At 37.9% G+C, this 288,358-nt stretch overlaps 14 protein-coding genes and 2 long non-coding RNA genes across 29 annotated transcripts in view; 6 read left to right on the top strand and 10 right to left on the bottom strand.

Moving 5' to 3' along the window:
* The window catches only part of LOC121637881 (C-type lectin domain family 18 member A-like), an 11,424-nt gene extending 10,148 nt beyond the window's left edge, over positions 1-1,276 (bottom strand). Inside the window, exons 1-2 of the mRNA XM_041982259.1 lie at positions 1,226-1,276; positions 1-41 (exon numbers count right to left, since the gene is read on the bottom strand). The exon at positions 1-41 is cut by the window's left edge and continues 51 nt beyond it. The gene's annotated coding sequence lies outside the window, so the exon portion shown is untranslated. The remainder of the gene's footprint in view (positions 42-1,225) is intronic.
* LOC121637759 (fibulin-7-like) lies at positions 1,232-14,137 on the top strand. 2 transcript variants are annotated; one of them, XM_041982139.1, is made up of 8 exons: positions 1,232-1,308; positions 9,667-9,823; positions 9,898-10,068; positions 10,677-10,802; positions 12,052-12,225; positions 12,326-12,463; positions 13,290-13,425; positions 13,568-14,137. In XM_041982139.1, exons 1-8 carry the CDS (start codon positions 1,282-1,284, stop codon positions 13,929-13,931), a joined length of 1,293 nt encoding a protein of 430 aa, XP_041838073.1. In that variant the 5' UTR covers positions 1,232-1,281; the 3' UTR covers positions 13,932-14,137. The 2 variants fall into 2 exon arrangements, with proteins under 2 accessions (XP_041838073.1, XP_041837993.1); XM_041982059.1 differs by lacking the exon at positions 1,232-1,308 and adding an exon at positions 6,931-7,222.
* Positions 14,138-18,338: 4,201 nt separating this feature from the next.
* On the top strand, positions 18,339-29,739 carry kif7 (kinesin family member 7). 2 transcript variants are annotated; one of them, XM_041988317.1, is made up of 21 exons: positions 18,339-18,420; positions 20,983-21,374; positions 21,592-21,789; positions 21,906-22,305; positions 22,407-22,754; positions 22,993-23,185; positions 23,295-23,450; positions 23,665-23,823; positions 24,424-24,545; positions 24,649-24,770; positions 24,871-25,011; positions 25,096-25,301; positions 25,427-25,624; positions 26,282-26,407; positions 26,662-26,838; positions 26,920-27,135; positions 27,315-27,521; positions 27,700-27,898; positions 28,317-28,478; positions 28,826-28,840; positions 28,913-29,739. In XM_041988317.1, the coding sequence occupies exons 2-21, from the start codon at positions 21,044-21,046 to the stop codon at positions 29,218-29,220; spliced, it is 3,984 nt and encodes a 1,327-aa protein (XP_041844251.1). In that variant the 5' UTR covers positions 18,339-18,420; positions 20,983-21,043; the 3' UTR covers positions 29,221-29,739. The 2 variants fall into 2 exon arrangements, with proteins under 2 accessions (XP_041844251.1, XP_041844243.1); XM_041988309.1 differs by having other exon boundaries at positions 28,826-29,739.
* A 3,282-nt stretch (positions 29,740-33,021) lies between these two features.
* LOC121641932 lies at positions 33,022-39,063 on the top strand. Its single transcript, XR_006010818.1, has 2 exons — positions 33,022-33,089; positions 38,552-39,063. It is a non-coding gene; the product is annotated as an uncharacterized LOC121641932 (long non-coding RNA).
* Positions 39,064-53,978: 14,915 nt separating this feature from the next.
* LOC121644536 (ammonium transporter Rh type C 2) lies at positions 53,979-58,868 on the bottom strand. The gene is made up of 11 exons (XM_041992561.1): positions 58,582-58,868; positions 58,043-58,235; positions 57,761-57,911; positions 57,513-57,660; positions 57,228-57,394; positions 56,980-57,117; positions 56,332-56,468; positions 55,982-56,106; positions 55,580-55,653; positions 55,428-55,501; positions 53,979-55,339 (listed from the first exon to the last, which is right to left on the bottom strand). The coding sequence occupies exons 1-11, from the start codon at positions 58,805-58,807 to the stop codon at positions 55,306-55,308; spliced, it is 1,467 nt and encodes a 488-aa protein (XP_041848495.1). The 5' UTR covers positions 58,808-58,868; the 3' UTR covers positions 53,979-55,305.
* An 11,063-nt stretch (positions 58,869-69,931) lies between these two features.
* fes (FES proto-oncogene, tyrosine kinase) lies at positions 69,932-90,522 on the bottom strand. Of its 4 annotated transcripts, none has more exons than XM_041990462.1 (18): positions 90,132-90,522; positions 88,932-89,105; positions 86,069-86,165; positions 85,763-85,946; positions 81,450-81,587; positions 81,233-81,352; positions 80,951-81,112; positions 78,701-78,899; positions 77,522-77,620; positions 76,597-76,806; positions 76,080-76,202; positions 75,811-75,864; positions 74,320-74,438; positions 74,147-74,241; positions 73,934-74,057; positions 70,847-71,004; positions 70,615-70,737; positions 69,932-70,463 (listed from the first exon to the last, which is right to left on the bottom strand). In XM_041990462.1, exons 1-18 carry the CDS (start codon positions 90,354-90,356, stop codon positions 70,318-70,320), a joined length of 2,550 nt encoding a protein of 849 aa, XP_041846396.1. In that variant the 5' UTR covers positions 90,357-90,522; the 3' UTR covers positions 69,932-70,317. The 4 variants fall into 4 exon arrangements, with proteins under 4 accessions (XP_041846396.1, XP_041846405.1, XP_041846413.1 ...); XM_041990471.1 differs by having other exon boundaries at positions 77,522-77,602; XM_041990479.1 differs by having other exon boundaries at positions 80,951-81,073.
* A 7,324-nt stretch (positions 90,523-97,846) lies between these two features.
* Positions 97,847-172,200, bottom strand: furina (furin (paired basic amino acid cleaving enzyme) a). 5 transcript variants are annotated; one of them, XM_041991393.1, is made up of 16 exons: positions 172,045-172,200; positions 166,867-167,190; positions 137,206-137,304; positions 130,894-130,989; positions 127,563-127,691; positions 127,307-127,383; positions 121,365-121,453; positions 116,594-116,766; positions 115,093-115,305; positions 110,537-110,637; positions 109,321-109,424; positions 108,958-109,075; positions 103,977-104,156; positions 103,770-103,894; positions 102,679-102,801; positions 97,847-101,855 (listed from the first exon to the last, which is right to left on the bottom strand). In XM_041991393.1, exons 2-16 carry the CDS (start codon positions 167,074-167,076, stop codon positions 101,254-101,256), a joined length of 2,439 nt encoding a protein of 812 aa, XP_041847327.1. In that variant the 5' UTR covers positions 167,077-167,190; positions 172,045-172,200; the 3' UTR covers positions 97,847-101,253. The 5 variants fall into 5 exon arrangements, with proteins under 5 accessions (XP_041847327.1, XP_041847335.1, XP_041847362.1 ...); XM_041991401.1 differs by lacking the exon at positions 172,045-172,200 and adding an exon at positions 171,506-171,758; XM_041991428.1 differs by lacking the exon at positions 172,045-172,200 and adding an exon at positions 169,350-169,394.
* Positions 171,102-177,528, top strand: LOC121643858. The gene is made up of 3 exons (XR_006011182.1): positions 171,102-171,213; positions 175,407-175,501; positions 177,090-177,528. It is a non-coding gene; the product is annotated as an uncharacterized LOC121643858 (long non-coding RNA).
* LOC121643829 (stereocilin-like) lies at positions 173,942-190,098 on the bottom strand. The gene is made up of 28 exons (XM_041991382.1): positions 189,777-190,098; positions 189,167-189,191; positions 188,528-189,086; positions 187,485-188,372; positions 187,338-187,400; positions 187,127-187,252; positions 186,801-186,967; positions 186,536-186,722; positions 183,674-183,789; positions 183,249-183,381; positions 182,952-183,134; positions 182,539-182,577; positions 182,287-182,463; positions 181,819-181,968; positions 180,309-180,367; positions 180,003-180,126; positions 179,797-179,879; positions 179,576-179,711; positions 178,897-179,099; positions 177,645-177,735; positions 177,369-177,540; positions 177,106-177,275; positions 176,492-176,647; positions 176,249-176,391; positions 175,731-175,879; positions 175,375-175,472; positions 174,244-174,391; positions 173,942-174,113 (listed from the first exon to the last, which is right to left on the bottom strand). The coding sequence occupies exons 1-28, from the start codon at positions 190,096-190,098 to the stop codon at positions 174,025-174,027; spliced, it is 4,956 nt and encodes a 1,651-aa protein (XP_041847316.1). The 3' UTR covers positions 173,942-174,024.
* A 6,099-nt stretch (positions 190,099-196,197) lies between these two features.
* gas8 (growth arrest-specific 8) lies at positions 196,198-202,489 on the bottom strand. Its single transcript, XM_041988792.1, has 11 exons — positions 202,395-202,489; positions 202,083-202,178; positions 201,114-201,311; positions 200,427-200,627; positions 199,171-199,225; positions 198,889-199,088; positions 198,506-198,661; positions 196,983-197,063; positions 196,667-196,876; positions 196,498-196,563; positions 196,198-196,370 (listed from the first exon to the last, which is right to left on the bottom strand). The coding sequence occupies exons 1-11, from the start codon at positions 202,395-202,397 to the stop codon at positions 196,293-196,295; spliced, it is 1,344 nt and encodes a 447-aa protein (XP_041844726.1). The 5' UTR covers positions 202,398-202,489; the 3' UTR covers positions 196,198-196,292.
* Positions 202,490-203,377: 888 nt separating this feature from the next.
* LOC121640896 (transcription factor E2F4-like) lies at positions 203,378-207,315 on the bottom strand. Of its 2 annotated transcripts, none has more exons than XM_041986750.1 (9): positions 206,998-207,315; positions 206,276-206,385; positions 206,033-206,188; positions 205,724-205,773; positions 204,734-204,798; positions 204,308-204,623; positions 203,826-203,873; positions 203,668-203,712; positions 203,378-203,578 (listed from the first exon to the last, which is right to left on the bottom strand). In XM_041986750.1, the coding sequence occupies exons 1-9, from the start codon at positions 207,166-207,168 to the stop codon at positions 203,463-203,465; spliced, it is 1,077 nt and encodes a 358-aa protein (XP_041842684.1). In that variant the 5' UTR covers positions 207,169-207,315; the 3' UTR covers positions 203,378-203,462. The 2 variants fall into 2 exon arrangements, with proteins under 2 accessions (XP_041842684.1, XP_041842685.1); XM_041986751.1 differs by having other exon boundaries at positions 205,724-205,767; positions 206,998-207,314.
* Positions 207,316-208,126: 811 nt separating this feature from the next.
* si:ch211-122f10.4 (cathepsin A-like) lies at positions 208,127-214,059 on the top strand. The gene is made up of 11 exons (XM_042007042.1): positions 208,127-208,398; positions 208,907-209,018; positions 209,099-209,236; positions 209,344-209,502; positions 209,622-209,713; positions 210,088-210,172; positions 210,263-210,415; positions 210,502-210,647; positions 211,018-211,180; positions 212,831-212,920; positions 213,008-214,059. Exons 1-11 carry the CDS (start codon positions 208,229-208,231, stop codon positions 213,089-213,091), a joined length of 1,392 nt encoding a protein of 463 aa, XP_041862976.1. The 5' UTR covers positions 208,127-208,228; the 3' UTR covers positions 213,092-214,059.
* Positions 214,060-214,417: 358 nt separating this feature from the next.
* slc38a7 (solute carrier family 38 member 7) lies at positions 214,418-224,033 on the bottom strand. Its single transcript, XM_042007154.1, has 12 exons — positions 223,968-224,033; positions 222,600-222,985; positions 221,801-221,854; positions 220,475-220,619; positions 219,795-219,939; positions 219,589-219,687; positions 219,348-219,405; positions 219,129-219,243; positions 218,729-218,876; positions 216,733-216,932; positions 216,591-216,642; positions 214,418-216,336 (listed from the first exon to the last, which is right to left on the bottom strand). The coding sequence occupies exons 2-12, from the start codon at positions 222,849-222,851 to the stop codon at positions 216,234-216,236; spliced, it is 1,371 nt and encodes a 456-aa protein (XP_041863088.1). The 5' UTR covers positions 222,852-222,985; positions 223,968-224,033; the 3' UTR covers positions 214,418-216,233.
* Positions 224,034-224,438: 405 nt separating this feature from the next.
* LOC121653633 (aspartate aminotransferase, mitochondrial-like) lies at positions 224,439-235,751 on the bottom strand. The gene is made up of 10 exons (XM_042007279.1): positions 235,594-235,751; positions 232,639-232,795; positions 231,546-231,674; positions 231,390-231,449; positions 231,134-231,295; positions 230,668-230,772; positions 230,349-230,499; positions 229,108-229,273; positions 228,841-228,991; positions 224,439-225,695 (listed from the first exon to the last, which is right to left on the bottom strand). The coding sequence occupies exons 1-10, from the start codon at positions 235,674-235,676 to the stop codon at positions 225,573-225,575; spliced, it is 1,287 nt and encodes a 428-aa protein (XP_041863213.1). The 5' UTR covers positions 235,677-235,751; the 3' UTR covers positions 224,439-225,572.
* Positions 235,752-242,863: 7,112 nt separating this feature from the next.
* Positions 242,864-258,661, bottom strand: LOC121641195 (calretinin-like). Its single transcript, XM_041987182.1, has 11 exons — positions 258,470-258,661; positions 251,545-251,621; positions 248,538-248,627; positions 248,261-248,341; positions 247,074-247,130; positions 246,428-246,505; positions 245,897-245,952; positions 245,755-245,794; positions 244,685-244,738; positions 243,539-243,610; positions 242,864-243,396 (listed from the first exon to the last, which is right to left on the bottom strand). Exons 1-11 carry the CDS (start codon positions 258,561-258,563, stop codon positions 243,280-243,282), a joined length of 816 nt encoding a protein of 271 aa, XP_041843116.1. The 5' UTR covers positions 258,564-258,661; the 3' UTR covers positions 242,864-243,279.
* A 20,747-nt stretch (positions 258,662-279,408) lies between these two features.
* On the top strand, positions 279,409-286,739 carry cmtr2 (cap methyltransferase 2). 4 transcript variants are annotated; one of them, XM_041993049.1, is made up of 4 exons: positions 279,409-279,449; positions 281,649-282,908; positions 283,479-283,565; positions 284,208-286,737. In XM_041993049.1, the coding sequence occupies exons 2-4, from the start codon at positions 281,658-281,660 to the stop codon at positions 285,261-285,263; spliced, it is 2,394 nt and encodes a 797-aa protein (XP_041848983.1). In that variant the 5' UTR covers positions 279,409-279,449; positions 281,649-281,657; the 3' UTR covers positions 285,264-286,737. The 4 variants fall into 4 exon arrangements, with proteins under 4 accessions (XP_041848983.1, XP_041848992.1, XP_041849000.1 ...); XM_041993066.1 differs by lacking the exon at positions 279,409-279,449 and adding an exon at positions 279,489-279,582 and having other exon boundaries at positions 284,208-286,739; XM_041993058.1 differs by lacking the exon at positions 283,479-283,565 and having other exon boundaries at positions 284,208-286,731.
* Positions 286,740-288,358: the final 1,619 nt, after the last annotated feature.

The following is a 288,358-nucleotide window of genomic DNA, read 5'->3' as shown; positions in this document are numbered from 1 at the left end:
GTGCTGGGCAACAATCTGACCAGACTCCTTCACTCTGAGCCCTAGAAGAAAACACAAACGTTCATTTACTATACCTCTGCTGCTGTTGTCGTGGCAACAGAATGCAAATGTGCAGGCGGCATGTTTAAGTGTCAGAAGGGGAAAATTTTAAAGTCTATAACTCAAGGTTCACTCTTTAATAGTAAGCAAATCCTGCTAAAATATAATGTTACATTATTCAAACAACTGTAGACTGCTGAGGGTACTCATAGGTAACACATTTTAATACGGTCTCCTGTCTGTTTGATACACAAGCATAAAATCACTTTTAAGCTGAATACCTCATAAAAAAGGGGGGTTACAGTAAAGCAGCCTGTTACCATTTAATCCTACTTTTGTCTTTTAACCATACTGAACCTAAGCTGTTAAAAAGATAATAAGCATTGTTTTCTCAGGATAACAGAATTCGTGATCTAATGATGATATAACAACCTAAAAACAAACAAACAAGCAAACTATATATATATATATATATATATATATATATATATATATATATATATATATATATATATATATGTGTGTGTGTGTGTGTGTGTGTGTGTGTGTGTGTGTGTATGGGAATGATTCGGTTCTGTATAAAACAGCTTGATGAAGTTAAAAAAGTTTATAAACTAAAAATGGTCATGTCATGATAATAATTTCTCCTTTATGGCAAACGTTTTTTGTTGTTGTTGTTGTTGTTGTTTTTGTTTTTTTGTTTTTTTTCCTGTCTAAGCCTCCACCTTAAAATGTCTTACAAACCATTCATGGAAGAACATATATTGTAAAAATCATATTTTTTTAAACTAGACCTTGATCTTTAATACAGTTTTCTTATTTTACTCAAGTTACCTGGGTTACACTTATTAAATAATCGTTTTAAGTGTCTCAACTCCTGACACGTGAGTTAGAAATGTTCTGTGTTTCTCAAAATACAATAAAAAAGATTCATTCTGGTAATGCCACCCCTGCGTTTGCCAGCAGGCAGGTGGTGCCTTGCCAGATAAATCGAGAATCTGCGTCTTAAACGACTGCCACCTTTTTTTAATAAGACTAAACTATCAAAGAAGCACTTCCTATTACAAAAAAATATGCTATGATGAAAAAAACATAAATTTTGCAAACTGGTAAAAGAAATCAGCCCGAGGTAAAAATGGCCCCTCGTGACTGATTTTCACTTGTGTGCAGTTTGAGGTGAGTTTACCGGTGATGGAAGGAATCTGTATGTCCGCCGACCCTGCGATAATCCGGTAGAGTGAGATGAATAAGACCAGCAAAAACCAAACGGTGAGCATATAAAAACTCCGGGGAGCTCTAACATTCCCCATCCTGAAGTTCAGAAAGGTCCTCAACAACAGGCGCCACTTGTTTAACCAACAGTTATCCTGCCCCCTGCTCCCCTCCTCCTCCTCCTCCTCTTGTCTTCATCCGCTGAGGAGTTCCCGCATTTAGAAGAAGTCAGGACCGCATTTCTTTTTCTTAAAAAGAATAATAATAAGAAGAAGAAGCCAGGACCGTGAACCTTATGCAATTTATCATACGGTAAGTTTCTAAAACATTGTTTAAACTCCAGCCAGGCACCAATAATTTCTCTTTGGCAATGCAGGTGCAATTTGTAAAGCGGACGGTTTAAGTTTCCTCCATCCGCAAGAAAGGGAAGAGAGAAATAAACTTATCAGAGAAATAATGAGGTCCTTAATTCCATAAACTGCCATGTTATAAAGAAACGAATAAATGAATAATTAAACTTTTATACGGACACAAAGGCATGTCTAAGCTCATTGTGTGAGTTTTAAATGTTGAAATAGAATAGATAAATAAATGATTGTGCCTAAGAATGTGAGAGGGACCACATCCCATGAAATTGTGACGTTAATCAACGAGACTATCAGTTACTGCTATTGTGATTATGTCATGGCAATACTCAAATGGGTCACCTGGATGCAGTCGGTGACAGGCTGAATCATAGACATTTACGATAAAGACTAGATGTCTCATCTGTGCCGTTGGCCAATGGAGCCGAACGTCCGCACTGGCGGCCATCTAGCCTCAGTCGGCTCATAACATTATTATAATAGTGCATCCACTTTATAAATAACCATAATTTATTCAATTTTATAGCAATTTGTTTGGGTTGGGTTTGTTATAAACGCCAGAGATGTAGCTATGTCAGTGCATACGAATAATATGAATAATAATAATGAATAATTATAGCCAAAGGAAAAAAAAAAAAAAAAAAAAAAAAAAAAAATATATATATATATATATATATATATATATATATATATATATATATTAGAGACGCAAATGTTACGAGACTTTTCAAAAAGGCAAGTTAATATATATTTTTAATAAAGAGCCACCATAGGATGTTTGTTATTTTTGAAGAACCACATTTTTATTTACATTTTTAAGGTTTTAAAATAAAGAAAAACATAAAACCTTTATATTAAAAAACAAGAGGATAGACAGACTTTCTGCTAAGGAATGTAGATATTTGTGGAAAATGATGTAAAAGAAAGGAAAAAAAAGTCCATGGTTTCCAATCTAATGACAAGAAAGATAGATTTAAAAAAATATTTTAGCCATGTATTTAGAGGCATTATGGAAGGTCCAGAGAGACACTTGCAGCTCCAGAGTTGCAGGTTGGAGACCCCTGATGTAGTGTTTGTAAACCAAAACTCACTTCATTTTCTTTTTATAGCTGTAGGCCTTTTTTTTAAAGGAAAGAGATATTTTGCCCGTAACAATGCGATTAATCGCGATTAATCGCATGACATGCTGCGATTAATCGTGATTAAAAATTTTAATCGTTGCCCAGCACTAATATGTATATATATATATATATATATATATATATATATATATAATTGATTTATTACATGTTTAAATTCAAATTATTTTATTATATAGGTAATATTTATATTATCATAACACATTATAATACATTATTCTCATTATTCAATTCAATGTATGTAACTTCTTGGATATAAAAGTGACATTTATTTGCAATACAAAACATGTACAAGATTCACAAATATACATCAAGAAATGCAGCTTGTTGAAACCCCACCCTGTACAGAGAACGAGACTATTGTGGAGATTCACACATGGAGGACAGAGATACAACAAAGAGAAGTGTGAGTGAAGCAGTGGAATTGAATTTAACATTGAAAAGGCCTCCGAGTTTCACTGATATATAATTTGACCCAACTAAAGATTTCACTAGACCAATACACAGGGCATAGCAGAGTGAGAGAGTACTTCAAACACAAACTAAGTCTCAGTATGTGGTGCAGCCTTAGCTTAAAAACAGGGACACAACTAATGTCAGCAGCATATGGTGGTGACTGTCTATGCTATACTGTGTGTAGCTGATGTGCTGCTCGAGCAAAAACACATCCTCCGACCCGATCCTCGTCCTTACAATGTCCGGGTCCTCCAGCAGTCTGATGGGCTGTGATTGTCTGGAACTTGCTGATGCCTGGCGAATGAGCCGCTCTCCTGCTCTGATGACTTACTGTGCCTTCTGATGGAGAACACACCTATGCTGCACATTTAAGTCGTTTTTCAAAGACAAAAGCTGCAATTTCAACATGTTCAAGTATCCAGAATTATAGCCATGTTAATAACTTTTGTAAGAAACCAAATCATTTGCAAATCTGTTAAGATTTCAGCAAAATAAGAGTATTTGTGTTTGTGCAGATCACTCCCCTTCCCTCAGATACTACAGATCCAGCGAGACAGCAATCCTGTGGCAAGATGGCCGCCAGGTGAGGACGTTCGAAGCTCCGCCATAAAGTATCTATCCTTTATTGTAGACATCTTTGGGTTGAGCTTTCTACAGGGGTTGTCAGTCACGCAGTGCATTTGCCACAGAGAGGAGGGCTGGGTAGCCGTAACTTTTGTTGACCACTAGACTTGAGTGTGCTATGATAGAGTACACCAAGCAGTGGTGCGGTACATTAAATGCTGTTTTGTTATGTTTAACCAGTTTGTCCCTGCATCCTGCCCACTGTGATATGCCTGTAAACCATAAAACAAATTTAATAAACACGAAACGCATAAAACCTTTGTGCATTACTCAGAAAGCTGATGGCGTGTCATACAACAGACCAAACCTATCCTCTGCTTCTTCAGCATAGAAGTCGCTTTAATATAGATTATAAAATCGTATCGTGTGAAAATTTGTCATGGAATCATTTTAGATATCAGGACATTAAAAAAGAAAAATCATTTAGACCTTACCAGATCTCTTTTTACAATATGAACTCAGTTTATTTAAGTTTGTGAGCATTTGTTTATGTGAACTGTTGAGGTCCTGACACAGCATTTCACTCAGCTTAAGGTCTGGACTTGATTCTTTCTTTTTTTAGCTGTTTTGTAATAGATTTATTGTTGTGCTTGGGATCTTTGTTCTGTTGCATGATGTAGTTTTAGCTTAGCTTTAGCTGTCAGACAGATGGCCTCATATTTGACTCTACAATTTTGGTCTACAGAAGCGTTCATGTTTGACTCAATAGCTACCTTAACATGGACAAATATTTCATCTATGCAGTTGAAATCAATCAGATTGAAAATTCCAACTGACATGTTTGCATGGTCTCTAGGTATAGTTGTATATTCTGACATGTTCACCTTGATTTCATTCGGCAAGAGAACTTTCTTCCACAAGTTTAGTGATTTGTTTAGCATTGCAAACCTCAGCCAAGCTGCCACGTTCTTTTCAGAGAAATGAGGCTTCCTCCTGTAAACTCTTCCAAACAAGTCATACTTTTTCAGTCTCTTTTTTATTGTACCATCATGAACCTGAACATTTAACATGCAACCTCATGCCAGTAGATTCAGAGACATAGCCCTTTTTTTTGTTTGTTTGTTTGTTTTACTCTTTTTTTGTTATCTTCTTGTTGTTTTTTGCAATTTAGTGGCATTGTATGGTCCAACTTAGGGATGAAGTTGCTAGTTCATTTCAGGGAAGTCTGACAAATGTCTTGAATGCTTTCCACTTGTTGATATATATATATATATATATATTATCTATAGGATGATGTACCCCAAATTGTTTAGATATGGCCTTAAAACCCTTCCAGGTCCTGAGACAGTCATATCTGTTGTTTGTTCATACACTGAAATATGATTCATAAGTACCATCCCTACAACAGACTACATGTTTAGGTTTACAAAAGGATCATGTGTTTTTCATCTGAGGTTGTTTTTGCCTAATTTTAAAAGCTGTTTATGAGATTTTTTTTCTTCTTATCAGAGCATGTTCTAATATGCAAAACCCTAGAAGTAAATGAGGCTATTTTTTCACATTACTACACTACCTTACTAACTGATTGTGTTTAATTAGTGACTGTCAGACTCTGAGTCTATCATCTCTCTATCATGACTTCCCACCTAAATGACTAAAAGGGCAGTTAAACACACTGACAACAAGGTTGAGCTGGAGTGTTCATCAGTGTTATTGATGGGAAGATGGTTTTAAAGGACTGATATTTGTCTTTCGCATTAGTCACTGGAAGTGAAGCTTTATTTGAGCTTTGGGTAAACTGAGGTGTCAGATATAATATTTCAGATATGGCAGTTATAAGATGGTAGAGCTTAAAGTGATACAAAGATAGGAGTGATTGAGGAGTGGAAAGGAAGAGGATGAGCTGCCGGGGTGACTGTTTAAACATGGTGACAATGTTTTTCATTCTTTCTTTCTTTTTTGTGGATCTATTCTGGAAAGCATGAATCATGATGTCCTCACTGAGTGGTGATTCACTGTCTGGAGATGGCTGCAGTGCAAAACAATAGATTCATGCCTCTCCATTGTGGGCTGTGTATTGTTTTGTTTTTTTTGTTTTTTTTTTTGCAGCAAGGATTCAGTCCTTGGGCTGTCTTCATTTTTTTTTTTTTTTTTCATTAGTAAGGGACCGTCTGGCCCCACCAGGCTCACAGTCAGTTCTAGACTCAGTCAAACTCCACCACCCACTTGGATGTTTTAGCCCCAAACAGCACTTAAATTATCAGTCTCAACAAAATCATTAAAATTTCACCTGCACATTGCTCACACTAAGGACTTTCCCCCATCAGCCCAAGACATGTTCTCTCCAAAGCATCTAAACATTGATTTAAGTAGTCAGATTTCCAAATACCAAATCAATGTTTTATTAGTTTTATTTCATCCACATTCAACAACTAAAAAGAATATTATGGGGATGGCACGAAACTCACAAAATAACTTCAGAGCCATTTACTTCTTACTTTGTTGTCATGGTGAACCAAGATGAATATAACCCTCTGCCTGATCAAAAATCTTAATTACAGCTGCCCACACAGAGGCAGCCATCTTTACAGCATACATACAGATGCAATTGAACTCTATGTATATATTGTAGCTACAAAAGTGGCCTTTTTGGTGCCAGCTGTGAAGACTGCTGAATTCAGAACTCTAACAAGTGCATGAGTTTTGGATCGTGCTGTCATAATAAAGACCAGATCCACCGTGGCCCTCTGCTTGTAACCTGAAAGTAATTTGTGCTATTTGTTTTGCATGTTGTCCTGTTTCTGTGTCTGTATCAGGTATTTCAGTTTCCCCCTAGTTTAAAGACATGGATTTTAGGTGAAATGGGGATTCTAATGGTGAATACCAGTATGACTCTCCTTAGGGAAGACTTAGGATTCTCAAGGTCTACTCTGCCTCTTTCCCACTGTCAGCTGTGATGGGCTATAACAGGATAAACAAGAAAATAAAATAAATGTATTGTGTTGTCCAACTAATTTACAGAACAGGAATGTGTGTCTACAGTATGCATGTCCTCCTGCAGAGGGCACAGCTTCCCTGTAGATTCTCACACGATCAAGCTGCTTTGAGCAGAAAGGAAGTACACTCCAGATTAAGTAAAGGGATAATAATGGAGTCACATTTTTCGTCCAAGTCTCTTTTTCTGATTGGCTCCTGAAGAGTAAACCCAGCATTCCACACTGTTTAGCTGCAGCAGCTTTTCCACTGCAGACTTGTGGGTTTTCTTTTCCTCACCTGGAGTCCCTGAACACTCTGAAGGCTGATGACTAAAAGTTCACCTTGTGACTTCTAGCGCATCTGAGGACAGCTCATCGACAGTATTGTGGTGTTAGTGGAAACATGTTTGTGTCAGCAGTGAATGCCATCATCTTGCTGTGTTTCTGTTCACTCCATCCTGCTTATGGACAGGTAAGAGCAACATATTGTTAACTAATAAGCAAATGAATTAATCAGAATCACAGCAGAGAGCCTTGACATTAGTTCATTTGAGATAGCTTTAAATGATTCAGCTTCTATAAGTCAAAGATTCTTTGCCAAAAAATATAAATGTAATAATCATCATATGTGGAGGATGCACAAGGATCTAATGCTTAAATTAGGATAAATTCTATCTGTTGAAGCGTTCAACATTTTCTACTGTGAATATCTTTACTGTACTCCACAGAGAAAAATCTGACTTTCAGTTGCCTCTACTTTGCACGCAAGCCTCAGAAACAACATCCCACAGGCTCCAGAGACTGAATCCACTCACTATATCTATGCTGTGCTCCACTGCAAAGCTGCTAAACATTTCCAGGAAGCTGCATGTGTCTGTGAATGACTCTCTTCAGGCCTCTGCATGCACGTCTGTATCTGTGCTTGTATAGTATTTGTTTGTCTTGTGCTTAGATATGGTCAACATGAGTATGTTTGTGAGGGTCTAGGAGAATGTGAGTGGAAAAGCTTAGGTCCTTTACAATGTGTATGTTTTTATTTCAGACTGTTTTAACTGAGTAGATTAAGTAAAGCTTTGCCGTCATTTTGAGCTTACTGTTGTAGCATCACTGAGTTTAAGGTGAGGCAATGTGAAATGTGTAGGACGAGCAAAAAGACTCCTTTGAAAGCTACACTATAAACACCAGCCACCAGCTACCTACAGATGACTGAAGTCTGTCCAAACCTCATTTCAGAAAAGGTGTTTTCAACAAATGTTGACTTTACTTATATAACCCCTGGATGAAAACACTAATTGGTTGTGTGAAAACATGCAAGAGAGGAGAGGGCAGGTGGGGAATGATGCTGATAAATGAATGGGAGTAATGATGAAGAGAGCATGGTCAGAAAACAAGATTGCTGTACTCCCTCAATTTTCCAGCCAATGGAAAGAGAAACTGTAATGTGGGTGATGTTTGAGCTGAAGTATTCATAACCCACTGACTGACCTCAATCTCAGTGAGTAATTACCCATAATACAAACTAAGCACAGTAACTTCTGATACTTGCCTCTTTCCTAAAATGGTAGTTACATAACTTTTCAAACTTCTACACTTCAAGTAACATCACAAGAACACACTGTGCTGCACAGTGTTTTCTGTTTACGACGGAGCTAGGGGATTTAGCCAGCTGGCTAATGAGGCGTTTTCTGCTTGCCAGTACACAAAGTGACCAAACACACTCTGATCTCTATTGCATTTAATCCCACTTGTAAACATTTAAGCCGCTGTACAGCACATATATCCATTTAGGGTATATATTTGTTTTTATACACTGGTTTGGTTGTGTTTTCTTTACAAATATGGTGCTATTTTATACTCTTTTTTTCCTTTTTTTCTTTCTTTTTTTCAGAAATTAGTGTAAAAACTCTAACGCAAACTCAGGTTTCCATGTGTATTTAGATTATGAAAATTGTTTCTCAGAGTAATGAATAGACGGACATGAAAGTGTTGTATATTTGAGATTAACTGAGACATGAAATGATATTATGGAGGGACTGTCAATTGTAAGGTTGGTGATTTGTTCTCCCACTTCTCCGATTCACACATTCGAGTGTTCATGGACAGGACCCTGAACCTCACAACATTTATCAGTCTAAGATTAAAAGTAATGTATTGACTAAAAAAAGAAAGAAAAAAACTACAGGAGTGTTATTTAAATGCTGTTTATCTATGGTGTTAAAGTTGTGAAAGTTATTTTTTTTTTTTTTTTTTTTTTTTTTTTTAATATATTATTTTTGGAATTTTTTAATATTTGGAAATGTATGAATGATCTGCTAGTTCTCTGGCTCATAAATCAGTGACATCAGTGGTTTGTGGTCCTGTGGTCTCTCACTTCAGCAGAGCTTTCTATGTAGATAAATATTTATTTTTAATTGATGTGAGTCAAAGGAACAGCTAATATCTGTTCTAATGAAATTCTAAGAAGATGGCTCAGCAATTTTCTTCTTATAATATTCCAGTTTATGACATGCATGTCTTCACTGCCTCCTTGTCCATTTTTGGACAAATTTTTCATTTTTTTTTATCTTGTTTTAAAGTTTTAAATTGATAAGTGCATCCTTATCTAACAGGCCATATTTACATCCACACAGCTGTAAGAGTGTTACAGTCCACCAGCCAGGTACTCTTTGGTGTTTTGAGATCCAGATTAAAACCTAGAGGTCCTCAAGCTCTGCAACAGTTAACCTTTTCAAATTTAGAGTAATTGTATAATATTGTGTTTTTACCATTTTATTATCGCTTATTATCAACGTTTAGGCCCCTTGGCCTTTTTCATTATCAGACTACCACTGATAAAATGTCCTCAGCACAAATTACTAAACAAAGAAAATACCCCTAAAACACTTATGAATTTGGTTAACTTCTGTTTTCCTGCAGGACTGTCCAAGTAGGCTGGAAATACAAGGATCTCTGAAGCAGGTCCAGAAGCTCCTGTCAGCCCATGAAGCCTCCTACTTACAGAGTCTACGCAACCTGAAGAAGAAAATTAATTTACTTCAGAGCAGTGCAGGGAAGCAGACAAAAGCCACAAACAGTAAGCCATAACCCAAGAAAGAGTGATGCATTCAAAAGTTAAATTATTTTTAAAACCATCTGTATTTCTATCAGGTACTTGCCCAAAACTGGATGCTCCTATCAGTGGGAGAAAACTGGGCAAATCCCACAGCGTTGGCCATGAGGTCCATTTTCTCTGTGACCGGGGTTATGAACTTGTGGGATCAGAGACCAGGGTTTGTCAGGAAAGCCTGACCTGGAGCGGCCAGCAGCCCACCTGCCGAGGTTAAAGACCTGTCCTCCACAGCCTGGCCTCACTTTGATGGTCATTTTTTCTCCGTCTCTTTTCCCTTGTCCTCATTCCACCAATGTCTCTCCGCCTATTCTCTCTGACCATCACTCATCCTGTTATCTGACCCACTGATTACTTTACATCCCTGTCAACATCCTCTTTGTAAGCTCTTTGTCTCTTCGCTCCTCTTTTTGTGCATCAGGCATGTCACTGTTTTCTTTATAGAGATAACTTAGCATGTGATCTGTGATCATATTTCTCTTTTATATGTACCTTGGTTGCTCTCCAGAAATCTTTTTGAATGTTTGACATGTGATATTCTATTCAGGCCTCTATGTCCCCTTGACAGCTTGCTGACTTTAAGATAACAGCTCAAAGGCTTTTTGATCAAGTTGTGGCAACTCTGTAATGTTGCCTGCATCTAACATTAACTCATATTCCACCATTATTTCTTCATATTTCTATCTAATACATTCATATGTCATGAAGACATGTTCTCCGTGGTTCAAGCATCAGGGCTATTAAGTTGCATATGTCATAGTATCTCTATAACGGTTCAAAGATAGCCCTGCAAAACCTCTTCTCTGTCTAATTCCCTTAGACATCAATGAGTGTGCATCGTCTCCCTGCATGAATGGTGGGACGTGTGTGGATGAGGTGAACCAGTTTTCTTGTGTCTGTGCCAAGGGTTGGGCTGGAGCTACCTGTCAGAGTCCTGTGCCAACATGTGAGTATAGTAGACATCGTAAGTGGGATTTGAGTCTTAAATTGGTATATGAATGCAGGCTTACTCTATATATACAGTATATCAACCAAGCATTTCAATTTCAAAAGAATTTTATAGGCCAGGATCCAAATCTTCCTGTCTGTGAAAGGTGATTACACTGGCCAGTGGTTTGGCTTACCAGTGCTAAATATGCAAAAAGTTTATTGAAAGTCCAGGACAGATAATGGTTGTGATGTAGTGGTCTAGATGGTAGATGGTGGATTTAATCTGTGAAGCCTAGTTTGGTTGTGTTTTAACAATTTAAATATTTAAATTTAGTATCTAATCACATTAGATTTGCTTAGTAAAGAATTTCAGCTGTAATAGTTTGAGCTTATGTTTTTGTTTTTTGTTTTTTTTTTTCTTTAAATAAACCATGGAAATGATCCCTTGCAAGTATCTGCAGTACTTTCGAACAGACTGTTGTTCTGTATCAGCTTGAAAATACACTTATATCTAAGCTTTTATTCCTGCAGCTCATTAAAAGGTTTAGTTGTTGTGGAAACAGCTTAACATCAAATCTCATTGAGTACCGTGTGAGTATGGGTAAACATCGGGAGGGAGGTTTTCTTAAACAGATGTCAAAAATGTGTTTTGTTGGGTTGAAGTCGTGTTTACTGTTGATTATCAAGTTTTAGTTTATCTTGACTTCAAGACAACTTTTGTGCCACATTTGAAGAAAATTCCTAAATCAGAAGATATTAAATTCACTAGACTAGAATGGACATATTTACCTGCCTACATAGAAAGAGCCAGACAAACAGATGGATAGACAGAATGACTGACAGATGGATAATTGGAAAATACAATGCCTCAAGCAATGGCTGTAACTGGTGCAAAGGCATTAAAACCCAACAATAGGAGAATTTATTAAACTGATCTAAAGGACATTTTATGGAATTCTAACTGCTTTTTATTTTAAATTTAGTTATTAAAAATATCTGCACAATGCATTTAGGCTCATATTGTGTTGCTATGACTGATGAGACTCTCTTTCCTGTGCAACTGCATTTGATGCTGCCAGTAGTGATGGACAGTGTCTCAAGTCATCATGAACACATCCACTACATCTGTCACATATAGTCAGCTGGATAAATAAACACTAAAGGCTTGAGGCTGACTCACAGCTTCAGCTCTAAAAGTATCCTAACAGGTTGTGAAAACATTTTCCACAGCTGACCACCATTTCTCGTCTGACTTCCCCATTCAGTCTTCATCACCATGACAAACACTTCAGCCGCCACTGCTGCTGCTACCACCTTACCAGCTGCCACCACTGGGCCTTTTGTTCGTCCATCACGTTGCAGTACAGTGCAAGGGACCACCCACTGCACCTGTGAGCCAGGATACACTATCTCTGGCAGAGACAGCTACACCTGCACTGGTATATCTAAAACTTTCCAATTAATCAAACCTTAATTACAAATTATAATGTTTATAATGCTTGATGTTTATTGTGTGTGTGTATGATTTATGCTTTCCAGATATAGATGAATGTGAGCTATTCCATAATGGACAAGCTGGCAGATTGTGTTTACATGCTTGTGTTAATACTCCTGGAGGCTACCGCTGTTCCTGTCCAACTGGGTACAATGTGACCCGAGATGGACGAAGCTGTAAAGGTGCACTCGCCAATTTTCTTTTTCTTTTTTTTCTTTTTTTATTTATCAAGTCTGTTCTCAGCACTGCTCCATGGGGGAGTTTGCTCAATGTGCCTACCAGGCAAAGGCTCAAGGGCTCAAGGAGGGCATCAAGCTGATGTTATCCTATAAATATATGTTCAAGAAATGGATCCAAATGGCTTAAAGGGACATAAATATAATGCACTTAAGACATGAGAAACAAAATATCCTAAATACTGTAGAACTGAAAAGAGGTGCAAAAGAACTATAATGAGAGATGCAAAATGCCAAAAGTGGGGTAATAAATGGTAAAGATTTATTGCAAATAAAAACACAAACACATGCAAGACTGAGCTATTTGAGATATTAAAAAAGACAATTAATTACCTTAAAACCACATAAAAGATTAAAGTTATCTGAACTGGGGAGGGGGGATAGCTACATGGTTTTTGAAAATTTTGTGTTATTTGCAGTGAGGTGTGCTTCAGACCTCATAAGGCAAGTGGAGGAATTTAACAAATTTCTAGTAGTCGCAGCATTGTTTCATTATCCATCTGTGCACTATACAAAGTATACCCCCAGATTATTCAGGAATATATTATATAACACAAAGCCATGAGTGATCAAACAAACCCCATAACCAACATTAAATAAAGTGTTAATTGTGTTAAATCCCAACAGCCAAAACTATAAATATGAAATCATTTTTAAGGTGATCTACTGTAAATATGCAGTTGGGGAATTGTAGCCTTTGAATGAACTTTTCTTCTCTTTAGTATTTTCAGTATTATTTTATTTAAACTAATGGCTCTTCCTTTTCTTCCAGATATTGATGAGTGTGCCACCAGGCAAAACGACTGCACTAAGGACCAGATGTGTGTTAACACATATGGTGGTTTCCAGTGTGTTCGTGTGGACTGCCCAAAAATTCCTAATGCTACATATGTCAAGACATCCCCAATGTGAGCATGATCAGAAAATCATTTTTGTCCAGGTTATTGCTCATTTAGGTGCACAGTACCAAATAGATATGAGAATGAACTCTTCAGTGGGTTTCATTCTCTTAACTTTAACCTTTCACAGTTTTCATTTATCATCCTACAGGCGTTGTGAACGTAATCCCTGTCCAGTTGACAACAAAGCTTGCTCTCAGGCCCCGAACTCATTCTCCTATCATTACCTGGCCGTTGTGTCCAACCTGTCAGCTCCTCGCGTTATGTTCAGAGTCTCAGCACTGCGTCCAATAGGTGACACGCTTCGCTTCTCCTTGCTTGGTGGAAAGCAAGCTCGTCGCCACTTCACTGTCCAGCGTTCAGACCGCCTGACAGGTCAGCTGATGCTGGTGAGCCCAGTGCAGGGTCCCACCACTCTGGAGGCAGAAGTGGAGATGAGTGAGCTGGAGAGACGAGTCCAGCTGGGGAGGTATATCACCAAAGTCACCATGTTTGTTTCCCAGTATGAATTCTAAAAACAGGAAAAAATGTATTTATTGTACTAAGAGGAGCAGTTTAGAAGATGAAAGATGAACAATAAAGTAACAGTTAGGTTGTACGAGATAAAGACATAGGCAGTCCATACTGAGATAGAGTATTATTTTTGTAAATGTTATCGTAACATTCAGGATAACTTTTAACATGTCAACAACATTGTAACCCTAACATCATTAAACTTCATGTAAACCTTAAAAAGTTCTGTTTTATTTTACAGATTGCAATATCTTAAAAAAAAAAAGAAGAAGAAAAAAGTCTCAATGCACTCACTCTGCCTACTGAAATACAGCATGCTACAAAAGCAGTCTGATGTACTGTAAGAAGTGATAATCTATGTGTATGTGGTGGTTGTAAAACACCTCAGTTCTTGCAGTATAGAAGAACACTGTTCAACAGACAGGTTGCTAAAAAGAGTCCCTGTGCTCATACAGTGTGTCACTACACTTTTTGCACTTGAACTTTCAGTTTGCAAAACAAACATCAACAGAAAAAAACATGTTCAAAAGAGTATTTTGTGTGTTCCAGTGAGATGAAATGTGTTCCCTCTCAGCTATCTCTGCATTTCTTGGTGTTGAACTACTCTGAGAAAAAACAGACCGCACAAAAGTGCACCTGTGGATAGTGAAGCAGAGTGTAGTTTAACTGGAACAGGATGTCTTTAGTTGCAGAGGGGGCTCTGTACCATGGCTGAGACTCACTAGGGATGTTAATCGAGAGAGTAAAGGAAGCTTCACAGGATCCTAAAACAAGACTGTGTGCAGAGTGAAGAGGAAAGTTATATAGAGATGGAGAGGCAGATAGTGATAGATGAATAGAGAGGAGAATGGATAGAGGACAATTCACATCAGCCAGTCAGGCACTATCTGAAGTGCAGGCTGAATTAAAAGCAGCTGTCTTTATTACCACCAAAGAATAGACCCCTAACTGTCCTTTAGTCTGTCTCTCCTTCTTCTATCTCAGTGTACGAGTTGCCAGGAGCAGAGCTGAATGAGAGATAGCCCCTGTGTCTGTCCCTCTGGGACCTACAAGAGGTGATGATTTGGTATTAAAAGGTTGTCCAAGCTGCTTAGCTGATACTCTTGTCCTGCTCTAGCTCCTATTCCAGAACCCAAATATCACACCTCATCATTCATTTTGTCCTTTCTGGGTTTTACCTCTGTATTGTCTGTGAGGGCCAGTCTGACACACAACCATGTACACAAAGATCTACAAACTGGAATCTGAGGACATCAGCCTGTGGGAGCACCTGGCTTCATCTCTGATGAGGCTTCAATTCATCTCACTCTTCTCTTTTTCTTCCCTCCTTGACCTTATTGTATTACATTACTTTATCAGTGTTTCCACTCCTTCAGATGCACCAATCTTTCTTTATAATTCTCTCCAGTGTGGCTGATTAAAACCCAACTAATGGAGACTGAAATGCATATCCTCATGTCAGCTGTGTTACAGGAGGTGCTGCTATTAGACACCACTGTGCTTACTTTGAAGCCATCTTGGGTTATCAGTGATACTTACTTTTACTGACATCAAAAACCCTTACCTGAAATTTAGGGGAACAAAAGAGAGAGTGTCAAAGTGTCTTTTGAGGTTCCGAAGACAGTAAAGCAGAGGAGTGGATATCGGACAGTATTATCTTAGTTTACTTTAACTAAATAATATTGAAATAGCTGGAAGGTAGATCTTCCAGCTATTGAGCCTGATTTTCTAATCCTAAAGAATTTGATTTGATGGCGCACACATTATTTTTTCTCTTTTCTTTAATCGTATTTGCATAATTCCAGAGTACAGTACTTCCACATGGACTGTCACACAGCAGTGTAACACTGCCCTCTGTTGTTAAGAGTTTAGACATGTTGTACACTTGTTAGGAGTTCCTCCTCTTTCCCCAGCAGTTTAATGCTAATTTCTAGCAGGTTTATTGGCTGCATCACTTTGAAGAGTATTTTCAGATATTGTACAACAGCACAACAAAAAATGACTGAAAATCGTTTGTTTTCTTACTCAATCTAATATAGTGTTCTTTTCATTACAGCGTAGCTCAACATGTTTGGTTCTTAAACACCAGGGGAAATCATGTCAGTCTTGTTTTAGATTCTCTTTGCTGGTGTATTGGTATCAATATTTTTCTGATTCAGTTGTCCTATATGATTCAGCTCCAGGCTGAATTGCTTCTTTCCTTTGAGCCAGCTCCTCAGACAAGACCCTGATGGCTGCTCGTCTGGCCTGCTGTATGATCTGAACATAATCAATTTTAAATTGCTTATTGCTTTTATTATCAACACATCCTTTCACTTTATTTCTGACTTCTTCTTACAGAGATTTTGTTTAATTTAATATCATTTAGGTTTTCATTTCTTCATGACTCTTGATTTTTTATTCCCTCTGCCCTGAAAAGTTTTCATTCTGATCCAGGCTTGTAAAGCACTTTATCACTTTGTTTTTTAAAGTAAAAACAAAAAGGTTAAAGTTTATAATTCCGTTAAAGAATAAAACCACACAGTACATATGACTATGTATATTTGTGACTGGCTGCTACAGCTGAAGACAGAATGACACACATTTTTACTTTTAAAATCTACATCGATCACATAATTAGCACCTGCCTTCTGTAAAAATGAGAGCTAGTCCATGAGCTGAAGTACACAGCAAACAAGGTCAACAAAGTCTCACTGTCACAATACACCCTGACAATAGTGCAAGTTATTAAGTATGAAGACCCCAGCCTGGACCACTTGTCAGGCTGTTGCAACCAGTCAGGACCTCCCTACATCACACCAGACCCTGTGTTTCTTTGTTCTTTGTTCTGGTTGAAACGTGTCTGTCTTATTTGTCTCTGTGTTGGTCCTGTGACTGGGGGCCCATCAAAGGTGTACCCCACCTCTTGCTGTATAGCAGCTGGAATAGAGTTCAGCCCTCCTGTGATTCTGAATTGGGTAAGTGGGTATAAAAAGATAAATGGATGATGGCTGGATTACTTAGGCTCTTACGTTTATTGTGCTGTTTTAATAGGATGCAATTTTCTGGCTTGGAGCTTTTTTGTTTGGTTTTTGCCTGTTTCTCATTACAAACAGGAAACTTTGTCACTGCACTACAGGCACAAATGCCACTATTACTGATTAATGCCCACAGATTCTACTGTTTCTACTGTTTTCTGGACAGATTTAAAAACTGACATAACGTATGCCAGTATTTTCTGAGCCACTCACTGACTTTTTTCTTTCATATTTAGATTTTTTTTTATTACAAATATCCAAAGTGAAACAGAAAATTGACACCTTGGTAGGATCCATCTGTATATTGTAAGCTGAAATTTTGAATCTCAGGAAGGAAACAGAGGGTTGATGGTATTCACTCTTTTCAAACTTAACATATGATTCTGGAGTAGACAGAGAAGGGCTGACCTGACGTGTGATTCATAGGATGTCATGTCTTTAGAAAAGTTGAGAATATTATACTTGTTTATCATGTCATGTTATACATCAATGACTAATGATTGGAAAACTGCAGGTAGGGGCATTGGTAAAGGCCAAATGACATGACCAAGTACTCATAATGACCCGTATGCAGTCTTCCAGTCATCCTCTCTCGTATTCTTACTAGGAGGTAGGCATTTCTTAGATCCAGCTTGGTGAAAACTGTGGCTATCTGAAGAAGTTCAAAAGCAGAAAAGGGAGTGGATAATGATACTTGATAGTTACCTATATTTCATTGAGGCCCCTGTAATCTATTCATGGTGTTGCCACAGGAGAGAATCCAGCCCAGCAGGAGCCCAGGAGGGGCGGACAACCCCAGCCTTTAGAATATGTCCATGGCCTCTCTTTCAGGAGCAGAGAGGTGGTACAAAGGTTCAGTGGTGCAATCATAAGATCTATGTGGGGGAAGAGAAGTAGCCCTGTGTTTGTTGAAAACCTCTGAGATCATGATATACAGAGGGGACCTTTGACAGTTCAGGAAAGGTTTCTAGAATATCTTCAGAGCTGCAATAGTAGTGGAGAGACATGAAGCAGAACAAGAGGTGGCCCAACTAATTATCTCAGCAACTGGCATTGGCACCCATAATGAACACAATGAGACAAAAAAGCTAATGACATGGGACATGTCAATAAGAAAGGGAAGCTTTATAGACATTTTATTATCCCGAAGTAAACGGTAAAAAAAAAACATGCTATTTAATTACAAAAAAATGTGAAAAATGAGCGCAGAAAAAGTACAAAAATGTCTTTGATTCACACGTAAATAGTAACAAACTGTTACAGTCTTGGAGTTTGGGGTTATTTATAGGTTATGTGGTGATTCCGCCCCTCTGCATTGAGTTTTCAGCACTGATGCTTCACTGCAGACCAAACCCAAAACTCAAAACGCCCAAACTCTCAAACTCCTCCCCTGGCCTGCCCCCCAGCTTCCATTCCTCCAAAAAAAATCTCCTCTGTTGTCCAGAAACCATGTTGTAACTTCTGCTATATCAAAGTAAGTTGTATTAAATGTTAAGAGTTCCCGAAAACAATCCTGTTAATGCATGCAGCGTGCGTCATCCATTTCTACTTACCCAAACACCAAGTACCGGTTATTCTAAAATTACCCAGCCTCATCTTTGTGCTTTTGATTGTTCGGACTACTGGCTAACTTTAGCTTAGCTGCAGCAAATCTAGAAAACAAGCACCATAACGAGCCTGTGAACTTTGTGAAGCAGCATAACGTTACAGCAACACGACTTAGGTTTTTTATGTCTGTGGTAACTGTGTTTATTGAGTTTACTTTATGGACCTAAGCAACACCGAGCTAACGTTACTTTGCTAACTGGCTAAACACACAGGCTACAAACACCTCCGTGGTCGGTAATAAGACTTTACACAAAATTAATTACCCATCTGGAGAAGGATGGAAGTAGCTTATGTTTTACTTTTAATCGATGCATTAAACGCTCACCTTAACAGCTGATTGCACTACTTATTAATGTTACTTGACCAGAAACTCAGCACATCCTTTTTGCGATATATATATATATATATATATATATATATATATATATATATATATATATATATATGGTGTTATATTAGACATTGTTGGAAAGCCTGTATGTCACCTTTACAACGAGATATAACTTGCAGGGACCGTGCCTCTGTGCCTACCTGTGGCACCACCCACTGGTAAACATGTGGGTACTACTCCACAAAGCATGTGCCAAAATCGCCTGCAGTATTCTCCTGTTGGTATTCACTCTTGTTTTTAGATTAAAGGGCTATCAGGTCACAGACATATGACAGGAGAATACTGCAGGGGATACTGATGCATTTTCTGGGGGCACTACGCACACGATTATCTGTTGCTCTTTCCACAGAAACTTGATTCTTTGTATTTCTTTGTAAAGGTAACTAATCAGGCTTTCCAATGTTGCATAATACAATGGCCGTTGGTATTATTAAAAGAAAGAAAGAGAAAGAATTAACCAAACACAAATTTCCTTACTTTTTGCGCTAAGTTTATATATTAAGTTTTTCAGTTTAAAGGGGAGCTGTATTTACTTTTTGCAGTGTCAGAGGATTGAGGTTTATTATGGACCATTCAGATACAGCAGCTCAATATTGTTGCAACAAAAATGCATCAGATTGCTTTATTATCATTGATTTTAAATTGTACACATTTCTAATAATGCTGCAGTTGGTACTGGAAGTATTTGGTTTCTGATGGGTGTTGATGTTTTATCTGTTTACTAAAAATATTGATATTCCAGTTGTGTATCGTCCTATATGTGTGCTTCAAGTCTATGTTCAGATTTAATTTGATTATGTTCACATCCAAATTGAATGTCAGATTTAGGAATTACATATCTTTTATATGTTTACACCCCTTTTTCAGCGGATCAGATTTACATATTAACGAATCAATCAACGCATTCAATAATATAAAAGACAAATATTTAGTTGCAAGTCTGGAACTCATGGATGTCCGCAAAGAAATGCTTTCTGCTGTTGTTCTCATCTATCGCTCATGTTTAATTTAGAGTCTTCTGCCTTTAGCTTTGTTTCCAGCAAGTGAAATGCAGGATTGGATTAACTGAAAACTACTAGGTAGCTTCAGATTTACTAAATCTGAGCAGACTGTGAATCTTCATATTTCAGAATGCAACCAGTTTCCTGTGTGTCATCATTAAAAAGCACTAATTAAAAACCCCACTGGAAGCTGCCTCCATTTTGGATGACATTGTTGCACCAGAGCATAAACTGCTCAAAGCTTTCTTTATAATTCTTCTCTTCCTATCATACTAGTACAGGTGGAAATTAGTTTAATCTGTCTAAACTTGGAAGAGTGGTGATCCAGAACTTTTCTGGCTTTTGGCAAAGTGTAGTTAGACTATTTTTTTACTCCTAAGGCTTTTAATTAGCTCACATCTTGCCGTGAACTCTGTATTTTCTCTATGCAAGTCTTTTCATTTTGGTAGAATTGGATAACGATCTTCCTTCTGGAGAGTCTCTTCTGTAGGACAGTTTCTGTGTTTTTCTCTTGTCCATGGAAAAGACCATGGGCCACAGTTGTCTCCCTCGGAAGATCCAGACTTGAATGTATTTTGATTAATGGATAAAATAACAAAAATTGCATTATTGAAGTGTTTCTATACATAACTGTACAACACCCTTGATAGATCTCTTCGGTATATACTCTGAAACTATGTTAGTTTATTTTTTTTTTCTCAAACTACGCCATTTTTAAATAAAACATTTTTGAGTTGATTTGATTTTTCAGGTGTCTCAGTGGTTGATCTAGATTATCCTCTGATTCTTCATGATACAACCAGTCCCCCATTACAGTAACTAACACTGTATTTTGATAATGCTGGCTTACAAAGTGATCGATGTAGTAGAGGAAGAATCTTTTCCTGCCTACGCTGAAAACTCTGTGCTTAAGCTACTAGAGTGGTCGTTCCAACATTAAGCCATCAGTCACTTTGTCCTAAACTTGAAGCCTCAGCCAGCTGACTTGAGATGTAGAAACAAATCTTTATTGACAGATGATTTCTCTTTCTCTTAGTGGCACAAAGATGATCAGCACGTAACAGTGGAACACAGAAGAGCAAGACCAGTGCAGAAAAATGTCTCCCAAAGTGCCTGGTGGCCATGGCCGAGGGGACTATTCTGCAGTCCAAGTGGCTGTTCGTGTCCGTCCTCTGCTGCCAAAGGAGCTTCTACACTGCCACGAGAGTTGTATCACCGTAGACCCTGAACTCCATCGGGTTACTTTAGGCCATGACCGACACTTTGCTTGTGACTTCCTGTTTGAAGAAAATTGCTGTCAGGAGGAGGTTTATTCTGTGTCTGTCCAGCCGCTTATTGAGGCCTTCTTCCAAGGTTTCAATGCCACAGTCTTTGCCTACGGGCAGACAGGCTCAGGCAAGACCTACACCATTGGAGAAGCTAATATTAGTAAGTTACATAGTTTTGATCTTGTTGTTCACCAAAAGAATATTTGAGTCCAGTAACATGTACACGCCGTCAACATAAAATATTTGTGCTTTCTTTTGATGCATCTCAATGAACGTATTTTTCTCTGAGACAAATCAGAAAGAAAGTAAAGATCATTGGAAGTCTCCGCTCACAAAACCAGTTTCATGCAATAATACATTTTTAACTGTATCTATAGGTTCCTTCAGAGATGAGGAGCAGGGTGTCATTCCCAGGGCTGTTGCAGATGTCTTCAAGCTGCTAGATGAAAACGACCTCACAGACTTCTCTGTCCGAGTCTCCTATTTGGAGGTCTACAAAGAGGAGTTCAAGGACTTATTGGAAGTGGAGACTGCCAGCAAGGACATCCATATCCGAGAGGATAAAGGCAACATTGGTATGGAATAAGCTGCCAGTTTTTTTCGGAATGTAATGGAGCATTGTTTTTATTGTTTTTTTCAAGGGTTTGTGTATGTGTCTGAATTTTATTTTCCTGTCTGTGTGATTTCATAGTTCTGTGTGGGGTAAAGGAGTGTGAAGTGGAGGGTCTCGATGAGGTTTTGAGCTTACTAGAATCGGGAAACACTGCCAGACACACTGGAGCAACCCAGATGAATCCAAACTCCAGCCGGTCGCACACCATTTTTACTTTGTACATGGATCAACGTCGTGGAAGCTCTCGCCTTTATGGGACGGCTGCAAACTCTGGACCACAAATGTTGTCTTCCAAGTTCCACTTTGTTGACCTGGCAGGGTCAGAACGCATCTTAAGGACAGGTAACACTGGAGAGAGACTGAAGGAGAGCATTCAGATTAACAGCGGCCTCCTGGCTCTGGGAAATGTAATCGGGGCACTGGGGGATCCAAAGAGGAAAGGCTCTCATATACCATACAGAGATTCTAAAATCACAAGGTTAGTTTTGTTAAGGAAGCTGATATGTAAAGCCAAATTCTAACAAAATATTGTTGTATTTTTTACTTTGATTTAATTCTTAATATCCTTGTTCTGAATAGGATACTGAAAGACTCTTTGGGAGGAAATTCAAAAACACTGATGATCGCCTGCATCAGCCCATCCTCTTCAGACTTTGATGAGAGTCTGAATACGCTAAACTACGCGATGAGAGCTAGAAATATTCAAAACCGAGCTACAGTCAACTTCAAGCATGAGCCAGATCGCGTGGAAGGGCTGGAGCAGCAAATTAAAGCCCTTCGTCGAGCCCTTGAAAACCGTCAGCGTTCAGAGACCCGCATCATTTCTCATGCTGATCCAAACAGAAGACCTCGACTTGGAGAAGGAGAGATCAGCAGGCTACAAGCGCAGAGCGCTCACTATAGGACTTGCACAGACACCGCCTACAGGTTAATGCACATTAATGGAAGAAGTTAAATTTAAACAATTGTTTTTGTTATTTTTGTTTGGAGGCACTCTGTGGTGCAGAAGTGTAAAACTTTTTTATTTGAAAATTTAAAACATCAGTTCTGGTATTTTTCCAACCAATGTGTGTCACATCTAAGTTAATTCTTCTTTATAATATGTTTTAAGCTGACAAGATTTTGTGTTTCCTCTTTAAATGTCTGTTCTGTTAATATGTGACAGATTGCTGCGGGAGCTCCAGAGTGAAGGGAGTCTGACAGCTGAACAGAGTCTGCGAGTGAAGGAGTGGCTGTCCTCAGTTGAGGAGGAACGGAGTGGGCTCACCACTGCCTCTGGACCAGATAGCGGTATCGAGAACAGCTCCACTGAGGACAGCATTGCATTAAGGAGAGGCAGGCCTTCTATCAGGAATCAGGTATACCTCTTTCACCTTTCAAATGAATATAAAGGTTGCTTCAGGCAGACTTTACCAGTTTAGAGATGCAGAACTGGTTTGTTTATTTTGACTCTTACTTGCCATCCAGGACACAGAGGCTGTGGAGGAACGATGGAACCATGAGCATGAATGTGAGAAAGAAGATAGTATTGTTCATCTTCAGTCACAGATCCAGCGGCTGGAGAAGGAGAACACAGACTTTTTAGCAGCTTTGGAGGATGCTATGGAGCAATACAAGCAGCAGGTTAGATACAGTTTAATTACGACATTGCTGTTCCATTACAACAGTGTTTCACAGTTTAGCTTCAGCATGCCGCACTGATTGATTTTCCATTTGTAGAATTCAACGTATTAACTGGTAACTTGACCCCCATGCTAGCTTTGTCATTCTGCTTCACTGATTTTTCAGCTGGTTGCCTCCGAGGACATGTTACTGATTTTGTTTCCTTCTGTCTTAGAGTGATAAGCTTCAGGAGCAACAGGACCTGATAGCCGAGCTACAGTGTCAGCTGTCTACTCTTGGACTGATGGGCCTAGGCCTTAACTTAAGATTGCGACCACACACGGCCCCTATGGGCTCCATGCAGCATAGTCCGAATGGAAATCCATACCGACAGGTAATCATACAGCACAGCCAATATAAAGAAAAAACACAGCTGATTTTGATTTAGCTGTGTCCACCTGTCACCTTCTGCTGTCTCACAGTCGACCTGCCACACATGTTCTGTTCCCTTTGTGTCCCATTCTGACCACCAGCGAATATATATTTGCAATCTTAACACTGGACTACAAGCTAAAGCAGGGAGAAAACACCAAATTCTATGTCAAACCTATGCAACCTTCATGCCAGGGACCACTGGGGATGAGACATGAGTCTAGGAGCCCTGCAATCCAGAAGCTAGATGTCAGTGTCCTTTGGCCACATGAGAACAAGCATCATTCAGCATCTGCCCAACATGCCAGATTAGACACAGCAGAAAATATTTAAGTCAACATTGCTCACTTGAATTAGTTGAGAACTGGACTTCCAGGCATTACGAATGCCGGGAGTGGTGTCCTGCCCCAGGAGATGACCACTTCAAAAAATATACCTGTCAGATTTAGATAGGGTACTGATCTTTCAAGGCACAGTCTTGAAATATTTTGATCACACCTCAGGTCAGATGTGTCAAGGTTGTTATCTTTCTTTACCTGTGAGTTTATTCGCTTGTTTACAGGTCAGTCCAGTAGGTCACACTGGTCACGGTCCTGATCAAAATGGAAAAAATTATGAGGAGCAAGAGATGCGTTACAACGAAAAAGAAGGAAGTCATTCCAGTTTCAGCCAGGAAAGATGCAAGTATGTTGTGCTTGTACAAAGCATAGATTTTACTTGATTTTAACAGTGCTCATTTAATGTGGGAAATGTATTGGAAACACTGTAATAACCATCGTACTGTCAGGCAGGTGAACTTAACATGGACCAAACGGGACATGATGTCAGGAGGACCAGGTGCTGGTGGCAGAGGTCCAGTATCTCAGCTGTCTGAGCCGGACCGGCACCCGACTTTAACCAGAAAAGGATGTAAGTCTAACAGCTGTCTCAGTAACAAGTTGTTCCGAGTTGATTTGATGGAAGGGTGATGGATTTGGACTGTTAACATAAAGCTCGTATCTCTGCATAGCCAACTGCAGCACTGTGGAAAGTCTGAGAAGTTTTGAAGGCGTTTCAGAGTGGGGACTTCTTCAGGCACAGCAGAAGATCAGAGAACTGTCTGTAACCATCCGCATGAAAGAAGAACTCATCAAGGAGCTGGTCAAAACAGGTAGCGGTTTCAATAAGTCACCTTAGCTGCTTTGCATCCAAACTCCTGTTTTTGTTTGGGATCATTTGTTTGTCTTGTATTAAGGTAAGGATGCTCAAGCCCTGAATAAACAATACAGTCATAAGATCACAGCTCTGGAGAGTGAAGCTGTGCAGGCTCGGCAGGAGCTGCAGGAGGCCCAACGCCAGCTGCAGGATCTGGAGCGACAAGAGAGAGAAATAAGTGCAACAGACAAGACCAGAGCTCAGGAATGTCGCAGGAAGATAGCTGCTGCTCAGAGCAAAGTTCAGGTTTGACCTCTCAATTTATACTTTAAGCCATGCAAGTGTCACAAGGTCACATAAAATTATGTCAAACAAGAAACCTTTCAGACCTCTGAACCTCTGAATAGCGCCGATTTATGCTCAAATATTAGGTATTAAGTCAGCGTCAGAGGGATACTGCTCGTCTGGCCAACCTTCCTGTCCTGAGTGAGCGTCGTGTGTTGGAGCTGGAGAGAAGTGTCCAGTCTATGAGACAACAGCAGGAGCAGCTGCAAAGGCGACTGCGGGAGGAGAGTCAGCAGAAACGACGGCTGGAGACTGAAATGCAACGAAGGACTCACAGAGTTAAGGTAGCACTGAGCTGCATAAGAATTTTTACAAGGATTTTAAGCCGAGATTGTCATTTATTCAACAATATCACTGTTTCATGGAGCAAATAGGAATTAATATCCCATGTAATGCTGCATTTTAAGTGGAAAATAGGCAAAAGATAAAGTCAAGTGGCCACATTGTCAGGATTATTATTTCACTTTTTCCCTGTCTACTAGAATGGCTTCAATGTTAAAAAAAGGCATTATTTTTCTGTACATCTTGCAACAAAACACCTCTTGTAAACAGCTGCATGAATTGCTGTTTTAGTGCTTGTTTATTTAGTTATTTAAAGGTCCAGTTTCTCTGATTGGTGTTGGGAGTATGAGGGTGCTTTCTCGTTCCTTTCTTTTTTAGGTGTGTCCACCTAGCTAGTAGACAGAAATTATGCAATTGTGCTTGCTGTTGTCACTAAGTAAAGGAAGAAAAAACTGGTGTGCAAACATTTCAGGCAGCTGAAGCCATGTAATCTTTGAAAGAGAACAACTTCCTTTGGTCTGTTTTTTGAGGTTTGTAATACTGCAGACCTTTTACATGATACAAATACCTGTAGAACACGCTGGAGGAAGGAAATGAGTTGCTATATTCTGTTAAACGTCATTTTCTTTACCTCATAAATCTCTTTGCCACTGCTGCAGGAACTTGAGATAAAGAATGAGCAGCAGCAGAAGATCCTGAAGATAAAGACTGAGGAGATCGCAGCCTTTCAGAGACAGAGACGCAGCGGCAGTAATGGTTCTGTCATCTCATTGGAAGAGCAACAGGTGCAGCAAGAACTGGTCTATAAAAACATATGTAATAAATGATTATTTTTCTCCAGTGGTTTCAATTAAAACATTATTTAATTTAATTTAATTAAGTCTTAATAAATTCTTTTCATCATTTATCTTGAGGATTGGTGAATAAGATTTGTTCTAGTTGTGACTGCCTGCAGTTTCTGTACTTACAGGTAGTTTGACAATTAAGTTTATTATTACATTATGCATTGTTTCATTTTGGTTTTTGACTGTGAGAGTAGAAGATTGAGGAACAAAAGCGCTGGCTGGATGAGGAAATGGAGCGTGTGTTAGAACAGAGGAGAGGACTGGAAGATCTGGAAGGAGAGCTGACTAAACGCGAGGAAATCCTGGCCAAGAAAGAAGCCTTGTTGCAAGAACGCAGCGGACTGGAGACCAAAAGACTCCGCTCCAGTCAGGTATTAACAAACACAAGTAATGCAGTCAGTGATGCAGGAAAGTGACAAATGCTTAAGTTTTGGTTTGCATCTTTCCTCCAGGCCCTAAGTAAAGACCTAGTGACACTTACTGGGCGCATTGAGTCACTTGAGCGAGAGCTGAGTGAGAGGAATGGTCTCCTTCGTAGCAGCAGTGCTCAAGACTCCCAACAGATTCGCCAGGAGATCTCCAACCTGCGTCAGGAAAAAGACTCACTTCTTAAGCAACGCGTTGAGCTGGATGACAAACTGCGGCAGGGTAACCTGCTCTCACCTGAGGTCAGATGTAGTTGCTTCATTTTTCTAACACCTCAGTAAAATTTAATTGTCTGCACGCTTTTAGATTAATACAGGAAAACATAGTGAGTAATCACATAGCAACAGCGGAAACTATCAAAACAGTGGGAAGAAGGGCTGGATTTCAGTTAACATCCTCATCCTCACTGTGTTGTTAACAGGAGGAGCGAACCCTTTTCCAACTGGATGAGGCAATTGAGGCTCTAGATGCAGCTATCGAGTACAAAAATGAGGCAATCACTCAGAGACAGAGACAGCTGAGAGCTTCTGCCACAATGCTCTCTCAGTGGGAAATGAATCTCATGGCTAAGCTCAGTTATCTGTCCGCCTCTGAGACCAGAGCTCTGCTGTGCAAGTACTTTGACAAGGTTTGTGTAAAACGCTTCATCTCATTTTAGTGAATCTTTTTTTTTTTTTAACAAGTTATACTGTTTACATTTAAACTGCATTAAAGCAAATTGTCATTGACGTGAGGTCATGCCAAGTCAGATTACTCCTGAAGACACCATTATGTGCTTTAAACGTTTATGTGGATATGTTCTGTAGGTGGTGTCTCTGCGCGAGGAGGAGCGTAAGCTGCAGCTTGCCTTATCTGAGCTGGAAATGCAGCTGGATGAGCAGCAAAGGCTGGTGCAGTGGTTGGAAAATGCCCTCGATCGCACGCAGCTTGACACAGATCGCAGGCTAACGCAGCAGCAGAAGGAGCATGAGAGAAGCATGCAGCTCTTGTTGCAGCAGTGTCGAGGTGACCATCCAACCCCATGAATGTGTTATTACCTCACCACAGGTTGTCTGAATCGCCAATATATTACATCCCCAATTCCGAAAAAGACATCAGTGTTTTTTGTTGGAGTAGTAAAATCTGCTAAATTAGATATTTTATATGTTATGTTGTGAAGAAAATATTGGTTTATGAGATTTTTAAATAATTGCACCCTGTTTTTATTAACATTTTACATAGTAGTTCAACCTTTTTGGATTTGGGTTTGTAGAAATTTCTCATGCAGCAACCTACATTTTAGATTTACAGGTAGTATATGAGTTTTATTAAAGCACCACTAATACCAAGTATACTTTTTGTTTTTTATGTATTTTATCACTTAGTGTCTGAGTAATATTGATGGTAACTGTATACCTTTGTGCATGTTGCCACACCATACCAGAACAAATGGATGAAGGTCTGGCAGGAAGGCAGCGGCAGTATGAGGGATGGATCCATAACCTCAAAAAGGAGCTGAACCACTATAAGGCCGCTAATCTGGAACTAAGCAACAAAATGAGGGAGCTCTGTGGGTCTGTCAGTCAGCCAAAAGAGCATCCTAAAGGTATCGTCCATTCAACATCTATATTTCTATGATAATTAAGAGTAGGAAACAGATATCTAAATCTACAAAACTGGTTTCTTAACTAAATTCTTGTCAATGCCATTCACTTCGCTGTCAGCAGAGTAAATGTACTTGGTAACCACTAAATATGACCATTCTAAACTATTTCTGTCACCCATGGAGAGTACACTTTTAGCTTTCTTTGATCTCAGATCTTTTGTTTGGACATTTGCTGATATTAAATTGCTGAGTGTTTTAGTTTTAATATATAAATATTTCCAGCTATTATTCTCTATCAAATGTAACATCACCACATCTAACCGTACTGCTGACGTGCTGTGTTTTAGCCTTTGCATCTGATGTTAAGCCCATAAACATCGGCAGCATGGAAAAGCTTGGCCACTGCCGTGAGGAAAGCCCTGGAGGCAGAGGGACAGGGCAGCTTGAAAAGTCCACCCGGTCCAGGGAGGAAATGCGGGAGCTGGTGAACACCCCTCTTCCGTCCACATGGAGGCGGTCTTCTCTCCCCACAGAGGAGCCTGCTTTCATGGAGGAACTGTTGCTTCAAGCAGCAGGGGACACTCCTGCTAACCGTGTAGTCCAGGCTGGTCTGGGGCCTTGTAGCGGACTGACATCCCTACCGGTGGTTAAATCTCGACGAGAGTCTCGTCGCTCCAGCCTGAACATCGGACCACTGACCTCCAACAATGCATTAATTGATGTACGGAAGAATCCTGTCTAAATCTCAAAGACTTCTCATGGACATTTATTTTCTGATGGCTCAATTATTACTTTTTTCATTTGTCTTTTGGTCTTGGATTTCAGTTTTTGTACCTGTTAATAAGATTTTGATGAAAGCCCACTGACTTTTCTACAAAGCACTTTCTCAAAGGTAAACTATGTTGTCATGCAGATGGGTACATATGTAGTCCAACCCTGGATTATTCACATTGTTACAAAGTACAGATGTCTTACTCTGTTGACTATATAAACTTTTTTTTCTTATACACAATATTTTTTATTTGAATTTTTTGCCTTTGCTCATGTGGTCAGTCTATTAATTTTTTTTTTTTTTTTTTTTGCAAGTTGGGGCCAGTCTTTATTGTGCAGATTTTATATATATGTAGCTCCAGTTTTGTTTTTGTTTTTGTTTTTTTCTAAAAATTGACAGAAAAGAAAGTAATTTGTGCCGTTTGCTCTGTATTACTATTTAAAAAACAAACATCCACAAACAACCAAGTATTAAATGTAATCATTTGATCATTTGAAGTTCAGTGTGTTTGCATTTAAAATTGCATGACCAGTTTTGTTGTTACCGGTATATAGAGCTTCAAATTATTAGAATTCTTCAGTTTTATTGTCATCCAGGCTTGTCTCCCCTTGCACTTGTCTTCAGTTTATCTACAGATAAAAACGTTGCCTAAACAGGAATATTTACTGACCACTAGAGGGCAGTGTAATATCAGCCCTGAACATGATTCCCTCTGTCTGAACTTTGTAGATCCTTCACTTTTTCTGTCCACACAGAGTGCATGGTGATGATCACAAACCATTTTAAGATATTGATGTGCTATTGCTGACTTTTCATGTCAAAAAGTACAACTAATGAATTAGTTCATTTTAGCACAATTTCAAATTGGATGTTGAAATAATAAATCCAGAGCTTTCAGTCATTGTAGGCCGAAAATAGAAAAGATGATGTTAGTAGTGGTGTTCAGGGCTGCATGCAAATAAAATTTTACAGAGAAGATAGACATTTTTTGAGGATCTGAGTGTATCTACAAAAAAAAAAAAAAACAAACTTAAATTTGTTGGTAATTAGCTCTCTGGTGTCCTTGACCTGAAGACACATCACTCTTGCACACCCTGCAGTTCAGTCTAAAAAGTGACAGAGCTTTTAGGCTACCGTCCCACGATAATGGAACAAGTCTGTGTGATTTTAAAATAAAAGAAACACATTTATATTCTGTGGCGGTTTTGGCTAACATATTTAAATCAGCGACAAGTTAGTAATTTTGCATTTCCGTGTTATTTGTGAATGCTCCTTTTAATTTTTTACCACTTTATTTTTAATGGTTATATACTGTATGTCTATCAGTTTTTTTTTTTGTCAGATATTACTCTGTTTCAGTATGCTTAAAATTCACTTATTTAATGGAATGAAACAGTATTTAGAACCAATTACCAAAAGAACCAATTAGCACTGATATGACTAAGATGAATTTAGCACTTGTGCTCAATTTGTTGTCCACAACATTTGTTAAGTCAGGTGATTTAATGCTAAGATTTATTTATTTTTTTTTCTAACAGATTCATCATCATTATTACTACATGCCACCCTAAAAAAGGAAAAATATTCTACTCCTGGACCCACTTACTTTTTTAAATAAGTGTGTTTTCAACACCTAAGCTGCAATCTATAAAGTTGTACTAAGGAGATTTTTAAACTCTAAAAAATATCACAAACAGCAAGAAGTGAGCTGATAGAGACCAGGCTTTAATATGCACCATAATACCGTTTAATATGCACATGACCAAACAGAAGAGGAGGAAACTGCAAACAACAGTTTCCTCCCATAGTGTAATTGTTTTTACTACCGCTGGGTGTCGCTATAAGTCAGGCACTTTCCACATCTTTATCGTGGTTTTAATAATTAAGTAGCATTATAATCCTTCATATTTAACTGCAAGACTAAATTAAATTAAACTGGGGATAGAGCTGATGTACGCGCATTTTCATTTGAATTAGTTGACGCATTTCTTTTATTATTTTTATTTAGTTTTAATTTTTCACAACATGGACATCGTTTTTATTGGTATGTCCCACACCACTGCGCCTCCAAAACAGCCACATCCACGCTTTGCCATTGGCCGACAGCAACTTACCGTTTGTATGACGTAAGCACAGGGGGGAGGAAGCGTTCATGAAGAAAAAAAGAAAGGCAGCGAGGAGGTGAGAGGAGATCATTGAAGTGTCTGTCAGGGGACACATCGCAGCCTCAGAACCAGGGACTGAAGCGCGCCCTTGGATACGGCGGATGACAGGCTCTTGTGTGAGACAGAGCATCCCGCATCTCTGATCGTGTGACGGAACTAGAGCGTGGACCCAGGAGCCTCATCATCACGGATACAAAACACAGTTCACCACGGATCTCTCATCCACAGACCGCCTCACAGCCTCGGCGCAGATGGCGTGGGATTTATAGATCTGATCCACGCGCTTGCTCACCTGTTTGCCAAAGCAGGGCTTCATAGAAACTCACGCACATCTGGAGCCTGAATGATGCCGAGCATGTGGATGTTTTAATCTCCAGAGACGCAGGATGCATCTCCAATGATAAAAAGTGAGGGTTTTGGATTGAATGCTCTTGACTAGTTTCCACTCATTAAACCTACAGGCGTGTTTGAACAATCTAATTCTCAGTCTGCAGAGATTATGGTGGAACAGTAGGCTATTTAGGATTCTTTTAGCTAAATGATTTATCAGATTTAATGTCCCACAACAGGTTCACTGTCAAATCCACAGCCAATAAGGATTCACGGATCTATAAGCCTGAGAGTTCCACAAAGATCATCTAGTGTTGGCTATGTGGCAAAAACAAAGATATTTGTGGTAAAGGCCCATAAATTCTTTAACCAAGAGACCCTCTCACACTCTTCACCACCTTTATAACTTTATACCAACAGTGTTAGGCTAATTAATGTGCCCCAATTAAAGTGACAGTTTATTTATAAAAATGTTTTCTCCCATGCAAAGAAAGTGACGCAGGCCTTTTCAGTGCATCCACTCCCCAATTAAAATATCTTACGTCAGACGCACTGATAAAAAGAAGCGTGGGGTCATCATGATGTTATTTTCAATTTACATTTATGAACTAAACATGACCCAACTTATGAAAAGGTGATATAGTGGCCTTTACGTTTCCCAAGTAGGGCAGTGTTATTTAGGTCTAAAGCAATGTCAGTATCGTTAGCAAATGATGATTTTAATAATAAGGTAAAGAAACCAAAAATAAAAAAGAAAGGAATAAACAAATGTAAAACATGTAGGCTGGTTGTTTAAAAAACAAAGACTTAATAGGCTTTCGTCAACATTTGATAAAACGTCTTGTGAGCCTGATTAAAAACCTAAAGCAGGGAGAGTTTTTCTTTATTTCATAGGTTTATTTAAAACATTTTAGAGACAGTGTAAACCAAGCATTGTCACATGTAAGAGGTATGTTGTTGTATTCTCATAGCTGAACTGCAAAGGAAGAAGTTCTGCTACTGAAACAATATTTTGTTGATCATCAAAGGCATTCTTGGATTAAATCCCTGAATTTACAACAGACAAAATGCCAACTGAAGGTCTTGTAGTATTAGTAAAGCTGAAGTTTCACATGCATTTACATTATTGTAATTTTCTTTCTTTCCAGGAAGCCTCAGTCCTACTTTTTGCTGGTCTGACAAAATCCGGAGCCTGTTCCTGTCTTTGGTTATCTAGCTGTATGAGTGTTAAACATCTATCATAAAGCTAGATAACCGAAAGTAGGAATGACCTCCAAAATCTTCTGCTTTCAACAAGCAGGCCATGGAACCACATAAATAAATAAATAAACCACACACCCACTGGTAAGTCATGGGAAACTCTTTTTTTTTAACGTTTGCTTTTTTATGAGACAAATTTACAATTTGAATCACAGCAGTTACCAAATTTTATCTTAGACCCCCCCCCCCCCACTATTTGCTGCTGTTCATATTAATGATTGTGAATTTAAAGATGGCAGAAAATAATGAAAAACAAAGAGGTTAGTATCTCAGGCTTTGTGTGGGCTATAGTAATTGTTTTCTAATTTTATAAACACAGTCCAAGAAATATTCAGATAATTTGTCACTGTCTTAAACCAGTTTGAGACACCCATGAATCAGGCACATGATCATGAATAAATTTGAAATGCTGTGTATGAAAGCCCCCCCCCCCCCCCCCCCCCCCCCCGCGTTTCTTATACACAGACCTCCTCTAACTTGTATAACTTATGTAACATGTTTGTTGAGTTGTCTCTTTTCTATAATCCACACTCAATTTAAAATATTTACTTGGAGCTGTTGGAATAAAAAAGGTTCTTTATTTACAAAATTCTTACGTTTTTCTAAAATGTGTGCTGATTTGAACTACTAAACAGCCTTGGTAACTTCTTATATATTCTATACTTTATGGGAAAAAAGAAGAAAAAATGGTTCTTTGTGGCTTAGAATGTCTCATTTTGACATTATTCTAATGTTTTACTTGTGATCATTAACCATAAAACAAGCCTACTTTTACTTAAAAGTGAAAACGTTTCTCTCTACTTGTGGAAAGGTGTGTTTTACTTTTTAAGGCAAGGCAAGGCAAATTTATGTGTAGAGCACATTTCATGTACAGGACAATTTAAAGTGCTTTATATAAAACATTAAAAGCATTACAGCAAGAAAAAAAAACATTAAAAGAAATAAGATAAATAAAAACAGAAAGTAAAAGCAAAGATAACACAGATAAAATGCAAAAATAAAGTTCCACTGTGGGGGGAAAAAAAGTATTAAATCATGATCAAGTTTAAAAATTCAAGCTTAAAAGAAAAAGATGCAGATTTGGACTTCTACATAAAAAAAACTATTGAAATGCAGCAGAGAACAGGTGGATCACTTTTAAAGTAAATAAAAACATTGATGTCTCACTGAGAGATCTCCACCCAGAAATGTTAAAAATATTTGTGGCGCACTTTAAATTTTGAAACTTTGGTCTCCTTCACTCCAAGAAGAAAAACATGTTTTTTAAGCCATGATTTTAAGCTTCACGGTGTCTCCCTGTTGTCTTTCAAAAGTTTTGATTTTAAACCGATTTGCTCTGTCATTTGCTCTCATTTAGACCGATTAGCCATCTTTAAGCATTTCTGTCTCTATAGTCTCACCTTCTTACTCTCTGTAAACAAAGCTGCTGTGGCCTTTTGAAGGTCACTCACTGTGTAACTGCTACCGTAACTCAACAAAGAGGGAATAATTCATTATTCAGGTATGGCATTTGATTATATTAAAGGTGCTAGATCCCCTCCCTGACATCTCTGTGACACCCCCCATGCCATATTTATGTGAAGAATCCCTTAGAATAAAACCTTTGTAAGTCCCTTAATTTTAGAAACAAGCTCAAATTTCAGAACTGAATAGTAACCCGTTAGTATCACATTCAAGTGAATGTAGTTTTAATTAGTATGTAGCAAAAATGGCATGAAAAGCATATCCTGTATTTATAGTATCTGTGTTATTTTCTAACCTGTATACAGAGCAATTACCAGTTAGACTATTACTTCCTAACCCTAACTCCAGATACATAACATTTATTCAATTAGATAATTTTTTACAAAGATATAATAATTAGATAATTATTGTGAAACAGTGTAGCCTAATAATTCCTCCTGTGAAGTGTTAGACATTTTGAGAGAGAGAGAGAGAGAGAGAGAGAGCGATAAAACAGGCCTTTTTTAAAAACCTTTTGCTCTGGTAAAATCTTGTGCTCCATCAACTGGTGCAAACTGATGGTTTCGTTGTTTCGTTGTTTATATTTTTAAGTGTAGCAAGAGAACAATTTACCTTGGACAAACTGAACAATTATATGCAAATAAAAAAAAATAATTGACAGAATCTTTATAGAAGTGAAACAACGAGCAATACATTGGTGGAAATGACCTATAAAATCACACGCACACACAATGCAAACCGAGACATTTAAGGCTCAGATGCAAAACTACAGTTTATTTAATAATCTGTATTTGTCCTTTACAAATAATCCCCCAAAAGATCATATCCCGCTGTGTAAATTTGAAATAGAAAACAACCTCCTTTTCTTGTTTTCAAATGTAAAATATGTTTTAAATACGATGGCGCTTAATTTCCTTTCATTAAGTGGTTTCATACAAAAAGGTGAATGTTCAACACACAGGCTGAAACAGGGCCTCATTAGCGGGCCTAATTGCGTCAGGTCAAGTGACCCGCAGTACAGCAGACAAGTAGTGTGTATGCAGTCAAATAAACTTTGTATTTTGGAATCAGACTTTGAAACTGTAGCCTGCAGATATGCAAATTTTATCCGCAGTTCTGTAACGAAAAGAATGGCCGCAGCACAGCGCCTGCTGGTCCGCCATGTATGCGGAACAGATTCCGCATAGTGAGAGGGATGAGGCGGGGATGGGAAAAAACCGAGTGCTTGACAACGATGTAAAATAAAGGAAACAATCACACAACTCCAGCCGATAATGAATAGGAGGCAGACAAGCTCCACATATTAACATAATTGCATAGAAACTGGGAGCAGAGTGGGTAGGCCTGTTTAAAGAGGCAGCATCACCAGCGTGTCTCCAGCCACACAGTGGACCTTTTTAGTGTATATATATATATATATATATATATATATATATATATATATATATATATATATATATATGTGTGTGTGTGTGTTTATATAATTAGCCAAATCTTAATTCAAACTATCTTTTTGGTGGCTTCATGAAGGTACAAAACTAAGAAGAAAACAGCCCCCATGCATTTGAGGATTGTAAGACATTTTTTATTGTTATTATTTTAGGAATCCTAAAGTGATGTACTCAACTGTGTATTTTTCTTACTCCATGATTTGTTTTCAGACATAAATGTTGATTAAAGGTTTTTTCTTTCCATCACAGAAGAATTTTAACACTTCTATTTCTCTTTTGAACAAATATCCCAATTTAATTTGAATTGAGAATTTTTTAGATGTACAGTCTTAGTGTCTAAAATATTGAATAGATGTTTAGATAGATGTTTTCATTAAGTCCATCCTTTCTGTTTTACATCTCTCTATTATATGATTAATTGAATATTCATAGAGGGAAAGCTGTTGAGTTGATGTAAGAATCTTAAGATTCTATTACTTCTGTTTCATTTTTATTATGTGCTTCCTGCATTTTATGCAGCAACAGTTTTGTAAAATACTGGTTTTAGCAATCATTGGCTTTAAAATAAAAAACAGGGAACTGTTCCTTTATTAGAAAGCCAGCGTAATTAGACATGCAGCTTGGGGGAGGGATCAGTGTGAAGCTGGGTGATTACAGGAGCTCATCCACTAAAATACTGTGTAGCACAGATCACATGTACAATTCACCCATGCTAGCTTCTTAGTGAAATATTACTCTCAGATTCAAATATCAGTGTGTGTGTGTGTGTGTGGATGTGAATTGTGAATAAAGTGTAGGGTATATTATCAGTCGTGACCACATATTTGGACAAACTAATTAAAATATGTCGTAATCCACCACCACCACACACACACGTATCCACATTTACAACCACAAGGATACAGCAGCTGCAATCCTGTCTTAATCTGGGGATAAACATGATTATCCTGCTATTGCTTGTTCTTGGCTTTGTAACAGCGACAGGAGACCTTTCACAGCTCTCTTTTTCCCATGGTCAAGTGGGTCCAGGCTGCTAAGAGCCCTGATGTGGACCCATCGCCATCCATCAGCTTTAGATCAGGGTAAACAAGGACGTCACTAAGGCAGCAAGAGATGTTAAAAATATTAGTCACTCAGTTATTAAGCCGCAGGTACATTTTTAGTTTATGTGTATATAAAAACGCATACCGTTTTGAATTTCTTTTTTACTGTTTTTTAAATCAATTTTCTTGTCATTCTAGTCTCAAAAGAAAATTTATTGTAAAAATGTTAATTTGTCTTTTCTTTTTAACTTTGGTCATTTCTTAAATCATCGAGGAACATGAAAGTCTTATAATTAATGTTGCCTAATCATAAAACATTTGGTCATTCACAATTTGTAAATAATGTGCAGTGTCCACAAAACTGAACATCATCTCATTCTTCTTCATTATAGAATGAAATTTCCCAGGAATTGATTTCCATTTAAACCCGCCAGTCGTTCAGTGTGCCAGTCAAGTTCAAGTTCATAGGGGTAGAAACGTCTCGACACTGCATTCGCTGCTGTCGTTCCTCCCCCAAACTCCCACCCCCTTCCCTATACTCTTCAATGATTACATGCCGTTACTAAGACAGAGGGGCTAGGTGTTGTTATGGCAGCAGGCTGGATGGCCAGGCTATGTGCTAGTGAAAAAGACAGTCTGTCAGAGAGACCAAGAGAGACTCAGGATACCCCCCAACAGCTGGGCACAGACTCCTCCCTCTCTTGCAGCCGCCCCCTACTCAGGCCTTTCAAACATCTCCCGGACCCTGGGAACAACCAACAATTTCACATTCATCATTCTCACACACACTCTTCTCAGCCTGCTCCCAAATATACCCAACATCCTTAAATCAACCCACCAAAATATGGCGCCACAGTCACATCCTCCCATTCACACTTATACAAAGACGCACCACACTCCTCCTCTAGTGCTACACCACCTGTACTCTGAGACAAACATTTAATATTTAAAACAACTGAAAGATAAAGATCTGGGATATTTATGTGCATCTACAAACTCCATTACAAAATGTGTGTGTGTTGTGTGTGTATGTGTCAGGAGGGGGGAAAGAGGGGGATTTTGTTGAGGTCTCATTCAACTTTGAGCATGAAAGGCTGATCATTTGCATAAACTGCATGCCCTCTGAGGGTTTTGGGGGTGGCAGTAACACAAAGATATGGGAGAACATATTAAAAAAAAAAAAGAAAAAAAAAAGAAAGTGCAATCCTGCATTGTGAAGCAGTGAGAAGAAAGAGGAGGTTTGAATAAGAGCGACGGTGAAAATTGGCAGAGAAAGGGTCTTAGACTGTCTCTCAATGGGATTAAATTGTCCTGGGACTGTTTTCTATATAATTTGGTGAATCTGGCAGCAGGATGGCTGCAGGGCTGAACTCAGCCCAATCATACACTCTGCTCCCACCTGAACTTCATTTGACAAAATTCCATATAAACTAACGTAACCAGTTCAAGAGCAGTTTTAAAACCAAAAGTTTAACTTGACAATTTAACTGACTATATTTACACAGAAGCAATATTTTATGTTTATGACCAATTGTAAACGATTCTGATTTCTTGTTTATTTTTTATGTCTCTCTTTTTTTTCATCCAGAAAAAAAAACAAAAACAAAAAAACATAAGCTGCTTGTGCCACCGTTGTGTTGACTGTGGATCATCATCAGAACGTCTGCCAGCATGATGATGGTCTAAATGTGACATCCTGTCTGAAGATGCTCAAAGATGTAGCACATGGCTGCAGGCAGACTCAAGTCCAGATTAAATAATTACTTTCACCATAGTCTTTTAACGTTGTTATGCAAATGAGCTGAAATATCATTCAGATGTGCTGCTGATTTAAATATGTATATATATATATATATATATCAACTAAGCCTTTTAACAAAATGACAAAACATTAGTGACATAACGACAAAGCAGTTTGTCATTTTCTAAAACATTTAATCTGTGTTTGAATGGTTTTTGCAGAAATGATGAAAATAAACATTTCTTGTATTGTTTCTTAAAAACAGAATGTTGAAAAGTAATTATATTTTTCAATAATATAAACCATCTCAGGTTCTTTTATTTTATTTTTCTTTCCACCAATAAAATGAAGCAGAAATATGATGTCTTTGTCATTATTTACTGTGTTGAAGTACATCATAAGGGCTGCTTCCTGTCAGCACCTTGGACAGAGGCAGTCCACTAGAAACAAGTACTCCATGTTTGGAGTGAAACAGCACAAGCAACTGATGGTGTTTTACACATCACCATCACATACTTACATCTTTTTATATATACAAAGCCTAATTTGATAGTATATAGACGATAATTATACTAACTCACAATTAATAAAGTCAATATGTAGTTTACCTTGTTTCCTATATTTACAAAACATAAATGCTTTAAATATATTTATCATTTAGAACAGCTGAAAAAATATAACTCAGACATGCCAAATGTCACCACAACAAGCCACACCAGGCTCCTAATACCATTCAGTTTGTAGCCAGACTGAATCTAACTGGTCTGAATCGAATCAAACTTGTGCTCACATGCAGACATTTTTAGCCACTTCCACCATGAAATCTAACTAGAAGTTAAATCGCCGTCACAGCTGTTGCTCTCAGCAGACTTGTTATGTATGTTGCTGCTTCAAGTCCAGAGAGAGATAATAAAAGTAATAATAATTATTATTTTTGTTCCACTGCTAGACAGAGAGTCTTGACCTTTCACTCTCCAGGGACACAGCTTGACCCGACACAAGCCGACAGACACGTGTGTTTCTCCAAGGACATGACTGCTCCAACAGTCCACAAAGAAAGAAAGAAAGAAAGAAAGAAAGAAAGAAAGAAAGAAAGAAAGAAAGAAAGAAAGAAAGAAAGAAAGAAAGAAAGAAAGAAACATACAATCAGCTATTCAGTCAGTCTACTTTGTAAAACGTGCAGCTACTTATTAGCTGACCAGAGGATGAGGTGTATCCTTGTTTACTGTGTAATGAAGGTCACAAAAACTCAATAAAGCTAAATAAAAAAGAAACTGTCCCCAACAGTAAGAAGAACAAAGCCAACATATCATGACATTGCACAATTTCATTGTTTTGAACTTAAATCTAATATTTTCTTTGTGGCAAGACTGATTATAAATGTTTGCTGTCGCTCCTTTTAGAAACATGTGCATGTCACTCAGTGAGCAGGAAGTGAGATGTTTAGTGTGAACTCAGACGACTGGGCTGCTGCAGACAAGGCTTGTGTCTGTGGATGGCTGTGGCTGATTGTCTAGTCATTTATATCTTCCAACTCAGTGAGCTTTAGGTCTTGTTCTCTGCGTTTGCATAAGAATAGAATCAGGTCCTGTGAACTTCCCCAACCTATTGACCCAGCTCCCCAAACATGAATGGCATTGCTTTGAGGCTCCCCAGCCTCTCAAACAGGCTTTAGCCATGCCTTAAGTCCCAATCATGGTAATTTAATATATCTTAAGCCTCTGGCTGTTTTGCTGGAGTCCCTCTACAGTTTGTTTTAAGCAGTCTGTGCTTCTCACCTCGTCAGCACGCCTCAGCGCTATATTCATGGGGTTGCTGGTATTACAAGTTCAATCACTAAATCAGCCCTAGTTTTGTATAATTGGGGAAAGTTTTTTTCCTATTGTTATGAGGGAAATCTCATGAAGGAAAAATGCTGACAACATGTAGGGAAACATCTGTTTACTCATGAATAATCAGTGAGCATGTTACATTTCATTGTAGCTTAAATCAGAATGAAAGAACTTTTTGAAGTAGATACCAGTTTAAAAATGTTTTCATTTTAAACACATAAAAATTGAATGTCTTGCATTTTTATTGTGTAAATTAAGACGTTGATGTTTTATCATGTCAAGTTGATATTTTAATGTGTTATCACAAGGATTTGCATATTTTTATATTTACTTTGTGCCTCTTGTAAACCTTTATGCTATCTTGTCAGAAGGGATGATCACACTTTTAGCTGAGACTGTGCTGGCAGAATATGAGAAAAGACCATTTAAAAGGTGATAAAACACATAAAAATGAAATAAATAAACCAAGACTCAGGAAGTCTGATGAAAAAACTTCAAGGTGCTGCAGGTGACACCTGTGCTGCTCAGGGTGAGTTAATACAGTGGGGATCCAGAATTCCCCAAATCCACAGGAGTTTAATTTCCAGAGATAGTGGAAAGTGTGACATGCATGTTTTTTATTTATTTATTTATTTTTTTATGTTTCATGTATAGCAAATATTTTCTGTTTTTCATGTTTCAGCACAATTGGCAGAGTGACGCATAAACCAAATATTTCCCACACAAGAAAACACAAACATGTCTGCCAATATTAATAGTATTAAATTAATTAGCTTTTTTTTTTATCTGAAACAGACAATTAGTGTCATTGTGTTCAAACAATATACATTAACAACCAGTGTCTCTTAAAGCTAATGTCCTGTTATGAAATGTAGAAACATTAGAACAAAATTAAACATCAAAAGGTTTGAGTGAAACTGAGACACATAGAGGAAAAATATGGAAATCCAGCTCAAACACAAGTCAGCCCTGTATCTATTTGAGTAAAATATCCTCCACAGTTTTGGCCAAACATTTGTAACAGTTGCAATAAAAAATAATAAGTTGAAACAATTTTCTTTTTAAAATTGTGTTATTATATTATAGCTGGAAACACATCATAGCTCCATACTCTGAGATTCTAATGGTTTGTCTGGACTCAGACCAGCAGAAATTATTTTACTATGTTAAAACTAAATTATATCTTTGTGAAACGGGCAAAGGTGGGAAAACATTTCAGCTCTTCTTTAATAAATGATTAAAATTAAACGTTTGATTGTTCCAAAAGCATATTTTTGCGTTCACACATGTTGTTTTACTGAATGTACATGTCACAGACAGAGCTGTTGATAGAGATGTTTATTTTTCAAATGTATTTATAAATTGAAATTAATTCAAATTTAAAATTTAATTTAATCAGTGTATAGAGTAGGTATTAAATTAATCCACAGGAAGGACATTACTGTGCTGTATGGTGTCTTGGTATGTGCTAATCAATTCCCATTTGAGGTCCATGTGAACGTCCCATGTGACCACTTAGTGGTCAGAGTCAATTCACTCAGTAGAATTAATAGAGTTATGTTGCTGTTATATATATATATATATATATATATATATATATATATATATATATATACACATACATATATAAACTACAGTTTAAAAACCACCAACTTGATCTCTTATCGCTTATATGTAGATATAAAAAAAGAAAATATTGAAGAGTCACTTTGACGTGTAACTGTCTAGTCATGAACTGCTGTTGGAACAAGCAAGCAGAAGAGTAAATGAGCTTAAGAGCATCATGAAGGAAAACAAAGAACACCCATCACATTCTCTAAAGGTACATCAGCAAGCTTCTCTCATAGTTCATTATAACATGTAGCCTTTATAAGTTAAATGAAATAAAAGAAAACATGTTGTGGCAAAAGGAACATGTGTTTCATTATCTACAGGTCATTGTTGTTGTGGCACCATCTGCTGGAAATACAAGATATGTTTCATGTCTTTAATTTCTTTTCATCTGCATGTTCATGTCTTCCCACAGACATGACATAGGAGCACTGATACACACTGGTTATGTCCATGAGTTAGCGTTAAAAAAAACATTTCACCAACTGCAGTAAAATCCGTGTGCATGTATTTTATTAAAATCTTCATGTTTTTTGTTTTACTTAGCAATTAGTCACATCTAAGTACATTAAACCCAGTTTGCAGGTCAGTTTTCTGTTTCTATAAAGCTGGGCTTCTTTGATTATGGTCTTTCCATCTATACATACAAAAGGAATAAACACTGTTATCCATATGTTTTTCTTTTAAAGATTATTCTCCCACACTAGATTAAAATATTGCAATTCTACTTCCCATAAGGGATGATACATGTGAAAAAAAAAACAACAACAAAAAAAACATTTTATTTGCTTTGTGTGATAATGAAATCCCCTGTGACAATTGCTGAATAATATTAATAAATCTGTTAACAGAAATCTGCAGCTTAGATTTGCCATTTTCCCCTTAGTTTTTGTATATTATGCAACAACCATCTGTTTGTTTTTTTTAAGCAAGATTTTTGTTAGTAGGTTTTGAAGACGATACATCAATGTCACAAACCTTTGTCTTTGTCATGTCTTCATGTTTCTATTCATCTTGTCACAGCCGTGTCAAATACAAGCTCATGACTGAAAATTTTTTAAAATGCACACTAAGGATTAAACACATACCACCACTCAGAGTGAAACACTTTCATGTGTCTGTCTCACATCTTCAATGCAGAGCATTGTTCCTGTCCCAGGCGTTTGCTGATGAGCAGTTGGATGTTTTCCTAATGGCAGAGATGGGACTGGTCCTGAAACAAGGACCTCATCAAAGTTTTGGACACAAATGCCTTCCAGCTCTGCGGATACATAAACCTTTGAGAGGAGAGATTTGAATGGGACAACAAAGCATGCATTTGTTTCTCTTGTCTTCACATCCAAATCACAGACTCTAATTAACACAGCTTCTTTTCAGATAGTGAAGATCAAATAGTAGCGATTATCTGTGCAAACTCTGTTGAGGTGGAATCCTGTCCATTTACGGCTGACCATTCGACAATAATCTTGTTCTCTGTTCTGGATGGTTGAACAGCAATAGCCTTGTGAGGCCCACTCTGCCAAATAAATAAATAAAAACATAAAACAAACAATTTGTAATGAATGTTCATACAGTGTGGTGCCAAGAAATATGGTACAAACAGCCTAGGTGGGCCAAGAGTTTAGACTGTCCTAAAGATTTTTTACATTGAAGAATAGTTTAGAGGAAATTTGTCACAATTTCCTCCATTTTAATACCAAATAACTGTAAAACCAATGCTATCCCATTTATTTCCTCTGCTAATTTGGAATAATTACAAAATGCTAACAGGGTTAGGATGGATGCATTATCGCCTCACAAGATATCAAACTCAAATTACCACTGTGCCAAGTAGGTCTCAGTGGTATTTTATACCCACTAACATAAGCTGATCAAGACTTATTCTGTCAACACTGAAATCTGATCAGCCTGATTTATCCTATCAAAGTTCAATAAAAGAGATGAGCATGTTCAAATAATTTGTATGTGTGAATAGAAATAGAAAGAACTTAACCTGGAGGTCCTGTAGCTGCTCATATCTGCAAGCAATAATGCATAATTTCCTGAGAAATTTCTGTACTTTCATCACAAGACTTAAGCTTATAGCTGTTGTTACTCATTTCAAAGTTGCACACAAAATAAATTCAACGTGATCCAAATGTCCAAAATTCAAGATATACATTCACAATGTTGCTTGTTTTTGACGAGATCTCGCTCATACACAAATACAAACAACATTAATGAAAACTAGCTCACGGTCCGTAACGCTGGGAGGGAAAAGGTTTGAATTTCATCAGGAGAGCACACATCCACAAGGCCACAGTGTGTCTCTGCAGCCAGGCAAGCCAGTGTGTGCACATCAGGTTTTGTGAGGCTCTGACGAGATGTGACAGCCCAGCTTTCACTCAAAGATCCCAGAATTTGGTCCATTTTTCTGCCTTTTCCATTTACAATGCTTCAGTGGAGATTTCTTTATTTCAGAACGGACAATGGTCTCTTTATTTCTCATTCCCTACATCTCCCTCGTTCACACACACATACACACACACACACCCACACAAAGCCTCGCTGGCAGAAGCACGCACACTTGCTTGCTGTCATGCTCATTTTGATGGTAATTAATGACATCACCGCTGCATGCAGGAGCATGGTGGTGTGTGTGTGTGTGTATGCATGTGTGTATGAGTGTGTGTTTTGGGCTGTGTGTGGAGGGGGTTGCGTTTGTTTGTTGAGCAAACCGTGGGAACAGGGAGCTCTCCAGGGTGGCGAGTCAGGGCCTCCAACAATACATATTCTGTTGCTTTTCACCCAAACACCCTCCCTTCCCAAGAGAATCATTGCTCTCCCCAACCCTCCTTTCCGCCTCTTTCCCTCCTTTTTTCCATGACTTTCCCTCCGACGTTTGCATGTGTCGCAGTGTGCGCTGTGAAATTACTGCCCCCTCTCTGTCGCAGTGTCTCATCAGCATTACAGTTTGGTTTTTGTTGTCTATTTTATTGGTGAATTTGTGAAAACTCTTCACACATTTCATCTGAATAAATTTGTATTGTCATTTTTTAATAATTTTTGCTCTACAAAATCCAGAGACGTCAGTTTATTCATTCATTTAGAGGTGGGATTTACAGTTTAATACATTCTGATAAATTTAACATCTAAAACATGAGCATGCTTTTACTCCTAAGCAGAAAAACAGCCATCTACCTCTTGTTCTTTCTTCAACATATTTTAAAATCCTGTGACAGGCTTGGAAAAGGAACAAGTTGGATAGGATCCACTATGTTTTGTAATTGTATGAGAAGAAGCAACTTTCCACTGCTCTCTTCCAGTCACAGAGGGCCTTATAGCCAATCCCAGGATGGTGTAATTTTTCCTTCCATCTCTTCAACTGCTGAGTAGCTCCTGTATAGGTGCACAAAATGTCAGATATAAATACCACTGCAATTCAACTAAAGTATCATTACGGCTTTGGACAGTAATATTTATATATATATATATATGTATATGGTAACAAATTTTCTTTACTTAAGCATACTTATAGCATAATCTGGCTATACTGGTACAGGTAAATGGCCAGGTTGAGCTATATCTGTAAGCTCAACTGAATATCATGGACATTCAAACTACTCAAAATGCTTAAATGTGTTTATACAATTACAATTTCTTCATGGATATCTGTTACTGTCTACAGCAGCAATGATACTTTCAGAATATTAGGGGTATTGCAATGGTGTGAGTGTGTGTTAGGGCGATTCAAAAGCTGCAGATCAAGAAAACTGAAGCAGTATGAAGTAGCGTCATTCTGTAAAAAAAGAGTGTAGAGTGTGAATGCTCAGTTGAATACATGCAGTAACCCTAAAGACCGATATAAGAACTGTCCATGAACAGTAAAAGGTTTTTTGGCCATGCAAGATGGGAGTTTATATAAAACATACCATGAGTTCAGTCTGGGATTCTGATAAAAAAAAATGTGATCATTTTAATCTACATAGGTTCCTTTCATCGAGACAGAATTAGTAAAAACTTAATTTAGTGATTTTTAAAGAAATACCCAACATAATCTTGACCCCACAATCTGTAGTGTAACTAACTAGTTTAACAAAATAATGAAATTAAGACTCTTAAACCAGATTTAAAGATAATGCAGAAAATTATTTAAATTAGAAGCAAGCATATCTATAATAATAATATTTTCTCACTCCAACAAACATACACACTGAGATGTGAATGTACGGTTTAAACACATTTGTATCAGATCAAAACAACAAAACAAAAAATTCTGTTTCTATGAGCAGTTTTCTATAAGTAGCTCATTTCTCTCCCTCTCTGTATCTGTACCATTGAATCCTTATGTTCCAAGAATTTGATTTCTACTCTCTTTATAAATACAGTGAGATTGCTGACAAGTTGAGGAGACGCTTGGTCTTTTGATTTCACTTTTACTAACTTTGCTCTAAAAAAGTCCTTATGTGTAATTTACTGACATTTCGTAACACATCTAGATGGAGATTTCTAGATGAGAGAGATAAACTTATATATATATATATATATATATATATATATATATATATATATATATATATGTTGTAGCTGAAGTCTTTGTCTGTCAAAATTTATACCAATATGATAAACACAGGATTTAATGTTTTATCAGTACAACAATAATCAAATATTATTTCTTGAGCATTACTCAGGCTTTGAGGGCCAGGTGCAGCTAATTAACTCAACCATTCAGCTTAGACCCCTCACATGTTTTAACCAGCTCTGATTTCTACTTCTTTCAATCCAAGCAGGGAACCAGTGGCCTTTGTGCCCAAATCAAAGCACTCCCTTGGCTATGAATGGTGATTTCTCTGGTTCCCCTCCTCACTAGTACCAACTAAGAGGTCCTGCCCCCTGAGACTTTCCTCTTTGACCCCAACAAATGGACTTTTGTGAAGTCGATAAAAACGTAGTGATTGGTCTTTAGTGATGCCTGGTGTTGAGGCAGATGAGAAATCACAATGACAGAAAGGATCCAACTGAGAGATTGGTGGAGCACTGCAACCAGCAGGGTGTCTTGTGAAGTGATATCAGCTTTACAGGCGCAGGACAGAGATGGTGAGATGGTCCATTACAAGGTTATCTTTCAACAAACTATCACAGCTCACCATGGCTGCACCACAGTCCGCCCTGCGCTGTTTTTTTTTTCTTTTTAATCTGAAAGAACTTTATAAAATAACAAAAATTTCACAGAAGCTTTTTACTGGTGTGCTAATGAGTTTTACTTAGACCACAAGTTCTTCTTATATCTTGCTTAGTGGTATGAACAAATAATTTTTTGAGGACAGTGAGAAAATGCAGGTTTCTCCATTCACCTATAAGCCCAGATGGACTCCTCAGTCCATGTCAATCAGCTCAAAAAGGTGATATAATTGCCAGGGCAATATGGGACAAGGCTGCTGCCTTTGGAGTCTCCTCCTTTTGCCCGTTGCACCTATTCTCTTCAGTTCTACACTCACTGATTGTACTCCCCTCCCTCATTGTCCCACTATCCTCCTCGAACAACAAACCAATTTGTCCCCCGGCTTGGCTCCCTCAACCCCCCCACTGCGTTATTTAGCCCCTCTTCTGCACTTCAATGGCAGGTACTGATTAGAGAACTTCCACGACCTCTTTGGTAGTCCTTAAAAGTCCCTCCTCCTCTTCCCAGCAACCTTTAATCTGATTACAGGCTTTCTGCAGCTTTTCAGAGGAGGCCAGCCCCAGGAGGACAATAGCAGGCCAAGTGGTTTCACAAACACTCTCCCCAGGGTCATATGATTCACAAGAGGAGGTGCGTTTACTCTCCATTGGCATCAAGTCCCTCAAACTCCTCCAGCACAGTAATTTAAGAGATCACATCTCTGTTTGAGTGCCTCTACTCTCCTTCTGGATCCTGTAATCAAGAAAGATTTGAACAATTTCTTAACACGCTTTTTTGAGTCAAGATCCATTGTGCAATTACATGACCAAAAGAATCAAATCACATTCATTAAGACTAAAACCTTCAATAATGCGCAGAGACTAATTTGGTCAACTTATTATGAATCCACCCAAAAACTCAGTTTTTCTTTGGTAGTGTTTTGCAAGAAGGTCAAGTGATTTATAATCCGAATCAGACTTTGCTTTGTTGATCCATATTCAAGTCATGTTCAACATTATCAAAACAAATGAGTATATATATATATATATATATATATATATACTCTTTGATTCTCTGGCCATTTAAAAGTAAACTTAAATGGTAGTATCTACTGGATCCCAATGTTATTATTTTAAAATGCTTTTAATCATTCTAAATTTAATAGGAATGGCTATTATAACTGAATTGGATTTTAATCTTTATTTGTTGTATTCTTGATAATTAAAAGTATAAATGACCAAAAAGCTAAAACATGTAACACACAGCTCTTGTGTGCTCTGTTTTCTGGCAAAGCTGCTACACTTCATACAGTAAAAGATATGGTATAATTTTGATGCAGATCTAAAGGTCTAAAGGCTTTTTGATGAGGCCTTGAGTTTTGATACGGGCCTAACTTGTGGCGAATCCACCCCTGCCCTGTTAGGAGTAAGATAATTGAAATGTTAGATGCTTGGCTGGACGCTCTAATGCTTGAATCAAGTCAGCATTGTCTTTTGGGCCTTGGATCATGCTTACATAGGCTTCATAAACCAGAATTTACTGCTGTACTAACATGTTTTATTTCAGCAGTCAGGATCAACCTTTAACACTGGAAAAGCTCTGTTAGACCAGAGAAAAGATAATGGACCCAGTTCATGACAAAAAAAAAAAAAAAAAAAATGTATATGAGTTAAACCTCTATAACTGTTAAGTCTTGTTTGCATTTTAGAATAAGTTTTTTTATTATTACAAAATAAGTAGATGTGAAAGTGTAAAAAACTTTAATTACCTGAATTTTTAATGTTGCTTTCTATTATTTTATATGTGTAATATTTAAAGATAGCCAAATAACTTTTTTTCTTCTTTAAGCATGCCGTGGAGCCAGAACCAACTCTAGGGGCGGGCCCCGGTGGGCAAGGCCCGGCCATTCACGAGTCAGGCCCTCCCATCCAGTCTTTCCATTTTAATTTATATACTTTTCAATATCATTTTAATTATTTTTTATTATTTAACAGTTATTTTTTATAGGGGTACAAAATTATGAAAAGTAGAATCAGTTCCCATATGTGCTTTTTTTGCATTGAGAAAACTTATCTCTTGAGATATTGGCAAGTTGTGTGTGTGTTTATATATAATGTGAATGTAATCACCAAATACTGCGATAACTTTAATAAAATAATACATTCTTTAAGTTATCATGCTATTTGGTGCGAAGTCATTAACTAATGAAGTAGCAGCAGACATAAGAAAGCTATCCAATGATAAGTGAGGAAAGGAACATGTGTCAGGTGTCACACAGCAAGAATCAGCCACTACCATGATTCCAGCGATGTGACGGCGCCTAGCAAGATAGTAACCATAGCAACCACAGGTGCATGATTGTTCCATCACAGTTCCTCTTTGGCTGGGATGTGGAAGTTTGTTGAGTGACTAAAGCATGATGGAAACATCTGCGTTGTGCTGAGCATTTATGTTGTTTTGTGTAAAATGTGATCGGTGGATCTGAACATCTGTCACGTAATGTTGCTGTTAAGGTTTTTTTGATTACCTGATCTCTACCTCTGACAGTCTATCATTTCTTTCTTTTTTCTTTTTTTTTAAGAGGAAAAAAAGTTTTTAAATTTTTTCATTGTATTCCATACCTAATCTGCTTTGACATGGGTCAAATATTGAATTATTAAACTGTTATTTGTCTTCCTATAGAGTTAAAATTCATTTGATAAATGGGGCCTGGTACTCTGCCCTGGACTACATGGAGCACATCTTGCCCTCTGTAAGTCCGATTTGTCATTTGTTATTTAATAACTAATGGTTTCTTGCAAATATAAATGGTTTTGCAAGTGATGTGCTGTAACCACAGTATGTGCCATTTTATCTGTGTTTTTGTTAAATGTATGTGTTGCTGTAAAAATGATAAACAAAAATTTGAATTTGGATAACAGATAAAAAAAAGAATGGGCATTGACTGCATATAATATCTGTCGTTACATTAACAGTGCAGGTGATGTAGATAATGTTTTAGTGAACCAGTAACAAAGACTTTAAGGTCATACCAGAGGTGCTTTAACCCCACAGTTAACTTATTACCTCCTAACTCAATAACACATCTACCAGCAGAGGACTTAACAAAGCTAACATGAAGAACACGTCCAGCCAGTGCATTTAGAGTTCATTAATGTCACAGTGACTGGTCAGGAGATGATCCCATTGACTGACCTGTTCAGGCCTCATTATCATCAAAATAAAGGAAGCAAGAAGGTCAGAGGCCTCAGGGCAGCAAGTGTGCCCACAATGATCTCAAGGAGCTGGCTTAACAATCTCAGCCTCTCCAGACTCACAACGTATGTCGGGGCAGAATGAAGCTTCAGGCTGTTGTTGTAGAGAGTAAAGTAATTAGAGTTGTGTCTTTAATTCACAAAAACACTCAAAATCATTTTAAACAAATTCATTTTAAGCAAAACAACATATGTGGGTAGTGGAAATGCATCAAACAGCCAACACAGCCAATCAAGCAAAATCAGCCTGAGCATAAAGCAACTAGAGTCCAAAATTATTCAAACTCATGTCAAATCAGGATTTTATTGGATTTCTATGTGATCAATAAGTTTTTATCTTAAAACAAAGAAAACAACTTAAAGATAATAGTTAGACATTGTGTTAAAGATGTTAGTAACAGATATTTGTCATTTTATTAACAAACATGAGATTTTACAGAAAGAATATAAATTTTTATTTATTTATTTCCAAGTTTAATTTAAAAAGGGACCAATGCACAATACATAGCTTCAGTAAATTCTAAAAAGTAAATTGCATGCATACAGGTTTCTAGTCAAGACTAATTTGCAACCCCTGTCCCTGGTTAGGCTTTTGTGGAAGAAATTTTACTTATTATGCTCTATATACAATATTATAATCTACTATAATAAACTATAATTACTTCTTTTACAATATTCTTTTATAAATTGTGTTTACACTGATTGTTACTATATTACACTTTTTATATTGTACATTTTTACTCATCATGGTTTAATTCACTTTTAATGTTTATTCTCTTCATATACATGCTCTGTTAAAAGTTCACTACGAGGGTAAGATGAGCTTTATCTGGTCCTGCCCCAGACCCTCAGTCAGACTGGTTCTGGTGGAGACACAACTATGTGAGGTTTTTTGACGCCAGCTCTTGGAGTTGTGTGTCCACCCAAGGTCTTCAGGAAGGAGGATTCCTTCTACAAAAATGTACAACTATTGTTTTTCCTCTTGCCTCCCCAGAGTCTCTCACGACTTCACACGAGCCTGGACGACTACTCTCAATTACTTGCAAGTAATTCTGTATTCAATAATTTTCCTGTAACAAACCTTATACACTTTTACTTGTTCCAAACTCTTGGTACTTTTTCTACAACACTTTCTAAACAGATAAAACAGTATTGTGTTAAAAATACTCAAACTATTAAAAAAGGCATTCAACAAAATCTGTGTTTACAATAAAGTATATCAAACACAGGAAACAGCTGATGTGTCTTGATCAGGAGATGTGGAAAAATTGGCTTTCAGGCAAAAACGTCTCTGGACGCTGACTTGAATAATAAAAAGAAGTTTATTACAAAAGTTCAGACATTAAAACAGATTTCTGCAGCAAAATCTGGAGATCCCAAAGCCGGAACGAAGACCTAAAGACCTGATGTGTCGTTCTGTCTTATATAGGGTTTAAACAAAGAAAATTCCTCAGTCCTGTGTCCTCCAATCATAGAGTTTGCCTATAGGATGCTCATTTGCATGGAATGCATGCTCTTGTGTCAATCCAGTCTGTGGGACAGAGAACCTTATATGGTAAAGACTTAAGTGTGTACCATACAAATGCTATGCTTAGATACCTCACAGCACAAGGATAAAGACAGTTAATAAATAAATTAAGGTGTGTGAATGTGTTTGTGTACGCATGTGTGTGTGCTTACATGTGTAGAATAATTGCATTTATTGTTTACAGACAGTTTCAGCCATTCCTTTGTATGCCTGTCCAAACCTTGAGCTCTGTCAATTTCTAGAGTTTCCGTGGTAATGCATTCCATAATTTTATACCTATCACTGAAAAAGATGATGGCTCAAATGTTGTTTCTACAAGTCAGTTTCGACTTACTTACTTTCTTAATTCTGATCTGAGCTTGTTTACACACTTAAAAACCAATTTTATGAACAAGAAATTAACAAAACTGTTAAAACTCAGTAAATTATGTTTCCTCAGGATGAGGCAATGATGCCATCTTACTGTTGTTTGATCCAGTATTTTAAATACTTGTTTATAAAGGGACCTTAATGGTGTGATTGTAGTTTTTATTTATTTATTTATTTATTTTTTGTCCTGACCCCAGATAGTCACACATCGTGTGTATAATCTGCAGTGAGAGATATGTATGGTCTTATTAAATGGAAACAATTTAGGTGCATTTTGACAGTTTTACAAAGCCTTGTAACATGTCCATCAAATTTAAGTTGGAAATCTAAAATCACACCTAAAGATTTAAACTCGCTGACCTCTTCTATCTCTTTTTCTTCAAACCTAATTTTCATTAACTTTCCATCTGATTGAAAAAGATGTTGAGACTGTCTTTTTATAATCTGACACAGCAGACTTTTTTTATATGATACCTGTGGTGCTATCTCAGGGGTTTTGGCAGACATAAATAGCTGTATCATTAACATACAACATATAAACTAAAAAGTAAAGGGCCTAAAATTGAGCTATGTGGAACCCCCATTCTACTAGTCTAAAAAGATGGAAAGGCTCTGTCTAAAACCATTCACATTTATTAATACAGTAACTTATAATCAGCAATTAATTGCGAAAACTTTATTTAGATATTTGCAGCTAATCTTTTGTCATTATTAGCAAGCTTGTGTATCATCAGGTTTTTGAGCAACTCCTCTTTTGCAAAAGTATAAACCGTACATCCTCCTTTCCATCTCTCTAGTCTTTAGCTCCCTGCATTTACCCTGGATGGTATTCAGGTCTAGATTCTGCCTGAGTCACTCCATAAGCCATTCTGTTGTTCTTTTTCACCAGTCCATTGTTTCTGTGCATGATTGTTTGCTTGAGGGTTTTCTGCAGGTGACTTGATGTTCACTTCCAAAATGATGTCCTCTTTCTGATGGTGCTGTGTACATGTTGAGAAATCCTGCTTGACTACAAATATGGTGTTTGTCACCTTTATCATAAAATTCCCCCAGGCCAAGTTAAACCCATGCAAATACACACATTTACTTTGAGCAAATTTGTTGAACCTGCATGCACTCACATTTTTCTCCTCATGGCTCCAACTTATGGTGTAAAGGGGAAGTTTAATCAAGAAAAGAGTGACCATGTTTCCTCAACTTGGCGATGATACAGTAACTGTCCTTTGTTCTTCTTTTGTGGGTGAAAACATGCTGCACAGCTTTTGCATTAATGTCATCTTGCAGTACAGCTTCAGAACAGTCAAACTTATTTCACAATTCAAAGAGGAAAAAATCATGTCAATCGGTTAAGATTTCATTTTGTATGAGTGGGTTTATTGTATCTTAGTAGACAATGATCAGTACTAACTCACTATACATATTGGACAGAGTTACTTTTAACATGTCACACATGAGAGCATATTTACAGTATTTATGGATGCAAAAAATAAATCTCTTTGCTCATGTATTTGGGTTGTTATTAATGGACAGAGGCAAAATCTCATATGACTATAATTTATTCCAGTTTTTCAGCATATTTTTGAACAAGACTGCTTGTGTAAAAAAAAAATTAAAGCAATGGTTGGATGTAAAGAGGGAAAAAAAAGCCAGGTTAAAGCAACATTTTCATTTGTAACAATGATACAATGCAACTTGCTAATTAGCAATGCAGTCACACTGTGATTGCATCATCATCATCATGTACTGTGCACTGCTGTTTTAAAAAAGAGCATCCACCCTCAAAACTGTAGCAGAACAACTTGTCTGAAATATTGCATCAGCTACTACAACCTGCCAGATGAGCATAATCATTTTCTTGCTTAATGTGCCAAGTGAGCTTTTTGTTTTTCATTTAAAATGACATTTCAGCCATAAATGTTTTTAACTGAGCAGTTGCACAAAGATTATAAATGTTTCCTTTTATATATTTGACATTGATAAAATATTAATTAAAGATTAATATATATATTTATATATTCCTCAACGTTTTTATTAGTGAGGCCAGTAATCAATGCATTTTTGTAAAAAGAAAGATTGACTGATGAGGTAATGCACTTTCTTGAGCTCCTTGGAGGTAACGTTCAACAAGAAGCTGTATCATGGTTACTCAGAGCTTCAGTTTTTAGAGTCAGATAGTTTCCAAACATATAGTGTGTGATAAAGGTGAAATTATATGTACAAACAGCAAGACTTACAAAATCTAATTTAACAAAAAAGAAAAAAAAAAAAAAAAAAAGGAAAGAAGAATAAAAGAAAAAAAAATCTAAACATAATTTAACAACACGAATACTTCTGATTCATAAACACATTCTTTTATGCCTGCACTACACTATGCAATGCTTTTAACAGACTCTTCTTTCATCAAAGGATATTATATTTAAAGGCTTGTTATAGGCCTTAAAAATGTGGTATTTACTTTTACTCATGAAATCACAATACATTTCAGAAAAAAACGTTTTCAGAGTATCATAATCAGCTTATAGTACATAAACACAGCATCTCTGACCTCACATCATACAGACTGGAAACAGAACATTACTTTTCCAAACCAAATTTATAACATCACTTACACAATGAGAAAACAAATCTGATTTAGCAATTAAAATAGCATTCAGATTGAATTATTTCCCATATATTAGATTTTTTTTTTTAATCTGTGGCATCTGATAATTCGACAAGCCTGACAAATGTATCAGGTGTAAGTGGTGCCAAACAGGAGTGTCAGAGAATCTTTGTTCATTCTTATGGTATCTTAATAAATGAATGTTGCTTCTCAGCAGCATCAAGTTCAACCCAACAAAATGGGTTTGGGCTCCCAGTGCTTGGCTCTAAATTTGCTCCATAGTGAAGTTGGACTCTGACCTGTTGAAATGTGAAGATGAAAGTCACAGTTAACAAAATATTCTTCACAGGAAGGAGCCAATAATACAAAATTTCTTAATGAGCTTACATCTCGTGATGCTTGTGGGTCATGTGGTTGTTGTACTCCAAGACAGGAGGGATGGTCTCCTCATCTTCAGGAAGCTGCAGCCATAATGTTGTTTTAGAGCGGGCAAATCAAAGAGCAAGTACGCCATCTAGTGGCAGAAAACACTGTCTTACCTCCCAGTAGGCCTCATCATCAAAGCAGTTGTCATCAGCAGGATCACCCCAGATGGGCAACTTCAGGATAAAACCTTTAGAAATATATAAGGCGCTTCATTAAAGCATTAAGCCTTTTAAATTTGTTATTTTTGGCCGTGGTAAAATATTTTAATTGTTTTATTTATTTAGTTTTTAAAGGAAAACTGAGAAAAATGAACATCTTTGTAACTGTAGTGCAGAGAAACACAGACACTGTGACTGATTATTACTATATCCATTTTTTGGTGGGGAAACATTTCAAACTTCTTTCATTTCCTAACATCTTTGAAAAACTATTACAAACCACAAAACCCTAATGACAATATAGATTACAGATTTCTTGAAACTTATGATAGTACAGTGGAAAACTTTCAAACTCACCAACAATGGCTCCTCCGATGAGTCCAAATGCCATCGCCACACATGTGCCAGCAGCCTGAAAGCCTCCCTGCGTTCCCATACTCCTGTTTTGGTACTTGCCTTCCAAGTTAAATGTCTTTATTAACCTAAGCAAACACACACAATATATATATATATATATGTGTGTATATATGTGTTTCTGAAGGATTTTGCATAGTCACTTCAATCGAAGCAGAAACTGTGAATGTGTTCATGACTGGGTGTGTGCTTTCATGCAATAGCGTGTTTACATTCACTGTGATAAATCAGCAAACATGTCTGGTCAGGTTTTTGAATTTCAGGTTTTAAATGTGTTTGTGTCTATCCCTCACCCCTCTTTACTGTAGACAGACTCAGAAGCTGTTGCTGCGACGATGGCACCTATGAAGCCACCAAGCATGCCCGGCACTGCGTGAAGGTTGTGGATACCGCATGTATCTTGAAGCTTGAAAGACCGCTCTAAAACGGGCTGAAAACAGTGAACAGTGATATACTGGTTAGATGTAGATTTTCGCTGTGGTTATAATGTGTTCCACGTATGTATCTACTTGTTTTCTACTATTCAACTTAAGTTAAGGCAGTGGCTCCCAAACTAGGCGGCAGGCCCGAGAGTTATGCCGTAGAGGGCGTAGCTAGGCTTGATGTTATTTTTGGCAATGAAAAAGGGGCCCTGCAGAAAAAGTGTGGGAACGACTGAGTTAAGGTAATTTGTTAAATATTAATGAAAATATCCTTTCACATATTCCATTTCCACTCTTCCAAGTAATAATTGGCGTAGTTCTTAGAGTAACCTTTCTCTCTGAGGTAGGGTTTAGTCACCTTTCTGTTTTACATTAATAATGAAAGTAACTGCACCAAAAATAACTTATTGTATAATCCTGGTACTTTCCACTGGCACAAAGTATCTGTGTAATACTGTTTCCTCCTAACACACCGTCTGGAGCAACAGAAACCACAGAGGCAAAGAACTGCAGGCTTACCGTTACGACCACATAGCCAAAGGTGGAGATGATTCCCAAGCAGAAACCCACAATTAGGGAGCCATAAGGTGTGATCATAAACTCTGATGCTGTCCCCATAGCAACAGCTCCTGCCAGAGAGGCATTCTGGATATGTACCTGTCAGGTAAAACAGCATATTAGCATTGAGAACTACAAGGGTGTTACCACATTGCTTGTGGAGTTACTGAGGGATTGATTTGTGCTTTATTCAGTCTTTGCAGCCTTACCATGTCCAGTTTTCCTTTGTTCTGAAACATGCTGGAGATGGCCACTGTAGTGAGAACAGAGGAGGCGAGGGCAATGTAGGTATTGATGACTGCCCTGTGTTGAGCGTCGCCGTGGTCTGTGATGGCTGAGTTGAAACTGGGCCAGAACATCCACAGAAACAGGGTCCCTATAAGAAGAGAGGATACCAATCAAACCACTGTTAGAAAGAAGTCATAATCGTCAACAAACAAAACACTGGTGGATGAGGAAGCAAAAGTGTTAAAGTGTGAATTGTAGTCACTTACCAATCATTGCAAACACATCAGACTGGTAAGTTGATCCCTGGAGGCGTTTACTGAGGTTGAGGTTTGGTCGGTAGAGCACCCAGGAAATAGCTAAACCATAGTACCCTCCAAAGCAGTGAATGACCATGGAGCCGCCAGCATCTCTGCACTGTGGAGACATAAAATTGTATCACTGCTAACTATAACTGCTCTCACTGAGGGGATATAACTTAGCCCCCTATGGTATAGCTGTGGCTGATGGGACTCACATGAAAGAGTTCGAGGATGATGAATTCCTCCACAGCAAACAGTGTAACACCAAATAAGGTGACAACCATCAGCTGGACAGGGCTTACTTTGCCCAGGAGGGCCCCATAGGCAATCAGAGAGCCGGCACAGCAGAAGTCTGCATTGATCAGACTGTTTAAGAGAAGAAGAGTTGATTACTTACTGGAAATATTTCTTTATAAGGATCATTGTTCCTGATAACTAAAAGAACGTGGTTTCATTTTTTTATGTCACACTTGGCACCCAACTGCAAGTACACTTACTTTTCAATGCCGATATAGATTTTTCCAGTGTCGGGGTCGAGGGAGTGGAACCAGCCTTGCATGAGAAGAGCCCACTGCAGACCAAAAGAGGCAATCAGGAAGTTGAAGCCCACACCGCTAAAGCTGTAGCGTTTCAGAAATGTCATGAGGTAACCAAATCCAACAAAGATCATGACATGAACATCCTGGAAGCCTGTAGAAATTAGGAGGGGGGAGTAAGTTGTTGGAGCACAATAAGTAATATACATGAGTGTAACAATGCTTCAAATGTTCAATTTTCAGAAGTAATTTTCCTAAACGTGTTGTTTCAGCATCACACAATTGTAATGGTAATTTATGGTATTTTCATGACCCCTGACAATTCAGCAAATACAAATTTGCAACATTTTCTGGCATTGAGCATAACATAGATTAACAAAACAACCAATAAAATGCATTTGTCAATCGATCTGACATTCTTAAAGCACCAGGATCACAAAAGTAATATTTCATTCAAATCTGCTGCTGGTATTGGAAGGTGACTTTCCTGTTGTACTTACTGGGGTATCTGTAGTAGAAGTCATTCTCAATGTCACTGGTGATGTTCTCCTCTTTTTTAGTCTCAACCCAGTGTGCATCGGCTTCCGCATTATACCGTACAAAAATCCCAAACAGCACAATCATAGCAATCTGCCAAACGAAGCAGACGGCCGGCAGACTAACACGCATGTAGGTGTTCTTCTGTGGGCCAAAAAAGTTTCCTGTACCGCCGCAGCAGTTCCCCATCTTGGTGAGTTTCTCCTGATGATATTCTTATGATGATGCTGATACTCTTCAGGCTGGCTGCTGTCTGTGACTTTCAGCTCTGTGTCAGCATCTTTATATACATATTTGCAGGTGTGTGTGTGTGAGGGGGGGTGGTGGGGTGGTGACAGTTTTCACCATTCAGAGGAAAGGTGTGGACTGATCATACCTGTTGGGGGGTAAACCACTCCCTATCTGCTGTTTTTACATTCACCACCAGGTAACACCATTAAAATGAGTAGCAGGAAGTAAAGAAATTACTGCATCTACTATATGAAGGCAGAACAGGCAATCCCTAGTTTGTAAACAGATACGACTTCATCTCAGGATGTCATGAACCCAAGACATTATGTTTCACACACACTAGGAGGTTGTATTGATTCTAGGAGACACTGACACTTGTAACTGCAGACAAGATCAATGCATGGTACAGCTAAATGATTTTTAGGTGTCTTTGGATATGTTTGATTAGAAAATACTGCAATAAGTAATCGGTAGAGAAAACATTTAAGATTAAAAAATTAAAATCTGCATTTTAAGCAAGATTTTAGATTATAAACCACATTGTTGAGGTATACAGTTTTCACAATGTTCATTATAAAAAGAACAGCCGATGCAAATTTGAAATATTTAGGACTCATCAGAGTAGCACTGACCTCAAAGAAGCTGACTGTATGTTAAGAATAGTGAGAGAAAGCTGCTTATATAGTTCCATGAAAGGCAAATAAGAACAACTGGTTGATTGCAATGCAGCTCAGCCTCGAAATCCAAAATCTTCTTAGATGACTATTGTCATGATTCAGATCTAAAAATAATGAGATAGCAAAATGTACTTTTCTAGTCCTAACTATGCATTCAATGCATCAATCTAAACCTAATCATCAAAGTACAAAAGCAAAAGAAATGCTGACAAGTTGAATGGATCTCAATTTAGTGATATTTTGCATGAGTGTCTGCAGATAAGCAGCATCCACCAACCTTCCTCCTGCTTATAAAACTAAAATAACAGCGTTATGTGTGTACCTTATTGTGCCATAATATCTCCACGTATAGCACGTAAGCTAATCACAGAACATAGATTATGAGAAAATTGATTAATCAAAACAGCAAAAATTAAGAGGATGATTTCTATAATAAGACATTGATACTAAACTAACCTCAAAATCCACAACAGACTACTAAGTGGCTCAAAGTCAAGGTCTTGATAAGACATCAACAGCCCCTTTACATAAAAATTTGCAAGAATTAGTGGATGAGTGTCAAAAGAATCTCCCATAAATAAAAGGTATTTTAAAAAAACACTGGATGGAAAATTACAACTGAAACACTGTTTGATGCATTATTTTATAATTAGGAGACTCTAAAAGATTAGAAGAAAAACATATTCGTTAAATTATTGTCTTTTTTAATGAATTTTTAACTTCAGCTTGCAAATCTGTCCATCTTTTAAGTATTAAACCAATAACAGTTGCAGAAATAGACATTTTCTGTGCAAATGTACAATGAACACTAATAGTTCTGTCCGCTTGTTGTTTGACAAGCTTCGTCCTTGCTTGGAAACTTCTTGCTTGCTTCAAATTTTGATGATTATCTAACCAAAGAGATTCCAGTTTTAGGATTCATCATGTGTTGGGCATGACTGTCTGACTCTCAGCACAAAGGACATTCCAGGTGCTATCTGTTTTCCTGCTTTAACATACAGGTACTGTCCTAAACCCCATTATGTAGCATGATATGAAGAGAGGGTAAGGCAAGCTTGTTTGTATAGTACATTTAATGTACAGTAAAAGCATTACAGCTGGCTGCAGAAGAAGTATGAAGAAGTACATTAAAACAACTTTAAAAAGAACTGAAAGAAATTAAATAAAAACAAAAAGCTAAATTAAGATGAATGTCATGAAAAAAAGTTGCATTGTGAGGAATTAACAATTGCTTTGATAAAAGACAGAAGCCATTAGAAAAGCTTTTAACCTTGGTTTAAAACAGCTGAGAGTTTCAGCAGAACCCAAAACCTATTTGCCTTTTTCAGTTTTGTCTTCATTCAACTGAAGGACATTCTGGCACAGAGTTTATATATAGTGATAGACCATAGTCTGCTTGATATTAGTATGTCATCAGCAGGGCTCGAACTACGCAGGGGCTTTCGGGGTAGTCTCATATGTTTTTTCGTGCATAAATATTAACACAGTGTGAACAAAATTATGGTTACAGCCAAAGAAAACTTCCTCTAACCACTGTATTCAGCTTTTTAATTAGGAGTAGGGGCAGAAAGTTCTTTTAACAAGCACAAAAGAAGCATACCTATTAGATGGCCATTGTGTGGACGCAACAAACAGTGCTGCTGGCCACGGTGCTGAAGGAAACAGTACGACTCACCTGCATCATTTGGAAGATTTAATTCATTAAATTAAATAAATGAATAAACATATTACTGAAAAATTCATGTAATTTTTAACAAAATCTGGAACCTCATGGAAAAATTAAAGGGCGAGAAAGATGTCTAACCAGGTTTCTGTTAAAAACAAGAAATTAAGTTTGTGCTTTGTAATAAAATCATTGATTGAGAAGATTTTGTGTGGAATATCAAGCAGAATGGAGCGTTGTGATTGTAGGATGTAATAGCTATGATTCTTTAAGGTTAATAAGGTGCCAAAGTAAGATGGAAGTTGACCAAGTATTGCTTTATACAATAAAAAGTTGACTGGACTCCTTGCTGTAACAATGTCCAGCCTTCTAACTGGTACAGAGTACAATGATGTGTGAGGGATCTTGTGTCAGTAATGAGGTTAATTTACAGGGTGGATAAAAAAAGATTCAGGTCAGACTTGTTGGATTTTCAGTGTTTTCTCACTACTCAGAGTGGCAGCAAAATCTAAATAGTCTAACTAAACTCCATCAAGCTGACTGATTCAGTTCTGTTAGTTATCTCATAAAGGTCCAAGTAGGACTCAGTTACTTTCATTAAATTGATTATAAAGGTTTAAATGTAGGAAGAGACTAGGAGACATGATTGTCTTCAAGATTATTTCTACTCACGTGTCTTTTAGACGTGGTCATAGCTTTAAAGAATAACTTGTTAACCTGCTGAGTCCACTGGCCTCATACAAGAAAGAATTTAATGTTGAGATCATATAATATTTTTCTAAACTATTTGTTGTTTTCTTCACAAGTTGGATAATTATTACAAGGTGATCCATAACCCAGATGTTGGCTTTCTAAAAACTTTGTTTTTATTTTTTATCTCATTTTTTTCTGCTCTATTATAAAACATTCACAGGCAAACACTCTGACAACACTGGCAATAAAAAAAACACACACACACACACAAAGAAAAAAAACAGTACACCACAGAAAATTAGGAGAATGTTGACAAGCTGAAGTGGTACAGCTGTGGATCATTCAGCTCCTCTCAGGTGATGGAAAGCACGTACTGCAAAGCTTTGGATACAGAGAGTTCTCAGTCAGGCATCAGACTGTTAAAGAAGTAGAGGAATGCGGCTCAGTTACAATGTCTTACTTAAGGCTCCATCAAATTAAACACTCACTCAGCCCAAAACACCTTCAAGTAAAAAGAAGCCTTGTTTGTGACAGTGACATGCAAATGTTTGGGCCTGGCACAAAATACCAACAGCAAGTTAGCTGAAGATCAACTGATCTCTTAAAGGCATGATGCTAAACAGTTGTAGCAATATAAGCAGGATTAGTGTATGTTTTTGGTAAAAGCATATAATGCAAATGTTTGGACATCCAATGATATCTGAGCTCTAAAGAACAAGTACTGTAATTAGCTTGTAAGGGCTTTGGCCTGTTCACAGTTATTTTCAGCAAAGTTTAGGGGATGCCAATTTCAAAACTATAAAAATAGTCTGAGTCCTTAAACCATTTAACAGCAACTAGCCACTATGAGCTCCAGTAAGCAGCTGCCAAGCAGGAAAAAACTAATGAGAGGGCAAGTATGGGCGTGTCCCCAGTTTGTAATGTAATAAAGAAAAGTTTATTTAACATGAACAATGGCAGTCAAGCTGGTGTCTGGGACTCCATAACAGCTCACAATGTGCCAGCAAGCAATGGGGAGCCAGTGGAGTTAGATGAGTAATAAAGAAATGGCTATCAGCAGATTGCAATGCTATTTCTTGAATTACACTGTAAACTTTATTTTGCATTGTAATCCAATATGAATAAAATGTTTCAACTTAAGAAATGAGTCATTTCTGGTTGTTCAAACACCAGATGCACCATCATGTTCTAGATTATCTGAAACAAGAAAATCAAAACCCCCACTTACATTTGCAGACTCCTCTGTCTCTGAGCAACGCTAGTGTACTAATGAACTGCTGAATCTGTTTTAAATGACAGAAGACAGATTTCTGGCCCAGAAAGAAGAATACTCAGAAAAGTTTTTTGGCTGCAGACGCTTTTTACTAGCAGAGATAGACAGGAAACAGGGAAGAGCTGGATACAGGTGGGGAGCTTTAGCTATCCAGAACCTTGATCCTCAAGACATTCTTGAAAAATTAGAGGGACACTCCCACTCTGATAACCCCCAATCCTTGAACAGAAGACAAAACAACTTCTTTTCTTGGTTTTTGATGTTTCACCTTTTATCTAAAAGGCTTCTCTTTCCAGCTGGTATTAGTCCACTTACATGCTATCATAGCATTAAAGATTATTGTGACCTCTTTAACTGAGAGTCTGCACCAGCACCTTGCTCGATAGCATTTGGTAGCTCATTTCATCAATTGAGAACTGTCTAGATTGATGTCTGTTAAAAGAACATGAGATTGAGAAGGAACATCAGACAGGACTGAGTTTAAAATGCTGAGCACAGACCCTGCAGTAACTCTGTAGGCAAGCATTAGTGACTCAATTTTGTGTTAGAAGCAATGGGGAGCCAGTGGAGTTAGATGAGTAATAAAGAGATGTGTCATCTCTGATTGTTCAAACACCAGATGCACCGTCATGTTCTGGATTATCTGAAGACATTTCTCTGTGCATGCTGGCAGAGGTTCAGGAAAGATAACCATGGCCTGTACTGAATGCTGGAGGCACACCTAGTCACATACAATCTCATTCTTCCTCTATTAAAAATGCAGAAAAGTGGAGACAGATTCAAAAGTCTCAGATAAAGATAACTGACCATCAATCATGACACATTGATTTATATTTGACTATAAAACATAGTAACAAAAAGTAGTAATGCATAAAATACTCAAAATGTGTCACTGTTAACTGTGAATTTTGGAAAGCTGGTCATTATTTTACTGATTAACACAAATTTTAACTCAACTTTTTCATGCCACTGAACACTGTAAGAAACACTGCACATGCAGATCACAACTGATTTCACAGCAATTAGTACAAATAGCTCTTTCACACAAATTTAGAAATGACATAATGTTGCTCTGAAATATTTCAGGCCTCGGGTGGTTAAACATGTGACAGAGGAGCAGTGATGGGGGTTTTAGATCTAATCAGTTGAAGGCATCTTAGTTATGTTTCACTCACATGGTATGGTACACTCAACCATGGCAGCACGCGCCAGTGGAATGATCATCCTGGAGATATTAGGGCCTCCTGTCAATCTTCAGATAAGTAAGACACTGATAAATGCACCTCAGCTATTCAAACACATCATATCAAGATTTTTCCTTTTTGTTAAACCATTGTCTCAAGTGGCCTGTCAATCGGCATCAAGTACAAGAACTGAAACTGGACAGACTGAAAAAGGACAAATGATGCATGTGCATTCAAAAAGACATTCATTGTGCCTGTTCCTCTTCTCTTATCTGTAAGATTTCAATCATTTTCCAAAGCCCTAAAGTACAAACTTTTGACAACTTCTCCACATTCATTCATTCATTTTCTGTACCGCTTCGTCCAATTAAGGGTTGCAGGGAAGCTGGAGCCTATCCCAGCAATTAACAGGTGAGAGGCCGTGCACACCTGGACAGGCCGCCACTCCATCGCAGGGCAGCATCTAACATGAAAACAGTACAAGTAAAAAAACATTCAGTAACTGGCTCCAAATGAAACTACTGTTCATTACACATCTCATTATTCATCTCAGCTCTCCATTATGATGTGTTGTGTTATGTAATTTGTGACAGAAGATCAAAGCCACACCTTTAGAAATAATTGTCCATTTTAGATGACTTGTATTGGACGGGAAAGAAATGTTAGTCAAGCTATTTGACCTTAGATCTGATGCATCTGCTGCAGTCTGCAGAGTGTGACTAACCATCAAGGAATTTCTAATAACTTTTGCCTAGTACATGTAGTGACAGTGCAGACAGATGAAGCCCAGATACAAGCATGTCAGGCGGTCTGCTTGTTTTTGGTGACGGAAGACTAAAGTACACTCCTGAAGATAATGTGACTGATAACACTCTGTGGCAGTTCACTTTGTGTCTCACATGGTTCATCGTGCGACTTCAGGATAAAACAAACACACACAGACACTGATCTGAAGGTGTCACATAGCCTCACATGCCTCAGGCAGACACACAGGTGTTCTTAGCTATGACTTGAAACCTGGTGAAATAGCAGCTGATCTCATATTAGTTTATAATTTTCTGTTTGATTGTTTTGTAATATTTTTGTGCCAGTTTGATCTTTTTATATTTTAGCTCAATTTCTATTTGAAAGAATAACTAATTTGATTTTTCCTTCTTTTGTTTTTTTTTTCTTTTACTTTAGAAATTTTCACACATATTCACATACACACAAAGTTCAAATTTAATTGGAAAGGCATAGCAAAATAATAATTAGTGCTCCAAACACATAGCCACATTAGTAAACACTCAGAAACTCTGATTTATTTGTAAGAATTGTATTTGATTTTCATCTGTCTTTTTTTTCTAAGCTCAGGTTGAAACTAGGTTAGGCTAATAGATCCTGTTTCTTAATTAGTAGTACCTTCTCCTGACTGCAGCGACGTGCTTTATGGCAGGGCCTCAAACAAATATGTACAATCTTTAAGCTCCATGTTTCACTGTGTTTGAGGTTCATAACAGGTTGCAATTTTTTAAACCACCACTGTGATCTGTGTGTCAAAGTTGGCTGGCATGTACACAAGGAAACATACTGCTCTTATTTGGGAATGTATCTTCACTCTGTTTCATCTTTAAAGACTAACAATGTCTATTGGACAGTGCGTGTATTTTTAGCTTGTTTGTTGGTTGTTAATGTTGGTGCATCAAACTGTAATTCAGTGTTGATCATTGCTTTTATTTTGGCGTGTGATGCTCTTCACCCGGACACCTTTGTGAAAGAGATCATAAGTTCTAGTTGGTAATATCAGGAATAAATAAAATTGATTTAATTTTTTTTTTGTTCTAATGTATATTTACTCATTTATGTGTGTGTAAAGAGGCGTGCTGACACACATGTCTGTGTATAAACACCGACTGACAGCACTGAATCACTGACGTCCATTATAAACCATTAAAAGCTGTGGATGGGTCAGTGAACGCATCCTGCTCTTCCGAATCACTATTTCTGTATCTGGGAGATGTGTGTGCATTATTCCAATGTTACACATACAATTGCCCTTGGCCAACTTGTTGACGTTGCTACGACAATAGGGACATTTTCTAACTGCTGGCTCACTCTGAAACAGACAATAAGCGTGTGTCTGCAGACCCGCAGATTAAAAACAGTTCTGGACCTGCAATTCTAGACCGCTTGTCTTTAAAAATAAAGTTTGAGGATTTGTGTGTGTGTGTGTGTGTGTGTGTGTGTGTGTGTGTGTGTGTGTGTGTGTGTGTGTGTGTGTGTGTGTGTGTGTGTGTGTGTGTGTGTGTGAGTGTGTGTGCTTTGACTTTCGTATGAAGTGAAAATAGGTTACTGTATAGCTGTTGGATTGCATTAGGTTTCTTATGCATAGAAAGTAACAGGAAAGCATAAAAACTTATTGTTGATAAAACAACAGTCCAAACACAGCTGTCAGCCTTTCAATTCATTGATCCATAAATCCACCTGTAGTCTTGTTGGGTGAGAGCATAATTCTGTTTTTCTGATGGCATACTTTGAAGCCGATTGCTGAACTTCAAATGTGATGAATACAAATTTAGAGTTTATCTTATAATCACATGGTTTATCAGTCTACACAAAGATTAATCACCGCTGATAATCATAGGTCATATGGTCAGGTCTCTGCAAGGTGTTAGACTGCATTTCATTTAAATCATCAGACATTACTTTACTGCTAAAATTGAATGGGATCCTCGCCCAACAAGCTCAGCTGTTTGGATTACTTTTAATCAATTCATCTGTCTTAAATTAAGTTGCTCCAATTAACAGCTTTCTAATTTACAGATCACTGTTTTTTTTCTGATCTGCGTACTCATACATCATCACATTTCATGCTTGCAAGTATTTAGAAATCCCACACATTTAATTCCCAAGCTTAATTAAAGACCTAATTGAATTTACCAACTAAAAGCCCATTTTCCCTAGAATATTTGTTTGTCATTATCTGTAGAATTTGAGCACTCAGTTCAATAAGCTTGCCTTACTCTAACCTGTTCATTGACAGGACTCTCAGCAGGAAAACGTGGCTTTGCCTTCTCGGCACACCACTGATGTGCACTCTTGTTACTGTTTGTTTTTGCAAGTTAAATCACAAACATAACTACAGGTGCAAAACTATCCAAAACTTAGCATATGTCAAATATCAGAAGATGATTACACATGAATCTGAAGTAACTGAACATATTGTCACACTGTGGCAGGAAGAGGTGCAGAGATAAATCAGTTCATCATGCTCTTCATGTTCTTCATGTTTCTTCTGTTTCCTTGGAGGCCAATAAATCATAAGACACTCGTGTGACAACCAAATGCTGTAGAACATGCTCAACCGGTGAAGTGTCAGTTACAAAACGCCGTCAGGTGGATGAGTGACGAGGGATGGGAACCGCACCTTCCTCATTGCGTGAACTGTATTTATCATTTTAGAAAATATGTTGTTTCGACATGAAGTTGTCAATTGGTAGTGTAAAAGATATTTACTTTCCTGTTGAAGGCATTTTTCATGTATGTGGTTCCACTTCTTTCTCGCACATTTAGCCTATAACCTTCAGATTGGTGATCCTTCTACTGTGTAATTGCTTTATTTGTCTGCTTGTGGATCTCTGGAAGCCATCATGTTCTAAGGATGATGCAAAGCTTGTGCAACATTTCTTTCCAGCACCAGGCCTCCACATTGAGAGGTTCATGTTGCCATTTACTGTATGATTAATCTCAAACTAGACTGAAAGCATGAAATCTTGCAGCACCTTATTGTTAAGACATAAAAGGGATTATCCATGTTAATTTGTCTAATCCATATTAAGTAAAGTTAAGCTTACATAATTTCAAGATGAATTACAAAGCATCCATCAGTGCAACTGACACTGAAGCAAGTGTATCCAAGGCCAAACAACAGCAGGGCTTGCTTTGAGCCATGTAACAGTATAACCTTTTAATGACACTGCACACCCACATTGCCACCACAAGCAGACGTATCCATGTCACTCAACAATGTCACCTGCCTTGTCTCCACAAAAGAAACTAATCTGATGCCAGATTTCAATCTGGCATTAAGCCAAATGCTTATCTCCAGTTATGTTTTTATATTGATGTTTCACTTAACGAGACAGAAACCAGGAGCCAGAATTTATGTTTATGTAGATAAGGGTGGAGGAGGGGTGGGCGCTGTATATGTGCGCTGTGGGGGGTGTGATGATGTGTGTGAAAGAGAGTATGATCAGGTGTATGTCCTTGCTCTATACTTGAGTGTGTGAAGGTTTGTGTTTTATATAAATCTATTAAAAATTATTTTTTTATTTGTAAAGCACTTTGCGCTGCTTTTGTTTGAAAGATGCTTTAGAAATAAAATGTGATTTGATTTCATTTGACAAGTTTTTTATTCTTATGTCACATTAGAACAATCAAAAAAGCAAACGTATGTGATGCTACTGAATTTTAACTAATTGTCATTTTGCTGTAAAATAACAGCCATTTGATCACAAGCCACATCTCATCATCACTTTCATGATGGTGAAGCCCTTCGTTGTTTTCCTCATTTACTTTAAAACATGCTGGCAGGTATACAGTTTCTGTTTTGAAGAAATTAAATTCCTTCATTCATTTACTATACCGCTTATTCCAGTTCAGGGTTCACAGGGAAGTTGGAGCCTGTCCCAGCAAATAGCAGGCGAAAGACACAGGTTGCCAGTCTGTCAGGGCCAACACAGAGAGAAAACCACTCACCTCATTCCTAGGGAGGATTTAGTGAGCAATTAACCTAACATGCACGTCTTTAGTTATTTATCATAATGTTGACTTGAAATTATTCATCTGCTTTCCTTTTTTTTTCTTGTTTTTTTTGGCAAGACTCCCCAAACACAGCAGCCACAAGTGAACACGTTTCTGAGGAAATCTTCTTCTCCTGAAGGCAAGTCTCACACTTTCTAACAAAGTTCAGTGTCAGAATCAAAGAAAACAAAACAGAGCCAAAGGCTCTTTTTTCCACTGCTTGATGAGCCTTGAAGATATTGCCTCTGCCTGTTCCAGCTCTCCCTTTGAACGCATTTACTTTTGCTGTTGGTCATTGTGATAAACTGGCTTAAGTAGATGTCCATTAGGCATTTTTTGTCTTAGATAACTCTGCAGCCAGAAACTTTGGATACTGAGTAAAATTTAATCACAAACAGAATTTATAAATAAGGTGTGCACTATGTAATTTTCTTTCCTTTCTTTCATTTATTTTTTGTATGATAAAAAGTTCAAGTTGCCAGTTTAACCTTATTTACCCCGCTGCAGGCCTGTGTAATGAGACAAGGCTGCCTCTGTTATGTAAAGCATGTTTAAAAGTCGCAGAGCAGTGCACACTCATTGAAGAGGTTAGCTTCCTTTAATTAAGCAATGGATGCAGCATTGCATCAAAGTTGGTTGTCACACCTGAATCCTTATTTATTTTGATAAGGCAGATATTCATTCATTCCTTCAATCATCCATGACAGTCCATACCTGAAGGGTATTAAATACTAGCAGTGATATATATATATATATATATATATATATATATATATATATATATATATATATATATATATATCATGCACAGTAATCAAACTCTGTATTTAACTCACGAGTGTTTCATAAATTCAAGGCACTTCACCACAGGGTTACAGTGCTGAAATCAAAGTGAATTGTTCCCAGCCTTGTTACATCTCAATGCTTCCCTCTCAAAGGAGATGTGTTAAAAAACTAATTTAAAAGGTCGACAGAAGGAAGGAACAAAGTGCTGCCATCAGTTGGCCTACTAACATATTACACAACCAAACACAATTTTCCAGGTAATTTCCACAACAAAAACTGTCTAGAAAAATATTACCCATGGATTTATTATTTTTTATTTCATCTTGGAGTTTTATTGGTTGGTTTTTACTTGATTTTTACTTATTCTCAAAGGAAATGAAATGAAAAAACGTCCAATTAAGAGTTAAACTTCATCTGGTAATTTTTCTGTATATGGCATTGAGCTCAGCACGAAGTTTCTTGAAAGATGGTCTGTTTCTGGGGTCGTACTGCCAGCAGCTGCTCATGATCCTGGAGATTTCCACTGGGCAGCCATGAGGAGCAGACATGCGGTATCCTGCAACACATCACAGACAGTCATACATGCCGATATGGTCTAACCACAGCAAAAAGAAAAATAAATAGACATTTGTACCAGAATCATTTCTCTTCATGCGGATATAAACATTTCGATGCTTCATCTTCAGGTTCCTGACATGTTTATTTACCTTTTTCCACCTCTTCTCGTGTCTGTTGGTTGGTCATGCTTGTGTAGGGCGTCATTCCCATAGAGAAAGTTTCCCACAGTAAGATCCCAAAGCTCCAGACGTCACTCTGTGTGGTATAACGGCCTGCAGAGGGCAGCATTGGCAAAGGAACATGTGTTGTTTGTCAGTTTCTGTCTGACTACTTGCAGAGTGAAACAGGTTATGATACTACAGCAAATGGAGAAATGCCTACCATAGTTCAAAGCTTCAGGAGCCGTCCATTTGACAGGAATCTGTCTAAGGCCGCCCTCTGCAGAGTAGACACCATCATCTTGCTGACGGGACATCCCAAAGTCACTGATCTTCACCATATTGCGCTCTGCAACCAAACAGTTTCTTGCTGCAAGGTCCCTTAAATAAAAACGACAGAGAATGATGTAAGAGATGATGTGAAGAGAGGTTGAGTTGTTGTTTTTATGGACACTAAAAGATGTCTACATGGAAAAAAAAATCTGTTCTCTTGAGAACAGACAGCACCAAAAGGAGTGAAAGAACAGGCTTTCTTGTCATGTCTCTGGTGTTGAGTGCCAGTTCATTTTGACATGCAGCCTGCTCTGATCTCCCCCCACTGGGTGAACTGTACAACACTCCTGTAATGAGCCGGATATATCAACCTCCTCATCTCTTCAGATCCCCCACAGCCTTCACTGATGCCTCATTCAAAGCCTCTCATTCACAGAGCCCATTAAACAGCTCAAAGATCTTGCACATGTGTCCCTTTTCAGGCTATTTCTACAGAATTTTCAATGACAAAAAAAAGACGGGGGGCTCAATTACAGGTTTTTGCATATCAGCATTTTTTGTTTTTCTTCTAAAGTAAGCTTTGAGCAAACTCAATACTACTGTAAGTGGAAAATTTCTTCCATGTTTGATCCTTACATCCAGCTCACATGTCCGCAGTCTTTTGAGATTGCATCTATGCGCCTGCAGTTAGGTTTGTGAGCCAGCTTTTTGATTTGTTAAAAATATATGCAAAAGGATCTCATCTCATCCATTTCTGCATCTGTTCACTGGCTCCCTTTCTATTTTACAGCTGACTTAAAACATGTTTTACAAGCAGTATAGAAAGTTTTATAATGCTCTGAATGCTTTAGTGCCATATTGAGTGGACTGTCTCTCATACTGACTGCTGCCTCGGGTCATTGAGCAATGAACATTCAATCTATCAGCAGTTTGGTCAAAGAAATACAGACACAGCTTTTTAATATCAAATAAAATTGACATAACCTTTCTATTAACTTCCTAAATGTAAATGTTGTAATTCCTCTTTCTTTTCTCTTCTTCTTCTTTTTCTCTTCATTTCAACATTTACAGCTTTATTATTTTATTTTTTTCTGTTCTTTTGAATTAGTTGTACTTTAAGTTATCTGTTTGTTCAAGTACTTTAAATGTCTATTTGCATGTGTTTCAAGTGTCTTTGGACAAAGTAGGATGCCTTATCAATGTATTATACTGCAGCACTGAATTTACAGATACCATTATATAATATAAATGTACCCTTTTCACTGCAGTAAAAAAAATAAATAAATAGGTGAACTGTTTGGCAAATAGAAGAGGACTCTGATAGCCTTAATTCTGGGAAACTGTTTCTTCCTGTTTCTTTTACTGTAACATTAACATGTGGTATGAGAAAGTGCAGTCATCACTTAATTGCAGGGAACAAAGTGGTTGATGTTTTGTGTGTAAAGGCATGGAAATGAATCCACCTGCATTCAGCCTCAAGCTGCATTTGTTCAGGTGGACAATACATTGAAAAAAATGCTAAGCATTCAAAAATGACCAGTTTTCGTTTATGCTTATATTTCTTATATTTGTTTCTACTGGCATCACACAACTATGCTGTGTTTTTTGTGTTTAAATTCAATGCGACTTTAGAAAACCCAGTTTGGATAAGCATTATTTATTTTATATATTAATGTGTCTCGCTGCATATTTAATCTTGGTAACAGAACTAATATTTCTTTAACAGTTTGTCATTCAGTGATGCTTATCTAGATTATATATTATGACTGAATGTGTGACTTAATGCAGGAAGTTTTATAAGTTTTATAACTTTTATAACGGTCAGCTTCACTTTGCGTTAATATATCAGTTAATGCAAATTCATAAACATTAATTTCAGACATAGACTAATTAAATCCTAAAAGTGGATTTTACTTACAAATTATTTAGTCTCAGACCCATATACTTAATGATTAAATAGGAATATGAAGCAATTTCTACAAATCAAACGTGTAAGATGGAAATGTTTATGTGCAGTTTTGTCAAACTGCCTGAAAAATCTTGTTGACATGTCAGAGATTTTAAACAGCAGTTCTTCACAACTTTACAAGAGTTCAAGGTTAAATACACATTATCTGTGCCTCTCCATAAAAAGCCACTATTGTGTTGGTCCTCAAGCATCTTTTGACTTGTGATCATTTTATTTACTTTTTTAAAATCTTTATGAAGAGATGTAACAGTTTCAAAAGACAGCACATGGTAGCTGTGAGACAAACCAGAGTAAACATCAAAATCTAAAATTATCTGTGTAGGTCAACTGCATCCAGGTGCAGTTAAAAAAGGTCCCAGGTCCCAACTTTGTCATGTAGCAGAACAATGACTGACAGCACATCTCATTGTAATAAAAAAATAAATAAATAAAACAAATAAATTGAGAAAACAAACAGGAAATTTTGTCAATCATGTTATGTCATCCTTAGTCACATAACCTCTGAAACCTGACTGCAAGAGCTTGAGTGAAAGGTTCAAATTATAGCTGCTCTGGAAATGTCTTCTGCATGCAGAGAGTGGCATGAAAATCTCACTGCCTGGATGATCCAAGTTTGCAGAGCACAGCAAGTTTGCTGATTAAAGCCAAAGTTGACTGCTTTCAGAAGTTAAACATCAAATATCTGTACCACTGAACTTCATGTTTACTTGTGCATGTTTACTACATAGTTTCATTCAGAGTTGCTGCTGTTGCATTTCATTTCATGACAGCATTACAGATCATATAAATTTATTTGACCTAAAACTGTGCTGCAAAATCTTTTGGCTGCATTCATATTTTTTGTGAAGTACTGTAATATACCTAAATACAGATGCATTAGGAAACTTGATTAGACATTTGCAACAAAATCTACAAATGAACAAAAACTAAAAGCGGCTTACTGCAGAAAATCTTGGTGTTTGTCTCTTGCCTTTGATGCTTAAGTCTCTGACTTCAGTTTTCAATCATCACATGGTGGATTTTGAATGAGTTAATAATTAGAAAAAAGCATTGTGACCATTGACCAACCTGTGGATACACTTCTTGCTCTCCAAGTACTCCATGCCCGCTGCTACATTTTCAGTCATTTTGACCAACACCTTGGGTGTCAGACTGTGACCCTCGGTGCGCAAGAAGGAGAGAAAATCACCACCTTGAAAAGCGCCGAGAACAAAGTGGATGCATTACAGAAAATTCCTGAGTGCCATAAATCAATGATGCTGAAGGACTCAGCTGTGTTACCTTGAATTAACTCCATGATGATGTAAATGGGCTGTTTCTGTGTGCACACTCCAATCAGCTTTACAATGTTAGGATGATCATACTGCTTCAGGATCCTGCATCAGCAAATGAGGGGAGTTACAAAAGACTGAGTGTGCGTGTGTTTGCATGTCTGTTTATGTGTGCATACTAACCTGGCTTCCATCAGGAACTTACTCTTGTGCTCCGGGGCCAAGTTTTCTTTACAGGATTTTACAGCTACAGGCGTGTTATCAGAGCGTAAATTACCCCTGTACACCTCTCCAAAGTTACCCTGTAGAATGAAAACTGACATGAGGTTTTTCAACTTTTCTTACTTACTTTATTTCCTAATGAAGCAGAGTACAAGCCTGATACTTTTACAGTTTATTAATTATCATGAGAACTATACGTGGTGCTTTTTATCCCCATGCACCATGTTTCCATAAAATTTGAAATGCTGTGTAAAATGAAAATTTAACAAAGCAATGACCTGCAAATAACTAGTCATACATATCCAATTGATAAGTGAATGAAAGTTAATACAGAAACAAATTTGTTGAAAAATGTGTGCGCTCATTCTAAATTTTAATCCAGAAACACACATTTTAAAAAGTCTGTAAAACTGAGCAGACCATCTGCAAAGGGAAAGTTTTCTCACTCTCGCTTTAATAGTTCAGTTTATTTATTCTTTTTTTTTTTTATTTAGACATCCTTGACATTAAAGAGAGTGAGGTATCTAAGCATAGCATTTGTATGGTACACACTTAAGTCTTTACCATATAAGGTTCTCTGTCCCACAGACTGGATTGACACAAGAACATGCATTCCATGCAAATGAGCATCCTATAGGCAAACTCTATGATTGGAGGACACAGGACTGAGGAATTTTCTTTGTTTAAACCCTATATAAGACAGAATGACACATCAGGTCTTTAGGTCTTCGTTCCGGCTTTGGGACCTCCAGATTTTGCTGCAGAAATCTGTTTTGATGTCTGAACTTTTGTAATAAACTTCTTTTTATTATTCAAGTCAGCGTCCAGAGACGTTTTTGCCTGAAAGCCAATTTTTCCACATCTCCTGATCAAGATACATCAAGAGAGAAAGAGAAAAAACACCACATAATACCTGAAAAGTAATAGTCAGAAGCCTAAGCTAAGAGAGAACTAATGTCAAAGTTATCTGTGCCATTCACACTAATGCACTCCATCGCAATACAGGTGTTGACTTTTGAGGTGTGTTATGAGAACAAGCACAGAAATAAATAATTTGATTGATTTCTTGACCTTCTGTACTTACTGTAAGCTGTTTTCAGAAGTATTTCTGAGCATGCAGTATTTTTCAAATACTAAATCATGCCTGTTTTTAATGTTTCTGAGGTCTTGTGTCTGAGGACAAAGATTGTGATCATCACAATGTTGTCTTGCCACTATGAGATATATTCAGACTGTCCGGATCTTTAGAATCTTATTATTTACCATAGATAATCACATTATTTCACATATTCTGTTGAGAAAAGTATTCTTAAATCATTTAATTATTCCCAGAACCTTTTTTTTTCTGAAGGTCTCTCTTTCTCTCTCTCTTATTTTTTATTTTTTATTTTTTTTTTTACCTCCGCTCATTTAGCCACTATATTTCTATAAAAAAAAGTCAACAATAAATACCCGTCCAATGAGAGGTCCCAGGATAATGTCGTCATGTTCCAGGACCCATTTGTCCTATGGGGTTAAAAACAAAAGATGAACCCACACACTGGTGCTGCTTAAAACTGTGAGATCAGAAAGATGTGATATAACATGAGAAGTTAATGTAACAGGTTTTTGTTGAGCCTGTGACTTACAGGAAACCAGCATGTTAGATTAGATGGAGATAAAATTAGATTAAGTGAACCTCTTTAGACTCAGTGCATGTATACTTAATTTCACAGCATTACCTTCAGTATAGGTTTCTTTAGAACAACCTCTGACTTCTTGGTGATAGGTTGTCCTGACGACTGTAGATGATGGATCAGCAGCGTGATGCTGTGGAAGCCTTCTCCATCCAGACGGTACAAATTCTACTGACACGCATGGAAAAGCATTTACAGAGGTGAAGTGATGTGCAAATGAAAAGAAAAAAAACTTTTTGACATGTGACAAAATGCACTGCGTTATGAAGGAATGTTTGAATAGCTAGAATGGTTGTAGTCTTGTATTATTGTGTGTAGCTTGTGTTTAATTTGCAGTAAATCACCCCAGCTTGAGGACAGCCCCACTCAAATTACTTCATCTCATGCTATAAATAACTCTAATAAGAAAAGATGGCTTTCTTGCGCTTCTAATTATGAAAACTTACATAAATCTTTAAAATTCATTCAAGAAGCACTGACTAGAAAATAAATGATGTAAGAATGTGAAATGAAGATTTTGCCTTTAAAAAGGTGTTCTGTTCCGTGCAGCAGATTTACTTACATCTGTGCTCTGGATGAGGAAATGTTTGCAGGATCCATCCCATTGTACAGAGAGCACATAACCCTGTTTCTCTTGACTCTTCCTCACCAAAAAGTCTCCATCATTTCTTAGTAGCTGCTGGACTTCCAGTCTGGGAATGGCTCCGTGGTACCAGTCTTGCTGCCCCAGAGGACGGTCCATGATTTGCACAGGGGTGAGAACAGGAAGAACCTGCAGGCAGGAGGAGAGAAAAATTGGATCTTTATCAAAGGTGGCATGAGTAACAAAACAATAAAGAGAGATGGAGGGTGGATTTTGGTGTGATTCTGCTAAGATTATTTGGAAACACTTCAAAGGAGAGTCAGCAAAACTTGAAAGTCTAACCACACCACCTCACATGCCTCCAGGGTACCACAGTGATGGGAGCTACAGAGGGAGAAGTAGCTCTCCCAAAAATAGCAAATAATTTATACTTGGGGTACAGCACATTATATACAATGCGATATTTGCTCAGAATAACCTTTTAGAGCATGCACACAGTCATTTCCATGATTGAATGCTGTCAGAATGACTGCACACGGCCTTGTCCTGTTGTCAGTGTGCAGCTGGTCATGGTTCTTTCTGTCAGCAGTCATTAAATATAAATCAGCTTCCTGAGAAAAATAAGAATTTAAGCCAGGCAGAATTTTAAACTGACCAACAAGGATTAACCTCCTAATCTTCCATCATGAGCACAAGAGACCCAGGAGGAAGTTCTCTGAAACTATGATTTATTGTGTGCTGAGAGTTCTGTCTGAAAACAGCCACTGCAGAGATGAAGCAAAGGGCGAACCAGGATAGAAAAGAGGATGTGTCCTTCAGGTGAAACAAGTATTCTTTACTCTACAATACATTTCCAGTAGTTTGTATTACTGTAGACTCTCTATTTATCATGGTCTCAGCCTACCTCAGGTTTGGGTTTAAACAGGCCACTCAGGTTGTTAAGAAGCCCGTCCATGAGCTGTTTGGTTGGAGCAGGATTGTGATTCTGGAGAAAAAACACAGACTACACAATATTGGTCTGTAAAGTTGTTAATGATTAATGTGAAATGAAAATGAAAATACTTTATGAATCACAGAGTGAAATTATAATACAGTACACTGACTAAATGCAGGGGTTTCTTTTAGAAAAAATAGAGATAATAACATTTTAGTCCACATATTGTTTCAAAAGGAACAAAAAGATCTTTTTGAAATATTAGAGTCTCCACTAAACAGCAGGGTCTCTGTCCTGGTAAGGTGACTTCCAGTTTAATTTAGTGTCAAAAAGGTAGTTCACTTCTTACCAGGGTAAGAAATGACATGGTTGCCACGGTAACTTATGTTGGAAACCCAGTCTGCTTCAAACAGATAAGAGATCAAAATGTATGAAAACACTTCCTGCTGACAAATTAGATAGTGAGGGCGTCTCTTCTCTCTCTAAAATCTGGTTTTCCTGGCAAGTGTCACTGTTAGACAAATGTCAGCAGACATGCCAGCATATTTAAAATAGAGAGAAGAACAAAAGCTTGCATTTGCTGACTTGTTCTTCAAATCATTGGAAGCAAATATTACTGTTTTGTTGTAGCTACTTCCTTGTCCACACCTATTTCTGTGTATGTATGTTTAATAATAAAATAGTCGCCTCCAGATTAATAACTGTGATTGGCCATCTGGTCCCAGCATCTAAATACACTCATGAGTTTATCATTAATTTTATGAAGCAACTAAACATGACTAGTTTTGTTAGGTTTAGTGCAGTCAGGTAGCAAAAAGAAAAGCCATAAATATTGAACTTGCACCATAGCAGAGGCCTTGTAGCAGGGTTTTCTGCACATATTTACTGTGTTTTCTTCCTACAGTAGATTAGCACACAAAAAAGTAGGTCATTGTATTAAGACTGTAGACTTTCATGACAATGGCTTTGAAACATATTAAGTAAAACATTGTCTATGCTTAAGTTTTGATAATATGAAGCAATAAAGAATGTCTCTAGAATTTTAAATTTAACATGAATTGTGTTCAAAGTTTACATACAATGCAGAGCCTATTTATACACCTCACTGCTAAGAGAAAACAAAGAAAATCTGCAGCAGAGAAACCTTACATTTCCTGTACAAGATGAAAGTGAAACAGTGTCTGAGTCCAAGAGTTTTAGAGCAGTGGGAGGTTCTCTGGACCCCAGCTGGTCCAGTTTCTCCTTCAGAATGAGTCTCTGAACCTCAAGCTTGGCTTTTATGCCCTGAGACAGAGCAACCTGCTGTCTGCACTGCTCCATTGCATGTCTCTTGCTGAACTGGTAGACCCTGAAGAAAAAACAGAACATGCCAGGAAATTAACATAACATTAGCATCTTGGTCTGTTAGAAAAGTCACACAAGTCAATAAAAATGATATAAATGAGCAGAATAATACATATAAATCAGTTAAATGTTTATGTGGGTTTACAGTTATTCAAGGCTTATAACAACAACTTAGCTCACGTAGTCCTTTCCCATCATAAATTTGGTCTTGTAGAAGTACATATCTGAATTAACCTGTAAAAATCTGCCACTGGCCACCTGTACATCCCGGTGTGCATTACATATGTATGCTGCAATCTACACATGCCGATGAGAAAAGACAATGTTATGAGATCCAAACTAGAAACTCAATCTTAAGTTCAAGTTATTTTAGAAAAAGTCATGAAGGATGACTGTTTTAACATATAGACAAGCTACTATCAGGCGAAGGGCAGTTTACACCCTGGACATGACATCAGTCCATTACAGAGCCAACACAGAGACAAACATACACTCACTTGTGAGGTCAACTTAGAATACAATTAAAACCATTTTTATTACCTTTTTAGAGCCTGGGTGAAATAAAATGAACTTAGATATTTGCAATGACACCACTGACTGCAGCAGTCATTTCTTTGTCTGTGTTTTTTGATGCAAAGTGCAAATAACAGCCAGCACTGCATCTGACTTGAATGATTTGAGAATGCACCTGCAGTGCATTTAATAAAATACACTACCGTTCAAAAGTTTGGGGTCACTTCCCTATTGAATCCCATGGCAAAGTGACCCCAAACTTTTGAACAGTAGTGTATACAATTGTGGCTCTTCAGATCTAGCTCACTGTGCATGATATTGATCAGATTAATTCACACATTCAAACAGAAGGTATTAATTTTTTTTTTTCATCTATCCTCCTGCTTTTGCCTGCTAGGCACAGGCCTTGACTGGAAAACTGGTGCCAACTCCTACCATTTTACAGAAACATGCACTGGAAAACCTGGTTTGACTTACCAAGTCAATAACCAGCATAATAGTATCAGTTAGCGAGCTCTACATTGCTAAGGTTAGTTAAAACCATATCAGCAAAAAATAACCTGGATATGTTGAACCTTCTTTCTGGCACAGACCCAGAGCACAGACACCAAGAAAGGAGATATTGATCCAGAAAGTGGGAAACAGCCAAAACAGAAAGAAAGCTCAAAAGATCCATTATTTCCTCACTAAATTTCTTTTTCTGAGTTCATTTGATTAGAAATAACCCCATGGACAGATTGACAAAAGCACTACCAGCAGCTATTTGGATAATGATTACATTCTGCAGTCATTTAACAAGCAAAACATCAAACTTCTCTCATTTCCACTTCTATTTATTTCTTTTGTATAACTAATATCTTTGGACTGTTGGAAAGATTTCTATTCTGACCGCCATAATTACAGATTAATTATACTTTTTCTCCATCAAACTATAGATAGCCTTATTAATGAAACTGCTCTCTCATCAAGATCTCTGAGTACTGATGAGAAGAGGCCACAGAAACCCTGACAGCTACAAGAGGTTACCACCAGGTCAACTGTACACAGCTTTTCATGCTGGTTTATGAAATGTCTTTTGCAAAATTCAAACCAAAGTGCAGAATATCCTCTTACATCACTATCACCATATGTGCATTGCAGGCGCCTTTAATAGTCATCAACTTTTTGCACGTAAACACATTGTTCCCACTTGTCCTTCAGAAAGTTGTTAATAACTCAATCTTTCCCACAGGACCATAAACCTCTAACACCTCCAGACAGCCTCATCAACCAAGACAAATGAGGGGATTGAGCTTCATAACTCCAAACATTTCGCTGTATTATAATTAATAAGGTTCTCACTGCCCCCTGAGACCACACTGGTTATTAGTTGTTGCACAGCCAACAGCACACAGTACTCTCCTGTAGAGAAGACTGCCTGCAGAGACAAACTTCAGTAATTTATCTTTACAGCTACCAAAAGCTGTGTGTTTTTACTTTAAACTCTTCCTGCAACCTTTGAACACACCTTCACAGCACTCCTGGTGTCTGTGCCCCGCTCACCTCTGGCCCTTTTTGACCCCTTCCTTCTCTTCCTCCAGCTCTAGCTCCAGCTGCTCGACCGAAGTCTGCTGAGAGCCCAGGGAACGTGCAAGGTTCAGTAGCTCTTCCTCAATTGCAGTCAGTCTGATAGAAGAAGTTAGACAAATCGTGTAAGGAGAGGAACTAAATGAGGAATAAAAGTACATGGGAGATAGAAGTTATATAGATTAAAGAGGAAGTAGTTGAGACAAAAAGAAAGGAAATTGCAGTTTTTTCATCTGAAATTGCACTGGTTGTTCTCACTTGTGCTGGATTGTCTCGAGCGTGAGGTCATTCAGTTCAATTTCTGAGGGCTTTAGATGCTCAGTGTCCTCCAGGAGACTACAATCAAAATCTCCACAAGCTGGACTCTCTCCCACTGACCTACAATCACAAACATATGGTCAACAGTGTACTCTCTGTGGAGGGTTAGAGTTCATGATTGTGACGTTGCTGAAGGAGAAGCTTTCCCACTGTCTACCTGTTCTGGTGGACAAAGCTCTCATATTCTCTGTCAGGATCGATGGCTGTTAGAGCTGACGACAACTCCCTGTGGATTTGCACTACTTCATAATGTAGGAGGGTTGAGATGTCAAAGTACTCCTGCAGGATCTCCTTTCTGGTACAGAAATCAGGACAGACTCAGTGTGAATGGCATATGAGAGGTGGATGTAAACCTAGCCGAATTGAAATCATTTATACATCAGATGTTAAGTTGCTTTGGAAAAAAGTGTCTGCTAAATGACTGTAGGATAGAATAAAACATCACATCCCCCCTTTTTTCAGAGCATTACACAATTTCCAAACTTTTGATTGTAAGCAGCTGCGTATCAACCTTTGCTTTGAAATCTGTCTGATCTCATCAATCCATCATACAGTTTTACAATCACACATCCACTATTCTGACTCACTCCTACATTATCTTATGGAGCTCCCAAATGCAAACTGAACCATTTTAAAAAATAATTTGTCTCTTAGCTTTGTCAATGAAATTTTTTAAATCTCTTTTAAGGTCAAATGGGTTGTGCAGTATGTTTCTCAAGGTTGTATGGCCCATCTTATTATTCTTCTTCTCCTTTTTGCTCTTTTTTCTTTCTCAGTAAGGATTTTTTGTAATATATTCTGCTGTCTGACTGGTATGTTATGAATGAATTATAGTCTGTTTATTGATCTTTTATAAATCCAAAACAAATTTGCCCATGGGGATAATAAAGCTCATCATATTCCATTGCATCGGTATGCATTGCATCATAACACATTGTATTGTAATGTGCTTCTGGAGTTATCAAGTACAGTTTGTATCCCATTTGTACTGTAGCTGTAGGACATATCTCTTGAGATACACTCCCATGAAAGACAAGGGGGAAGGAGTTTAGTTGTTCAAAACGTAAACTAATATGCAAGGGAAATAACTCTAAGGTCATAGTTTTAAAAGGAAGTTATAATGTCTATTTGTCATATCTTAACTAAATTGTGTCAGACAGCATTTGAAAAAAAATGGCATACTATATTTTCTGTGAAACTACTAGGCCAATAGTCATGAAATGTGTTGAAAAAGAGAAAACATAAAGGCAAAGTAAGAATTCATTGACCTCAGAGATCTATACCTCAGCACTGTAGCACCACCAATGGGTCAGCATGTCCTTATGCTGATATTTATTAATCTTTGGATTTTCACAGCTGAGGTACAGTTGCTCTCCTTGGACCAAACAATACACTAAACATCCTTTGATGTACAGCCATTCTGGATTTGCTGCCATATTGAGTTTTCAAAAATCAAAATTTTCAAAAACATGTTTTTCTTTTGACTAAAACCTCACAAAACCTGTCATATGGATCTTTGTATTTTGAAAGCATTTGTCAATCAAAAGCTATTGAAATCAGAATCTACCAAATAGGAACTGGTCATGTCTCATCAATGCTCTGATCTGTCAGAATCAAGCTTGAACCTTTTATAATTCACAATTTGTACAGCCTCAAATCTCCTTCCCTCACTTCTTAGTGCAATGAAGTCCTGCTCCCATGCAGTCTGAGATGAGGAGGCAAGGAGAAAGGAGAATTAAGGAGTAAAGGGAACAAGCTTCACTGTGACTATCAGTGTTTTTGGTTTTTGTTTGTTTTTTGGCTTACTAATATTCTGTTTGTATTATTCTGGGTCCAAAAAGCATAAAAGCTGCAGCTACCTTGTCTTTTTTTTCTTTATTTAATCTTTTCTGTTTTCTCTTCTTTAGTTTTTATTCCAAAGAAAAGATACTGCATCTATAGATAATAATCAAAGTGTTGTTGTTTTGTCAATTGCATTTACACACATAATCACCAAAGCTGAATTCAACAACAGGAGAGGGGGTGATCAGCTGATTATAATGTAGCATGTGGAAGGCTTTATGAAGTTTTAAGGTTTTGTGATGTGTGACAGATTAGAAACAAATCTTGTTCATGCAAGCTAGCCTATATTACTGTTGTCATTTGCATATATGGGATCATTTATTGTTGCCTGGAAAAAAAAAAAAAATGATGCCACCTGGATTTAACTAAGCGAATAGGTACGAGTCTCCTCTTGGAAAATAACAGCATGGGTGATCATCTTTCAGCTGGAAACAAGTTATTTAACCCCAACTGATACAAAGAGTAGCTTCTCATTTATTTAAAAAACCATGTGGAAAGACACATCCCGTGGTCCTGGGAAAGATGTTAGTCTGTTTAAGAAGGGTCAAATCATCGGCATACATCAAGCAGAAAAAAACGAAGATGCAGAAACTACTAAAATTGGTTTAAACGCTGTCCAACACATTATTAAACTATACTATAATATCATTTAAATCAAGAAGAAGAAAAGCAACATTAGAACTCAGGACTATGTTTAATTGTGAAAGTAAGAGTATTTTCACACTCACAATGTGAAGGGAACAGAAGGGTTTGGGGCTGAACAGCTGTGTAGCCATAAGAAAATCACTAATCAGTAAAGCTAACTGGAGAAAATGTTTCAATTTACTAGAGAGTTTAAAGATTGGACTCTGGAGCAACAGAAGAAAGTCAGATGGTCTGATGAGTCCAGATTTACCCTGTTCCAGAATGATAAGCACATCAAGGTAATAAGAGAGGCAGATGAAGTGAATGACTATCATGCCTAGTGGCTACTGTACAAGCCTGTGGGGGCAGTACTATGATGTGGGGTTGCTGCAGCTGTTCAGGTCCTGGTTCAGCAACATTATGTACACAAAGAATGAGGACAGCTGATACATGAATATACTGAATGATCGGGTTATTCCATCAATGGATTTTTCTTCCCTGATGGCACAGGCCTATTCCAAGATGACAATGTTAGGATTCATCTGGCTTAAATTGTGAAAGACTGGTTCAGGGAGCATTAAATATCATTTTCACACATGGATTGGCCACCACAGAGTCCACACCTGAATCCCATTGAGAATCTTTGGGATGTGCTGGAGAAGGCTTTGAGCAGTGGTCAGACTCTCCCTATATCAATACAAGAGCTTGGTAGAAATTGCAGAAGCTTATCAAAACAATGGTGCAGTGGATGCTGCTGTAATCAAAGCTAAAGGCGGTCCAACAAAATCTTAGTGTGACCTCTTTTGTTTGGTGGAAACTTTATTTTGTTTTTGGCCAGGCAGTGTATGAATAACTGTGAGGATCTTTAACATAACACTTATGAGTGTGCCTCTGAAAATTTGAAGGGCTGCTACCTTTTCCTACACATCTATCCCAGAAAGGATCTGAAAAAAGGCTCTGGGGGTAAATGTGTTAAAATTATACAGACAAGGGGTGAAATGGGACTGGGTCGTCTGGGGACATGGGTTGGGGGATCAAGTCTACTTTTGGCAAAGTTCTCTAAACCAGCAATTCAGTGCAACACCATCTACTGCAGCTCGCAGCTGCATTAGTTCCTTTCTTTATTTTATTTTTTTTATATTTTCACTTCATACAAACCATTTGTCTTATAAGCCCTAAAGCAAAGTTACACCAACCTCAAATGCCAAGAAACCAATACTGTTGGCAAACCAACTGACTGCAAACAAGCTCAAGGATCTCACTGCTGTCTTACAAGCATATATTCCACTGTTTTATTTTATTTCTCCACTTTATAATTTGTTTTTCTGCCTTGTGCCAAAAACGATTATCTGCCCAACTTTAAAAATTAGGATTTAAAAAAAGGCTAAGCTAAGATAAAGGTCATTACCCTCAACTACATAACTAAATATCATTAACAACATAATTATGTTTGAAATACTGATAAACATTGTAACTGCTCAGGCCAATGTCAACTCTACACAAATTATTTTTAATAATTTAGGTCTGAATTCAATATTTGGCAGAAAATGTTTGAAAAATGAGCAAAGAAGAGTTGTCAAGTTCTGAGAAAATGGGCAAACATTCCTACTGTGGTATGATTAAATAATGTGCATTTCTGTGTGCAGCTCCTCTCTTTGTGAGAGTGAATACAAATCAGGAATTAACAAAGCACACTGTTATGCTCCAGTACATATCCCCACTGTATGGAAATGAGGTTTTCTTGTCATTCTTAATGTGTCTCTCATTTTCTTTCAGTAAACACATACTCACACACAATACAGTGTTTGTTTATACATCCCCATCAACACAATGCACTCCATTGCCTCATACTTTAATCATACCTGAATGCGTTCCCTAAACCTAAGCATAACCACATTTTAAGCTTCAATCCATACAAACAACTACTAAACCTTCAAGCCTCAACTTTTGGCTCTCACTGTGATAGAAAACCACACCCACATGCTGCGTTGAAGTTAATCTTACAGTATAAGCACCATCTCCTGCTGCAGAGTCTGCAGGGCGCTGAGCAAGGCAGGCTGGATCTGATTGTAGTGGTGCTGATGATAAACTTGAGCAGCTCGCACAGACAGGACATACTCATTATGGAGCTCATGGAGCTTCAGTGTAGCCTTTATGTAACGCTCTTTATTCTTGTCTCTATCTTTATCTGCACACACAAACAGGAAGATGTCAATCATCGAATAACAATCAGCTTCACATTAAAAACAGGAAGAAAAAAACAGACAGTGGCATCAATGTGAAACTGTAACTAATATAAGGAGTCCTTACCTTTACTGGTCTCCTGGTACTTCCTCTTGGCCTGATCTGTATCTTTCACTGCCTGCCTGTAGCTACTCTTCAGCTTCTCCAACTCTGTGTGAGTTGCCTGAAGGAGTTGATGCAAAGAGTTAGAGCATTCAAAAATGTGAATATGGTAATGGTAATACAATCTGATCTTTTTTTATGCTCCAACAAATGTATGTTCTGGTTTATAGATGAACATCATATTTTGGAAGTCAGAAAAAAACAAGAATATTAAAGACTTAAAAACGCAGGTAACATGTTCTCTTCTTTTAGTCAGCAGAAGGCTGATTATTAACTCTATATGCACTACAACAGAGTGAAATGGCTGCATTGTATTTATATTCTTGATATTATAAATCAGACATATAATGCAAGGCCCAGATAACCTCTGAGAGTAACTCAGAATAAAAAAAATGCTACCAAAGTTTGACTCTTGATGTTTCAGACTCTCCACCCCAGTCTCTCTATGACCAATATAACCTTTTGAATCTATAGCTTAAATGTAACCTGTTTCCTGGCTAAAGGTTAGGGTTTGTAGTTGGGGTTGGAAATTTTGTGACATCCAAGCACATTTGAAGAGCGCTCATGTGTGTTCTCCGTCATCAGCAGACACATAATAAAAAAGACTTGATGTACTCATAAAGCCATGGTTTAACAGGTAAAAGTTCTAAACGTTATCCTTGGGGAACCCCACTTTATTCTCAAGAGTTAGAGGAAATTTGTTTGGTTTTTAGAATTTATGTGTCAAACAAATAGAGGGAAACTGATTAAAATATTCCAGATAGCTGTATGTTATTCCTCACATGAGTCAAAATGAAGGCAATACTCAGAATAGATAGTAGTTATGGGGGCCAGTGCTGTAGGCATAAGGCACACATATTACTATTGCTTGTTCATGAGTTTTGGCATCGACTTCACCCCCGAAGAAGTTATATCAAAATGTGCATCTCGATTGGGAATAGTGTGCTATGACTTTTGCTTTACAAAAGTCTTAGAGTGTTGATGTAATTCGAAAAAAAAACTGCAACTTTTTGTCCCATAAGAATGAATGAGATTTGACCAAAATGAGCCAGAAACCCAGCCTACTTTGAACTGGGACATTAAGATTTTATTCTACGTTGCTCTAAGTGTCCGAAAGTCTATTTTTTCTCCCATTAACCCCCATTCAAAACAAACCTGGATTCTCAGACCACAAAGCAACTCTCATGTGTATTAAAATTGCCAAAGTTTAAATTCTGTTCAAATTAGGGTAAAATAAATTATATCCATACATTCCTCCAAGCCTCCTGGCACTCATGGTTCAAGAATTTTTGTGATAGGACTTTTCATTTGTGCTTGGTTGTTTAAGGGGTTCTTTGAACCCTCACTCATGACCTCTGTGAGCTCTGAGTGTTTCAGAGTGTTTCTTTTTCGAGTAAGTCAGCAGTCACAGAGCCGCCATCTTTTAAGTCTTACTTGAAACTCATCATGTCATGAAACCCCCACAGGGTTCAAGTATGCACAGAGACAATCGTAATAAGATTTTTTTTCCTTCTGATGTGATTGTAATGAGGGTTAAACCACACCTCTCGATAGGATTGAAAATTCTTTCCAATCGAGGCCGATCGGATAAGCTTCCATGTTTACTTGACACAATTTTGTTCTGATCGGAATTTTAATCAGATTAAAAGGGCTCCATGTAAAGATAGCTAGTGTCTGTCTGCAACCTTTCCCTCACATTCATTAGGGCCAGTTCCATCATTATACCAACCAGTTACACACCTGCTTTGTTGTGACATGGCTGCCCATACATGTATGTATATCTGAGCAAGCAGTAGCTGCATTGGCACCCTTCAAAAGTTCTTCAGAAATAGTTATTAAGGTTTTCCTTCCACAAGGATAGACTCAATAACAAAACTAAATAATTTTAGCTTCATAGTTTAACTTATTGCGTTAAAAGAACCATGCACAGACACACAGCTGCATATTTTTACACACACAGCTAGAAAAATAAGGTAGGCGTAAATGAGGGTTAACTGTGCGGACTAAGTGCAAACACTACACAGCACAGGCAGGAAGCGGACGGCAGACCTGTTATGTTTTGTTGCAGAGGAACATGAAACATGAGACGCGAGATATGAGGAAATGGTTTGACATTTGTTGTGCTGCTGGTAGCAACAAGTCAACACTCCTTGATAGAGTCTCTGACTTTGTTGTCGATGTTGCTGTTTTAATCATGACAAATGATCAATGTAGTATAAAATCACAGTGTGATGCTCACAAAACTCAGTGAGGAGTAAGATCACTTTGATATAAAAAACTGCCTGCCAGTGACTCTACTGCAATCCTATCTATGATCTATGACAATATACACATCATTTGCTCAATGTAATTCTGCATATGAGGGATGGCATCAAAATTTATTTCGCTTTCATTTTAAAACATTGCTGGCTGAAATAACAGCAAATAAAATAATAAGAAGATATATATATATCTATATATATATAGATATATATATATATATATATAACACATGTGGTTAATAGGTTTTAACAATGAAGGTTAAGGTTTACAACAGTAAGATGTTATTCAACGTTGTAAGAACTGAGAAAACAAAGTGCAAATCCACACAGACGTGTTCGCATTGTCAACCACAAGAACATTCATAAAACAAAACTGAAAAACATTTTCAAACCTCAGTTTATTTTAAGCTGTGATATTTTTTTATCTTAGTTAAAAGTCTGACCATATGGAGTGGCTTACTTGCCTTTTGATATAATTATGTGTCTAAGTTTTAGGGCTGTTTCTATGTACTTTGCTATTTATGCTGTGAGCTGTGATAATAATCAGTGTGTCATTTGCCTCACACCTTGTTGAGTTCCTGTCTCAGATGGTTCCAGTGCTCTGAGTATGTTTTGCGGAGCTGCTGTTTGTCTCTGATGAGCAGCGTCAGTTTGCTGATTGGACCATCCAGCAGATCTTCAGAGCGCCTCTTCATCACCTGACTCAGGGACTCTGTCTGCGATACCAGCACTCCCCAGGACTGACACACAAAGATAAATATCAGGCATATCACCAGAAAGAAAACACATCTATCTCCTGTTGGAGTTTGTTTCTCAGTATGAAAATATTTCATAAACACTCTGTAGAGTTAAAAAAAAAATAAAAAACCTGGATAAAAGTTGGATTAAGAGTCATAAAAGTAAGCAAGGAGTTCTGTGGATAATAACAAATACATAAAAATAAAAGAATATCAAACCGAACACTCCCTCAACTTAGTATCCACCTTTAATGAAACTTTTTTCTTTGCCTCTGCTTATACTTTCTGTGGCTGAACATCTTAAACATTCAAATCTCATACACAAAAAATATTATATCTTCATTTTGGTGACTCTTTGGTCTATCACCTACATCTGTAACAACATTTCTACATCCTTGGAAATTTGAATAATCCATGTAAATGTGCTGACCAGGTTTTCTGTAGATCTGAAAGACATTCAGATTAAAATTTTAAAGGGGCCTTGCAGCCCCAGTAATGGTATACTGCAAGTTCTTTATTCATAAAGTCTCATCTTCTTTGGACGGGAACACATTCAACATTTAAATATTGAGGCAAATGGAAAGAAGAAGTGGGTCAGTTACTTACCTTAAAGAAACTGAGGAAAAACCGGCGTTTATAGATTGCATTTGGGATACTTAAAGCTATTTTCACACATTATATTTTGTTATTTGCACATAATGACTTGTCTAGAAAATACGACCTGTTTCTGTCCTGTGTGCTGTTTTGTATAGCTGTACATGTTTATGTTGAAAGAATTAAATCCAAAACGACTTCTTCCTGACCTTCCAGAAGTTGCAGATCAGTCGTTTGCACATTATCTAATTGAAATAATGATAACAAGTCATTTTAATTCATATGCTTTTTTGAGGAAACACCATAGTTTTTCGCCACATATTAGCTGTAAACTGAGGTGAGGTGAGGTAATGAGTGGATCATACTGTTGCTGTCCTCAACAGGCTGATGATCTGCGAATCCTATCCAATAATTTAGGTGCAGAAAAGACCTCACCTTGTTCAGCTGACTGATGTAATCTACTCCTGCACTGCTTTGAGGTTTGTCCATCTTCTCCACCAAAGCAGTCATGTGGTGTAGCTGCACTGAAAATTCCCGCTCACTCTTTGCTCGCTGACCCATCCACTTCTTCATGGCCTCCATCAGATGAAGCTCTGAGTCCAGCAGCCGCATAACTGCTGCATGCGCCTGTGGAGACTGCAGGTCCTCCCCAAAACCCATCTCTGACTAATAACTTTCTCCTTCTGCTAGTGATTTGTTGTCAGTAAATCCCACGGCACGCTCTCCCAAGTACAGCAGAAGCAGAGTGGAGAGCTGCAGCAGCTGCTCTAATGGCCAAGAGTATCTATCTCTCTGTGGCCATAGAGGGGTTTCACTTCCCTCTGAGTAAAAAGTACGCAGCAGCTCATGTAAGGCGGCACTTCCTCATGTCTGTTTGAACGTAGTTACACTTTTATGAACAAAGACAGCAAGATAACTCTTACAACCAAAGCTATATGTATTAAGATGCTGCTTCTGAGGGAGACCAGTGAACTCAAAACATGTATCTTAATCGGCATATTTCCTCATGGCCATTTTTAATTTCTTCTATCCAGAACAAACGTGAGATGCTAAAAGGATTGAGTTGCTGTTTTGGGTTCTAACATGCATTCAGCTGCTGTCAAGCAGTCATATTTTCTCTACTCATTTGGTTTCATTCTTAATATTTCATTTCAGTTATAAATATGTTCCTTCAATACTTACCATTTAACCAAAGTGACTATTACTGGACCAATAATATAAAGGAGCCCTTTTGTGTTTTCAGTTCAATCCAGAAAGCATTTCCAAAAAAGAACACAAAATGGATAAGAAAAGGAAGGATCACTGGTCCAGGACAACTCAACTCAACTCAACTCAACTTTATTTATATAGCCCTTTAAAACAACCACAGCTGAAACAAAGTGCTGTACATAAATGGACAACGCAACACATAAAGTACAAAAATCAACCAGGAAATAAATAATATAAGTATAATAAAATAATTGTTCATTGTTTTAAAAACGGTTTTAAAACAATAAGCAATTTTAAAAGAACAAATATAAACAAATAAAACCAATAAGTAAAACAAACCACTGCACACTAAAACAGGAACAGTCTCATACTGGGCTGAAAGCCAAAGAATAAAAATGGGTTTTAAGATGAGTTTTAAAAATAGACAATGAAGAAGCTTGTCTAATGTGGAGAGGGAGCTCATTCCACAGTTTTGGACCAGCGACTGAAAAAGCTTGATCCCCCCTGAGCTTCCGTTTGGACCTCGGTACGTCCAGGAGCAGCAGATCAGCTGACCTGAGGCACCGAGCAGGAGCGTAGGGGTGGAGTAGCTCCGAGAGGTAAGGAGGCGCCAGACCATTTAAAGATTTAAAAACAAATAAAAGAATCTTAAAATGAACTCTGTAGTGCACTGGCAGCCAGTGAAGTGAGGCCAGGATGGGGGTTATGTGCTCCCTCTTACGTACTCCAGCTAGGAGGCGTGCAGCTGCATTTTGCACCAACTGGAGACGTGCGAGAGAGGACTGGCTAACCCCAAAATAGCCAGGACAGTCATATCAATGACATTTGATTCAGTTCCAAATATCTACACTATAAAATACTTAATGTTCAATTACAACTGTCCTATATTCCACATTTTTACATGTTGAGTGTACAAATATGGAGGATAAACACCAAGTTTTTATCCCACTCCATTTTTTATTTCTATCATCATTCTGTTTCTTACTAAAAAAAAGAACCTCAACATGCCCAGAAAAGTGAAAAAATACTAAGAGATATAATTTCTCTCCCATGTCTGCAACTAACTCATTCACACAATTTCATCTTAACCTTTAAAAGCGACAGGAATCTAATCTAAGTGGTCGGTTAATTTTCACAACTTTTAAAAACATATTACAGCCTTTAAGTGACTATGAGACATTTTTGAAGGTTCGGTTCTGATGATCTTTTAAAAATCTTAAAATAAGGCTCGGATAGTGTCTTTGTTTACCACCATGTCTTTAATCTATTAAGAAAGACTACACAGTACTGTATAAAAGCAAACCATTGAGGAGTAGAGCAGCATCAGAACTGGCAAGGTGAGATGAACTTTTAATTAGATTTTACACACTTACATCATGAGATTTTTTTTTTATTTTATTAAAACCTAGTTTTAACAAAGTGCAATACTCTTAAATCCTGGTCCCAGCGGTCAAAGAAAGTTAATGAGAGGACAGTGAGGATGTGGAGGGAAAGCTATGGTCCCACAACTCGAATGATCCCTCTCGAAGGACAAGAAAAAGGCTGCACAGGGTTGATTTAAGAGAGGTGCAGGAGTTTTTACCTGTCTCAAACACAGAACATCATGGATTATATTGTAAGTACTAGGCTTAACAGATTCACTGAGACTGACCCACAGGAGAGAAAATACTTAACAGCCGGGCATCAATGGAAAGACAGCAACTGTGTGAAAGTGAAGCATGGGATGAGTTTTAGATTAGAATTTGAAGTTTTTTTCAGAGTCAGAACGTTCCTTGCTATTAACTCTGGAGCAATGAATCGATTATAAAGTTAAAAGAGACTACATGGGTATGAAGGTGCATCCCTGTAGCTTTAATCATCAATACAAAGTCCTTATGACAAGGATTTAAGTATGAAACTCTACTTGTCCCAGCGTTATTCCCAAGTAAAAACATGGATAAGGCGACTTGTGTCAAATGTGAACGTTAACCTTTACACCGTCCCTCATTTAGGAGCCTGTGGAGTTTTTTCCTGGTTGAATTTAGTGTTATCATACAATACCATACCGGTTTATTTATAAAGCAATTAAAAATGAGGATGAGCAAAGAGCTGCACAAAAGAACCAAATCCTAAAAGACACACCAGCCAAAGGTAAAAGACAGACAGAAGCTACTGAGGAATGGAGCCCTGAAACGCATTTGTCAAGATGTTCAATAATCAATCACCTCTTAGGTCATTGCTAAGCAAAGAAAGTGTTCATCACATGCCAGTTAAGTTTTGCTGCTCCCATGTTTTCACTTATTGCCAACCTGCTGCCTTCTGCTACCTGTTTGGCTCATGCATGCACAAAAAAACACATTTATTCCAATCAGAGAGAAACTGTCGTGTTAGGTGTATACGTGGTAACATTTTCCTGCTGATCAGATAATTAAAATGTTTAAAGTCCTGATACTGATATGATTAAAAATTTTAAACTAATAACCAGTCTGATTTGGTTGAGTTGTTTATACGAGACAATGAAGTGTTAATCTGACCAAACGTGTTACATGTAAACCCAGTTCCGGAAAATGTGCCCACCAGCTTTTGACTAAAACACAAGCTTTCATTGGTTTACCAATGCCCTCACTGGTTGAGATAAGATTCACACTCCTGCACACTGAACCCATGTAAAATGTTTTTAGACATTTCCCTGTTCTTTATCTTTGTGTCATGGCCAGTAGTACTGACTGTAAACTGCTTTTTCACTGGTTGACCACAACAGAATTGCTGATCTTGCCTTTTTTTTTATCACTGTGTGAATCCAGTCTGGAGGAATTAATTTCTTTTATGACCTGTGTGGTGTTAGGTGCAGCATATCTGCTGTAAACGTATTGTAGTAATTACACAGATGCTACATCATCAAATGCTTTAAACAAGCTGCAGAGGAAAAGAGACAGAAAATGCTCACACTCAAAAAAAAACACAAAGGAAACAACAACATTTACATTGGGGTGGAGTTTCCAGAAAAGAGTTGTAGGTCATGTAATTGCAACACAGACAAAAGCTGACAGTACAGTCACGTCTTTATGTTTGATGTCCAAATTTCGCTTCAGGTAAATTAAATGTTTTAACTCATAAAGTTATTCCAAAGATAGAAAGTTGACACCTCTAAATGTTCAGATGGTGACTTCAAATTTTGGTTGAAGATTAGATTTTGTATTAGAAACAAAAAATGAAAACAAATGTAAATCACATTCCCTATTTAAAAAAAAAATGATTCAGTGGATGGGCTGAATGTATAATTTTATTATCTTATTACAGTGTTATATATTATTGTGTAAATCTGCTTATTCCAGAGGGAGAGCTTGGCTTCTAGTGTCCAATCCCAACACAGAGGCTATGCACACAGCAAATATATTTAGTCATGTGGAGTTATTTGTTAGGACATACAACAATGGCTGTGTCAGGGTTTGCATGTTGTCTTTGTTCAAGTTGGACATTAGATGGACTGTAGATGAACCAGTTTAGCCAACAACAATTCTATTGTAAGGTTCAGGATGTGATTTAGCATCATTTTAATAATAAAGAGATATTTTTTGAGAAAATCATAGAAGCGCATGCTGCTGTAAAACCTGTACAGATCACTTAACACTGAAGGTGCCTCAGATGTGCAAGTTACTCATGTTATGTGCACTAATTCAGCACACCCCGACTATCACCCCATACACAGATGCTGGCTTATAACAATCTACAATAAACAAAACAGAAATAAATCCATCAATCAATCCATCCTCTATGCTTCAAGCTACACTGCTACAGAGATGATGTTCAGCTCTGCATTGAACTTCTACAGCCTATGCCTGCCTTTGTTATCTCAGGACCTGACTGTGTCCTCAAATTTGATCTAACAGCAACCAAAGATAGCTGATTCTAACATGACCGTGCTTAATGATTCAAACCACACATCAAATCATCCATCAACATGCAGACCTTTTGAATGAATGAATGAATGAATGAAAAATACTTTATTAATCCCAAAGGGAAATTCAATATTGTAGTAGTAGTAATTTTTTTTTTTTTTTTTTTTTTTTTTAGTAAAGTAAAACAATCACATTAATTAATTAAGGGCTTTGTTCTTCAGCCTGATAGCTGCTGGAAGGAAGGATCTTCTGTATCTCTCTGTCTTGCATCGGACTTGAACAAGCCTCCCACTGAACACACTCTGTTGTTTCTTCACGGCGTTGTGTAGAGGGTGTGAAGGATCTTCCATTATCTTCGTCAGCTTGTACAGAATTCTTTTTTTGATGATCAACTCCAGCGGCTCCAGAGTTACTCCAAGCACAGAACCAGCTTTCTTAATCAGTTTGTTAATTCTTTTCAAGTCTCTGGTTCTGATGCCGCTGCCCCAGCAGATTGCTGCAAAGCTGATTGCACTTTCAACAACAGACCTGTAGAACATTTGCAACATTTTGGTGCAGACGTTAAAAGATCTCAGCTTCCTTAAGAAGTAGAGTCTGCTCTGACCTTTCTTGTAAATGTACTCAGTGTTGCTTTTCCACTCAAGTCTGTTGTCCAGCTGAACTCCAAGGTACTTGTATTCCTCCACCACCTCCACCTCCTCTCCCATGATGGAAACACTTCTATGTGTGTTCTTGTTCCTCCTGAAGTCAACAATCATCTCCTTTGTTTTCTTGGTATTCAAGATGAGATGATTGTCACCGCACCATTTCACAAACTGACCGACCAGTTCTCTGTACTCTGCTTCTTGTCCATCACTGATACACCCAACAACTGCTGAGTCATCAGAGTATTTCTGCAGATGACAGAACTCAGAGTTGTACTGGAAGTCTGAGGTGTACAGCGTGAATAGAAATGGTGAAAGTACAGTCCCTTGTGGTGTTCCAGTGCAGCTGACCACCATTTCAGACACACAACCTTTCAGTCTCACAAACTGTGGTCTGTTTGTGAGGTAGTCGTAAATCCAGGTGGTTGTGGAGGGATCCACCTGGAATTTCTGCAGCTTCTCACACAGCAGAGCAGGCTGAATCGTATTAAAAGCACTTGAGAAATCAAAGAACATGACCCTCAAAGTGCTGCCTGACTGGTCCAGATGAGAGTGGGCTCTCTGAAGCAGGTATATGATTGCATCTTCAACCCCAAGCCCATTACGGTATGCAAACTGTAATGGGTCCTGAAAGGTGTTCACCTGCTTGCTGAGGTGAGCCAGTAAGAGTCTCTCCAGGACTTTTTCCCTTTACTCTTAGCTTGTACTTGCCTATCCTGTCACTGAAATACTACTTCACACCTGGAACACTTAAAAGAAGTCACGTTGGCGTCACAAGAAAGTCATTGTGTCTCTAAGCTTGCTGCCAGAGTTCCTGGTAACTTATCACCTCTATCCCCATCCACCTACACTGGCTCACCAAAGGGGGGGGGGGAAATCCTAAATTTATCACCAAAATTTTCTCTCCCTTTGCCTCTCTGCCTTCTAGCACTTCCACTTACTTTCCATAAATCTTTGCTGGGTAGCTCTTGTTTCCTTCTGCATCCAATCTTCAACATTTGACATGGTGGAACCCGAAAGGACAATTTGTCAAAACTCAGCCCTCACCTTTTAAATCATTCAATCTCAACCTCTAACTGTGTTGCTGCTTCCTTTATGATGTGTGGGTTTTGTTTTTTGTACTGTCTTTAATCTTATTATTGAGCTGTTGGGCTCCTCAGGCAAACAGAATGGCTCTTATATAAGTTATTATAAATTAAATTTTGTTTTAAAATCTCTTCTGGTAACACAACTATTATATTTTTTCCACTCCTTTCCATTAATCATGTCATAATTTTTCAGATTTTTCTTTGACTTAACTGTAGGAAGAAGCCAAAGGCTGGGAACTGCTGAACAGTGTGTGCAAACATCTACAGTATAACTAGTTAAAGCAAGCTTTGTAAATCTGCTTCCAAATGTGTATAAAAGCTTAACTAAATAAAAAATTTACAAAGCCACAAAAGCTTTACAATATATTGCTGCAAGAGGCCCTGCAGATGGCAAATGTCATCTAATATTTAACAAGCTGCATTTACTAAAAATGCATTCAAATGAATAAAAACACATTTAAATTTGCATAGATCTTTATTTTTTAGTAGAATCTATAATTGACATCAATTAAATAAAAAGGAGTAAACAAGAGCAAAAAAAAAAAAAAAAAAATTTAAATTACAAGAAAATTACACTGCACCATTCATATAGTACAAAAATAGGCCTTATTTTAGAGTTATGTCCCATGTAAGATAATCATTCTTGTACATTAATCATAGGTCACGAGTCTGTAAGGTTCTGTGTGCAGCCACAGGTCAGGAACCTCAGGAAGAGGTGGGAGGAGGTCAACAGAGTCGACTGAGGCTGCTCCACTGACCGCCCCTCCATCACAAAGTGTTTCATTTCTACTTAAACAAGCATGTGCTCACACAGATGCACGCAGATCTGATTCAGCCCTTAAGGTAATGTCGATGGGATACATTCTACCTCCTCCCTCCACAGCTGCTGAACACACAGGGTGTCCCCACAGATCTTCAAAAAGGCAGAGATGACAGAACGGCTTCAACACTTTGAACACAACCTGAAGGGGTGGTGGGGGGTGGGGGGTGGCGATGGACTCTGACAACCTGAAAGCAACACACTCTAATACTAAACAGAATTAAAATGATTGTCTTTGGTTATTCCAAAGATATTGCTCCTACCGACTACATCTGACTTCATGGTGATCACTTCAGACTACATCCTTGAGCAGGACAGAAGCAACATCGAGCTCCGTGCCAAAGGACTCAGCAATGTAAGGACTTCTCAGTCGTGAGTCCTCCATTTATAATCAGAGACACTTTACAATGAGTAGATTTTTTTCAGCATTAAAGGCTTCACGCTTTACGTTTTATGTGGCCTAATAATTACTAGCCGATTCCGCACAAAATTAGACACTTGCTTTTTCTTATTTGTTTTGTTTTTAGTGTGTAGTTCTATCACATTGTTGCAGTGAAAGGAAAGAGCTAGCTCCTAATGAATTTCAGCAAACATTAAGAATTTGAGAGGAAAAAAAGTTAAACCCTTAAAATGCAGAGTTTTGAGTTCATCTGTTTAAGATTTCAAGCTGTAGTGAATACATCAAGCTGGGATGAAGAAACCACTTTGGCTGTGGACTCATTTTACTGCAGTTTAGAGGAAATTATTCTTTCTGGAAGCAACAGAAATCATGTTGTAAGGAAAAATGCAGAGTACATTATATTGGTTGGATTTAGTCTTTCAATATATTTCTTAAAAAAATAAAAAGACCAACTCTAAGCATTCAGTTTAATTGGAAGCAATTTTGTTGCTGAATTAGCCCATTATCTGTTGTTTACACACTGCACCAAGCTGGGAAGTCAATAAGATTTTGTGGCTGGAGTCTGAGGCCGGAGGTAAATTAGCACCTTCCTTTAGATGGGCCAATCAAAACTTAAATGGCAGTAGGCAATAATGCACATCACAAAGACCCCAACGGCACACGCTCAACACAATAACTTTGTTTTTGAGAGCATTTTCCTCCAAATTTACATTCTTAGATTGGCTTCAGGTGCAGAAACTGCTGCAATAAAGCAGATGTGCTACACCTGCACCAGCCATCTGAGGCGAATTAAACCTTCTGGCTAACTGCAAGGTTCAACAGCATTCAAACCAACCTTTCACTATCCCTTTGAAAAGGGATTTTTGAAAGTAGTGGCTTAAAAAAATCCTTTATACTTTGCCATTTCTGGTCAAGCTGTTGTCTTTTTAATGCTTGTTTCTTTTATTTATTCTTTTTCTTTTGCAATTCAAATGCACATTTCTATTATCCCTGTGAAGGCTTTGTAACAAGTGGCTAAATTAGACATTAAAATTGACTAGTTTGCGTGCCTCTGCACCTTCTTGCCCTCAAGACAAGAAATCTGATTGTCAGTGACAGAAACATAAAAGTTAAAAAAACAAAAGAGAACAAAAACCAATAACAATTTTAGGTCAATTAAGCTATTCAATGGTGCCAAACAAACTACAACATTTCTTTAACCCATTTAATTTTTTGTAACAGGTTTTAAAGCCCACTTATGACTCTATGAACACTGATCCTTAAAGGCAGTAAATTTAAGGGGAGATTGTAATTTTTGGGGAAGAAGCTTTAAGTTTCTGAAATGCAATGGTTTGCTTCTATTTAAAAACAAAGCCAATGTGCAGTTAGACATTTTCATGTCTAACCTCATGTTGGCTGAACCTACATATAATTTGAGCTCTATAATAATTTAACAGCCCCTAAAACTCTACGTGAAAGCTTGCTGCATGACATGAGAGGTAGATGAAAGGATGAGCAGCTGCAGTTTTCTATGCATGCCATCACCATGACAACCTCTCTCAGCAAGCTCTTCTGTTTTTGTACTGAAAATAAAAAATAATCATCATACTTTCAACAAAGAAAAAAAAAAGATCAGTGGAATCAAAATTTCTACAATGGATTAAACAATCATATGCATATTTCAAATGATAACCAGCCCAAGAGGAAGAAGAAAAAAAAAAAAAGAAAAATCACTTTAAAACAATCAATTCTCTATAGGTATGATTAAAATCTCCCAGAATAAATACTTTGCTGCAGTATCATTTAGATTATAATTGTGAAGTATGCTAAGGAGATTATCTGAAGTAGTTATTGGATGAGGACTGGAGGGTAAGAGCAGAGACACTGATGAGCTGTGGAGCCTTAGCCTGGGATTTTTATAGAAATTTATTCTCCCTAAAACAGCACTCAAGATTTGAAGAGGAGAGCAGAGACTGTGAGATGAAGGAGAAAAAAGAAACCTTCACTTCAGATGGCACAAAAACATTCCCATTTTCACGTGCAACAAACAAAACACACACACCCCCACACACAAACAAATATTTAGTCATTAAGATACGCGGCTCGTTTGTAGTGCTCACACGCTTTGACAGAAGGAAGCCTTGATGCATTGTTACTGTGTCTGTTCTGTCAAGAAATCAATCACAGGTAACGCAACACCTGACAGCTGATTTAAGAAGCACAACAGTCACAAGCACACACACACACACACACATCAGCTGCTTCCCCTCTTGGCCCCGGGATGCGAGCACATCAGATGCAGAGATTAAACATCTCTGGAAGGGATTGTGCTTCAGGGTTGACCAAGTAGCAGGCGTGTGCGTGCCTGCATGCATGTTGTTTTTTTTTTTTTTCTTGTCATTTCTGAGGTCTTTCTGGATACCTACCCATGTACTAGTCAGGATTTTTTGAGTGTAGGAGAATTTAAAGTGTGTTCAACCAGAAAAAGTTCAGTTCATGTGAAATCTCAAATGGCTAAAGGAAGCTCTGCTAGCTGACAGACTCAGCTAGCAGAGCTTCCTTTCAGAGCTGAGAGAAATCTGTCCACAGTATTTGTATGACGGGACGTGTAACCATGCTGGTTTAAAAAAAAGCAGCTCCATGAAAGATGGATTTTACATTAAAGGAAAAACTACTGTTTCAACAAAATGAAAAAGAAGAGACAGCATTTCCCCTCATTGTATTTGTTCATGTATGACTGGTAACACGTCAAAGTGTGGACAATTCCTTATCAACCATTTTAACTTTAAACATCTGACTTGTGCATGTTTAAATGCACATTAAAATATCACTACAGTGTGTTTATCTGAGCAGATTTTTGACACTGCTGTCACTGAATGTCACTTTGGAGAACACAAGTGTTTCTTAATGGATTGCACACCTCATAACAGACTTCATCTTGTTATCACTTTTTAGTTAAAATACTAAATAATAGTATTTAACTTCTTTATAATGGGCACTCCCACTATTCACTGCTCATCAGATCCAGACACTTTAGACAGAGTCATTCATTAGGAAATGTGCATACACACACAATCAAGCATCTCTGCTTCTCATACTAAACAATCTCATCTGGCTACTGCACTGAGACTAATGGAAAGAGGGAAAGGTGAAAAAAAAAAAGCAAATCATAATAACTTGTAGACTGTAACTAAATGAGTTGAAACTGGAGGGGAAAATGTACTCTGCACAGACAGGGGGCAAGAGGAAGGAGAGAGCCACTTAAATAGAAATGCACCTAAGTGTGAACAGAGCAAAGCTCAGACCATCACCAGCTTTTAGAGACAGAAGCTTCCCATCAGGTCTCCCGGAGCAGAGTGGAAGACCAGATCCCAAAACAGGACAAAGATGAGAATCCGATAAGACAGAAAAGAAAGGGAGAAGGGATGAGGAATAAAAGCAGAAAGGACAGGAAGAGGACCACAGCCCTGAATTATCAAAGAGATTTTTTTTGGGGGGGGGTTTAAAAGCAGGAGACGAAGAGGGACGTGGTGGAGGCATTAAAGAGCACTTTGTGTTTTGATAAAGGCAGTCCTCTCATTTTGGACGTCAAACTCTTCGTTTTCTGAGTCTGTATTTACCCCTTCATCTCCCCACATTGTTGGGATGCCTCGGTATGACACCATCCTATTTCCTCCAAGGCTGAAGGTGCCTCTCAAGCCGCCACCGGCCTCCAGAGAGGGCAACTTGATCAGCGCACCTGAGCGCAGCTGCAGTAGCAGGAAGATGCTAGCAAAAGTAGCGATGATGGCGATACAGCTCAGCACAGCGATGGTAATGGGCAGCTGAGAGCTGAGCTCGGGCTGTAATCGCTGCTCACCCTGGACCCTGGTGAAGGGGGACTCGCGCATGTTATGGCTGAGGTGTAGGCAGGTGCTAGAGAAAGGGTCCAGGTAGCTGTGAGGCGGGCAGGACAAACAGAACTGAGGGCTGAGGCTGCTGCAGGTGAGGCATGGCGGAGGGCAGGGCAGGCAGGCCGGGACGGACGATGGTTGTATGAAGTTTCCAACTGTGTAGTTGAGAGGCTGGGATCCCACCGCATAGCCTGCTGGACATTCTTTCACACAGCCCTGCTGAAAGAGGTAGTAGCCAGCATTGCACTCTGTAACAGAGAGAGAAAGTGAAATAAATAGACGCTCACACCCTCTACGATATGAGTCAGAACACTAAAAAAAAAAAAAACATTAGGGAACCAGGATTCTTGCTAAGAAAGAAAACATAGATGATGAAAAGCAACTTAAATGCTGAGTGTAGCATGTTAAACCCAACAGACATTTCCATTTCAGCAGGTCCAGGTGCAGCCAAGTGCTTATCACAACAGTTAACAAACTGCGTGTTCAGCAGGTGACAGAGGTAAAAAACACAGCTTTGTTACTTCCATTGTTTAAGAGAAAACAGAGAAGAATAACATTGTGAGCTTCTAGCCAGAGCACACAGTGCACTTGTGATACAAGTGATAATTACATTTCATTAGCCCTTGTCAGCATGTAAGGACCTCTGACAGCCTGTAGGGGTCAGACTGTCACTGTCTCAGTCAACACAAAGGAGGACATCATACTGTGTTGTTGTTAAACGGTATCATTAGACCTTGCCTGAAGCTATATTTGTGTTAGGTTGAAGCTGTGGTATGAACACCCTTACATTAAAATTAGATTAATACCAAAAAGATACCTGAAGTAAAGCTTAACTGATCTCACCACAAGTTCCAGAAGTTCACAGGTGATGACAAAGATATATGCTGGCATGTATGTAATTTTGCAGATGCTGTGAAAATGTGAGCAAAGCAGACGCGGAGACACAATGCAAACAGGTGCAGCTAAGCAAGGTGTTCACACAAACGAGGCCCTGTCACTTATCACATCCTCCCTGTGACTGCCATGAATTGCTGTGAGGAGCAAACTGGGGACAAGAGATTCCAGTCTTACCGATGCATATGAGCCTCAGATCCAAGGTCTTGCAGTTGCCGTTACTCGGCTGCGACTCCTCAGAGGAGCTGGAAGAGGACGAGCCAGTGCCGTACATCACCAGGGTGAACTGGGTCAGAGTTCCTAAGCAAAGTTGATTTAAAAATTTTAATTAGAAGTAGGTTAAGTCAAAAACAGGACAGCTTTAGCACCCACAAAGCATTTGGTAAATGTATTCTCTTCTCACTGTAAACACTTGGATATTTCTGACAGAAAATGACTCCATTACATGAGCTTTAAATTTAAGCACGGCAGGATTTCACTCAGAGACTAACTTCAGTTATTAAGTGTACTTTTTACTAGGATCATACAAGTGTGGGGCAAGAACAAATCACTCCTTCCCGAGAGGGAATGTGAGACATTCATCTAGATCTGTCTTCTGGACTTGCTGAGTATCCTGTTATGGGTGGGGCTGCTATGTCTAGATAAGGCTGTTACAGGTGGATGATCCAAGGGCAAAAATAAAATAAAGGGTGTTTTCATTATAAATCAAGCCTTGTCTTGTCCCCTTTCCCCCCATTTCCTAGAAGTTACTCTCTCCCTCCACGGTCTTGAGCCATCTTTCAATCCCTTAAAAGCACCTCACGTGGATGAGGACAAAGGAGGCTTAGAAGTATTAAACAAAGGTGGATCCTTCCTCACCTCACTTTGTGCCACCCTCGCTCATACACTTCAGCATAATGAAAAGCACCTACAGTGTTTTCTTATGTGCAGGAAGCATGATTAAAAGTAAGACAGATTACTGCAAAGCTATACATAGTCAACTTCTATAGACCAAAGACAGTCTGGCTATAAGAGCCACTTTATCTCTAATCTTCTCACATTGAACTTTGACCTCTTGAGCTGAAGTGCAGACCCAACAGATTACAATGTTTAAAATAACATAAAATGAAAGCCATTAGTGTCTTGATTGTAACATAATTTGAACAAAATCCCTTAGACTTTTTTATTGGTAATTTATCTGCTACATGTGAAAAACAAAAAACAAAAGCCTTGTGCAGAACATTGTTCTAATGCAAATATACAAAGTAGTAGGAAAAAATATGCTTTACCATAGTCACTGGCACCAGCCACATTCTCAATCTCTAGCCTCCACAACCCGTTGGGGTTCTCATCCCAAGAGTGGGTGGTCATGAAAGCCCAGTCATTAAAACCCTCTGATGAGTAGTCATGAGGCCTAAAGGAAGGATGAGTTGTTTACCAACTTAGACTGTGTATGTTGAATGTGAAGTAAATTTTGTGCTGTTGGTTTTTTGTACCTGGGGTGAAGCAGGGTGGAGCGTGTGCCGGCAGGACTAATGAGGTGGATGGCCAGGTTTCCCCTTCTGTTGTAGGACAGGGAGAGACGGGCCTGGACGTGCTCCAACGCGGTCACATAACTGTCTGACCCAACGCAGGCGTCCACACTCTTGTTAATAAATAAGTGGTTGCCAATGTTCCTGAAAAGCAAGAAACTTAGTGAAGCTGGAGTCATGACTGATTCATTCTCGATGGTCAGAGTAACATTTTACTCCTGAATGCTGCGAGAACCTGAGAAGGGTGAAGAGTGTGTAAACTTGTTAAGGATTAGTCCCTCACGACCTGTAGCACTGTAGCCCTTTCAAGGGTAAAGTGCCCACTTCTTTTTATTCTAACTCAAATCCTCTTAGGAGATTAAACACATCTACCTTCAATTCTAAGGAGGACGACAAGCACAGGGTTCAATCATGCCAATGTACCCAAAATATGGACCATTCTCAGCTTTCATCACTGATTTGTGGGTGGCAAAAAGATAAAGCAGACGTACTGCTACCGGCTCGGCTGCTACAGCTAGCTTTTCACGTAAATAAACTAAACTAAACTAAAATAAAATAAAATAAAACAAAAGTACATCTGTGGTGTGCCTTGGGATGGTCCTACTGACATCCCAGGAGTTGGATTTCATTTCACAGACTGTCTGCTGACCTTTCACAACAGGCTAAGTGGGTTGTCGTCATCAAACAAGATAACTGTTCTATCCAAAGTGATGTTGCTCAGGTTTATTTTATTTCGTTCATATTTTTACTGTATTGCTAATTTTTTGTATTATTTTTGTATATTGTGGGGTTTTTGCATTATTAAAATGTTCTTGTGTGGAAAATTTTGGAGTAAAGTTGCTTTGCATGGAAATTAATTCCCACCAACAGAGTATATGTTGGAGAGCCATAAATCCCATTACTACTCAGGTAAAAGCGCAACAACCCGTTGTCCCCAGCCTATGTCCCGTCCATCTTCATGTTTGTCTAGACTCCTGAGAAAAAAAGACAAAAGAATGATCTGGAAAAGTTTTAAAGACAACAGCAAGGAAAAAAAGAGAAGATGTTAGTTTTTAAAAAATGGTTTGTTCATTTGTTTAATTCTTGTTCATGAAACAACAAATGGAGGTAAACACGTCCGTGTGTAATCGAGAGGACAGTCAAATAATAAGCTTATATGTAAATCATGTTTTATGTAAAGCAGCATTGAACAAAAAATCTCAAGTTACAGTGCAAATGCGACCGCGGTGAAACTATTTGGATATTCGACAAATTTAACCTCCGCTGCGGATCACCACGGTGACGGCGGTTTTCAGTGTTAATGAAAAGCTGGACATGTATTTTCCTCTGTGGTTTCAATAGTCTTTAATGAGGAATGTTTTCTGACACTAATTTAACGCTAACCCTAAATATATCATCGAGACATCCCTAATTTTTACATGATGTTAACGCTATTTGCATCTGCTGTTTTTTACTCAGCTTTGACACGATGAGGAAATACTTTGTTTGGGGAACTTTCAACAGGTCAGGGTCTGATACCCATCCTGCCACGAAAGCTTTATAAGCCTCTAAAGATTTGTAACGTTTGATTAACCAGGAATCTGGAAAATCATACGGGTCTTAAGCACCAACATGTGCACGTTTTTCAAAATATGGCTGTCTGACTTGACCACATAAGTTTTGAAAAGGTTCGGAAAATGTGAAGTCTGCAAGCGCCATCCTTGATGAGAACAGTTAATAGTCACACGACAGCAAGAGCAGGGTCCCAGCTAGCTTTTTGACACCCAACGTGGTGGCGTGAACGAACAGTGCGACGTCACTGAGATGGTCCAAAAACGAGATGAGGTGTCATCATTCAACTGTCAGGCATGTGCAGGAGGATTTTTTCTAGTATCATTTCACCTTTTTTTTTTTTGTGTGTTACATTAAAAGAAAACCAATTATTTACACATTTGACACATGGAGTGTCACATGGGTCAAAGTTACCTAAACGGTTTACTTGATTTTTTCAGTTTCTTAACTAGTCATACAATGACTGCAAACCTTATTATTAAAATACAAATTGAAACCCAAGTAGTGCATGAAGCACTACGTGTGCCTGTTTGGATTATAGAAATTTATGTGTTGATTGGATGGGTCATAAAATTTTAGAGCAGGACATAAAAAATTATTTAGGTTTCAACTGAGGTTAATTTAACACTCCCTGTTGATGAACATAACGCATGCGTGTGCGATTTAAGACCGCAAGGAAAACAAAACTGAGATACTATTGCAAACATGGCATCTGTTAACAAGCACTCGCACAAAGTCTGAGGCAGTGACACCCTGCAGACAGATTATCTGAAATCTGCCAATTAAAACTCATTTCTGGGCTCTATAATGGGCCTCATAATACTTACAGGTATGTAGCCCTCTAAAGGTAGGTTTTTATATGAATGTAAATTTTTATCTTTTTCTCAGTAATGGCATGCGCTTAAAAACATGCTAGTTCGTAACAAACATATGCACCGTGTCTGCTTTAAACAAACTTTAGATGCCTGCAGGTTATTTTTGTTTATTTTTTTAATTTCATTTTTTAAAATCCAAACATTTTCGTGTTATTTTTACCTTTAAAACAGAATTTCTGGCTCCCTCTGCTGGCATTACAAGTAATTACACTCACATTGATGTGAGTACGCCTGTGATTTATGCCTTGTGCCACACCACTATTGACTGTTTGCAGTTGATCACTTTCTTTTCATCGATAATCTTTCTTCCCAAGTGTTTTTTGGCTTTACCAGGAACAACATAGACCTTTCTCTGGCAGCTCCAACTGCTGGCCACTGCTGCTGGCTGGTGAAATGTAGCCAAAGATATCACATTCAAAACTTATATAGTGCAAAACACAAAAAGGTTTACCTTCCAACGATGGGTTCGGTGAGGATTACATGTATTTGACTGAAATTTAACAGGAGCTGATTTATTTGAAAGAAGCCTTTATTGCAGCTCTAAACAATTTACGACAAAAAGCACTGGTTTTAGTTCCGTTTAAAACTTTTATGGCTTGCACAGTAAAGAACAAAAACTACATTTTCATTTGTTTTATGTTTGCACCAATAATTACTTACATATTTAGAATATACTGGAAACCAGTTTATTAAATGCTCAAATGCAAATTTAAATTAATTGTATATATTTTTTATTTATTTATTTTGAGAAAACAAAACAAATAAAAATAATAATAAAATGTGAACCAACCAAAGCAAAGCATTACTATGCATTTGGGTGGCTACCTAAGAAAAATAAGATATTTCTAAATTATAAATTACCTCTTTATGAGAGCTTCTAGCTCATTCCCAACCCCATTTTTTCAATACATTTTTTTCCTATTTTTTTTTACATGCGTTGCTGGCGGTAAATTTGCATAGTCAGTTAAATCCTCTTTGAGAACAGAGTATGCAGACATGCTTACATGCCTGTCAAATTAAGTGTTCAAACAGAAGACAGGAAATCTCACTGAAAACCATTTGAAATGAAGCGTGTATGTCACCTCACTCTGTTGACTCATGCTTATATGGGATTATTCTCCTCCAAGATCAAGATTTGAAAAAAAACCATTTCCAAATATAAACACAAAGGCTGTCCCAATGACAGATTTCAGATCAAACTACTATCGCACTGAAACGCATAGTAAACCTTTTGATAGCAATCCAAACTTTATTTCCTTTTGACAAGTAAATACGCGTCTGTGGTTATATCAAATCCCTGTAATTGTGTGTCAAGCAGCCTATATCAGCGGTTTTTACCTAATTTAATATTTTGTATACAATGCAGTTTGTAGAAATATATGATTGAATTTGATCTGTTAATAGAAATATTTTCTATTAAATATATTGCCATGCTTTTGTTAAAGATGATGACAATGACAAAGACTCTGAAACCTTTTTCCTCAATTATTGCAATTGAGTCTCAATAAATAAGTCAACTAAACGCCTGAAATGAAAAGTGAATAACCTGACTCGGCTGCAGCTCCCAGACGTTTGAACCATCTGCTCTGAGCAACTCAGAGCTGCAGGAAAAGAAGAGACAAACCTCAAACCCAGCAAGAGAAGTGACAGGGAGAACAAAACGCAGCAGGGATGTCAGACTCGGTTTAGACAGTGACACCAGAAAAAAGAAGGAACTAAAAGGATGAAGACAAATATTGACTCTAGAGAAAGCACTCTAGACAAAGAAGCACTGGTAGACAAATTATTTTTTAATGCTTCATTTCAAGCTGCCAGCATCAACTCACACAGACAACCTTGTCTCGTAATCCCTGTGGGGATTACACACAGACACAATGCATTCTGCAAGCCCCGTCCTCCAACCATAACCATCCACACTGAACACCTGACCCTTACATTATCTTATACCTTGTGCTTTTTCTTGTGATAATTTGTTATTTTATCTTTTCATTTCTCTTCATCATCATTCATTCCAAAAGGAAACATCCTGATTTGTTCCCCCTCATATAGTCTTATTCTAAAAAGTACATTAAAAACCCTTATAATCATTTCCAACACAAACTGATAAAAAACTAATCAAACTCATTATCAAGTTAATTTAATACAAAAAGGTCCCACTTGACCTATATATTCTCAAATCCTCAACTCTGTAACCATGGATCAAGACCAAACCCCCCTTTTAAACTCTTTGATCTGATTAGAGTGACGATTCTGTTGCTGCACCATCGTTTTCACACACTCTTTCAGTCAGTGCAGACACATCTAAATAAGTGCAGGGTTGAAAACACTAAAAAAGACATCACTGCTACAGTGGTAGTCACCAGCAGCAAATTTTACAATGATGGTACACACACAGACACATACATACACACGCATGTAGTTTGAGCCTGATTTTGTAAAAGTTGTAAACTATTAAATTGCATATAGATACTTACAGTCAGGGTGCTAAGATAAATTCTCTGCAAGTGTAGTATACCAACCTTGGCTCACTGAGCATGGTGATCACACATTTTCTCTGTGGTCCCACATTGGTCCACGTCTTCGCCAGCGATACAATTGCACTGGCATCAAGCAGACCATATCCATAAGAATGGCTAACTGTAAAAACCAGGAGAAACGAGGGAAGACATTCACACGAATGTTAGCCTACTCTATGATTTTAGACATAAATTCCACTGTGTGTGTCACTCAACTTCTCTGACTAGTTCCAGCACTGTGCATTTGTAATGATAGTGTGACAGTGAGCTTTATGACATCTATTATATATTAATGTGCATAACACCATTATATATTAATGTGCCCTCTACAGAGGGCAGAAGAAAACTTGGAAGGACTTGCTGTACCTTTACGTCCAACTCCATTAGTTCTCCAGTCATTGGCAAGTAGGTGAGCAGGGTGGGAAGTTCGTACAACCAGATGTTGCATGTCCCTCCAGGTCAGGTTTTTACTGGAATGTGTGTATACGCAAGCACACACAGAAACACAGGCAGCCACACATGCACACACAGAGCAATAAACATGGTAAGGCTGTGGCTTAAGAAAACCAAGTGGAGGCACTAAAACTGATCAAAGGGACAGCCCTGACAAAATATCCAACAATCTTTCCCCTCAGGTGGACAGCTGATTAAAAACAATCAAGTGCCAGTCACATTCTTTTCTGAATTACATTAAATCTTTTTTTCAACATATGTTTGAAGTCTATCCCTGCCTTTTGGCCAAATGTTTTGTAGAGAGAAAGCCTGACAGATTTGCTGTTATTATTCTTCCTGCAGCAATCATGCTAACATTGACCAGGCCTAAAAAGGGGTTAAAATGCGGTCACAGTTGGATTTACCTCCCTGATGTGATTAACTACATGCAGGTTTTAAATTTATAATAACTCTGTTGTGGATTTTAGACAGAAAAAAAGGCAACATTTTACTTGGTAACTTTGCTGAAACCTTTTCTCACCAAATTCATTCCTAATTACGGTCTTTTTCTGTCACCTAACTGTTGCTCAGACTAATTACTGGTTTTCAGGACTGCCCTTACATTTGTGCTTGTTCCTCCATTAGTGCTGCGTGACTAAATAAGAATGATTAGTGTTACTTGCAAATTGTTTCGGTTTGTGAAAGCACAGCTGAAATATGTGGTGAGGGGTTAAAATGTTACATAAAGGGGAAAAAAAATCAAGCAGAATTAATTTGCAAACATGCATCACCAGCAGTTGCAGCTTGATCTAATACAAGGGCCTTAAAAGGTCATCTTAATTATTCACACTTTTTTATCCACATGATAGAAACAGATAACAGATGTACATTATTTCAAGACATTTTCATTTCTGAAGATTTTAATGTACATACAAGTCCTGAAAGTGATCAAACTTTCTCCAGAATATTTATTTCACCACCTAATGAGCTAAACTTGTAGAAGTTATAATTCAGGCATTTTTCTTTTCTATCAGTTAATCTGATTTTAATAAACAAATATAAAAGGGGAAAAGGCAGGGATAAGAATGAGGCTGTACTGCTGCGGAGTAATGTAAGGCCAAACTTACAGGAAATGGTGAAAAGCACTTACTTTGCTTCAAGGGCGAGAGCGATGATCCCAGCAGCCAGCGGGGCAGAGGCAGAGGTGCCGGTGTGGGAGTCTGTGCATTTTGATTTGAGGTCTGTAGTCACCTAAAGAAGATGAACACCAAGAGCTTAACTTTGACAACCACCTCCAGTATTATCATTTGTCTATAATTATTCTTTTAAGAATAGATTCACAGATGTTATTAAGGGAACAAAAGTGTAAATAACTTTTTTTTTTTTTTTTAGAAGAGCATTCCCAAACCTAATAAATACTCTAATACGATTTCTTACTGCTTAAGGCAGAAAACAGCCAGTGGACAGAAGCAGAAGCTTAAGGCTAAAAAAGCTAGAAAATCAAACTAGGAAAGTCATATGCTATCCCTCTTTAGAAAGGCCAGTCTTTAGATCAAACTGACTGGTTTTACTGGGAAGCTTCCAAATGTGAATTGCTCACATCACGCAACACCAGATGAAGCAGAACCACAGCATTTGTCCCAAATAAAACTAAATTCTTAAAGCGTAACAGTAGAGGAACATAAAAGCACTAAGATCAGAAATCTTTTAACGGCTGTGATGCCTTGAGGAGTTTCATGAGCATGAGCTTGCTATAAAAAAAAAGTGATATCATAACATAAGATTGATGGAGGAAAAAAAAACCTTAACAGACATTAATATACCTGCTCCTGTACAACCCCAGAGGACCCACCCTCTCTGCTCCTTCAGCTCTTCATTCCCAGGGTCATGAGTGGCAGCACAATTAAACGAGTACATCACAAAAGCATTAAGGGACACCCCGTGTGTCATGGAGATGTCATAAGCTGTCTGTCTAGCTGGTCTGGCTAATAAATAGACTGCATGCAAGAGAGAGAAAGCAAGCGTGCATGTGTGCTGATGTCAGCATGTGCATGAGAGAGATTTAGTGCTAGTGACAAGAATGTTAAGCAGCAACAGACCACTGCATGGAGTTTCAGCCATTCCCTAAATAATCACTTTAATCATCCAAAAGTTGCATTAAAAGGAAAGGAGAATTGAAGAAACTATACAGTGTGAATAAGACTGAATTAACTTAAAATACTGAAGAAGTTTGCTTCAATTTAGATCAATTAACCAGCTAATATCTTTACCCATTTCAAGTGGGAAACGTACAGGAGGTAACTGCTAGTTGTACTGCTTCAAATGTTTCCTTATAATATAGAGGAGCAGTGACTGAGCCTTGTCATTGAGTTGCCAAGACTTTTGTGAATGTTTGGATTATGGTCATCATTTTTTCCCCTCGCAAATTGTAGTGACAAAACTGACACTACAAGAATTGTCATGCCAGCAGTCATTTCAGTGTAATATGCGCCTTCTGATTTTTGTAAAATTGTGCATGATGCACAAGTGACAAGTTTGGTATACAAGAAAAGCTGCAGGGAAGTGTGAGATTGTTCATGTCTGCAAACATCTGTACAATCTGTCAAAACTCAGAAAAGTATAATTGTTGGATATGTTACAAATTGGTGAAGAGAGGGGCGGAGCTGTCAACTGATCACCACCTGGTTGTGAGTTGGCTCAGATGGTGGGGGAGGATGCCGGTCAGGCCTGGCAGACCCAAGCGTGTTGTGAGGGTCTGCTGGGAACGTTTGGCAGAGTCCCCTGTCAGAAAGAGTTTCAACTCCCATCTCCGGCAGAGCTTCAACCATGTCCCGGGTGAGGCGGGGAACATTGAGTACGAATGGGCTGTGTTCCGTGCCTCTATTGTCGAGGCGGCCAGCCGCAGCAGTGGCCGTAAGGTCATCGGTGCCTGTTGTGGCGACAACCCCCGAACTCATTGGTGGACACCGGCAGTAAGGGATGCCGTCAAGATGAAGGAGTCCTATCGGGCCTTTTTGGCCTGTGGGACTCCAGAGGCAGCTGATGGGTATCGGCGGGCGCAGCTTTGGCGGTCGCGAAGGCAAAAAATCCGGCATGGGAAGAGTTTGGAGAGGCTATGGAGAATGACTTCCGGACGGCTTTGAGGAGATTCTGGTCCACCATCCGGCGGCTCAGGAGGGGAAAGCAGTGCTCCGTCAACACTGTGTACAGTGGGGATGGGGGGCTGCTGACCTCGACTCGGGAAGTTGTGAGGCGGTGGAGGGAATACTTCGAAGACCTTCTCAATTCCACCAACATGTCTTCTGATGAGGAAGCAGAGTCTGGGGTAGCTGGTGCTGGCTCTCCTATCTCTGGGGCTGAGGTCGCTGAGGTGGTTAAAAAGCTTCTCTGTGGCAAGGATCCGGGGGTGGATGAGGTCCGCCCAGAGTTCCTTAAGGCTCTGGATGCTGTAGGGCTGTCTTGGTTGACACGCCTCTGCAGCATCGTGTGGACATCGTGGGACAGTTCCCCTGGACTGGCAGACTGGGGTGGTGGTCCCCCTCTTCAAAAAGGGGGACCGCAGGGTGTGCTCCAACTACAGGGGGATCACACTCCTCAGTCTCCCCTTTAAGGTCTATTCAGGGATGCTTGAGAGGAGGGTCCGTCGGATAGTCGAACCTCGGATTGAGGAGGAGCAATGTGGTTTTCGTCCCGGTCGGGGAACAGTGGACCAGCTCTACACCCTCTTCAGGGTCTTTGAGGGGGCATGGGAGTTTGCCTAACCAATCTACATGTGTTTTGTGGATTTGGAGAAGGCATTTGACCGTGTTCCCCGTGGACTCCTGTGAGGGGTACTCCGGGAGTATGGAGTGCCGGGCTCGCTTGAAAGAGCTGTCCAGTCCCTGTACGACCAGTGTCAGAGCTTGGTCCGCATTGCCGGCAGTAAATCTGAATCGTTTCCAGTGCAGGTTGGACTCCGCCAAGGCTCCCCTCTGTCACCGATTCTGTTCATAACTTTTATGGACAGAATTTCTAGGCGCAGCCGAGGTGTTGAGGGGATCCGGTTCGGTGGCCTCAGGATTGGGTCTCTGCTCTTTGCGGATGATGTAGTTCTGTTGGCTTCGTCGGGCCATGATCTTCAGCTCTCACTGGAGCGATTCGCAGCCGAGTGTGAAGCGGCTGGGATGCGAATCAGCACCTCCAAGTCCGAGACCATGGTCCTCAGCCAGAAAAGGGTGGAATGCTCTCTCTGTGGACTCTGCATCGGTCTGTCGTGGTGAAGAGGGAGCTGAGCCAAAAGGCAAAGCTCTCAATTTACCGGTCGATCTACATTTCTACCCTCACCTATGGTCATGAGCCGTGGGTAGTGACCGAAAGAACGAGAATACAAGCGGCCGAAATGAGTTTTCTCCGCAGGGCGGCCAGGCCCTCCCTTAGAGATAGGGTGAGAAGCTCGGTGATCAGGGAGGGGCTCAGAGTAGAGCCGCTGCTCCTCCACATCGAGAGGAGCCAGATGAGGTGGCTCGGGCATCTGGTTAGGATGCCTCCTGGACGCCTCCCTGGTGAGGTGTTCCGGGCACGTCCCACCGAAAAGAGGCCCCGGGGAACACCTAGGACACACTGGACGGACTACATCTCTCGGCTGGCCTGTGAACGTCTCGGGATCCCTCCGGATGAGGTGGTGAATGTGGCCGGGGTGAGGAAAGTCTGGGTTTCCCTGCATAGGCAGCTGCCCCCGCGACCCGACTCCGGATAAGCAGCAGAAAATGGATGGATGGATGGATGTTACAAACACAAAGAAAAATTAAGGAAAATTCAAAATTCACTCACCCAACGACCAATACAGCAAAAACAATCCCACCTTAAATACATGTCAGAGGACGATCATTTTACCTACTGGTTTCTGCAATCTAATTCTTTCAGTCACTACCCACAACTTTTTAGTATACGACAGTTACAGTCGACTGACCAGTAAATCAACAGGGTTTAGTTCAGGCTAAGCTCTCTCTTTGTCACAGACTGGTGCAGCATCCACATCTCTACAGATGTGGTACAACTCTGCCAGTCAATCTCCGGCTCCATTCACCTATCAGCAATGAGCAAGATTTTGAGAGTGCCAATGACTTGGTTTAAAATCATGACCTCAGACTCAGCTACATGGCTATTTCACATTCATCTGTGAATTGTTTGAGTGTCTGCTGGAGGTCATGGCACACTGCAGCTGACAAAACCACTTTCTTTTTATTCAACCACTGAATAAATTCACAGTTGTAAAATGACTGAGGTTCAGCCAGTGAATGGACTCTCCTATCCAGCATCGTGGCAAAGAATTTCCAAAGAGCTGAGAGGTCCAATCTCCCTTAAATTGGAGCGTTTAACCTTTCTGCCTGGTCAAACCCACCACAATGGCCTTGATCAGATGACAGCTTACGTCCTTCAAGTTATCCAGTAAAACAAACAGATTTTTTGTATTCTGTTTCTAGAATTTTTATTTTTTTCTGACAGTTCTGCTCCTCCGGAAAGTAAGCGTTATCTTTGGATTTTGGACATTTAAAGAATCCATCCAGGGTTTGGGGATTTTTTTTCTTTTTTAATTTACCATGTTGCTATGGGGGAAAAAAAATGTAATTTGCACAAAATTGAAATGGAATTTGCACATAAATCATTTGCCATAAATGAAACCGTTCTTGTGGGGGGAACACAGGAAGGTGAACAAAGAAGACTCACTATCTGCTTTTCGTTGAGGTTCCCCGAGCTGTAAGTGGTGGCGAGGGTGGAGGAGCAAGCCTCGCTGTACCAGGGGACATTGCCATTCTGTGTAGAGCTGCTGATGGACAGGGTGTAGATGCTGTTGGTGTAGCCGTCACAGTTACAGCTGTCCTTCTCCCTTCCTCCATTCCCAGAAGCCCACACAAAGATGGATCCCAAACCACCACGACCCTGGAGAGAATACCATACATTTAGACCCGAAAAACTAAAAAAAAAAAAAAAAAAAAAAAAACAAAAACAAAAAAAAAAACAACCACACATTCTGTCATGCAATTATTCCACAAACCACCTCTACAGAGACAAGAACAAAATCTCATTCAATCTCACATAGGAATCCCAATTATAGGAGGGCAAATTCATTTCAAGGCCCCTTTCAGAAAGGACCCATTAAAACCCAGCATACATCACAGAGGCCAGGGTGGTCACTCAGTAAATTGCAAAGAGCTAAATATCGCATGACAGCAATGCAATACAAAAAGGCTCAAAATGACAACAGCTCATTGTAATAAATCATTCAACCTCTCAGCCTTTGAAGTGCAATAATTTTCATCTAAGAGCTGCTTTATTGTATTGAGTGGCACCGTCCTTCCCTGCACTGATCAATTCCAGCTATGCACCACCCACACCGCCATCTGACAGCGCTGTCAGTGTGCCAATTATCTTAGTAGTCAGTGTCAGCGTTTCCAATCAGCTTTATGGCACATGCCTTGAATCCTACCGCTGTACAACAAAAGCAAATGGAGTGTGTGGGTTTTTGTTTTTATTACCCCCATAGAAAGAGGTTGTAGAAGTTGTGGTGGGATCTGTATGATTATTAATCTGCTGACTCAGTCATTTCTTATGTTTGACGTATTCCCAAATGCATAAAAACAAATGCCAATTCCAGCAACAGAACTGTTGACATAATGTACAACAATGTGCTGTCTTTTGTGTTTAATATTCACATCATCTTTTTGTTGTACGCTGACAGAATCTAAATTAATCTCCTTACATCTCTTAGTGTTTTTGCATATGCACATATAAGCATGTGTTTGAAAACTTTTGATTAGAAATGCACATCAAGTAAAGCTCAGCTAACTTAGTAATTTAGAGAGACAACCTCGATTTTGAGAAGTAAAAAGCACTTAATTCACACTAAAAGAAGCCACATGGTGACTAACTGAAAAATCTGCAAAATAAAAGATGGGATGAAAAAGTGCCCTTCAGCTTATCTAAAATAGAAAAAAAATAATAATTTCCATCAGTGCTGCTTCTATTCATTATCCAAGATTTTCCTCCCTGGTGGTTTGTAGAGGACATTCCTTCCATTCATAATTGTCAGGTTCAAAACCTGCTTTGTTCTTCCTATTTGTGTCATCTCAAGCCTGAACAGCTAAATTACTTATTGCCAAAAGAAAGAAACACAGAGGGAATAAATAAATCTGTCTCACACAAACAATTATACAATTAAAACACTCACCTCTTTGACTCCACGTAGAAATGCTTCTTTAGCAAGTTTAGCAGGTCCATCGACGGTTTTACCATCATCCTCTGGGCCCCAACTTGCACTGTAGATATCAATATGCTGGGGATTCAGACTGAGAGACTGAGCCTCGACCATGTCGGTCACCTCACCGTCCAGCATACGCACACCTGCAGACGCATTTCCAAATACACATAAACTTATTTATTTTTATTTTTTTTTGTGTGTGTGTTTTCAAAGCAATTCAACTGCATGTTATATATTAAATGTAGATTTTTTTTTAAATACCTTACACGTACAAAAGCTAAAGTGGTAAAAAAAAAAAAGTTAAAAACTAATCATTCACACTGAAGACTGAAACAAAGGGTTGTAGGTAAAAGAGCAGATAATTTATACAAAAAACCTTTTATAACAAAGTTAAGATAAGTGATTTTTGTTTTAAGAAAAACTTAATCGTTTGGAACTACGCGACTACTCAAACAATAACCGTAAGTAAGGATGACGCAATCAGCTCAGCAAATACTTTTTCATCTTTCAGTTTTTTCAGTCTTAGAAGAGAGGACAGCAGCACTTCTGAAATCTAAACCAGGCTATCCTTTAAGACAAACACCAGCAATTTTATCTTTTATATTTTGGTTGCAAGACATGGATCAAACCATGGGAAAAAAATAAATAAAAAAAAAGCTGTGAGAAGCTTTTTATCTTTTATTTATGGGTTCCAAAGAGGGGCAGGTGGGTTTATCTGACTTCCATAACTCGCTTTGTCATCTTTTCACTACCCACTCTTGGCATGACACACCTGAACTTCACACCAAACTGTCAGCACTTGAAAAATTTAGATAGAAGTTTAGATTTATCATGATGTTTTTTAAATAACAATCTTACAGAACCTTTTCATTTTGGTTGTTAGTTCAGCATGTCATGGTGTTGCAGGTCTGATGTTCTACCACGGGAAAGTGTGGTGGCAAAACATTGCACTGTGGTATTTCGTTTGCATATCTACAAGGTTGTTCTCAGTTCTGTGCTGCTGTAATGTTCATGTGTATTTGTAAAGCTTGCTCAGTGGTGCAGGGAAGCCTGCTGGCGTTCTTTTTCTGCGCATCCGATGTGACATTATTATGAACCAACCTTGTAAATCAAATTGTGTCTATATTGATTTTATTCTGAGCTTTGGCTGGTTGGGAAAAAAAAAAGAATTAAAAATAAATTAGATCAGTTGCACTGTGGGTAAACCATTTCCTAAAGTGTGAAGTAGACCTCTGAGATTAAACATTCATCTAGAGATGAAAGAAAACATTTGTTGACTTCCTCTAGATGAATTTGTGCAGATCGCTGAGTGTAAACTGGATCAGACTTGCTCTTTTTAGAGATGCAACCAACTCAGAACAAATGTTTAGTGGCAGAATTCAACTAAAGCTCACTTTTAAGGTGAATTAAAAGTGATAGACAAGCGCTATGCCTGAGATTAAACAAACAACTGTACAACAGAGTAGGTTGCTTTTCTCGATCAATTATTGCTGCCACAAGCTCAGAACTTGGACTCAGTAGTTTTCCTTCACGGAGGTAGTATTCAGGGACAAAAATAAAAATAATAAAATAAAATAAATAAATCAAAAGACACTTTAAACACAAACTATGCATAGCAAGTCAGGTTATTCCACACTGCTTCATATAAGGTAAAGTAACCAAACACAGGCTCTTAGAAGTTCCCAAAAAGCATCGAGAAGGCACTGAGCGGTGTTTCCATGGTAACGTGTACTTCAGTAAGAGGAAGTATGATCCCTGTTTCTAAATAACAATTTTCACAAACGCCAGAAACTAAGATTTAAAGTGCATTAATTTTCAAGAAATTTAAGAAGTCTAACAAAAAGTGAAACGATTAGAGTTCAGATGACCCTCTGACAAGTAATTTTATTCATTTTAAACAAAGGTTGGAACATAAATATCATGTTTGTGGAAAATATACTTGGTATGAAGCTATTTGGCAATTATAGTTATAGTTGCTGTTCTAAGGCCTTGGAGTCAAGAAATTAGGTTAGTTTAGCACAAAGACCAGAAGCAGTAAAAAAGCACCAGCTTGGTTCCCACTAAAGGTGTCAAAATCTGTCAACCAACACTTCGAAAGCTAACCAATCAAAACTTTTTCCATGCAAGCCACACAAAACGAAACAAGGTGTAACCATAACTAGCGGTTTGCTATGAAGTCGTGTCTTCGTGTTTAGCGAGCAGACATGAAAGTAGCATCTCATCCAACTGCATTCATGAAAGCCAATAAACCTGTTTCACATTACATTAAATTACTCCTTTAAATATGAATCAGTGGTTGGTTAAAAAGGACAGCAGTGAGTTGAATGGGGCAGTTTGAAGGATAGCAGCTCTGAACAAATGAGTTTCTTTCATTTTTTTAAATGTTCATTTTTATCTAAATGACACACTGGCATGAATCAACCAGCTTAATAGCAACACTTATAATAATAAATCTGGCCTGCCACTTCAAAATGATCATTAGCGTTTCTGTCTGAACATCAAGCTGTTCAGAGATTCTTTAAGACTTAGAAAGTCTGGACTCTAGTATTTCCATGCTGTGTATGCATCTGTTTGGTGTTCAGAGACTAACTGGCAAGTTGCTTCACCATATACTAAGATGGAGAAAAAGATTCACCAAGAATAAAAGGACGTTTTCTATATTTTATAATGCAATATCAGTCAGATCCATTTATGTAACTTCATAATGACACTTGTGTCATTTAGTATACTTTTTATCTGGAAAGAGGATTAATCTTTATCACGTTAAAAAAAACAGGCAGAGGGCTCAGGAAGATAAACAGAAGGGAAAAGAGAGTGAGCTGGATAAAGAGCATCTAAACAACACATTTTGCTACATCCTGGAGTCAGAAGACCAGCACATGCTCAGTACAGGAAATAAACAGGAAATAATCACTGATGCAAACACACAAGTGCAATGGGCTGGTAGCGGAACAACAGGAATAAACGTGGTTCTCTCTAACAGAAAATAAAGTGATATAAAAACATGATGAAAAAAATCCAAACTGTTCATAATATTACTTTTTTAAAAATTTATCAGAGAGCTACTAAATCTTCTTTTAAAGAATGGGAACTGATCCTCTAAAATCTGTTCCTTCCCTGTAGGCTGCAGCAACACAACCCATCACCATACAAAAGCCTTTTTAGGACAAATTAATTTTTTACAATATTGTGACATGCTTAAGGCTTTTGTGTCTTCTCATAAATTCTCATTCTGCTGTGTGCTTCTGACAGCAGGCTAATATTTGCTGACTCAAAGGTTGGTATTTGTTCTAAACAGATGATGATGATGATAAAATTCACCTAACAGTTCTTTTATGGTGACAATCAGACCCAAACAGCCACAGTGAGAGTTTCAATTCAAATCAATGTCCAATTTAATGAGAATATTTATTCGTTGAGAGAACTACGTTCACTGAGAACGGCAGCGTAACATGGCAGTACATCAGATGCAAACAGCAAGCTATTGAGAAAGTACACAAGTTTGCATATAAAAATTCAATAATCAATCACCATAATTGATTAGCTCTTTATTTTATGGGTATTCTGGTCTAGAAAACAGTCAAATATGGTCATTAACAACTCTTTTAAATTATATATTTTAATTACAATAAAAATAAATAAACTCATCTGAGAAGCTGTTATCTGCTCTTTACTGATTAAAATGAATGAATGAATTATTGAACGAGCTGCTGATTCTTATTCTTTTGTTTTCTAGCCCATTTCAACTTTACCCACAACACACATTTAGCTTTGGGAAGGGACGGTACATCTGAAAAATTGGATCAGGTAAAAGCTAACAGAAAGCAGAAACATTTTATTGTTTTTTACTGGTGTTTCACATACTGGGAGAAAGAATCTTACTGGTTAGACTGACTGTTCAGTATGTTTTACATACAGGGCTTGTTGAAGTCAGAATTCTATCACTTCCAAACAGCAGGCACTGCATTGTGACAGGGTGGCAATAACAAGCTCCCAATGTGCATTAGGATGATTTGACTTCATCTCGTCTGTGTTGTCAAATAAATAATGATTTTGCAGCAGGTGTTTTGCCTACAACCAAAGAGATGTTTATACTTGCAGTACAGCAGCTATTGTATTTCTATCACTGACTTGTTCTGAGACGCCACCAATAGACAGATGTCTTTGCATATATTGTTATGGTAGTTTATTAGGTGCATGTGCAATTCGAAGCAATCTAACAACTGAACTCTGCTACAAGCCCAGTCCTTACAAAGCCTGTGGTGCTGAATTTTTGCTGAAGCAATGCCAAATATGTGTTGGTCCAACTTATAATTTATGTGGGTGTTGCTGGTGTTGGTTTTGTGCTGAAAGGTATTTAAAATGTTTGTCTACAGAGTTGATAAAGCAGAGAATGTGAAATGAGTTACACAAGCTATTTCTGTTGAACATTTCTGAAAACTGTGAGTGTGACAGTAAATTAACACAGATTCAATCAGAGCTAAAGCACTGTGTCGTTTTAGCAACTACAGTATACCTCAAAGCTGTTACTTCATGCAGAACCAATACACTTACAGCACACTGGCAATTCCACACGACTGTTGTAATGCTTAAAAAGATTTAGTGGCATGCTGTGCCCGAGACATACACCGAAAATAACACTAGTGCTGCAGGGCCAGTATTTCACCTGCTCTGGCAGTGAAATCCCCCCAAAGAACTAACATTTACTTCAGTGATATCAATTTATTCATATACACCGTACCTCCAATCTTTGCATTGTAAGCCACACCAACTCCACAGATCCCATTATTAGCCACTGCTGCCACTTCTCCTGCACATCGTGTTCCATGCCTGGAGAGAAGACAAAATGAGAAAGTGAAAAAGAAACCCATTTATTCTTGTGTCATTCACATACTGATATAGCTCCATGCTGTATATTCAACCACACTTGAAATACGTGTCTAAAAGAAGTTGAATGTGAAATAATTTGTTCCACTGTGCAGTTTTTGAGCTGCAGGCTGAGAGAAAATAAACCAATAGATACAGCTTGTTTGCTCTGATTGCTTTAAACAAACAAATGTATTAATGCACACAATCTATTGTGCATTATCTCCAGCAGTGCAGCATTAGTAAAGCTGGAAGCCCGAACACCTGTCATGTAGTCAAGTGTAAAAAAAGAATTAAAAGCCAGACATAACACATGAGAGAAACCTGTGAATTAGATTAGCCATTTTCATTAAGTATGAATATCTGTAGTGAAATCTAGCTTCAGGCACCAAAGTGTAGAAATCTAAAGAGAGAGAGAGAGAAAAAAAGGGCTTCACAGGAGCTGATGATCACATTCCAGTCAGGTGCCTGCCAGATGGATATGCATGCACCCTTGAAGCCCTTCAAACCATAGTGCAATCCCATTGGACAGCAGCCATGCATGGATAACAATGCTGGATGCTGGGCAACTTGTTAACTACTGAGGGAAACATGTTAGCCAAAACCAAATGATCAAAACACTAGTTTTTGCAGTCACTGATAAAATGTACTGCATTTTATGTCAGCTCTAATGTGTGCCTACTTTGTAGCCTACCAAAAGCACAGTTTCTACTCACTAGTTAAGACTGGACCCTGTTGCCTGACTTGCATTTTAAGACAGGTCAGTGATAACAGGAGGCAAAACACAAGTGAAGCTTATATTTAAAATAATTTAAGACTTTTTGTTTCATTAACGACACTGGCATGATGACAGAATGTAATTCAGTCATTTTCCAGAACTCTCAACACACCATGATAAGCCAAGAAGGCAAAGGCTAATGTAAATACCACAGTCAACACCATTGCTGCGCCTACAATGTCTTGCTGGATTTTGTTTAGAGAGCGACGAGGCCTGGCAGCAACATACAGAGAGGAGACTTGCTGCTGGATAAAAGAAGCAATGACTTACACACCAAAGCCGACATGCTCTCTCGCACTAATGTCATCCGGGTGATTTTCCGGTGAACTGTATCACAACATTCCTGGATGTTTCAGTCTGCTGACATTGGAGCATTATGTTTACATGAATCCATGTTTGTGATACAGATGATAAGGAGAAGCCCAGGTGGCTGCGATGAAATGCCAGGCATGCTAAGGCATATCCTTCCACGGTCAGCTGGTTCTTTTCCAATACTGCTTGATAAACTAATGACATTCATTCACACTGCAGACTAACTTATGAAATACATGGATGCTCTTACTGAGGTAAACCCAATTATGCAAGAACTACATGCATTATCAGGCTTTAGGGAGTAATTATCGTGGGAGGGACAAAATAAATGCAAAACGATATCTGCTCTGACTCACTGTTTCAGGCCAGTAAAAATGTGAGGAGTTCATAAAACTTTCTTAAATTTCTTTTTTGAAAGCCGCCTGCCCCTAAACACATTCAGCCTGGCTTACAGGACTCTCTGGTTTAATGAGTTTCATTATGGTATCAGCATTTTTTCCCTTTTCGTTTCCCAACATTAATTTCACACGGAACTGTTTCACATGAATTGAAAAGTTAAGATTTTACAATACACACAAAGTGTTTTAAGTAATGTGCTGAATCACCCTGAGCAACCAGAAATGCACTTTGACACTGATTTTGCTAGTCTATGGACAAGCAAGGGTGAAATATTCTTCACATAGCATTTAATGTTGGTGGTGGTGGAGATTTGCTGGCTAACAAATCAGTCCAAAAGCTCATGTGGGTGTTCAGCCTGAAGACTATGGCATACAATTCACATCACTTTCATACACAGTGATCAGCAGGCTCATGGATGAGACCCTAATTTTAGGAGAAAGACTTAAAAAGGTTCAAATATAAACCATTTTTTATCTTATCAATTAGAAAAGAACCTTTAAAACTAGAACACAACTGTGAAATCCCAACAAGCAAGGACCAGGTTTTTATTATTATTTGTTAACAAGCTATAATGAAGGATATGGTAAAAAAAAATCCCAAAACATAACACGCAATACCCATCAACAGGATGAGAAAATCATGTCTATTCAACTTATGGCGAAAAACGCCCTCTGACATTGAGCAAGACGTGACTTAAGTCATGAATGCAGACTTGCTGACTGTTCCTGATTTCCACTGTTCTGAGGTCCTGACAAAAATGACATCATGAAATCAAACCTGGATTGAACTTCTGGTTCAGTGCTGGGAAAGGATATTAAGGAGGCGACAGAACAGCACAGCAGATCCGGATGTCAAAGGAAATACAGAAACACATTGTCTGCACGAACAAAGCTGTTTGTCAAAAGAAGTGCAGCAGCATTTGAATCAGTTGATAGAAAGTACCACAGATTAATTATCACTGCTGTAAATCTGCCTGATGAATTGTAAAGACTCTCCCCAACTACACCCACTTTTAAAAATACACTAGTCAACATGCGCTGTTGACAAGTATAATTGTTGAAAATGACCATTTTTAACCAAATAAAATAACACTGAAGGAGGAGCTGTTAAGTCACCCGATTTTTTATCTCTATAATTATGAAAACTTTCTAAAATATTCATGTCTAGACGTGCACAACTGCAGTGTGAAGAATGTCCCAGCAGTCATTAAATGAGCTTTAAGGAGAAAAAAACAAACTTCAATGATGCAAGAGAAAATTATTGTGGATGCCTCCAACACAGGTATCAGCACGATTCAGAGCCTTTTACTGAAGTCACAGACCTTATTTCCTCACAGCATCATTTTTACTTTTGCACAATTATGACAAATGTCACAGCATGAAAAACAGGGTTTAGGTTTCCTGATGCAACTTATTCTTTGCAGAATGTCCATTGGTTCGTGGCAAAAGAAACTGGTGAAAAAAATTAATAAAACATTCAAAACACCTTTTGTTTCTTATAAATTGTACAATTACTCAGGTTTCTTGCATCATACATAATGGCAATTACAGGAAATTGCAGTGAGCAGAAAGCAATCTTGTTCAGACAACAGCAAGAACAAACCCCATGGCAGAGTAACTCAAGTTACAATAACTATGGTTGGCTGTGAGCTCGAGGCCAATAACGTGATCCGTATTCAGAATCAGAGATGGCAGAACCATCAACATTGTACAAAACCTAAATATTCTCTCTGAGGACACACTAAGGAGACATGTTGGTGTCATACATTTAGAGTGTGTGGAAACATAGCAAAGACAGGAAGAGGCACAGCAGCAATGTCATAAAATATGAGAATGCAAATGCCACTAAAGCATTTTTTTTTACTGATAAAGCTTTGTTTTCCGTTGCTGCCCAAGTAAACAATAATCCCCTAGGGTGTACCATCTATAAGAAATTGGTTAAACCTTAAATTTGTCTCTGATGCAACAAATGACTGCCTGAGACAAACAAAAAGAGAAACAAAAAGAAAAAACAACACTGCATTTTTCAATAATTATCAAATTATTAGTGCTCTTAATAACACTATTCTTGAAAGATAAAGTTTTCCATTAACCCCAGAGAAAGCATGATCCCTGTGGAATAGGTTTGATATTGCCATGTTATATTGTGAAACATTTGTTCAACATCATATTTGTGTTTATCTTCGAAATCCTAGTCCTCCTTCGTGTTCTGTCTTGTATGTAACATCTGGCATTCATCTTTTGCCCTTTAAATCTTGTCTAAGCTTAATTACATAACAAATGAAAAAAAAATTAATAAATACATTTCTCCCGGCTGCTGATAAGTGGCATTTGCAGTTCATTATTCTCGTGGCTTCACTGAACCTTTAAAGGTAAATCTGAACTGCTTCGCTCTGCTCGCACTTGAATCTGTTTATGGTTCTGTCAGTTAACTAATGAGCTGGCCTACAGAACAAAAGCTCTGGTGATGTTTATAGAGCACAGCAGAGAGTAAATGTCTAAAGAGAAATCTATGTACACTCTGGTAAAGTCAGACATTACCATCTAGCTGCTTGCAGTTCTGATAAATAGGTCCTTTTATTAACTGCTGTGTTGGATATTTCAGAATTCAGATGAATCGACAGTCTAGACCGTCCTTCGTACTGTTCATTTTATTACTCCTTTTTTAAAAATAAAAATTTTATATGATTATTGTAAATGATGAATAAAAATGACTGTGATAGTCATAGTTCAAATTACGTTAGCTAACCCTGGATTAATCGGGAGGAAATAAGCATGGCTAAATTGGCACACTTTTATCCACAGTTTGGTCCAGAAAATGCATATTTGGAAAGTATCCTGATAGGAGTCAGAGAAAACCCTGGAAAGAGAAACATCTAGATCTGGATCACATTTTGCTTTAGATAAACATGAGGGTGAATGGTCCTCACTGCTGCCCATATGCTGGGGAATAAAGACAGCTTTATAGAGGTGAACAGAGTTGGGCTTTCAAACACAGAACAGACGGTTACAGTCTCGCACAACCTTTCGCCATTTCATGCCCTCCCAGAGCTTGTTTACACATGTATCTGCCCCAGCCCCACTCTAAAGGGAGGATAACAGACAATCAAGCACACACACACACATGCAAATATTCCACCACTCAATTAATCCAGGTACAAGACAGACACAGAGGGCTGGGTGGCACAAGATAAGAGCTGATCAGTATAGGGGCTGCAGAGAGGTGCTTCCAAAAGGCAGGAAGCCTCCAATAAGAGGGGAATTAGCTGGGCTCTGGGCCACAATGAACCGCTAGAGGTTCTTAAGTCTGCTTTGGCATATATTTAGGAAATGTGGAGCTGCACCTGAGGGATTTTCACCCACATTTTCTAACAAGAAATTCCACCATTTCAGATTTTGTTAACTGGGGGGATTCTCTGGGGCTTGGCACACCATGGAGAAGCGAAGGTCTGCTGGGTGCACTATTTCCCTCTTAAGACTTGCACTCTCAGCTGTGTGCAGTTCTTCTATAAACAGAAAACCTATTTAGAGTATGAATACAGACATTCTACAATCATCTTTACCCACTGCCAGATGAACCATTAACATAGCTGCAGTATGTTGGGATCATTCTGTAGCTTTAAAGGTAAACCTACAGCCTCCCTAATCACAGTCCCAATCCCATGCCTGTGTTTTAGTTGGAGACACTGAGTTTGCCCAACTCTCATCTTCTCTGCCTGTCATTAGTAATCACCCTGAGCCCCAAGTTAAAAAAGCTTCTTAGGCCAGCAGCCCACAAACAGCAGATTACTGCAAATCAGAAATTAAAATGAGGAGTGAGGCAGGCAGTGAGGATAAAGGAAGACGAGCAGGGGTCTTTCTGAGCCAAGAGATTTGCCGTTTCATTAATGCTGATGAACTTAATTCAATCTCATTCTCTGCAAGACATCACAGTGGTGGTAAACAACCACTAATGCCATCTGGAGATGCCATTGCAATAAAAAGCTGTTTTCTTCACACAATACCTTAATCCTAGTTTAGATGTACTCAAACTATAGAAATTGTCTTGGTGGCACTTATGTGCTTCAGGAAGCCAAATTAAATCCAAAGCTCTGAATAAAAGAATGAAAGAAACAGCAGGCCTTTAATTTACTCGTCAGTGAATAGGAGCCAAATGCTTTTCATATTTTAGTTAACAATTATCAGACAATAAAGAGGTTTGAGAAAATTGAACAAGTACAGTTTGATTTAACACATACCTCACAGGGGCAACATTTACAGAAACAAGAGGGCTTGGTCACAGGAAGGACAAAAACAAAAGATTAAACTGGTATCTGCTTAAACCTCTACCTGTTGTCATTAAGCTGTGTGTATCGAGGCTGAGGATCCGGGTCCCCATCATTCACATCGTAGCTGGCATCCGGATCCTTAAGAAAACAGTCAAACAGTTAGTGATGGCTGTAGAAACTTTTGGTGATTTATTCATTTTACCTGGGGAAGTTTTTCAAAATATCTACAAATATCCCAAATTATTATTGTTTTTTTTCTGTTCAAAAGCCTCCCAATTAAAAAATATTGTTTTAGGTCATTGAGCAGTTATACTCACATAGTTCTGCATCAGGTCAGGATGGCCCTTCTCTATTCCATCATCTAAGATGGACACAACCACACCTCTTCCTGTGTACCCCATCTCCCATGCAGCTTTAGCATTTAAGTCACGGTGGTTGCTGTTGTACTGAAAATGAAGAAGGCAAACGCATTAGGTTGAATCTGAGAAACATTTATGTGCTGACAATATGGACTTTTAACTAAACCTGGAGGGGCTTTCCTTAAAAAAAAAAAAAAAAAAAGAAAAAACTGAGATAAAAATTGAGCTTTTAACTCAGAAGATGAAGGGGAGATAGTATAAGGTATCAGAGAGTATCGTTTTTCTCAACACTTGCCCTCATTACACTTTGTAATAACTTCCAAAAAAAAGTATCAGTGAAGTGGATAATGACACACACTAATCATTCGGCATGCTTTTATTTTTATAGGCTTTTGACATTTAACTTGACCTTTAATTAAAAGCCATGTCTGGCTTTTAAAAAGCTCAAAGCTAATAGCTCTTTATTTCAAAGTTAATCCTAAAATATAATGTATCTGATGTGTCATTCATAGCATTTCACTCTTAGGACCTCATGTGTGTAGTCTGTCAGACAGAATTAAGTTTATTTCTAAAGATTGTAATACTGCTGACACTTAAAGCATCTATGAGGAAATCAATTAAAAGTTGAAAGTTATTTGCAAAGATGATTCATAGTGAAAAAGGACCTTTATGCCTGACTTGTTTAAATTAAATTTTGCTTATGACGTTGTGTTAAATGCCAGCATCCTTTCAGCACACTGACTTCATCTCTGCTTCTTAACCCACCATTGATTTCAGCGGAGAGATTTCCATTTCATCATTAAGAAAAGTAAGATAGATATTAAATGTGTATTCTTTACAGAAGGTTGATCATTAACATATGTTCATGAATGAGAACCTGCCAACAGAACCACCCACACTCCCCATCTGACCAGTCAGCTTCACTTTTTAGAAATTTATCTGGTGAAATAAGAAGGGACAACATTTTACTGTTACCTGAAAAGCTTTGCTGTGTCTTTGCATTGAATAGCTTTAAGTACTTAGAGATTATACAACCAGTTCCACCAAGTGTAAAGAATAAAAAAAAAATAATTAAATGTATGAGAACTATGAACATTACTGGTAGTTTGACAAACTACAAATAAAAAAAAAATCGGGACTTGAAAAGACCTTGGGGAAAAATAACTAGAAATGAACTTTAATTTAAATTTAATTTCTGTCCTGTAAGACCATGCAAGTGCACAATCTATTACAACTTGCAACACTACCGGTGGCATTGGGCCTTTAATCAGTCGCCTATCAAGATGCAACTAACTAGTCCAAAACATGGGGGGTAGAGTCTGCTAAGGCAGATCTATTTTAAAGAACTGATGATGCAAGTCTGTTTTGCATCACCATGAATCTTCCTCTGCCTGAAGCAGCCTCATGGTAATGAAGGAAGAGTAGAGCAGAGCAGAAAGTTTCAGGAGTTGTTTTTGCCACCTTTAACAGGCCACTGTCTCAGTGGCACTCCTCAAGTCAAATGTCATAAAAAAAAAAACAAGACCACTTCAAAATAAATCACCCTTGTTAGGTAATGTTCCTTATCTCAGTTGCTGTGCCGTTTATACAGTAAACAGTTACTTTCTAAAAGCCCGACATTTAGAATTAAAACATACTGTGTGTATGCAAGTGTGTGATTGATGGTCAACTGGAAAATTAGTTCTGAAATTTTGATGGGTGCCAATACAGCTACTGCCCGTGCCCGAGAGAGTGGCAGCCATGTTACAAAGAGCACCTGTGGTGACAGTAAACGTGCTAATAAGAGTGGGAGGGGCTTCAAACAGACAAAGATATGTAGACACACCTATAGTACGATGTATAGAGTGTGTGCGTGTTATGAGTGCCACTCATTGCAGACAGCTGGGGCTTGTTCTACATGCAAATCCCTGGCCCTGACGTAAATTCGGAGTGGCTGGAGCAAATGCACCCCAGGTCTCCTCCCTGGTGATTGGCTCCACGCTCGGCCAATCAAACTGCAGCTTGGTGGAAAGAAGAAATAAAGGGCTGCTGCAGTGTTTAGTCGAGAGGGAGAAGTGGACAGCACAGGCTGCTTCCCCTCACCTTAGATGAGAGAAGCTGTTTAGCGCAGATGCCCTCTTCTCTTGGTTTGGCGGAAGAATGGTTGCTTTGCTTTTCTGGGTGTTTGCTGTGTTAAATGGTGGTCCTTTTGGTGCCAGGCTATTAAGTATTTACAGCAGGATTACTCCGGGCTGTTTGTGTTCCCTTAGGGGATGTAGGAATAGTCTTGTTTATTTGGACTCACCTTCGATATACACTCAGTTTTGATTTAAGCAGCGCTATACCTTAGTTTTTGTTCAGCCATTCAGTACCAGGGATGGGCATTTTAGGTGATTTTTGAAGTCGACTAATCAGGCCCTTTAAAATCGATTAGTCCTGACGTCATCGTAACGTTATCGATAATGAATTAAAGAAAATACTTTTACAATTTCCATTTGAAGATAAACCTGTTTGAGATATTATTTGTATATTGTGTGTGTTCCACAAACAGATGTTTTTTACATTGTTATATTTTTTACATTGTATGGGCTCTAGTGTCCCTTATCGTTCAGCAGTTCAGCTGCAGTTCAGCATGGAAATGAATAGTGCTGTTCACCATTCGTTTCCAGACAAAAATCGCAGTGTTTTTTTGCAAATTACATAAACCTGATGGGCTTGACATCGCTCCTTCTCCATTAATTTCCTATGGAACCTGCGCAATGAGGCGAAAATGGCTGCCCTCCTCCAACCAAGCGACAGGCAACATTCGTGCATATGAAATGTCTGGCTCGTTCACATAGACGGGCACACGGGGGCTTGCGAGGCGACACAAGAAAATAGAAAAATGTTTTTTTTTTGTCGTTGTCACATGGCACTACAACCAATCAGCGAGGGGCTTCATTGACTGACCAATGAGAGCAGGCTAGACAGCGCAGTCTGCAAACACTTTCAACATGGAGGAACACATCATTTTAGCTGTGTCTGACTTTAAAATACTTCATGCAAAGATTATAGAGATGTAAAAAAAAAAAAAAAAGGTGAATTTGTCCAAATGTAGTTTCTGGATTTGTCTTGATCAGCCTTGCAGTCAGTCATCAAATGATGATATTCACCATGTTGTTTCCTTGTTTGTAAAATAGGATGATGATCTTTTGGACAATAGAGTCAACAGGAAGATTTCTGTCAATTCGAACAAAATCTTCTGACTTTTCATACTTCATGCCTTGTCTGTCAAACATGCATTTGCTCCCCCTCGAGTGTTAATACTCACCAGGTACCACTGGTCTTTAAACTTGGGATCTGAAGGTTCTGCAAAGACATCTCTCTTTTTCCTTCGTTTCGCTACCTGTTGCTCTGCCCAAGTCACCTGTTTAAAGAGAGAACAAACACACAAGCAATTTAGTATAGCAAACAAAAACTGGAGTTAAAGATCCGCAAGAAAACAAACAAATAAAAATTAGACACAAGGAATGTTGTTCACTCAACTTAAGGAAATAAAAGATTTAAAAAATTAAATAAAAAAATTAAATAATTTTCCAATGTCCATGAGTGTCACCGTGCCAAATGAATTAATGGAGATCCTAAGTCTCAGTGGGATGACAGCAGAAAAAATGAGATTAGAGGCATAGGGGCATCGTGGACTCCCCGCTAATGAGACCCAATAATGAATTATAGAGCAGACCAAGCCTAATTAAAATTTTTGGTCAGTGTAAAATGGAATACACCAAAATTCATAGCAAGTATGGTTTATATAAACACATAGACCCACCTACAAAGAAAAACAGGTACAGTTTCAGCAAATATAACAGTAATAACAGAGGGCAAGTAATGCTTAAAGTAAGAGTCCCTGCTGAAAGTGTTGACAAAGGCAGTATGCATGCAGTGAAAATAAACCTGCATAGTACACCCTCTGCAGAACTGTGTTTGCTATACAGCAACACACCTGGGAAGACAAGTCACAAAGAAAAAAACATGTGAGAGCAGGAAGACAGAGAACTGCCTGCTGCAAGGACAGAGCACCTAAATGTGAAGGACAACTAAACCACCGTAGAGCCCTCTTTCTTTTTCTCTCTTTCTTCAGATCACTAGAGACACAAGAGTGGAAAAAAAATAATGAAGGTCACATTAGCTGCTACGTTGAAGCGCTGCCAGTTTAACATCCCAAAATAACCTGAAGAAAAAAAAAACGTCATAATGGAAAAATTGCACTTCAAAGGGCTGAAAGATTTGTGTTTGAGTTCAATTAATCTAAGTGGAGGTGATGTTTCCATCTGATACTTAGCACAAAGATCAGGCCAGCGCCATTTGTGTTTAAACTGTCACAGTCTAAGCACAAAGCAGGACAGCTTTTCATAGAACATGTGAACTCAGGGGCAAGACAACCAAGGGCCCTGTCACGTTAAGTTAAAGACAGATAAATGCGTTCAGCTTTCAACTGACACCCAATGTTCATGTGTTTTCTGTGGTTAAGAGAAAAAAAAACTAGTAAGATGTACCCAAATGATGAATGCAGAGATGAATCAAACAAAACTCATTTTCACAGAATGGTGAATGTGACAGTATACATTTAAAAAAAAAACCTTAAAGATATATCAAAACAAATGAAAAAAGGCTCTATAAACGTTTTGTCCTCACATTGTCAGTCTCTTTCGGAAACAGAAAAAAAATCCCATTTATTGCACATGAATGAAAAGAAAACCCTGTTTAATACTTCCACTGCAATAGACTTTCTTGCAAACAAGAAAATAAATCAAAAGGCACATACTGTCGCTATAAATAGTGTATTTTTTTATTTATTTATTTATTTAACTAACTATGATGAATTACAAGGACTAAGCACAGCTGAGATATTAAAAAACAAACTAAACATTGCTTCTGGTAGCATTAGATAAAATGATTTTAGATCTGAAATAAATTAATGAATTATTAATATCAGCTACTAAAACATGTTTTGTTTTTACAAATCAATGAAATCTTGTCTGTTTTAATCGAGACAGCCTTTGAAGTCTCACAAACATATACCGATGTGACAGCATGGCTACTTTAAATTAGTTTGAAAAAGGTTATGGGGATTAGAAAGAAAGGGTTGCAGACAGAGAGGCAGCTGATGGAGAGCTGCTCTTCGATGTCAAGTTTTAATATTGGCTCTCTGTTTGAGTAAAAGGGCAGCATTTATTAAAATGATAGTACACAGAAAGTAAAAGTTCACAGAATTTGCAGTTAGATAAAAACTAGGTTTTTCTTGTGCGTCATTGGGCAGGGTATGTGATTTCCCCACTCCAATTTTCTTATCTCCTTTTCAATCACATCTGAAACTTGGGTTTCACACGTACATGAGTGGGTCTGTTGTAACGTTTCCTTAGTGATTATGTGGTGGGGGAAAAAAAAAGTACAGATTCTTAAAAAAAAGGGGGAGGGCAACACAGGAGGCATGTAAAAGATAAAGTGGAAAAACAGTTTGATGCAACTTATGAGCAGTAGTTTGCGCCATTTCTTATATATATATATATATATATATATATATATATATATATATATATATATATATATATATATATATATATAAATACAAGTCCTTTGATGCTGTGACAACTCTTACATAAAACCACGACATGCAAGACAGCATGTCACATCTTCTATTCAGACCTAACTTCAAAATGTTACATAAATGTCAAGAGCTCTAGCAGGAAACTTTAGTTTTAACACAACACATAAAACTGGGAAAAGATGTACTGATTATGAATTATGTTCAAAATCTAATCCAAAACACCCTAATGGCAGTAAGAAAAAAAAAAACAAATACTGTACTTGGCCTTTTGAACAATTGGGTAGAAAGGCTTGAACACACAGCTATATGTAACAAGACTACTTAATCATAGCTCACAAACTTACTGCAAGGATGCGAATGAGCATCAGTGTAGAAGCTACAGTTTCCTTTAAGCTGCAGGCAATCAAGTGACACAAGATATTTCCCAATAATTTCTGAAGCTTTTCATCTTAATGTCACTCAGGTATTTGTTATGCCTGTCAAAATCCGGCAAAGATGTGATTTTCCACTAATTAATGTTTCACAGATGACTGCTTCGGTTCTAGTTGTAAGGAAATTATTGCACAGATTAGCAGCTTGGGAAAGTTGATGAAGCATTCACAGAATGAGGAATCAGACTTGAAGAAATATGTCCTCCTGATGGCACCGTACAATGTTTACCAACAGTGTGCCTAACTAGTCAGTGAAATGAAAGTCTCCATATACAATGCAAGTCATATCTCTCAGAGCCAAACTTCTTAAACAATTAACAGATGCTCCACTTTTGGCAGCAACAAACATTTCAACTTTATTTTTTACAGTTTTCACACGAAGAAGCTTTTGAAATTCTCAACAGTGTGTGACACAGTACAAATAATCCCAAAGTTTCTAAATAGCATTTTCACTATAAATAGGCTTTGAATACACACACGCACAAAAAAAAAAAAAAAAAGCCTATCTCCTACTTCCAGATCTATCCAAATGGAGAGCTAATGTTCAAACAGAATGCTTTGGCTCATGTTTAGGTGGAAAGTACTTTTCATCCAACAAACTGAATCCCCACCTACTCATCTTGCCCACCCACTGCTTCGTCCTTAATTATACAAACAGAGATTTCCCTCCCCGAGGCCAACTGTAAGCCTCAAATGAAGCATCTTTACATGAAGCAATACATTACCAGCTATAATACAAATCAAGTTTAAACTTAACGGATACTATTTTTTATCACAGTGATACAAATAAACAAATAAATAAACAAAAAAGACAAATTAAATTTCAAACATTCAGTGGATGGCCTGGTAAAAGGTTAAATTCATTTACCTGCCAGCTGCCATGTTGCATCTGCCTGTTCTTTCTTTTGGTTCAACTAACCAAGTAAAAACTCTGAAGTGAAATAAACTGTCCGCGGAAATAAATAACAGCAAAAACAGAGAAAAGGAGAAAACAGCAGAAGGCATGGAGGTAGCAGATAGGCCTAAAACCCTAAATCTTCAATAAATCCCATTAATGAGACTCTGCCGTCCGTCTATGAGATCTGGCAGAGATCCAGGTGGTTTTGTAAGTAATTAGACACTCTTCAAAGAGAGTTTATTTAGCTTTTTATTGAGGCTTCGTCTAAACTGGTTTAAAACTGCACATATTCTATTAATTAAAAATGGATTTATTTAAAAAATTATTTTAAGGTATAATTGCTGATTTCCTTCCAAAGAACTATGTAGCTTATGAAAATGAGTCAGTTTTTTTTCATAATCTTCCCACTTAAAAGCTTTGATCGCACAGTTAATTGCAGCATAGTTACATAAATGTATTGATGTTCATGTAGGAGAGAGCCAAGGGATTAGCAGAACTTGCAAATACTACAGAATTGGCAAACTGGCCCTGATTTACTAAATAAGAGAATAAAGCAAAATATGGCCAACTACTGCAAAGTTCACTTGACTCTTCTTGAACAGACAGGAGGACCAGAATCTGTTACGGTCCACTTTCTCTGAGGTGCAGGGGGAAAAAAGGAATTCAACAACAGGAAATGGAGCTGCAATGTTAAAGGAAATCCCAGAGAGGGAGGCGGACCGCTTCTAAAATGCTCACAAACAAACCCAGCAGAAGCTATTCTCAGTGTGCACCTGCACAAAGCAGATGCACTGTAGTGCCAGTTTTTACCTTAAGGCAGGTTTTGTTATGCTTTTTAAGTTTGGAGTATTTTGGCTTCAAAAAAATCTCTGCAGGCATACAGATTTATATAGAAATTTGTCAAAATTATTGTAAATACCCTTTAGTTTCTATCTTTAATTAAATAACTGGACTCACTTAAAAGTGTTAATATCAATTCCAGAGATCACAGATAGAAAAAGGGGTTACATGGTAGGAAATTTGGCAAAATTGTATACATTTTTCCCCGTTAGGCAAAATCTTTAGAAAAGGGGTAAAAATATAGCCTAAGTACTAAAGATGGCTAAAGTCAGATGATCATTATTACAGTCATTTCAGAAATGCTTTTCCACTGTAACCAAATGTGCTCTGGGTATGCTAGCTGTCAGAAGCACCCAGTGTACTTGCCTAAATGTTCTCCAAAAGCTGCAGCTTTGTTAGCCAATGACCCGTGGAGCAGCACGCAAAATAACAGCCAGCACATTCACTTAATATTTTAAAAGCTGAAAGTAACTGTCAGAGGCTTCAATGGCTGTCCCCAGGCTTTTAAAAGTGTCTCGTTTGTCTTTGTTTAAGTATCATTCATTAGTTATTTTCTCATGAGTGAAAATTACAATTTTTCATTTTGCTAAAGATTAGAAATTACCTGAACACAGTCCATACTTTTGTCTTTAAAAAACTAATCTAATGTTAAACCTGGAAACTGTTTTATAGGGAAGAACAGAAATTATAAACTAGTGTAGTCCAGCAGATATTTAGCTGTTTTTTTTTCTTTAAATAGGTCTTTGCAGCATGAATAATTAGTCATTTACTGCATCAAAGGAAAATCTCAGGCGGTAAAGAAAGGTTGCTCACTAATTTGTGGTTTATTCCCAGCTCCTCCTTTCACAGCAATGCTAGGGGCAAGTTACTGAACTGTAAAACATCTGTAAAATGACCAGCTATAAGACTTTCAGGAGCATTTATCATTTCAGAGTTCAGGTAAGATGAAAAGTAACATATCTGTGTATATCTCTTTCAAAACTTGCATGCAGTTTCCATTCCAGGCCAAAGTGAAGCGATAGCCTTTAATATGATGCCAATGTTCTAAAGCCACTCCACCAGGAGAAAATATTCACCAGCATCATCAACACAGAATTGTGGGAGTATTTGCTAGTCTGGATGTACCCGCCGTCAGTTCACATCCGTTCAGCAGTTTTGTTTTTTTAAGGGCCTCGTACATCTTAATGGGTTAAGTAAGCTGAAATATTTACAAAAACTACTTTCATTTGTAATTTTTTTTCCTTTTTCTTTTTGCAGTGATATAGTATCTATCTTGTTTGTACGCATTTGTTAGTATTAAGTATTAATAATAATTTCAGCAGTGAAGTTTTTAGGTTTTGTTATTGAAATTATGTAGATGAAGGCTTTTAAAAAAACATTCACAGCTATGAATTTTAATTTCACACACTTCCCTTCGTCTTTTTCTGTAAAGCGTCATTTTCACACTAACTTAAAAACACTGCTGAAAAACAGAAAATACAGAAATGCTTGTTTTTAAATTAGATTAGTCGAGGAGGAACGCATCCATCTAAGGAGCATTTGCAGAGAAGCACACACTCTGCTTCAGACACTTAGATTAAAACTACAAGAGCACCTTTATATGTTTTTAACCATCTGAAACAGTCAGTATAAAAGGAAGATGAAACATGAAGTTTAAGGTTTTGGCTTTTTGTCCCTGAGGGTGTGAGCTTTTTGTGTATTGTGTTGTTCTTGTTCTTTCATTTTAACTCTCCTGCTGTGCAGCTACTGGCCTGGCCAAATGAAACATTAACCCCCAAAATATCAAATTAGAAAATAAATAAAAATAATCATTATAAGATATTAAATATTTTAAATGACTTAAAAATGATAAAATAAACTTCTTACCTTAGGATCTTTTTGTAGACGGACTTGTGTCCCCCTGTGATCTGACAGCGATCTCTTTGCCACTGTGCGATGACGGAAGTGATAATAATCACCAAATACCTGGAAAGATAAGATATGATCAGTTATCACATAACCTCATTCAAAACTGTCTCGCTATCATCTGATGTTACCTCAACAAACTGTTGCTTTAGAGAAGTATAACATGACTCAAACTGCACTAGCTGTGCAGTATCAAAGCTATTTTAACAATCATCATTTTTTACTACTACTTTATTTTTACTTCAATAACTCTAAGTCCCATATATAATTTTCTCTAAAAACAACTTTTCATCTTTTTCTGTAGTCTGTGGTCTGTGGTCAAGTTTGGGCTGCCAGTAACCAGTCAGACCAGTAAGGTTTCATCATTTACTTGAATCAACAGATGTCTATAGTTCCTTTGGATTGCTTAGCTCATTCCAACAGTCCTACACATTTATGGCATGACCCCATGAGTGACATATTACCCATGACCTGTAACCCTCTGCGGTCAGTCAATTACAGTATAAATGAAAGGTATAAATAACCAAGCATGAGGATACAAACTACAGGGAGTAAACCTATTATTATTTGACATACTGAAATTTAACCATCCATTAATAAATTAAATTACAAACTAAATACTGCTGGTTATAGCCTTTTAAATGTGAGGGTTAGCCAACTTCTTTTCCTAATTGCCTCCTGATCTAATGGCTGTCCAAAATTTACCATTATAAGCCAACTAACTGGATTTAAAAGTCAAGCATTCACACTTCTACCAGGGTACTGCGATGCTGTTAATGTCTTCATATCTTCTTAGCTGTTGATTAATGATTTCATTAAAGAGAAACTGGGGACACTGCAGTAAGATTGGCCTTATCAGTCAGTCAAAATTAAGACTGCACACACTGTGTTAAAAAAAAAAAAAAAAAAAAAAAACTAAGCATACATATATGCATTTTTTGTCTCACTAGGATGTTTCATGTCTCAGCACAGGTTGTTGTAGCGCTAAAGGTACTGCAGTGAGCACTGCAACATTCCTTTGGTCTAAAAGAGGGACAGCTCAGTCCCCTGCAATGTTCCCTGCTCCCATTTAATCACAGTAAACAGGCCGATTCCAGTGAGGCTGACACAAAAGGACCCAGCACACAAAGCAGGTGGACAATAGGGAAGCAATAACCAAGAGGGAGGACACACTTTATAGTTATACTCAACTCAGACACCACCAAAACCACAAGCATGTGCGTGTGCACGTCTGCGCATAGGTAAAGCCATTAACGAATGAGACCAAAGTAAAATACTGGATACAAAAAGGAATAAGGCACTGGCTGAGCTGACTGTCCTTTTCTTGAAAAAGAAAGAATAAAGTAATGGTAGTGTTAAAAAAAGGGGGGGGGGGGGGGGTAAAACACCCTTAAAAGTAGGGTTGGGTTCAAAATCAATTAATCGGTTTTATTCTATTCAAGTTAAATAAATCCAGTATCGATTCATTAAACTTGGGAGATCGTCGTTTTTTTTTTTTTTTTTTTTTTTTAAATGTCCTCATTTCCGGTAACGTGACCCTACTCTTGCGTGATTTACCAAGGCTAGGCGAGATCTTAGCATATATTCATAAAACTGGTTTCTCTAGTGGTGAGAATTTTTGCAGTAAATCAGTGTGTTTTGTCCCTTTAGTCTTTTCCAGTCAGTTCAGACAGAATATGGAAGATAAGGTGTTTTTCATGTTCTCCTTAATGGTTATAAAAATATTTGTATGTTAGTATGCTAGTCAATTTGTAATCAAACACAGAGAATATTGCTGAGAGAAACATTTGTTGATGGATAAAGTTGCTTAAATCCCTTAAGCTTGTCGCGCATGCTAACCACTATATACTACTACTACTACTATTTATAGATGTTAACCTTAAGGTAATCTAAATTTTTATACATTTTGATGTTTAATGTTACGTGATTTTACTGAGACAATGAATGTATTTCCATTGAGATACTTATGTATTTTCTATATGTTTGCTTAGTTTCACAGTTTTTTTAAATAAAAGTTTCAAAACGGGTTCAGTCTCGGATCTGCCAGCTGTTGCACCAGGCTAGATTACACCACACACATGCAAGCGGCAGCAGAATATATACATAACATTACTTATAATCGCTTATGTTTAATGGCATCAATGCAGAATCGTTCACGACTGCATCACATTGCATTGTATAAATGATTAAATTCAAAAACCCAAATGGTCAGTTGTTAATGTGTTTTGAAAGACAACCTATCGCAGTCCAAAATAAACATTTATTACCCTGTCTATATATCTGATATGATATCCCAACAACAACACAGGGGCAATGGTAGCAACACAGTAGGTAAAAAATTTGTTAATTATTTGCAGGCTGACATTTTCTTTTGGTAATAGACATTATGAGTATAATGAATTACTAAAATACATATTGCTGTGTATCTCACATTGTATACACAAGAAAAGGTAGTTTCATTAACACAACAGATTCCTACATCTTGAAAATATTAAATAATCACATCTTAAAATGAATGGATCATACACATGGAACAAACTACAAAAGTCACTAGGCTGGTACAAACAGTGGGACAGCAGACTGTTCTCTGATAAAAACGTTAGCATTATTCAATGATCAGACATACAAAAACAAGGGTCAACCACTCTTAAAAACAGCTCATCCGTTACAAACATATGCAGACACACACACTTGCCTCACTTGACAAAATTAAGCCCATTCAACTGCCCCTAAATGTGTACCCTGCAGCTCAATCATCATGTGGCAATCAGCAACACCACTTAGTAGCTTAGGTTTTCGACAATCCAATCCCAAGACAACATTGTTTCTGTGGAGTTTCACAGCTTTCCACTGGAAAAAAGGTCATTTACGACAAGCCCATTTAGATGGAAAAATTATGTGGAAACAGAAAGATCAGGTCTTGGAGGTGGCCATTACTGATTAGATAAGCTGGGCGCTGATAGAGCACAACAGGCTGCTCAATGTGAAGCCTGTTACCAAAGTGAGGCATTAATCCATCAACCTCATTAAAATGCACAGTAACAGACAGTGGAAAATTACTGTCTGCTAGTTTGTTTGCGTGTTTGATCCCTCCTGGACTGCCAAATTTACCTTGTGGGAAAGCACTTATCAAAAGGTCTGATGTCTCATCTCTAGTGACTGTTGACACAATTATGATTTACAAAGAATCAAACAATGTCTGGTAACAAGCTGTGAAAGGGGTTTGGGGCCGCAAGTAGAATAGAAAGCTGTCGTCTGTGTGGGCCTGGGAAAATTAAGCCAATGGATTTTGAAAATTTCCCTTGAGCAGGTCATCAGTGCAGTTCATCCACAAACCCATCAAATATTTCCATTAAGTTTTGACTGCATTTAATTCAGAAGCCTCAATGCTTTGCCAGTGTATTAGTGAGTTGAGATAAATGGAAAAAATAAGCATTGCAGTCAAAAATGTAACAGCGTCTTAAAATAGTTCAGCAACTTGTTTACATAATGAAGCTGGTGTCTAATTACTTACTTACTGTGGTAAATGGGTAGGACAGACGGCACACATCACCACTGTGGTAGCCGAACATAACAAGCAGTTTCTTTTTAACAATAATTTAAAAAAAAAAAAAAAAAAAGAAGAAGAAAGAAAAAAAAACATGGTACAACAGCCCAAGCTGCCCCACACACCTGAAACGGGTTTGCCCAGCTGTCCTTCCTCATTACACGTTCTCTCCACATTGTTTTCCCCTTTAATTATTTGTCCTACAGCACTCAAATCTGTCTCTCCTTACTCATTAACCTTTAGTTTTATTTGGCATCTAGGTTATGTATGAACTTAATAAGAACATAAGCCAGTTGCAACAGTTTCTATTGAATTTAAGTAACCTTTTTTAACTTTGAGTGGATAAAGCACAGCTTGATTTACATTCTTTTGCTGCAGAAATGGGTATACACGTGGCCAAAGTGATGGTCAGTATGATGAAAACACATAAAACAAACAGGAACAAACTATTAGATTTATGAAACCTTATAAGGAAAATTTAAACTTTCATTTTTATCAACAGGCTACTGGCCCCATTCCTCCACTGTTTTTGTAGAGTAAATGCAGTTTATCATTCCTGGAATAGTCCTCCATTTGCCTCAGCTGTTGTGAATAAGTTAGTTTAGTTTATTTTATGGTGTTGACAAAAGCAAGCTGATTCAACACATGGTGAAATACTGGTCATTTCAGTGTGGGCAACAGGCAGAATAAACCATTAACTTAAATATCCACAGAGGCTTCAAAAGAAAGACATTTAGTACATTTAGTATGTACATTAACTTGCTGGGGTTGTACATGACCTACTGTTTGTTACTGTTCATCTGAATAATCCAAATTGAATCTTTTTCCTTTTTTTAAGACCTCGTCTTATTCTGTTGAGGCTGTCTTAAAAAATATTTGGGAAATTAGTGGCAATACACAAGACTAATTCCTGTGTAAAAATGAATCAAACCTCATTCATTTTAATGGTTTTTCTTTCACAATTTATTATTGCATGTGCACTTACAAAAGCAAATATTTAATATTTGAATAACCTTGCCCTGCTGAAAGTTAAATTACTAGAAGTTGCACCTCTTCCCTTACAAGTATTTTTCTATTATCTAGACTGATAAGAGATGTAAAAAAAAGACTTTATGGGAATTTTTTGGGTTATTATTTAAGAGTGTTATGTGTCTTTATGACTTTAAAATATAAAACTAAATAACACTATGCCTCAGATTGCAGCTGTTGCTATAACGGAGAAATGAGAAAAATTCATGCCTAGTTGAAAACATCTTACACAATAAAAATTACATGTGACAAAAGTTTGGAATAACATACAGCCAAAGTCAAAAAGAATTATTTTCAGCAAAAAACATAAGGAAACCTTCACCAGGCCACCACCACAGCGTCTGATCTCAACACCATGGAATCACTAGACGACAACACAGTTTAAACCTACAGAAGAAAATAGTAGCGCTCAAACCAAAGAGCACAACAATTTTGGTTGTTTCAAAAACAAACAGTGGCGACATAGAATATTTATTTTTATCTTGGTGTGTTTTCCTGTAAAATATTCTACCTAATAAAAAACTGGGAAAATAAAGCAGAACAGAGATGGCTAGTCTCCCATCTACACGAGTTCAGGGTAAAGAAAGTGCCAACATTATGGCATGTAGTTCAATCATGTTAGCGCTGAGACAATGGAGTGCATCTACATGCGTGTCTGTGCTTTTCTGTGTGTATGCGTTTGTGCTGTGAGGTGATGGATCCACATATATGTGAGAACAGATCTGTGAGTCAAACCTGTTAAAAGGGGGGATTCTTTTTAATTGTTAGTTAAAGGTAGCCTGTGTAATTTAAGGAAACTTGTTGACAACGCTGGCCCAGCTTTAATAATGATACACTGTCAGATGATGTAATACTGGAAAACCTCGTCTTTAATTATTCATTAACTTGTGGGGACAAACGTCAATATTGTAGTCTGGCCTAAATTCAGAGTAATGCAATCAGAGTAAACTATTACTGGTTCTTGCGGTTTATTATGCACTAATAAAACATGAGAGGTAACTAGCTAAGAAAAAAAGATAATCATTATCAGTATATTGTATTCCTGTTCTTCTTATGTCTGTGCATTAATGAACGAGGGACATGATACAGCACCTCTGCCACTGCGGCACACCTCAACTTTATGGAGAAGACGAGAGTGAAAAGAATTTACAGTGTCATGGCACAGCTGCTGCAGGGCTCTTAGCTTATAGGTCAATGCGACCTGTTCTCAGATGACTGATGCTTCGTTGTGTCTTTATGGCGCTGCAAGTGTAGTCAGGGAAAGGCAACACAATTGAGCGGCTGCAAAAAATCTAACACCAAATAGCAATACTCTAGCTATGCAGAGCTTGTACAGACAATCATAATCAATTACAGAAAAGTCAATACATGTGAGAAGCAGATGCACAGCCACTTAATTCAACTGTGTTATGTTATACAGAGAAACAATAGTGCTTGTGTGCTGATAAGCCAGGTCATGGAGACTTTCCCTTTTGTAATTTTAATTTACAATTTATTCACTCAGGGGGTTCTCACAAGTTTACTGTGTATGTTTGTCAAAAGGGAGAGTAATGACAAGGAAAGAACAGCCTGAACCCTGTGGCCTATGACTTAAAATGATAATTTCCCACTAGGCCAGAAAGACTCATTGTGTCATTATCATATGACAACTTCATCCTCAGGACGGAGCTGGATGTAAACTCAAAGGATTAGTTTGTCCTTAGAAGAGACACAACTTAAAGTTGCTGTGGTGAAAGGCTTTGAGTGATTCTTCTGACCTCATCCTAAAAAGTATGTTTCAAAAGGTTCTCCCAACGCAGCAAAATGCCTTAAGATGTGGTCGGAGGGAAACTATTCAAAATAACTAAAATTAATTGATTCATCCAGTGTCTCCATTGCGGTTTGTAATCTAAAAGTTTGACGTGTAAAAGTTAGCCACTTTCAGTAAATTTGTTTTAACACTTCAAACAGTTTAGCATATCTTTAAACTTTGTGTCATAGACTTTTAAAACAGTGGACAGTTACGACTATTTGCCTTAAAATAACTGAAACATTAAGACGTGTAGCAAGAGAATATTGATAAAGACAAAAGTGTTAACAGACTGTCTCTTCCTTTACTCAGTATAAATGACACCATCTAAACTAAATAGAGACAAACAAAATTCTTACCTATCATATGGAAACTGTTGAAAAACTACTTACTTGCCCAACTTAAATGTAGTTTTTAATGAATGATTAGAATTCACTTCATATTTCACTAAAACAAAGTAGAACAGATCAAATTGAAGAAAAATAAAAACAATTTCCTCTATTTGGAAATTTAGTTGCTAAGGGTTGTGATGAATAACAAACAGTGTGCCTTACTCTATGAATTATATTCATCCATGCAGCAGTGGAACTGTTTTTAACACAGCCTTCTGCTTTCATTAATATACAACTATGCTTGTTTTTTTAGTAATCAGCTCAATGCCTTTGCACACTGTACAGTCTAACCTATTGTCCTCTGGCTCAAGTGGTCCTCAAAAGAGAGTCGATAGTGGTTAGGTTTTCAGATGCTAATAAAAGCACATCAGTTTTCCTGATACTGGATTTTTTTTAATAAATCCAGACTGCAAAGTCTTCTCAAACACTCTGCATGTTGACATTTATTCACCTTTATTTCCATGATTTGAAAAACTTTGTTTTGCACAATAATAAAAGTCTCAAATGTTTAGAAATGTCTCTTTACAGCTCTGACACATTTTGTCCTGCACTGTTTATAGTGCAAGATGTGTTGTCGGGACTATGACCACCAACAACACATCTCACGCTTCAGAGGATCTGAACAGTAACCCTACTTATATAACTCATTTCACTGTTACAGATTTTTTTTATGTTAATCTGCTGAAATCTAAAGATGTTCTTTGTTAAAGTCAAAGGTAAAAACTGAATTGGTATCATTCTAACCTTCAAACACTCCAACACAAATGAAGGGGGAATTATCAAGAGGAATCAGTGCAGCAGAACTTCCAACATGCTGGATCTCTTATCACTCTTCTGCAATGTATCCGACAGCCGGAAGCAACAACTTTTCATGATCAGTCTGCTGGAAATCAAAGGTCATCCCATTAGAGTCATATTAACAGTTGAGAGATGATCTCTCCAAGCACGTCGTTGTCTCTCATGCAGATGCCTTGATGAGCTCATTCTCATTAGTGGACTGTGTCCATCGCTGGTTACCAAGAAAAGTGTGTGTGTGTGTGTGTGTGTGTGTGTGTGTGTGTGTTGTGGTTGTGGGATTGCTGGGGGGTTATGGGGTGTCTGGCATAGAAAGACAGCTCAGCTGAAATGAAGGAAATTGGAGAGGGACAGGGAGGAAGCAGGTTTTTAATCACAAGGGAGGCAGCTTTATCACTGGGAGAGCAGACTGTATGATTGCTTCTGACACTATGGGATACACTAAATCTAATCTGAGGTTTAAATCTGTATTAAGCCATACAGCAAAACTTACCAGTATGTAATTCAAAAGGGGGAAATGTGCCATTTAAACCTGGAGATACTGGGGAGACATTTAGCAGTTTCTGGATTCTATATTCTAACTAGGGATGCACTGATCCGATACTGGCTCGGTATTGGTACAGATACTGAAGAAAATTTTTGATTGGGTGTCGGTGACAATGAGCTCGGTCCATAGGTGCGGATCTATTTAGTGTCATTCTATGCAGTGTGCACTTTGTGTGACATTATGTGTTAATGATGCGCCACGCGCAGGCGCTCTTGTTTTCAAAGTGAAGCGAGCGAAAGGATAAGCCATCTGGAACTTTTTCACACTACCTCAACCAACACCTTAAACACATTCTACATGCAAAACCTGCGCAGTGAATGTTCAGAGAAGCTAGAGAAATCTGCAGGTCACTGAGTGGTATGTGTGTGAAATACCACTCAATTGGGACTGATTTATTTAGTTTTATTATTATTCTTTTTTTTTTTTAAACCAAGCTAGTGAAGCTATTGTTTTACTCAGCAGCTTTTGTAATTGATGTTTAATTTCAGGGCTTAAAGTGTCTCCGGATTGCAGAGAGTTTGCACCAAAAAAGAAAAAAAAAAGACTATTTAATTAATTTGCGCTAATGTGGACTATTGTCACGTTATGTTCGTCTACCAATGGTGTGACATAAACGCAGCTGTGCTCTAAAACACATAACAAACCAATCAAAAGTTGAGCAGGGCCTTGGAGAACATGTGGTTGAGAGATCCAGCTGCAGTTTAAATCTACACTAGATCACAGATTGATACGATAGAGCAGAGACGTTTATAAAACTACGATCAAACTACGGTACGTCAGTTTTATGGGTGGAATGGAGGGTAAATTAGTGAAGCCTGGTTATTCAGGACATATTTTCCAACACACGCTCCCTGCCTATCTAATAGTGGGAGTGTGCACGTGGATATGTCTTTGCACATCGAGGCGGAGGAGAATTGGGAACATGTGACCATGTAGAGTCAGCGGACATGCCATCATTTAACTAAGATAGATAACAATAATAAAACTAAGGTAAATAAGTCATTTCTATTTGCACAATTGCACTAAACTATCGTAAAGAAGATGAATTCTTTTCATTTTGAATATTCCTAATTGAACTGACTGAACCATTTCAAAGAGGTTTTGTTATTGTTTATTTGTACAAGTTTGACCAAAGTAGTCAAGCTATTTTATTTTGTTTATTTATATATTTTTTTCAGTTTTAGGACTTTATTATTATTCATTGGGTGTTATACTCCTACTTGCACTGACTGAAACAGGAGAAGTTTTGTTATATTTTTACATGTTTGACCAAGCTTGTGAAACTTATTTAAGATTGTTTACTGTTAAAAGGATCTTCTTTAGCTGTCTTCAAAGTGGAACAAGCTAGTCCTCCTGAGGTCCATACAAAAGATTGTTGAAGTTTATTTAAGATTGCTGTACCGGTGCACAGTTGTTAAATAATTAACTCAGTACATTCTTTCCAAAACTTAGGAAAGAAATTTTTAAGTCAAGTGTGGTGTAACCTTGCACAAAAGAAAGATCTCAGTCTTATCCACACAATGAGACATAATTTGTTAGGTAATTCAGCGCTGTTTTTCTATATTGGTATTGGAAGTGAAAAAAAGTGGATTGTGCATCCCTAATTCTCACTTCCCAATATATTGTCTACATATTGTCAAGGATGGCTTAAATAATCACTTTGGGGGATGTCATGAGAGATTTTTAAAGACAGTTTAGCAAGTGTATATAAAATATGTTTGGCAGCTATATGAAAACGGTTGCAGGTGCTGTGTGTATATTCTAAGCAAAAAGGCCAAACACAGCACAGTCCTAATTTCAGAGGCGGGGATAATTTCTTTTCCCACCATTTCTTCTTGCTAACTGTCTCATGATATACACACACCAACATGCACACAGCCATTGAATAAGGAGCAATAGGCGACTGCCAGTGGGACAGGAGCTAATAAGATTTGACTCTGCCGTCTAATTCTATCTACCTATTTTAATCTTAGAGCAAAGAAAGAGCACTGCTACTGGACAGACATGCCAAACAGATTCTTCCCATCCCACTAGGGGACCACTGAGGCCATTTGAGAAAGCTGCACTCTTAATTTACCACCAACTCTCCACCTAAAACATTTCCATCACTGTCCTTTCTGTCCACAGAGGACCCACTACTTCTGTCTCTGCACTCACCACACCACCACAGGTAGCGGAGACCTCAGCACTTCAATTTAATGGACTGTCATGTGGATCTCCAAAAGTGCACAGTGGCAGCACTTTGAGGGTGACTTTGAGAAAAATAGTGAAGACATCTTGCTTCCATATTGTCAGGAAGACTTTTTGTACAGGCCTTTTTAGACGCACCCCTTTTGTCTATTAATAAAGCTGCAATGTGTCAGAGCCATGGTTGAAAGGACACCCTAGTGGTTTTCTGGAAGATGTTGTATTGAAAAAAGTGGTGTCATGAAACTCTGACATGTAGAGAGGCAACTTTTTTTTTTTTTTACTGCTAACATTTATTGGCAGCATGTTTTGTATAATTACAAATCACAACTTCATTAGGATTCATTGTGCTACTCTTCTTCATATTGATGAGTGAAAATGGGCAAAATACAACCCACAAAAGAGAAAAAAAAAAAAAGAAAGAAAAGAAAATCCACAACAGACGGAAGAGGGGAAGCACTCCAAGGCTTTTTGTTATGGTTTCCATGGAGATCAGCTAGGGTTAAGTGTGGTTTAGAAAATGGGATATCTTGTAAGACAGCTAGAGAAGAAGAAGATAGTGAATAAGTACTTGCTTCTGTAGGGTAAAAAATGAAAGAGAGAGAAAACATATGGCATCAATGAAATATGCTTCTTATGTGGAAGATTTTACTCTATAAAGCAAAACAATCTTTATTGTTCCCAATATTCTTTTACAACTAAAAGGGCCTTTTCAAAACAATAAGTAGACATAACTTTTAACAGTGTGGATTGATGATGATGAAATACATGGTAAGTATATCATTCTGCTGACAGTGCAGTCATTAATTATCTGTAGAGTCATTGTCTGAGGAAACACTACAAGTTGAGGATTTTTGCTTTGATAATGGTATCACAAATATGCTAATTTAGACAAAGTCTTCCAGCTGCTCAGACGACAGATTGAATCTGATGCTATGACGTGTACCTGGTGCCTCACTGGCTACTTTAAAACACACAGACATGCACTTTCTTGTAACCCACGAGTAAGCATACACTAGAGCCAAAACCATTCTCCAAATATCTGGTATAGATTAATTTGTTTTTCATGCCATTCACCAGAATTAAAGTTTACCATAAATGAGCTGCACCACAGGTGTGAACAGTACCAGGAAACAGCAACAGACCATTTCTGAAAGCGCTTTCGATATTTATCTGTTCAAAGAAACCAGAGGACATCCTGTAAGCAAAAGGATCATTTCCCAGATACATCTCTTCAATATTAAAAGGCAAAGCATGTTACACCAAAGTCTTGTGTAACACATAATGGCTGGCAGGATAAGATAAGGAATTTGTGGAAACTCGTCCATGTTTGAAGGAAGATAAATAACCGCAGAACACTGGGTCTGTTCTTTTTCTTATCACCACGGCATAATCCAGCTAAAAATGATGACGGTTGACTTTAGCAGGAGAGAAAATATTTGGCAGTGAAAGTAGGCATCACCTTAAAAAGGCTTGGATCTGTCAGAATGCTTTATTCTGTCAATCATTTCCAGAGGAAAATAAAAATAAAAAAGTGACACAATGAACAAATATCTACCAGAACTAAGCTTCTGGTTAATGCACAGCCAGGAATCCGATATATTCTGCAACTCCAATTATGTATACATCTTTTAAAGACTGGATTGTTTTTGTCATTACTTAACCCAACAGATTTTACATCAACCACATGATTGAGGTGGGCTTTAATTCTTTCAGTGACAGATCTGAGTGGGCCGTCCTGAGTGGCAAAGCCTTTAAGGGACATTGTGTAACATTCTCTGTTGTTTACTGGCCAAAATCATTGTCTGTATTTATATATGTGTTATCAGTGGTGTATTATGACCTCCACTAATGATCTGACACACTCTCGTAAGCAAAGAATTTTAGATTTGTTTATATATATGGCAGGTAAGACAGTAGGAAAGCGCCATGACGGTCTGCCATCTAGAAGCTACAGCCGCTGACAAGGGACAAAAAGCAATGCAGGACGAGAAGATGAATGAGAGGGTTTTACTACCCCTTGGAACTTTGAAAATCTGTCAACATCCCCAGGTGGAAGGAGCTCAAGTAGTAGAAAGATTTTAAAAGGGATGTTGAAGTTGCCAGTTTTCTCCTCGACAAGTAAGTCTACGGTACTGCCTAAATTAGCCTAAAGCGAACTTTTTTCCATTTAGTTGTGTTAGACAGTGTAGCTTGTTACCATCAGGAGCATAACAGTAGATCCTGCTAACATGCACCAGCCTCGTTTACAGTTTGCAGTTTACAATATTTGTGAAATCACGAACCTCTTCACCTGAATGAACAGTCCATGAACTATCAGATGATATGCCTTCATCTGTGTTGACGACAATACAATACAATACAATACAATACGTGTTTGAGAAAGTGAGATGCTAGAATGCAATATACGTTAGTATGCAATACATGATTCTAAGGTTAAATGTAAGTAAATGTTACACAATTACCTTTAAAAAGTTTCAGATGAATTAGACAAAATGGCTTTATCCATCCTTTACATACAATCTATGCTTTAAAGAAGAGCTTTAAGATGTGGAAACAGATGAGTAAATACATTATAAGGTTTAGCATCACAGATTAAATCCAGACTGTAAAGTGTGCTGTGCATTTTATAGCTTCATAATAATGATCTATGTTTATTAGTGTGGTACTATTAATCACAGTGAGGGTGAATGAAAACGCTGTCAGCGCCAACTGATTGGAAGCCAAATTAGCTGGGCGCAGGGAGCCCAAGAAATTGGGCTATCATAGTTATTTTTCTATTAACTCTATAGTAACACTGAAGTCATGTGCAGACTGTGTCCAGGTTGAGCCACCATTGCTACAATACAGGCAATTATGCTTCATAAGTCTTGATATAAACTTGATCTATTAATTCAGGAGTGTGAATGTCAATCAGTGAAATTTTTCAAAATTTCTATTCCTTTGGCACTTTGAACAAATAAGCACTTCAAATAATTCAGCATGAAGATATGTTGAGTGGAGCCACTACACAGAATTATTCATCGTAGACAGCAACTTGCAGCAAAACAACTCTGGTCTCATCTACATTATGGAAATGAAAAGCAGTCACTGCCTTGTCAAGGAACATTAAACTCGTATGACATGACTGCCTTTATTTCAGCAACCTGTCAAATAAAGCTGCACTTGGTCTGGCATGGAAATGATATCAATCAGCACTCGTTCCAGAGAACGGAGAGTGTACAGACATTAAGAAGTGTATTGCCTTGCATATTATATACAATATTGGCACAGAAAAAATCACAACCAAGCCCAACAGCAATAGTTTTAAGCAACACCAGAGTGTGTAGAAAGCTGTGTGTGCCAGATGAATTACCAAAAGCAATTATAAGCATAGCATGCTTATTTACTTAACTTCAACATCACACTACAAGTTTCTCAAAATATACATTAAGTGTGCATCTAGGAAATTAACAGTTTTTATTATATATTTTGTGGCTCATCAATCAAACAGTCTGAGGAGATTTTTTTCTTTTTTTTTTTTTTAAATAGAAGGACTGAATTTCTCATCCATGCGAGCATTTATATTGAGCTTTTTTACTGTTTGGGAGAAGCTGAGCACCTGGCCTAACGTGGTCAATTAAAATTTATTAATGTTAATTTTCTCAGCAGTTTCAGCATAATTCCCTGCCATCAACTTCCTTGAATGGTTAGTTCTTGTACTTTTATCAGTTTTCTGTGCTCACAATATCAATGCAGTGAAAAAGGTACCGCATAAGACTATATTAAACACTAGAACAGCAGCACAACAGACCTGCTGAATGAGTTCTAATGAAGCATGACGAGCACCTCACTGTCTTTGTGGACAGACTGTCAGCCAGTTCTTGATCCCAACCTTCTTCTGGATTATCAACTCACAGCAGGCATGAATGAAAAGAGCAGAGCTGTGCATAACTCAGTAGCTACATCCAGGCATCGACCTTACAGCAACATCAATTCATACTGCAGATACTTTACTTCTCCCAGACAGAGGCATGATTGACGCAGCATCAATACAATGCAAAGACACATAACTGAAACTCAAATTGAAATTAAAAGCTGAACTCCTACCCCTGCACAATTACATTATATTCACAATATACCACTGTATACAAAAACAAAGCACTTTACTGAAATTAAATGAAACAGAAAGCATGTCCTTTAAATTATGAGGTTAAGCCAGCTTAACAGCTGTGTGTTAAGGTGGAGCTAGCATAACATGATCACAGTCAACACTGTAAGCTATGATGCAGTTGACATAAACCTCTGCGAACGTGAATCAATCTAGATCGCTCTGGCTGTAAAGATACCATAAAAATATGACATAAACCGAAAATTCTTTTAATTGACGCTGGCAGAAAATATAAACACACTGCTTAACAGCTGTTTCTTATTTTAGTAATTGTATTTACATCAGATGTAAATACAATTCATGCACCAGTTATGAGCTAAAATCATTATTGATTAAAGTAATACAAAGAAAGTGAATTTAATCCCTTAGCACTTAGCCCTTATTTAGAACTTACTTAGAAGTTATTAGCACTTATTTTATGACAAATCCAGCAGATAATACCATATTTGGAGTTTAATCTGGTTTGTATTTAAACAGAAAAATAAGCCCTTATATCTGGAGTAGTATTAACTATTCTTGTACTCAGTACAGAAAAACAAAAAAGATGAAAGGTTGCCAGCAGACCTGAGTCTGAACAAGATCAGTCACTTGGTTGGCTATCAGGAATGTGACATTGGTCTCTTTTCCTACTGCGTCTTCCACATGGGCTCAATAAAAACTCTGTATTTGTCTGCCCTGTGGTGGCATTTCAGGTTACAACACGGGGGAGCACATGCTTCTCTTTTTGAGTCCAGTCCGGTTTGAGGTTCTGAGCATTACTCTGTCCAGCTGCCTACCACATCTGCTAGATTCAGCGTTCTGGAGGGTCAAACCACACTGCTGCATGGTGGCTGGGACAATGGCAGGAAAGTTGGCCACAACCATTTCCTTGAATCCTTAACAACACTGTCAGCACGACCGTCTGTCTGGCATTTTATTTATGTGACTGAATTGCTCCACCTGGTTTTAATCCACATTTGGTTAGCTTTGGTCTGTATTCTATATTTATGTTTTTTTTAAGTTTTGGCTTGTTCTGTAAAGCAATTCTGCTTGAAAAGTGTTAAGAAAATTAAAGTTGAGCACCCTTGTGTAGAATGTAGAATATGTACATTTTAACATATTCCCTTATTAAAGTACCTGACAGAATTTGGAAAATAGTCATGCAAGCCATTAGCTCCTGGTTTCTGGTAATGTCTTTCTCAATGAGTAAATGACGAGCCAAAAAAAAAAAAAAAAAGGCATATTTCCTGTACCTTCATAAAAACAAGTTACACCAGTGTCTGTACTTACTGTAAGTTGGGACAACAAGGAAGATGGAAAATATTGCCCAACATAGATGAACAAGCCAAACTGTTGCCAAATAAGGATAATAAAAAGGTTCAGGCTGTGTTATGTGCATATGTTGGAAAGGGGGGGGGGGGTATGATACCACTAGTATTATAGGTCTGGAAAGCAGTGGGAGGCCGTGACTAAACACTGAACACACTTGTTGGGAAGAGTCCCTCGGAGCACAGCTCAGCACAGGACGCAGCTATTTCCAACACACCATAATTGCAGCTCTCTTGGTTTACTTTGTGCTCTGGAAAGATGAGGGACAGCAGCACTAAGACTCAGGGAAATCTGGGAACTGGAGTATCTCCACACAGACCAAAGGGGAAAGCGAACTGAATTAGTCTGGACCACTGCCCTGAGAATGAGCCACTGAGGCTGACCAGCTACAGCCCTCACCACAGTATCCTGTCCAAAACATTGGTAGAATTCCCTAAGCTGAAAGAGGTTTCAGAGAAACAGGTCCCACCAGATGAACACTTGACATAAAACAACCTCTTCATTGTTTACTGCATAGTTGGTTTCCAACATATTCCTGAAAACGCAGCAGGAATCTTAACTTTTCTGTATTGTAGCCTGTTTTAACAGAAGCTATCACTGACTGTGGTTCAGCAGCACATCTTGGTTTTGTACTGCAGTTACAATGCAGTGCAGCAAAATAATATTTAGCAGTGACAAATGTGCTTAAAAAAATGACAGAAATGTAGTAAAAAACAAAAGCTTTAAATAAACATAACCCTTCAGTAAACCTTGCAGTGAGGATGCTCTTGGGACTAATTTCTTAATTGTTATAATAAATTAGTCATGGCACTCTGCAGACATTTGTTACACCAATAAGGCACTTAATCAGTAAATTTGGATACAGAAACTGTGTGCATTTCCTCAGCTGTCAAGACCCAGATATGCATATAAAAGTATTATTCCCAATCCAACAACTCAGCAGCAAACTCCCACAGTTAAAAACCAAACAAAGAAATCATCCAATTTAGTCAGCATGGCTTCAGTCAGCAAAACCATCATAGACAATAAAGCAGTTTGCAGGCATGCAGGGATTCAATTTCACCAACATCTGATGAGGTGAGGGGCTGGGAAGGGATGCAACTCACTGATGCAAAGCTTGCATCAGCAATAAAATATTCATGAACACTTGAACACCCACAAAAACAACTGATGCTGTACACAGTTGTGATAAATTCTACTTCCTTTGCAACATGGATAGATGACCTAGAAAAAAAGTCCTGTCATTTAGAGCTAGTCATCCAGATTTTAAAATATCCAATTTTAAAAGGAGATTCCATAAAAAAATGGAGACCTGACGAGCCTGTCACATCAATAAATCAGAGGATATAACAAGCCAGAAGGATAAACCCGCCATTTGAAAAGGAAATCAGAACATACAAACTGTATCTTGAGCATTTATGTATGATTTCTGCCAACAAACAATAAGAAACTATGTCCATAATGTATGAAAATATCTTCATAAGTAATCTCTGCTACACAACTGAAGCACCCAACAGCTCCAACTGTTACAACTTTACAACTTGGCAGCTCCTGTTGCAGCCACAAAAAAAAAAAAAAACTCTGCAGCCGTCATAATAAAGCTCCACCCAAATGTTGCACTCTTCCTGCACTGCTGCCTCCATTAGTCTTGTTACAGGCTTTTTAAGATTGAGCTCAATGTTTTCTTTGTAAAAAGGCTTATCAGATCTGAGCCTTTACCAGTTTCAGATTCCACCACCAGCAACTGCTCCACCTTCCAGGTCAGCTCGCGTGCACATTTCTACAACATGAAGGAGGAAGGTTGGGTCGAAAGGCTTGGTTAGTAAAGAGCAGCCTGCCCTTGTCAAGTGTTCCATGACATGAGATACGAGCCAAAACCAAACAGATCACTTACCTCTAACCCATCTAACACAACATGGCTTGCTTTAGCTGCCTGTACATTTATTTAATTGTTGAACAGAGCATGAGTCAAATAAATTCATTTAGCCAACATAATGCTTTTCAGAAACAAATGTTTACACCTGGAACTGCCTACAATCAAAGTCTTATCTTATGGCTGCTGCTGGTCCAAATGAGTACTTTGTTTTTCCTGAAGTGACTTCCTTCCTTGCACTGTTTTACGCATTTTACCACCCAGACTTCTAGAGAAAAAAGGATCAAACTTATACAGTGCCTACCCTTAAAACGCCCTCGTTCTCTTTGAAGATTTCAATAATTGGGAGCTCTAACTAATTACTATTCATAACCAGTCAGCATTATTAATTGTTGATAAATTTACTAATAAAGAAGTCATATGTAAAATCCCAAAAGAACCATGAATACATAAAAGAAACAAAGAATTTTTTTGCACTTCTGTTCTAACATTTTTCAAATACTTCTTCTCTCAGAATGTGCTTGCATGTACACACATGTGCGCTTGCTCATACTTAAAAGGTAGAGAGGTGCCTGTCCACGTATTTTCATCCCCCCTCTGCACATCTGGCTCTCGTTACCACTGCTGTGACCCGTGTGTGGTTATACTCCATCCCAGCCCCCCTCACTCCGCTGTGGGAGAGCAGAATAATGACTAAGTGCTGCTGGGCCTTTGCTGCTGAAGTTCCCAGGACCCCGGCATTATGGGTGGCTTGCTTCTATGCTCTAAGCCTTGAAATAATCTCCCACTGACAATTTTGTTCTTTATCATTTCATTTATGACTTTTGTTTATTTTAGGGGAATGACTGACCGAAGCATGAAGCTGACTTGCTCAGTCATTTATGCCATCTGCAGGATACATCTCCACAAAGACTGACTCCTGTGATGTTTCTGTCCCTTTGTCAAGATACTGGTCTTCTTCACTATGTGTCGCAACCCTGTCCGTTTTGACAAGATAAGCTTTATCAAGTTGACCTGATGAAATTTCTTTTATATAATAATTTAACCTAAAAAGTACAAAAAAATGAATAAATAAATAGTACAGGGTCACAAAAAGATAACAGTGTTTAAGCTGTAATGAAAATACTGGGGATGGCTGAGACACATTTTTAACAAGCTTTTTATATATCCCACATCTCAGATACTAGACATCATTTTTACTTCTATCCTTTGCTGGTAAAATTAATAAATAAATGGAATGCCTGTAATTACAAAAACCTACATTGAAATTTTGATATCTTGTTACATTATGTACATTAGGTCAACACAATATAGATGAAAAAAAGACGGCAAAATAATTCTGACATAAAAACTCAAATGGACCTAAAAGTAAGCCAAAGGCACTTCTCTAGTTGTACAACTTGTTTTACAGCTTTAAACAGAAGTGTATAGGTGAATATCTATCGAACTCCACAAAGCAGTTACTGGTGGATGATGACCAATTTATTGGAGTTCAGAATTCAACTTGTCAGGCTTAAACTTTGGTTTAGCTGAGATATTAAAAATTCTGGCATACAAGTTCCATCTACTTTGCTATCTTCAGACTGAACTGAACAATGTGTCTGGTTTATAAATAGATTTATTTTGACTTGAGCTGTTCACAAAAAGAAAAATCTTGCTCTCAGTACATTCAGGCCAATCCAGGAACTGCCTTGGAAATAAAGAGGTTGTTGATGTGTCATAATCATGCCCTAATTTTCCTGACAATGCTAGTACAGTACTGCAGCCCCTACTAGTAAAAACCCTGTAGCGTACTGAGATGTTCACCTTGTGTACCTCTGCAGATGCAATTGAATGTCTTTAGCCAAGACCTTCTCTAAATAAAAGTTCAGTGCTTCAAGGCATAACATCATGTGCTCAGCCCATGTTGTACTGGAAAATAAATAAAAACTCCCCAAACCATTTCTTGTTATTTTCACTTGTTCCAAACATAAAGGCAAGGTAAATTGCTATGAAGTTTTCATATTTATATAATTACAGTTTTGTACTTCTATCGCTCATCCACAAAATCATGTCGATTCACTAAATCAATTCCATTATTTTGTGATGAAAATGGATTAGGAATTAAATTTTTAGGTATATTGACTCCAATGTCCATCCTGTCAACACGGTCTTCAGCAGAGCAAACAGGATAAGTCAATCTCTGTGGTTCATTAACTTTTAAAGAAAAGCAGCAGCACTGAAATAAAGTGCAATCTGAGGGTACTTAGTTAGAGAAGCTGAAGCTCTGAATAAAGGGAAGCTACCACATCGACTTCAGCTCAAGGACAAAAACCAGAAGGGACCTAAGTTTCAGGAGAGAAGCAACACTCTGATCTCTGTCACTGATCAACCACAAAACCATACATTTCTCTTTAGACAAAAAAAAAACATCCTCTTAATGGGTCTCCTTTTACCCAACAAGGACCAAAAGCCAACAGTTCTGACAGTGAAATGATTTAGCAGCATTCATTAACAAACATCAAAGCAGTGCCGTCTCCAAGGGACATGCTACACTAACTGTGTTATGCTGCACACACTGTTGGACCCATCATCTCGTTGGCTAAAGTAGGGCAGAGCCACAGTACACAGAGTGGTGCGTTAAAGATTAATGAAGATATGGCAAAAGCAAACCAGCTTACAAAACATGCTTAAGTATGATAAAATATTTAGAATAGGCAATCTGTACCACTGGTGTGTTTGACTTTAGGACCCTGGAGAGGCCCTCTGGGCATAGTAACATATCAAGAATGAATAGGAACACTGATGCTTTTATAGCAGCTGGTATCCATCCAACCTTGTGTTAAATATAAACTGCATATCATCGCCAGTGGATGAAGAGGACAAAGCCAAAAACAACTAACTCTGCCTGTTAAAGAGATGTTTAATGTCTAGTGGTGGCGAAGCTTTGTCACCTTCAAAATAATTTAATGATGTTGCCTAAGGTCAACTTTTAATTGTCAAACAGGTTGTCTTCCTAGTTTCTAACTCCTTTTGTGTCTAGATAAAACAAAAAAAAGTATTTTTTTCAAAATTTTTGCACATTTAAAGCATAAAGTTTTGCAAATATTAGCTATGACCTTCCATTTTTCCTCTGGACATGTTTATTGATTTTTTTTCTTCTTGGTGAAAAAAGGTTACATGTAGCTGCTGGAAAAATAATGCCTCAGAATTTTCTCACATTTTAAAGGATCATTTTACTCTGTATTACAAGGTACAATAAAATGTGCTAGAATCAATTTACAGAACTACGAGTTGAAGAGCAAAAAGGTGTGGGTTTTCTTTTAACAAAGCTTAATTATGATGTTAAGTGCTATTTACATGTTTGGTAATGCTGAAGCACCAAACAGATGGTTGCATGGGTTTGTACAAATCATGCAAAACAGCTTCAATCAGAACTCATCAGGCAGGTTCTTCTCCCATCATCTCTGGGCAAATCATATCCTGTCAGAAGATTCTACGACACCCTTATATACCCATAGTTAATTGCCTCAAATCTCCAGAGTCCAATTATGCAACTGTATATTCAGCTCCTAATTTATTGTGTTTTTCTTTCATTCAGAGTAGATGTACCTTGCAATGAAGTTTCAACAAAGAAATGGGTCAGAAAAGTTCTTCCCTTATCAGGCAGTGCAGCACCAGTAGTTTAGCAGAGTATGTAAACTGAGGTGTTGCAGTTTATGAAATTATATGTCCTCAAAGAGCTGATAGACATAGGCAGAAACAGTTTAGAGAATCTGTGTTGTTGCTTAATTAAAGCTGCAACGCTTAAATTAAATAAAAAGATAAAAAACAAACTCTGCTTACATTCTTACAGCTTTACAAATTCCATGTGAATCGGTACTCGTGGATTAATAACTGGTGTATAATTATATAAGTAATCATTTTAAGCCAAGCAAACATGCTTCATCCCCTTTTCCACAGAATACACATTCAGTATGTTATTAAGATAAACAGCTTCAATAATAAGGCTGTTCAGCGTTGACAAAATGGATGATACCAATCAAACTTTGAGAAATGGCTCATGTCTATGCATGGTGACTTCTATAATAATGCTACCGCAAACACTGAGGACAGTTAGCTCAAAGCTTAAAAAAGATAAATAAATAAAAACACTGATTAAAAGTACTAGCATGACAGTCTCTTGTTTCACAGAAAATCCACAATAACATAAGATATAATTCTTTCTTTATGTACAGCAGCAACACAAATTGTCAAAACATAGTTACTTCAGGGTGACTTAGGCTGCATCCACACATTTTCAGTCTTCGTTTAAGTAAAAATAAAGAATTATGTAATTACTTCTCCACCTTTAACCATATATTCTCTATCTCTCTCTGTCCTCACATACTTATGTCTTTGATACCTGCACGTAGAGGCCTCTTAGAAAAATATTTAGTTTTTTTTTTAACCACTGCAAACACAAATATGCACAGAAAGAAGGGCAGAATATGAAGCAAGACACTGTTAAGTTGTATGGAGGAGAAAAATATTCCCTCTGTAGTCTAGTGAGCTTAAGAGGGATCACACTTATAAAATAAGAGAGATTAATAAAACATATATACAGTATGTTTTCTGGTTGTTGCTTTTCGTAAGTTACAAATCATAAACTCTCAGTGGAAAAAGTACTACATGTCCACGTAAATGCAGCTGAAATGTAATGCGGTAATATTGCCGTATTTATACAGTAACATTCATCACTAAAAAAAAAAAACTATTGACAGTTCAGAGTGCAGAGGGTCCCGGCTCTTTTCTTTTTTAACACATCAGTGGACTATACTGTCCAATCCTTGTGGACCTTTATGACTGATTTGTGTAAATGTTCTTTTTTTTTTTTGCCTGAAAATTCTGTTCAATTTGGAGCTTAGTTTGAGTTGATCTTTAAGTTGTCATACTAATTGTTGCACTATCCAAGTTTCTATGTTGCTAATGCTCAACATGTTCACATTACCAAGAGAGCATATTTTCAGTTTTTTTGCATATAAATACAGTTGGAAAAAAGCAAAGATGTTAAGTATTAAATTATTTAGTAAAAGATATTGCAATATCTGACTGTGCTGGAGGGAATGAGTTTTACTTTAAACAAGCCTGTAAAATTAAAGGAAAAACCAAATAAATACAGAAGAAAGATTAGAGCTCAGCTATTTCTTTTAAGCCAACAGAGCAGTGTGTTAGATAAAAGAGAAGTTCTTCCATGGGTAGCCCTTAAGTGCTGTGTCATGACTTACTGATAGCAGTGTCATCTGATCTATTTTATCAGAACTTCAGATGGTATCTGCCCCTTCTGTTCCTGCTTTAATCTTGTGTGTAACAGAATATTAATAATGTTTGGAAAAAGGCTGTAGTCACTCTAGAAGGGGAGAAGAACTGAGCATGTTAGATAGAAAGAAAATCTGGTGCCGTAGAGTACAGTAAGGGCACAGTAAACCAAACACAATCCTCCCTTACAAGCAAAGCCCCAGGCGAAACTATCAGAAAAGGCTATGAAGGCAGTTGATCTCTAAATAGATCAGCTGGATGAATACGGGCATTTTTATCCACCAGCATCAGAAGCCACTGTTCACCCAAAGAAACGGAGCAAGCTTTGGAGGAAATGTTTCTGCATTTTTACTATGTAGAGAAAGTGGGAAAAATTCAGTGGAATTCAAAGTTTTTTTTCAACCTTTGGTTAAAAAAAATAAATAAAAAATTGATAATAATTAAATAAGTTTGTTATCCTAAAACAGCTTGCATATCTTTTAGCGTTTCCTTTAAATGAACACCTGATTCATATTCCTGGAACAGGACGGTGCAGGAAACAACAACAAAAAAAAAGTTTCCTGTTTCACGATACTTGTCACACCAATTTTACACCACCTCACAGTTATACTTATGTTTTAGCTTCCCTGTACGTAATAATGGCAAATCAATGAATAATGACACTGATCATAAATGATCCAGGTCAGAAAGTTGAGCTGTGCTGCAGATCAGAAATCTTTAACCTTGTCATCAATAATCAAACCTTCATGTCCTGCATAAAAGATAATAAAAAAAAGATGGTAAAACCTTAAGGCCAAAAACAGAAAGGAAAAATGTTTCACCACACAGTTGACCTACAAACAGCTATTGTAGTGGCTTCACTGCCAATCAAAGTGATCAAATGAAGAGTGCTTTAGTAGCTGCACCCACTGATTTATACATTTTTTAAATCATACCTTTGATCTTGTGGCAGCTGATCCTATTCATACATGGCACTACAATTATTCTCAACGTGTGTTCAATTGTGTCAGTCCTTATAATTTAATAAGATCTTTCTTATAATAGTAACCCTGCAATCCTAACTCGGTATTAATTTAAATACCTGCTTAATGGAAGTGCAATTGATCCTGACAGAGCACTACGATTGCAGGTCCTGCAGTGCAAGTCTGATGATGTGGGCAGGAAAAAGGTCTTTAAAATGCAAAATAACCATCAGCAGATGCAAGTTAAAAGGCACTTAATACCCATTTACTGCTGTGCAAGTCAGCCGTTTTTTAATTTTATTACTTGAACTAAGTTTTAATTATTCCCCTTGTTTAAAATGGCCCCCTAATCTCACAGTGCTGCCAAAGTAATCTGTTCACAAACCACTTGGACACTGCAACCTTTTTCTTTTAAAACACTATGGTTCAGTTATTTTCAAGTACATTCAAATCAATATTTCCTATAACAACAGCAACTTTAAGAATTAACTGAAGAAGAAGAGGGGGCACTAACAAAGCCACAGGAAAACAGAGGTTGGTGCAAAGAGGGACTCAATCAGGATAGTTGCTGTGCTTTACTGTGTCAGTTTCACACAACTCATTGCGAATAGTCAACTGTCAAAAAGCCAGGACAGAAAAAATCAAATAGATTTCAAGCAAATTTTGCCTCAACAGTGATAACTATGAAAGAATAGAAACAAAGAAGACAGATGGGTTGCAGCCTTTTTATGCCACGTTGAATCTGATTTACCAGTCCCATCAAATGGCTGGACAGAGTATGATAAAACCCAATATTTACAGCCACTGCTAAGAACAAATTTTAAAAATGAATACAAAAGACAGCTATGGACAAAATGAGGCCATGGGCAGCTGCTGGCACAGTTGCCTTAGAAATATTTGCTCATAAAACTGTGCCATGCACAATAATTCTGGACTGTCCCAAGCAAAAGACAAACATAAAAGAATCATAAAAAAATATAGACCCAGCTGAGAAACAGTAGTAGCTGTGAGAGGGGTTCAAAGATGGTCATTGTAAACAGTCTTGTGACCAAAGATAGCCTGAAGAAAATTCTGACTTGCAGTAATTTATGATGACCATCTCACAACGTGATTACTGCTAGGGCACACATCTGCAAGGTAGCTAACAAACGCCGCTTGAAGAATTGATCAACAAAACACTGGCTCAGCAGTGAACAAAAAAAAAAAAAAGAAATAAACTAAGTTCAGGGACAAAACAAAATGTCTGCAGTTCTAACAAAGGAAGAGATTTGTCAGCAGAAGCCTCATTTACATCATGTGTCATTCTGCAGTTATCACGTCAGGAAGGATCTGGTTTGAAAAAAAAAGGGCAGAGGGATCACAAGAAATTCACCACAGTCGAAAACTTTGTCGCTGTACAGTTTGTTTAAAACTAACACGCCGTACTCAAGCTTTTCAGATCAGTGTTTCAAAGTGTGGTTTGCACTAAACTCGTGAGATTGAGAGTTTAACAGACTCAGTTTGGACATGTGAACATGTGTTGTTTGTCCAACTCTGTTTTCCAGATAAGCTTTCCATTTTTACTATTTTCTGACATTTCAAAAGCCAAATAAGAAATTTAATCAACAGATTCATTTCTTATTTGAAATTATTTGTTGATAATTTGACTATCAACAGTGAAACAGCAGCTGTAATTTTAGGAAGCACACACATATTGAATAATGAGTGAATTTTGCAGTTTCACGCCTTAATGAGATATGTCAGATAAAATATATGTTGTTTCAACAAAAAATTTAATTTAAAAATAAAAAAAACTATTCCTCTTATTTGTTGGAATTCCAAAAAATGTTATAATCTTTCTACATTTTTAATTGTTGTACTTTAACACTGTTTTTTCCATGACAGCGTGCCCCTTGTGCCCCAATAGAGGAGCACACAAAAATCAGATGTGTTTAGGGTAGAGGTTGTATGGATGCCATAGTGTAAGCAGAGAGAGGGAAATTAAAAACAAAAGAAACAAATGTAAAATAAAAACCATCACCAGAGCTATAAAACCTGCCCAGCTGTGGTCTTTGATCCTCCCCTCCAGCTCTCCTGCCTAATTCAAACACCTGCACACACCAGCAGTCACACACGGAGCTCAGACACGCCATGCCTCGCCACACACAGCTAACAAAGCAACTCTCATTTACCATCCGCTGTGAGCAAAATGGCTAAACTGATTTTCTTGTTCCTATCGCTAAGGTAATGGCTTTATTTCAATCAATGATTGGATACGATGTGCCATCAGAGCAGGAGTTTATTTGTATTGTAGACATCACTTGTGGCGATAGCTTACATTTCAAAGTTAATGAATGCAAAATGTTCATAAATAACATGCCAAGGACCACATGCAACCTAAATGGAATAGAAGTAATTGTCATTTACTCTACTGGTTTTTAACTACGGTGATATTTGGAGTAGTTCAAACAGAAAGCCTCTTGATCCAGCATCTGAAGCATTTTTATTAGAAATAATCATCTAATTCCTTATCTGTTTGGTCTATACCAGAGGTGCCCAAGTCCGGTCCTCGAGATCTCCCATCCTGCAACTTTTAGATCAACCATTCTCCAACACATCTGAATCAAATGACTGGCTCATTACCAGGCCTCTGCAGAGCTGAATGACATGCAGATGACATCTGATTCAAGTGTGTTGGGGAAGAGCTGCATCGACCGAACTTGGGCACCCCTGGTCTATACGGAGTAGCAAATCAACAGTTATATTAAAGGCGGTGCCTCTAGATGTCCATTTTCTTTGCTACAACAGCATCATCTAGTTGTTGCATCTTAAAGCTCTTTAACTTTTAGATAAAAAGGCTACAGCAGCAAGAGGAGGAGGTTAATCCTGATTTGTTCATCCAAACTTGTGTCCTTTAATAATTTTTCATTCTGCTCAATTTCAAAACCACATGAGCTTCCTGAAGAGAAGGAATAACTTGCAAAAGCACAAAGTGCTTCTTTTTTGATAATGAACAGTAATCACTCACTTGCCTTTTTTTTTAACCCGTGTGGTGGGTCACTACAGGGTTATATTCGCCTAACCTTTTTCCAGGACCAATATGCAAGTTAGGGAACATAAAGGCCTAATAAGAGGTACAATAACACTGAGTAAAAATATGGGACATCTGTTTTCACTTCCATCCACATTTCACACTTAAGAAAGCCCAAGTCTTTTACTTAATATCTTCCATGATAACCTCATTAAGGACCGCTTCATTTGACAGGACTGTGCTCTGGCTTATATTGCAGTCTTTGATGCTTTGTCAAGAGTAGCTCATCAATCTAGTGCTGGTCAAAAATGATAGTCCACTTTCCCTCCTTAAAAATATCATTAAATGTTTTCAAGTTAGTTGCTGAGTCAGGCCAAAACCACACAGCAACTTGTCTCTAGGGTGCAGTTTTGTGAGCACATGGGCGTAATTGCTTTGTCTGCGTTCCTCATTGTCCACAGAAAATACATAGTTAAAGGATTTAACTCCCTAGGATTAGTCATTAGTCTCCATGCTATGATTCAAAGCACGGCTAACATTCTCAGTCGTGACCAGTAAGACCATATGCTGTGCAGCGTAGAGGACTGTTCCGTGGAAAGGCAGTGAGGCTGTGGATTTAAACATCTGCATGCAGAGCTGCTTGTTCTTTGTCTGGATACGTGTCCACTCTGTAAAACTACTGAACTGAGCCTGGATGGCTAAAGGCTGTTGTGCAAACTAGAACTGAAAAGTTTCTAGATCAGAGGTGCAGAAATCCACAAGTTTTACAAAAGATAGAAACTGACATCAAAGCAGTGGTTACAACACAAAAGAAAGAAACAATTACCTTTAATAGAAACTAAAAGCCAGGCCTGTTGAAATGGCCACTAACAAATAAAGGACGATGCCTAATACAGAATGGGTGGGAAGAATGGGAGGAGGGGGAACTTCTCTGTGCATGCCAGAGATTAAAAGTTAAAATTTTCATTACATTTACTCAATCAACTTAATGAGATAATAAAAGCTGGAGGGGGAAAGTGTCCTTGAGGAGAAAAGCCGAAAAAAGGTTCCATAATTTCACACACCTATCAGATATTAAGGGGACTTCCAAAGGAATTAATTGATTTCTGACTGAATTACACATGAGTGTGGAGATGGTTGAAATGTTTGTGTCCTGTTCCAGATTTCATTTTGAGGCAGCTGTAACTCAAGAGGTAGGGAGTGGTTCTCTTTTATTTAGTAGGTTGCTGGTTCAATGTCCAACTTGCTTAGTCTTCATGTTGGGCAAGATGTAAAGACCTACATTTTTCTATTATGTTCCTCCCTAGTAAGTAGCTGTGGTTCAAAGTGTCTGCTAATTAATACAATATAAAAAAAATAACACGAACATTTGAACAGTGCATAAGAGTAAATGAACACCATATGAGTAACAAACATAAGGAAACATTTCCCAAAGTCAGGGTGAAGCCTAAGCTAATTTTACAATCATTTTATTCCTCTTAAGGGAGGCGCTGATGATGTGAAAGGATAAGCTGGCTGATCAGCTCCCACTGAAGTCAAACAGGAAATCATAAAGGGGGGAAAATCATCACTGAGACACACAGGAAATTATAATCCCTAATTTACCCACTAAGCTTGGAAAACTATGGGCAATGTGAGAGCTTTCTCATGGTGAGTTATATGAAAAACATTATTTCACTTAAGTAGATTAGCTCAACTTCCAGTTTTGAAGTACGTTTCCGTCCTCTCCCAATTTCACGGAGAAGCTTACAAAATAACACGTGAAATATAAGCCTGGGACCGCGATCGGTCATAGATTTTGGTTTTCTCCATTTAAATATTACATTTAAATTACAAAGTGCATTCTCTGTAAGAGCTGCTGTAACAATTATAATTCATTTATCCACAATTCAGCGATGTGTTCTTTTGTTTTAGCATGAGCTTCCTACTGAATTTCAACTCTAAAAGTACTCAAAAGAACTCTTGCAAGATGTAAACGAGGTTAAAGACTGCCATAACCAGTTCAACAACAAGCATTCTTTTACACTTCTGTTCTCACAAGTAAAACAGCAAACAACAGGGATGGAACAAAGCTATTCTTGTGACTTGCACTGCTCCTTGCAGATCCACTGCCACAATACAATGACACACCTGTAATAGAAATCCTCTTCATCACAATAAAGTGCTGGCAAGAAAACATCAATACAAGGTGGCTACATTACACATACAATAGAATATAGAAAATAAATACTGGTTTTTACCTGATATCCTTTAACTTATTAAAAAAAAAGAAATATGATTTTCAATAATGAACACTGTTTAAAAATCTTGTTTCTTTTTGTTTGTTTGTTTTGTTTGTTATTGGTGGAAAAGAAGGAATCTATAAGCTCAATGCACTCTGATGTTCTCCTGGACAGCTAAGCTGACAGGAAGCCCAAATTATGTTAACATAATGAAAAATCTGTTGTAAATCATTTATTAAGCTTGTATATCTGCATACCAAAAATTTTGTAAAGAGAATAATGACAGTAAAGTCGAATGCTAAACAGAAAACATCACACTGAGTAATAGCTAGAAGATCGCATTGTGTTTATACAATGTTGTAGGGAACAGGTGAATCCATTATTTGCATATTCAAAGCATAGCTGGTTTCTATTTCAAACTCCCCTTGTATCACCCCCAGTATACGCTGCTGTAGTTCTCCATCATTTCACTGAATCACAAGACTACTTCAAATAGAGCACATAACATCGACAAAAAAGCAGTTCATCACTTACATGTCCGTGGTTGATGAAACCATGTTTATTGGCTATTTGATCAGCTTCCTCCTGACCTCCAGGTATATGGACAGCCCATGTGTTGGTGTATACCTGCTGACCAAATGCTGGTTCCAGCCCAGAAACCAGCAACACCAACACAACCCCAACCAAAAACTCCAGCAGCCTGAGCCCGTGGCCTACGGTGGGAGATGGAGGGCCAGACGCCATGGGTTCTCCTAGCGCAGCACAGTCACTGAGCACAGCACCTCTCCAGCAGGCCGGGGCTGCTCACAGTACATGCAAGTGCTCGGAGAGACAAAGACAGGGAGAGTCACAGCTCACCTGGAAAGAGAAAAGAAACCAGTAAAACAGTGTTTCAACTAATTAATTTACTAGTTCCAAGAAGCTTTATTGTGTAAGACTTAATCTCCAACATGTGCCAAAAGTTATGAGAAAGCACAGAGAGCATAAAATACTACTATTATACTTTATTTCAAATCGAAGTATTTTCCTCATGAGCAAATGAGAAGAGCAGATTTGAGCAGGCGTTGAGCAACCCAGCTAAGTACAAGTAGTTTATAATCCCACAGGAAGCAGCAAGCAGGGCGTCGAGGCTCAACCTAATGTTGTGGTCAGACACATAACAGCAAATTTGGGCGCTTACACTCCCATGGGAGGGTGCAGTTGATGGAGCTTGCAAAAGAAAAATGCTTAGGTATACTGAACTGGCGGTAGAGGTGGAGAAGTGTGGTTGGAAAGCTAGACCACACCCTGGATGCTAAAGGATGGAGTCAGCTTCAGTGAAGTGAAGTAGCCCCTCGAGGGTGGAGGGCAAATGCCCGAGGCAGAAACTGAATGGTTACAGCCAAGGACAGAACATGGAAAGTACTGGAGAAAACGGTTGACAACATAATTTTATTGCTTACAGATATTTTATCAGCCCGACACAATAAAAAGTCTGAAAGGCAATTATACAGATAGGACAAAGAAATTCATCATATCAAGCTTCTGTAGCCAGTGTTCACACACACAAATCTCAGTTTGTAGTTTTGCTTTTTTGTTGTGTTGAGTGAGTAAAGTGAGCTGTGATGTGTGCTGAGACATTATCCAAAGAGCTCGTTTTATTGTCATCCTGCACACAATAAAATGACCTGAATACAGTGTTTCGGTGGTGAATTTCCTCTTGTTTGTAGCTGTAAGTGATCTCCTATTTCAGGTCTACAGCAAGGCAAGTTTCTCATTTTTCAAGGAACTGTAGACTCTACTTTAACTCAATGCACCACAATCAAGATGAACAAACAAGCTTATCGAGATTTCCCTGGACAGTTTGTAGGCAAGCGAGAACAATGTGTTTAGAGGTGGCGGTTTGATTTTACAGCATACACACCAGTAATCATTTTCAGGGTTACCAGGAAAAGTCACCTTAAAAGAAATGCTCAATGTACAATTAAACTCATAGATCAGGAAGCTTTGTGAATGTGCATATCATTTTGTAAAAACACAGCACTGTACACAATGTTTTATTTAACTCCTCATTTATAATTCTGAAGGTGCAATTTAAAAAAAAACACTCGGCTTATTAATGATTCATTTATTTTCACTAAAGAATTAACAGATAAGTAAAATCCTACTGATGTTTTATGGTCACTGGTTAAAAAAAACTAATTTAATTTTTTTTTTTTTTTTTATTATAAAATGCTGTTTTGGTTTTTTTCCCTCCTGTAAAAGGTATATAGTATTGGGAATAAATATCCTAAATGGAAGCATGTAGTCCTCCCCCAATCTGGCCTGCTACGCAGAAAAAGAATTAAAGAAAAATGTGTCTCCATCACACACAAATGTTTCACATAAATCCATCTACTCCAGCCAAACTGCATTAATCACATTTTGTTCATCTGTACATATTTAATAATATTATAAAGAAGTTGCAGTCATAATTCAAGTAAATATTTAAACCTGCTGTTACCCGACTTCAACATACACATTTAAAGAACTAAAAGTATTAATCACATAGCACTTTTAACCACAATATCCTGAGAACACGTCAAACCAAAGTGGTCAGGTTAAGGTCAACCTGGTTGTGAGCTGGTATGACAAAAGCTAATCTGTGTCTGGCATTTCAACTCTCTCAGCTCATTTCAAAACTTCAGAACAGAGACAACTACATATAAAACAAGCACAATGTGTCCATTCAAACCAGGTAAAACAAATCCAATAACGTGTTTCAAGAACCACCTTTTAAATTGTTGGTGTTGCTAAGTTAAGCTCATTATACATCAGCAGAAATCAGCAAAAATAAAGAAAAACAGATGTGCACACAACATTAATGGCACTTTAACTTTTTTAAATCAAAATCAAAATCAAAATAAAACAATAAAGAAAAATATCAATATTTGTTCCAACATTTATCATGTTTAGATTTATATAAGGTCATACCACTGAGAAAATGAAGATTACAACATTGAAGGAACATAGATAAAAATCCTGGTATAACTCACAACCTGTGTCCTTTGATGCAACAAGCAAAGTGAATGTTCCCGAGGCTTTGTTTGATTTCAAGGTACACACTGACTTTAAGGGCAGATGCCTGTGACCTCATCAGGGCGTTCAACCACTCAGTTTCTTTAACGTCAGACTGAAAACCACAAACCATGGAATACAATATGCCCAACCGTTTTTCCGTTTACAAGGGACATAGGGGAAGCCAACCATTGCGCTGCACGAGGTCTTTAGTGTTTGCACAGTAAATGATACCAAATGCCACACAGTGACAATGAGGCTGTTACAAAGAAAATAAAGAAAAAAAGTGTACTCTAATTACTTTAATTAGCCAAGTATCATTAAACCCAAAGGATGATACTGGCCTCATTACTGAACTCATCAGTGCAATTTAAAAAGGAAACAGTTTACACCTCATCAGTTTGTTTATATTCAAATGACATAAACATGAACTTGAATGTATTTAACCCACATGACCTTTTACAAGCCATTTCGGGCATGTGCAATTATTATTGCCGGCTCTTATAATGTACAGGAACTCAGCTCTGTGAAGTCAAATTTCCTCTAAAGTTTAAGAAAAAAGAAAAAACTTCACCCTTCAATCTTTCACAGCAGGTCACCAGTATAAAATGTAGGTACCAGTATTCCATTATCACAGTCGAAATAACAACCTATACTTTATAAAAACCTTTTCTTTACAAGTGTGGACATAGCAACTACCTTCCATCAGCAGGTAAATATATATCATTTTGTTCAGGAGCCTTAAAACATCTTGATCATCTGCATTATGACAAGAACACATACTCTGAAATTTGTTCCCTGATCCTCTTCAAAGAACAAGTCCAAAATACACAATTGGTGTCAAATCGCCAGCAAAATGAGTGACTGCAGATCTGGAACTAAATTATTTCCAGATAGCTGGTCTCAACACACGTGCTTGTTTCTGAGTTTATGCTGAAAGAAGACTCTGGAGAAAACAAATCTTCCACCAAAAAAGCTGCAACATTTATAAGAAATTTAACAGCAACATTCATTTTTACTGGCAGACGTTGCTAATTAAGGACCCAAACAAAGCCTGTTCTGGGCTGGATTTCTTTTAAACTGTGGCCCTTTGAGCGGCTTCAGGATTTCTGTCTGCAAATGCAAATATGTTTAAAGAGAGGAACAGGGGACTACCAAAGAATGGCCACTTTAGTGATTTCAACCTAATATGAGAAAACTGAAATCAACTATGCTGATAATTTTTCACTATTACCCCGACTCTGACGATTAACAGTAGGTTTTTACAATTTCTCTTAAAAAAAACATGGCTTGCCTTAGATTTGATGCTTTAACTGTACATGAAAATGATCAAACATATATGATGTACTTTCCCATCATTTTATTGAGTATGTGTTGTATCATATAAAGACATCTTAATTGCAAAACGAGGTTAAATGGGGAATGTTTTCAGTCTGCAAATGACAACCAAAGCTCCTTTGTCTGTTCTTTTCCCACGAGAACATTTGTTTTGTTCCACTTCTGTCATCTAAGTACTTCTCCAGAGTCCCTGCTGACATTTCTACATCAAAGTATCATACAGATCGTTCCTAAGTCATTTCTACTATGGGCTCCTTCTTCTGAGTGACTTTGCTTTAGTGATTCTCCGTAATGATCAGAGATTCAATCTTACCACAACCGGGATAAAATTACAGTGTACGGAAAACACACGCACACCAGAAGCAGGTCAGTTTTCATAATATATCGATGCAGCTGCTACAATGGCGCTGGGGTCCAATGTTCTGTTACACTTTGGAGGTTTTTCAAAAATAAACTACAGCCAGACGGATAAGAATCAACATCGTTACCTCTACCCACGTTCAAAATGTGAGTGCTACTTCTACAGTTTATCCAGATCTGCTTTGCTATTCCAGACGTCAAAGTTCGCGCAAAGGCATCGATAATACTCATCAGTATAGTATTAAAACTTACAACTAAAGCGTCATATGAGCCAAACGTTGTACCGTATACCAAAAAGTCTGTTGAGAGCAAAGACAAGCTGCAGTAAAGAGCAAAACTTCTGTCGCCCTGACCTGTAACGCCCAACATCAATGTTTACAGGGTTTGAATCTATCATCTGATGGCAGCAATGTTGTGAGTTTGTGGGTGGTTGACTCACCTCACTGGTGCAGTCCGTGACAACAACACGTAGTCATAATTTGTCTCGGAGCTGATCCGATGATGACTCCTTCGCTGGACTAATATGTCTGAAACTGTACCGCGACGTGATTAACGCAAACTTGACGCCACGGTGGTATTTTGACCTGCTCCGTCTCACATGTGCCTCCCCCTTTCTTCTCCTATCCTCTAGTGCTGACAAACATTCCCTTGCCTTCCTTGCTCACAATTTATTACACATACCGATCGAGCAACGCGGATCGGGAGCGCCACAGTTTTCTCCACTTCACAGGAACAACCACAGAAACCGGACGCGGCGCAGTCGACGTCAGCTCGGCGTGTGTGTGTACGTGAGATTTCCCTTTTAGAAAAACACTCACAAACTGACAAGACCCTTATTAATAAGACATCTATAGTCTTGTCCGCTCTTGTGTAGGGGTTTGGGTAGTACAGGAGTACAAGAATCAGCAAACTCGGCCGCTCAAAGAAGTCCAAATACATGCTAAAGCAAATGGGAAACTTACCAATGGCTCAACTTACCAGCTTCCTTTACATCCTGCTCGAAACGGCTGGTTGTTGTCTCACACCGCGGCGTTAAAACCGACGACGACACGGCGAAATGACTGAAGAACTGATAACGGAGAATTGCTGGTTATAAACACTCATGATACCCCTCCGGTGTACCACTGAGTGGTCTATGTACAAGCCTCAGGAAATACGTCACTGCAGTGGACAAAGCGGAGACGTTGCCTACTCACTGAGCAGCAGCGCTGCTACACCCCCACCTAGTGGTCACAGGCGGCGAGCATCCTTCAAATGACAGCGACTGTCAGTGTTTGGCACATTTCAACCAAACAGACGGAAATTTATTATTGTGACGAACATGTCATAGATGCCCAGTAAGCGGATTGCATGCCAATAAACGTCATCCTGATTGAGGAAATTGTTGTTGCGAGCATGGAAGGATTACGAATAGGCTTAACCAGGCACAGGCCCAGGGTCAAGAGATCCCTCCAGTTCCCTGCCTCTGTTTGAAGTGCTTAAAAAAAACCTTTAGAAAAAAAACAAGCCTAGCAAACTGATACAATGACACACAAATGGCAAAAATAGAAAACAGAATGTAAAAACTATCAGCAGTGAAGCAAAATAAGATTAGAGGAAACATCTCTTGGGAAAAAAAGACAATAATTTCCTTTTTATTATGCAAAAATGCATGCATGTAAATTACTTCATAATCTAGCAAAAAAAAGCTAGTCTCTTTTTGGCCTAGAGAGAAAGACTAAACATAAATTTTCTAGAAACTTCAGTTTTCTACCAGTTCATCATTATGTCAAACATAGCAGTGCAACACCAGTCAGTCAAAACTGTTAATTGTATGGGGGAATATTACTATCTAGTTTCAGGTTTTCTGTGTGTCAGACATTTTATAATAATTTGATTAAACCTGACTTTAATTAGAACTATGCACCTTGTGGGCTGCACCTGCAGCCAACCATGAACCATAGTGCTCCTTGTTCCTGTCCATAAGGTCACCTGGGTTGCATCTCATTAATTCCCATCTCCCTTCTCATTCCCTGTCATCTCTCCATTGGAGCGATAAAACAGAAAGACACAATTCCTCCAAAAACTAAAGAAGACAAACTGCTAGAGCTGTTAGTATTAACCCAACAATATTTATTTTCTAACTTTGCAAAAATTAGTTTGTAGCAGAACCTCTTACAAATTCTAAGTACTTCACATTCTGCCTTAAATTATGATGAGCAATAGATCAAATCCATGCATGTGGTACTTGGATGTCATGAGAACCACAAAAAAGTGGTTTATCATGGAACCAAATACAATTATTTTGTTCCATGCATTATAAATTGAGGAGTTTTTGGTTAATACATACATATATATATATATATATATATATATATATATATATATATAATTAATTTGGAGACAAAAAGCGGTAATTTAAAAAGATCAAATTAGCAATTGAGCACATGAACTAAGCAAACTATGTCCTATAGTTGGAAGGCAGTTCCTTTCAGGATCACAGAGTGCTGTAGTGCACAGATTTCAGAGTCAACAAAAGTTATTAATAAATGGGTGCAAGGTTTCCACGGTCTATTAAAGATTCTTGCAGCTATTTGTGTTCTTGATGTTCCAGACTTTGGTGTCTGCTCCTGGTGTGTTAATTCTCTAATAAAATCTCATCTCAAGTTTGTTCACTTGTTTATTCCATAAATGTTGGAAAGCTTGTTCCTCTGTCAAATAAACCTTAATTATTGTACTGTTTGCTGTTATTGTTCTAACAAAAGAGTACGACATAAAGCACAGCAACACACACTGATTTACATTCTGCCAAGCTGATAACCCTTATAAAAGTGAATCATGTGCAGCAGAGTGTAACCGAGAGCAATGAGAATTAAGAGATCAACACACAGAAGAGTGGAGCAGTTCAAAATGTTTATTTGAAGTACAAATATGATACCAAGGGAGGTCAAAGGGACAATTAAATGTTGTTGCAGCATTTTAACTTAGTTGCCATAACAGGAGGCACAGAGCCAGTAAGCATAAAGGGAGGTTGCCTGTGTTTGAGGCTGCTGGGGCCGAGTTCCTCCCTGCAGAGGAAGAACAACATATCAACACGTAAACCATATCCACAACTCAGGAGAGACAAATAACATGCAAACCGACAAAATATGAAGAAGCTTATCACAAAGAGTCAGATACTTTATTCTGAAGACACACCTCTGAGCTCCAGCAGGATGTCTCCCTCATACCGAGCGAGTCCAACAGCATGTCTCTGTTCCGTGTCCAGCTCAGCCCACTGCTCCTGTGTGACAGCCCACGCCTGCTCCACACTCATCCACGACAACTGAACTGCACTGAACACCACCTGCCAGGCAGAGAATTGTTTGTTCTGCTGCCAGGAATGCAGATGTAATGTGGCACTGTGTTTTCTTTGGCTTTGTCCAGTTGTTTCAGAGGGAGATAGTTTAATTAAGATCCAGAGATGAGTAACTTACTGTAAAAAGATAAACCTTGTAGAGGATTACATGAAAAGACCCTACTTTTTTCTATTAAATATCAGAATGTAGTCACTAAGAAAGGTTGAGGGCCCAGAAACACATAGTGTGGTCAGATCTATAGTATATCATAACAACAAATACAATATGACTTAAGTCTAGACTGAACACGTTGTGTATTGAACACAGTCAAGACTGTAAAAGGCAACTTAAACTGCAGAAAGAAAATATTTCCTTTAGCTGCCTCGTCGTTAAAAACCTGAGTCAGTTTATCTAAATTTCCAGGCTGTCCTGATGGAGCAGGCGAGCCAATCATGCTCCTGTCCTGTAAAAATGTATCTATAATTTTAGTATTTTATCCTTCATTTATGTATTTAACTTAGTTTATTTCTGAAAAACAGTGGTTTCCAATGTAGTGTCTCATGTCTTGTGTCTCAACACTCTTTTTCAGCCTTTTTGTTACAGGAGAATCATCAACATGATGTGTTTGAGATGGCACACTGTAATGATTTTTATAGGCAATTTATTGTTATCTTTGGGGGGTTTTTCTCTCCAATTTCTTTGAGTGTTTTACTTGGTTCTTGAGTTAGTGGTGTAATTTTTACATGATATTGTTCAGAACAGCAGCAAAGCTGAATTTCCTCTTTTTGATAGTTTTTCTTTCTGTAAAATTATTAACATCCAAGTCTTGGAGATGTAACCAAACCTTGCATGTGTTTGTTTATTTGTTTATATATATATATATATATATATAAACCCAAAATTACCATCTATGCCTTGCAGAATGTATCCATCTACACTGAAACTGGTGTTGAGTCAGAATAAACAACTTTTAAGTGAGGATAAAACTCACTGCCATCTTTTTTGGTGTCATCTGGGCAACAGCTTCAGGGATGATTCCTTCCACCTGTCCTTGCAGCAGAGCTGACAGCACTATATCAGGCAGGCCCGCTGGAAACAGACACAAACATGGACGTCAGGTAATTAATGTTTCTCATTTCAAATCACAGGAAGAGCGTAGAAAACTTCCTTGTCTCACTCTCAGGCCTAAACCCTCTGGGATACTTTTAATTGCACCTATCCATCAAAGAGCTGTCATTTCCAACTTCCACCATTCTCACTCTTTGGAAAAGAAAGAAAAAAAAAAACATTTTTAAAAAGTTGTGTGCAAAAAGTTTTTACCCCCAGGGATATTATGCCCCACTATACCTGCCAAAATCCCAATTTCACTGAAAATCTCTGGTCCCCAAGCACTGACTGGACCAAAGGCGTCTGGTCTGGACAAACAGCTTGTCAGTGCCTCCAACTGCTGTTCCGTGCATGGCAGAGATGTCTCCCTCAAGAACAGGACAGCTACACTGCAGTTTGAGGGAAGAGATTAAGGTCTTTAGCCCCTTCTAAAGATATGAAAAATGTCGTGGTGGGGTTTATCTTGTTCTAAGTATCTAAGTTCCCTGTTAGTTGTATGTAAACATGTTTATTTTCTGCATTTAAGACTCAACTGATCCTATAATGCTGCATAAAGTTTTTTCATTACTATTTCTACTGTCACAGAGTTAGCTGCATTTATCAGCCCCTCTTTGCAGCATTTGCCAAACTCTGTCCACATTCTTCCAGGTTGGATATATTAAATAATTTAGCAATTTTGTTCTTTCAAAGATTCAGTGTTGCAACAGGGTACAAGTGTGGATGGACATAATGTACTGGGAAGAGATTATTTTACTGACCTGAGATTGTAGGGGCTCAGTCGTTTGATCTCTGAGGGGTATAGGCCGCACATCAAATGGCCAAATGTTACTATATCAACAGCTGTTAACTGCTCCACTTTCAGCCTGCGTTTCCTTATCACACTTAAAATCACTGCTCTCATCTAAAAAAGTCAAACAGAAATATGAATCACACATTTATAAACAAATAAAATTACTCAAGATCAATTTACATGAGGGTAAGATATAAAATGTTAAGTTCACCTTTTGAAAACTCCAGTCTGTCAGTGTGCCCAGATGTGCCAACACACCCACATCAGTGAGATTGATGTCCTGTAGCTCTCTCTCTCCCATCTCCGTCACCAATGAGCCCAATGTCAGCACCTGATCTGCTTTCAACTCTCTCACTGGACTGAAGAACTGGGTCAAATAAAGAACCATAGCAGAGATTATCCACAGATTATGTGGGTATCAAAACACTTCAGCCAGTTTCTTTATTGTTCCTCCTTCTTTACATCCTCAAACTTATATTTCAGAGCTATTTTTGAAAACACATTAACTGTTACATAAACTGTACTGCTGTACAACATTAGTCAATGTTCTTTTTTTCTTTTTTCTTTTTTTTATTATTATTTCTGTTTTCAGGACTACACTCTCCTGAAGTGGACAAGTTCTTGTAGGGCAAGAATTGCTGCAGTTCAAGTCAGGCTCTGAGATATTCTGAAGTGCCTAGGTTGTTTTACTCCCTGACTGACCTACATAGTGTCTGCATAATCCGCAGCAGAGAACATGCTGTATTTCTGCTTGTGGTGGGGAAACCATGTGAACAGATGCCTTGTGATTGATGTGTGGTCTTTTGTAGGTGGAGTTTTCCTAACCTGCCGGAGTTTTACCCACGCTGACCGACGCTGCTCAGAACTCAGCGATGAATCCTGACCAAAAACTTCCACACACTCTTTCAACTCCTCCAGTGGCATACGCCTGAGCTGAGTGGATGACCAAGCTGAGGGAAAGGTTCCTCTGATGTCTGCACAATTTGGAACTGGCACTGTGCAATGAATAAATAAATAAAAAGAAAAACAGGGATATTCAGTGAATTTATAAAAGTTACTTTTCATGTACAATATACACTACTTCAAACCTTTTGCTTTTCTACTCCGTGCTTTGACAATCCCTCGAATAAGACTCTGAGTCTGCTGCTTGAGGTTGTGTTGGTCCATACACTGACTAACACAGACCCCACCAACCACACTGTCCTCCCAGCGCCTTTGACTCAGCAGGACCTGCTCCACTAAGTCCTTATTCAACACCGTCTGCTCAGTGCAAGCACATAAATACTCATTATAGTCAGGATATGTCTAAGAAAAAAAATGAACTAAATGGATATGTTACATGGCTCAGTTATTCTGGTGCTTACCAGTGGGATGGAGTTAATCTGCTTTGTTGAGAGAGCAAACACCAGCCTGCCCAGATGCTCAACATCCCCAACCTGCCATTTAGACGGATCTCTGGCAAACAAGCACACATGTCCCATCATTACAACTGCTTTATGTAATCAATATCATACTACAGACTAAGCTAGAGTGAGGTCTGAACATTCTGGAGGCAAAATTTACAACTTATGCATTTAATACTGTGTGTGTGTGTGTGTGTGTGTGTGTTTTCTTTTGTTTTTTGTTGTTGTTTTTCCCTTGCAGATGCTTAGGATGGTAGTCTCCTCTTGTCTGTTTTTCAGTCAGTAATTTTGGTCCTAACTGAAGAACATAACTATTATTTGAACTGCCATGAGATGTAGCTACATTAAAGATTTTCAGAGACTAACTGCATTTTTATTGACTGGTAACAGTTTTTGAGTGAAATAATGTTTATCAACACGTGTAGGATGGTTTTCAATAAAATAATCCAGAGAATAATATCTACATCACTTTCAGGATGATAAATAGTAAATTCAATAAATTGGGTAGTCTAATTTGAAAACAAAGGATATCATTTTAGAAGATGCTGATGGGTTTAGTCTGCAAACTAATGAGCTAACAAAGCTAAAAGTAGCCTATTTTTTTTTTCTTTCTGAGCTTTATTATATTTAGAAAAAAGGCACAAAAAGACTTAAGTACAGAGAAAGTCACAAATTTGGTACCAAAGTACTGTAAGTGTAATTTTCTATGTTAATGAAATGATGCTTTACGAGAAGGCCAAGTGTTTGCTTGCTAACATGCCATTAAGTACTGTTAGCAGCCTAAAGTTAGTATTAGCAAAAGTCTTGAAAAGCCTCATTGAAAAACTCTCTACTAACATTTTGTGTTGTAAAAATTGCATAAAGTTCATGAACAGTTATTTTGAAATGTTTTCTGTTTTTTTATAGTCATGACCAGTTTTCAGTCATTAGATGATCACAGGATTTTCATCTTTAATTGTAACATGTAGCCTACAGCACATTTGAACATGTACTTGATACTGACATTCTGAACTTAATATTTTGACATATTTTTATATAAACTATATGCATATAAATTACTTTTTCATCTCCTTCTTGTGTGTGTGTGTGTGTGTGTGTGTGTGCAGGCAACAAATAACTTTTTTTTATTGATGATGATTGAATAGATCTCCTCCCAACACATAAGTTCACGGTGGCAAAACCAAAATCTGTGGCAGATGCTGTAGGTTGTTACCCCAGCAGGTCTTTCTCAGTGAGAAAACCACTAATATCTCTCAGAGCCTCTTTAGGAAGGCAGAAACTTCTGATCTCCTCCACCCGCAGAGCCAGTGCTCCTCTATCCACCAGAGTCAGACTGTCTCGGTCCAGGAAAGGCAGCAAAGGTCCCAGGTTGTCCAGAAGGGTGCCACCAATCTGCCCCTCTGCCAGAAAAGAGTCCTATAGAGCAGCACATATGGAGAGTGAGTCTGGATTACCAGGATTTCACACCAACTTCACATGTGTGAAAAGCTGTTGAGAGGATGAGACAGGTTATGTTCTAAATCTCTTTCTCCATCTGTTTCTCTCTGTATATCTGCTTACTTGAAAAGGCTCAACCAACAAGTAGTGTTTGCTCTTTGGACCCCATTATTGTGTTACAATCAAACACACAAGTAACTGTCACTTGTTCTGATTTCAGTTAACCAGAAATGGCATCTCTGAGTTTACATTTGCTCTGAATTGTCATTTAGGCTTTTTAAGATTTCAATTAACTTTAAAAAGAAAGAGGATTTGTAATTCCATTTAATAAAACTCATACATTACTGCAGCATCTAATTTGTCACATTTCTCAACTTTAAACAAATTGAAGTAAGTTAGCTCATGCACATCTACTATGAAATTCAGCACTTGTATAGACAATGTAGGTGCTTTACCAGCTCAGCTATGGCCCTCTCAGCTAAATTTGTCTGTTTATAATGAGGCAGTATCAGGAAATCAACAAAGTGGGACTTAATGTGGTCCAGAATGGCTCTGACAGATGCATTAGAGAGGTTCTCGATCATCGTCACTCTGGAAAAGAAAATAACTGTTGTCATCATTCAATAAACTGCTCGAGATTTTTAGTAAAACATATATTTGACAAGGAGATACTTACGGTAATGTTGCAGCAAACCCAGAACTCAAAGCATTGAGGTTGAGTTCAGGTTGTTTCTTCAGTTCTTCTACAATACATTTTCGCTAGTAACACATAACAGAGGATGTCTGAACTTGTTAGTATGAAAAATAAACACATTCACTTTCATGGCTCCATATGAAAGCCCGTGATAAAAAGTTTGAGGGTTTCTGAAGTTCTTTTCTCACCAGAGCAGGTCTTGTGCCTCCAGGCAATTCACTGACAAATTCAAGCAGCTCTGCAAAGCCTGTTTCATTGGTCCAAAGCTTCAAAATCCCACAACTCATTCCACCAGCAATACTACCCAGATCCCTACAAGTAAAGAGACATTATTGCAATGAGGACTGAGTGGCTGATCGGAAAATCACTGTTACTGAGGGTTTTTATTTATTTATTTATTTTACTTTAGTTTGCAAGACAAATGACCATAAATCAAAACCATAAACCATTAAACCATAAACATGAAAGTTTTGATGCAGGTATTAAATACATACCTCACTGACTTGACGGTAATGTTTGTAAATTCAAGGATCTTACTAAACAAAAATTGAGCCTGTGTAGAAAAAAATAGGATTCTGTTAATAGTGACCACAAAATGAAGAACATAACATGACAACTGCTGCAATAATAAAAATAAAAATAATAATGATAATGTAGTTATGTTTAGGGGGTGGAGAGGGTATTCCAGGGTGAGATGTGGAGTACACTCTACACAGGTTTTCAGTCGATCACAGGGACAGCACAGAGACAAACGAAACAAACAACCATTCTGTCCTAGAATCAGTTTTAAAATCACAACCAAGCAAGAATGTTTTTGGACTGTAGGAGGAAGTCAGAGTAACAAGAGAGAACCCACACATGCACAGTTAGAACATGCAAACTCCACACAGAAAAGAGTTAGCATGTTGTTTAAACCAGGACTCTTCTTGTTGTGAAGTGATGATGCTAACCACCACACCATCATCAAGCCCTTAAGGCATGACTAATGACTCTTCTTTTTTATTTATTTATTTGTTTTATTCTCAATTTTTGGGTTATCTTGCTAATTAAAGATAAAAATGAAAACACAAATATCTGGAGCTCCATTTCTCAAAATATTTTATTCATATAAGATATTAATATCAAAATTCCCCCTAAATAAATAGAATATGATGTTTTTCTTTGGGAAAGCATGAAAGCAAAGCAAACATCTTCCAGGCCCTTGAGAAATTAAAATATTGGTTAAATGTCAATTTTAGAAAGTTAGTCAATTTTAGAAAGTAGTTTAATGAAGTTGAGTACAACACTAAAGCTAAGATCACTACATTGCTATCACAATAAGTCCCCAAACTCAAATTTCTCTCTTCTAATTGCTGCATTGGATATTTGCAGCCAACTTGGGCTCGGGTAATGGAAACAAATGATTTATTGAGGAGATCAACATGAGATTAGATGCTTTGGGAATGTCTTGACTACTAAAGGGGCCTCAGAGATGTTTAGTTAGAAATTACATTATTTCCATTTACACAATAAATGTACAAAATTAGATTATTTTGTTAACTGTATCTTTGCTGAAACTTTAAGTTCTTACATATCATTTAAAGTACAGTATTCACTGCTAATCCAGCTTATATTTCAGTGCAAATAAAAAGATTGATCTTTATAGCTCTAATTAAGGTCTTGTTCAGCTGAAAACAAGTGATGAAAACAGACTCATACACTCTTGCATATACCCTTGGCTGTGATAAAATCCCTTGAAGGTAGCCATTAGTAATTTATGCTACACTCCTGCACATCATTGTACTACATCCAAACTAATTAGCTTGATGGCAGCTGATCTGAATGGAGTATTAATATCCTGAAAGGCTCATCTGAAGCATGTCCAATGAGCTGCAGATTAACGGGAGTGAAAACCGAAGCTGGTGATGTCTTCCTGTGTGATGAAGGAACTCCTAACCTATTGTTGTCATATCAAAACTGAAATGTTAAACTGCATACAAAAGGAAATTATGGAAAAATGTGCACCTGCTGTGGTGACCAGTGTACATCTTTGTATGTACGGATGCCTCTCCAAATGGTTTCACCATCCATGGCCTGTATCAGCTTCCTCAGGGGAACAAAGGAAAACAGACAGTTTACCTGGTGTGTGATGTTCCTCAAGTCTCTGAGAAGAGCCTGTCAACAAACAACCACATAAAAAAGAAGAGTTTAAAGACCCCTATAGGCTTACATTAGAGAGATTAATCTAACTGAGGCTACATGTTGTTGTTTTTTTTTTGTTTGTTTGTTAGTTTTTTGTTTTTTTTTTGTTTTTTTTTTTGTCTGTTTTAAGCCTCAGACATTATCTAATACACATTGATGTCAAATCTGCAAAAATATCTCCATCTCTGGCCTTTGTCTCTATGCATGTGACACAACATTAGAGCCACAGCTTATGACAAGAAAAAAGATAAAAATGAGAAGTGATGCACTGAAAAAACAAAATACACTCACCTCCTGTATTGCACTGTAAAGTATGGCTCTGTGGGCAGGCTTAAGATCAGTTAGCAATGCTCTCCAGCATGGACAGTGGGCAGCTTTACTGATCTCAGACCACTGGAGGTCACTGAGCACAGCAGGGGAGAGACCTGAAAGCAATGGCTTCAGACTGCACAGTTTTTCCACGGTGAGCTGGCAGAAGGAAGGAAACAGTGAGAATGCAATTGGCTGGAATACAGTACAATTATTTTAAAAATGTCTACTTACATTGGCATCCTTTGATATCTTGGATAGTATTTGAAATGCCTAAGAAAAGTAGATAATTTAGCACACTAAATCTGACATACTTTAACAGGTTTAACAAATCTTCAAACACATTCTTTTTGTATACATATTTGTGACTAATTGTAGACCTAATGTTAAAACAGAAATCTCTGAATTGTATTTTCTAATCAAGATTATTGTTTTTTTTTGGTTTTGTTTGTTTTATGAAAGGGGGAAATCTATCATCATTCCACATACCATTCTAGAGAAAAGGCTGCTGATTGCTGACAATCTAGGGGCTTTCTTTAAAATACAACTCATTTTTATTCAGCATTTAAGCAGAAAATTACCAGAAAGGAAAGAAAAAATGTGAAGAATGACAAGGAACCATAAAGAAAACCTGACTCCCAGCTGACCTGTGCTGGTGAATATTTGTGCAGTCCTGGCTGTGACAAGACTTCCAGGAGCTGCTGCGTGGGGAGAGACAGCAGGAAGGAAGCTCCTAACTGAGGCAGCAAACCGCTGAGCGCCGACAGCTCTGAAGAACCCATGCTGCTGATGTTCAGAGTTTTAGCTGCTGGTATCAACCAAGCTAACAGCTACAGTATCCATGAAACACAGTTAAACAGAGAAGTCAGGCATTTTCTGGCTCAAAAACAAACTTTTAAATCAGGGTGCAAGTGGTTTAGAAAGCTTGCTTTGCTGCCCCTCACCCTGCCACTGGCACTGATGAGCCCCTTGGATGTGCACTGAGAGAGCTGCTGCCAGAGAGCAGTGGACACAGCTGAGTCCTGGAGATAGGAACCAAAGTCTGCCGGATCCAGGTAGCATGCAAGGACTCCTAATCTGGAAAAGACTTTATTCTTCACCCCCTCTGTTCTTCTAATTCAAATTAATCTCAAATATGTGGTTTATGTAAAGACTCTAAATTTGTAAATTAATGGCAAAAAATAAGGCAATAGCAGAAATAACATATCACAACACAATGATAGCAGCATAAGGGAGGATTTTACTGTGTACTTACTACTGACAGTGATTACCAGTAATTATCAGTATTATAAGTGCTCTGCATGGACCTCCAGAGATTTTAACATAGAGAATTATAAATACATATAAATATAAAGCATCTTGGTCCCACCTCAATATACCATTACTGGTCAGATTCTTCCTCTTGCTGAAAAGGGTCCGAAGCACATGGCGGCCCCTTACACCGTCCAGACTGCTGTTGCCTAGCAACTCCACCAGTGGAGAAAGCTGAGAAGAGAAATTATTAAATTATGAAACAAACTTATGTCAACTTTACATGATATAATTTGTCAGGACAAACAAGAGTAAACTTTCTGAAATGGTTGGAGTTTTTCACAATAGTGCTCATAAGCACTTTTCTACAGCTTCTATCACATGAGCATATTTATCAATAGATTACAAAACAAATCTATCAGGCACAGATTCTAGAATTTGTCGCATGGTGGCAGCAAATGGTAGTAATCTGACAGTCCTGTTTTCATTTTTAGAAACAATCGAATTTTCAAATTAACTACAATCAAGTTTGGTTTGGAGGCTGTGTTGCTTAAGTGATTTCTCCTTGTACTGTTGATTCTTTAAACACTTATTTTAATGAGTTTCCATGGCAATGGTAAGTTGTTTACCAGCAGGACCAACTGACTAAGCTCTCCAAAATCAAGATAATCAACAAAATAACACACCAAATAATTGAAGAGGAAGCAAAGAGGCTGCAGGGCTGCAGCGAAGCAGAGAGAAAAACAGTGGAGATTCAAACCATTTCTTCCAACCGTTCTGATGGGTAATGTGATACCACTGGCTAACAAAATGGATGCGCTCATAGTGTTAACAGGTCTCAAAAAGAAACATGTGTCAGTACACTGCTGGAAGACTGTGCGTGCAGACCGTGATAAGAAAATCAGCGGAAAGCTAAGGGAGGTGTTCCTGCAGAGCTTTTTAACCACCTTTAGTGCCATCCAAGGCATATTACAGTAAATGACAAGATCTGCACAAGGGATATCAAACTGTTAGCAGTCCATTTTTGTCATATTATTTACCCAGAGAGTATACCTATGTTATTCTGATAGCGGTTCATGGATTTCATGACGAATTCCCACAACACTAAAAGATAAAGAAACTAATGCTCACAAATAGCTTTATAATTTATATATTACCAGAAAAAAAGTGTTAGTATACAGCTATACAAATATGAAATATGTTCACATATCGATTTAATTATGAAAATATGTACAAATACTTTCAAAACCCAATGCACTAGTAAAATATGTATATAAACAGATTTCCTTTATAGTTCTATCACAGCTAAAGTCCTACTTTATTTCACACACACTGGTGAGATAACATTAAAAGGCCTTTGAGCCCCTTATAGAGTCTGCTTGTGCACTTAGTCTTAACTATCACACACCATGTCACACTTTATTCATCACATATTACAACTATTGTTTTCACTATTGCCATGACACAATCACAAAGTTTTGATCCCTTTATAGATGAGTTGCTCAGAATAAAAACACACACTGGGCGGTTGGAGCTGTTCTGGGTACTCAGTGTGTTGAGTACTTTTGAGTAGTTCTATATGATGAACTAGGACATGTGTCCATATACCGTATAAGAATGACAGGTTATGACAGGTTGTCAGTCAGACTGATGATTATCTTTAAGATTACCATTTCATTTGTCAGGGAGATGTGATCCATGTCACATGCTTAGCCATATGTGATACGCCTTCTGTGACATGTAACAGAATGTTCAATTGAAATATTTCTGTTTGAAATATATATATATATATATATATATATATATATATATATATAGGAACTTATTGAAGGCAACACAAAACAACTTAAAACAAAGATTAAGAAGGGCAAGGAGCACTATAGGAAAAAGTTAGAAAGTCAACTCCAGCAGGACAACATGAGGGATGTGTGAGATCACTGGTTTCCAGTTAAAGGGGGATCAGACTGATAGAGGTCTGGAATGAGCTAATGAGCAGAACATGTTCTTCAATAGGTTCAGTTCATGAACTTATGATTAATGACTAAAAACAGATTATGAGACTGAAAAGTTGTGTGTCTGAGATGATGGTCAGCAGCACTGAGCACCACAAAGAACTGTACTCTCAACATTTCCCTTCACACTGTACACCTCAGACTTCCAATACAACCCTGAGTCCTGTCATCTGCAAAAATACTCAGATTACTGCAGTTGTGGGGTGTATCAGTGATGGACAAGCTGAATACAGAGAACTGGTCAGTCAGTTTGTAAGCTGGTGCGGAAACAATCAACTAATCTTAAATACAATCAAAACAAAAGAAATGATTGTTGACTTTAGGAGGAACAAGAGTAAACAAAACAATGTCTACATCCTGGGAAAAGAGGTGGAGGTGGTGTAGGAATACAAGTGCCTTGGAATACAGCTAGACACAGACTGGACTGGAAATGAAACAGAGGCATCTACAAGAAGGGACAGGTACACTCTACTTCTTAAGGAAGCTAAGAACATTCAACGTTTGCACCAAGTTGTTGCATATCTTCTATTAGTCTGTTGTGGAAAGTGCAATCAGCTTTGTAGCATCTGCTAGAGCAGCAGCATCAGAGCCAGAGACTTAGAGAGACTAAACAAACTGATCAAGAAAGCTGGTTCTGTGCTGGGGATAACTCTGGAGTAGCTGGAGCTGACTGTCCAGATAAGAATGCTGCACAAGCTGCTGAAAACAATGGATGATTCTTCACAACCTCTGGACAACACAGACAGACAGAAAGGTACCGGAGATCATTCCTGCCAGCAGCCATTACCCTCTGGAACAAGACACTATCTTCAAAAACCATGTAAAAATAGACTCTAAGATGCAAAAAAGAAAAAAAATTGCAGGGAAGTGTTCAGAAAAGAATAAAAATACACTTGCAGAGTTTTAGATAACAGCAAAGACAGAGACTGCAGACACATGTGAATACTTTTACATAAATGCTTTCTAACCTGCTGCAATGTCAGCTGCTGAAAATGATTAATGGGGAGATAAGGCAGAAGTGGGAGGATGGAGCTGAGGAAATATGGCGGCCAAGTAGGGACATCTCCGACAACGTTTGACTGCAGAAGTCTTTTTACAAAGGCCTTTTTTTGCAGCGACTTCATCCCAGAGCTGTGGTTACGAATGGCTGTCAACCTGAGAAGCAACACAGAAACTCTCAGTTTGAGAAGGATGTTAAATTCAACATAATCATTTGTTCTGTCCGTAACTCACACACTGTCATTGACAATCAGGGAGGCTGGGAAGCTCATTATGTCAGAGACAGACATGAAGGGGATGAACTGAGAAAGGTCTACAAACAGCTCTGGGGTCACTCGGGGGAACTTATGGATGAAAGCAGCCGTCATTGTTTCCATGGCTTGTAACTCTTGCTGAGAGGCCTGACAGAGAAAACAAAAAAGAACGAGAATGGATGTGTATTAAGTTTGGCCCTCTTTAACTATGCATGGGCCATGACATGCATTCAAATTATGTAGCTTAAACACAATACTTCATAATAGCCTTCTATAAAAGAACTGCACGTCATTTTGAGAGCAAACCTGGTTGGTTCCAACTTGAAGTTGGTCCCAACTTTGATGCATATGAGAGAGAAATCTCTTAACAGCATCTTTCTCTGCAGACATCACTAGAGTTCGAATGCTGTCTCTTGGCATCTGGAGATACTCCTGGTGAGGGAGGGTAATTCAACTTACTGTTCAGTGAGCTCATCTCTCTTCAGTAAAACATAAAAATATGTGCACAGGCCATTACCTGCAGCAGAACCCTGAGAGCAGATGAGTTGTCGTTCTGCTGGATGAGATCCCACAGGATGGGCTGAAGTCACAGCAGACAGGTTATTCAGGATGTGTATGTATGTGTTAGACAAAGTGTTTGTCTTGGTCTGCAACTGTATCTTACACTGAAGCAGCTCAGCAGGTTCTCTTTCAGAGTGGCGTTCTGCTCTCTGCGCAAGAAGACTCCCACAGTGTGAAGGACACTCATGGAGGCTTCAGGCTGTAGCGTGGCCCAGGATGTGTTGTCAAGAAGACTGGAAAGGAGGATAGCCTGACCCAAACCTTGTCTTGCCTCTCCTTCTCCTTCATCCAGGCCAGATGAGAGCCCCACCATGAAGTCTAAGACACGCAACACATATCCCATCCCCACTAAAAAGCCCTCACGCTCTCCTCCCTCCACCTCACACACACTCAGCTTGTGTAGGAGGTCTACCAGTAGTGGGGCTGGGTCAACACACAGCTGCGATGTGTCAAATTCATACGGAGCTGGAAGCATATCAAAAAACCTTTGCAGGAAACATTTCTTACTCTCTTGTTCTGCCTGCAGATCTGCACAGACATCAGCTAAACGAGGCTTCAACCTTAACAGCTGATGGTAGAGAGTGGCATTTAGACAAATGTGCTCCCTCAGTCCCAGAGTCTGTCCACAGAGTTCTAGTAGAGTTGAGTTGGTAAAATGTTGCACAGTCCACTTCTTGTACTGACAAGCTTCAATGATGGTGTCATCATGGGAAAAGTTGTGAATCTTTAAGCAGTATGCTGCTGCCCAACTGCCCTCTGGAAGGGTTTGCAGCAAGTCAGGCGACTCCTTGCCACACAGAGCTGAAATCATGACTGAGTTGTTAGGCAGAAAGCAGTGTCGAAAAACTTCAGCAGTCAGAGACCTGCTCCCCAACTGAGCCAAACAGTTCTCATTGAGTTCTGGACTCACTGTTGCCTCAACTGAAAGCTGCACACACAGCTCATCTATACTCGTCTGGTTTGAAATATGATAATCCTTTGATACTGCAGCCTGCAAGTAGCAAAACAGGAGATGGTTAACTTATATTACACAGAATTCTGTTTAAAAATGCACAAATTACTATGCCAAGCATGTCTTTAGCATGTCTTGCTTTCTATAAAACTCTCAAACACAAATGTTCTCTCCTCTAAAAAGGTATCTATTACCTGATGTGCTTTCTGTAGCCAGAAAGAGGAGTTGGCACACACAGTGTTGTTGAATTCATGGGCAAAGAACTCACTGCAGACATGGACCCAAAAGAAGTCTTCCTCAGCAGCAGAAAGGTACCAAGCTGCATCAGAGCATGTAGCATGCAGGTCGAGCCCCATGTGAGCCACTGCAGATTTAACTGAGCCATTTTCCCCTTCAAACAGTTTACAGTAAAGGAACACAGTGAAGTTAGAGACGCCAGTCAAGCCAGGGATGGATTCATTACATGCTGCCTCCAGGATCTCTGTAGAGGTGGAGAACTCAATGTCTCTTTGCTTGCTGTTGGCCTCTCCGAACTTGCTGTGAGGTATGGCAGAGAGCTCAAGAAGGTGTTTTTGTTTGGAGATTCTTTTTGAAGAGGGAGCTGTTATTGGCGATGACTGGGCTGGTGTTAGTTGTGACTGTAACTTGTCTTCCTCAGTGGATGGACAGGACAGAAATGGGAATGAGCCTGGGAGACCCTGAGAGCTGATGCCCAAAGCTTGAGTGTTCCACATCACATTATGTCTTATACCCCTAAAAATGCATGAACAGACAGCTGAAATGCAAATCTGTTTATTGTAAAAATCCAAACATACAACCTTGGAATATCTTACCATAAGATCAACTGTCTTAAGTCACCTGCAAAAAGGCAAATAAGAGTTATTAAAAATAAGGAAAATCAAAGTAAATGAATGATTGAAAGAGCAACTGCAGGCTCCTGCAGTACTAACTATGGCTGATGAAACAGAGTAGCTCAGCTAACAATGCCCAAGATATAATGTTACTGACATCAATGAGAGAATAAAGAGATTAGCTGGGCTAACAACGGAGGCTTTCACTGCACAGAATGATTATAAAGATTTTAAAGCAGTGTTGGTCACTTTCCTATTCTCTTCTGAGCCCCAACTTGGGCTAAGTTGATATGTCTCCTTATAAGAATTAAAACACTTAATATGGTTTAAAAAAAAATGCAGGCACTGCACTTTTCTCTGCTCATTCTCTGAAGTAAATCATCTAAATGTCAGAGAGCATCAACACACTGCAGTATGTAAACCATAAATGGAGGGTACTATTTCTTAATAATGTCTGTTATTGGATTGTGTATGAAAGTTTGTAAACAACTCTTAACAATGCATGGTGTCTGTTTTGTTTGTGTTTACCTTGACAAATTATGTCTCACAATTGTGTTACCAGTGTGAAGGCCCATCTTTCCCTCATACTCACCAGCTGAACACCGGCCCTGAGTGCTGGGTTGCTGCACGTTCACCAGGTTGCTGACATCATCAAGCAGCGCCATCGTAACTCGTGACACTTTCATCCTCAGGTTACCGTAGACAGAGCTTCCCACTCTGTGTAGAAGGCCCCTCCTCAGGCCATCTAAACTCTGCACTAGAGCTAAGTTTTTCTGAGCCAAATTACCTCCTCGCTCCCCTCCGACTGAACGAGACAATGCCTGCAGCAGTAAACTCTGCATGGAGTCTGCCTCATCCTCCGTGGCCATCGTATCTTCTAAAGATGCATTTGCAGACATCCAATCCTGCCTCATGGCCTCAGGAGGCAAGCTGAAGGGCTTGAAACGTCCAAATGCGCTTGACCCCTTATTGTTTCCAACTGCTTCCCCAGCAGGGTGTAAACTGACCACAGGTTTCCAGTTGCGTGTTTCCAGGAATTGCAGCAGCTGTTGGAGCCAGCTAATGCTGAAGGCACAATCACTGCGACCCTTTAAAGCACAGATGAAGCCCTGCAGGCCTGCACTGGCCTGACCGTAAGTACCACTGACCAGAGCCTGAAGCGCAGCTTCTAGCACAGCGCTCAATGTCCTCCAATTCTGAGATAAGAAAGTCAAGAAGGGCCTGTAGGACTGACGCTCTGACAGAGTGATGAGACTTTCCAGCAGTCCCAACAACCAGTTCCAGTGTGGGCTGCCCCTCAAAGACAAAAACCAGTCCTGCACTCTGACGCTGGGTCGGGGTGGAACACGGCCATTCCACTGGTTTAGAGTAGCACTCCCCTCAGACTGGAGAAAGTAATGCAGCACCTTCTCCCATAGCTGCTCCTCATCTGACTCTGCAGGCGCCTCCTCCAACTCAGCACCCATCTCCTGGAGGTACAGAGAGATGTTGTAGAGGAAGCCAGAGAGGCGATGCCTGTCTATTGGCTTGTTTAATGAAGGCAAGTTCTGGCTGGGGAAAAGTGTTTTTAGACTCCCAACAATATTCCTCATCCAAGTGTGCATGGACTTGTCCTTGTTTGTTTCTAAAGGGGATCTGTGTGCACTCAAACTACTTCCTTTACTCCATTTTGAGATGATCTCCTTTAGAATAGCATCTCTGTTGTCCACTTTATCACTTCCTAAACAGCATCATTAAAGACAGTTTGAGCCACCACTGTAACATGTAAACAGTAGTGAACTTGACAGATGATTTAGAGTCGTGTTTTGGTGAAGTACTCACCTGTCCTCTCAGGGGCTCCTTGTCCAAGTAAAACAGCACAAATTATGATGCTTGTGAATTTAAGACTGGCCATCCCTGACCCTTTGTTTACCATCTTAATTTCATGCTAGCGTGCAGTGACACACTGGTGTCACATCCTTCACTTATGTTTTTTTACCCTGTTGATTTCACACACACAAAAGTTTAAATGTATACAGAATCTTTTTTTATTTCGAGAAATGGTGTGAGGGAAGTTTCCCCACAGAGAGGATATTAAACCTTAATGATTGCTACCACATCATCTTACCACTTACGTTGCACAACTACTGAAGCAAGTACCCATAATGTAATTAATTTTTACCAACTACAAGTTTAAACAGTTAATAGTAGGTCTACATGTTGAGACTATCAAAAGAACATTCTGAAGGTGAAGCATAGGAAAGAAAGATATATTTTCAGTTTCAACTATTTTAAATATTGTGATTATTTTTAATGATCAGAAAAAAAGAAATAAAAACACACTTTTTAGAACTCACCAGTGGTTAAAATCCATTTCTGTCCTCAGGTGTTTGCCAGCATCTCCTTGAGCTCATCGGTGTCAACACACTGCGCTGACCTCCTCCTGAGTGGGACTCTATTTCACTGTCGCTCAGACTTTCTCTTCCTTTCACTCTCTATCTGCACCCCTCCCACCAGTGTCCACTAGTGCTCTGGTTTTGTAACAGTTTGGGGCACACTAAGTCATCTCTGGAGCTAATCTGTGAATTCATATTTCAGCATCATTCCACAGCAGGTTGTAGAATAATAGTGAAACTACTGACAGCATACAGACAGAAGCACAGCTGTGTGTTTTATTGTGAGTATTTAAAATCCTATAAGAGTCTTGTCTTGCTGCTTATATCTAGATGTGCATTATTGTTTGAGCTGTTCCCAGTTTTTATTTTGAAGCATCACAAGGCTACAGGAAGGTCACATCACTGAGCTAGGTGAAAATCCGGATCATATTAATCACAACCAAGATCTGTCCTATCCTGCTCTAAAACTGTCCGGTGTCTCCCACTGACTAATTCTTCATTGAGTTGGGACTCATCTTATGACACTATTTTTTTGGGGGGTGTAGTCTTACCAAAGGGGCTGGGCCAGCAGGACTGTGCAGGTTGTCACTGTTTAGATACATTTATCCCTCACTCAGGCATACTCACAATTGAGCCCTGTGCAAGGGCACAGGAGCAGACTCCCCAGAGTCAGACCACTGTCTGCTGGCTCTGAAACCCAAGAGGGCTGAATGAAAGGACCACCCCCTCCCTCCACTTGCTTTAGCTGTATGATACTGTGGCCTGCACGGGGACAATAACTTCCTCCTGTATTATTGATACCGCAGGGAACAGCAATCACTCAGTGCAGCAGGGTTCGATTCACCACGGGAATAGTCAATGAGAAACTGGATCTGCCCCATAAGTTTCTCTTCTCTCAGCTAGAAACTCTGTTACAGCAGTGGGGAAATCAGCTGGTGAAAATAGCTGTTGAGATTGGAATACATGGTTTGGGGCCAACGTTTAGCCTAATTTTTTCAGTGGAAAAAAAAAGCACAGTGACCTGAAATTCAAAAAATGGTGTGTATATTTAAGTTGCAGTCAATATATTATACATATATATATATTTTTTTTTTTTACCTAATGGTATTTTATGTTACATGAGGCTTTTAAACCATTTGAAATGACCAGATTTCTGAATCGAAATGTGCTTTCTTCATTTAAGTCACAATTACAAAACAAAAACACAATCTGCCCCAACCACTTAAATCTGAGTAAGTATATATATGCATGCCCTTGCTGAAAACTCTGTATGATCGCTTAGAGAATGCTGGAAAATTGAATGCTTGAAATTGTGAACTAGTAAAGACATCCCTTAGCAGCAATAATCATAGCTTAAAATCAGATGTCATTGCCATTTTATGTGGCATATAATAAAATGAAAAATAATAATAAATAAATACTTTAGTAATAGATTTTAAAAATTATACTCAAATATAAAAATTTATGGACATGCAAAATTATGAGAAAAACTTTTTTTATGAGAAAAATTTTCTGTTCATCAGTATTTAATTCAATATTGCAGGATTTCTTAATTGAATATATCTCTCTAAGTCATGCTGCTGAGTATCAATCAAATACTGGGAGAGAGGCTCCAGCAGAGCTGCCCACAGCTGAGATAATGCACAGAGCTCTCAACATGAACCAAGGCCATGAAACACATTTCAATCTGACATTTTTGCTAGAAAAACAAAGTGTCGTATTAGATTTCTTTTTTTCTTGACATCCATATTTATATCAAAGGTAAATCAGAGAAACACACCAGATACTGATTAGCAAGGACTGTAAGATGTGTGGTAACAATTCCAGGATGGAAATTCTGCATTTTTCCCAATGTTGGAAACCACTAGCTCCATCCTAAATTTCATGTCAACTCATGTAGGAAGGTGAATAATGGACACACATCATCCAGGTTTTGTTTTCTTTACTTATAATCCCAATATTGCTTAGTTTAGTTTATGCTTAGTTTTGATAATTATGTTTGTTAAACAACTGTTAATTCCTGAGCTATAAAATTTGAGCAGAATATATTGTTATATACACTGCCTGGCAAAAAAAAAAAAAAAAAAGAACGAAATATCACCACCAAAAAAAGAAAAGCGTCACATGTAATATTTCGTTGGACCATTTTTAGCTTTGAATATGGTGAGCATTCACTGTGGCATTGTTTCAGTAAGCTTCTACCATGTCACAAGATTTATTTCCATCCAGTGTTGCATTCTTTTTTCAGAGTCTGACCACTGTTCAAAGCCTTTTCCAGATCATCCCAAAGATTCTCAGTGGGGTTAAGGTCTGGACTCTGTGGTTGGAAATGTTGTCTCATGCTCCCTGAACCACTCTCTCACAATTTGAGCCCCATGAATCCTGGCATTGTCATCTTGAAATATGCCTGTGCCATCAGGGAAGAAAAAAAAATCATTGATGGAATAACCTGCTAATTCAGGTAGTAATCTGGCCTCATTTTAGACCTGACCAAGTGCAGCAACCCCATCATTGCACTGCTTGTACAGTAGGCACTAGGCATGACGAGTGCATCAAGTTCAAGTTCAATTAACTTTTATTGTCCCTAATGAGGATCTTAGTCCATTAATCCCCTCACACACATCAAACATGATTGTCCACTGGATTAACCATAAAAACCACTGAGGAAATAAAACCAATAAAATGAAAATAGCAAAAAGAAACAACACAGCAATGACCCCTAAACAATTTTTAAAAAGGCTCAAGATAAAACACACACAAAAAAACACCACAAAATGATCATTCAATAAAATCATAAAAATAGAATAAAATCATGTGTAGCTGTTTAAAAATCCATTTGCACCTGGAACAAAGGAGTTTTTTTTATCTGTTTTCTTTTAAGTCTTGGGGTTCTGAATCTCAGACCTGAGGGAAGCAGTTCAAAGTTATTGTGTAGACTAGAGGGTGCTTCCGGTTTCCCACAATGCCTCTGAATTTCCTCGCTACCTGCTGCTCATATACAGCAGGCAGTGAGGACTGAGGAAGGCCTATTATTTTGCTGGCTATCATCACCACCTTGCTTAACTTGAAAGAATCTAGTGCTGTCACACTTCCAAACCAGGAAATAAAGGAAATTATTAAAACTGATTTAAAAAAGACCAAAAAAAAAAAAAAAAAAAAAAACAGTCATAATTTTATGCTCCACATTAAAAACATGTAACTTCCTGAGGAAGTACAGGCGTTGGTGGCTCTTCTTTGTCACTGCTTCCACATTAGCACCAAACTTTAACTTCTTGTCTAAAACTATACTAAGATATTTATACTGTTTCACCTGCTTAGTGTCTTTGTTATTTGTTATGGTTTGTGATGAAGAGTTTTAGGACTTCCTAAAATTAACAGCCATATTTTTGGTTTAGTCAGTATTTAGGTGCAGGTGGGCGTCAATGCCCCATTTGGCAAAGTCCTCCACCACTGGCCCATGGTTGTCCTCATCATCACGCAGCAGACTCACATTGACAGTGTCAACTGCAAATTTCAGGACGTACCTGCTGACTCCTACAGTTGTGTGTACAGGATGTACGGCAGAGGTGACAGGACACATTCAAGAGGAGAGCCAGTGGAGGAGAACTACCATTACAACATTGTACCATTCATTCTTATTCTCTGAGGCTTGTCTGGAAAAAAAAAATCTAAAATCCACTGTGTCAGATTAATACCAGTTTTAAAATCATTAAGCAGTCTCTGAGATAAAATAGTTGGCTGGATGGTATTAAAAGCAGAAGGGAAACAGAATTAAGAGTCTGGCATGTGTCCCAGGGCCTTCAAGATGCTTGCATCAGGAGGTGAGGTAGAGTGATGCAAGCATTCTCCACTGCCCTCTAGGGTCTATTTTGGTCTAAAAGCGTTTAAAAGATCAGCTTTTACCAGCTTCTCATCTTCTTCAGCTGTCTCTCTTATTACCTTGATGCACCCTTTACTCTGGAACAGGGTAAATCTGGACTCATCAGACCATGTTGCCTTCTTCCATTGCTCCAGAGTCCAATCTTTATGCTCCCTAGCAAACTGAAGCCTTTTTCTCCAGTTAGCCTCACTGATTAGTGGTTTTCGTATGACTATACAGCTGTTGAGACCAAATCCCTTGAGTTCCCTTTGCATTGTGTGTATGGAAATGCTCTTACTTTCACTACTAAACATAGCCCATCAGTTCTACTCTTATTTTTCTACAATCTGATTTTAACAAACGTTTATGTAATCACAAATCCTCATTATTCAAGATGTTTTTCTGACCATATTTCTCCCTTAAATGTCCTCAAGGTTTTTAATAATGCATTGAACAGTTATTAACCTAATTTTAGTAGTTCTTGCATCTCCTTAGATGTTTTCTCTGCTTGATGCACAATGATTTTCACCCTACTTAAACCTACTAACAAATTTTAACTACCTCAGGATCTGTCTTTCCACATGGTTATTTAAGAAATGAGAAGCTACTCATTGCATCAGTTTGGGTTAAATAATTTGTTGCCAGCAGAAAGATATATATATAAAGATATATAAAGAAATATCCTGAAGCTCTTTACATATATATATATATATATATATATATATATATATATATATGAATGCTGACATCCAGAAGGGTTGGCTAGCTGAAGGGTTGGCCTTCGGCTAGCTGAGAGAAAAAAGAAAAATTTGGTATGCTGATTTAATAAACAGCAACTGTTTTTCTGCTTCATGTCATCTTGCCACACCCTCTGTTACTGAACGAGTTGTTGGACAGGAACACAGAGAGCTCCTTCCTTTGCTTCAACAGCCAGCACCATATCTCCACGGGCCTGCAGGGTAACCATTTATTTTAGTACAGTTAAAAAAAATTCTACAAAAAGGTAAATCCTCACAGATTAATGCTATCTCTCTAACAAACGCATGACATTTGTTTCAGGAGGAGAAGGAATGACTTACCTTAGCTTTTACATTTCTTTTGAATTTTAAGTTCTTGATGGCTGCATTTCTGGACTCAAGATCTACCTGTGAATGAGAAATATTTTTGCTATGACCTTATAGAAAAGACATTAAAAAAAGAAACACCTGCAAAGTTGAGAGCACATTGGGTTTTTATCTCTAGGTGTACCTCAACTTTGTTTATGATCCCTCTAAGAGCGGTGTGGTCCACATTAGGGGCTGAGAGCACAGCGTCCAGCTGACTCTGAATCTTCTCCAGACTGTCTGTCAGGGCCTGATGCTTCTTCTCCAGTGCTACACACTCCAGATTAGCTTCATGGTGCATCTTCTCAATTTTCTGATTGTACGACTTGTACAGTTTGTCCTTCTCTAGTTGAAGCTGTGGGAATGTGCAGGCACACCCATTAAAAAAACAAAAAGTCTCTAATTAGAGGTGCACATGAATGACTGTTTGAGCACTGTGCATTTTAGTCTTTAACTTGTACCTCACTGAATATCTTTTCCAAGGCTTCGTGCTCTAATCTGAGGTCTTTAAATGCTTTTAGTTTGGCTCTCTCACTAGCATCCTGTGAAAAACAGTTAAGAAATTAAAATAGTCCTGTGCACAGTATGACACAAACACTCATTAGCGATGTCCCGATTATTTCATTTCACAATTAATCGTGGCATTATAGGCCACGAATAATTAATTGTAAAGATTACTCAACAGAACCACATTATCTGCAAAAAGCAGAGATCCAATCCTGAGACCACCAAACCGGATCCCCTAAACACCTCAGCTGCACCTAGATGTTCTGTTCATACAAGTGATAAAAGTCCAAGGATCGACTACCCGACAGACCCTCCTCTCAAGGACCCCTGAATAGACCTTACCAGGGAGACTGAGGAGTGTTATCCCCCTGTAGTTGGAGCACACCCTCTGGTCCCCCTTTTTGAAGAGGGGGACCACCACCCTGTCTGCAAGTCCAAGGGAACTGTCCCCGATGTCCACGCAATGCTGCAGAGGCATGTCAACCAAAATAGCCCTATAGCATCCAGAGCCAAAAGGAACTATGGGCGGACCTCATCCACACTCGGGGCCCTGCCACCGAGGTGCTTTTTAACTACCTAAGCGACCTCAGCCCCAGAGATAGCCAGGGTCCCCCGACTGACATGTTGGTGGGATTGAGGAGGTCTTCAAGTAATCCCTCCACCAACCCACAATGTCCTGAGTCAAGGTCAGCAGCTCCCCATCCACACTGTACAGTGTTGATGGAGCACTACTTCCCCCTCCTGAGCCGTCAGATGGTGGACCAGAATTTCCTCAAAGCCATATGGAAGTCATTCTCCATGGCCTCTCCAAACTCCTCCCATGCCCGTGTTTTTACAACCACGACCACCAAAACCATGTTCTGCTTAGCCTGCCGATATCCATCAGCTACCTACAGACTCCTACAGGCCAAAAAGACCCGATAGGATTCCTTCTTCAGCTATATGGCTGCCCTCACTGCTGGCGTCCACCAATGAGTTCGAGGACTTCCTTTCCATGCCCCACCTCCAGTCCTGGCTCCAGTGATCCATGTCAGGGCAAGAGAAACCTGGATCTATTGTTTTTATTTATCATAGGTGTCTGTTGGGCTTTGTCTGGTCCCTCCAGGGACCTGTTTGCCATGGGTGATCCTGCCAGGGGCAATAAAGCACCTGACAACATAACTGCTGGGCGCTTCAGGATGCGCTCCACTGTGGTGAGGTGGTGGCTCAGGAAGGAAATAATTAATTTTGACATCCCTAATTAAAACTGAAAGACCTATGAGAAGTGTTCATGTGATTTTACACATTTGTAGTGTTATAGTGTTTATAATTAACTGATGCATAATAATTATAATAATTGCAACATCGTGATTATTTCTTTGACAATAACTGTACCAAGAAAATCTGTAATCATGACACTCATAGCAACAAATACGGATATTTCTGGTGCAATAACAACCCCCCCCCCAAAAAAAAGCTACACAAATACCAGCACAACCTTTATCACTGAGTAGGACAGCGTTTTCTTCTCAGCATAAGCAATTTCCCCCTTGATTGTTGAGACAAGTTCTGAAAGACGCTGGCAATCTTGCGAAACAGCTTGCCATTTCTTTTTCATCTCAAGCAGCTCTCCGTTTTTCTCTGCGATTTTTTCCTAGAAAGTGCAAATAAAGTTGCAACAAATATTTTAGCAGAAAACTGTCAGAGACTGAGTCACAAAATATCAGTTTATCAAATTTAAACAGTTTTCTTTAATTTGCAAGTATCAAAAATCTAAGCAAAGAAAACGTGTCAAATCAATTTATAGAAAAACGATTAGCAGCTTGAAAAATGATCTGTAAAAATCATGTTGTAGCTGAATGTGTTTGCACATATATATACCTCCTCTTTATTGATCAACTTCTCTTCTTCCTTTAGGTAAAAAACAGTTGTGTTGAGATCACTGATTATTTTGTTGTGGTCTTTCCTAAGTTCACTGATGTGGTGGTCCCACACAAACTCTCGTTCAGTGATCACACTTTTAGTCATGTTCTCCATCTGTTGTTGCATAAGCTGCATCTTTTCATTCATGGCTGTAACTTCTATTCAGATAGTGACCAAAAAAATGCTAGTTAGTTTCTAAAAACATGAGGCGTGAAATTCTAATCCAAATTATTTACTTACCGGTTAGTCGTCTCTCATGGTTGTTCCTTGTTGTAGTCATTTCTTCATCGTGTTTCTGTTGAGATAACAATCAAACTGATGTTTGTGCACAATATTCTCACTACAGTGTTGTCACATTCTTAATTTCCTACCCAAAGGAATCAATAAAGTTTTATCTAAATTTTTAACTAATCTAACTGATTCTGATGTTCATTCAGGAGCCTTTTGTGTTTATTGAGGCCTATACGCATTTATTTTTCAAAAGGGTAGTGATCAGCGATCTAGATCTCATTAACACTGCATTTACAGGCTGGTGGGGTGGCAGAACAGGACTTTAAACCAGAGATGGAAAATGTCATGAGTTCAAAGAAAGGTGTGTGAAGAGAGTCCAACTAAATGTCAACTAAGCTGCAATGTGGGTCTGCTGATCAGAAACCAGAAAAGAAGTGACATTTGCGAGCTAGTTTAGGCAGACAAATCAAGCTGTTGTGTTGCGACCCATGTGATTTGCCTCACATGTTTCATGCTACATATCAAATATACCCATCCAATCTGGATACTTCCTCCCTTGCTCCTTGGCTTATTCTTGCTGCTACTACTGCTCCTGGCACTGTACACTACCTACTTTTGTTGTGAGCCCCTTCACCACCCCAGCATCCACCTGTAGGCTTTAGGTGAAAGACAAAATATTGTTCAGTATTTACTCCAAAATTCAAGCAATTAAAAACATGTTTACACAAGGAGATCAGAGCCTAGAAGTCAACCACAATTCTTAAAGGTCTCATATTATATATTTTTTCAACAATTTCATGAGTTTCAGAGGTCCAACAACAGTGTATTGCCCCAAATTCAGCCATAGCCCTTAATTTTAGCCATTCCAAAAGTGGCTTTAGTGAGCTCTACTGAGAACGGGCTGTTTTTTGTGTTTGACCTTTAAATTATCATGAGTGGTGCCTGTCCATGCCCCTCTCTGGCAGAAGATCTGGCATTCGCTTGTGTTTTTTTTTTTTTTTTGTGACCAGGGTGACAAATTGTGTGAAATCCCCAGTAGAGGATATTTTGCTGTGGTTTCACAGCATCTATTTCAGACTGAAGAACTTCTACTGAAGTCTATGAGTCGTATTAATAGTAATATGAAATCCAGTACAACCCTATGATTCTAAACGGGGTAACGGGTCCTGACCAATTGTACATAAGTGATGCGTTTAGATGAAAAACAAATTAATTATCAGTGTTGATAAAAGTAAACATAATGAAATACAGTGAATTTTACCAACCAGTTCAAGTTCTCTGGAACAGTTTTCATTGTCGAGCTCCTGTGTGGCTTTCCTGATGGCCCGCATTTTATTACAAAGCTCTGTCTCCAATAGATCTTGCTCTTTCTGCAGCACCTCAGCGATGACTAAACCATATGCTTTCAGCTCACAGAATGTGTTCTGGTGTTCACACAGGAGGTGCTTCATCTTCTGCTTATAAACCTTGAGGGAAGAATAATCAAAGATAGCATATAGAAAAACAGTAATCTATCAGATCTGCCCATATATGACGATGGCTTCCATAAAGTTCATATACATATAGAAAAATATGTATACATAAAGTTTGTTTCTTTTTTACATTGCTGATCCTTTTGAGTTGATATGGTTTTTGAACTAGTTTTTCTTAAGGGTACTAAGTAAAACCTCTCAACAGTTTTTAAGCAGACCTTTGTAATAGTATTTGAGCTAGCAACAGCATCTTCTCTTTTAAACCAGTACAATATGGCAACTGTTGTCATCATGGTTAACAATTAAAAATATCTTCACTTTTGGTTCTGCTTCAGAATCTATAACTTTAGATCTAAAACCAGATTATTTTTAGTCATTATATGGTTTACAAATGACAGGTAGGTACCCCAAAACACAGACTAAGAGTAAATCCAACTTCTCTGAATGTGTAGCTGTAGCATATCTTTGCAATAACCTCACCTGGACTTCTACTTGGTGTAGCCCTTCATCGTCTTCTATGGATTTGTCCATGTTTTTCAGCTCAGCCTCGACCTCCTCTAGTTTTCTGACAGTGATTTTCCAAAAGGTGTGGATGTTATCCTTCTCCAGCTGGAAATAGTTTCTCTCTTCTCGCTCTCTGTCCAGCTCCTCTCGAAGGTGTGCAATATGCTCTTCCAGCTGAAATATGTAAATGCACTGTACCTCAACTCATGGGATAGAATGTATGCTTCCTTCAGACTTGTGTTCTTTGAGTTTATATAAACTTAGAACAAAAAGTAAGGAAATTTGTGTTTGGTTAATCATATCTCTTAACAGCAATTAGGGTTGTATTACATATTGTTGGCAAGCCCGAGTAGTCACTTTTACAAGAAGATGTAACTTGTAAGGATCAAGCTTCTGTGGAATGAGCAACACATCAGTACATGTGGGTAGTGTTCCCCTTGAACTAATGAGATTGTGGAGATCGTTATAGGCTGTTGGATCCATTTAATTTGAGTCAGGTGGGCTGGAGCAAGGAAATCTGGAAAACCTGCCGGATTGGTGCCCTCGAGGACCAACGTTGGCTACCCCTGTGCTAGAGTGACCAACACAACCAGGTGGGTTGACCTACAACAACTCCTGGTTAAGGAATGGGATGCCATCAAAATGTAAGCAGACTGGTGACCTGCATGAGGAGGATGGGGCTGCATGTAGATATTACACAGGCTACTAGCATCATTGACAGTGTAAAACTAATAAAGTTTAAAAATGGCAAACATGTTTGTTTGTTTGTTTCCTTTATAACTGTGGGAGACTGCAATCATCCAATCCACCAAGCAACTCAAATTTAATGTGTAGTATCCTAGTATAGTAAATTTAGTCATTAAACCTATTTCTTTATGACTATACCATTGCTGGAATTCCCCTACTGTGTACACTTTGAAACACACATTACATTTCAGCTCTGACCTGCTCTTTGGACATTTCTTCTTTGGTAAGGCCATTTATCAGAGTAGGCGTCCTGGCCTTTGCTTGATTTTTAGCTTTTCCTTGTTTTTTGGGCGGCTGGGGGGGAAAAAAGTTAACAAATTCTGTAAGGTTAACATAACTTGCTTCAGTGTTTTCCTTTAGGGTAACAGCATCCTTATGATCTGATAGCTACACATCTCAAAGCATATCAGAAGCTAATCCTTGTATATCAGGGGTACGAACCGCTAGTTAGCTTGAAATTACACTACTTTCTAAACGTACATTTTTAATTTTAAATAACAAACTGATTACCATTGTATGCGTAGATCAATCACAGCTAGATTGGTGATGTTGACCCGTTTTAAAGACAGAAAACGACAGAGAGCTATAAGCGGTCTCGCGTTTAAACAAACGTTTCTATAGCAACAACAGCAGTAGGAGGGGGCGGGTAAACGCAGCGGGTAAAGCTTCAAGTTGGAGCAGAGGTAGAAGTAAAAAAAAAAGTACTGTGTTCAAGTACTGTATTTGAACATACATCAAGTTTGTTAGTATTTCTTTTGTGTGTCATATTTTTGCATCCCCATTTACTCCATGTCTATTTTTCATTCGGTAAAAGGTTATACAGGCAACTTGGTATTAAGAGAATTATATATCCAGTTAACTTCTCGTGTTAGCAGCCACACACGTTGTCAGCTTTTAATGAGAGAATTAGACAGCTGTTATGTAAACATTGGAAAAGTTGTTATTGTCAAACACAAACTGCACAGATTTACCTTCAGTAACCTTATGTCAATGTGTCCAGCTACATTACAGTGGTTTCAAAACTACTCGTGAAATTTCATTGTGCAGATGTTCAGCGAGCAGTAGTTTAGGTCCTATCAATAGGATTTTTTTTAAATTATTATTATTTATTACTTTAATCCATACTGGCACAGACTGAAATTCTAGTTTGCAGTTACCTCCAGCAGGTCAGTTCTTTGGTGATCCTTTACTTTTACTCTAGCACCACCATCAGGTCATGATTTTAATTTGTCCATTTCTTAGGTTCGTCACCACATGCATACTGAATGAATTACTTTCAGTTATACTTTTATGTTACAATGCCTGCTGTCATACAAAACACCTTAAGGGGCTCCACAAACTATGTTATATGTATATCTACTCAAGAATTTTAATTTGTCACTTCTGACATTGTCAATGAAGCCTGATGCAATTCTGTCTGTAGTTAAAATTGATGATTATGTTATAATCCAGGTTGTAATGAATGAATGAGACAAGACACAATATCTGAAATCCATATTTTATTATTTGTTAAAACAAAATATTTGAAAACAGACATCTGGAAAACATTCACTTGTGACAAAACGCAGGGGTTTGTGGTCAAACATTGAGTGCAGGGATGTTGAACAGGTCACAGCGGCCTTTGCTCTCATTCAGATTACAGACACATTCATTCTCAGATGGGGGTGCAGATAGATGGACAAGTGGAGAAAAAACTGAAGCAGAGATAAACATGCAATTAATGCAAATATCAATATGTGATGGGCACAAACACTAATTAAGTTAGACTATGACGTGAACTTACCTTCAGAGGCCATGAACTGAGTGATCAGATTTGCACTGTTTCCTTCTACAAAAATGAAAAACAGCATGTTTAATAATGAATTAGTATACGGTCAAATAGACCAACTTTAAAGAAGGAATAATTTGTCTAAAAAACAGACACAGCAAGAAGGGCACTACCTTTGGATGGATCTATTAGGTCCTGTAGTTCCCTTGAAAAATCATGATCTGCAAGAAAATTACTTTTTGAAAAAAAATCAATGTAAAAGCTCAAAGCAGTAAAAGAAAAATACATGACGTATTGTGCAAGTATGGAAAACAGTGAAATGCATGGAAACAAAAAAAGCAGAAAACCTGTTCCCATCAGACATTAAAGAAAAACCTGAAGTTTTCTCTGCAGTTTTAAAAAAATTATTTAATACAATGTGGATTTACCAGTTTCTGAAATAAACACTGGACATTTTTTTTTAATATAGTCAAATATATTGCCAGCCATTTTTCCTTTATTGATTCTAGTTGCAGGAATATGGGTTTTCGCAGTAGCTGTTATTTTCTGTTTTTCCCTCCAGTTGAGACTTTGTATCGATTCTGGGTGGAATTAAGTTCATGTAATGTGCTGAATGTGTCTTACTTGGCATATCAACTAAAATTAAAATACTCACATGCACATTCATCAGTTCTGCTAGGTTCAGCATCTACAAATGATGTGACGTGAAGAGGCTGGATGTCCTCTGCAGACAACCATTCAGATTTAGTGCCATGTGTGCTGTTACCCGAAGCCTTACAGGACCCAGTGCTGCCATCTTTATCATCTGAAGTAGACATGGCTGACTTGGCACACTGTAAAATTTCTTCTGGTGGTGGGACAGGAAGTACAACAGGAGAGGAGCTGACAGAGCATTTGTTCAGAAGAACAACATCTATGGGTCCTCTTGTGCTTTTCAAATAGATCTGGTACTTTGCCGGGCAGTTTGGGACCTAAAAAGAGATACACAGTATGCACAAAAAATTATCCAAGTTGATTTAAAGCAGCAAGGACACAAAGGGGGGAAAAAAAAGCATGAACAATTCAATGATGCAGAACTTACAGCTTTAGGAATGGGAACATCTAGCTGTGTGCCAGGTGGTGCTCGTACTGCCAAAAGAGTGTGGTCTAAAGAAGAGTGAGACAACAAATTTTTTTTGTTTGGTTAAATAAATTTTTATTGTGAAAGCCATTTTATTTTTGTCACTATACTGATAACACAGCTACTAGTTAACCTGAAGCTGCAGCCCCCTTGGATAACCCTACAACTCATCCATTCAGCTTAAGTACATTTCTCATGTGAAACATTCTTAGGTGTCAATCAACATTTAAAGAAAGCACAGAGATGAAGACGTGAGAAATGTAGCTTATAGTTTCCTCAAAGGAATTAAAATGTACAGTATCTATGAAAAAACAGAAAGCAATGGCTTTGACTTGTAGCCTTGTGGTACAAATATTGATCTACATCACTTTTAATAGACATGCACTTGGATACATTATCAATCATAACTTGTGTCCAAGTAACACTACCAGAACTCTCTGTTCCTGACTATCCACCTTTCTGATGCTACTTTTGTTGCCTCTATGGCCAACTTTAAAGTTTCTAAACATCTGGGTTCTGCATCCCATGCGGTTTACACCAAGCTCGCCACCTGCTTCATTATTCTTCAACTAGTTAAGAGTATTTATCCTTTTCCTCTCACAAGCTTCCACAGAGAGGTTTTCTCATGTTGTTCACGGTCTCTCTCAATGGGTACAGTGGACAGACTTGTAGCTCTGCTTTCACCCAGCAAATCATGTTGAATGGGCTTAGTATAATATAACACACAGCCTAGATTAAGAATTTCATTTGATGGGGCTAATGAGACTTTTCACTTTTTACTGCTGCCACTGATTGTACAGCATCCTGGATTAGCAACCTCTTAACTTATATAAGCACCTTGTCATTGAAAGGAGTGAAGCTGCTACACAGGCAAGCCTTTCCAAAAAAAGGAGTGGCACAAAAACACACACAAAAAGAAGAAAATAAGCCAAGATAGTGAATTTATATTACCGCTGAAGCAGTTGCAGATATCTTCATGAGTCACATAGTTCAAAGTTGATGTAAATTAAGAAATATTAAAGAAAGACAAGGATTGATACACACAGTTTTAAAACATTAAATTGCCAAATTAAATCTGTTTAACTCTGATCACATGGCTACCATTATTCTCATGGACACTAAAGCAGATAATGTAAAGAAAACTTGAGATTTGTGAACTTTTTTCTGAGATTTTGGCAACAAAAGTACAACATGCAGAATAAAAGAATTATTGAGCTCCAATGTGTTCAAGTTTAAACAGACGTTTTTAAAAAAGGATATTTTCTGCAGTCTTCTGTAATGTTTGTGATGCTCTGTTCAATGCACAGTTTCTGCTGGTCCAGTGTAAATTCCATGAGCGCCAAGTCCTCCAGTTCAGACCTTAACCTTATACGTTTTTTGTCTAAATCATATGCATTTTCTCCTGGATGTGTGCCCCTTATTCATGGGAAAAAAAACATGCATTACATTGCATACACTGGTGGCAGATGTGCAAAAAGGTTAGAAAAACTCAGGAAAACTTACATCCACTTCACAGTGCACTTGGATATTTTGACAATAAGGCCAATGCCCTCCAAGACATTTGTTATGTCATAGATTCTCCTTTTCTGTCCAACAGTCAGGACTCTGACAGCCTGAAAGGACAAAACACGTTATCAGAACCCTCATCTTAGAGGACTCTATACTGTGGGTGAATTTGTGTTTTTGGAAATGCTATTGGTTTATGGTGTTAGTGTCTTAGAGAGCTAACCATATATCATTTGCAGAGGTATATAGTCAAATACAACTTTGAAAGTAGCAATGAAAACAGTGTTGTTAAGGAAGGAAATGATATACCAGATCTGATGAGTTGAACTCTTATTACTCAAGCAAGATGAATGAAAATATCATTATCATTGCACAAAACATCAGCTTTTGCTACATTAATGTAACTCATTCATTTTGGTTAAATACAACCCAAAGATGGGTAATTTCTTGTCAAATCGGTTTCTTGTCGCTTTTATTTGGTTACAGATGTGGGAAACATTTTGGATGTAGAATTGAGTCTATGGGGGAATCTGCAATCTGGATCTGGAAAGCTGGATGCATACAATATAACTGTTTTACACATGTATGTACGATATAACAGTTACAGTCAAACTGTAAGGAAGTATATAAATTGTGACTTCATACACAATTTATAATAAAATTGTGAACGGTGTTCAGATCTGTGCTTCTTCTAGTGTGGGCTGCTGCTGCTCGCTTACGTATCTGAGGTCCAGCTCTCCGCCTTCAGCTTCCTGAAGTAAGCTGACGAACCTCGTGGTGAGCAAGTTCAGGCTCCTCTGTTTCCTCAGACATTTGGGTTTTTGCCCCGGTACGCGCGTGTCTCCGTCTGGACAGGGTAGGCTGTCGTCAGATTCCATACTTCTTCTCATGGGAAAACACACCAGATGACCTGGGAATTTTGTAGCGCATTTGAATGAGCGGCTGCAAGAGCACACCGCCAAGATACTTTCCTTCAATATAAAGCCGCTCCTCGGTTTCCTGAATCAGCGAGTTGAGAGTTTATACCCATAAACGTTTAAAAAATAAAATTATAAACTGAAAAGACTGTATTTATGGAGCCCTAGTTCATCTTTATGTTCAGCTTTAGCACTTCTGTGGTAACTAGCGGAGCTTTATTGTGAAAGCCTCCTACCGGAAGTACTTACTTTTTGAGACACTTGAGTGTGATGTGCGTTTACTGTACTTCATTGATAACTAGAAAAAATAGCTTTCAAACAAATCAAAAGTTATTTCAGCGTTTCTTTGCGATTGTACTTTGCACATTCATCAAATCTAGTGTTTTTTTTTATCACTTTTTCATCCTGTTCATTTAGTGTAAACAGTTTGGAAGTAAATGTTATTATATCCGCTGTACCTGGCAGGGCACAATGAAACCATACAAATGTATTTTGTCATGACGAAAACAAGCTCAAATTCCAAGTGACTTGAGTCAGTGGTTGCAGATGTGAGTGGTTTAAATAAATAAATAAGTTGAGATTTGAGACTGTTTATTGATCTGCAGCTCTTCATAACATGTGTTAGTGCTTTCCACTGTGTTTTGGGTTTTAAAGAAAAGACAGATTGTCCAGAAGTCGCGTGGGAGAAAGGTAAATTACAGTCTTAAATTAAATAAAAGCTAGTGTGGTAGATCTTACCAAACTAGCATGGCGATAGATAGGATGATATACATTCATTCATTTATGAATAAAAAAAATGGCTTTTTGTGTAGGTTCTCGTGTTTTCAGATTTCATGAGGAAATCTAAAAATGCTACTTTCATGAGGAGACGCTTTAGTTTAATTTTTAAAAAAAATGCAGGGTTTGCTAGGCGCAGTCACGTGGCCCAGCGAAGCAGTCATATGATGAGTGGTTGACAGAGCTGTAGTGGAGGAAGTCTCATAGAGCTGTTGTTTGCTTGGAGAATTCTAGTCTGTTTAGTCAACACAGTGAGATGTACGCTTGTGCTTTTCTGTTGTGTTTGCTGACGTTGTTTCAGCTCGGCTCGCGGGCTCAGTACGCCCCGGATGAGGTGACTTTCCTTCCAGGGGCCACGTTCAAACCGAACTACCGTCAATGGTCTGGATACCTCCAGGCAGGGCCAGGGAAATTTTTCCATTACTGGTAAGAAGTAACTGGTCACGATTGGTTGTGGGTTCTGGTTGGGTTCTCAGTCTGGTGGGAGACAGAAAAATGTTACTTCACTCAAAGATGCAAAGTTTTAGTTAATATTGTTGCAGTGGATTGGATATTTGTGGTGTATATATTTTTTTTGTTTCATAGAATTAGCTAATAAACCCACCTAAAATATCTGAAGTTTGAAAGGACTGGATATAAAAATGCGAGCCATCACAAGAGCGTTCCTCAAGATCAGTTAAAGATTCACTGGTCTCACTGATTGTGGCTTTGTGACTGCGTTAATTGTGTTAATGAAACACAGTGACCAAGCTGTATCAGAGATCTTTGACCCTGGTTGGAGTACCATGCCTCATTTTAAATAAGGCTTGTTCCTGTTTGTTTGGTTGGTTGTTTTTGAGAGGGGGGAGTCATAAATTAATAATGGAAATTGTGTATTCGGTGTAAATGCAGGACAATGACTTTTAAGTAAATGACTAATCCCAGGTCTCTTCAGGTTTGTGACTTCTCAGAGGGACCCAGCCACAGACCCATTGGTGCTCTGGTTGAATGGAGGCCCAGGCTGCAGCTCTCTGGATGGGTTCTTGTCTGAGAATGGACCATTTCATGTGAGCACATTCACTCTGTGTATCCTCACCTGTGCACTGATGTAGAGAGACTTTCTGTTTCATTTGATTTTGCTTTTCAGGTAAACAATGATGGGTTCACTCTCTACGAGAACAAATTTAGCTGGAACAAGATTGCCAATGTACTTTATCTTGAGTCTCCTGCAGGAGTGGGATATTCCTACTCTGATAGCCAGTCTTATAAAACTAATGATGACCAGGTAAGTTTAGTTTTTTGTATGAAAGCGATAAGATTTGCTTAAAAAAAAAAAAAAAGCTTGGAGGCAACTTGGGACTCTATAATATACATTACGTGTTCTTGTCTTAGGTGGCTGATGATAATTACAACGCTCTACATAGTTTCTTTGCCAAGTTCCCAAACTTCACTCAGAATGAGTTCTTCATCTTCGGAGAGAGTTATGGTGGGATTTATGCACCCACACTCAGCCTGCGTGTGGTCACAGGACCAGCCAAAATCAACTTTAAGGTAAGGTGTTTTAGTGCAAAAACTTTGCTTCACTCTCATTTACACAGTATTGGAAATGCTTTTGTCCATCTTTCAAAACAACTCTGCTTTTATTTTTTGGGATGTTTACATCTATGTAGGGCTTTGCGGTGGGGAATGGCCTCAGCAGCTTTGCTCTCAACGACCAGTCTTTGATCTACTTTGGATATTACCACGGCCTCTTTGGAGAAGAGTAAGTATCTCAGTATTTTTATTGAAATGGGTAAAAAAATGTGTATGGGCATTAGCAGTGTGTTTACCTGTTGACAGTATGCACAAATAGTTTGGTGTACATTCTTTTATCTAAAAAACATGATTCCATTATGTGACAGAACATGTCTGTATCTAAACAGTGTCTACTGTAGTTTGCACATTCATAGATTGGTTTGTGGGAGCTACAGATTATTAAAATGTCTTAATTGTAAATGTTTTTACGGTGCTGGTTGTGAGCAGCTCTTGTTTTCGAGTGTTTTTAATAATGTAGCTGACAGCTGTTGCCGTTTCACTTTATTGCTCCATAAGCTGCACATTGCCGATGCAGAAATTTTTGGTCTGTTTTATGTGCAGTTTGTGGCGTGATCTGAACATAAATTGCTGTAAGGAGGAAAACTGTAACTTTTACAACTCCAGTTCTGAGACTTGTCGAACGCTGGTATGTATTCATTTATCAGTTAGCATCTGGGACTTTCTGGTTCTACTGGAATGACTCGTTAAAATTTCTCTTCCTTTTTTCCCCTTTCAGGTAAATGTGGCCTTTAACATTGTTTATGAAAGCGGACTTAATGAATACGCTCTATACTTGGATTGTGAAGGCCGCAGAACATCCAGTAAAGGATATGAGAGGGCCATGAGTCATCTGTTTACAAACTACAGGAAAGACCTGCACTCCTACAAGGTGGTCTAAACATGTTCTACTTGTCCATTTGTTTTGAATTCTTCTTATTGTGTTGGTTTGTTGAAGCAAAACTTCTTTAAATGTAGTTTTCAGGTGGCGTGACTCCCTCCATGTCTCTGGGTGAAGTCCCTCCCTGCATCAACAGCACAGCTCAGACAAACTGGCTGAACAGAGGTGATGTGAGGAAAGCTTTACACATACCTGACACACTGCCATCCTGGGACATCTGCAGGTATATCATAGTAAATAATGAGCACCATTAGATGAATATGTGGAATATTTTATACCCATCCATTTTCCTCTCGGTGGCTGTTGGCCTGAATATTGTTAAAATATTATTTAAAGGTAGTTGTGACTTTAATGTCAAAACACTTTTTTTAAACAGAACATAAAACACCAACTTAAAACTTTTCTTTATTTAAACCATCTTCAGTATCTAAATATTCCTAAAGTAGCATTTGATTCCTAAAAACTGCCTTTCAACTATCTATAAATCTGTTAAGCCGTCTGTGGCGTTTTTCTGTTTACAGTGTACCTTTATTTAAAGAGCAAGTGATGCTTGGTTGCCAACCCTGATGTTAATGATAGTATCTCTGTTGCAGTGATGATGTTGGAGAGCACTATGACGTTGTGTACTTAACAATGAAGGATGTATATCTAAAGCTGCTCTCTGTGGGCCTTCGGGCGCTCGTCTACAACGGAGACACTGACATGGCCTGCAACTTCCTGGGAGATCAGTGGTTTGTGGAGGACCTCGGCATAAAGGTAGAGTTAAATCTGGAAACATTAGCTTCAGCACCCTCCAAAGATACAAATACATAACAGCATTTTCAGTTTGTACAGCACAGCTTCGGTAAGTTATGGATCATTCAGTATTGCCAGGAAATGTGAAAACAAATTCTCAATGAAACTCTGTCAGTCAACATAAAGTTCAGTATTACAGACAGGTGACGTCTGACTCTTAGACTCTTCTACAAACTCTGACTTCAGATATGAATGATGATACATCATCCTTCTCTTTCTTCTCTGTGTAAGTTTGTGATAGTCCTACAGATTTGTGCTGACGGTCATTGTCTCATAGGAAAACGTGGCAAATCAGAGTTATAGCAGGATCCAGGTTCAGATAGCTTGGTTTGTACCCATAGGGAGATTTGTCTTGCAGTCAGTGAGATAAAACCTACAGTTTGACACTCTGGTCACAGGACAGAAGCAACATGAAACACACATTCACACAGTGACACAACATGCTGAGAAAACATAGAAGTTTAAAGTGTTCAAGGTTCCAACAGCAAAGCATAAAAAAGCATAAGATACACAAAAGGGGTGAGGTATTATCCTTTAAAATCATATTAAAAACTTAAATTAATAGACCTTCATTAAGCAAGATGGAATGAAATCCATGGCTGAGTGTGCCTTTTGATTTTTAAGACCACAAACTTTGCCTGCAGCAAACACCCCCAAACCATCTGTGATACTCCTCTTGTGTCATGGTGAGAGTTGGTAAATATTCATGTTTTAATCTTTCTAGTAAAAACATAAACAGGGTTTTAATTGTAATTTGACACAAATGTCTGTAAGACTCATTTCCAGCCATGCAAAATCCTTTGTGGATGGTTATTTTCCGACTTCATTCTCTTTGTCTTGCTTTGGAAATGTAAGACTGGCGCTGTCATGCAGACTGCTATGATCTGCAGATGGTTCATGCAGACAGTTAAACTTGAGTCAATAAGTAGACCTGCCAGCTGAGATACAGTTCGGCTTCTGTCAAGTGGACTTAACATGTACAGAAACATGTCCACAAGAAAATGTACCCTGATGTCTCTGCATGGCAGTCACAGTGAAGGGATGCAGCGTGGGTTCCTCCTGAACTGTTCCTAGTAATGTTTTTAGTTGCCTGTGCTCTGAACATTTATCCTTCCTGTCTCAAAACTATAACACTTAATTTTATTTATTTTTTATTTTTAGGAAAATATCTTTTGATTCTTCATTTATTTGGCAGTGTTTGAAAATCTTGACTGACTACTTTTTTTTCCAAGTATTGTCCTTTTTTTAAAAAAAAAGGGGGTTTTACACATTGAGAGCAGTTTTGCAGGTTAACCCTGATCTTTTTTTATGCTCCTGGATCACTTTCTGAATTAAAAAATGCAATTACTAGTAGTTTGCAAAAGATGTTTGAGAACCATGATTTGGGGAACTGAAAGATATGTTGGTAACATTGAGCCTCATATTAGTTTGAAATATTTGCATTGCAGTGAATTATCTTTCTGAATTCTTTGACATTATGTTAATAAAACTGACTTACAACAAAGTTTTGCTGTAAAGCTAAAAAATGTTCACATGCATATCATTATTTTGTGACGGTAATCTCTCCACAGCTACAATATATGCCACTTAATTGTACCAAAATGTTTCTAGGCAACCAGCAAGTACCAGCATTGGATTCACAATGATCAAATTGCTGGTTTCTATCAGCAGTTTGGAAACATCACTTTCCTGACAGTTAAGGTAGGCAGTAATGTGTCGGCGGGGTTGTCATTTAAAAAGGGGATGTGATGTCATTAACATGAAGTATTGCTTTCATCTGTGTTTCAGGGTGCAGGTCACATGGTTCCTCAGTGGGCTCCAGGTCCAGCTTTCCAAATGTTCCAGTCCTTCATAACAAATGACATCTACTGAAATGTGCTGGAGACTTTACTTTGTGTTCACTGGTTGGACTGCACATTTTTCTCAGGGAAGATCCATTTAGACAGATGATGGTCTGCTCAGGCGTTTTTGTTTCCTTCATAACCTTCTTGTAGTATTTCCAACTCTGATTTAACTTTTTGTGGGGCATTGACATATTTGGTTAATGCTCTACAGATTTAATTGGGTGAACATTGTAGGATAAAACTCTGTTTTCACACTCATAAAACATGACTGTCGAAACCTCAGCAAAGAAGCAGAGATCACCTTATTTAACTTAATATTTTTTTAAAGAGCAGTACAAGACTGCATACCTCCACTAAGATTGGTTTTAAAGAGGGGGGGGGGGGCAAAAACAAAAACTGCCACTTCATGACTTGTCTTCTGAAATTGTCATTCAGATCTATCTCCAACTTTTTAAGTAATCTGCAAACTGTACCATTCAAATAATGGAGGTGAAAAAGTACATGAGCCTCAAAATGAGACTAAAAGGGAATTGAGCCTAAATATGAACAAACCTAGTGGAAACAGGAGAAGGGACTATCTGACTGCTCAGATTTACTGCATAAATGTAATAAAGATGGTATTTGATACCAAGTTATAAATATTTGTCTTTTGTGACACAGTTTTATGTTTCTGTAGACTGACACTAACATGTTACTAGTAAAACGTTTAGCTTAGTCCACTGTCAGTCCTGCATTGTTCACCCATACTCTCAACTCACCCGAAACAAATTCAAAACCAGAGTAGAAATACTGCCTACGTGTCGATAAACTAAACTGGGCTTTAAATAGTCTTTGCAATTCCTAATTTCCACGGTACTGATCCAAAGCTGAATGTTCTGCTTTTTATTGCCTTATCAAAGCTGGTTTCTGTAAATGTTTATGTGATGATGCTGAGCCATCTGGATCAAAACATCAATTCCACTTAATTTTGTTTTTCTTATTAAATATTTTGTTGAACTTGTGAAATATTGTTTCCATATTCTGTAGCTGCAGTTCATTACTTGGAATTATCGCCTGTGCCTACATAAAACATCTCCACCGGCATGTTTTCAGGTCCTTTCTAAAGAAGAACAGCAGCAACAAGAGTCGTCTGACAGATTATATTTGTGATTAGTGTTGATCTTTCCAAACAGAAAACTGTAAAAATGTTGACAAATTATAAATGCAGCTCTCTAAAGCACCAAAACTGCAATAAATGAAAATAATAATAATAAAAAAAAAAAATGGCCACAAAAGTACCAAACTATAAAACAATTTGTAATCAAACACTCATTACAGCCCCATATTTTCTTGTTCTGACAACAGCATCTCTTCCTTCCTTAACATTACTTCAACTGCCGGATTAATACAACATTTTTGTTTTTAGCATAATAATAAAATCCCTTTAAGACTTACATCCCTTCCAATCAAAATTGATTTAAAAAGCACTTTAAAACAAGTGGACCAAAGTGCTTTACAAAAAAAGCACAGTGCATAAAATCAAAGCATTAAGAATCAAATAAATAATTAAACCGGTTAAAATATAAAAAAAAATGTCAACATCCAAGAGTGTCAAAAAGCCACAGAGAACTGGTGGGTTTTAAGAAGAGATTTTGAAACCGGCAAGGAGGAGGCCTGAAGAGGCAAGTCCTTCCACAATCTGGGACCAGCAACAACAAAGGCCCGATCTCCTCGGAGCGTCTGTTTTGTTCTCAGCATCCGTTGGGTTTACGCAATTAAAAAAAAAATAAATCACTTCCAGAAAACAGGAAAAACTTGATCGTAACGTTTTGTCTCTCATTCAAATGATTAAACATCCTAGAAAGTTGATGACGTAACATTTTGGAACAGATGAAAAATAACAGCAATAACTAAAGTCCAGATTATCCTGACATTTAAACCTTTATGATTTTAATTATTCGAAACATGAAATTTAATTGCATTCTGCGGCTTTGGTGGAGAAGCTGTGGAAAAAACTGAGTCCCAGTAAAACTAAACAACTGTGCTCTACATCTTAGTGTTAAGCAGTTGAAGTCTTGGATACCAAGGCATGAAAAAGAGACCATGATTTGGTTTTTAAGTAAAATACATATAAAAACAATATGTATTTTCTTAGTCCTTGTGAAGTCGGCAGTTTCCGACTGTCTCTACCCAATGCACAAGTAGTTTCCTGTAACAAAGCTAAATTCTGTATAGGTTACATTGGTTCTTATGAGAACTTCCAACTACTTCAGTAAGGAACCAGGACTCTGGAAAGAAGTTGGGGTTTCATATTGTGAATGTGGAGGAGCTGCTGGTCTCCTGAACTTCCAGCCTTATTGGAAGTTAATCCTTTTAATCATCAGCTTTCACGAGTTTAGATTTGTATAAATAAATTCAAAGCCAAATTATTTACCACTGTTGCTAAAATATATATAACCCATAAGCCAACAAACCCATAAAATAAATAAAGACTTCACAGATGAAAACAGGAGGTATTTTGTAGAAATTCCCATATCAGACAGAACTACATAGAGCTAGAATTACATCACTCAAAATATGCTAAACATGCTGTGTTCTAGTGTTTGAACATTTTGCTCAATACAGTTTTTTTCCACACGAGGATAAACTATCGTCAGCGTCTACAAAAGGCTGGAACTTGGATTAGATAATGGCAACCAAAATGTGTCAAGTTTCAATGATAAACATTGACATGCAAGTTAAAATTCACAAATTGGTACAATTTTATCAGTAAAATCAATTTGATTAAAAGACCTATCTATACAAAGTCCTTCAGCTCTTGTAAACAGGACAGGAATGCGTCGCTCACTCAGAGTCCAGGTGGGAGAATCCTGCCGTTTCCCTCTGGAATGATGACCGTCAACAACATAAAAACATGCTATTTAAACTTCACAGGAAATAAAAGTGAAAGTGTCACTTGGGTTCTTGTGGTCACTTCCTGATTAACCCAAATTAGGTAGATTGTAAATTTCAGCATGGATCAGATGATGTGACAAACAATCTTGTTTTTTGGGGTTTTTTTTTCTCTTCTCTGAATGAGCATCATGAGATGCTTCACATCATCCAGCAGCCCAGAACAGCAGCTCAGGAGTGAGTACTCCACCCTGTTTTCATTATGGAGGACAGCGCTGAATCAGAAAACAACGTTCCTTTTAGTTGACAACATCTCGATAGATGGAGTTTGTTGTGGTGAGGCCAAAAATGAAGCTTCCAAGTGTAACCATGGCAACACCGAAGCAAACCAATCCATGCCAGCTGTAAGAGAGATGACGAAGGTGAAAGAAAATTATGAGCAAGAAATTATTCTATTCAATGTTTTTAAAATGGCTCTTACTCATATTTTTTTCAATTTCTTTTAAGCACATGTAATGAATCATATTCTTTACATGCTGTTTGTTTAGGTGAGAAGGAAGCAATTCCTGATACGGTTGCATGTCAACATTGGTGCCGGCCAAAAACAAGAATTAAATGATTAAAGAAATAATTGACAGGGTAGAGCATCATCTCACCTTGCAGATCGAATGTCTGTCTCTGACAGTTTGGCTTGCATCAAACACAAACCTGCGAAGTTAAAAAAAAGGGACAACCATTACAGTAGGGCATCAAAATTACACACAAGTTAAAAACAGTGCACATGATGCACAGTGTTACCTGGAAACACAAAAATGAAACAGGCTGCCAATCCTCCAATCAGCGAGATCACACGGCCGATGTCTGGGATGAAGAGGGCAAGGATGAGGGTGACGACAAACCACACAAGTGTCTGCAGGATCCTCCTCCTTTGCTCTCGACGTACACACACCTCCACTTGTTCACCTTGGAAACGCAGCCAAAGTCCCTCTATCACGGCCCTGGAAAGACACATCATCACATCAGAGAGTAGTGAGCAAATGCTTCATAAACTGCATCATAAAATGAGGAGGCTGTTTAAACCACTCAGCAGATTTACACAATTCATGTGTCTCTTTCTGGAAAGAGATTCTCATATCTATTCTCAGGGTAATAGAAGAAACCTGATGTAGGTTCATGCATCAGAATATCATCTCCCTTTAGTAACAAGGAAAACTGAATTTGCTTTTGGCTTTCTGAAACAACATAATGTCAAAGTACCATATACCCTTAAAAACGTTTTGAAACTACAAACCAAGGTCTCTAAAATGACTTTGGCAACACTCAGCTGTTATACCAACACACAGTCCAGGTAGGAAGTCTAAATAATTCGTTCCACATCTCAGAAACTAGCTTGTAGATTTACACAAGTCAATCATTTCTGTTGGAGCTTTTTTAAATCATGTGAGTTCAGACATGTTGCTGTTATCTAGTAGAATACCAAAAATACCAACCTTACCCAAGAAAGGATATTTGGCTCAAAACTTTAGGAACAACCTATGAACTACCAACTCACAGGTGTGCCATGAATGAAAAGCTGGTGGAACACTACCATTACTGTCCATCCAGCCAGCTTTACATCATTAAGTCATTATCACCTTCTCCATATCAACACCTTCAAGTCTGACTGACTGATGAAAAAAAGGATTCTAGAAGAAAGTTGTTCATTCAAATGAGATGAAAATGTTATGTTTTAAAGAGAACAGGTGAAGTATTAAACTTCAAGAACACTGTAGTGTCAGGCATGGTGGTGGAGGTATCATGTTCTGGGCTTTTTGTTGCCAAAGGAACTGGCAGAACAGTGGGTAGAATAACTACTTCATTATTCAATAACCTCAACCCATAGACAGAAACTTGAGAATAGTTATTTGTTCCAATGAAGACTGGCTGAGGGGGAGGGGATTTCAGAAATACTCTGTCCTGACTTTAACAATTCTGCTCATTGGAGAGGTCAAATATCTAGTGAGAAATGTGCCAAAAGCTTCTTTATGTTAAGTAAAGGTATTTTTATCTACAATTTTAACCTTGTTTTTCTATTAAAATGTATGTTTTATGATATATATGGCCTACAACAAGAACTATTCAAATAGCATTAAAAGTCCCTGATATTAATGTGACAATCTGTGATGAAAACATGTCAACATAGAACCAACACCGTGCATAGTTTGCCCACAAAGAAGCACTGACAACTAAGGTTCCCAACTTTAGCTGTAACTTTAACTAATATAAACTGCTTGGTTAATTTGTTTCAGCTGTATGGTTGTGATATTTAAAAGATTTACAATGTCTTTGTTTTTACAGCATTAAAGAAAAATATGTCCATTATTCGCCATTGCTATTCACTTTATTTTAACATATTATGGGTTGTAGTGATATATGATGGCTCGTCCCCTGAATGCCTCCAGTCTTGGCACATTACTCCACCTTCTGGCATCTTCTGCTCAAGGTGAACCAAGGAACAGTGGTAACTGTTGAGCTGGGACATGATCAAACTAGGATATATTATGCACATACAAAAATGCACTGAAGTTCAAATGTAATGCTTTGAGGATTTTGAAGAAATTTAAGTATTTTGTTTCTTAACAATGTATTTCAGTATGAGAGGGTAGTTCAAACACCTTTGACGTGTTTGCTGGGAACATAAGCTAAGTGAAAACTGTGGTCACCGTACATTCATGACAGTCTTCTCTTAAATATCAACACTGGCTTTTACAAATCCAGTATTTAATGTGAAAGTTTTGTTTTTGCTGTATCTCACCTGCCACAGAAGTGTAAGATGGGGTACGACGTGACCACGCAGATGACAATGAAAGCCCTTGCGATGGCCACAGCAATGTCATTAGAAGGATACGACATCAACACATCTTGACTCACGTTGGAGCCAAAAGTCAGGAAGCCGCACACACCTGATCAGACACAAGTCACACAAAGCAGATGTGTACGGTTAGCTACAAACAATCTGACAGGACACACCTGCACGACAGGTGTCTTTTGATGTCACTATAATGTAAAATCTGATCCATATCGTCTAAAACACGAATTCTGTACAATGTTTGATTTCTGACTGATTTAGTGCTGTAAAGCATAAATGAATCACTGACTGGTATGTTATTGAGTGTACAGGTATGTAATAAAAGTACATAGACACACTGACATACCTGTTCCCGTGTAAACAAAAAGGCAGATTATCATGCTGAGGGTCACTACAAGCCCCCATGGTTTGATCTCTTTCCTGCTCATGCTGTTGAACACTGGCACACAGCTGACATGGCACTGCAGAGAGATCAAAGGGGAGAAGGAAGGATTAATCCATATCAAACCCAAATAACAAAGGTGTATCATTTTAAGATGTGAAATGCTATTGAATGAGAAGATACCTGGAAACCAAAGCATATGGTGGGCATTGCATTGAAAACTGCTGTCCAGGAAGCAGAACTGTAATAAAAACAATGGTTAAGCAATAGAAGCAGTGCAAGCTGGATACAGAAGAGCTGGACAACAACAGCCTTTTTTTTTTTTACTTGAGACTGTATTGCTTGTTTTTGATAGTTTATAGTCTGGACCCCAGGAAGATTAGCTGTCAAGTCAACAGTGTTGTGAAGAATTTGTGGGACTTACCTGGTGGGAATATCGCCTGGAGTCATGTCTTTGTCTGGCCAGATGTACTTTACTATGATCACAATGGTGACATACCAGGTTCCCATCACACTTAGGGCACTACAGTGGACAACACCAAATGAGATGTTCATCATGTGGTGTAAAAGTTTAAAAAAAAATCTCAGTGTAAAAGGAGATTGTAGATCAATGATGAAATAGTTTCGTACCTGGCATACTTCTGAAAACCTATTTCTTTGGGGATGGAGAGAGGAAGAATGACCAAGACTGCAGTAACTACGATGGTAAACTTTCGGTCAGTGTACCAGTAACCACTGACTGTACCGTCTGTGTCATGAGCCACTGCAGCGATCACTGCAACACAAAGCAGGAATTAGGAATGCTTTGAGAGTAGAGCAGTTAAATATGCTGTGTGGTGGAGACACACTGCAAGGAAGTAAATTTAAACTTCTGTAAACTGTATCATAAAGTTACAAATACGTAACTAATTGCAAAAGACTGAGAGGGAAAGACAAGATTGCCAGCAGGCTAGTTCAGGAATTCCACTCGGTCAGCATCTCAGAGCAAGGACACGTAACTATCACATGACAGACACATTTACTGAGCAAAAAAGCTGAGTGGAGTCATCTCTGATACTCTTTGCCCTTGTCAATGACAGAACTGCCTTTCTCTATATTGCTGCTACACTAAACATACGAACAGCTAAATGTAGGACATAAAAAAGTCAAAGTCTTGACAGATAGAAAACTAATCTAAGAGCAACGGCAACTAACTGTTGGAGGTTAATAAAAACACAGATTGCAGATTATGATCAAGTGTGACTAACTTATTCCACAGAAATAGTCAGAAACAGTGTGGCTAATGGGTCACTGCAACTAAATCCACTTACACCGATCTTGCTGATCTCCAATGACAATAAAGAAAGCAATGCAGGTGCCAAAGGTGTAGATGGCAATGGCTACTTCACATATGATTCCTGTGACTTTTCCACAAGTGGCTCGGACAACCTCCTGATATGTGCCTTCATTGCTGACCTGAAGAAACCATAATGACAATTTAAAAATATTCATTAATATCATAAACAATATTTATTTGAGTCCAGTCCACCTTCACAGGTAACTGACATAAAAACACAACACACAATGGAAATGTGGACAAAAAGCAGCGAACGCACAGATCGCCTTTGAGAATAAATAATCAATAAAATAATAAATACACTGCCCGGCCATGTCTACTTCCTGCCATCAGCAGCGTTAAGAAGCACGATGGCAGTAGGAATAAAAGACTGCATTGAATATCTGTCTGTTTTCCTATGGCGGGGCAATAAACAGAATTTGAGGTTTGGACGTGGTCACAGTGGCTCATAATCTGTCTGGCCTCCTGGACGATTATTTTTACAGAGAGAGCTGAGATCAGTCGTCTGGACTCCTACGATGTTGGAGCAGATGTTGACAACTCTCCTGAGACTGTTCTTGTCCTTCACCGACAATCAGAAAAGCCAACAAATAAAAGAATGTTAAAAGACTGTCAATAAAGGAATAATAAAAATTACATAAAAGTCTGTTGGAAACATTAAAAGAGCTAAGCTTCCTCATCAGGTGGATCCTTTGTCGTCCCCTTTAAGCAATTACCTCTGTGTTTTCATCTAACCTGAGGTTGGAGTCAGATAATGTTCCCAAGTACTTCTAAGTTTCCACAACTTCCACATTATTATGGATGATACTGGCATCTGGGTCAGGGTTTTTTTCCTAAAACCGATGACTCGATTGAGCCCCCTGGAGGAAGGACAGGAGGCCAGTATCATCCGAGAATTTGATATGGTGGCAAGTTATTTCATTTACCAGCTGAACACACTGGCCACTTTAACTGGGATCAGAGTTCACCTTATAGGGGAAAATACAAACTTTTTTTCTGGGAATGTTTCTTTATAAGAGCACACATGAAACCATCTTTAAAATATGAACTCAGCTGACTAAACCTATAATTCGCTTGGTCTTCACTTTTCGTTTTAACACGTGAACATTTGTCCAAATTTTTCAGGAACTGAAATTCTCGGCTGGTGTGCAAAGTTCTGCAGACAAATCAACCACAGAGACAGCATTGTATATGCTGCTATTAACTTTTTACCACACATGAAAGAAAATTACTGAGGAAAGACAAACGTGATTAGTAAGGAAGACTGCAGAATGTGTTGCAATAAGGAATAAATACATACCTGTGAGCAGTAGCCCAGGATTACAAGCCCACTGATGATGAAGATCAGCATGAACTAAAACAGAGAATATCAGGAGCCATCTGTTACCACTTTGAGCTTATTAAAGAGAACATTATTATTATTATCATGGTATTAGCTAATCATTTCTCTACCGAATCCAGCTTGCTCAAAATGCAGCTGCCCGAATGTTGACTGGAAAGAGACTTTTTGACCACATTCCTCCCGTCTTTGCTGAGCTCCACTGGTTCCCCTTTCGTTTTAGGGTCTAGTTTAAAATGACTAGCTTATTAAGCACCGAATGGCTTGGCTCCTTTATATTTGTCCGAGCTTCTGAACAAGCATGCTCCAGTTTGAACTCTGAGGTTCTCCTCACAGTAGCTTCTGGAGGTTCCCTAAACCAGATGTATCTCTAGAAGTGAAAGAGACTTCTCTGTGCTGAGACAAAATTGTGCAACTGGCTGCCATGACATATTAAAAGTGCTTAGTCCATCTCTGCTTTTAAGGTCTTGCTCAACATGCACTTTGGCTTTAAATCCTAGTTGAGTTGGTCATTCAAAGCAAGTACTTTTATTACTAGTATTATATTCTATTTGTGTTTTAATGTTGTGCTGTGCAGCACTTTGTGTGACTGTGGTCATTGTAAACATGCTATAGAAACAAATTTGAACTTGAATTATAAATATGCAGCTCAACGTAATAAGACTGCACCACATGTTTATAGTCTTGAAAAATAGTTTTCTGCAATGGGGGAGATTTGTTGAAGGGGGCATCTTAAATCACTGATACAGTATCTCCTCACCAACTGAAGCATCACTCCTGCAGTTATTCCTCCTGCCATGTTGAAGGCTGCAGGAAAATTAAGCAGACCTGCTCCCAGTGCTGCATTCACTACGATGAAGACCGCTCCAATGGAAGAGACACCTTGGCTCCTCCCATCCGTCTCAAGGGGCCGGACAGAATCCACACTGGGACTCTGCAAGAGCCTCGCCCTTTCTCCAGAGTCATTGCTGCTGATACCTCCCCAGTCTTCAATATCAGTATTAATCGCCATGAGAAAGTGAGCCTCCAAATGAAGGGAAGGGAATGGGAGAAGAAACTCAGCAGCTGAAGATAAAAGTCCAGTCAGGAGGCAGCTGATGTTTTTCAAGAACAATCAAGCAGTGGTGATGCCATTTAGTGATGAATCTGTAATGAAATATAGCCTGTATTTAGACATACTGGGATGGGTAAATAACACCTGAAGAACATGGTATCATACTACCTTACCAAGTGCAACCAAACTAAGATATATATATATATATATATATATATATATATATATATATATATATATATATATATATATATAAAGGGTCATATTTGCTGTTGGAAAAGAAATTTTGCTTTTCACAGATTCTTCAAAGGACATTTATATAATCTGGTAAACAAATTAAATTAAGGAGTGCTTGTAAAGTTTAAGTAAGTAAAAAGGTACAACATAGTAAAATACAAGACTCCACAAGCATTTAATAGTTAGAGAGGTGCTTTGACTGTAAACTGTGCACGTTGAGTAAAAAATAAATCATGGTGACTTTTGACTTATCATTTACTACCAAACACCATTCTTCTTTAAAAGTCCTGTATTTCTCCATAATTCAAGCATGTCTTTTGTGTAATGAGGTTAAACTTTTCTTACAAACGTGACACTGTTCTGTGTAATAACGCAAAACCACGGATCTCATCCCTCCAGGCTTATATCGAAGTTATAGCCATGGATTGTCGATAAATCACTGATGAGCTTAGTCAACAGAAACTGTGTGTGGATAAAGAAGAAGGGAAGGAGTCGGTGATATCCAGTTGACAGCAGTTTCATTAACTAATGATCTGTCAAGATACACTCAGCTTTCTGCGGGAAATACAGGTAAAGTCCCCTACCTTTTAACGTGATTATCTTAGCTGATGAAAATAAAAACTCCTAAACAATAACATTTTGTCAACGCAGTCGTACCTTTTGTTGTTGTATCCTACATCAGCTAGCTTGCAAACGATACACCTACTGAACGCAAAATATAACGAAGCACATTTTCGCCAAGCAAACCATTCATTTAAATTAATCTAAGTAATTTGCCATCACCAATGTCGTCGATGTTTATTAATGATTAAATTAAAAACAGACTGTCAACAGTACCTTTTGCTTCAGCCACAGGGAATGACTGAGCCTCCGTGTTAACAGATCGTAAAAACCGGAGGAGCATGTGATACCTGTCACGTGACTTCAATTCTCGGATTTCTCCTTGCTTGGAATTGTGGGGGTTGTAGTGAAAAGAAAATGTATGAAAAATACTAAAATCCCATGGAGTAACTGCAATGTGCGGTAGTGCTCCCTAACAGGAAAATGAATTCAGTAGCATAAAGTTTGAAATACATTTCCACCAGATTTTTATTTTACATTGATTAGATAAATTACCAAATGTGATGCTGAAACACAAGAGTTTTAATTGTCTACAACACTTTAATAAAGCTGAATAAGGAATACAACTATCCCCATTTTAATTTCTACTGAAAAAGCCATAACTTGAAATAAAGAGATTAATAATCAGTGAGTAAAAATGGAAGGTTAAACAATATAATTGAAAAAACAAGTTGGACATATTATTATTCTGTAATGATTTATTGTCTGTTCAGTGAGTTACACGACCAATAATCCTTGGTTTTAGACAGAATGCAGAGCATGGAGGTAAAATGCCAGACGAATAAGCAGACAGAGGAAAACCCCATATTTCTAAATCCCACCTGTTTCTCACAGTCTTTAACATGACATCAGAGTAATAGAGAAGCACACTGTACATTTCATATGAACTTCCTTAGTTACCCCAAGAAGGTGCCCCACTCATCATTATAACCGTACAGACAGCAGCACTGGTATCAAGTACAATGTCAATGTGAAAATTTAGAGATGTGGGTGTTTCATTTGGATCTTAATGAAAATATGAAAATATCCATTAAAAACATGTATTCATTCTCTGTATTTTCTACTCCATGCTTTCATTTTACTCTTTAGGCTTGTGTGGTTGCTTTTTATGGGTGCTTTAAATGAACAGACTGAGAAACTGCTGCCCTCTGACCAGCTAGACCGGAACCACAAAAGATTCACACATCCTGCAGGAAAAGTACTGCATACAAAGGAGATAAATGAGCCATTTCCAAAGAGAGATAAAGAGACTAAATTAATCAGATTAACAAAACAATCTGTGAACCTGATGAATGCCTATTTATACAGTGGAAAAACTCAAATAGTGCTAAACATCTTATAAAGTGCTACTACGCCACCACTAAAATAAAATGAAAAACATTTCCTACAGGCTTTCACAAAAGAACAGAGATCTCATCTTGCATGTCAAGCTGACATAATACCCCTATGCTTCTTTTTGTTTGTTTGTTTTTTTTACCATGATGCTTAATGGTGAGTGAGCACACAGCAGAAAAAGAGCACACATGTAAAAGGACCATAGAGCCAACATCTGATTCCATAATAAATAGGATAAGACAACATCTCAATCAGTGGTGAAAAATAATAATTAAATCTGGTATGGGGAGCCTGTTCAGAGAAATGTTAAAAAGTTTAACTGGAAAATAAACGACCGTTCCAAGTTGAAGTCACAATGAAATCCAGATGAGAGAAAAGAATTTAACCAAATACTGAGCTCTTCTCTAAAAGTGGAATGGAGGATACATAAAGCTCCTCTCCCAACTCTGCAGCTTTGATTCTGTCGCTCTCCAAGATGTATCCACTCTATTTGGTGACAGCGTGGATCGCATCTGCCAGGTAGCCCACGTTCCCAGAGGATATACCTGCCATGGAAATTCTGCCGTCCTTGGTCATGTACACTGAAAACTCCTTCGTCAGACGCTCAACCTGCAGGAGAAGAAAACAATGACTTAAACAATGCTGACAAGTCAGACAGAAGTTGGAACAAAGATCTGGTCTTTCTCCAGAGCCCTTTTCACAATGCTCTGCCAAGGCAGAACTGATGTGCCTTTACCATGTCCCACTGTACTGTTAGTCAGGTACAGAACTCTAAATTCTATCATGGTTATTCCACCTCTGATTTAGCAGTTCAGACATGATGTTTTAAAGTACAAATTAAAGGGCAGCCACAGTGGTTTCATTTATTGGTAATCAGAATTAAAAAATGCAGCATGAAGGTGTCTTCTGTACACTGTAGTGACATGTAGGGAAACAAATAATAAAATAAAATACCCACAGTTCTGTCTAAGAGGGATTGAACTTAATTACCTCCAACAAAGTGGAGACAGTGTATTTGGCAGCACTGCTTTGTCTGTCTGGATCTTTCTTTGAGTTATGCATTTGTTAGCAACATAAAAAAGTTAGGGTTGGATTTTGATGAAATTATCAGGAAATGGAATTGCAGAAATGGAAAAAGGAACAAGTGATTAGATTTTTGGGGTGATCCGGATCACCGTCTGGATCCATGAAGTTTGTTTAAAGGATTCTTTACTATTGGTATATAGGAATAATTTTGCCATTAGTGCTTCTAACTAAAAAACATAATGCTCACAATCAATTGGGCAAAAAAAATAAATAAATTGCTCGTCAGAGGTCTGCACTCAGATTGCTTCTAGTTCCATTACATATGGCAAAGTTTTTAATTTAACACCAATTTTAGCTGGAGGTTTTACCTTACAAACGTTTTAACCTAAAGCAAGTATACAAACTATACATTTTGCTGCAGAATATATATAAAAAATAGGTGTCTTGATAGAAACTATTTTAAAAACTAATTTAAAACATTTTAATCAGTCTATAGTTATATAAGCACAGGGGTGTAAAAGAAATTCTCTTTTAAGCCTATTTACATTAATAAAAAAAAAAAAAAAATATATATATATATATATATACACATACACACACATACTCATGTACAAACATCCCACAGTAAGATGTTTTTTTTTTCTTTTCAAGTTCCTTTTGTTCAAGTACTTGTTAGTTTGAGTGATGCAGAAAAATTAGTTCATACTTTTGTTATTTCAATATTGGACTACTGCAATCCCTTATTATTGGTCTGCTCTGAAAAGTCTGAAGCTGTTGGAAAATGCTGCAGTGAGGGTTCTTAGGAGAACTAGCAGGAGAGACCAAGTTTTTACTTCTCTTCACTGCCACCTTGTTAAATCTAATAGAATTTAAAATTCTTCTCACATACAAAGCTTTCCATGACCAAGATCAATTCTATTTCAAATATCTCATAGTGCCATACTTCCCCAACAGAGCACTATGCTCTCAGGCTGCAGGTTTACTTGTGGTTTCTAGAGTCTCTAAGGGCGCATTCACACCAGCCTCTTTGATTCAAATCCTAGTCCATTTGCTTGGAAAGTCTGCTTTGTTTGGGGAATTGTGAATGTGCAAACAAACTACAACGGACCAAAGAAGCAGACTGTTTGCCTACAAATGTGAGTCTGGGTCCGCTTCAAGTTGATCAAATACAGGAAACGGACTACACAGCAAAGTGCACTGGGGTTCAGCGCAGTTCAGCGCACAGCATTGTGGGTAAACAAATACTTGTGGGACAATAGGCAGCTCTAGACAGGAGAAATGGCTCACAGTCATTCCTGGAAAAACGCGACAAAAGTTCTAACGGAAATATGCTCAGCTTCAGACTGCAAGGATCTAACGCAGCTCCATATTTAGCTGTAATGTGGTAGAAACCGATGTTTCCCCCCCAACTGAAATGAGTCCCCAGTCATACAGAGTCTCGAGGACAATCCTGGTGTGTATGTACCCAAAGAGTAGAACAGGAGGCATCTATCAGGCCCTTCTCAGCTCCTAGTTTGGGTTCAGGAGGCAGGCACCCTCTCTACTTTTAAGATTGAGCTTAAAACCTTTCTTTTGGTAAATCATATAGTTAGGAGTGGTTAACCATCTGTTATAAGAGTTGCAAAAAAAAGAAGAAAAACAATTCTCAGATACTAATCGTTTCTAAAATTTAGGATCTAGTTAGATATTAATTAGCAAGTATCAATACTTAAATGCCACTTTGGTGTCTGCTGGTTCACGAAAAGAACAAGCCACCGCAACCCATTTTAAACAGGCACGTCAGCAGGCAGTCCTGCCCCTACAGCATCTCCCTGGAGGATCCATTGTTTACAGCAGGGCTACTCAATTTGGTCCAGCAAAGGCCGCAAATAGCAACGAGCGACAAATTTGGCAACGTTTTCTGGTGTGATTGGAGACTTTGAAACTGACGAGAAAACACTTTACTCTTCTCAATGAGTCACAGTTGCTGTCGCAGGCCCCTCCCGCCGTCCAGAAGCACTCATAAGAAGCGCATCTCGTCTTCAGCTCCATAACCCCACCCTTGCATACCTTCTACACTATACAGATCTTAATGCCAGTCCTAATGTAGACTGTAGACAAATACATTTAAAAACCTAATCTTTTTAAATGATTTTTTAAATAATCTAGTTTTAAAAGAAAGATAATCTTAAAGGAGTCATCACCTAGAAATAGCACTTTTTCAAGTTAAAACGTGTATTGGTGTTGGGCCAAAGTGTTAACTTCCCTGAAAGCCTTTCTTTTGAAGAAGGTCGAGTTTTTCCATCTGGGCTCTTTGTTCACAGCAGAACCCCCAACAAGGGTAAACTCTCAAACACGTGATTTTAATTTGCTCCTGGGATTTCGTCATCACAGGAGGCCATTCGAATAAGCCAGCCCCTCTTCCACGCCTAAAGTCATGCTTTAGCTGACGCAGCTAATGCTAACGCTAACGGGATTAGCCTAAAAGTTTAACCCCCTGCAATATACAAATGAGCCCCGTGTTTTCTTTTTTATAAGTAGGGTGAAGCACTCCGCCACGTAGAGTTTTCTAAACATTTTGTTGTAAACGTGTTTCTTCCACCATCTCAGTATCTTCACTCTCAGGCTCGGAGTCTGGTTCAAAATCAAAATAGTTTCTTTCAAATGTTTTTACTGAGAATTATGCAACTACTTATATTCATCTCAATGACATATTTAGCAGCAACATGTAATTAGAAGTGCAGAGTACCTGTTCAGGTTTGAGGCCCGTGAAACAGAACATCCCGATTTGGTCGATGACGTGCTGCCAGTTGTGGGTGGAACCGTTCTTTTTCAGACCTGCTGCCAGTTGTTCTCTCATTTTAATGATGCGGTTAGCCATAGTATGGACCTCCTCCAGCCTGTAAACACAAGATTTAAAAATAAATAACAGTTTTGCAAACAATGACAGATCAGGAGTACTATTTAGTCTTTAGTGGGATATAGCATGTGAATATATCTGTCTAAAAGCTCATACCAGAGGGAGCGCAGATCTGGTGTGTTGAGAATGGTTGCTGCAATTCTGGCACCGTTCATTGGTGGGTTGGAGTAAATGGGCCTGATGAGGATCTTAAGCTGAGATTCCACTCTCTTCGCCTCCTCTGCATCATTGCACACTACAGAGAAACCTCCCACACGTTCACCTGTCAGCATAAACATAGTGAGTCTGACCAACTTGTGCCAGTGAAACAGGAAGAACTCTCAAGTTTAGCTTTAAAGAGGAGGGGTATTCTTAAGAAATAAAAACCACCTTGATTGTGTTCACCAAGTCATTTTCTGATGACCAGCAAAGTACTAATACACTTGTTAGTATAAATACTTTCAGTGCATAAAGCCCCTGGATGCTCCTTTGACTACAACATATCAATCTGTCACCACAGGGTGGAGACAAAACACAAGAATAAACTAAATGTTTAGTATCAGTCCAGTGATAAAGCAAAAAGTGTTCTGGACCTTCAATCACTCCCCAATCTGTTTTGTTTACTTGTGTTACCATATTTAAATTCGGTGCAGAGGTTAACACTTAGGTTTGGGGAATACACTACAATCACTTTACATATTTAAGAAACGAGCACTGAGAATAATTCACTAGTTATAGAGAATCACTATTCTTAAATTCCCAAATATTGAAATTTAATAATCTGTACAATGTGTAAAGAAAATCCATAACCTGCTCCCTAATAATATTATTAAAAAGTTGTTGTTTTTTTCCACAGAGATGGTGGGATAACTTAAGGGAAATATTAAATTTAAAACACTGCTTGTACAACATTAAAACTTTTTGTGTTTCTGTACATGGATTTAAGTTGTGGAACAGAGTGAGTGGGGTGCTCAATGTCCAAGCATGAACCAGTTCAAGAAGCAGCACAAATACTGGATTTTCAGCTACTGGGGGTTAACACGTATTGCTATATGTTTAAGTTTTTGTTTTATATATATTATGTAAATATTATCATTAGTTGTACCTGTAAACATGTTAAAACAGGAAGTGGTATAACAGCGGACTTTTGATGTAAAATAGAATAAGATGTAGGATTAGATAAGTGTAGGCTTCTTCCTACTCCTTTTCAAATATGTTGGTTAGCAAAGTTCCATGAAATATGTAATAATTCCATGTAATATGTTAACATGTTCTAATTAAACATTCATTCATCATAGTCTACTTGTCATCTTTAATAATCTTAATGTAAGAAGAGCCTGAACTGATTCCTGACTGACCATAAAGTCCCATGTTCTTAGCGAAAGACTGGGAGAGCAGGACATTGTGACCCTGTTCAATGAAGTGGCGCACAGCCCAGGCATCACGGTCGATGTCTCCACTGGCGAAGCCCTGATAGGCCATGTCGAAGAACACCAGCAGGTTCCTCTTCTGCAATGGTGAGCGCACAAGAAGAGCATAGTCAAGGACAACTAGTTAATGTTTGAAATTATATCATGACTCCTGCACTTATCAGATAGGACTGCGGTTTTTTTAAGCAATAATGGCAACAATTGATCAAAGTGTTCCTACAGTCTTACTGAGATGATTCTTACTCACCTTCACAACTTCAGAAATCTCCTTCCACTGCTCGGGCTTGGGGTCCACACCGGTAGGGTTGTGGGCACATGCGTGCATCAAAATAACACTCTTTTCTGGAATTTTCTGTGTTTTAGAAATAATAAAAAAAAAAAAAAGGTTTAAGCTGGATGACTAAAATCACTGACACTAACTACTAGTATAGAGCGCGAACACTTTCCTTTGTGTGAATGCTGACTGCACCATTAACTTTCTTTCTTTTATTAGGATCCCCATTAGCAACAGCAAGAAGCAGCACCTATTTTTCCTTATCAAATCAAGGCTAGGCTATGCGCATGGAGTTATTTTAAGGGATACCGATCTACGCAACTGATAAAATTTAAGCACACAGGTTTGCAGTTGCAGCTTGCGTTACGTTCACAAACTGCATGATCTTTGAAAATGTTTATCATCCTCTCAAATGGTTGCTCCCTGTCCCATGTCTTACAGAGATGTCCTCAAGAGCCCCTTTGAAGTCAAAGCCACAGGTGGATGGGTCATAGTATCTGTAGGCCTTCAGCTGCATGCCAGCATCTCTGAAGATGGGTGTGTGGTTTCCCCAAGAGGGTTTTGGCAGGTAAACATCGTGTGGACCTGAATGAAATCGGGCCTGTGACAAAGAAGTTGTGAGTTGGTCAGTGTAACTTTAATACTCCATCTTTTTTTTTTCTTTTTTCTAAGTGACCAACATAAGGAAAACTTACCAGATAGTTGCCTCCAATGCGCAGAGATCCAGTGCCTGAGATGGTCTGAACAGTGATGCTCTGTTGGTAGACAAAAACTGATGCATTCATTTGGATTTAAAAACAGAACCACAGTGGTTTTTGTTTGGGCTGGGTTAACGAAACAGCCCAACTTACCCTGCCACTCTTCAAAACCTCATTGTCAGCACCAAGAGCCAGCTGGGCGCAGGCCTTGGTAAATTCTCCCAGACCACCAATAGGAAGGTACTCCTTATCCAGCTGTTTGGATGCAATCAAACTCTCTGCCTACAGTAAAGTGTAGAAACAAAAAAGGTATAAAAACACAAATTTTATCAACTGATAACATTTTATTAGAAAGTTTAAAACAAATACACACAAAACATGTTTTGAAGATAGTGCAGAAATTCTCTTCAACATTCATGTTTAGTACAACTAAAATCAGTCTTATTCGTGAAGGACATTTATTCTTTTCAGACTTGAGACTTCTTACCAAGACCTGTGTCCTAAAACATTTTATTTCTTGGCCTCTGAAGAAACTAAGAACGTCTGATCGGTTAATCTTCAGCTTCTAGAGTAAATCGCTGACTTTACTTTCATATGTAACCATGTTTTTATTTTGGTTTTTTTATAATTAAAATATGCCCTTAAAATGTTTGTGATGTGCCATTCCAGATCATAATGACCTAAAACAAATCTGTTTCACCAAAGTGCTGCACAGCAATGTAATTAAAACCATGTAAAATGTAAAAAGATTTATGTATAATTATATTCCAAAAGGCTTTAGAGCAGGGGTGCCCCAGTTCGGTCCTCAAGACCTACCATTCTGCAACTTTTAGATGCAACCCTTCTCCAACACACTTAGAGGAAGGGCTGCAGACAAAGGCTAGCAGGAAGACCTATTATTTTTGTGCAAACACAAGCACTCTGCTTTCACCTCAGCTTGTTCAGTCACTACGAGTATTTAAATTTGTTCAGTGATGTGTGTGTTGACTGAATAAAAGAAATAATACAAGAACACAATACTGATAAACATGTTCTCTAGGGAAACCTTTAAACCTTCTATTAAGCAGTGAAAGATTCAGCTGCCTAAATAAAACACCAAGTTTCAAAAGATTTCCTTGAAGCGTTAAAAATTCCAGTAATGTAGAAATGTGGTTCTCTTTAAGTTCAAAGGGTAACTTCTGAACAGAACATTATGTGCATGTGTTTGGCATAAAAAAAAAACCGTGGCATGGTTTCATAGTTCTACCTTGCGAACACAGCTGAGCACGAAAGGTTTCCCCTGGTCATCTCTGTAGGCTCCTACTCCCAAGTTCATCTTCTTGGGGTTGGTGTCCCTCTTGAAGGCCTCAGTGACTCCTAGGATGGGATCAGGGGGGCCCATCTGCACTCCACCCCACCATGAGCTGGACCAGACACCAAAACAGATCAATACTGATGAAAGGACTGCAAACACTGATCATCTGTGCACAATGAGCCAGAAAGCAACTTTCCTATTCATAAACAGTCACAAAGGAGCAACTTTATATGGCCAAGATGTTTTTATGACCTTATGTGACACCTTGTATTAGTCATACTCTGGACCCAGTGCTTCAGCTTAACCCCCCATGTGGCCTGACGTTACACGCTGACATTGAGAAACACTTGCATACAGGTTTTACAGGACAAACACAATCCATTACAAAGTCCAAAACTAGAGCTGCAACTAATGTGGGTCCAACATGGAAGTTGCTGCTGAAATTACCCCTCTTCATTTACCACACTAAAAGATTTATCCCTGAAGGTCTGCAGACTGCTGTAATGGTGGATAGATCTATATCTGAGAAGATGCATGGCAGTTTGCAAAAGTTTTTTACTTATGTTTTAAGTGGAATTTTAATCCCATTTAACATTTTCATTTGCCTAAGATTTGGAATTGTTTTACCCTCTTATTAGTCTAGCTTTTTAAGATACATGTGACTTATTAATCATTCTTATGTAAATAATTAAGTAGTGCAAGCTTTACAAGTTGATAAGATTCACTTAAAACTTTTAAAATACTTATATGAAAATAATACTGGCTTTACTAAAACTTTAACTACTAACTATATTTCTACATGTTGGTGTTTGTGTTAAGGTTAAGAAGAAAAAAATCTACTTTAAATTAATACAACCCCTCTCTTCCACAGCCATTTGACAAATGAAAGTAAGTTGCTTTGGATATACCCGTCAGCTGAATAAGAAAGTGTAAAAGGTTGTTGCATGTCGTGACTTCAACTGCCCTCTTCCTGCCCTCACCAACATCTCATTGTCTCAGGTTTCTTCTAATTTTGTAATCCATCTAACCTTTGCATCTAAATTTAGGGCTGAATACTTTGCAAAGGGCAAGAATGTCTTGCAACTTTCTATAAATACACAGATTGTTACATCGTGACTTCATTTAATTGCAAGCATGTTTATTCTACAAAAATAAGAAAAAATGCATTGAAGTTATAGCTTAAATACTTGAATATGTAGTATGTGTCTCTTATATTGCAAACCAGCTGTTTATCACCACTCCTAATGTAGTTTTTTCATGTTCACAGAGAGTCATTTGAAGCAACTGATAAGGCTTCCTTTTGTCATCTAACATTTACTATAAACATACTGAATACAATGTGAATATATCTATTTTATGTATGATAGCATTAAATATTATTTAAATTGAACCTGTCTTAATGTTTCAAAGTGCTTTACAATTAGGAAAAATGTGATTTATGGTGGTTGGATGTTCACACAAACAATAAAACATTTAACATAATTAAGACACTAATTGAATCAGTTCAAGCGCAACCAAAGATGGTTGCAATTATTTAGAAGAACAATTTAATTTAACACCATATCCCATTTGCCCAATTAGAACAACCAATACGTACCATACAACCATTTGTGAGGTGTGTGTGGTGTGTGCAAGAACAAAACTTTGAACACCTGAACTCTAGGGTTTATTTAAACAGCGATTGGGCAGTTATCAATTATCAATAGACCAAAGGCCTTTTGGCAACTACTACAGACATCCAGCTGCCGCTCCTTTTTTGCTCAACACCTAAGATTTCATATGAATAATTTGTACTTAGGCTTGAAATAAGTCGACTAAACAAAGATAAACGATATTACCAACTAGCAAAATGAAACCAAGAGTTGCAGTAGTTTGTTGTGGGCCTCATTTTCCGCAAAGGGTATGAAACTATCCAAATTTATTAAAACGATAAAGGCATACAACACTTCTATCAAACACGTGTGCATCACGTCCTCAAATAATGAAGAATACTTTGAAAGCGCACACTAGAATCTCAGTTCCGCTGTTCGAAATTACCCAACCAGCGATCAACAAGTAGAATCTGATAACCAATCAAGGTTCAGGGGTGGATTAAGGGCGCCAATCCGCTCGCGCAAGTCCAATTACAACAAGTCTTGTTCAATTTGTACGTGGGATTTAAAGATAATGCAGTCGTATAAAACACATTTTGCTTTTAAGATTAGGATATATATATATATATATATATATATATATATATATATATATATATATATACATATACACATACACATACACATACATACATACATACATACATACATACATACATACATACATAAATAAATAAATTTGACCAAAGTCATTACCACAACGAAGTTGTCTAAAACGCAAGAAACTAACCTGGTTTGTTTCCCCCATCACACACATTGATGAATCTTGAGTTTGCGCTATGGACATACCAACGTAACTTTCATCAGCATAAAGCGTCGCTACTAGTAACACCAAATGACCTTATAATGCCCGAAAATAAGCCTCTTAACAAGAAGATTGTCTTACGCTACAGATGAGGTAAGAGCAATGTGTAAGGCTACTAAGTCATAAAATGAATGACCATGTTGCCTGTAAGTACTACTTCGCAGCTAACCCACTGATGCTAACCTAAGCCGACAGCATACCAGGGCCTGCTGAAACCATATGACCCCTGACAGTTACTAGCTACTCAGCTATTGAGGCTTCGCTAACACCAAGTAACGAAGCTACTCCAAAACAATGAATGCTGAGTAAACTGTTAATTTTAAAACTGCAGTGTGTCAGCTGCTCACTAGAGCTGTAAAACGTGACACCAGCAGCTAACTTGTCAATGACATCTGGAAATTAACTACTAAAATGTATGTATACAGTTAACTTTGAGTTTGCTAACTTTACCTGTTGCGGGTGGACAAGACTCCCAGGGATGGAGAAATATTCCCCAAACAAAAGATCACCTTGTTTGATTTCAGCAGAGCCATCGTTGCAGCGTTTTGGAGTCGAGCCTAGCAGGATGTGGACGGATGTGAAGGACAGCCGCAACCACGGTGATACGTTCACAGTACGCGATGACGTCAGTACGGCATCTGCGGAGCAAACCGGAAAAAAAGACACGACGAGATTATAATTCTCGCAATGGTGTGGCAGAAAGCCACACAAACACGCAAATCCACACAAGGCCAGTGCAGTCTTCCTCTGGATAAAATCAGTCTAACTGACACAGCAGAGGCGTGTTTTAAGACCCCGAGTTTACTGGGTGATAAATAGATGGGTAAATGGATAGATAAATAAATGAAAAAAAAGGAAAGTGGCCTGACTAATATCACATTATAGCAAATAGAATGTACAAACATTAAAAACATCACACGGAAGAGACAACATTCCTACAGTCTTTTATAAAAGAAAACTGAGTTTGATTATAAAACTAAAAACATAATAATGGTTGAAAAATGACAAGCACAAACATAAAGGTAAAAAGTTACTGCTTGATGTTTAATTGCGGAATTAAATCTTCCCTAATACTAATATCCTGCAGTTATTTAACAGTCCACTTGAGGGCAACATTATACAACAGACAGTCTCCTGAGTTCAAGCTGACTTTACAGTTACAATGATATCTGCTTTTACAGATACTCGGTCTTATTAACACAGTGATAGCTAACTATGGCCAAATAACAATCCACCTTCACACAGATCATATTTGGATATTTGATTATGGGCAGCATTACAAAATACAGACCAAAGCTTTCAAAACGGTACCTCACCCACTGTAAAATGTTGTTTTATGTGATGTATCTTTCAAAACTAATTAACTTTTTTGCCATTGGACCCAAGCAACCTCTTTTTCCAAACTAGACAGATAATCTCTCTACATTTCACTTCACAAAGCTTGCTTTTTCTTTTATAAATACTAAACCTGTAAAATTTCACTAAACAAATGACAGAAAAATGGGAATGGCTCTGCATCCATTATAAAAATGGATATATATAAAATATAAAAAACCACTCAAAAGGTTGATTAGGAACAGAGTTGTGCAGTAAATATTTCATCAAGAGAAGATTCAGGTTTGTTTTTCTTCCCTTATTTTTAATCTGGAGGCTTCAGATTTTTGAACAACAACCTCACCATCAAAGTCTGGATGGAAGTAGCAGCATTCTGGAAAACCATCATACAACAGAGTCTGGAAGTACATGAAACCCTTTCCAACACCAGCATCTGCTGGCACAGCAGCAGAGACAGACCACAGAATATTCTTTCCTTACATGTGGGACTACATGTGCAGAGAAGATCTGGTTATTCCCAACAAGCGCATAATGACACAAAGATAAGCAGTGTAGGCTGAACAGCTCTTTCTTTTTTTTCAGATTTAGCATACAGGGATTTAACCTTTGATTCTTCATCAAAATAGAATTAGTGAGACAGAGTTACTGTTGTTGTGGGTTGGACATTGCAGTGATTGCATTATGAAAAGCTGCTGTCAATTCACTTCTAAACTAAGACAGCATTGGTCTTACAGTTTGTACGCTTTTTAATGTGCACTAATCTTGTTTGGCATTTCTTTTTTTATTATTTATTATATATGTTGTTTGTATATTGTAGGTTTGTGTTTTATGGACCTGTGTCTGCAAATAAAGTTTATTATTATTATTATTATTATTATTATTATTATTATTATTATTATTATTATTATTATTATTATTATGTGAATGTTCAAGCATAAGCTCAAGTTAATATAAACATAATCCAAATCTTTAAGTATGTCAAAAGTAATTAATCCTGACTGCAAAGCCGAATTGAAATTATTCTATATTTTTGTTAAAATTGATGGTTGAGAAAAAATGATGATGGTAAAATGTGCTGATGATGAAAGGTAGGAGGTTATGGATCAGCAGAGCACAATAAGCATTTAACTGAGAGAGCAGCTGAAAATAAGAAAAATAGAGAAAAACTGATAAGACTGCTTCTGACTGTAATACTAAATGATGTTTCTCTGTTTAAGGTTTCTTTAAAAGCCCCCTTCTCCTTTATATTGTGTATATGTTCAAATATAAATGCTTGTCATTTTCACTCATAACCCCTTATTTTGTTTTTTTTGTTTACTCTCTCGAAACACACACTGCAGTTGCAAATGTCCCTTTTCCAGTCAGTCATCTGCACTCATCTTAGGTAATGGCTCAATAGGTTGTGCAGCAACAGACAGCTGAGATGATTAAAGGCTGCACAGCAATGCTGTGAACCATTAGATATTACATCTTAGTCCATGTATAACTTCTACTCATCATACTTGACTTGAGACTCTGGGTCAGTGCAAGGCTTCATTCTGTGTCCTGTCGGCTGTCGCTTACTTTAAAGTCATAACATCTAATTTACTTGTAAAGCAGCACTTAAGTTTTGACAGATTTTATTTACCTGCATTCTCTTTTATTTGGATTTGTGTTTCAAATAAATAAATAAAACAGTAAGAAAAAAAATACAGAAATATATTCTAATAAAATATACAGGCATTTATGATTGTGCACAAGAAAAAAATATAAACGTCAAAATGAATACTAGCAGTTTTTGAAGTTTTTAGAGCTCTTTTGGTGGAATGTTGCAAATCTGATACTTGTGTTATTATGCTTCACAACTGAGAGAACATCTCTCTGAGTGTTTATGTGTGTCTTAATTAGAGACTAGTTTGAAGCTCAGAAAGGACTTTTCTCAGTGAGACAGCAGAGTCATGAAGGTCTCTAATAGTAAAGCAGTAAACCGAGTTTACTGACTAGGTCCAGGAAGATGCACCAACATCAGGACTTTCCTTTTGCAAGTTTATTTGCTCTCCAGTTTTGCCCCTTATCTCTCCTGGCATTTTAACTCTCTCTATAGGAAAGACACAGTGTCTTCTAATAATGGAAGTGATGATTCAGTTATTTGATGAAGTGATAACAATACCAAGCATTCATTTCATTGTTTGTACTTGTCCTCTTCCTCCTGTGACATGGCAAAATGTCTCTAGTGAAGGTCTACTGGAGCTTATGTACCTCTGTACCTGCTCGGTCGGAAATCTTAAACCTGTATCATTCCTGTTAGGACAAAGACTTAGTGGACCTATGAAACTTATGTCATTGCAGACTTTGCTCGTCATATTTAGACTGAGCAGAGGTCTTAGGAGTCAGAATATATTAAACACTAGCGACTCCATGTATGAACCATTTGCTGAATTTTATCATGCAAATAAACTTATTTCAAGCTGCAGTATGACATTTGTGGTTTTGTCTTGTTATTTTACACTTACACTGTGACATCCTGTAAGGACTATTAGAGTAATATAGCCATATTACTCTAATAGTCCTTACAGGATGTCACATCTGCCCTGTTAGTTCTGTGTAGCATGAAGTCAGCTTCACTCATTGTACATCAAAGTGTGGATGACAAACTTGCCATATATTGCAAAACTAAAACAAAAAGACCCTTATGTTTACATTGTTTTGTTCCCAACTGCATGGGTGTCATTAGACCTATTTTAGGGGGTCTGAAGCCACCCTAAAATGTTCTTAAGCTCCCCTATAAAATCATTAATTTATCGATTTCATTATTGGCTTTAATAATTGTGGTGTTAATAATTACTTGAGCTGTGTTTATCCATGTCTGGAAAACATTGCAGTGAAGTTTTCCATATGAAGTCCTAGCATGTAAATTCGGTCCATTTATGAACTCTCCACGTTTCAGGTAAGTCACTGTTATCTGTTCCACACTTCTCATTTTTATGCTGCGATGTCATTTCCATAAAATTACTCCTGCTTTTATAGACTTTTTGGAAGAACCTGACACTGGAAGGTTTTTTATTTTTTTATTTTTTATTTTTTAAAGGCAGAAATCAGAAAAGAGGTTTAATACGACTGATGAACTGAGTGACTTCTTGTCTGGAATAACAAAGAACCAGCAACCTCCTCATGGTCTACCTGATAAGAACCATTTACACAGCGCAGATAAAGAACTCAGCATAAATGGTAGGTTGATTTTACAAAAAAAAAGAAAAAAAAAACTGTATTTTTTTCCTTTTGTAAATAAACACTTCTGCCCATTTTAAAATTATTATCATAATGATAAACGTGATTTTAATGAACATGATGTTAATTTTGGGAAATTGAGTTATTTGTATGTCTAACAATGCATTTTTTTTCAGAGGGATTTCAACAGGGAGCAATTTGCAGCCCAAAGTGAATGTGTTCCCTCCATTTCTGCAACAGCATCCCCATCACCTCTAAACAGAAACCCAAGAAGATAAGTTAGCCAAAAATGTTCACGAGCAAGCATTTAAATCTCTAAAAGAAGAACATGAAATGAAAATAAATTCAGCAAGTTGAATTGAAAATGATGTTGGAACAGAGGAAACACGAGACAAGCGTGATTAACCATCATGAAGGATCATGAAAAGTAAACATCTGTTTATACTGAAATATTTATGAGTGCCATTCAATGACTACAAACTAACTCTCCAGTCACGCAATATTTATTTTGTACATAGCAAATACAAATAAATAAAAAGCAATAAAGAAAACAAATTATATGCTGCATTGTGAAAGCATCTCTGAGTACAGGTCCTCGTTGGTCACAGCTCAAGCAGAGAGATTAGTTTTAAAGCATTTCCTTTGTACACACAAAAGTGGTCTCAAAAACTTATTTAATCAAAATGAGTCAGTGGATTCCTCCTCTCTGCAAGCAGTCTTCTGGCAGGCCTTGCAGGTAATTATTGGTCTTTGGTAAATTATTAAGATAGTCCATACTCTCCATAAAACACTTCTAAGCCAAAGTTAAACTTTCCCATTTGAATGATTAGTTTAAACAACTTAGTCTTAGATTAGCTCTAATCATCCCTCTTGCAACTGGTTCAGTTTAATCCAGAAAAAGACTAAACTGGAACTTATTTAAACCACAGTCTTTGCAAGTGACTGAGTTTAATCAGCTCCAACATGCATTTTAGTCTGGGACTAGCCTTAAACCATGTCTCTGAAACATGCCCTATAGGTCTTAATCTTTGTCTCTTTCACCCATCCTCACATGACGAAGTTTCAGGCCTCCACGCCTTGCCATGCGTTCATCTGGTTCACTGTATGGAAGCTTGTCTGAGGCACCAAATTTTTCAGGATATTGGGGAATGGAACTGATGGATATTTCTTCAATTCAAAATTGAAATCTTTCCTTCATAATGTACGAGGATCTATGCCATCACATAATTAAACTTTTTTTTAAGCTACTGAGGGCGTGAACTGTCATTTAAACTTTGCAAATACTTGGAGAGCGGACAACTTATGTCTTGCACATTAGTCATTTTGTTTTGTTTAACCACCACTTTTTTACTGAAAATACATGAGCCTACAAAGGTTTTTTTATTGAAAGGCATTTACAGCTGGTTATTTCAGCATTGCAGAACTGGAGTAAACAGGGACGGGTCATGGGTCATACTGCAGGTTAGTGTATGTCTGTGAGAAGAATTTTCTTGGGAAAAGCTTTTCAATATTCAATCTTATGGAAGACAGATGCATTTTTAGGGAATTAGTAACTACTGCTGTGGGACTTCAAGGCAAAACAACATTTCAACAACACTCATTGTGTTACCACACATAGTTTGAAATTTAGTAATAGATCAGCTAGGCCATTGTATTAGATTTAGTACAATTTCATTTAGATCAACATATTTAAAGTTCAATTTTATTCAGACTAACACAACAATTAGATTCTTTTAAGGTCATATAAACATAGTGGCTGATATATAAAAAAAAAGGAAGAAAAACAATCTGCAGTGAATAACAGTTTCTATCATGAGTGATGGTAACATGCAACACCTTTTAATTAATAAAACACTTGTGTTTTTAAGAATACAAGAAACTGTAAGGGATGAATAATTAGAAGATAAAGTAAAAAGCATAATTTAAGTCACATGCAAACTAAAAGCTGTTCAGCTTTGAACGGACAAAAAATTCAGTTACATTATAATTTCCACATATCTCATGTAAAAACAAACACATAATAGTGTTTAATGTACAAAACAGCCACTTCATGACTGCTGTATTATGAATAAATAAAACTGTGACGTGATCACTGTAGTGTGTGTTGTGCAGCTGTGCAAATAGTAAATAAGAGGTAATCTCTTCTGCTTGCCTCATTCCTCTCACTGAGTGGGACTGATGTGTGTGAAGGAATCAGAGCGGATATAACTGTCTTTTCCCTTGTTGTCAGCAGTTAACAGCTTGGTCTGCAGCTCCGACTTTCACTGGGCGTCCGGCTGTACTTCTGTGGGCGTATTTACAGTATGTGTGTATTTACATGCTCAAATGTGTGTGAAATTGAACATTTGCAGTAAGGAGCATACTATGAGCCAGAGAGTGTGGTTGCAATGATGGCTTGCGTGAAAGGGTGTGCTTTAAAGATAGTGAGTTTAATTAAAGATGAAAGTGCTGATGATTAATTGATGGAAGGCAGACCGCTCCATAATGCTGACATACAGGGAGTGTGTGTGTGTGTGTGTGTGTGTGTGCGGGAGGTGGGGGGGCTTTTCCTCTACAGAGAAAAGAGGAAAATAGATAATTTCTGAGAAAACCAGAACAGCATCTTTTCAGAGAGAGAAATATAAGCTATAATAACAACAGCTTGTACGACAGACAATCAGTTGCTGACAAGTTGTGGAGGCTTATAGAGGAAAACATATTTAAGTTACTGAACTGCAAATATATATTTTTTCATGCTGCATCATAAGCTTACATCCATGCAGGGGCAACTGATGTCTTTTTGTTTTTCATTTCTCAGCTGGTTCTATTTTACTCACTTCCTCTCAAATGGCGCTCATCGAGTCCCTGAGTGACTCTACTACTCTATAAAAGATGGAGCAGCACAAATCTTTTCTGCACCACACTTTATGTTTCCAAGAGAAAGTGAAGGTGCAGCACTCCAGTGGGAGACACTCTTATTCTGGTCATCTGTACTGGAGATGTAATCTTCACACAGCAATCACAAGTGTATTTTGCTGTGGTTTACCTTTTGCTGTGATAAAACAAACTCCAAATAAACCTCTCAGTGTGGCAGCATCTTCATTCTTGAGATGCTGATGAGACTTATTTTCATATGCAAAAAGATAATTGAGACAAGAGCTGTCATGTACTATTTATTCATTCTCTCATTAATATTTTTAATGGAACAGTACAAGCCTCATCAAATAAAATAAGCTCATAATAAATTAAACTGCAGCGAATAAAACAAAGAGATACACAACAGGAGAATTCATCTTAAACACATTAGGAGAGGAATATATTAATTTAAAAATACAAATGCATATTAAGTCAAATAAATAAATACACGATTCCTGCTGGCATTGAAATGGCAATATAACTAAACGACTGCATGTAAAAAAACAAACAAGAAAAAAAAAACATTTAGAAGGGTACAGATTTGTAACAGCAAGCCCAGCAGTACACTTTGTGTTTCGGGAGCACATTTGTTTTCAATCTAAGTGTGGCGAGGTTAAGGGTCACACATGCACCAGGTTATATCAGGAGGTAGGAAGGAGGAAGCAATGCAGGAAGTTGGCAGGATCCCAAGCAGGAAGGTCACAGCGTCGAGTCCCGGCAGAGGACGATCTCCATCTCAGTGCGGTACAGTTTCCCGCCATCAGACAGAGCCATGATGCTCTTCTTGTAACCCCCAAGTCCGGTCGAGTCCACATCCTGCCAGAGATTAAACGGGCACACAGTCACTGGATGGGTACACTGAAGAAGCTTTTAAAACAGCTTCTCCATCAAACTACTATATTTGGAAAAACAGACAAGTAACCTGAACGTCTCAATCAATAGTCAAACTATTTATTACCATTTTGTTCTTGTCACAGAGGTCCTTCAGCAAAGCATCCAGCTCCTGCTCATCAATGTAGCCATTACCGTCCTGATGAAAGAGACACCACATGAGGTCGGAGTCATACTAACAGCAGAATGCTATTGTGAACTTTTATCAGGTATAAAATTTACTTTTTGTATCGACTGAACTTTTAGACAGATTGCATTTTTGACCTGATGATGGCACAACAGAAGTCTGATGTTCGTTTAAATTATTAAATGAGCGTGGTTGTTTGTATCAAGCTTGACTCATCCAACACTTTGAGTCACTTCGATTAAAGCAACAAATTCTAACTTTATAAAAGTCACTGGGAGTTATCCTCTGATGATCATGAACATGAGTAAATAGTTACTGATATAATTTATAGTTCTGGGCCAAAAGAACCACCTCAGCAAACCACCCTTAAATTTATCAACCACATAATATAGATAGCATCCATCTATCCATCCATCCATCCATCCATCCATCCATCCATCCATCCATCCATCCATCCATCCATCCATCCATCCATCCATCCATCCATCCATCCATCCATCCATCCAGCCATCCATTGTAGGAAAGACAGCATTGATTGGTAATATATAACACATTTAAACCCATAACTTTGTAATTAATTACTAAATGTGTGTCATCAGTCACATTCTAATAAAATTAACAAATATGTAAAGGAAAATGGCATCCTTCTATCATTCTGTTTCATGACTTCTATGTTGGCCCTGACTGATTTCAACAACCACTGAATCATTGTGAAATTTTCTCCAGAGGATAAATCCAAATAACATGATCCTCTGACTTTTCCAGGACCCCCACCAGACTGATGATTGAGGCTATCATCTGCAGTTGAGAATGAAACATATATTTTCATTTAAATGACTGTATATTAAAATTTATATTCAAGTTCAATGACAAATTATATGTTTCGCACATTTCATTAATTTCATAAATTAATAATATATATTGAGGGTCCTCGCTTTAAGGAAGTCAACATGATAATTCTAGCTCAAGTGCAGCCTCTCAGACACTGCAGCATGGCTACATACTATTGTTTCCATACCACACACACAAAACATTTTACAGACACAAAATATGAGAGAACAAAGAGAGAAACATAATTTTTTTCACCTGATCATAGAAAGTGAAGATGGAATCAAATTCTTTAACGGTGAGTCTAATACCCTGTATGTGAGAAAAAGAGACAGAGAGAGAGACAGCAGCAGAAATTATTAGAAACTGATGGCTATTTCTAGAGAGTGGTAAAAGCTCCAGATCCACAACTGATATTAATCCATGCAGATTATAATAACTGGGACTAGAGTTGAGTTAATCCACATCAGACAGATAATCCTCTATCCAGAGGAACTGTTGATCTGATCTCACAAGCCAGCCGTGCACAAATGAGAACATACATGTCAATGTATGTCAATGTAAAGATACATGTGTAGTTATGGAAAATAACTGTTTACTGGTCTGTAAAAAAATAAATAAATAAAAAACTAAACAAACCCAAAGCCGAAAACAATGCAACTCACATACAAGCTGTGTCATCCTTTCAAATGGATCTATTGCGTTTTTTCTTTATTTTCTGTCCAAAGCCAAGATACTAGATTTTATATTTAAAATTGTATTATTTGTAATATAACATAACACTTTTCTAGCAGCACCATCTTTTCTCCTTACACTCCGGTGCAACTACAGCACTGAAGGCAACATCTCAAGAGGAAGATGAGCAATCCAAAGAAAGAGGGCTCTCAGAGAGACAGTGCTTTAATAATTTATGGTTTGAATTTACTTAGTTATTTCTTTGGCTGTTGTTTGTCTTCTTATTCATATATATATATATATATATATATATATATACATATATATATATATAGCGAGAGAGAGAGAGAGAGAGAGAGAGAGAGAGAGAGAGAGAGAGAGAGAAAGATACACAAAAAGATGGGGATGTAGTTACACTTGAATAAAATCTGAAAAAAATGTTTTCAAACACTACAAGTACTGTAGAGTTGCATTAAAGTTAGTAAAACCATCAAATGTCTCAATATCCAAAATGTCCATTCAGATTAGTTGCTTTATTTAGAATATTCAACCTTATGTGACTTTTCTACAGCCCAGACTTGATCTGAAAGACTTGACTTAAAGATTTTATTCAGAGGCCAATCAGATGATTCCACTACTAGAAAAATTCTTACCTGAAACTTGAGCAGGAAATTCTCCTGGACTGGCAAAAGCCTGTAGCAAAATACAGAGATACATCAGTTTCTATCTGAGCAGCATTTCTTAAAGAAAGGCTAACAATAAAAGTTCTAAACAGATTTAAAAAAAGGTTTTCACCTTGCCATCTCAGAGAGGCCCAGCTTACCATCACCATTGAGGTCAAACATATTTAGCTGCACAGAAAATAAAATTAAAGTTAAGAGGAAAAGTCATGGTAATCTGTTCACACACATGCATCATGTTAAAAAGATCAAATCATGTAAGATTAAATGGCAGAAGTCAAGTGTGTTCAGCTCACAGATGGTCCACTAAACATGGTGGCAAGAAAAGTGAAATGTCAGCACAACAGGTGAAGTGGAGGTTATTAATATTCAAACCTTCAGATATTGTAAGATTATGCAGTGTGCAGCAGTTAAGTGATTTGTTTTGACCATAGCAGCAGAGAAGTGTTTTTTGTTGGTAAAAGACTGTGTACATCTTTAGGTCATACAGAAATTAAATAGATTAGAAAACTTCAATCAATGCAGCTGAAGCTATGTTTAAACCAAAATACATTATAGTAGATGTTTGACGACTGGGTTTGAAAGCTCATGGTTGTGCTATGATGATTGGCTACAGTGTTAGAAATCTGAATGATTTGACACTTACAATTGTTTGTGTGTACTCATTGAGCTTCTTGTCATCATAGTTTCTTTTAGCCTTCTTCAGCAGGTCTGAAAGAAAGCCCTGTAAAGAGAAAAAAAGGTCCGAGTCAGCAATGGAACACCTTAATGCGTTCATGCTTAACTGTTAGGGTTAGAAGTTACAGTATTGGAGTAGCTGTATTAAAAAGGTGCTGTGCAGTTTTGTTCAAAGAAAAGAAAGAAGTTTGCCATGTTCATTTTTAGAGTGGTGGAATCACTAAAAAATATTACAAGCAATTAAGCCAAAAGCTTGGCACAGAAGCTAATCATCTCCATCAGAGCTGATTTTTTAATTGCTCTATATGCAGTCACACATTTATTAAATATTCCAGCCTTAATACAAATTCATGTATTATTTTTACTAATGCACAGGTGTATGTTTAACTTTGCATAAACTAACTTATAATTTATTAGATCAGGTTGCTCTTGAAAATAAGACCCTGTGTCTTAATGAGATTTACCTGTATAAAAAAGATTAAATAAAAAAATAAGTAAAAGGAGAGAAGAATATGAATGTTCTTGCAGAAATATTGATCTAAATATCACAATGCATCTACAAAATTCACAAAACCTTGCATCTACAAGGTGAATATATGATTTTGATGTTATACCTTAAGCTCATTCGACTCAATGTAGCCACTACGGTCAGTGTCATACCGCCGCCAGGCCTGCAGAGGAAGAGTATTGTTGTCAGAAAACAGATACAAATTTTAGCCACGATAACATTAAAAACAAAGAAAGAACTAACAAAAGAAAAAAAAAAAAAAGATGCTCAGACTTACACAGTTGAGCAAACTACAGTAAAGAGAAATGTTAGTGTAATCTGACTTTGTGTAAATATAGAATTTGTCAAACCCCTTATCAAAGATGGATACCCAAACCCCTCCAGCACTTGCTGACTTTCCCCCCTGCAGAAAGCTGGGGTCCATCCATAATGTATGGCTGTCTGAGAATAGCTTCAACACACGGAAGCGCCTGAACATCACACCATAAAACCCTCCTAAAATGGAGTATGACAACTATGTGCGTACAAGTGTGGCATTTTCAAAAACGTTTGTTGCTTTCCTATTTTTTCTCAAATTGGTCTTAAACATGGAGATGTTTTATCATTAGAAATGTTTTAATAGTGCAATAAAATTAGTTTATAGTAAATAATGGAATCACTTTGACAGTTAAATGCTTCACTGGCTTAGAGTGGCATGATATGTATTTAACATTAATTTGTAAATATTAGCCACTAAACATTATAACCCATGGTTTAATTTCAGGTTATTAAAATGTACATATTAAAATTTGTAATCACATCATTTTGACACCATGTGCAACTTTGACTTTAATCCCAATATCAGACAGTTTGTGACAGTTTGATTTTCAGAGACAGAAAAAGACTCTAAATGAACCATTTAGATCCTTACTGGACTGTCACAGCATGAAACAGACATCCCAACTTGGCAAGGAAACCAAAGAAATTGTTGGACAGCTGAACATATGTCCCACAGGACAGACTGCAAAGGCACAGATGCTTGAGGCCTTTCTGAGGAATTATCACAGTTGAGTAAGGTTTATCAGTTAGTTAGTGAGCAACCTTCCTCAAAAAAGGAAAAAAAGAAGAAAATAAAGGAGTCGAACAGAGACAGATAAGGAACAAGGTTAATTTGTTACAGTCATTAAACTGAAGGGCTTCTGATGTGCATGAAAACTTGACAGAGCAGATCTAATGTAAAGGCTTATATAACAGTACTTGATGCATGTCAACTAATAAGGTAGAGCACAAAGATGTGGATTTATTCAAACTTACATTCATGAATTCAGCACTGGATCCAACAAACTCTCTAAAACAGAGCAGGAAGTTTTCTTCTGTGGGCAGAATTTGGGCCAACTATGAAAAAGAGATGGGAAATTTTACAATTAAAATTAATATAAACAAGAAAATAAGCTTTACTGTTGCCATTGGATTTGTATTTGGTAACTTTTAACTTTATTAGACAGGTTTATTGAGAAAATACAGAAAACAACAAACAAATGAACAAACTGTGAGAGATTAGGAAGTTTTTTTCTAATTCGTTTCTTCTCACCTCAGACATTTCAATTCTGCCATCAGAATTCTTGTCAAAGTTGGCCATGAATTCCTTCATTTTTTCTTTGAATGTAGCATGCGAGGGATCCTGCAACAACCAATCACATATAGAAAAATATAATAAACAACATGACCTATATATTTTAAGATTATGTATATAGCCCAGTTTTAATCTGCAGCAGCAACTCAACTTTACAATCTGCTTTTACGTTTCCTGTTCATGACTTCCTGTTCCTGGAAGCTGAAAATCACTAAATGTTTTAGCAAAATATGACTGACAGCATATTTACTTAGTTTAGATATTCACAGTACCTGTCTAATATTGGCAAAAATGGCTTATGCTATCCTAACCCTGGCTATCTGAAATACCCATTCCTTTTTAGGTAATTTCATAAAGCCCCCGTCAACACCACCTCGTTATATTTTGAATATTTCTTAATCCATTTAACGCTGGACATGGGCTACATTTAGATTATTTACACTTAGTAATGACATTCAATATACCAAGAGACACTGGAAACTCTAAAATGACTTACATTTTATCCCTTAGGCAATAGTTTATACCATTTTTCATAACTATGCTCTTGCTATTTTAAGCATTTAGAGTATCCACTTCCTTTTGCTTCATTTAACAGTTACACTATGCTAAATTATCAGTACTCTACTAACAGTTTCAGCTGCTTATTTATATTTAGACTAACAATTCTATCGATAAACTAAGAAAACGGTTTCAAGTCTTTACATATTGTGATCTATTAAGTGATCTTGTTAGCTAGCTTATCATGAGCCCACTTGTGTGTGCAAATGCAAAACTCTTATCTTGTGTTATAACACTTATCCTTTAAGACACATAAAATAGAGATATATGCATCTAAAGCATGCACATCCAACAGATTGTTCATATTAAAAACAATGTAAGGCCAAGAAATTAACTAGCTTATCCTGGAGGTGGAACTGACTGCTGGCTTGAACCAAACAGTTTAAATCAATACGTCTGTTTAGCTGTACTTGATTGTATAGTGATAATAAAGTCAAATGTACTTTCTCAAATAATTACTGTTCCTGACAACAATTGATTTGAGGTATCTTGCCCTGCAGTAATCATTTCTGCTATATGCTGCAGGTAACTTGTCCTGAACAAAACTAATGTTACCACACTGGTACTAAGATTGTCAAATAAAGAGAAAAGAAGGACAAAAAACAGGTAAGATCATTGAGAAATATTACCAATTTTCAAAAGTATTTTTTGACTGTTAGGTAATAATTTCCATCTATTAACCTATACTAGAGTCAGTCACTTCATAATTTGGATTATTATGAGATGATACAAAAAAAAGTAACATAAAATATTTTGTTGGACCACCTTTAGCTTTGATTGCGGCATACATTGGCTTTGGCATTGTTTTGATAAGCTTTTGCAAAGTCACAAGATTTATTTATTTTCACCCAGTGTAGCATTCGTTTTTCACCAAGATGTATTGATGATGGGAAAGTCTGACCACTGTGCAAAGCCTTCTCCAGCACATCTCGAAGATTCTCAATAAGATTCAGGTGTGGATTCTGTGGTGGCAAATCCATGTGTGAAAATGATATCTCATGCTCCCTGAACCACTCACAGTCTGAGCCTGATGAATCCTGGCATTGTCATCTTGGAATATGCCCATACATCAGGGAAGAAAAAATCCATGGATGGAATAACCTGATCATTCAGTATATTCATGTATCAGCTGTCCTCATTCTTTGGGTACATAATGTTGCTGAACCTGGACCTGACCAGCTGCAGCAACCCCAGAGCATAGCACTGCCCCCATAGACTTATACAGCAGGCACTAGGCATGATGGCTGCAACAATTCATCTCTCCTATTACCCGATGTGCCTAACATTCTGGAACAGGGTAAATCTGGACTCATCAGACCACATGACCTTCTTCCATTGCTCAAGAGTCCAATCTTTAAGCTCCCTAGTAAATTGAAACCTTTTTCTCCAGTTAGTGTCACTGATTAGTGATTTTCTTATGGCTACACAGCTGTTCAGTCCTAACCCCTTGAGTTCCCTTCACATCGTGCATGTGGAAATATTCTTACTTACACCAAACGTTTAAGTGATCTCTGATCACAATCATTCAGGATTTTTGTCTGACCATATTTCTTCCTGGAAGACAATGGTTCTCCACTATCCTTCCACTTTTTAATATCACATTAGCCAGTTCTTAGCTGTTTCTGCAATCTTCTTAGATGTTTTCTCTGCTTGATGCATGCCGAGGATTTGACCCTTCTTAAACAGACTAATATCTTTTCCATGACCACGGATGTGTCTTTCCACATGGTTGTTTAAAGAAATGAGAAGCTACTCATTGCATCATTTGTGGTTAAATAACTTGCTGCCAGCTGAAAGATAATCGCTGCTGCATTAATTATCCAATAGCTGGCTTGTACCTATTTGCTTAATTAAATCCAGTTAGTGATTTTTTTTTTTTTTTTTTTTTTGAACAGGCAGTGTATCAACTCTTTATATATGAACAATTTCAAAATTTATCCAAGCTGGTATTTCAGACTTAAACACACACACACACACACACACACACACATATATATATATATATACATGGAAAGATCATATGGAATAGCAGAGTTTGAAAAGATGAGTTTTGAGTTTGGATCTGAAGAGCAGAAGTGAGTAGATAGTGCGGAGGTCAGGGGAAAGTGAATTCCATAATTAGGAGCAGAAAGCAGAAAGTTGGGAAGTAAGGTGTGGATGGGGTAGTTAGACAGGTGGAGGAGTGCAAATGGGTATGTTTTCAGACCTATTTTAGTTTTTCTATAAATCCCCCAATAGGCTTCACTAGGGTACTATGCATATCCATTTTGTAAATTAATCTCCTACAGCTGAGATTTATTGATTTCTTGTGCTTATAAAGCTATGGATTGAAGGTGAAAGATTGAACAGATTACGACAGAAGAAACGTGTATGGCATTGATGTTGAGGGATATGAGCACAAACTCACCACTCCTGCTCCTTTTCTTGCAGTTTCCAGCTCTGTGAAGAAATTCTCCAGCTCCTTTCCTTCAATGTAACCATTTCCTGTGGTGCACCAGAGGGGCAAAATGAGTTTGGCACAAACAATCTTATGAAGCTTTTAAGTGGCTTCCAGCTTTGTTGACTATTTAAAAATTTGATTAAATGCTAAGCTAAGATGTGGAAGAAAGATTAATGGTCACTGAGGGTCTTTAAATTTTGTAAGAGTTGCCAAACCTTCAGCTAGTAGTTTAGCCTCATGCCCTCTGTGATTAAACCCAAATAATCAGTTTACAAGATACTGTAGGGTATATACATAATTAAAACTGTACTTAAATCACTTTAACCATTTCTGACATTTGGTCGGTTAAGGCTTGATTCAGTGCCCAAGTCATGCCTTGAGTGAATCTTAGAGCACTGCAACAGAGGGAAAAAACTGTCAGATGTTACATGATCAAAAATTTTACTGATAACTTCTTTTAATTAAGTGAAGATATTGCACAGAAAAAAAGTTATGCATAAAAACTGATGAAACTTATCTATCACATTCCATCACTATAAAGGACTGTAAATACATTGGTGCTGCAGCAGGGGAAAAACACACCACAAGAGTAGTTTCACTGGAGTGTAAGCAGATTAATGAGCGTCTTCTTGCCTGAGAGAGTGAAAGTGGGCAATCAGATTGATGCTTATTGGGGCATTCTGTCCCTCCGTCTGCACTTGTGCTGCTTATAACACTCATGTGACTGAGTATGATTTAATAAAATAATGTAGTTCACTGGTTTTCCTGTAAGCTGTGAGGATATAGGACATTCAGTGTTCTCTTTTAAATCATAAGAGCGAGTCCCACCTGTCATTGGTCCAAACAAAAACTAAGAGACAGTTTAAATAAAACAAAAATGCACTAAATAAAATGCAGAGATTATCTCACTGCCTTCTTCATCTCTTAATGTACTGTTTTTCATCATTTTCTCCCTTACTGCCCCCTTCTTCCCATCTCCTTACCAAGCTTCATTTGCACACTTTTTTAATAGGTGCTTCCATCTGTGTTTAGGATGAACTGGTGTTTCAGACATAAACAAATCAGTGTAGGAACAAAGAGGTCTCAGTGCACAAACAAAGCATACAGAGGCAAGATGCTAAAGGCGGTACAGCTTTAATAGAGCCTGAAATTCATCTTAAGTTAACTTCACTTTCATGTTTTCATTATTCATAACTCCTAATCACCAGGGGGCTTGGAGTTTGAAAAAAAAAAAACAGTGTAGCAACAAAGTAATCTGTGTCATTCTGTGAAGATGGAGGAAAAACATGTAAACATGTGCACCGCATATTTAACCCACACATCAAAATCTGGCTGTCAAAAGTCTGTACATAAATGAAACTTGCATCATTCTTCATGTGGCCAATTACTTTTTTTTTTTTTTTGTAAAATGGCTACAACCTGCTATAAAAGGAGCAAAATGTTTCCAGATGGGTCTGTGTGCTAATTAGCATTTTCATGGATTATCACCGATTTGCATTCTCTCCTCGTGTCAGCATTCCACATCTGTTTGCTTTTCTCCTACTCTGTATTGACATATATTATATTTTGATATTTTCCCAATGAAACAACTGCCATTAGCATATTTTTCATTTTCAACTGTCAAACAAGAGAACGATAATGAAATATCAATTGAAAGGAGTCCCATAATGACTGAATGGCATCCAGCAGTCAGTTTTAACTTCCATTAAGCAACTATTTGCTGAGAGGCATAGCAGAAGTTCATTTGTTTAATAAGTTAATTTATTTAATTTGTTATTAAACAAATAAGCTATTTCAGAGTTGTTTTTATTTAAAATGATCACATAGACAAAAAATGGGAGGTACAGAAATGTTGTTTTTTTCATCTCGCACTGCATGCTGACCTAATATATGTAAAATAACAATAATAATAATAATAATAATAATAATAGTATATGAGTACATAAAGCAGCTGCCATGCTCCTAAACATGTAGCACCTGCATTCTCTTTAAATTGAGTGGAAGTATTCACAATACTCTTCTTAGAAAGCACCTATGGTATGCCCTTGTCACTAGATTTGCTGTTTTTGGTTGTTTGTTTGTTTTTTAAGTCAGTACAGGGCCTGAATACTTGTTAAATTTACAAAACCGTGAAGCTGCTGACGATGACCACATTTGACTTTTTATAGTTAAAAGTCTCAGAACATGAAAGGAACACGAGCTGAGTGATGTCAAAGATCTCCCTTCAACTGACAAACCAGCACTTTAATTAACACCCTACTATCAGCATGGTAAAAAAAAGCTGATGTTTTACACTCAGCTCAGGCTCACAACAAAATATGTGATATGTGCATTTTTTCATATATAGAATTCAAGTCATGAGACTGCAACTTGTCTCTAAACTGTTGTTTTCTGTAGGGCAGTGTGAACGTCAAATGATGGGAGCCACTATACATAAGTACTAAATTATGTAAGTTGTAATAATGTGTAGTCTACTTTTCAAACCATAATCATGTATTTTCAAACATATAAGTAAGAACATTCATGAATGGGAAATCAGCAGAAATGTCATCATCATGGGAAAAGTAGAAATATGAAAGGACATTAGAAAGAGGTACAACAAGCAATCTGCCATCCATCAAACCTTACTTTTCCCTCTGTAATTACTTGTGGAAGTCCACAGCGTCAACTGTTGCCGAAAGTCAGCCCCATTATCCCATCAAAAGCTGACAAATGATCAATGCTGCAACAAAAGCTGCATTACAGCAAAGAAACGAGGCAGTCTAGACCAGCACAGGTAGAACACATTTTGTTGTTATATCACGTTTCTATGGTATGTACATGGTATATTAGTTTATTGTGGTAACTTGGTAAGAACTCTGTTAAACCTTGCTTAGGACGCACATATGGACAACAGTGCAAAACTCAGATGTTATCTTGTTCCTATTACAGTATCTGCCCGGAGTCCAGTTTGAAGACTGTTTTCAAGTGGAGAAAATCAACAGAGAAACATGATTTTACAAACATGCACAGAATAAATCAAGTCTGAAGACAAGTTTAAACAATAAAAATTAATTAAAGAGCACATTTCATAATTTATACCATCGGAACTCAACTGAATGACATTCAGTACTGAAAGACATTAATCATCTGGGACATAAAGTTAGACATGATGTCCTCAAATTTCAGAAATCTGCATAAAAGTTTGTGTTAAATTCATTGTGTGATGTTGAACAGGTTGCTATCCCCTTCACCTGGGTATTGTCAGAGCCACTGTTTTCATTTGGGTTTTGTCTTTTCAGAAGAATGAACCCTTTAGGGTTGCCGGAGTTTATAAAGTTTTTAGGACATACTGACATATTGTGAACCAGAGTATATGATAACAGTAAAATTGCTCATCAAATTATATATTGCAGCATTTTTTATATATGTATATATGTATAAGGCATTTTTGTATCGATTGGGGGCCAAGCGTTGATGTCTGCAATCTAGCTGTGGTATGTGGAGACATGATCTGCTGTTTGTTGCAATTTTGTGACTTTGGCACTTAGAGGGTAAATAAAGGTTATTAAATTCATTTCAAACTATCTTGTGTTGGAAAAAAAAAACACAGTCTATGAAGCAAGAGTAGCCTGTGACTGCAAACTTTATTCCCTAAAATGTTTTCAAACACATTTAAACTACTAGTTGCTCAATAGCACCTCAAACACAAATAAGTTGTCCAACGAATGATGGGTTGAAAATGACATAAAGACTCCTGTTACAGAATGTGTGCTTCGTTCTTGCATTACCACATGATTCTGTGCTACTTTTCAGTCAATGGAACTATTTCATGTCATGATATTACTCATAGCATCAAAACATTAAAAACATGCCATTTTTGTTTGTGAAGCCCAGTGAGGCCAATGTTTTATTCAAATGTGAGATCTCTTTGTTTATCACTGCAGCTAAGAGGAAGTACAATCTGTATCTGTCACTGCTGAATCGCAGCTGTGTTGAGAAACAATTTGTTGATGCAATCTGAGTCTCCGGAACAAGCTATTATTTTACATCAATTCAGGAATCTACTGGCTATATTCTGATGAGTTGGCCTCTGGGGCCATTGTTTCAGGGCTTCAGATAGTGGGAGACTTAATATCGCCACAGCAATGTCATGTTTTGCAAATTACTGATCCATTTTGGTGTGAAGCTTTGATAAAAATCTTAATGTTTGCTGTGGAATTACAAACTAAATTTGGTCTCTTTCTAATTTGTAACAGATTTTTATCTATGCAAAACATAGTAACTGGATTGGTTATAATGAGGGGAACCAACTGGTTTTAAAATTTTCACAGAGGTAAAGGCTAAGCACAAGTTTCACTTTTGTAGCTTAGTCCATCTCCCAGCCATCTAAGTGGGGAAAGAATTCCTTTCTTTACCATCTTTGCTGAATGGATTGCTCTTAAGCAGGACATTCAGCACCTAAAGTTCTTCAGAATTTTCTCTAACGCTGACAAAACAGTAAGGCTGATTTGTCTCCCATTATGTAACACCATAGTAATGCAACTTGTTTAAGTAGATTATTTGAGGATATTGTAATGCTTTGACCGTCTTCCCATTCATTACCATTGTAACCATAGCTAAAGTTTGCCTTCTTTAACTTACACACAAAAAGATGCAACAACTTTACAACTTATTAGCTACCACATTAGCAGGGCTAACGCTAAGACCGTAGCGCCATGGGATGTTTTGAAAATAACAGGTAGTTACTAACATATTCCGAAAGAAATACAGTTGACTGAAAAATGAAGACCAGGGTTTGATGAATATCACATTTCAGAAGTGCATGCAGGCGCATCAGATTTGATTACTACAATTATCTGAGAGCTCCCAGTTATCGGATTTTGATGCTAATGTAAATGTTCATTCCCTCATCACTCCTATATGATCTTGAGAGGACATTTTCATAAGGAATGATTGGCCTGGATGCTAAACTCAAATTGTGTTCTTATAATCATTTCAAACTTGAGTGTGGCTATGAAAGGTGTGGTTTCACTGTTATCAGATATTGTTTGATGGAACAAAAGACGGTTGAGTTTATTGGATGAGATTTTGAAAAGGGTTTAATAAAATAGGTCAGAGTTTCCTATGAATGGCATCAGAAAATAATCCTTACTGAAGTTGCAACATGACAAAAGCTGGAGTGGATCATACTAAGATTGGGAGGAACAATGACAGCATTCTGCAGTTTGGCTGCAGTCAAAGTGAGTAAATAATATTAAGCTATAAACGGCGATGGAACTATCATGTTTGGTAGAAAACCAGAGTAGGCTCAAACCCAGAAGCTGTGATATTAAGAACCAAAATAAATATTTGTTGAATTCACTAAAGAAAAACAATTGTACTCTTGTGGCAGAGAAATCCAAAACAATTGAGCAAATCAAGACAGAGAGACAAATCAGACAAACAAGAATTAAATAAAAGCAACAATCTGGCAATGAAAAAACAAACAAAAAAAATATATATTTTTTTATATTGTATTTACTGTGGGAGATACTGACTAGTACAGTGCAGGCAAGTTGTTGTCACTAACTGAGCCGCACATAAAACCAAAATGAAAATCTAAACAACACAATAGATAAAGCTACTAAAATAAAAGCTTTACAATAACAACAGAGATACAAGAAAACCTAACAAAACCAGGAGAATGTAATGAAATCTGACATCAGAAACTGTAGCCCATAGCATGAATATCACTAAGTACATTTACCCAGCAGCTTAAGTTAGGAGTAGCTTTGATGTATTTTACTTTGCATGAGAATTTATCTTTTAATGTTACTAGAACTGGACTTTCCAAGATTTCTGAAGCAAATACTTTTCAATCTACTCTACTGATTTGACAGTGCGGATACCATAAGGATTTAAAATGACTTATTGTTGTAAGGGCTTAAATGATTATCTCAAATAAATAAGCTTCTGTTTGTTTTTGTTTTTGAGTCAGTACCTCCATTGCTTGTTTGTTTAACCAACTGACCAAATGTTACAGATATTTATTCACAGATGAAAAAGAAAGCCAATAAATTTGACAAAATATGAGAATTATGTCTTATTATGATCTGAAAGATATGCACAGCTAGATAAAAACCTGCTCAGCTCTATCCTGTCTAACATGGTTGTTTGTACTGCAAGTATCAGCGTTACATTTCCTACCTGCACAAAAGGTACTTGTACTTTTAGTATTCTTCTGAAAGTAATTTACTTTTACTTAAGTAACATTTTAATTTTATTGTTTAATTTATTTATTTTTATTATTAAAATTGAGAGATTTTTCCACCAGTAATGTTCGCGCGCACACATCCAGATCCACCATGCCCGCTCCAGTTTATTCCCAGTAAGCTCTCAGATTCCAAAGCTCCACCCAATAAACATGCAGGAAAAAACACCCTTTCACCTTTCCCCCCTCAATCCCAACCTATCTTCCCATCCTCCCCCTCTTCATCCTTATTTCTCCCTCCCCCATCTTTTCATCCAGTCTCTTCTCCCTTTTACTCATCTTTTTCCAGGCTCTGCTCCGTTTCCCCAGCCTTTTTTTTTATTATTAAACATGGATGGAGTCTTGTAATATATAATTAGATAAAATAAAAAAAGTGAAACCACGAGGCTAATTTTTTGTTAGAAATCAACTAAAATATGAATGGCGATTATTTATTTATTTATTTATTTATTTTCGTTCGAATGAAATTCCCACATCTCAGTATTCGTTTTTTTTAATTTACTTACAGTTAGTGCATTACTATTTTTGTTGCTATTTTTACCAAACTATTATGTAAACAAGAGAATTAATGAACATCTCCCCGCATACACAAATAAAATGAAAATTCACTATAGTATATAAACAACTGATCCCATTGATAATTATCATGAACGCACTGACCGTCTTTATCATAATGCTTCCAGATGTCGATGAACTGCGCTGCGGTGAGCTCTGCCAGGTGCAGATGGGGTAGCTGGTCAGCCTGAGTTGCCATTTTTGCTGCTTCTCTCTCCTTTAACTCGTCTGTGATAGTTTGAGGTAAACTTTTCCCGGTGCAGCGCTCCTCACTTGTGCGCTACGTCTCCTCGGCCGGAGCTTTTAAACCACCCGCGGCGTCCGCGCTTCTGCTACCCGCCACATGGCGGCGCCTTCAACGTGAGACAGAGCCTGTAGGCGGCTACAGCTGGAGACGAAGTACAGGAGGAGGAGGGAAAGGAAAAAGACTCTCCTGGGGTTTGCATTTCAGTTACTGTTAACTACTGTTTAGGTTGGCTGGTTTAATAGCAAGATTTTTAGACATCATCCAATCATGGTGCTCTCTTGCTCGCTCACATCTGTTTATTCTATGCCCTGCTGACCCTGGAAAATCTACAAGAAACCATATCACCCCTGTCTTTTCCAGTCCGGCATCTCCCTGCATGGTGAATGAAATAATACTTACACAAATTACATATCCCTGATCCAAGGACCCACAACACCAGAAGAGGAGGAACAGGAAAAGTGGTAATGATGTTAATGTCATGCGTCAGTAAAAGCTGCATTTCCTTACAAACCACCACTACTGCAAATTTTTGAGTTCACTTATCAGATAAAACCACCCTCCCTCCATTTCTTTTTACTTTAATCTTCTTTTTTCCTCAACCTTTCACTTTCTCCATCATTCCTCCTGGCCCGTGCAGGTCAGAGGGGCGCTTAGTCTTTTTGGTCGGTCAAAGCGTACTCGAGCAAATCCAAGCAGCAGTTGTTGTTGCATGACCACAAAATCATCACAGCACCTTCAGTCATTTTTATGGAATCAGTTCTCTGTTCTCTCATCTTCCCTGCTCTGCTGCTTTTCCTTCTCTGGTTTGAATCCGAAAATGTTGTTTGAATGATGGTTGCTGTGATGGGGGAGGGTGGAATCAGAAGATGTGGAGGATGAACACTTTATCTCCTCCATGCAGAGTTACATGTTACTGTTATGGAAGAAACGGGGGGGGGAGGGGGTGTTAAGTGTTTCCCACAACATATGTGGGAAAGAGAAAATGAAGGCAGAATGAGGGCAAGATTTAAAGACATCCCCCCTCATAAAACATAAACTGTATAATGATTAGAGAGTTTCTTGGATTTGTTTGCAAAGCTCAGCATTCTTATTTGAATATTCTGAAGGTGTGTGAGTGACTGCATAAACAACTGTATGAAAGGAACAATGATGGCCAAGGACCTGATGTTAATGGATTACTGATCACCACGCTGATGCAAAGGTGTCTAATTGATTTGATATTGCATTTTTATATCCATACACTGTGAAAGACACACACACATTTGAAAAACAGAGGCAAGTATGTGTGCGCATACATTTTTCATTTATATTAGGAGGGTTGTGGTGTTAGCTTTACATGCTGGGTATGCTTTTTGCGGATTGCAAAATCTAGATGGTTATGCAATCCTGTTAATGGCATGTTAAGCACATCATGAAATTTAGGTTAGTTAAAGTGGCATAATATTGATATTTAACCTAGAGAGTGAAATTAGGATGATGGAATGTTGTAGACCCCCAGGTGTTTAAGAGGCTTTTCATTATGCTTAGGTTTAATTTTCTGAAAAGCAAAAACAGCACAGCATTTTTGGGTTTATGCAGACTTATGCAGGATCAAGTGTGCAAATCCTATTTGAATTCATACATAAAAATAACATATTATAATTTTTATTTTTATTATTATTATTATTATTATTATTATTATTATTATTATTATTATTATTATTATTATTATCATTATTATTATTATTATTATTATTATTATTATAAAAAATATTGAAATGACAACTTTTGCAGCTCAGGAAATATTCTTACTTAAATTAAATCTTATATGTTGGTGACTGCAGGTGAGGTTGATAGGTTGAGTTAATGTTTTCTGTTGTTGTTTAACCATATCTGTCCTACTCAAAATTGTGCTCCACTAACTCTTCTCCTTACACAAGGAAACTTTACACCAAGCTTAAAATTTTACATTCATTACATTCATTTCAATTTTACATTTCATTCAGGCATCCACTCTATGACTGAATAAATCCTTTTACTTTTCATGTGTCTATAACAAGCACACCTTCATTCACTTGACTGAACCACACATAATGTTTACACTTTGATAAGGTTCCCACAGAGAGGTAAGTTTTGTATCTAATCACTTTGTTGGTTTTTAATTTTTTTTGAGGATTCACTTCTCTGTCATGTGGAAGGGTCATTCAGTGGCCAGTAAACATTAAATGCTTCTGCCTATAGGACCTTATAGCCTGCAGAGTTTTTGTTAGTTAATCATCCTTGGTGTTCATTAAATAAAGATCTAATTGAAGAACACCTCTGTCTGCTTTCATCTAGCTGCTGGCCATCCTGGATTTATCCAAAACTGTTCTGTCAGGCTGTTCTGCAGTCTCAAAGGATGAGCCTCCTATTCCTTCATATTCCTAAATGCCGACATTAATCCAGATGAAGCAAAGTCAGTAAAAACACCAAACAGCCAACACAAAACTGAAGTCAACATTTTACTTTGTGAAATCTGTGTGATGTTTATATGGTAAGACACTGAGATAAAATATGGTGGAAGCAACATATTTTATTAAACATTAGTGTAATCTAAGTAACACAAACGCATCAAATGCAGCTGTACAACTGTCTGTCTTGCTTTAATGTGGCCTCTGGCTCTTTGCTTATTCACAGTGAGAAAAACGCAGCTGCTAAATTAAAAGGAGCTACTGCAGCCATAAGCATTGATGCTGCAAAGTCACAAATGAAGCACCACAGTACAAAACTTTGCACATGGTATGCAAACACATGTGTGTGTGTGTGCATGGCAGTACAGCCTGGTGAGCCTTTTGCTAATGTTTGTGTGCACCAAATAACCTCCAGCATGTTGTTGCGGTTTAATCCATCTTCGTCTAGTTCTGCTATCTGATTGAACAACAACGTGAAAGCTTGCAACTAATGATTAAATTAACTTTAACCAACTGTCTTTCAGACCTGCAGATGTATGTTTTGTTGTGTCTGTTCCTTTTAAAATGTATGATAAAGCATACATCTGAAGCTCAGTAGATGTTTAAAGTAACCATTAGCACTGCTCAGCAAAGGATGTTCTGCCCAGCTGAAGGGAGGGGCTGTGGATGCGAATAATTCAAGGGGTGGAGAAAAGAAAAATGCTTACCAGCTGGTGAAACTGCTTGCTGCAGATAATTATGGAGTCATTTCAGGTAGGAATCAGTAAATGCACAGCTGCCTGTACACTTAAACAAAACTGATTTTTGGATGGCAAAGCATGCATACTTTATTTATATACATCAGTTCAACATAACTATTCAAAGTGCTTTATCTAAAACATGAAATGCACTAGAACATACAGTTGTCTGGTCCATAATCTGGCCACCTGAAAAAATTAAACAAACAAACAAAAATAAATAAATAAACAAACAAACAGTAGATTGTATAAATGGCAGATTGTTGAGGCTTTGGCGCCACAATAATCAATTTTGTACCATTAGACTTTATAGAATAATAATATTTCTCATTAAATGCTGTGCTGACCTGATGTGGAGCTGCACATTGTTGATTTGACATGATGCACATTCAGTTTCTTGCATCATGTCCCCTTCTGTGATGTTAAAACTCTACACTGATGGGCTGAAAGCATCATTGATAATCAAACACGTCCCTATCCTCAGATAAGACTTTCTTTTCACCCTTTTTGAGATGTAATGTACAGAAAAAATTAAAACTAAACTAAAAAGATAACATTCTGTGTAAATGTTGCATCCTTGCAACAACCGCTGCTGCTGTGAGCACATTCCTGTTAATAGACTGTAAATTGACTTCAGTGATTTCACAATCCACCTTGGCCTTGCCCAACATTCTTTTCAGCCATGATGTCAACTGCAAGCAGTTAAAGATGGACTAAAAATGATTAAAACATTTTTCTCTAAATTAGCTAAAGTCACCCCCTCTTACAGTATTAGGATGCTAGTGGTTCTTTAAAAAATAATTCTTTTATTCAAAGAAGAGTTCCCAAAGAAACACTTTTGTCTATGTGGTTTTCCAAGAATCACTTTTCAGCTCCCTCTTCTTGTCCAAATAAGATAATTTCTGGTTTTGAAAAGAACAAAATGGCAACCACCAAGAGCAAATACAGGACTTCAAAATGTCTCCAACTGGGTTAGGGTGAGGGGTTTTCCATTCAGTTATAAACATCCCACAAGTGTAACTAATGCATTTTGACACACTGTTTTAAATTTGTGTTGTTCATCTCATATTCTACCATATTACAGCTGACTCTTCCTTTAAATATTCTTATGAATCATGTGCACAGTATAATTTCAGAGATGCAGAGTGGAGATGAGGCTCAGTGCCAAATGTATTTCACTTATAAATGCAAAAACCCATGTATGTCCACATGTATTCTTTGTGTGTGTGTGTGTGCGTGTGTGTGTGTGTGTGTGTGTGTGTGTGTGTGTGTGTGTGTGTGTGTGTGTGTGTGTGTGTGTGTGTGTGTGTGTGTGTGTTGTTCACTGTTCACAACAATTTATCATCCAGTCTGCCTCACATTTTATGTATGTTTTTCTGAGACTGCAATCAAGCACTTTTTATATTTTGGCTAAATATTTTCAGTTTTATGTTTTTCATAATAGCTGATGTTGGAAGGAAGCTTTGGTGTTTTGCAGTCATTGGGTCTTAATATTCAGAAGGTGTTAATATGATGAGAGAAACTGGTATTCCATATAAGAGAGTGCATTATAAAGAGTGGCATGATTAAGTTCAAGGAAGATTACTGTGACTGTTCAAGCTGGCAAGCTGACGGCTGTGAAAATACATCATCAACCCTTTTTAGGTTCCAAACACTTAATTCTTTTTTATTTTGTTTCCTGTATTTAAGATTCCACAGACCTCTCTTTTTCAGAAGGTCCAGGAGGCAGGATAAAACAAAATTTCTCATAGATGTTCAATCAAAATATCTAAATTTTTCTTCAGGACAAACTGTTTTCACCTGTGAAAGCGAAGAAAAAAAAAAAAAAAAAAAAAAATCCCCCCCTTTATAACTGCATTTTTAAATGCTGTGTATAATGCCTGCAATTATTTTCATGTCCATACTAAAAATAGACAAATCCTTACATCAAGGTCATACTACTATTAACCCAAATGCTTTTCTACCAGCTTTTCTACCCAGTGTTGTTTTTCAGGTGTTCTGGGTGGATTATTAAATATTATAAGTAATTTTTGAAAAGGGGCACAAGTGAAAAAACTGCATGACTGATGTAGGAGCTTAATGACACAACAGCATTCTGAGATTGAGAATGTTTTTTTTTTTTTTTTTTTTACTCTGGTTTCACTGTGGTCGCTTTGGAAAAGGAAAGAAGGAGCAAAAACAATGTGTAAAAATAAGTGGTTAATAATTATTGCGATTACTTATTAACAAGAAATTTAACACGTTACAAAAATTAACGCATTTATTCGCGTTTGCGTTCCAAACAACGCGGAACGTTTATCAGGGCACAAGTTCCGGTACACCGATTACAGCGACGCACACCAGCGGTTCATGGTGAAAAAAATAAAAATAAAGCAACTAGATTATAAATATTTTAGGTGTGTACCAGCTGGTGATATTGAATGCTTTCGGAGACTGACGTGGAAGCACGCAACGTCTACTCTTCTCTCTTCTCTTCTAGCACCCATTTGGCCGTTGGCCCCTCCCCCGACCAAAAGCACCCAACAGCGTCTCAGCGTCAGTCCAGCTGAGCTCGAGCAGGAGAGGTTCCCTCTCTGCTCCATGACCAGACTCAAAGCTACCGCTGACTGATCCCGCTCTGGCTTACTGTCAGATATTAATGTCTAAATATGAAGAGTGTGGACGAAAACATTTAAAAACTTAATATTACTGTAACATGTTGTAGACTCTTAATCAGAGTACAGCCAGAGCTGCTAGTTAATCTACTTAAAATGGCACTTTATCGTTAGGTCTGTTCAGTTTTGGCCAAGGAAATTTCTTATTTCCTTTTCTACTGTTTTGAATTTAAATCAAATTAAATATTTCATATCAGACATTACTAGAGCTTGAGTTTAGTATATTGTCAGTCTATTATTTGATTCAGTTGTCCACTAAAGTACATTTCAATTAAAAAAATGTTGCTGTTGCTGTTGAGGCAACTGTTGTGATTAAAATGTGATTAACGGAGATTAATTAATTACAAAGCCCCTAATTAATTAGATACGTTTTTTTAACCAAGTCCAACCCCTATTTTTGACTTCTTGCTCTAACATGGCCTCAGCAATTAGTAAAATATTGAGGAACATGATAAGACTTTGCGGCCCCATGAATGAGACATACTTAAAAAAAGGGCAAGATGGAACTGTGAAAGTACTCAGTACAGAGCATTTAGCAGCTAAATCAAAGGTCATGGTGGTATAGCAGCTGGTGGTATAGCCAGCCCGGTCAAGCCAAACCCAACTAGGTGTTTAAACTGGTTAGGCTTGCCTGTACTCAAAATGAGATGGAATCTGTAGGCATGTTTTGGTAGTAAAGGACAGAGGCTCAGCAGAGATTTTCAAGTTAGCATCTTCTGACATTTGTAGGTTACTGTTGACGAGCACAATGTGCCTAAATTCCTTCATAATGTTACAAAGAGAAAAATGAAAGAAGATGGAGTGTTTGGAGGCAAATCTATCGTACCACTGGACTTCAGTTGGCAGTCACGATAACCTTGGTGTTACTAAAAACACCTGGAACAGTGAATAGAGACTTTCAAATATGTATGCATGCATTAGGTTAGTGTAGGTTAATTAACCAGAATATGTAACATATTACATAATTTTTTATGTTGCTTAATAGCACCAGAAAAAATGTTACCTTCAGTGTTGTTGGACAGCCTGCCTTACTTGTGCTATGTCAGCAGTTAGAATGAGCTATTAATTTATTAGTCTTTTAACATCTGATAATTAAGAATTAATTTAAAAAAAAGTGAACTGCCTTTTAATGAGTTGATGATCAGATTGCAATTTTGATCAAATAAAGGAGTCAGACATTAAGTTAAAGGGAGAGTGTGTCTGCCTGCCAGATTAAATGACAATACTTCTGAAAATTCACCTAAACTAAAGGAGTTTATTTAAAATGAACGAACAGATGTAATTTGTTTATCAAAAGTAGAAGGATCTCTAAAAACCATTTGGATGTCAGATCGTGAACATACTATTTTACAACAATCAATCGATCTACCTTGGTGCTAGGCAGGTTTAGAGAGTCAGAGCAACCAGACATCATTACCATTCTGTATTAATCAAAATCCAGCTTGTCATCTAAGCTTACAATGTAAATGAAATGCAACTTAATGAACTGACAGGGATGAGCAGATAGACCACTTTACATTAATTGTGGCAAACATTAAGCAGCTTATGTAGCTCATGCTGTGGTGGTGAAGGGAGATCAGTCATGACAATAACACTGTTGTCCATCAAACACAGCACTGCATTAATTCATTCCAGGAAATGTGAAGGAGAAGTGACCTTCATACATTTATTTTTTCCTTAATTGTGTAACTTGAATCTTTCAGGGTAAGAAAAGGGTGAACACGTTTCAGAAGATAATAATAATCCCTCTTCTGAACATCTACAAAGCCATGTCAGGTTTGTATTGACATCAATAGTGTAGTTTAGCTCCACCTGCTGTCTGATGATCAGATTTCATTACTAAAAATAACCTTCAACAACCTTATGTTTTTTCATAAGATCACATAGGTAATCATTGAAATCATCATTTACATTTACACCACAGTCCCCCTAACTGATGCAATCTCACTGCATCTGAAACTGCATAATTACAGGCTCCACAGAGCAATCAAAACTTAAAGTACACACTGTTGAATTAATATCACAGTAGGATTATCTGTGTGGAAGTGTGCATGTACATGAAATTAGGCTCTCTGGATTTCTCTGACATACATTTATTCCTGTGTTAATATGGCTGAGCAGCAGCCAGAGTAGGAGTGCACGGTTTTGTGTGAATTAGAGTGACAGGCTGCCTCATCGCAGTAATCAGCCTTTTTTTTTTATCACTTGTACATTGTGAAATGAGTGGCTATAGTTCAGCCATCAGAAATAGAAACCATTGGAGCAGCAAAATGCTAAAAACAGACAAAGCATAATGCAGTTTGTGGTCTGGCAGTTTGTGTTGTGACTTTCTTCTGCACAACACTACAATAGACAGACACCTTGCAATGAAAACTGCCTAATCATTTAACACCACATGTACAGGTAACAAATATGCAGCTTTCCACCATCATTCTGTAGGAAATAGAAGCTGAACTCACACAATGCAGCCCAAACAAACCCACAATGTCAGTTGCTGTTACGCATTACAAAGTCATATTTTTCTGGTGGTTTGTTGAGGAGTTAGGAAAGGAAATCTACCTCCAGGCAATAAGGACAACATGACCCCCCCCTCCCCATCCCTCCTCCTCCACCCATGGGGAGCAATTAAGACTCTAGACCTCCGGCAAAAACAACCCTGCCATGAGGAATAGTACCACTTGAGAGAGAAAGTGATTATTTGTCCTCATGATGCAAGACTGAGCCCTGCAGTGGTGCGAGGTAATATGTTCACACATCAAAAGAAACAAGAGATGATGGGCATGCAGCATAGGAAAACAATTTGGTGAGAGTAAGAGTCAAATGAGAAAAGTGATACCTTTCGTCTGTTAAATAGGGAGGAGCAGTCAGCGGTGAAAAACAAAGATGTCACATAAACGTACTGTTCACAGTCAAAACACAGCTGCACTTAACTCTGTGACCACTAGTCTGGGAGAATGTGTCAAAGTGCTAGTTATTGCTGTCATAGAGAAGTACCCTGTAAACCTCTGCAACAGAAAGCACTTCATCCATTTAAAGTAGCAATATGTTACTTTCTGACCATAGAAATATATGTTTCTGATTTCTTTTGATGGCACACTGACATTTCTTATGTCCTGTCCTGCAGCCATCATTGCCCAGCAGTGTCTCAAAGTTGAGAAGCTGCATGTCATAGGTTTTGTTTCTATAGGACCCTGCATCATTTTGTAATAGAACAGAGGGGGGGTGGTGCACAGCCCAAAAAGGCAACCCAAGGGACTCCATGCTGCGACGCAGGCCTGTTCACCATACAGTCAGATTCTTAACATACCACGGGCCAGAGAGATGTTACAATATAAAAATATCATTTTTATTCAATCAAGAAAAAACAATTAAAAGGAAAATAAAACATACACAGGTCCGAAAATTATGTTGCACTAAGGCAGAGGAGGGAAACCACATCGGGACGCGGGCTTACAATGCGGCAGGGCCAATCACTAGGGGGGGGGGGATCTTCACCTTTGGTAACACTCTCACACACACACACACAGCAGAAAGGGGAAGTCGTGAATCACCACCAAAGATTGGACTGCCACCCTGGGCCCACAGCACCTGACAAAAGGAAAAACCAATTAAAGCATGACTACAGGGGAACTCATTTGGGGACCAATTAACATGCCAAATTAGGAAACATGCAACAACAAACAAATTAATACAAAATAATGCATCCAAGTAAGCAAACAAATTAATGCAAAACACCCAAACAATTGGTTAGAACAACACGATCCTGCTTGGCCAGGTAGTCCATGGGCTCAGCAGCCAAGCAGAGTCAATGCAGCTCATGCGGTGGCCCGTTCGGCCCTCAACCCCACATCCGAACTGAAGCGACTGGATTGGAGGCTGAACCGGTAGAGCAGAAACAGAGCCAAAACAGCAGTAATCCTCCAAGGAGTGGTGGCACGGAGCCATCCAAGACCTGCCGCCTCTAAAAGAGGCAGCAAAGAATAATTTAAAAAAAAATATTTTAAACATTAAGAAATGAATGAATACATACTACTCCGTTGGCTTGAGCACAACCCCGGAAAGCATGCAGGCAAGAGCCTTAAATACCGCAGCTCAATTGTGCTGTGATCTATAACATGCACAACAATCAGTTGGAAGCTGAGTAGAAAGCAATGAAAAAAAAGCAGACAATGTACCGGAGCGGAGATCCAGTAGCGCGCACAGCATCCAGCAGAGCAGCCAGTTTCCCACACCCCAGCAGCCAGTCACGCTGTACCAAGCCAAAAACTTAGCCGCGCCAGCCACAACCACCACATCCTGGCCAAACACATCCACCTTTTAAAAGCACCAGCAGTGTCGTCTACCAATCAAGGTGACTGGCAAGACTGGCAGTGCCATATAGTGGCCAGGAGAGGGACAACCTCCCTGCAACAACTTTATGGACCATGTTACACGCCAGCAACTGGATATCAACACACTGGCCATTTTGAATGTGTTGGTGAACCGTGGCTGATTCATCAACGAAACATGAGAGGGAATTATTTAAGGAAGACAGGAAAAAAAAGAGATAAGACAAGAGTTAAAGTCAGATTGACTTTTATTTGCAGGAGAGAGCTAAGAGTACAGGTAGGATGCAAGATGGATGCCAAATTGTTCGAGGGTGACACACTGACGAACTCTGCCAAAGTTCTGTAGTGCTTCTTTAATGAGGCTAATTTTAGATCTGTCAGGTGAGGCAGATTTATTTTTACTGGCTCTACTTCACATTGACTATTGTTTGACAGGAAAGTTTAATATGCAGTCCACACTTTATAATGATTAGTCTTTATACAAACAAGCACTTAAGATTTTGGAAAATTAACCAATTAGTTTTCATCATCTACAAAAATATACTCCGCTTAGTAAAGTTCAGGAATTCTTAATATACAATATGAAGCATGGTTTGTTATTTTTTATTTTTTTCTTGTTTGTTTGCTTGAAAGCCTACTAACATCTCCCAAAGGGAGTGTTGATGAAAATTAACGTTTTATCCAACAGATGCATTTACATTTTATTCGTTTATATGTTGATCACTGCTTATAATGTTTATTGACTACTTCTTTTTAAAGTTCATGCCTTAAACATACTCACTGAAATTTAACTCTTTAGATTGGCTGGCATCACTCTCAATGTTTATGCATTTCTTTCTGTTTTATCTGTTAACAGTGATAACAGTGAAACCTGCAGTGTAGAAACAAAACTGGCACGTGCATCATAGTGGGTGGTGTTATTTGCAGCATACGTGCATCAAAATTACATTAAAGGCTAATGTCACAACCCTGTCTGCACCCACCATCTTTGATTATTGGTACTTTTTGTAGGAGAAATATGGATCTGGGCAGACAAACATATACCACGGACATAAGGTGGGGGGGTCAGTGATATGATGAATCACAGTGTGTTGACAGGCCTCCATAAACAAATGTTCTGAAGAATGACAAGCTCTCCCACCAGCACATATGAAGGTGGAAGAGGCATACCTGAGCAGACATATCTTCAGATGGATGTGTACTGTATGCATGTGTGGGTGTGTGTGGGTGAACATATTGGATGTCAAGAACAATTGTTCCTAAGGTCTGATTTGTGGCCCTTGCCCCGCCCCCCCTCCCCCTCTCCCCCCTTCTCTGTCCTATCAGTCCTTTTTATTGAGTCAATTCAATTCAGCAAGTGAACCGAAGTCCATCAGTGTGCCTTCAAGCGAAAAGCCAGAAACAATGAGACAAACGTCAAGAGGTTAAACAACAAAATATTGAAAAGAGCAAAACACAAGCGGCTACAAATGTTGAAAGTTAATCAAATTAGACTCAAACCAGCGTGGGCCACACATGGCAAATTGCATAAATTGAAGTTAACAGACTGACCCAGTACAAACACAATCGGTCCTCACATTCATGTTTTTTTGTTTTTGTTTTGTTTTGCTTGTTTGTTTTTGGCAAATGAACATTTGAAGCTTTGGCTCCATCATATTTTCATATCAGACAGAATTTGACTCAGTGAGGGAAAAGTGCAAGCTGTTGACTGGAAATAAAGGCCAGATGGGTTTTAGAATGACTAGATTGTCATTTTAGGGCAAAGGGGATTTACAGAAACACCATGTTCACATGAACATTGTATCAATAAAAACTGATCCTTTGAGCATGTTTGGGCTCAAAGATTACTCCAAATGTGCTTTTAACCCTCCATTTATATCATGCAACTGATAGATTATTTAATATTTTTCACCTTCATTCAATATCCAACCCATATCCAAGGTCTGTATTGTATATGCATTGTATATAGATATATAGTATATAGATTATTATTAATTTCTTCTTTATTCAACTAGACAAAAACCTCAATAAAATTAGAAATCTTTTTTCTAAGAGTGACCTGCAGCAGCACAACCACACGTTTCTAATATACTGTATAACAAACCAACATCAACTATCAAACCCAACAAATAAAACAAATGTAGCAGCCAACATTAGGTAAATACAGCAAGGATCAATAATACAAAGAAGTTTGAAAAACAGTCACGTTTACCAAGTGAGTTTTCCTCTTGGGCCCTCAAAATGAACTTAAACTCCACCAGAGAGATAAGTGATAGGAGAAGCATTAAAAGCTTTTTTCCCCAAATTCTGTTCACACTCTCGGGACTACCATGTGTAGACCAGAATGAGAGCGAAGACCATATTGAGTATGGTTTCTAGATATGTAGGTAGAGAGATGTAAAGGAACTAGACCAAAATAGTTTTATATATGAAAATCAGCCATTGTGAAAGCCTGCAAACATAGAGGGATGGCCATTTAGCAGTAGCACATAAAGTGCAGTGATGTGTGAGATTTCCACAGCTAGTAATAAAATGCAGAGCACACAGCATAGTTTCTTAAGATACAGCTCAAGGGGATTCAAAAATAAAAGATCACCATAATCCTGCAGAAGCAAAAAGTGGATGATATCAAATACTCTCTTGTTTTGAAGGAGAAATTGGAATAGTCCATAAAGAAGAAACCCAGTTTTACTTGATAAGGATATAAGGTTACCTATATGTAAAGATTCAAATGGAGAACCTGATGAAATAAAGGGTTCATTGAAAGGGTTTAAGATATCAGATTTGTTTGTAAAATTACAGGAATCTTTCATGATGTAGGCTGGCAGCTTAATATATTAACAGTCCCATGTAAAGATTTTATTTTCCAGAACTTTCCAGAACTTCTTTGGATCATTAAGGGTGGCAGTTGTTTTGGTAAGATAAAAGTCAAACTTAGCCTTTCCAATAAAGGAAGTAAAAAAAAATCTGAGATGTCTAAAAATCAGCCAGTCAGCTTCAGTTTTTGTTTTTCTGGCCTTTTTCTGACAAGATGGCTTTCTTTTAGTGGATTGGACAACTGAGGTGTAAACCATGGGTTATTTCAACCTTTAATTCTAAATTTACAAAACTGGGCGTATTTCTTTTAGAATTGTAATAAAAGTATCATCAAAATATTTCTAGGCAAGTTTACATCATTAACAAGGGAGATTCTTAAGCAAACTAATCTCACTATGTTGTACCTGCTCCATGTCTCCTTCATTTAGGCTTTTTTAAAGCTGAATTTCAAAGCAGGTTTCATGTGGTTGCAATGGACAGGCCTGATGTTTCGGATTGTCGTGACAGTCATGAAACAAGACTTGCAATCAGCCAGAAGATATGATTTACTGGTGTCTCCACTGCTCTTTATGTTTTTGTTTTTTTTATGAGCAGTTAAATAAACTGGAGCTGTTTATTAGTTTAAAAGTTCAGTTTATTCTACTGTTGAAAGTTGACCGTGTTTCAGTGATGAGACTGAGCTTCATCCTCTCCTACTCTGTCCCAGGGGCAGTCCTGGTTTGTGTTGTGCCCTGGGCAAATGCCCAGCCTTGACACACACACACACACACACTGTCCAACATACAGTGCACATAGCAAAAACTATCCTCTGGCTTCTCACTCCAATGACTGTTAATTTTCAGTGCTTTCCTTTTAACGATGGTACTTTTGCTCATTTTCTTTCTTGCTTGTCTTGCAGGCTGCCACCACCACCTCAACTCCACGTCCTGCCTGATGACTAAGACCTCCTCGCTCAAGCATGCTCAAATACCACCCTACAGAAATTATTTGAGATGTATGACTTTAATGTTCATGTGAATATAGCCTACTGTACATCTTGCCATCAATTTAGTTGTTACACCATATTGAAACTAAAACAAATCTAATACAATAACCTTGTAAGAAATCTCCTAATATTTGTTATGATACTATGCTTTTGTATAATGTCTTGTTGAAAAATTCATTGAGGAAGGGGTCTGTGGTGCTCTAATAGTTTATTGGTTAAATAATCTGCTCTCTCTATGAATTTAAACATATATTGAACATTTACTTAGACATAAAGGGAAGACAATGTTGGACTGTTGTATAAAAATGCTTGGTAACCTTAATAAACCAAATTTAACACAACCAGCAAACATGTTGTAATATTTTTAAGTGGATTATTAAATTAGTGGGAACATATTATCTTCCGTATATGGAAATCTTCCCAACAGAAGACTTCGGCCAGGCTGCAGGTTTACTGGTTTCTAGAGTTTTACAAGTAAAATGGGAGGAAGAACTCATCATTTTCAGGCCACTCTCTTATTCAACCAGCTACCAGTTTGGGCTCAGGAGACAGACACCCTCCCTACCTTTAATTTAATAAGATTTGGCTTATTTCCTTTTTGATAAAGCTTACAGGGATGGTTTTGGTGGCCAGGAAGTTCAAAACACTATCACATCGAGTTAAACACTTTTACAATTTTGCAATACACATTTACATCCACTGCAACACTTTTACATTTACAAAACAAAAGTACAATGCCAAAACACTTTTATCAAGGACTAAACAACTTTACATTTCAGAAAAAACACAGCTGTACATGGTCAAGACTCTGGATAGCAGTCCAAACTGGTAGCTTCAGTTTTCCCGGTAGTGCAGGTTTGTCGATTTACTTAAGGCCATTATCCGTATTCTGCTGAAGTGGCTCAACGACTTAATGGGCTTCTTTTGGACTGTTGGAATTGGCTCATCTCTGTAGAACCGCTCGCCTATCAGTAGGCCTTTGACGACAGAGATGCTGCGTGACTTGCCAGCCTTGAACTCCAATAAAAATGTAAAGAGTTCAAACTCAGAGATAACTTTGCTAATGCAATAAACTTGAAAGTACTTATCACGATTTACATAACAAGGCCATAAAAACAGGGATTTAAACAGGAAATACATTATTTCCATGAGTATATGGAGATTGACACTCAATTTCTGGCATGGTACCAGCTGTTGTTTATGAATGGAAAGTACCTGTCACACAGGAAGATTTGTGGCTCCCTGCTCTTAATCCCTCTTTTCTCTTCTGGTGAATCTTTCCTTGCAGACTCCTCCTTTGTGTCTACAACCTCAAGTCAAGTGAAAGTCTTTAACACAAATGAAAGAAGGATTAATTAAATGCTGAATTGCATGTTTTCCATTAAAACGGGTATTATGGATTAGTGCAAGATTCTTAAATCATTGTGTTTTCATGGCAGATTACAGCGAGCTATGTTTTGCTTCAAACATTATCTGTAGAAGTTAAATTACGGAAGGGTTGGTTTTTATCTTACAGGGGGATTTATGCAAGGTCAACCCATAATATTGTGGTTGGATTATAACTTCACCATTTTTACTTTCTTATCTGTTAGATCTATCTATTTGTACATTCCTACTAATACAGCAGAAAAACGCTGAGTGCCATCATTATCAGAAGGCTGTGCTATAGGTAATCAATCCAAAAATTCCTCTGCCGTCACAGCAACTTTAGGAGCTGCTTGCCAGGACTGTTAATGCAAATTAAGCTGAACAGTTGTTTTTATTATTATTATTATTATTGTTATTATCATTATTGTGTGCGTCCGTGTGTAGTTGTTTACATTGTAAGAGCTTTGTGGCCCCCACACAAGCTGTGATGTGCTTCATATATCCTTTTCTAATTCAAGGATTTACTTCTATCCTGACTGTTTTCGGATGAACTATCGTTCATGTGTGAGAGATGAGAGTTTGTTGTCAGACAGCAGCTGCAGGAGAAGAAACTTGTTTGCATCACTGCAACACCGTGTCACTGTGACAGAGAGCAGATGTTTACTGTGATTGTTGTGCTGTTTATTCATCCTCTGCTCCTCATCTAGTCAGTGATATATATATATATATATATATATATATATATATATATATATATATAGATAGATAGATAGATAGATAGATAGATAGATAGATAGATAGATAGATAGATAGATAGATAGATAGATAGATATCATTTTAAAAAAAAAGATTTTAAAAATTGGACACAAAAGCACTTTTTAGAAGGAGTACAGAGAAATTGCTTGTGTGTATGAAGTTTGGGTGGCTGACATTGATAACTTGAAGCTAACAAGTAACACAACTTATTTTGAAGTCTCCTTATCAAGATACATCACTGGCATCAATATTTTAATATAAATAATGAAAATTCCTCATTTTTTGCAGGTTTGTGTCATGAGGCGTGGTTGTTCTTCAGTGGGAAACCATATGAGATGTTTAAATCAAATTAAGTGAAAACATTAAACTCTAAGCATTACTTTCAAAATGAATGCAAAACAATGAAAATCCTGATTTCATCTTTATGAAATTTTGGCCAATTAAAATTACTGGTTTAATGGCTTTCTTTGAGTTTACAAAATTATATTTTTTGAACATCCAGATTTCAGTGTCTGTGATTTGATTACACACAGATACACTCCCAGAAAATATCTTGTAATTCAACAATTCCAACTGAAAGAGGCCATTGACAACTACACATTAAAACTATTTTAGTTGGGTTTTTTTAACTGGTTTGTAGTCATGACAAAAGGATGCCAGTTTGTTGTTGATTGTGAGCATGTGGGCGATTTGCTAAAATGGGGCAATTTGGTTATTGACTTTATTTTCACTAAATTTTGTGACTTCCGAAACTTGAGAGAAGAGTCAATTACAGACTATTTTTTTCACTTTCATTTAATGGAGAAGATAATGGAAGTCTTCGTGCAAATCTTGCATTTAACAGTCACAACACAACTTTTTAGTTCAGTCTGACGTTGCAGTTAGTAATGATGCACCAGAACGCATGCATGAGTTGCATGAGTGATGGCAGGCGAGGCTGGTGTCACTTATGTTTATTTCAAACCAGAAATCACTGTTAATAATGTTGCAAAGTTTGGCTTTAGCCTAACACTTTATTTAAAGCTACAGTAAGCCTCTTACTGTCACTAGGGTTCAGGGGATCACTGAATTGATTAGGATGTGTTTTCTGGGTAACAAGGAACAATCAAGAAGAGTTCAGATACTTTAGTCTAAAACTCAGAACAGGATGAGGATTCACTCTCTCTTCTCAGAAAATTACACAGCATCTGGCAAATCATCTGCTTCAGATGTGACAGTATCATCAGCAGACCACCTTACTTGAGACGTGTTCACTGAAGTGACTAAATTAAAACAGCTTTGTAAAACAGACAGGTGGGACATGACAAACCAACCCTGTCAGCTAGACATGTAATGTCTCTTTTTGTTTTCTACCTGCAATTAATACAAGTCTGTAACATTTGCATATGTCATCTTTTGCCATAGGGAAACTCCAGTCTATTAAATTGCAGATAGAGCCAGTAGCCACTTGGCATTGCTTGTCATAATCAACCACTTACCAGCAGCTTAACGTTCAAACATCCTGAGAATGACAACCAGTGAACATCAGAAATAAATAGCAAAAGAAACAGTTGGCACTCAATACCTAAATGGTTGGTTTTACACCCCTGTTTTCATAAAATATGCAGTAAAAACTAAAATTCAGTTTCTGGCATAGAACAAGATGTTTCTGCTTGTTTCTCATAGCTTTATATTTTGTTGAATGATTAGCCAGATATTAGTCTTATCCAACTCTTGTCCAAGAGTCAAATCTTGAATCTTGCCTCAAGACTCAAAAATGACTTGACTCAGACAACAGGCTGCTGTTACATGACTAACCAAAAACTTAATTTCACCTGTCACTTGATAATAAAAAATCTGATCACATTTATCAAGATAAAAATTTAGAATAAAAAGAAGCTGGCAGCCAGAGTGTAGCATTATCACAAAATGTTCCTAAACATCTTCAGAGGTTAATTATTAGGCTTCCAACCCTGACAGGATTAAGCAGGCAACTCTTTGAACTGATCAAGGACTTTATAAATGTCTTTCTTTTCCAGGGATAGTGATTAAACTGGAAAATTCCAATACCAATACAAGTTTACAATACCAAGAAAAAAGAGCAAACAACCCATACATGTAATGATTTATGCAAAGTGATATTTAAATATTCATATAATCCAGAGAAAGGCCCATGCAAATTGGACAGCATTGTAGAGTAATGTTAATCTTTAGGTCACCAGGCAGCTCTGCATCTAACACATTTTTGTGGTGAAAATCATTCATGGGTTGTGACACACTTATGAAAACCACTGCTTCAACGCCGCACCCACAAAAGCAAGTTCAAACTCTATGCAAAGAAAAAGTCTTCAGAAACATTTCTCTTTTTATTTCTATTTGTACACATAAGTAATCACCTTTGACTAGGTGCAATGAATGCAATTGCAAAGATATAGAGTATCAAAAATAAATCACATTGTTGCAATCATTTAATGAGAAGTGGTGAATTATATTTTATTCCAACTTTATTCTATTCTGTTCTATTCTACAGTCATTTAGCAGACGCTTTTATCCAAAGCAACTTGCATTTGAGAGTAAGAACAACATAAGCATGAATTCAAACAAGATGGGACGTCATCATTAAGTGATAGTCAGACTGCTTTGAGTCCAGTTGGACCCAGGTGCTGTCATGTAGTGCTAGAGGCAGTACATATATATATATATATATATATATATATATATATATATATATGTTTTTTTTTTTTTTTTTAAGTTTTTTGTAGTTTTTGTAAGTCCTTTTGTTTAAATACAAACATCACAATTTCATCAAACAATATCAACTTGGGCATAAGTGCACACAGCTTCTTCAGTACTTGGTTGAGCCAAAGAGCTCGACAAATCTTTCTAACTCATTCTGTTGAGTAGAAGAGTTAAGCTAAGTGTGGAAATGCTCCTTAAACAACTGAGTCTTTAGCTTGCATGGGTAACCCGTGTATATGAACAAGACTCACAAGTGACCTCTTCTTTGTGCTAAAACTTGTAAAGATAGTCTCAGTCCTGTGGTCTGATTAATCTGAATCCATTTCAGTAATTATAGATACTTTGTTTTGTGTAATGCGTAACAATATGCACAGGTTTTTATGCTTTATGAACACTGTAACAGCACTAGTTAAAATTAAATGACCTTGTTGACCTCTCTGACAATGGTATTGTCTCTGCATTGGTCCTTTTAAATCTCAGTGGCACACTTGACACAATCAAACACCACATCTACCGATGATGACTTGAAAACTACATTAGGACCACAGGTACAGCTTTCAACCATATTCACATGACAGATTCCAGTTTGAACATGTGATGTGAGTTAATTATGGTGTTCCACTGAGTTCTGGACTTGGAGCTTTTTTTCACACTATAAATGCTTCTTTTTGTCAATATCATCAGGAAACAAGACATTTACATTGTTATGTCATGACACCCAGCTCTATATGCAGTCTGATGAACACAAGCTTGTCTTGGAGACATAAAAGCCTGAATGGCCGGTAATTCACAGGGGTAATTGTTCTTGATTTTAACAAGCTCAGAGATTTTCTTTCAAGCTGTTTAGCCGCTCTGGATGACAATCCTTTGACCTCCAGTTCCGTTGTGAGGAGTGTTGGTCTACAGTTCACTGGCCATCCAAATAATTTCCTGACTCTTTTTACTGATCCAAAACCCTGGAGCAAGAGTATTGACTGAAACCTCCAAGAGAGATCAGATTTTTTCTGTTGTAGCCTTTCTTTGCTGGCTGCCAGTAAAGTTTAGAACACAATTTAAAACCCTTCTTACACTGCCATTGCCATTGCTTTATCTTATCAAAAATATTTTATAGTTTTCTACAACCAACAACAACTCTTTGCTGACAGACTGTAGGCTCAATTGTGGTTTCTTGAATTTCTAGGTCAAAAAGGAAGCAGAGCTTTTACTGTTCGGACTACTTTCTTGTGGAATCAGCTATCAGTCTGGGTATGAAACACTAACAGCCTGTCTCTGTTGTTAAGATCAGGCTTAAAGTTTAGAGCTTTGAAAAAGTTAATGTTAACATATCCTTGGTATCTTTGAGTACTATTTTTTTGAGTAGTTCATATATATATTCCTGATTTTACTAATATGTCACTGTCACCTTCAAGTTTTTATTCCTCCTTTATGTTCTTTTGCTGCTTTCTGACTTTTGTTTGAAAAAGTGAAATTTAAATAAAGACTGACTGATTTATTGAAGTGATGCAGGATAGCAGTGAAGTTCCCATTGTGTGAAGCTTTATAAACCATATTACTGTAACCAATGAAAATGAAATGAATGAAAAATAAGTATACATTTTGCAAAAAGGACAAAATTTCAGTTTTATGATCTTATTTTCTGCCTTCCTGTGCTCTGTTTTCATTCAGTGACCATTTTATTTATTTATTTATTTATTAAGAGACTTGCCATTACATAAAAGAACCAGACATAAGTAAAATAAAAAAATGCTTCATTTTGCACAGATAAGCAGCTCAAGATACTTTACTTTGCAGTGTAATACTGAGACATCTTTAACAAAGTTTGTCTTCACATCCTTTTTCCTTGATGCAAACTTACACTGATAGGTGTTGAGGGTTATTTTCATTATTATTTTATTTTTCCATTTGTTTATTTTAAACACTGTTAATTCCTTTCACATTCATACGCCTTTAAGAGACACCACACCCACTCGACCTTACGCATGCGCATGGCTATTTTTTTTTGTCACGTGAACTGGCTGCTACGTTTGCTAGCATCGCGTCAGTTCGGTGAGTTGATGCTCGATACTAGAGTTTTTGTGTTGTTTTGTTTCTTATTGCGAAGCAACAGTCGGGAAAAGGTGCTTGTTTAAAAGAATCCAAGTTTTGCAAACTGTCTGTGAGGAATTTTGGCCACTACGAGGTTCAGAAAGTTTCAAGCTTCGCGCTTTAAGAAATGTCGTTTTAAAGAGAAACTTTTATTTATACTGCATTCACCCCACTGATATTGTCACCAACTTTGCAGTTTCACCCCACATCACACATTCAAATGGTATAAGACTGGTTTGCCTGCAGATTTAAAAAGAAACAGATAAACAAGACTGGTCTATTTAAATGTCACACAATGTTTACATCCATTCGCGGAAGTACAGTCAAAGATTTTCCAGACATTTTTATTTAAAAATACTGCTTAAATAACTCAAGGCAACGACTTTCACTCAAAAACGGTAATAAATCACTTCTGGTTAATTTAGTGATGCTGTGTTTATTGTGCCCACAAAAACCAAAGTATTATCTCACACATGAAGATGAAGATGTTCATTTCGTTTTAACATTTAATCTTGACACTGAAATAATAAACGGCATTTATATATAATATTTATTTTTGTATTGCCTGTTTAAGCTTTAAAATGTACCAGTTTATAATTTTATGAGCCTGAATTTAAGACATAAAATATTGCTTTCATGTCATTATGTTGTTTTTTTGTGTGTGTGTGTGTGTGTGTGTGTGTGTTTTTTTGTTTTTTTTTTTTTATTGTTGTTGTTTTTTTTTTTTTTTTTTTTTTTTTTTTTTTTCAAAGAAAAACCAAAGGTGCAAAATACAAAAAGTCAAAGTTAGTTTTGACAATATCAGCATCACGGTTGTTTAAATAAATTAATCACCATCATAATATATATATATATATATATATATATACACATATAGAATAGAAATACTTTATTAATCCCTTCAGAGAGCCCTCAGGGAAATTTGGGTACCAGTAGCAATACAAAACCAACAGTAAAGCAGGACAAGCACAAGACACAATATATACAGGTACAAAGCAAAATAGATATATATGTGTGTGTGTGTGTTAACGTGGAGAAAAAAAATAAAGGCAAGTGCACCTCGATAAAAAATAAGGGAAATGTAGACTTTATACTATGACTTCATTAAGTTTATGATGTGTTCTTAAACTGTGATCCAGTAAACAAAAACAAAGGTGACTTGTAGAGAGACTTTGGTAGAGAAATAAGTTAATCAAATACTCTGCTTGACTCCCCATAATGCAGTAGATTCTGTACTATACTTTTAGGATTATAGAACATTGAACTATCGGTCTATTTAGTTCTGGTTTTGCACTCATTGTACAAACTTTGTAGTGCTTATGTGAATGAGTATGCTCGAGTGGCATTTGCAAGACTCATCAAACACCAGTTGTTGTATTTTAACAGGCATTAACATTTTTCTAGCCAAAATATTGTCGTGAAATTGAATTTTAATCAACGTATCTAACTTGAAGTTGCAAAACTGGTGAGCAGTTTTTTAAATACAATATAGAGATGTGACTTTCACACAAAACAAAGGCTTGATCCCAGACAAACAACTGATGACTCTCCTGTCGTTAGCTGTAAGCCATACAGGGCATTACCATTTATCACTTAGTCGCTGCAGACTAACCACGACTTGACCCAGAAATACCTCCTCCTACCAGCATTTTCATTTAAATCATGCATCCAAGCAGAGAATTAGCTCTGGTAATTTGAGTCTGTCTGCCAATTAGAAATGGTTTTGCGAATACCAGGATGGGTAGAATCATGTTAGTACTGTGTGATAGTATTTTCTGGCACTTAGTGAATGGCAGCATGTTCTAAAGACCCAAAGATATGATGCAGAATATTCAACTTTTGAGCCTGATTAGAGATGATTGTTTTGTAGTTTTAATGCCCAAGCATGGTTAAGTAACCGCTACTATCAACAATCTGTTCTGCAGCCTAATGAGATCATAATACAGCGAGTAAACACTGAATAACACTTCATTACATCTTAAACATAATTTAAATGAATTGTCTCCAAAACCCTTTTTTCTTTTGTGATGATAGAATCTACCTGTGCTGGTATCAAGCAAACATTAAACTTTCTGGTGGATTACATCAAAATGGAGAGTAGATGATGCAGGTTTGCCCTTTAATCATTGCATATCTCTTCATGTTCTTGTCCCTCAACAGGTGTGGAGGATGAGCTCTGGCAATGGCACCAGGAGGAAAGTTAGCAAGCAGGAACACTTCAACAGCGTGGTGGTATCTGACCCTGATATCCTGGCGGAGATACAAGGTCTTTTCAGTAAAGTTAAAGCCTATGTGAAGCCAGCCAGTGGGGAATGGAGCATCCCTGATGCAAACGCTGCTCTCAGACATCCAGCGGAGGAGCACCAACATCTGCAGGAGCTGAAGGCCTCTCTGAATGCAGTGAAGAACCAGCTCAGTGACAAGAAAGTACATGTGTGGCATCAGCACACCAACTCCACCAACCGGGCCGGGAAGGTGATCGCTGCCGTACGCTCTGCTGCCAATGCGGAGATCTGCACTCAGGCCTGGTGCAAGTTCTATGAGATCCTGGGAACCTTTAATCTTCTTCCTGAGGAGGCTCTTCAAAACGGAGAGTTGAACACGGTCCATCTGTGTGAGGCTCCAGGTGCATTTATTGCTGCTCTGAACCACTACATGAAAACCAGTGAGTCCACACGATACTGTGACTGGTGCTGGGTTGCCAACACTCTCAATCCATACCACGAAGCTAACGGAGGCAGTACAACCATTGCAGATGACAGGTTAATCGCCCACACACTCCCCTGGTGGTTCTTTGGTTCAGACAACACAGGAGACATCATGATTCAGAAGCACTTGCTGGATATGCAGGCATTTGTGTCCAACATGCGCAGAGTGGATCTGGTGACAGCTGATGGAAGTTTTGACTGTCAGGAGAATCCTGATGAGCAGGAAGCGTTGGTGGCATCACTTCACTACTGTGAGGTCACAGCAGCACTGTTGCTCCTGAGCCCCGGTGGTTCCTTTGTACTGAAGATGTTTACCCTGTATGAACACTCCTCTGTCTGCTTACTCTACCTGCTGAACTGCTGTTTCCACTCTGTCAGTGTCTTCAAACCCGCAACCAGCAAAGCGGGAAACTCCGAGGTTTATGTTGTGTGTCTGAATTATGACTCTAAGGAGGCTGTGAGGCCTCTGCTCTCGAAACTAATTCGCAATTATGGACCACACCTGGCTGACCGAGAAGCTCTTTTTTCCAGGTCTCTCATCCCAGAGTCATTTTTGAAGCAGCATGAAGAGGTTTGCTCATACTTCCACAAGCTGCAGGTGGCGACGATCACCGAGAACCTGCAACTGTTTGATGAAATGAGCACAGAGCAGAGACAGCGGCTCGAACACATCAGAGACGGTGTGGTCCAAAATTACCTGCAGCGTTTCCAGGTAGGATAACTTCACAGCCTGGTGATAAAAAATCTGACTCAACAAAAAAAATATATATTAATTTAGTTGCTGTTCTTGAGCTTTTTCTTAAAAAAAAAAAAAAAGTAGTTTTCATCACCAGATGAGAAGTTGAGGTATTTTATTTGTTCAGATTCCCTTTATTTCAGTTCTAACCACCAGAGAAGCAGAGGAGGAAGAGAGGAGGCAAAGGGACAAAATGAGACGTCTCTGAGTCCCTTCATTGTAAATAAACATTAATTAAATCCAATGTGTGGTACAGCTGCATCATCTCACCATTTTGTTGCACCACATGCTGTATTTGTATTTAAATATTTCTGTCAGATAAGCATTAAATCAGTTTGACAAACTACATATTTACTTTTAATTCAGTTTCCAGTGTAGGCTTAACATACCATGCCACCTTCAGAGATTCTAAATGTTGAAAAAGAAACATCCACCAAAGATACACTAGTGTATCCTCTCCTATAACTCTTCTGCCAAGCTCTTCACTCCTCTCTTCTCTAGGTGTGTTTTAGGAATTGAAACATCTATTCAACACCATTGTGACAGGTTACAGGGAAAAAGACAGAGGAGAGCGGAAACAAGGAAGCACAAAACAGACAAATGAGAACCAAAGCCATCCCTGTCTGGCTCAAGATGAGATCAAAGAAGGATGGGGAAGAGGATTGAGGGAGAAAGAATTCTGAATGGATGTTGGAGGGGTGGGTAAGGGTGGGGCCGAGAGAATAAGACAAACAGAGTTGAGGATGTGAACGGAGTAAAAGGTTCACCAGGTGATTCGAGGTGTGATCTGAGGCGTGGCCCGGCTCACGAACCTGAAAGTTATTTTCATTTGCTGCCATGTGATAATTAAAGTCAGACTTGGTGACTTTTTTTTTCTTTATGATTTTGTTTTTTAATTAAAAAACAGTGTTTAGCCACACGTTCAAGCGCTGGACATCACTGAATGAGCTCTTCTGATCATTACTGAACTTTTCACAGAATGTTTTTACAATATACATCTTTATAGAAATGACTTATCCCAACAGATGAAAAGAACTATTTCTTCCTCTATTGGATTCTGCATATATTTGACTGATTTCTGACCACTCACAAAGCAGTAAATATATCAAGTGAAATTAGTTAAAATTCATAGGATTGGGTTCAGTTTATATTCTGATTTGTGTTTGTGCTTTTTTTTTTTTTTTTTTTTTTTTTTAAAGAAAACTGTAGTCACTGTAGTTCACAAAAGTTTGTCTAAATATCTGAAAATAAACTTTGAGTGTTTTTTCTTCATAGGTGAGCTTTCTTCAACGAAGCCGATGGATTTCTCGTAACACAGTGAGTCCTGCCTGCTGCAGAGTGTCAGCGAGTCGACTTCTGGGACAGAAGACACAAACAGGCTCCTTTAATGAGCGGAAAGAACTGCAAGCCCTGAACTGGAAGGAGCGCATTGAGAAAAGTTGCCATGCCACCTGCATACAGAGACACTCCACTGATGAAAGGGAAATGAGTAGCTTCCTGGAGGGACCCCTGTCCAGCTGTCATGTAAATACATGGTATGTGATTATCGGCTCTGCGCTACCTGCAGTCAGGAACTCTCCATTCTGTGAAGGAGGGCTGTTGAACCACTTGAATGAAGCCCAGATGGACACAGCTGTAGACTGGACCCTCGTATCTCCGTGTAAGTCTTGCCATTCGAGTTGCGCAGCCAGTATTTTGTCTGAAGTTGCAGGTCATTATGATCTCAAAGCCAGCCCTATGGGAAACAAAAAGAAGAAACGATGTCTGGTGTTTGGCAGCCACTCGGTGTGGGGTTCCTGTGAAAGCCACATCGGGGATTTGCTCTTAACATTCTGTGCAGAGCCTTCTTTTCCGAAGAGAGGCTGCATCTTGTTGCACGACGGGGAGCCGCTGTATCAGCAGCAGCTCTTGGGATGTGTCATGTTCTCCCTGCAGACCCTGAGCTCTGGTGATGCCCTCCTGATGCCTGTGTTTTCTGCACTCACCCGTGTCACTGCAACTGTTGTGCTCTGCTTGCACGCATGTTTTCGCTTAGTCTCATTCAGGTGTCCATCCCCCTCCAGTGTGGTTGGAGCAGTGCTTGTGTGTGTTGGCTTCTGCCCAGAAGCTGCTGCCCAAATTCTGCCTTTTCTGACTGATGTGCAGAACTGCATGAGTCAGCTGCTAAATGGAGAGGAGGGCAGGGATAAAAATCAGCCTAGTGGAGGTGGCAGACAGGTCCTGCAGTTTGTTCCCATGGAGGAGCTGCTCACTGGAGGACTGCCTGATTTCCTGTGGACCATGAACTCTGAAATCATTCAGCAGAAGCTGCATCTGCTCATGCAGTCTTAGTGCAGTTTAGTGAGCTGTCACTTTGTTTCTGATGCTGTCTCATCATGTTACAGACTGTTATTTGCTGTTGAAGCAGAATATTGCTCAGACTTCCAGCAGTTAGTCCCTGATTCGTTTTTTCATGCTAAGATCAAGAGAACTCATCTGACTTTACAGTACTCCCCTTGACAATGAATGACTGTTAACAGACTGATTTTAAGAGGATCAACACATAGCAAAGCAAGAAAGATCCCTTTTTATGTGCGTTCTTCTTTCATGAAACCAAATGCCTACATTACCCATAATTCAACTGCAGCTTAAACCAGTGCTAACTTTTAGGAGACATCAGATTTGGTTTACCCACTCACTCTGCGCCACTTCATGCAATGGATGGTGCAGTTGAATTATTAAAGATATAATGGTATTATTGGTGCCAGCCTACAAATGACAAAGACAACAAAAAGTATGGTGTGCTTGAGATATGCAGATATTATTTCTAGTGAATTTTTATTTGACTGGGAGGCTCCCTCCTCTTGTTTTACTTTTCCAAAATAATTGAGTTTCATATTCATGTCCAAATCCGTTAAAGCTTGATAACTGATTTAACTTTAAATTGATGTAAAGTCAATGAAGCTTTGTGTTAGCACACAGTCAATCTACAGCTTAAACTGTTGAGTTGGTGGCAGGTTTCTGTCAGCCTTTCAGACATTTGCAAATGAAAATAAAAGTTACATAGGCTCTATGACAATGTTAAACAAATTTCAGTTTTGCTTAAACCTTTTCAACATAAAAAATATGGCAGGTGTTGGCATGTCTGTGCGTCAAGTTAGCATGCATGGAGGTGTACATCAAACTTGAAGCAATTTCAAAAACGTTCCATTGCTGTGCCGACAAAGGCTTAAAAAGGAAAAGAAAAATGTAAAGGGTATGGTTGACATTATACATGGCATGTTTTTTTGTCAAAAGTGTAACCTCATATGTTTGTGTTGTTTTAAGACCAAGAAAAAATTTTGGTTAAATAAAAATTCACTAAATTGAAATTGTGGCCTCGGTAAGTTTGTGCTCAACTGTGTAGAATTTAATTTAGAAACAGGGAGGGAAGTGAGTTTATTTTTCAGATGCAAAGTGACCTGTTTAGTTATTTAATGTCCACTGAAATGATCATTTTCAAATTTATATATTTATTTGAAGGGCATGTAATAAAACAAAATGGGCCAACTGCTTTTTAAGATTTTTTCCCTGATCTAAAGCTAACACATTTCTAGCTGAGCATCTGAAATCAGACACTAGTTTTACAAGATCAATTTTTTTAGACATACTAAAACTTGAACAAAGGGATGCTTGAAGTTTTACTCTATTGTGTATTTTGGCTTGTAGCTGTGAGATTAATTTGAAATCACTTTAAACCTCAGTGCTGATATTGATTTAAAAAAGATCCAGCAACTGCTATAAATTTGCTTTTAACAACACATTTAAGAGTTGAAAAATAAAGTCATCAGAGCTCCTGAACTGACTAATTACTTGATTTATAAAGTACACTAAACATTTTGTCATTTACTAAAATCATCCGATTTAAGAGCAGCCGTAATATTAAAGACATTTTTCCATTTTATTGTTTCCCTCCCTGTTTTATACACAGGTACTGACAACCTGCAGCAGGAACAAACTGATAGTACAAAGTTCCAATGCATGAAAATGCAAATATACCTTCAGTACTTGATCAGCAGAACTCATCCTTGACTAAAGTCTCTGAGGTTTTTGGGGAGGCCGAATAATCAGTAATCTAACCCTCAGCACCAGACAGTCACAGATGTTTGGAGCTGAAGTTGACATCACACTTGGCCCGAAGTTTACCCTCAAGTGCCTGTTGTCTTGTAACAACATATTATTTCATCCAGTGATAGTGGGAATCTGTTCGCCATCATGGATCCTGGAGCCAAATGACTGTTAAGTCAGTTCATTTCTTTGTGCCCAGGGAGGTAAAACTTACTTGCCTCACATCAAAGAGGCTGAGTGCACTAAAATGTTTCATTGTGGTGAGAGTCTGTGCAGGGAAAGCCTTGTTCAGTGTTGTCTTTTCTCTCCTTTTTCTGTTTATCCTGGTTTTCAGTGTCAGAATAATTATTTTACAAAACAAATAAAAATGCACTGGTATGAAGATTGATTCTTTTTAGTCTTAGTTTATAAGTGTACTGTATCTTCTAAAGACGTGAAACTATCTTTTATTTAGTTAAAGTCGATAAATTAATTTCCAAACAGCAGTCAGCAAAACTCACCAAATCTTACTTGGGGCAGTTTTGTTATGTGTAGTTTGTAGAATATAGTTTGAAACTGGATTTGAGAATAATTGAGGTTTTCATATTCCAATGATCATTTACCCCATTTGTTTCAGTCCTGCGAAACCATTTCTCACACAGTCAGTTCAGATCAGACAGACTTGTGCAAATTTGAATATTTGTGAGGGTTTTTCCGCCCTCAATCATGATCTGAGACACCAGAGATGGACCCGCTAATGATTCTTCACAGCATGTATGGCTTTGAAATGGAAACGTGATGAGATGTGTTTGTCTTGGTGGGATAAAGAGAGAGAGAGAGATTGGGAACTAATGCAGCATGAATAAAATGTGCTCTCAGTGTCATATTGTTCTGAAATGCCCAAATATGTGCACACAAACTAACAAACGGTGTGTGTGTTTGAGTGTTTGTTTTGCAGCTGATAATGACAACAGTCCAATCTGTGGATCAAGTGTTCAGATGGGGAATCAACATAAGCTTTGCATGAACTCAGATGTGAGTTAATGAATTGCAAACATTGAAACGTTGCTTAATGATGTTGTGTCATTTAATGAGACAGACTGGACATTTCAGTCTTTAACAGACTGGTAAACAGTAAAACAACAATAGAATTGGTGTTTACAGCTGTATTAGTAATACAAACAAATTAGGAGAGCCTATATTTAAGCCACAATATGATAATATTTAAATTGGTGTGTAAAGTGCAGTAAGTTGCTAAAAAAGCATTAGTCTTTACAAACCTGTAAGGGGAAGGGATGTTTTCCCTCAAAGCTGTTTATTTTCTTCTTCTTCTTCTGTTGGTTTTACTAGTTGAGTGACTG

The sequence above is a fragment of the Melanotaenia boesemani genome, chromosome 1, assembly GCF_017639745.1.
Source record: "Melanotaenia boesemani isolate fMelBoe1 chromosome 1, fMelBoe1.pri, whole genome shotgun sequence".
In the NCBI taxonomy this organism is placed as follows: Eukaryota; Metazoa; Chordata; class Actinopteri; order Atheriniformes; family Melanotaeniidae; genus Melanotaenia; species Melanotaenia boesemani.
Note: the sequence above shows the minus strand (reverse complement) of the source record. Positions and strands in the feature narration are given on the sequence as shown.

Excerpts from the sequence above, each read along its gene's own strand:
- LOC121643829 (XM_041991382.1), bottom strand. The coding sequence starts at position 190,098 with ATGAGGCAGGATTGGATGTCTGCAAATGCATCTTTAGAAGATACGATG. Across the intron at positions 183,790-186,535 it reads AGCAGCTGACATTGCAGCAG|CTTTCTCCACTGGTGGAGTT; the intron begins GTTAGAAAGCAT and ends TTCTCTTCTCAG. Across the intron at positions 176,392-176,491 it reads CAGACTGGAGTTTTCAAAAG|ATGAGAGCAGTGATTTTAAG; the intron begins GTGAACTTAACA and ends TGACTTTTTTAG.
- kif7 (XM_041988309.1), top strand. The coding sequence starts at position 21,044 with ATGTCTCCCAAAGTGCCTGGTGGCCATGGCCGAGGGGACTATTCTGCA. Across the intron at positions 22,306-22,406 it reads AGAGATTCTAAAATCACAAG|GATACTGAAAGACTCTTTGG; the intron begins GTTAGTTTTGTT and ends TGTTCTGAATAG. Across the intron at positions 23,824-24,423 it reads ATGGAAATCCATACCGACAG|GTCAGTCCAGTAGGTCACAC; the intron begins GTAATCATACAG and ends GCTTGTTTACAG.
- fes (XM_041990462.1), bottom strand. The coding sequence starts at position 90,356 with ATGGGTTTTGGGGAGGACCTGCAGTCTCCACAGGCGCATGCAGCAGTT. Across the intron at positions 89,106-90,131 it reads ACATCAGTCAGCTGAACAAG|TCCTGGGGAGTGCTGGTATC; the intron begins GTGAGGTCTTTT and ends TTTGTGTGTCAG. Across the intron at positions 74,242-74,319 it reads AAGTTCCTGATGGAAGCCAG|GATCCTGAAGCAGTATGATC; the intron begins GTTAGTATGCAC and ends TTGCTGATGCAG.
- slc38a7 (XM_042007154.1), bottom strand. The coding sequence starts at position 222,851 with ATGGCGATTAATACTGATATTGAAGACTGGGGAGGTATCAGCAGCAAT. Across the intron at positions 221,855-222,599 it reads CAGGAGTGATGCTTCAGTTG|TTCATGCTGATCTTCATCAT; the intron begins GTGAGGAGATAC and ends TCTCTGTTTTAG. Across the intron at positions 218,877-219,128 it reads TTTTGTTTACACGGGAACAG|GTGTGTGCGGCTTCCTGACT; the intron begins GTATGTCAGTGT and ends GTGTCTGATCAG.
- furina (XM_041991393.1), bottom strand. The coding sequence starts at position 167,076 with ATGGCGTCTGGCCCTCCATCTCCCACCGTAGGCCACGGGCTCAGGCTG. Across the intron at positions 121,454-127,306 it reads ACACAGCTTAATGACAACAG|GCATGGAACACGATGTGCAG; the intron begins GTAGAGGTTTAA and ends TCTTCTCTCCAG. Across the intron at positions 110,638-115,092 it reads ACCTCAACGAAAAGCAGATA|GTGACTACAGACCTCAAATC; the intron begins GTGAGTCTTCTT and ends CATCTTCTTTAG.
- gas8 (XM_041988792.1), bottom strand. Across the intron at positions 201,312-202,082 it reads AAGAAATGTCCAAAGAGCAG|CTGGAAGAGCATATTGCACA; the intron begins GTCAGAGCTGAA and ends TACATATTTCAG. Across the intron at positions 199,226-200,426 it reads GTTCCAGAGAACTTGAACTG|AAACACGATGAAGAAATGAC; the intron begins GTTGGTAAAATT and ends TTATCTCAACAG.
- si:ch211-122f10.4 (XM_042007042.1), top strand. The coding sequence starts at position 208,229 with ATGTACGCTTGTGCTTTTCTGTTGTGTTTGCTGACGTTGTTTCAGCTC. Across the intron at positions 209,019-209,098 it reads CTGAGAATGGACCATTTCAT|GTAAACAATGATGGGTTCAC; the intron begins GTGAGCACATTC and ends TTTGCTTTTCAG. Across the intron at positions 210,173-210,262 it reads CTGAGACTTGTCGAACGCTG|GTAAATGTGGCCTTTAACAT; the intron begins GTATGTATTCAT and ends TTCCCCTTTCAG.
- LOC121644536 (XM_041992561.1), bottom strand. The coding sequence starts at position 58,807 with ATGGGGAACTGCTGCGGCGGTACAGGAAACTTTTTTGGCCCACAGAAG. Across the intron at positions 57,118-57,227 it reads ACAAAGGAAAACTGGACATG|GTACATATCCAGAATGCCTC; the intron begins GTAAGGCTGCAA and ends TTTACCTGACAG. Across the intron at positions 55,654-55,981 it reads CATCGGAGGAGCCATTGTTG|GTTTTATCCTGAAGTTGCCC; the intron begins GTGAGTTTGAAA and ends ATATTTCTAAAG.
- LOC121641195 (XM_041987182.1), bottom strand. The coding sequence starts at position 258,563 with ATGGCAACTCAGGCTGACCAGCTACCCCATCTGCACCTGGCAGAGCTC. Across the intron at positions 251,622-258,469 it reads GAAGCATTATGATAAAGACG|GAAATGGTTACATTGAAGGA; the intron begins GTCAGTGCGTTC and ends GGTGCACCACAG. Across the intron at positions 243,397-243,538 it reads TCTGTGACAAGAACAAAATG|GATGTGGACTCGACCGGACT; the intron begins GTAATAAATAGT and ends AATCTCTGGCAG.
- cmtr2 (XM_041993066.1), top strand. The coding sequence starts at position 281,658 with ATGAGCTCTGGCAATGGCACCAGGAGGAAAGTTAGCAAGCAGGAACAC. Across the intron at positions 282,909-283,478 it reads ATTACCTGCAGCGTTTCCAG|GTTACAGGGAAAAAGACAGA; the intron begins GTAGGATAACTT and ends CCATTGTGACAG. Across the intron at positions 283,566-284,207 it reads CCATCCCTGTCTGGCTCAAG|GTGAGCTTTCTTCAACGAAG; the intron begins ATGAGATCAAAG and ends TTTTCTTCATAG.
- LOC121653633 (XM_042007279.1), bottom strand. The coding sequence starts at position 235,676 with ATGGCTCTGCTGAAATCAAACAAGGTGATCTTTTGTTTGGGGAATATT. Across the intron at positions 230,773-231,133 it reads GGGCTCTTGAGGACATCTCT|AAAATTCCAGAAAAGAGTGT; the intron begins GTAAGACATGGG and ends TCTAAAACACAG. Across the intron at positions 225,696-228,840 it reads CGGGCCTCAAACCTGAACAG|GTTGAGCGTCTGACGAAGGA; the intron begins GTACTCTGCACT and ends CTTCTCCTGCAG.
- LOC121640896 (XM_041986750.1), bottom strand. The coding sequence starts at position 207,168 with ATGAGAAGAAGTATGGAATCTGACGACAGCCTACCCTGTCCAGACGGA. Across the intron at positions 204,624-204,733 it reads ATGTTCCCATTCCTAAAGCT|GTCCCAAACTGCCCGGCAAA; the intron begins GTAAGTTCTGCA and ends ATCTCTTTTTAG. Across the intron at positions 203,874-204,307 it reads CAGAACTGATGAATGTGCAT|ATCATGATTTTTCAAGGGAA; the intron begins GTGAGTATTTTA and ends ATTTTCTTGCAG.
- LOC121637759 (XM_041982059.1), top strand. The coding sequence starts at position 7,154 with ATGTTTGTGTCAGCAGTGAATGCCATCATCTTGCTGTGTTTCTGTTCA. Across the intron at positions 10,069-10,676 it reads CCAGCAGCCCACCTGCCGAG|ACATCAATGAGTGTGCATCG; the intron begins GTTAAAGACCTG and ends TAATTCCCTTAG. Across the intron at positions 12,464-13,289 it reads AGATGGACGAAGCTGTAAAG|ATATTGATGAGTGTGCCACC; the intron begins GTGCACTCGCCA and ends CTTTTCTTCCAG.